The 260810-nt window shown below is 44.7% G+C and overlaps 2 protein-coding genes and 2 long non-coding RNA genes across 4 annotated transcripts; 2 read left to right on the top strand and 2 right to left on the bottom strand.

Moving 5' to 3' along the window:
• The first annotated feature begins 17782 nt into the window (after positions 1-17782).
• On the top strand, positions 17783-19550 carry LOC135393154 (uncharacterized protein K02A2.6-like). The gene is made up of 2 exons (XM_064623677.1): positions 17783-19454; positions 19537-19550. The coding sequence occupies exons 1-2, from the start codon at positions 17783-17785 to the stop codon at positions 19548-19550; spliced, it is 1686 nt and encodes a 561-aa protein (XP_064479747.1).
• Positions 19551-94157: 74607 nt separating this feature from the next.
• LOC135393140 (uncharacterized) lies at positions 94158-203287 on the top strand. Its single transcript, XM_064623672.1, has 4 exons — positions 94158-94277; positions 94344-94412; positions 114862-114942; positions 202347-203287. Exons 1-4 carry the CDS (start codon positions 94158-94160, stop codon positions 202863-202865), a joined length of 789 nt encoding a protein of 262 aa, XP_064479742.1. The 3' UTR covers positions 202866-203287.
• LOC135374884 (uncharacterized) lies at positions 148631-149623 on the bottom strand. Its single transcript, XR_010417144.1, has 2 exons — positions 149449-149623; positions 148631-148806 (listed from the first exon to the last, which is right to left on the bottom strand). It is a non-coding gene; the product is annotated as an uncharacterized LOC135374884 (long non-coding RNA).
• Positions 203288-240142: 36855 nt separating the features above from the next.
• LOC135374875 (uncharacterized) lies at positions 240143-240757 on the bottom strand. Its single transcript, XR_010417141.1, has 3 exons — positions 240594-240757; positions 240250-240305; positions 240143-240172 (listed from the first exon to the last, which is right to left on the bottom strand). It is a non-coding gene; the product is annotated as an uncharacterized LOC135374875 (long non-coding RNA).
• Positions 240758-260810: the final 20053 nt, after the last annotated feature.

The raw sequence follows: 260810 nt of genomic DNA, 5'->3' as shown, positions 1-260810 counted from the left end.
AATTAAGCCATTCTGTGTGTTTGTCTAAAATTACTACATTGACTCCTTCTAATGAAATCGAATTCATTTGGATGATGGGCAAAGTTAGAGCAGTTTACAAGAAATATATGTGAGAACACTATTTCGTCTGCGCGCTAATTCAAACAGAGGCCTCGACTGTGGCATTTAGGGAGCATCTCTATGAATCTCTCTACGATTTGGTAAAGATTATTAATAATTATGTTTTCTCCTTGTAATGTAATCAAATTCGTTTGGTTGATTGGCAAAGAAGTGGAGTGATTTTCGAGATTCCAGTTGAACATTCATCGACTTGCTATGTATAGAGAAAATAATCTATACTCGTTTTTGTTTTTCGGCTGTGGAATTGTTTATTTTCACAGTTGCTTTAGAAGCTTCACAAAGCTTTCGCTCATCCCCCCTGTTTGTCCTGTTTAGTCCATATGCTGATGTACACAGTTCGTCCTCATATAGCATTGGTTGGTCTGTTTTGACACTAAAAATATTTTCGATTGAGTTATGAAGTTTGAAACATGATGGTAATGTGTACAGAAGAAAAGCGTTAATTTGAGGTGTGTGTAGAGAGAATTTAATCGTCATTCTGTGTACCGATACTCCCCCACATCAATTACTTCCATCCTTGGGGCGTTTGAAGTCGTAAAAGACCGTACATCTCCACGTTCTATTGTTGACGGGATGGGGAGCTTATGGTCAATTGTGTTGTAGCCAGCTAGAAAGGTTTTGGTGTGTGCCCTCTCACAACTGAGAGAAGGTTGCTTGCACGCAGTGAGGAATACCTGAGAGAACACGTGGGCTTTGTAGGAATATTTCCAGTCCAGCTCGTTCTTGTAGGTCAATGAAAAATACATGTTTGTTGCTTAGATATGCACATGGTTTGTCATTTCACCGCCAGAAAATCAGATCAGTTCCTGACATAGGATGTTTATGGCTGTCTAAGTATACAAAAAAGAGCTTCCCTTCACTAAATGGTCATGGTCGTTGTTCTCATTTTGCCTGCTTTCGTTGCATTTGCATCGTGTGGTGTAAATTTGGGACAGTGATCCTTACATTATATGTTGATAAATGAGGTCATGCTAGTTCTTTCAGTTTAATTTAATTATTTCTTCAAATTTATGCTCCTGATTAGGGGAGAGAATAATGATTCGATACATGTGAAGCGGTTGTTTATCAATGACGTTAAAAAAAACGGTATCAGTATATTTACAATTTGTAGTGATAATGAATGTTACAGAGAAAAAAAAACAAAGAAAAGCGATTATGTTTACTTTGTGTGACAACTTCTTCACTAGGGGATTCTACTCTCAATTAAACCATGTCGTTTGCTTTTACCCATTGTATTGTTGAAAGATCAACGACGTTACTTAGGAAGGGAGTTGCCTCAGGACAGAAGCCGCCGATATTTCGAACATTCTTCTTCTGGGCACCGTCCCCATCATTGGCATGGTATTTAAAGGGTTAGGTGTGACGTGTTTAAAGGTTCATGCGAATTGTGGGTCAACAGTCCGGAGGGAAGAAAGGGTGCAGGCGCAGGTCGTTTCTATTTACTGCCCAAAATTCACAAGGTACACGCCAACGAGCTCTATATGGCTGACATCCCCGGCAGGGCAATTGTATCTAATAACAACACACCAACAGAAAGACTCTCGAAATTCCTGGACCACTACTTAAACCATATTCCGACAACACTTCCATCGCATGTAAAAGACACACCCCACCTCCTCAGAATAATCAGAGATATAAACAACACTCGTACATTTGGTAGGGATACAATACTAGCCACGCTGGATGTGACATCACTGTATACTAACATCCCACACAACGACGGAATCACAGCCCTCTGCAATACCCTTTCTACAACAAACACCAGAAAAGACACGGAAACCATACTCGCTCTAATGGACTTGGTCCTTAAACTGAACTACTTCGAGTTCAATGACGAATACTACCTACAAGTACACGGTACAAGTATGGGCACACCTGTTGCACCAACATACGCAAATATCTTCATGGGGTTCTTAGAAAACGAAGTTCTCAGCGCCCTCTCATTAAAACCCACGGTGTACCTTCGATACATCGATGATATACTGATAATATGGGAACACGGGGAACATGAATTTCAAAAGTTCGTAGATCTACTGAACACCGCACATAGCAACATAAAGTTCACATCACAACAGTCAACTCACGTAATTAACTTCCTCGACACCACGATATCACTAGACAACGGCAACCTCCTCACAACCCTGTACAAAAAGCAATCTGACAAACAAGAATACCTTCACCTCAAGGGTCACCACCCGCGTCACTGTAAGGTTGGAATTCCTAATGGGTAGAGTGTAAGACTACGCAGAATTTGTTCAAATGACACATATTACGCTGAGAAGCTTGACGAACTCTGCAGTACACTTGCCCAAAGGAACTATCCAGACTCCCTCCTAACCGAATTCCGTCGCAAGGCACTCACACTCGATCGAAACGAGGTTCTGGAAAACCGAAAAAATTCCGACGCGTGCCAAATAAGCTTCATCACAAGATATTCCAACGCACTTCCAAACATCAAAGCCATTCTACAGAAGCACGAGCCCCTCCTCCAAAGCAGTGACCGACTTAGCAACATATTCACAAATCCCATACAGGTGACATACCGACGCGCAAGAAACCTGGCAGACTCCTTGGTCAATGCCAAAATCAGCAAAACAAGCACCCCGTACACGGGAACACGACCCTGCAACCTCCCGCGCTGCAAAACATGCAAGCACGTTCAACACGCTAACTGCATCAAAAGCACTGCGAGCAATTACACCCACCCCGTTAACCACGCATTCACATGCACAAGCTCCAATGTCATATACTGCATTGAATGCGGCTACTGCTCTATGCAATACATTGGTGAAACCGGCCAACAAATGAACAACCGCCTTACCGGACACAGAACCGACACGTCCAAGAAACTCCCCAAAGCAGTCGCCGAACACTTTAACGTTCCGGGTCACAATTTTGACAACATTAAACTATATATTCTAGAAACCGGGTTTAGATCCACACGTGACAGACGTGATAGGGAGTCTTATCTCATATACAAGTTCAACGCTCTTCACCCGTCCGGTATCAACAAAACACAAGGCACCCTAGAAACACTTCACAAATAAAATATGCTTTTTCCTTCTACCTCCATTGTCATCTGTTATGTTCTGCATGGCCATTGCTTTCTGCTTTCTTTATTGCATGCCACAACTTTGTATTACAAATATATATATATATATATATAACCTTTGCTCGTTCTGGAATTTTCCCCACGTAACCACTAACTTCCTTATCTTTCGCTATGCTTGCCAATTCTTGCCTGTTGTCCCGTTTCGTCCACGTGTTCGTGAACCTTCCATTTTTCTGTAACGGGTCTGTAGCCTAGATCACTACGTTCACATAATCCCCTCCACACTCTAACAAAGCAGCCATTCACTCCGGCCGTAGAATCCCGTACGGACCCTTTCTTCCCTCCGGGCTGTTGACCCACAATTCGCAAGAACCTTTAAACACGTCACACCTAATCCTTTAAATACCATGCCAATGATGAGGACGGTGCCCAGAAGAACAGTCTCTGTTCGAAATATCGGCGGCTTCTGTCCTGAGGCAACTCCCTTCCTACATCTCTACCGGTTCGCTGGATTTCTACCCATCTACTGTGACGTTACTTTGCGTTGATATCATCCTTCAGTCCACTGATATTGCCATCCCAGTCGAAAAAAACGAAAGAAAAATACGACAAACAACAAGGCTGTCGTATATTGCGACCTTGTCGTCTGTCGTAGATTCCTGTCGTGTGCAGTTTTGTCGTAGATGTCTGTCGGGTGTCGTTCTGCCGTGTGTTGTAGATGCCTCTCGTGTGTCGTTCTGTCGTCTGTTGTACTTTGTTGTGTCGTATGAATCTTGTCGTGTTGCTGTGTCATTCACATCCAGCATCTGCAGGTGGCATAATGCTGCTCTCTCGGTAACAAGTGTCAACTATGTATAATTGCATGCAAACGTGCAAGAATGAGGAAGAACCTGTGTATGAACAAGAGTACATCTATTTATTATATCTTCACTTACAAAACTGATACATGCACTGTTCACTGTAGCAGGATGTATGGAGCCTCTTGTAGCCTCTACGAAAGAGAAAAAAAAAAGAGACTATATCAGTGTCATAATATGACAGCATTTGTTAAGCGTCATATTCGTATATCTTTCATATGCCATTTTATGCATGCAAACCAGGAAAAAAGCTAGACCTTAACAATAAACAAAATTATAAAAATGTGAGGACATTTCAATCATCTGGTACAGTTTTTGTCATGGCTGCTAGAGGGACTGGGAGTGGAGAGGTGCTCAATCAGGTGTTATCGGAATCTGTCAAAGTAGTTTTTAGTTAATAGAAAGCATAATTTGACTTGTAGTTACAGTACATGACGCTTTAGCCCCCGGCGAACTACTTGTAAGAAACTTTTTTGTCGATTTCATATTTCTGAAACCCTGAACACATGCACTCTGTATTGTTACTGTTCAAAACATAAGGAGCTCACAAGCATTTACTATACTTTTAAAAAGTCGGATATGCAGCCTACTGCACAAGCTTTTTTGACTATCAGATGTTTGTAACTATGTAATTCTTACCCGTGACATTTATTACTAAAAGTTGCGACAAATTATTCTCCTGTCAAATTTAGCAGAAATTACACTTCAACACACTTGCACAAGTAATCCAGCATCTTTCTCATTCGTGGCTTCAGTATTTATTGCTAGTAAGAAAACGAGAAAAAAAAAGGTCCCAGTCACAAAAACACAGTCATATCTGGTCAACAGCACCCGTTAGAGCGGAGCAACAGTGTGACGTAGTGCATGTATGTAGATCTAGTGCATGTACACTTAGCTTTGAAAGTTATCTCAATGTTTTCTGACAGACAAAGAATGCTAATCATATGTATATATTCACAAAATTTGCCCAAAAGTATTCACCCACCAGTAAGTGCAACATGCAGGAAGACATCAAGACTGCATCATAAAAATCTCTTGTGAATAAAAACCACATATACATTCATAAATAAACTTGAAAATAAACAAGTTGGCGCTGCTAGCCTACATACGCAAAGTTCTGCTTACCACTTTGAAAAACTTTTGAAGCGATGGCCTTTTGCAGCATATGATTAATTTGCGCCAGCGTTGCCACTTCTGTCTGTAAACGTCCCATGTCTTCTTTTTATTTCGAACTCTCGTGGTCTTTGTTCACTGATTTTCGCGGAATCCAGGGGCAGAAACAATGTCTTCTTCTGCATGCCTTCGTGCAGTGCTTGTTTCTCCTGCCTTGCCTAAAAGCCGCAAAGACGACATGTTTCGATCACCGAATACTGGTGTACACCGTGCGACGAGCGAAATCTGTGACCCCTATTCACTTCTAATCAGTCACTAGAACACCAGAATAATTCATTTCGTGGTGCAATAGAAGTGCCGGTACTTATCTTTTTTTCTTCTGCAAGTGGCTCGTGATCCACTTTACATCTGCTTCAGCGCCGCTCATTCATCCTGCCTTTTTTCTGGAATGTTTTTACGACAAAGAAACAAGAAAACTTATTGAAAATGATCTGTCGAAACCACCTTACCTGTCGTGTAACATGTGTCGTCTCGTCGCATTCCAAAATGCCCCGAAAAACTTTCGTGTCATAGTATTCTATTGCGTGGAAGTTCACAATTGTATTGTGCTCGACGACATGCTTTCCGATTCGTTCTCACATTGAATAAATAGGAACATAACTGCAAACTTGCCAACGAAGGGAACCGCACCGAGCGACACAAATAATACTGGCGCCGTCATGTTCAGAAACTGTCAGAAACACAATCAGGATCAGGCCTACTACGCGTACAGGTGGCGCGCTATGTTAGTCGTCATAGGAAGCCACACGGAGAGGAAATATCCATTACGAATTAATGTGCGCATGGGGTTTAAAAAGGACCCGTACATTAAACTAATAAGAACTAAATTCCTACAAACTTTCCTAGCACATAACTAATATCATTTTGGAAGATTTCTTACGTAAATCGAGTTATTTTCAGGAAAACCACGTGTCAAGTTTTCAATGTTTCGTTGTACTTAAAGTGACAGTCGCATCGACCACAGATCGATTCCGAAACCACAGTGAAATGAGATTCCCGGTCCTTCACTGACCATGACCCCAAAAGTCCCATCCCGATCGACGGATTAATTTTTGCATAATTCGTGTGTAAGCGGCGCTACAGCAGACGACGGATGCGGGCGTCAAGCGGAACTCCCTGCTGAGAATCTTTAGCAACGTCACGAGGAATCTGACCAATAAGAACGCGGCGAGCCAGAGGAGTCCCCGCGGCTTGCTGCTTGCATGAGCAAGGTCAGGGAGACGAAGGCGAAGGCACATACGGAGATGGCGGACTCGGAACGCGGAAATGGCGAATCGTGCTGTTCAAATGCCTTTTGTAATAGCTCCCGTTTAGTAATAGCTAATATACACGTTTGATGACGGTCCATATTCGACGGATCCGCTTCCTCTGCAAGTCGCTGGTGATGTACGTGCCGCAGCTGCGTTAGCGCAACAGAATGAGCCTCAGGACCACTGCTTTTGGTACGTTCATGATTGGAGTGGTCAATACTTGACCCCGTGACATTCACTACGACGCAGGAAACAATCCAAGTGTTTGTGCGGCGTCTGTGCTCCCCAGGAACCCGATGAGTAGCTATATGCTGCAGTGCTCGTGAAGTGGCAGAGTTGTGCAATGATGGCGAAGTACAGTGTAAGCACGCATCACACTTTGTTCCCAGCTCTCTGTCTTCGGCCAGAACTTCTGGTGGTGTATCCACCGCAGTATTGCAGCTACAATCACAGTCTTCGCCAACTGTACCCACGATAGATCAGCACGTTGAGCCATCCTTATTTTCGAAGTTGTCGTCGTCGTTTGCACACACGACGAATGCCCCATGGAAGTTACGAAGGCTCTAACCAGCTGTGCAACTCAAGGACCTGGTTAGAATTAGAATGATTGTCAGGAAATTACTGTGCTACGTGTTTAGGACAGTGTCCTTTCTTTTTACAGCTACGTCAGGTTCACTGCTTATCGTGTGTTTACAAGCTGAGTTTGGAGACCGAGAAACAGACGACAGATACCTGGGTGTGTCGTCCGCATGATTCGCCAACGTTTTCCCATTCCGGTCCTATCAGGGCAATCATCTTAGTGTGCCTCATTTCCTGTTCTCACCTACGCCATAACAGACTTGTGTAGTTTCCAATTGAGAAGTGAGAAACAGAATCTGTGTTACCACAGTAATCCCGAGAGGTGCAAAGAAATACGCAGGAGCAATAAACTACCTGGCCGTAAGTGACAGTTATACTTTTAATGGTAGTGTAATGCTTCTTATCGTTGGCATAGCACGTGAGGGATACAACCCGTCAAATAATTTCAGGCAATGCTTCATAACTTACTAATGGTACAGTTACACGTCGTTATCATAGTAAGTGATACATCTGTCTGGGAATGTGCACAATTTGTCATACCCACGGAAGATTGTTCTGCCTTGATACAGCAAAACAAATTTTGATACCTGTCATTGATCCATTTTTTTAGCACCGCTGTTTTAAAAACAGCTTCCAAGGCTGTAACTTCAGAGATCCTTGGCAGAGCAATACCTCTTGACTATGTATTATAATAATTATTATAATGACAGGCAATAATTTACGCAAATATGAATAAATCTTTGTGTTGACTGGGTGTTGACCATTCAAGAGCCATTGCACAAGTCCACATTCAACTCTTCATGCAGAAATATTTATTATTTGCTATGCACAGACAGTTATCAGCGTGCACCACACTGGCAATGTCACCCGGGACCTGAAGCGTGGACTCACAAAAAAACAACAACAACAACAAAAAAAAAACAGCTTCGTAAGTACTTCAATTGCAATGAAAATCTAGAATTGTGTGTTCCTTACATTTCTAGACGGTTTCATGAACTTCGGGTAATTAACATGGGGTAGATGAGTTCCACCTTCACTTACCTTTTCCAAACGCACAATCTTCACCGAGAACCTCAAGCTTGGGTTGGTGTTGCAAAAAAAAAAAAAAATGGGGCTGCGGTTACATTATAACAGTGGTACACAGGAAAAAAAAATACTCGGGGTGTTGTGGGGGACCTGGACCGATCTTTGGGCACAACCAAGTGCAAAATTTTGGAAGGGTTAGTACCTTAGTACCTGAAATGACCGCATTGCCTCAGACCCCACTACTGGAATAATGCACCTCCCTTTTACAGTAAGAGTTTGTGTCAGTCCAAGTTGCACTTGCATGATGTTCTCATCCAGGTACACATTATCGGTGAAATGCGAGGAGCATACACCGACAGCATGAACATTCCTTGCTTCATCTGGGTACCCGCTAGTGATGTAGCTGCTTCCAACCTTCGCTTCGCCTGGGGTCTGGCTGTAGCTGTACCCTAGGCGTGTGAAATGAAACATCAAGGTTTTCCAAGGAAGCTTTCCTGGAGTCGGGAACGCTGCGTCGGTTTCCAAACGACATCTCACGCGAAGGACGCAAGCGTAGAGATTCTCCCGATTCACAAAGAGTATCCGCGTCACTAGAAAGTGTCACATGTGAATACGAGCGACGTGCAGGAAAAAAACAAAGCCGCCCCAGACTTGGCAGCAGACGACAGCGTCCTTCACCGCGGATTAGCCAGATTCCACATTGCGTCACGCGATGTTGTTGGCGCTGGCGCTTTCGAGGATGAAAACGAAACCGGATCTTTTAAATTCGATTCCTCATCACCCGGGCGGTTTTGGAAGGAGAAAATTTGGCAAATAGCTCGTGGTAGTGTACCGAACCCATTGGTATTGGATTCGTAACCATGGTTCCGGATGCGACAGTCCCTTTAAAAGGTAACTGTTCACTAAAGGAACGTTTCTTGCTCATATGTCGTTGTCTTTTTTCTCTGTTGACTGTCTTACAACATGGCGAAGAGTAACGCGCACGAAATCCGATTTCAAGTGTATCGTCGTATCGGGGAAGCTGTTTTTAGTGCCGGTATTTGCTGTCTTTGTCCTTGTGTGTGTGTGTGTGTGTGTGTTTGTTTGTAGTGCCGTCAAGCATAGATGTAGTGAACCGTGTGAACATCATTTTGTGAGAGAGGATGCCAGTGAGTCCGCGCCCTTAAACCATTGTCGGCAACTCTGCTGTTACCGGCACCCAGAGCCGGGCACAAGCAAACAAATGTGACGACACACCAAGCTACCAATAATAAAAGCAATTATATATAACAACATCAATAATAATATAATAACAGCAATAATAACAACACAACAGCTGTCACTTCGTGTTTTTTTTCCTTTTCTCGTTTTTTATTACGTGCCACTTTCCCATGCTGTTTATCGCACGACAAGTACCTGTCGCCACAGCGAGATCGACCATCTGCGGTGACGGGAAATATGTCTGCTGTACTACAAAGCTGCTTGTTGTACAGCATCCATTTCTGTCGTTACTACAGACTCTTTTGTACTTACAACAAGACCGCCTGTCGTAACGACAGAGCAGTCTGTCGTGACGACAAACGTGTACGTCACACGACAAAAGTGTTTGTCGTTACGACAGGCGCTCCTGTCGTAACTACAGACTTGTTTTGTAGTTACGACAGAAGTTCTGTCATGACGACAGAAATGTCTGTAGTGACGACAGAAGTGCCTGTCGTACGACAAAAAATCCTGTTGTCACGACAGAAATCTCTGTCGTATTTTTCGATCGGGATGCAACATCAATTTCGGCTTTGGGGAAACCCTAGGTTGCGGTGGGGGACGTCTCCCGCTAGTTTCCAGAAAAGAATGGAAAGGGACAAATGAAAAGACGGGGAAAACCGGTTCTGTAGGGACTGGGGGACAGTGAACTTGTCTCTGTGTGTATGCTATTGTGTCCTCCTCGTGGAAATATTCAACAAAATCCAAGAATGTGAGTCAAAATTGCGTTTAATCTGTGCACATGTAATGATCCCGAATGCAAAAGAATGCATAGGCTTTGTAGCCTCTTTCATATTGATGAAAACTGTCCTTCTTATCAAGCTTCTTCTTAACGATATCGTTGGTTATCGACTAAATTCTATGTCAGTGTGAAAGATTTCTCGCAACCTTCGTGTCCTCTTGTCGTCGATGTATCAGTCACCTGACTAAAGCTTGTATATTGCTAAAAGCGCACTCTTCGTAAATGTATTCGTAACCTGGAACACTTGGCCAGAGGCCTTTTAATAATAATAACTGGGGGTTTACGTCGCGAGACCATTGAGATTCAAAGGCCTTTTGTGATTACACATCCTTTGACATGCTCACCATATTGAAATGATTGTCATGAATGAGATTGGATGTCGACCATGAAATCACTTCTTCCGTCCGCTATATTGTTGTTCCTTTCAGACATCCAGATTACATATTGTTGCAAGTTTTCGCACACAAAAAAAGTGAGAATGTTCTAATGTCAACACCAGATTACTAGGATGAAAAATGCCTTAAGGCAGTGCATCACCACCGACGCTCTATGGGAATCCCCATACATTTTTTAACTCCCGTAGCGCCGCGAAAATTTGGTTGATCTCCGTGCAACTGCTTTTAAATGGAAGAGGATGCTTAGATGTAGTGCATGATCGAAGCAGATTTTGCGTTTTAGATGCAGGATTTTTTATATCGGGATCGAAAGGTTTGAGAAAAGATATATTTCGAGGTTCCGCTCGCTTACAAAGTAGAGCCGCCCGAAATGGAAAATCTGGCTCGATCACGCTTTAGAAAAACATATCAAGAACCAATACCAACAAAAAAAATCATCTGTGTTAAGCCGTTGACTCGGCACACGAGTTTTTGTCAGGTATGGTCATCCGTGGAGTACGCCGCTTCAGAATGGGCAGCGCAGTGCTGCCATCTCTCATCGAGTGTGTGGTCACAAGCAACAATAATTTGACCGCTGGAAATGATATTCCGCTGCACGTGGCCGGAAGACGACGAGGCCGACGTTGACCATGACGCGGGAGCACAAGCACGGGCAGCGTAGCCCAGCCCCAAATTTTGTTTATTTTGTTTGTTCAACGATGCTCATTTTCTCGGGGGAACAGTAGATGAAACTTATTTGTCTTGGAATTCCCAGTCGCAGCCACAGAAATGTGGAAGGATCATGCTTGTAAAAAAATAGTCGAGCTGGATAGGTTATACAGTGAAATCTTTTCTTTTACACTGGATGCCGGAAACCTGGCAGCGCTTTTAGCACTCATCCAGTAGGATGTCAACGGGAAGGGCGGTCTGTTGTTTCATGTGACAACTTTACAATAGTTATTTGAACCGCACTGGGTATCCCCTCGTCCCACGACGTGGTTAGGAGCGCGGATCAAGTGCGGTCCCTTAGAGTCCAAGCATTTGAAATTTCGGGCGGCGGATGGAGCTGGTTTGGACAGATTTCAGACACGTCCATATCGTTTACTGCACAATAAGGTGCGACGAACAATTTGATGGGCAAGTGTGCATATATGCTTCGGCTGAGAAAAGGTATTCAGGATCGAAGTTGAATCAGAATGGAAGCTGAAATAGAATCGGTGCACTTGGGACCCAGGTCGAAGTACGATAAATAAATGGATAGAAATATTGTCGTTACGACGTCATGAGCGAGCACTGGGATGGCAGAAGCGTCAAAAACTGGCGGCACGGCAAACCCACCGTGCCGTCTTCCTCCCACTGTTACACAATGAGGGCGTCAGGGCGGACACTGATGAACCTGAGCATATGATGCCAGTAAAACCTTAGTGGTACCTCAGAAAGTTATACATGTGTAGTTATTCGCACGATAAAGCAAAGATTATAACACCTGGATGCCTCCGCCTCGTGTGCTCTATGAAACCATTAGTTTTTCCAGGAGACCTTTGCTGCATTATGGATACATGAAAACACATGTGCAATTATTTGTGCAATTTGACGTCGCTTTGACAGCAGCGAAGTGCGTATTTCAGACGACTGAATATTTTGGGCTTTAGCTACATGTCAATATTTTGGGTTTCAACTACATGTCAATATGGTGAGATTTAGTTACAGGTCAGTATTGTGGGCTTTAGTTACATGTCAGTATTGTGAGCTTTAGTTACATGTCAGTGTTTTGGGCTTTAGTTACATGTCAACGTTTTGGCCTTCAGTTACATGTCAATATTTTGGGTTTTAGTTACATGTCGATATTGTGGGATTTAGTTACATGTCAGTATTGTGGGCTTTAGTTACATGTCAATGTTTTCGCCTTCAGTTACATGTCAACGTTTTGGGTTTTAGTTACATGTCAGTATTGTGGGCTTTAGTCACATGTCAAGGTTTTGGCCTTTAGTTACATGTCAATATTGTGGGCTTTAGTTACGCCTGTCTTCACTAATGCATCTGTTCAGTAGCTTCAAGGCGCTCGGAATCTATCACCCAGTCAGTTGCGCACTTGCGGACATGGAAGTCGTTTCTGAACGCAGAAAAGGACTGCGCAGTGAACTAACACTGCAGTGCAAAATGTGCACACTAACGGGTGTGGCTGACACTGAGGTTCCACCAAGCATCGGACAAGACCATATGGACGTGAACACCGCTGTAGTTTTGGGAGTCCTCTCTAGTGGAACGACATATTGAATCGATGCTCAGTTATGTGCCGCACTAAACATGTCGTGTATGGTGACCGGAACATTCGCGAAATATCAGGACCAACTGGCGGACGGTAGCAAGCGTACAGGACAGAGTCACGTACCGGAACTGAGGAAGTGCGGTCTGTGGAAGTGCGCACATGTCTACTGGTACCAGATCCACGGCCAACTCCACGTATAACCAACCGGCAGTACTGCCTCTTCGTTGTAGGTACTGCACGACGCCTTTCGGAAGGGGAAAGGGTGGTGTACCTTGCGCGAATTTATAACGACTACCTCCTTCCAGAGCCTGTTGACCCTCGCTATCCTCGAAGCATGCGAATTAAAGTTCCCGATTATAGAAGGAAGCACGCTAAGCCAGAAGAATTGTAATCAGTGTGCCGTGTGCCTTTTGCTAATCGAGACAAGGTCATGTGATGTCGTAAGCCTCGACGAGGACGAGAAAGAAAGCTAGAGCGGATTTCTGGAAGTTCCTGCGCGGATAGGCAAGATAACACTCACAATGGCAATTTGTTATGAAATGCTCTCACTCCGAGATCCACGAGGTGAAGGTCACTCCCAGCGCACTCCCTCCGCGTGCGCTTGGAGACTGGGAGGTCCGCGGTTCGAATCCGCGGGCCGGCTGTGCCGTCTGGGGTTTTTCCTGGGTTTCCCTCAGATGTGTAATAGGCGTATGCCGGAACAGTTCCCCTGAAGTCGGCCCATGGACGCAGCTATCCTCCCCCCGAGCGGATTCCGCTCGGTCTTCCACCTCACCCTTTCCTCTCCTCCTCTCCACCACCTTTCCCTTCCCGAGAAACATGCCGCCTAATCAGGCAGGCAGACCTCTCGGGTTCCTCCCAGCGACACTCCTCCCTCCCTCCTCCTCCTCCTCGAAGTCTGGGGCCGTGGTTAGTGACGACCAGGATGAGCCAACAGACCCGAATTATGTACTCGATTAAACTGGAAACCTCCATTCGCACTTTACGTTCCAAGCAGCTGTATGGTCCACGCACACACATTTTTCTCCTCTACCCTGCTTTTCTTCCCTTTTCTTCTTCGCTTTTGCCTTTCTCGTCCTCCTCCACTGATGTCCAAGGATATGGGAAACGCTATGCAGCCTCTTTCCAGTTTTATTGCATTTCCGTTGACTGTGCAAGTAAATGAACCGTTTTGCACCACCACAACGTGCTCTGAAATTTCTAAGCCCAGGGTGACAGGAAATAAAGAAAACAGGTTGCGGTTTCGTTTCGCAATTTCCGCGTAATGTCGGTAGGCTATAACATGTCGACACCAACCTGTCTCAACCGCGTCGTGTCCAACCTAGGTTTTTGTGTTACGAGAGATTTCGTCTATTATATGCGCAAGCATTGCAGAAATCACACGAAACGACTAGTGACTAACCCTTCGCCCGACAACAACGCAGCAGGGAACAGCAACAGCTCAACGAAGAAGTTCAGGAGACAGCTGGACAGCCTGTGCGCATTCAAAAGCCGCGCCACTAATGAGGCTCGTGCACATGACGTCACGCGCAGCCTTTGAGCGCCTTTGAGCGGCGTGACTCGGGAAAACATGTGGATGCGTCACATGCGTCTTACTGCGGGCCGAATGAGGTAACAGCATGTGTTTTTCCAATATCACGCATACCGCAACAACTCACGACATGCCCTCCTACTGTAACGCCGGTGCGGCAATATGTTTTCCCGAGTCACATGACTAAACGTGACATCACTGCACAACCCTCATTGTTCCGTTTGGCTGAGCGCGATATGCGTGTTTACAGTATTGGACTTGGCATGGGTGAGCACGAGCGGTCATATGTTGGCACAAGATTTCGCTTAACCCGTCGCGCGCCAAGAGAAAACAAAAATAACACAGAAAGAAGACGTTACATCAGCGGTACTGCATTTACAAGCAAGCGCCAAAATGTTGTGAAGCGGTGACTGCGCGAACCGTTTCGCTCGCTGCGCCATCCCTCGACTGTAGACGACGAAGTGCCGTCTATGATGCGCCGCCTTAAAGGGAGGATCGGCAACGGTTGTGCCCAAAATTAAGTGAAGGTTGGTTTCAGCAGAGACCACCCACAGATGCTGACAGCAGCCTCCGTTTCCAATAAACGTGCGCGCATAATTTATAAAGAGCAAAAACGATAGAGCGAAACCGAAACTATGAGAGCAGGCGGTGGCATCGGAATCGACAAGCGCTTCGCCGTGACGTCAGTCGCGAGATTCGTCTGCCGTTATTCCCATGTGTTGTATTGCATTGAAGACGCAAGGAAGCAAGTTACGCTTAACGTGCAATCATGGAAACCGACTCCGCATCAGAATACAGCTTCACGGGACTTGAGCCCGATTCAGACGTGTATTCTGATGAGGAGAATGACTTGACGGTCACCATAAACCACAACGACTCGCCGTTTTAGACGGACCCTGTACCAGTGCGCGCGTCCCTTGAAACCGAGACCTCGGACCCATACACTGAAGAACGTCGAATTCAAAGTAACGAATGGTGAGTTTCAAATAGCGTGTCGCACGTTCTTATATATTTGCCACGGGTGCACGCGTAACATGAAACATGTTGCAGGTGCACGTGCGGTCGGTGCCGCCCGCAGGAAACCAACGAATTCGTTTGCTGCAGAGAGCTCGACGCGGGGACAGTATGTGATGACGAGTGCGTGGACTGCATAACGGTGCACGACCTCTTCCAACTCATGTGCTTGCACAGGAGGCAGCTTCAGGTGCGCAGCCGGTTCCTACGGAACGAGCGTCCGTTTTACATGGAACGCTGCTCTAGTGGCGACACCAACAGGTATTTAGCCTTACCTTTGACCTGGTAATGTCCACGTCCTGAAGTGACTTTGCACGTTGATCATGTCCTGCAGGGGCGGCGGAACGTGCTGAGCGCGCGGGCTCAGGACTGTGGTCGGCGCCCCCCATCCTCCTCAATCCCCTTACACTGGCATCGTGAACAGTTCAACTGTTCAAAGTGAACAGTTATGCCTGCCTAGTTTATGTCAAATACTTGTGAATGCAAGATTCTTGTTTTGGATTTTTCTGTAACTTATTCAAACTTCATTTGGTTTCAGACATGAAGCTTTATTTTTAAATTGTTTTTGTATCTTCTTGCATTTTAAGTCCAAGATGTAGCTTACAGTCCTGTTTATTATCTATACTGGTTTCGTCAACTTCACATTTATAGTGCCCTTATATTTTATTTTTCTAAAGTCAAAATGAATTTGTAATCGTGTTGTGAGTGGAGCTGAATCTTGAGACATATGATTGGGGGTTCTGTACCTTTAAACACAGTATAGCGACTACACCCCTGTTAGTCAGGCTGTATCTCCTGTGGGAACAAGTTTAGCTGTCCCCACCCGCTCTTCCGCTACCATTGATGCCCTGTCCACAACAGCACCTGCGGGCTGAAGTTTGCAGATTTACAATATGTACTTTTAATGGGACACAGCTCCGATAGGGCTATACTAGCCCTCGAACGGCAACTGAAGCGGAGATTCCGAGCTCACAATCTGAATATGTGTATTACTTTACAACCTGAATATATGTGTGTTACTTTTGCCTTTCTGAGCACACCCTGCGCATGTCGGACCACCATTGCTTCCCGCTTTTGGCTATCGTGGCAAATGGGTCACTGGTGATCATGGAATCCGGCACACACAGCCAGCAACAATAAAATTTAAAGGAACATTCTTTGGTTACCAGGACTTCACTGTGCTCACAGCATTGCTCTGTCGGAGCTCAATGTATTTTTTGCAACCTTTTGCAGGGCCCTGCGCTACACAGCGTACCGAGAATTTGTAGTTTTAGTGCACGGCAGAGGACTGGGTGCTGGACAGCGACGAAGAATACCCGGTTGTGCGCTTAGGCGAATAAGATCGGCAATCCCGTCTGCTACGTACACGCATTTCGGATGGAATTAGCCTGTTGGACTGATTTGGCTCTGCCCGTGCATGCGCAATGTGAAGTGCTACTTTGTAGTATTGTGTGTTACGTGTTAGGCTTCTGCGAGCATACTAGGCTTGGTGCAATACATTTATTTCTGGTTGGTAAGTTACCTTCCAAAGATGTGTACAAAGTAGTCCCACGTCAACAACGAAATTTTTGTTGTACCCCTTCCAGTGATTCATAACATGTACAGCTTCAACAAGAGCTAACCATACCAGCACAATGTGAGTGAATCATTATTGAGGAAGATGTTAGCCACCCAAGCTCCATTTCGTGAGTATTTATGGAATGAAGAGAATTTATGGAATTCATAGATGGAGAAGTTACCCGTCAAAAAGAACTTGATTGAATATCACATATTATCACATAAAATGCCATGGAAAATATGTGGACATGAGTGAAAAGTGAATTAAAAGTAACGTGGAACATAGCTTAAGATACTTTGGTAAAGTTACCTGAAAAAGAAATGAGTTCCTCTGAAAGTTATCCTGGCACAAAAGCACTGAATTAAGCTACCAAGTTACCAAAAAATGGAACTTAGTTACAGTAACAAGTTACCTCGAGCTCTGCTACCATTGATGCGGTCTCAACCAACAGTTTTGTCCAAATCAATGATTGTTCACCAAAGGCAGCTAACGTGGCTGTAATCTTGCTCAAGAACGAGACCTGGTCACCCCGACTGATATTACTGGCTCTGCTTAAAGCTGTACACTCTATGAAAGAAAGACCATGATCTGCATCTTCTCTGGGGTAAGGCTTTTTCGCTGAGAGCAATGTTTGAAAAGGTAATAACTGGAGAGTGGACGTTTAGGCTCGTAAAATATGCACCGTCTACCCTCCACGTGCAGACAGTCTGATTTGGAGATATTTTGCCTGTACTCTGTTATGTTACGTTGTTGTTTAAAAGAAAACGACCGGCCACGGTGCACGCGCGTGGCTTGCGTGATTAACTTCTTGTTCGCCATCTTTGCGGACACGGTTGTATTGTGTGTTCATCTCCATTAAAAGCTAAGTTGATGTTTGTTAAACATCTAGCCGATCTTCTTTCATAGACATAACATGGTGTCAGAAGTCAACGTCCCCGCTCCCAACAGCCTAAAGCAACATTGAAGATCAGTGATCACGACAGCAACAGAGCTTCAACATGGCCTTCGCGTTACTGCAGCCACCGCCGCACTTTGTGCCTGGAAAGAATCCGTCTTTCGAATGGGATCAGTGGAAGAAGTCCTACCACTACTATGAAGCAGCTACGGAGTACACCGAGAAGCCTGATTCAGTACGTAAAGCCTTACTTCTACATGTACTTGGACCAGCGGGTCGAAGTTACGTGGACACATTTCCGACCCAGCCAGCAACAGCAAAGGACTCCGTCAAGTACATCTTTGACAACTTTGACACGAAGTACAAGCCTTACAGGAACGTTACGCAGTCTACTGCAATTTTCAACACCATGGTGCAAAAGCCAGGTCAATCAATAGACGACTTCGCGACTGAGCTCCTTCATCAAGCAGAGCGATGTGATTTCGGCGACAAGAAAGATCGGCTTGTAGGAGATAGGATCATCGTGGGACTACGCGATCCCGCCCTGAAGGAACGTTTGTTCCGAGAGTCAACTACGTCCTTAGACAAAATCATCGCTACGTGCAACGCAGCAGAAATCTCCAAACAGCAAGTATCTTCACTCATCGACAGCTCCTTGGAAACAACCGTGGATGCACTTCGATTGCGGCACCATCAACGGCCACGAGGACGTCGTAGCAAATCTCAAAAGAGACAACCGACCAGCGTTCCTTCCCAGCCACGACGACAAGCTTGTTCCAGGTGTGGAACATATCACGCACCCCGTAACTGCCCAGCATATGGCAGTACTTGTCACTTCTGCGGGAAGTTTGGTCATTATGCCAGCGTGTGCCACCAGCGAAAGAGGGGGAGCAACTCGAATAATGACGGCAAAATACGAACACTCGAGACAAGCAACTACGATGGTCTGCTGGATTTAAGTACATTAACTGTTGATAGTGTGGACATCAGTTCCAATTGGCATGAAACAGTTTTGGTCTGCGGACATCCCGTGACCTTCAAGCTCGATACCGGATCAGACGTCAACATCCTCCCCAAGTCACTGATTCATCAATGGATTCATCAGCTCCAACTTAAGCCAACATCTCTATCAGTTTCCACATACACAGGAGAGAATCTCCGTGTTGAGAACGAATGTCTTCTCACTTGCTCTGTGAACGGATGCGCCAGAGACATCAAATTCCTCATCGTCGACATCAACGCAAAGCCGATCTTGGGTGCAACTGCATGCGCTCAACTTAACCTAGTTTGCCGTGTCATGCAGCTGGACAATGATAGAGCCTTGTCCTCAGCATCGAGGGAATACTCTTCCTACGAAGACGTCCTGCTGGATTTTCCCGACGTATTTGAAGGAGTTGGCAGATTGCCAGGTGTCAATAAGATAACCCTTCGGTCAGATGCCAAGCCTAGCATTGTCGCTCCTCGCAAGGTACCAGCTGCGATTGAGTCAAAAGTGAAGGAAGAGCTCGCTCGGATGGAAGCAAACGGTATTATCACCAAGGTCACTGAACCTACAGACTGGGTGCATCCCATAGTGATTGTGACCAAGAAGAATGGATCACTGCGCATTTGCCTGGATCCACGAATGCTTAACGAAGCCATAAACAGGGAACATTATCACATTCCAACACAGGATGAACTGTTTTCACGTCTGAGCGGAAGCAAGATATTTACAGTCTTCGACGCAAAGTCAGCATTTTGGCAGCTTCAGCTTGATGAGCCCAGCTCTTTTCTATGTACGTTCGCGACTCCATGGGGCCGATACCGTTTTCTACGGTTGCCCTTTGGTTTAAGTATCGCCCCTGAACTCTTTCAAAGGTCAATGGATATGATCTTTGCGGACTACGACAAAATCAGGCTGTATTTCGACGATATACTTGTAGCTTCTCGCTCGAAAAAGGAGCACATCGCAATGCTACGTACGGTGCTGACTATCCCACGCAAGAACAACCTGAAGTTGAACCGCGACAAACTACAAGTGGGACTGTCAAGTATCCCCTACTTGGGCCACATGCTAACCACGAAAAGTATTGCCATAGATCCGAAGAAAGTTGAGGCTATCACAGCTATGGCAGCCCCAACAAACAAACAGGAACTGCACAGATTCCTTGGGATGGCAACTTATCTCAGCAAGTTCGTCCCTCACTTTTCGGAGGAAACAGCCTACTTGAGAGAACTACTCAAGAAAGACGTTTCGTGGCAGTGGACTGAAGCAGCACAAAAGCAGTTCAACCGTCTCAAACAACCGCTCACAACGGCGCCAGTTCTGCAGTTCTTCGACAACGAAAAGCCTGTAGTCATCTCAACAGATGCTAGCTCCTACGGACTCGGTAGTGTTTTGCTGCAGGAGCAACAGCCCGTAGCCTATGCATCAGCAACACTGACAGCACCTCAACAATGCTACGCTCAAATTGAGAAAGAGCTCCTGGCGGTTGTATTTGCTTGTGAGCGTTTCCACTACTACATATTTGGGAGGCACGTAACAGTGCAGAGCGATCATAAGCCTTTGGTTGGCTTACAGCGCAAATCTTTCGACAAGATATCCCCAAGGCTCCAACGTCTTCTATTGCGGCTACAAGCGTACGACATCGAACTCATTTATGTGCCGGGCAAGCAGCTTGTAGTAGCAGACGCACTGTCTCGCGCACCACAGACAACAACAGTTGAAATAGCTGATCACGAAGACTGTATCCAAGTATGCACCCTTGTGACAGCCTCAACCCCAAGGCTGGAAGCGATTCGAACTGCTACATCCAACGACCCGACCCTACAGATTGTCGCATCCTACATTTGCAAAGGATGGCCAGATCATACTCATAATGTGCATGCCCAAGCAAGACCATACTTCCACTGTCGTGATGAGCTGCACTTAGTTGATGGTTTCGTCTGCCGAGGTCAAAGATTGGTCTTGCCCGAATCAGAACAAGGCAACGCCCTTGAAAAGCTACATGTTGCACATCGCGGCATTGTCGCTTGCAAAACCAAAGCCAGAGAAGCAATTTACTGGCCCAGTATGAATCAAGACATCGAAACCCTTATTGGTCGGTGGCAGACTTGCCAACGGTACCAGAGGAATAATCAGAGGAAACCTCCCGAAGATCGCACAATTCCCACACGCCCTTGGCAAAGGATTGGGCTGGACCTGTTCTACCTGAAGGGTGCCACTTACCTTCTCATTGTTGACTATTTTAGCAAATTTGTCGAGCTGCAATCAATGAATTCAACAGCAGCGCCAGCTGTAATCAACGCTGTAAAAGCAGTCTGCGCACGGTTCGGTTTGCCCGACGAGATCGTTTGCGACAACGGCCCGCCTTTCGACTCTCAAGAATTTAAGGGATTTCTGTCAACTTGGGACATAGTTCACAACCCTACAGCGCCATATAACCCAAGGTCGAAATGAATCGATCAATCACAAAGCGATGCAATGTGTAAGGAAAAAACGTGTGCTTTCAATGATTCTACGTACAAGACAGCGCTAGAGACCCTCCATCCCTAACTTGACTTGCAGGAGTCAGTTTATGGCTTTCAGTTATCGTGTACCATGTTGTGTGACCATATCGTGACCATTGTTGGGTTCCCCTACCCCCTGCGGGCGTAACCGTAATGAAAGTGTACGGGAACTTTATGGCTAGCGGCTTCCCAATCTCACTTCGTTTCAACTAGTGGGTCCTGAATGAAAAAGACGTGTTTCTGTGATGTATATTTGCGCTGCGTGGTTACGAAAAATGTTTGCCTAAATTAATTACTGCTTTTGACTTTGTTTCAGATGGTCACTCGTTGGATGTTAATAAAAATATTCTACAAGTTGGGAATGTATTTTTGAGTTGTGTACGTTGATTTCCGCTGTAGGAACCTTTTACAATAACTTGCATTTCAGATGAGTTGTTTGTTTGTGGCTTCTGCGTGTAGAAATTACTGTTCCAAAGTTATCATAAAAAATATGTAATTAAGTACTCATTCGTTTTCGAATGAGTATTGTTTCTATCATTGAATAAACTTGACTTTCTCTCGATTTATATTTTGTTATTTGAGAATAATGTATGCATGAGAGTTGTGTCTGATTTGAAATACATTAAATGCAACGTTTCTCGTTTTGATTGAGTGTTGTTTCCAGCGTTAATACTTCTCGTTTGCTTAGATAATATTTCTCTAAAACCAGTTTGCACTGACATGGAAATCTGTTCTTAGATTTTTTTGGTATGCTATTGTTTTTTTTATAGAATTATTATTGTGTTCTTGAGAATCGAATAATTCTGACGTCTATTTGCAATAGTTGATCAATAAAAAAATTCGCCTCTATACTCCAGTCCTAAGAATATTTCCGTTTTGGATGAAAGAATGTTAAAGAGAGAGAGACAGAGTTCCCCACCCCATACATTGACAAAGGACGTTCGGTTTCCTCGCTTTGGGCTGTATAGAGGGGGAGAGAGAGAGTGACCCCACCGGGCTCGTAGCAAACACTGGCTGTACTGTGTAAAGCTTGGCTGTACTGCGTGTGTTGGAATCCTCTGTCAAGGTAATGGTTATAGTGCCTGAGTAGGACGAAAATTGAAATTGTATATTGTTCGACTAGATTAGATCGCAAGCATGATTTTATGATAGTTCAAAAGATAGATTACTTCCATTTCAATTTATTAAATTTTTAATGTTTGTTGTTTGATAGTTTGTTTCGATATTATTTTCCTGCATGTGTCTGTTGTTTACACGTTGGCAGATGCGCCGTTTAGAGTGTTTCTCTGCTATTCAGTGTTAAGTCCGTGCATGTTTATCGTTTCGATAGATTGTTTTAAATTATTTTACCTTTGTGTACCTCTTGTTTACGTGTTCGATGGTGCATTGTTTTGGCTCTTTATTAGCTCTTGATCGTGTTTTTCATTATTTCCTTACATGTATCTTCTGTTTATGCGTGGATGATGCGCCGTTCAAAGTGTTTCTCTGCAATTCAGCGTTAGCTCTGCGCTAGTCGCTGTATAAAATTCGTCATGTTTTAACAGTTCTCGTTTTAACAGATTGTTTTTCAATTATTTTCCTGTACGTATCTCTTGTTGGGATGATGCATGGGTTTGGCTCTCTATTAGCTGTTGATGGTTCTGGTTATTTCATTGCATGTGCGCTATTCACGTGATAAGAAAATTATTAATTGTGTCGTGTTCGAATATTCAATTCCCATATTCTTTATTTATAACTTAGCTTCCCGTATTCTTTATTATGTCTATTGTGTTTCTTCCGTTTCATGTTTTTGGTTGGGGTTTTCCTTCTTTACGCAGAGTTACAACATAATTCCTGGCACTATTCGCTTTAACATATTTAATCTTGTACTTTTGTGTATGGCTATCCTTTGTAAAGCTATACTTGCATGTAAACCACTCACGCACCACCTGCAAAAATTGCGAACGAAGTCGGCCCAGGGTGAAAATCGCGAGTGAAGTCGGCCCAGGTGTGACGGCACCAACGCTTGGTGGGGTTGCCGGTGTGCATGTTCCTACTTGTGCGTAAACCGACCACCGCGTAATTGTTGTAGCGAAAAAAAATGTGAATGAATTCGGCCCAGGTGTTGTCAGTGTCCATGCCCGTACTTGCGTGTAAACCGCCTATACTGCGCCGCCTGAAAAAATTATGAAAAAAGTCAGCCCAGACAGAAAAATTGCCAAAGAACTCGACCCAGGTGTGAAGGTAACATCGCATGGCTGGGATGCCAGTGTGCATGCCCCTACTTGTATGTAAACCTCGCACGCACCGCCTGAAAAAAGTGGAAATGAAGTCGGCCCACGGGGAAAAATTGTCAAAGAAGTCGGCCCACATGAAAAAAATACAGAACGATAAGGGCACGCGTAGCCCTCCGGCTCGCCAGTATGCACTGCTAGAGCTCCTCACCGCGTGTACCTACTTGCATGTAAACCACTCACGCACCAACTGAAAAATTGCGAAGGAAGTCGGCCCAGGGTGAAAAATGTGAATGAATTCGCCCTAGGTGTTGTCAGTGTGCATGCCCCTACTTACATGTAAACCACTCACACACCACCTGAAAATCGCTGGTAAGCTCCCGGACAGCCCCTCACCCACGCAGCACCCACCGCGCACTTGAAAAAAAAATCGTGAGAGAAGTCGGCCCAGGTTGAAAAATGCGCGATGGTAAACGAAGGCCCTCCGCGAACTCTACCGATCACTTCATAAGAATCTGATTAATTGTGCCATATTGGAATATTAGCTGTTGTGCTTGAAGTTACTTACATCTATCAGAACTTAAAAGTAAAACGTCTCTATGGTGCTCACATATAATAATGTGAGACATTTTATAATACAGTTTTTAATATTGATTGTAATCATATTGATTAAACATATCTTCTTTGATTAAATGTCCTATCTCATTGTAGTCCTGATTAATTGAAAACTTGTGTGAGTACCGCTAATAAAAAATATTGTGTATAATGTGTGATACCCCTTCAATGCTATTGCACCATATCTGTAATAATTAGAACCTTTTGTTATGTATATCGTATTGTGTTTCTTCTGCATCAGATTTTTGGCTAGGTTTTTCTCCTTCACACAGAGTCATAACATAATTCGCGACAGTAATGACCTTAATAAGTATATTTTCACTTGTACTTTTGTGTATGGCTATCCTTTGGATGTCTACGCTCGCATGTAAACCGCTTACTGCACACATGTTGTAGCGGGAAAAAATTATGATTGAAGTCGGCACAGATGGAAAAAAGGCGAAAGAAGTCGACCCAGGGTGAAAAATGTAAGAGGGTAAGCGCGCACGCAGCCCTCCCCGCACCGGTAAGCGCGCGGACAACACTCCGCCCACGCACCGCGCGGGAAAACATACGCAAGTAAAGTCGGCCCAGACGCGCCTGGCCTTTGCTAAGGGTCTCGGGGGTCGTTGCTATGGGCTAACTGGACCAGACTGAACACTACTTCCGTGCATGCTAGTGTGACTGGGTACCCATGGGAACAGAGGCCAAGACTCTGGAAAAGAAGTCGGTTCGATTTTGCGACTATCATTCTGTCCAGGAGCTGATTGTTCTGGTACAATAATTTGCCAGAATTTCTAGCGCTGCCTTACTGTCCGTGATCACATTCCACGCGCCGGGCGCTGATCCCGCAATGTTCTTTAACGTGGTCAGTTTGGCGGAGAGCTTGGACTCGTTTCGTAGGGGTGGTTCTGTGCCACTTCAAGGTTTTCATGTGTGATATAAAAGGCTGATGTTGATCCGCCTTGAGGCACTGATCCATCGGTGTACACACACACACACACCACAGGAAGCCATCGAGAGTAAGCTGAGCTAGGGTGTTCCAGGGTAAGTTGATGAGCAACACCGGGAAGAACAGTGTTTTTCTTCAAGAGACCAGGAATGTGGACACATACAGGGGGCCTACGAAGAGTCCACATTGTTTGGCCATAGGAATGCATTGATGGTGGGGAGGCACATTTTCGGCCCCGGGAAGCAAGAGCAATCTGGGTACATTGTCCGCAAAACGGGCTATTTCCCGAAAATAGCCAATGTTATCCAAGCCAAGCACGTTTGAAGTAATGGCTGTGATCACTGTAGTGCAGCGAATGTGTTGTGTGCTTCTCTGTCTAGTCTCGGGGCTTCACGCAATTATGAATCGCTATAGTGCTCAAACGTCCCATCGGTTCACCTTGCCAGATCGAAACAGTAATCCCTTTCGCAGTAGCAACGTAGCGAGGTCATGAAGACACGGTGATGTGCTACTGTCCTCACAAATCGTTCTGTTCTACACAATCAGAGGCAGACCGTACATTTAACTTTACCCCGAAAATTGCTGCAGGAACTACACAGTACTCTTCGTGGCAGTGCTGATTACGTGCACGCCCATGCGTTGCGTGCCCCGTATCGTGCTGTGGGCCCATTCCCCACCAACATTCTGGGCAACCAGTTCCCCTTGGATGAAATGCAATCCTAAAAATACGGTCTGTTTCTTGTGCTCTAGACAAAAAAATGCGGCAACTAACGTATGGCCGCATAAAGCTCTCTGTTTTTCTGTTCACGATCACGATCGATAAAGCCATGGATTTCATAAGCTAGTTTACCTGTTTACGCTATCTTTCAGTGAGCAGATGCACCACTATGGTTAATGCTTACGCAACACTTGTTAGGTGACTAGATAGGCAACTTCAAATCGAACATATACGTGATACACAATTGCTGCATATATACAGTTCGCCAAGGCAGTGCAGTTGGTACTACTTGTGACACTGTAGTCTGTGGTTTCTGGTTCATGGTCTGAAAATGATGTGCGAGCTCTGGAATGGTTGGCAAAGAAAAAGTACTAACAAATGGATTCATCGGACTTCGTTACACATGTTTACTACTGCTTTTCGGGAGCAGCACGTACTGGAACTTGTAGACCAGCATTAGGCCATGGATTGGAGATCACTAAAGAGCGGATGAATATGTATTAAGTATTCTGAATATATGCACAATTTCTTTAGGATCTCCCGCATGAAAACACTGCCTAAGTCGTGTAAAGCAAGTTCCAAGGATATTGAAAGGGATATCAACACACAAAGTAACAATTCCTTGCTTCTCAGACATTCAGGAATTAAGAGGCAATCCTATGTAACAAGTACAATAGCTGAATTACGGGAATAGTTATGTCAGGCATAGAAATGGCTCCGGGCACTGAGAACCTGCACACCCAACTAAAAGAAATAAGTAATTGAAAAGCATTCTCCTCCATTTTTCGGTGTCAAAACTGCACTGCCTTCTTTTGTAATCATTATGATGCACTGGTCTATACTCCTTGAAGAATGGGGACAAGAGCATTTCACGTGAAAGATCTATCATAAATTCCAACGTTTTGGGACCTCTCGGTTGTGCCGTCCTGATTCCTGAGTGAACTGTAAATACGCCAGAATATGCACTAATGTTCAACATAGAGGGTGTCCCGCGTAACGTGTCAATCAGGTGCTACATCAAAGGTACCACCTGTTTGTAACTTAACTAGTGGAAAAGTAACGGCAGCTTTTTTCTTTTATTGTTCTCTTTCAATAAAAAATTATTAACACGTGTGCATATAACACCTGTATGCATATGCAATATAAAATCATCGTAACCTGCCTCTAACAAAGGCCAAAATACCTTTCTCATTGCCCAGATGCAGGACCATATCGAGGAAAAGAAAATACTTCCATGAAAATTGCTGTTCTAGAAATCACAGACAAGTGCATCACACTCAGTATGTGTCCCACTAGAATGGTGGAAGCACTTACTGACAGATAAACAAAAGAAAAGCTGTCGTCCTATTGTTTTATACGTTGCTGCCACTGTGCGCTGGCGCTGTTCTTCACTAACACATGCAGGTTGCGTTGCAGTCATCACTGGTTCCGAAACAATATTTGTTTTGTTAGAACATGCCCTACGTAGGATCCTTGCACTTGTTCTGAAATTGTTCGAGATTGTTGCCCAAGCCTGCAGCATCACATACTCCTTCTGAAAGACGTTCGTCAAACTAATAATATGGACTGGGCTTTCGTCAAAGTGCTTCTCTGATGCACTTACTTGATGGTGTCTTTCTGCAAACATTTTAAATGCTGACATAACTAGTAGCTGCACATCATCCTGTAGAGGAGGTGGTGTTCCTCTACATGAGCCTTGACCGGCGATGATGGAATATCCCAGCGGGCAGATGTACCTGGCCTCACGCTAGGACGGTGCCGGTAGAACTGGCTGCCAGGCCCAGTGGCACACGGCAGCAGAGGCACTTTTAATTAACTTTAATTTCTACTACTCTTACTCATTGACATCTGTAAGGAACCTCGCTTCCCAAGCAGCACACAATATTGGACCCATATTGGCTGGTCATTGGCGATACGGGTCCAATATGGGACCCGTTTCGCCAAGATTTTCCCCATATTGGCTGAAAATGGGCAATATGGGCCCCATATTGCCCAGTTTCAGCCAATATGGGGAAAATCCTGGCAATATGTGCCCCATATTGCCCACTTTGAGCCAATATTGGGAAAATCTTGGGAATATGGGCCTCATATTGCACGCGTACACCCCATATTGACTGAACAGGGTACGTAGCCGTGTTGCACAAATGCCCAAGCAGCACGGCGAGATTGAACGTTGAAGCGTGTGAAATACCCTATTCACTACATCGTTACATTCAACAACTTCCCGCAGATGATACACATTGTTCGAAACAGTCAACGTACTTGGCATTCCCAACGTAAAGTTCGCTAGAGTTCGACACCTCAACATTCCACGTCTTGAAAGTCGCCGCCATCTTCCTTCGCGATGCCAATGCCAATCGGTCGAGCCGACTGTGAGTAAGCGAGTTGTTTGAGCGTAATCACGCGTCCTACAACTAATGCGCATGCGCGACAGCCCGAACGGACGTTTCATAGGGCTAAAATGTCGCTGGGTGCTGTAATGGTAACGAAATTGCGGCAGGTCAAGTAAAAAACACAATGTTTGATAAGAAGGGATGGCTATTCTGTAAAGTTAGGTGATTTCAAGTTGCTGCAAGCAGTGTAAATTGCTCTGGCATGTGTCCGTCACCGCCACGAAAGTGTTTCGCTGCTTTGTATTCTCGGAGCGGGTGTGGAAACTGTTAGTCCACAGAATATTGCGATCCCAATGAAGGCTTCTGAGGGATCTTAGGTATTGGCGGTTCTGTGGGACTGCTTGTGATCTTCAGCGCGGGCGTAGCGCCTGTTCTTCGTTTTTTTGTGAGTTTGGGCAATGCCGTGTTTCTTTCCTTTTTTTTCGTTCTTTTTTTTTGCAGTGATGTGAACGTGGATCAATTAGATTGCTTTATTATTACACGGGCTCTCCGTAGGTGTTATCACAGAAATATTGGCAATATTGGCGCAAAATGGGCTTGCCAATATGGGCAGCCCATACTGGTCCAATATGGAGCCTGGTTGCACTCCCCATATTGGTCCAATATTGGCAGCCCATATTGGGCCAATATTGGCAATCTTGGCAGCCCATATGGGTCCAATATTGGACCAATATTGGCGTGCTGCTTGGGTTGTCGCCAGAGGTTCCTGAGCAGCTTCAGTGCATGCGCGGCATCGAAGATGAGGAGGATTGGCTCCGCTGGTCTCACTGGGTGAGGAAAGGATGTTTGAAAGCCCTCAGACTGCCGTTGATGGATCGTACAGCCAACAATATTCCCCACTGTTACATTGGATGGCAAGCCATCGCACACAAGTGCGACTGCATGCATGTTGCATTCTTCCAGGACTTTAACAGCATCTGTGACGATCCCTCGAAGAACTTCTCCGGAGCAACCATTGTTCAGAAAATATCCTATGGGCAGTTGCAGCGGGCTACGACGCCAACAGCCATGAATACCAAGGAATCCGTCGAGAAGGGGATGTTATCGGAACTCTTCGGGTGTTTGGGACTGGCCAAAGTTGACATACCCAATCAGTCGGCCTGAGTTTTGATCGTCCTAATACACATGCCGTCCAGCATTATTGAACACAGCCGTTCCTGCTCTGCGGCAGCACCGTACTTTTCCTTCATGTGTTGCAAAGACAACATGGTGAGTCCTGGCCACACATCAACAACCTGCAGTCGTTTCTTATGGTAGCTGGTGTCGGCATTGGAAACCTTGTTGACAGGTACTTGTATGGACGTGGAGAATAGTAGTGAAGCCTTGCGGCAAATTTCCTGAAGTTCTCACTGCAACGCCGTCCAGATGGCACCCTCTTATAGTTTTGGTTCCACTCCTTTAGAATTTCGTCTGGCAGCTCACCAAATGACTGTAGCTGTATTCCGGCCTTTTGAGGTATTAATTTCTTTTCCTTCATGTCATCGATGAGCTTGTTCAGAGATTGAATTTTCTTCTCTCTCCGTCGAATAACTTGCTTGGTGGCATAAAGTCTTCGCCTTACTTTCCCCAGGTGCTGGTAGACCGTCTTTAATTTTGAACCTGGTGTTGTTTTCGAACCGTATGAATGATCTTGTGGAATTTTCCTGCGCACACTGTCTGGTGTCTGTTGTTCCGCTCATGTAGCCCTTTGCAAATGAACAGCATGAAATGTTGGGCCATGAGACACGCATGTTTGTGTAGTTTAACTGTACTCTGTAGAAACACTTACAGGAAAAGAAACACTTACTCTTGGTCGAGGGCGTAACAGGTGTTTGATCAGCTGGCGTAGTTCTCGACACCGATGGGGTTAGTAGTAAAGATAGGTTGAGAGCCGTCGTCAATGAGAGTTAGAGACATGGACCCCCTGAGCCCTGCGCGTATTTTTCCCTGCGCGGCGCGTCCCTGCGCGTTTTTTTCACCGCGCGGCGCGCGTGCGGAGGCTTGTCCGCGCGATTATAACATGCAAAGAAGGGCCATACACAAAAAGTACGAGTGAAAAAAATATATTTAAAATGCCAATCAAGTTGCCAATTGTAATGTCAATCAAGTTGCCAATTGTAAAGCCAATGGTGCTGGGAATTCTGCCAACTGTGATGTCTGCCAATTGTGATGCCAATCAGGTGAAGGAGAAAAACCCAGCCGAAAAACCTTCACCACCTGTAATAGAAGAAACAAAAACACAAGACAGTACATGTGGATAATATACAAAATTTATTATATCCATGTCCCTAGATTCTGAAAGAAAACATAAAATCAACATTCGTCAAATTGCTTACCAATTGATCACTTACAGACCCCCACACCAGCGACCTGAAAGACGACTCATCTTTATATGATACTATAATCGCACTCAATAATACATACAATATTGTGGCCATACAGGATAATCTGGAAAATATACATTTCATTATCACAATGCTACAGCAACAATAATATCAACTGCAATAATACATACAGTATGGTGGTGGACCTCAAGCGTCTGAAAGAGAATCTCATTTAATATCATATTCTATTTTCAATAATACATACAATATTGCGGCCACACTGGATAATCTGGAAAATATACAGTTCAATATCACAATAACGTTATAGCAACAATAATATCAACTCCAATAATACATACACTGCTGTGGTGGTGGACCCCAAGCGTCTGAAAGAGAATCTCATTTATTATCATAATCATATCCTGTAACTTTTACTCACACTCCGATTGACGTGCTTCTTCTTCTCTACTTGCTAAAAAGATACATGCAATTAGTAATAACTAAACTTAGTCATATGTTAGTACATACTAGACCAATCGGTAGCTCCACCAAAATCGTCTGGAATGGAAGTCATATATTAAAGTCAAAATTAAACAAATTTATTACATACATCTCGGTGGAGGTGATTCATGATCTGAAACAAGAAATAAAATTTGAACACTTTTTCATAAGCATTATAATACCTTACCATTTTCAAAGAAAAACAGGGGGCTGCTGCTGTACACTGAGAAAAGACAATATTCATGAGGGAAAAACATCATCACCGCAAAACAAAAACTTACCACTCTTGTCAGTCATCTTTGAAGTGCTGACAGGAAGGAACTTCCACTTTAAATGTGCTCAACCTCATTATCATAAAACCTCCTCTGGAACATGTGGAACAAGGTCAGCTCCTCATTTTCCTATTCGTTCCCCAAACTATCAACTTTCTCACTCCCAAATATAATTATGTGGAAGCTCTTTCGCCAATGCATTGGAAAGGAACAGGAGGAGGAGGAGGAGGAGGTTGAGTCAACCGAAGAGAAGAAATGGCGACTGAAACAAGAAATTTATGAAGCGAAAGCTGACGCTATCAGGCGTGTTTTATCACACGAACGTCTCATCGCACTCAAACGACAATCGGCGAAAAGTCAATTTGATCAAATCGATGGTTGGGGGAGCACTACATGGTAATAAATCTAGTTTTCAACTCATCTTATTTTCAGTTTCATTTCTACCTCTGCGACACAATGTCGGACATAAGACCGTTTTCTTTCATCCACCCGGCGCGAATTATTATATGTGGACCTTCCATGTCAGGAAAAACTTACCTAGTTTGTAACATCCTGAGAAACTTATCAGTATTCACGGTAGTCCCCGAACAAATATTTTATGTCAGTAAATATGATGCTAGCTGGCAGAATGAATTCACTAAAATTACATTTAGTAAAGAATTACCAAAGACATGGGATGAGAACATACCAACACTGATTATAGTTGACGATCTCATGACTGAAAAGAATGTTATGCAGGATATGGTTCATCTCTATACGCGAGCATCACATCACAAGAATGCATCAATTATTTTTCTCTGTCAATACTTATTCCACAACGATGTAAACTATCGCACCCTATCACACAACAGTACATATATAATATTATTCAATAATTTAAGGTCTCGAGCGCAACTCGAACTTCTAGGACGTCAAATCTATGGGAAATCACAGTTACCATACTTCATGAATGCATTCGAGCAGGCAACAGAGAAACCATTTGGTTATCTAGTGATTGACCTACATCCACTTACACAGTCTGATAAAAGATTGCGAACGGGTATAACCAAGCTCGAGTCACAATTTGTTTTCATACCAAAATGAAAAGTCTACGTCATCATTTAACTTTCCTTAAAGTGCTTGCAACATGTACTCCAAAAGAACGGGAAAACATTTTGAGGGAGGCTCCTCCACATAGCATTGAAGCTCTTTCCAAAGTTTGTAAGAATATATTGAATGGTAATGTTAAACTTTCACCAAAACTATACAAAGATTTAAAGAAATATAAAGCCACCGTTCGATACATTGCATATAAAACATTGCACAAATCGCCAAAAAAACTACAAAAGTTTCTATATCGCCAACGAGGAGGTTTGGCTCCATTACTCCCACTGCTACTAACAGGTTTGACCAGTATATTAGGTGGTGTAGCAGGGCGGGCTATAGCTAAAGTAGCCGGTGTTTGAAAATGGCAACAAAAATCGAGGTATTAAACCCAGTGGACACTATTTTGAAATCTAATGAAAGTGAAGATGTAAAGGTAAAACGTATGCTAACAGCTATGTACTACACCATAAAAAATCAATTGAAACCAACAATAGAAACAGATCCGCCGATAATAAAACCACTACAAATGACGGAAAGCATTAGTAGAAAATTCGATTATGATTCTCTACCAGATGAAATAAATATTAAAAAAGTAAGACGAATAGTGTCAACGCTACCAAGGAGTTTGTCATGGAATGAAAAAGGAGAAATCATTCATAACGGCAAAGCCATTCAAGGCTCCAGTATAATGGAATTGGTATTGTACCTCTGTGGTCATAATCGAGTGAGGCCCGCTTGGTTTGTAAAGGTGTCAAAACTTCTACCATCGCATAAAATCAGGCAGAAAAGAAAATCAAAGAAGAAAATATTGTGGGAGACCTATAAGTCGCCGCAAAGAACAAAGTTGCTTTCATCTTCGGACGAAGAATATTTCTCAGAAGAATGAGCTACAGGTCACCTGATGGTGGGCTCGGAGGGGTCAAACGTTATCAAAAGGCACGAAAATCACAAGGAAAGAAGCACTATAAGAATTACAACGCGACGATGTCTACACTCTCCACAAAGATGCAAGATGCAGATTTAAAAGAAGAATAGTCATCTCACTACATATGAACGATCTCCACCAAGCAGATCTCATTTCATTCATTCAATACAAGAAATACAATAAAGGATTCTCCTACATATTGCTTGTGATAGACTGTTTGTCAAGGGAAGTCATGGCCACACCTCTCAAGACCAAGCGAGGTGAAGATGTGAAGAAAGGATTTATGAAGATATATCGAAAGAGAGGCAAACCGCGACTAATCCAAGTAGATCAGGGGTCTGAGTTCTTCAACAAACATGTGCAGGCTTGGTGTAGGCGACATGCTATAACCCTCTCTCATCCTTTTTCAATTACTAAATCTTGTCTAGCTGAAAGAGCCATTAGGACTATTAAAGGTCGCCTGTTCCGTTATTTCCGCAGTAAAGGACATCACAAGTACATTAAAATTCTTCCAAAGATTATAGAAGATTATAACAATTCTTACCATAGAACTATTAAAATGGCACCGAATGAAGTGAATGAAAGCAACGAAGTTGAACTCTTCAATAGACTAAACAGTAAAAAAGATGATGACATCACAATACCATTCAAAATTGGTCAGCAAGTGCGTGTTCTATTAAATCGATCAGTCTTTGACAAGGGGTATACGGGACACTGGTCTCACATAATCTATACAATTTCGAGGTATAAGAAAACAGATCCTCCTGTCTTTTACATTGCAGGCCCAGATGGTGTAGAAGAAGAGGGCACATATTATGCAAACGAATTGGAGCGCGTTATTAAAGAGACTGATGACCCATATCCAATTGAAAAAATTATATCCAGTAAGAAAATTGATGGAGTCACTCATTATAAAGTGAAGTGGGCTGGTTATGACGATTCATTTAATTCGTGGGTTCCAGTGCAAGATGTTACCAGGCTCTGAGTTTTATGTGTACCTCCTATCCAATGACTGTACTGAATTATATCCATCAAATACACTGGACAATTACACAGTTGCTTTGAATGCACCCCTACAACTGAGTGGAAAGTATGAAGTTGGATTACAAGAACTATCCATTTGCAATCTATTCTATAATATACCACGGAGTGATGACAGTGTCATACAGATTGATTACAAAGACTTTGCAGAGGTTCGCGAGACTATTGTCGTTAAAAAAACCATTGAAATGGCCCTTCTAGAGCTTTTCGAAGACTTGAACAGTTCTCTCAAATATATTGACGGGAGATATGTATTAAGTTTGCCACATTCTATTCGGTCAATTAAATTTATAGATGAAAACTTGCAAGAGGCTATTCGAGTGTCATCCATTCAAGGGAATACTATAATAGGTTCTAAGGTGCCTCGTCAGGATACATTCATTCGAGAGGAAATCGCTTCGCACCTATGCATACTAGAAGAAATTTCTGTTCTTACTTCAACTGGCCTGATCGCATTCATTCCAGGTTGTTCTATCAAGACCACCTTAAATCGTTTTTTTAGAACGCACAAAATTGAAGCAAGTGTAACATTCCAAGAGAATAGTTATAGATTGTCACAATCATTACACAGTCTCTTTGCTATTCCAGAACAGCTCAAGAATCTCCTCAGATTAAATAATTTTAATATAAAAGATGATACAGCCTACTACTATGGAGATCCATTTGAACGCAGATATGACTTGATTATAGAGAAAGAAGTACTTGTTACAAAAAGAATAACTATTCCACCAGATCATTATGAAACTCCGAAATTACTGCTACATACAATCAACAATCAATTAGAGTGCAAAGCCCTACTAACATATAGTAACGAGAGAAAGCTCTGCACTATCAACCCAAATGACGGTGTTACCATTCATCTATCAGAATACCTATCTAATATGTTGGGTTTTGCACCACTTACAACTTTTTCGAGCAGTACAATTGGAAACACGCACCTCAGGCTTACACCATTATTCCATCATTTTATAGTTTATTGTGACATTATCGAATCATCGCATTTAGGTGCAAAGAAGTTTCCAATATTAAAATTAGTCCCATACTCTGCAAAGGAAGACAATATCGTTCATTATGCATTTCAAAACATACAATATTTTAAGCTATTGCATAATGAAATAAATTTCATTTCAATTAAGTTGTGTGACGACTCTGGTCGTCCTCTCCACTTCAAAGGTCCAGGCAAAACAGCTTTAGCTCTACACTTTAGACATGTTTCTTAAAGAAATCCCAGAAATCCACTATGGGAATGGATTTGGCAGCCTTACGCCTTACTCAGGACCAATGTTCCAAAGGGGTAGGGGATTCTTTAAATCATTGCGCAAGTTTGCATTACCACTCCTGCGCTGAGCACAACCATATGTTACTAAGACCGCAATAAATGCTGCAAAAAATCTCGCACGGAAATTATCCGATGGACAACATTTGAAAGAAGCTATTAGAAACAGTGCATCTGAGCTTAAAGCACAAGTCTTAAAAGATTTCGCCGGAGGCGGCAGACGTAGAAAAAGAAGAAGAAAAGATGTCTTTGACAAGCAAACCGATTGGAGTGGTGAATAAATATTTTCGTCAATGCAGCTGTCCATTGTTTGACTATGAAAAAGGAGCCGTTGAAGGCTTGCAGTGGGGGCAAGATATGGTAAAACGGAAATAAGGCAAGATAACTGATTGCGGCGAGCCGTTCGCGACATGGAACAAATATTTTCGTCAATGCAGCTGTCCATTGTTTGACTATGAAAAAGGAGCCGTCCATGGCTTGCAGTGGGGGCCAAGATATGGCAAAACGGGAAATAAGGCAAGATAACTGATTGCGGCGGGTCGTTCGCGGCAACTTTTACAATCGCATTGGGGTTCACTGCTTGGGAGATAACACGAAGCCTTCGCGAAAAGCGGAAATAAGAGTCATATAAGTGGTCTGGCAAGCACTGAAAAATAAAACAAAGGAGAGGGTGATACTTGTATTCAGTCGCAAACATGTCACTGGTCAATGTAATCCACGCCCAGTCCGAACTGGTTTTGAAGGGAGAGTGTGAGCTATTTCAAATCCCGCCAACTCAAATCTCTATAGAATCATGTGAGAATCAATTGTTCTACCCTATATCGACAATTACCGGTGGCGAATCTACAATTGAATGGAATATAAGCAATCTTTCAGATCTATATCTTGATGTTTCTAGCATGTACATTAAACTAACTATGCAGATATTGAGAAGTGACGGAAGTGATCCATATACAAGAACTGCGGATGGCATAGTCAATGATGTTGTATTCCCTGTGAATAACTTGGGAGCCGCAATGTTTAAATATATTAACGTATATATCAATCAGCGATTAGTATCATCAAATTGTTTGAATTCCTATCGATGTATGCTTGACACTTTGCTGAATACATGAATACTCATCTTCAGAAAACAGTAGATGATTGTGGTTTGTATATTTATGATTCAGGTGAATATGCTGCAAATAATCCAAATTCCAAAGTTGCTAAAGCACTCCTTTCTAGAACAAGTGGTGGTAAACTATTCGAAGTTGTCATGCGTGTTAATACAGATTTGACAGATCAAATTAAGCTATTATTACCTGGATTGGATGTCAGGGTATCCGCCGTGCACGCTAGCGATACGCATCGCTTATTGACTGGTCCAGGAGAAACACACCAACACCAAATCAAGATACACAATGCAGTATTGTCATTACGTAAAGTCAAAGTCACTAACGCAACATTCCTCTCTCACCAGTCTATATTAAAGAAACATCCAGCATGCTATACTATGCGGGGTTTAGAGAGCAAAATTAAAACATTAACTGCCGGCTCGGTGGATGAAGTATTTGATAATCTATACACTGACCGCATTCCAGATCGTATCTCAATGGTTATGACACGAACCGAAGCCTATCAGGGTGACTTCAAGTTGAGTCCGTTCAATTTTGAACATTTCAATGTGAGTTCAGTAACGCTAACGATTGATGGACATAGAAAACAACTCTCGTACGATTGGGACAATGATCTATGCAGAGGGAGCTACTATGAATTCTTATCTCAACTGAATGATAGAAGCGTCGAGCTACGTTATCAGAATTATGAAACTAATTCCTTCATATTGCATTGGAACCTCAGTGCAGACGAGTCCGTTGGTGGTTATTTTAATCCCATACGTAAGGGAAATTGTAGAATTGAACTTAAATTTGCAAAACCATTGCCTCACGCGGTGTCGATTATACTTATAAGTGAGAGCCCCAAGATATTGACCGTCAATGCCGACCTTGCAGTTCACTTGGATTAAATCATGGACGTTCTAGACCTTGAATTATTGTTTTCAATGAATCCTCAAACTGTGAGAATGTATCGAGGAACCTACGCTGTCGACAGAGTTTCGCCACTTCAAGAAGAAGGTTTTATTGTCATTAATACACATCCACACGATGGCCCGGGAGAGCATTGGTTGTTGTACATGATGGATCGCAATGATAGATTCATCTATGTGGACAGCTTTGGTCTACCACCGATTGAAGAAGAATTGCTAGATCTACCTGTTGACGAATATTGTGACAAGTGTATACAGAGTCTCTACAGCTCCCACTGCGGTCTCTTTGTTTCCGTATTTGCTTCACGTCTTTGCAAGAATTATTCACTCAAAAGCATTATGTCATTATTTGACAATAACCTTGTACATAACGATCTCAAGGTAATAAAAATGACTGAAGAGGAATACCTCGTTTAAAAAATTGTTTTTATTTGTTCAATGTACAAGCTCTTTGAAGATAATCCTCTAGACTAACTATCTTGCGAGAGCTGTCTTCCTTTCGCTGGACGATGTAGTGCGAATGTTGAATGTAATAATTCCGAAGGATTGGTCTTCTCAAACCGGCATTTATAAGGGCCGGTGAAATCTGTTCACCATCGCGATAGCGTCTTAACAAGTCACATTTCACAGCGACAAACTTTTGCAATCTCTTCGTTAGTTGTCCACGCCTTGTTCTGAGTTCATATGGTAAACTTCGCAAGATGAGTTTGAAGTCACTTTCAGGTCCGTTGCAGTTCAAGTATGAGTTTAATTTCAAAAGGTCCTTGTACATCATCCACTGTATAGTCAATTGAAATCTCTCAGCCGAGTTCATGCTGATTCCGAGTTTGGGTGGCACCCAAGATATGGTCTGATATTACGATCTAACCAGTCTGATGATTTTGTTGAAATCAATCCATCGCAGCGACATCTTCTCAGATGGTCACCATTTTGTATAAAGACGCGTCTGGGTGGTGTCTTCAATGTTTGAACAATAGGCAAATCGCCTGTCAGGAGGCACTCGTAATCTAAAACAAAAAGTCTCCTTAGAGTAAGTGGAATAAGATAAGAAAGCCGTAAACTCACAGTCCTCCGCGGAGAGTGAATAGCACACGTCTGTTTCCATTGTTGACAATAGAGAGAATGCGATGGAAAGGATGCCTATTGGTTATCTGTGGTATGCCATTGGTTATCGATTGTCTATACACAATTTTCGAGTCCGCCCACACTTACTATAAAATATTGACCGATGGCTTTGTTTTTCCCACCAAATTCTACTGCCCTGGTTGTTTCATTTGTGCTGCTGTCGAAATCTTTGATGAGTAAGTCTGCTTCTTGCGTATTATTCCTATTTTAATTTATGGAATATCCATTCTAGTGCCTCGCTGTGGAATCTGTGGGTACGATTGCGTTGAGGAGGTAATTCGTCGTATGGAGGATGAAGCTAACGTTCCAAATTTAGATCCTGCTTTGTTTGACGAAGAGTGGGGTTTAGAATTTGATCGTGTTTTGATGGATGGAGTTTTTGATGATAATACACTGGCAGATGCAGTGCAAAATCCAGAGCCTGTTGTGAACAATCTCGCGGAACACGTTTCGGTGGCTCATCCTGGTGTTAGCGTACCATATTTTCCATTCTTTGAATCCGCTGCGGCCTTTGAAGGGTACCTTGGACGTTACGTCCTGTTGGCGTCACCGTATGATGACTTTGTCGAGGATCCATTCGAATACCTGGTACATTACCAGCACGATATAGTTTCTATATTACAACAGCACCCCATACCTTTTAAATTTTATATGCGCGTGAAAGTATTGATGGTGAAGCAAGTTGGCGATTCGATGAGCAGTCACTTTGCTTTTCTAAGTGCCATGTCACGTGAAATTCATAGTCTCGCGGATATAATGGTTGCGCTAAATGAAATGATTAGCGAGTTAGCGCGCAACCTTGAAAATTATCAGGGTGAAGGTAGTGGTTATGTCTCGCGAGACGTATCCGAAATCGAATTGAACATAAGCATGATTGAAAAAAAGAGGATTGGCTGTGACACTGTAATTCCTGCCGAATTGAAAAAAAGAAATAGAACATTCACAAATGTAAAATGCCCAGACAATGAGTGTTTCAAATACAATACTTTAGCGCTATTGCATCCTCAAAAAACGCGTACAAATGATTGGAAAACATATCGCAAATATCTCCTTGATCTCGATTCGAATCCCGCGGCTAGAGTCAAATGGTGGCCCAACGGTCCGGTATCGTATTCGGAGATTGCAGAATTTGAAGAACGGAATCAAATTGAAGTGTATGTGTACTCGTATCAGGATGGGAGTATCCACACTTCTCGTGTTCCACGTCTCACATTTAACGATAAAGTTCAATTATTAGAATTTGATAATCACTTTTTTGGGATAAAGAATTTCAATACCTTGTTTGGACGCAAAGAAATGTTTTTTGTGAAAAGTGTACGAGGGGATTTACAACACAGGAAAACCTAGTGTCACATAGGAGAGTGTGCAGGAATTTTGAGGAGCTTTTGTTGGAGTTCCCTGAGCCAGGTAAGAATGTTCTAAAATTTGACAAGTTTGGTCACATGTTTGCATTTCCATATATTATCGGACTCGATACAGAGTCTCCCCTCGATCCTAATACGAATGTGAAAAGTGCTGTGCAGAAGCATGTTAGGAGTTCCTTCTGTTGCATTCTAATCAGAACCTATGATTCGAAAATACTCGGAAATGAAAAATATTTAGGCCCCGATGCCGCTTCCAGGTGCGTCGACTGCCTGTTGCGTTTTCATAACAAGGTGGTCGATATCAGTCGTTGCCCTGCTCCCATTAAACTCACAGACGAAGAGACTCGTAAACATATGGCTGCAATGCACTGCGAGTATTGTGGTGTGTTATTTAGTGTTCGTAGGAAAAAGGTGCGTCATCACGATCACAGTCGTGAAAGCAGTGTCAGCAACTTTTTGGCTACAATTTGTAACGAATGTAACATCAGTTGCAGCAATCATGGCAAAATTCATGTGCTCATCCACAACCTTCAGTACGACATCAGCTCCTTGTTGCATTGTTTCCATGCTTTGAAGTGGAAATCCCCGCCCAAACTCATCGCGACGAGTTCGGAGAAGATTCGTAATTTTGAATATGGAAATCTCTTATTCAGGGACACCACACAATTTTTAAATAGTTCTCTTTCTTGCTTGGTTGATAGTTTGAAGGTGTCGGAAGGAATTGATGCATTTAAGTGTCTACAGCAAGTGTATGGTAATGACTTTGCACGATTAACTAGGAAAGGTGTGTACCCTTATTCCTGGGTCAAAAGCTTTGAAGTCTACAATGAAGAATGCCTGCCAGCAAAGGATGGTTTTTATGATGATTTGAATGGAACACATTTTAGCGACGATGACTATGCTTTTGCTCGGGAAACATATGATCATTTTGATTGCAAATCGCTAAAAGATTATACTTTGATCTATTTGGAATGTGATGTCTTGCTCCTGTTAGATGTTATGCAGCATTTTAGACAGCTTTCTATGAAGACATATGGCTTGGAAGTGCTGCACTTTGTCAGTCTAACTGGATTCAGTTCGCAGGCTGCTCTCAAGTATACAAAGGCCGAGATCGAGCTGCTTACAGATGAAGATATGTATCGAACCATCGAGTCTTCTATTAGAGGAGGTATTTGCCAACAAGGATTGAGGTATGCTGCTGCCAATAACAAATATTGTACAAACTTTGACCCGGAGAAACTGCAAAGTTACATCTCCTATTGGGATGCAAACAGTCTGTATGCCAGTTGCCAAACATTGCCATTGCCTATTGGAAGATTCGAATGGGTGCCCGAATCCGAATTTTCGAGTTTGGACATCATTAACCATCCTCAGGATGCAGAGTATGGCTACATTTACGTGTGCGACCTCGTCTACCCACCGGAGCTACACCAGAAGACCAGGTATTTCCCACTAGCTCCAATGAAGCAAAAGGTTGACGAGAGTTGGTTGTCTGAGTATCAATTGGCTCTAAAAGACCAATTGAATTACAAACCTGCGGCACAGGGTAAGTTACTTCTCACTTGTAATGATAAAATAGAGTATGTTGTACATTATCGTTTGCTGAGTCTATATTGTAGGTTAGGCATGCGGGTGAGCAAAATTCATAGAGTGTTGAAATTTCGTCAGGGTATGGTCTTTGGTCCGTACATTGAAATGAACATTAAGCGACGCATTGCAGCTCAAACGGACTTTGAGAAGAAGATACTGAAGTGAAGTTGTAATGCCCTTTATGGCAGGACGCTCCTTTCCCCGAGGCGATTTAGATCAATTAAGATAGCATTCAGCAAAGAAGAGGCCCAAAGATATAGCTCCTCAAACGACTGCATTCGATTTGAAATTTTGTCAGAGAATTGTGTGTTGTATGAGATGAAGAAAAGGAAGGTAAAGTGTAGCTTTCCATTACAGATTGGTTTTTATATTTTAGATTATAGTAAGTTGGTAATGTATGATTTTGTCTATTGCACTCTCTTGGAAAAACTGAATTGTCCCATCACGTATTCGGATACCGATTCTATCATTGGTGTGTTTCATACGTCAGAGTATGAAGAAGAAATCAAAAAGATTGCAGATGATCACCTCGATCTTTCATCCTATCCCACTGATCATCCACTCTATAGCAATAAAAATAAAGGAGCACTGTTCCGCTTCAAGGATGAGACTGGAGGTAGAATAATTGAAGAGGTGGTTGCTCTGAAAGCAAAAATGTATTCTATCCGATTGAGTGACGATAGTCAAATTGCTAGAGCAAAAGGTGTTAAGAAAAGTATTGCTCGTAGGGAATTGCATCACGATGTATATAAAGATGTTTTGTTTAATAGTGTGAAGGTAAGTCATCCCCAAAGGACCATATGTAGTAAGCGGCAATGCATGTATACAGTGGAAACAACCAAGCTTGCAGTTATGCCCTATGATGATAAGATATACCTCTTTAATGCTATTGAATCATATCCATATGGAAGCTGTGAAATTGGTAATGAGTAAGTATATTCTTTATTATGTGTCTCGTGTTTCTTCTATTGCAGGTGGTGAAGGTTTTTCGGCTGGGTTTTTCTCCTTCACCTGATTGGCATCACAATTGGCAGAATTCCCAGCACCATTGGCTTTACAATTGGCAACTTGATTGACATTACAATTGGCAACTTGATTGGCATCAATAAATATATTTTTTCACTCGTACTTTTTGTGTATGGCCCTTTTTTGCATGTTATAATCGCGCGGACAAGCCTCCGCACGCGCGCCGCGCGGTGAAAAAAAACGCGCAGGGACGCGCCGCGCAGGGAAAAATACGCGCAGGGCTCAGGGGTCCATGTCTCTAACTCGACGGCTCTCAACCTATCTTTACTACTGGGGTTGCCATGTCCTCGAGCTGTATTCACCATGCAAGATATAATTCACATTTTTACTTCTTTATCCTTCAAATTGACACCAGTTAATGTTTGTGTATGAGAGGACAAGAACGGTAAGAGGAAAAGAGAACTGCAGATTGACTAACATGTTTATATATATATATATATATATATATATATATATATATATATGAATGTGGTGATCGACTTGAACACAACACTATGTCCCATAACCTCTGGTGTGGAGCTCGTCATAGGCTGTGCAGACGTTCTGGGAGTACTGTGGTGCTCTTCCACTTCTACGTCCTATGGTAATGAAAAGTAAAAACCTGTAATTAGTTCCTGCGCTGCAACGCATTCATGCTCTAGTCATGAGGCAACTGGGGGTTATGGTACCGCTTTATCTTTCCTGATGTGTGCAGGAAGAAAACTTGCCTGTATGTGGCGTTCTGGGACTACTTGAGGGGAGTCAAAGCTAGTTGCTTTCCGTGTGAAGTGACAAAAGCGTGACAACGTGTTGGTCCCCCTGCTCCTGCTGTTCTTGGTTCTGCATTTTGCAAACATTGTCAGACTCTCTTAAAACTTTGACTATGTGTTTTTGTTACTTCTGCATCTTGAGCAGGAACTATAGGGCATGCATCAGGCTTGAGTCTTTGTCTTTGAGTGTGCTCAGTATAAAAGCAGCCTGGCTCAAAGTGCAGCGAGCACACCCGGTGGAGTGGACGATAGGAATGCGGATGCCCTTGAACACTTTCCAGACAATGTACCCACCTTATGTGCCTGCCTGTGTTCTGTTGAGGCACCCTGTTGAAATACACAAATCAAATATTACATTTTTGTGGGAAAAAGTAACTTAATGAAGGAAGCTAGGTACAAAGTGGTATCGCCATAGCGGGTGTCACAATTTAATGGTGTGTACCTGATGAAATCTCCGATAATGACACGCACTCCTTCAACACGCTGTATACCACAACGATTAAGATAACTTTTCAGCAGTTCATCCTACCATGCAAAGCTTTTCAGATATTCAGCCTACCATGTTTCGCGCAACTTCAGCACCACGGTATTCTCAGTGCTGCACGCTGGTACATCACGAGATGCTAGATATTGCAACGACTCCTGCATAGCTGCGGTGCAGCACGGGCAGCGCTTGGTTCGCGCTACGGCTCTACGACATAGGAAGCTCCTATCGTGGGTGCCTCGTCCTAGCTATGGTGTCCCAGCATCCCGTACAGCACGTCGGCAAAGTAGCTACACATGCAAACAACACTACCTACTTACATCAGGGTAGAAGCAGCCGATAAAAATGTGAAAAGCGGCGCTACGTGCCGTGGCAGGCCTGGAGCCAGAAACAAATAGCCCCTGCCAGCCTGAAACACTTCCATTTATAACTCGATGGCACGTCTTTTACGCCCCAAACTCGCTCCTTATCTCCATGATAAGGTGAAGAAGGCAAAACAGACGTGACAGGGGAATGGTGTATCAAACAGCAAGGAAACAATTATCAATCAGTATTGCAGTATTGGTGGCGGTTGGCCCGTGGTTTTCAAGCGATTTATACGTAATTTTATCATGTCTTGGGGCTGTTTTCTTTCTTGATGCTTTTGCAAGTGCTCGCTGTAGTTCACCCATGGTAAATTTTGAATCCATTTCTGATGTTCCTTTATGTTTGGACAGGAGTACATTTACGTAGGCAGTTGGGGCTGATTGTACAGGGTGGGTGCAGATAAATTAGTCCCGCATTTTCGTACATAGCGCGTTTCCTACATACCGTATGAACTTCCGGCGGCGCACCACGGTGCGTTTGTGCGCTGCACATCGAGAAAAAATCGTGGAAACCAAACTTTGGCCAATAATATCGTTAGCAACGCTAGCTTCGCTCTGTGTATTTCCAATGGGCCATAGCAGTGTAGCACAGTTGCGTCGCACTACCGCTGGGGGGTGCCGCACACAGAGAAACAAAACGAGATCTGGTATGCCTAGCGGTAGCTAGACGCCACGGTCCCGCGACCGCGATATTGACTTCTGCATAGGAAAATCGGGATGCACGGAGAACAACGTTTGCTTGGGCAACTTTTTGTTACGTAGAGTTTGGTTACGAAGATTTCTTTGTTCGTCTTCATCCGATAAATGCATCATCCCACGCCACCAGAAGTTCATGGGATAAGCAGGGAACGTCATACGTGCATAGCTACCTTATCTGCACCCACCCTGTATATGCATGGGGCTTGAGGAGGCCTCAGATGGTCTTGTTATTGTCGTAAGGAATTCTTCAGCAATCATTTTTTCTGAGGTCCCAGTTTTCAGAGCAATGGCACGGAAAGGGATGTTTTGCTTGGGAAGTGATTTCAAGCTCTTTATTATGCGCCGCGTCTTGGTGCTACTTCTTGATGGATCAAATGAGGCACAAGTCTCGGTCCATTTTTTTATGGTTAATCGTTTGAGATGTTTCTTGTTTTTTTCTTTGAGTGCAGTGTCCTCCTTCCGATGCCTTAGGTCCCCTGAGCGTCTGAATAGTCGTTCAGCCCTTCTGCTAAGCCCTCAGTCCTTCTGCTGAGTCGCTGAGCCCTCAGTTGCTGGAAATTAGCATCAATATCTGTATATGCACTAGGTAGTCTAACTGTCTTGGTTGCTTCCTGGAGGTCTTCTTGTATTTTTGCTGCAATGTCTCTTAGATATATATAGCCAGAGAGGGATGCCGTGTTTTCATGCTGGAAATCATGTCAGTTGTAGACTGTAAGGGACCTTCTGGGTTTTTGTTGCATGCAGCTTTCTTCAATAATATAGATGGTAATGTGGCCACTTCCTCTTGTATCAAGATCCACAGCTCATGCAAGGTGCAGTGCAATATCAGTTGTGCACAGTATGACATCAATGCAGCTGCTGTAGGTTTGGCCGCGTAAAAACGGTGTTGAGCCATCGTTTAGAACTGTAAGATCAAGGCCCATAATCAGGTTCTCTAGCTGTCGTCCTCTTGCGTCCGTTTTCCTGCTTTCCCGTAGAAGGGAATGTGCATTTACATCAGCACATATTATTGAGGGTTGAGGTAGCAATGACATAAATGTGCGTAATTGCTTAGTATCTACTGCATTTATGGAGGTATATATTCTGCAACAATGGTAACTGTCTTTGTAGATAGGCGTGCTTTTCCAATAACATATTCCACAGAGCCAACGATGACTAGATGACTGCACAAAAGCCGACGGAATATCTATTCGGATTGCTAACAGTACATGGCTCTTGTGTCCCGGGCACGTGTAACAAACATACGAGGGGTGTTCAAGTCAAACCGGGGAGAAAACCAACACGAACAACGCCAGCCTTATCCCAGAAAACCGTGACCATGACTTTACCCGCAGACGGCCCTACTGAAAAATCCTATATGTAGATCCTCATATGATGTTATTGGATATAGGACCTATAAGTGGTGTAGGTACCACAGGAGTTATAGGTTTTATAGGAGCAATATAGGTATTATAGGAGTTGTAGGACCTGCGTCTCCTATATGATCTGTACACTGCGTGTATGGGGACACGGTATGAAATTTGGCTGTGGCGATACATGCATACACATGCAATGAACAAAAATAATAAGAGAGGAGTACAATAACATACCGTCTACTTCCCTTTATTTATTAATACCATTCACAATTTTTTACATTCAAGGACACGGCTGTAAAGGCTTGCACTGCCGTGGAGCAGATGACGGACTTGCATGGGTCAGGTGTATGCCTCATCTGTTTCACAGTAAACACAAATCAGTGAAGAGCTCTGCAACGGGCACTTTGACGCGACTTACTTGATGTCTTTCAACATTTCCGTGACGTATCTGTTCATTTTCCCACGTCGTGTGTGTGCTGGTTCATCTGCGTTGTTCACGAAAATCGATCCGTGAAAAGCATCTCAAATTCACAAATTCGTCGTAAGTAGAAGGGCCACTGGAGCATCACATGTGACATCGTCACCCTGATAAGCGTTGGAGGTTTACCAATAGGGACACTGAGCTAACAGATAGAGATAAGGTAATAGGAATCACAACTGTAATATTCACACTGAGAGCATAAAGTAGGAGGAAACCACATGCTGGAAAGGACACTGAACAAAAAGCACGAAACATGACACTACTGGCAGGCAACTAACCTTTACTTCACCAAATCTAAGGGCTTCTGGACGGATCTTCCAACACGCACACAAGAAAGGACGTCCCGGCATCACCTGTAGAGCAGAATAACACATCCACAGCTGTTCGGTGCACCAGAGGCGCCCAGAGCCACAACGAAACGCGAAAATCCGGATGCGAGAACAAACGCGTCCGACCTCAACGAACTTGCAAGCGAAATGGACGCCAGAGCCAGGCCTCCACAGCTCCCCGCATTTGCGGCAGTAGAAAAATAAAATCACGTCACAGTCACGTGGTATTACATCGTCAGGCATCATGACGGATGCCCATTGGCCAAAGGAGGATGCGCGCTCCGGGATTGGTTGATAAAGTTTCGAAATATCTGACAGCTCACTTTTCGCGGGCAGTCTGGGCAGTCGGCCAGGCGGGCAGCTCCAAGCAAGGTCGCTGCGTCTCCGCGGCTCGCCGATGTCGGTTGACCACAACGACCAAAGAGGAAGTGTACGCGCGGGTTTGTTCGTGAGCTATAGTGACTCTGGACATGTACTGATCTCCGATAAAGTGTCAACCTTCGGACATTCTTGCCGGGTCGGAACTGGAATGCTTGGTGAGCTGACGCCTGAGGAACACTTTCGAGCGCTGTCGCATTTTCAAATACAGTGACAAAGAAGAGAGTGTTCGTACGACAAAAGTATTTCCCGTGACTGTGTGACCTACGGTGCATCGCCAAAATGAGAAAACGATGCTCATCTGTGAAACGCACGCACTCGTGGACTTCGCTCGCCCCCAGAAGTAGACTGTATGTGTGCTTTGCAAGTTCGAACTTGGTTTGGTTACTGTCTATTCAAGGAACGAAACGTCCTGTACGCACGGTGAATATATGAGTCAAACATTTGAGTTTATACGTTGCATCAATAAATATGTATTTCGCCTATCAAAAATGTCTTAGTTATTTTGGAATAACGGGCGCCAGGTATGAAAACCAGTAGAAGTCAATGGCAGCCAGCCAGGGCCGGCCGAAAGCCGAGCCAAACTGAGAGGTTGCTGATTGGTTGGCTGCTAGGCATCACGACGCATTTTCATTGGTCGTATGTCCAGTGTTGCCTGAATTATCTCAAACTATGGGCTCTATGGGGAGCTGTGGGCGCCTGCCAGAGCCCCGCCGCCCCGCCTGGTGGCGGCGGTGGAAGGGAAGAATTATACATGCTGTTCAGGCGCTCCTCGCACTATGGCAAGAGAACGGAAAGTCGCGCGAAGACGCGACTAATACTATCGGAAAGAGGATGCTTTCCCCGTCAAAAAGAGACCTCAATCGCCTTTCTACGCCAACAAAAACCCAATATCCAGAAAAATGCCCCCGGTCCCATGTATAAGAGGGCCGCCGTTGCCACGGTGTCTTAACTCGGGAACAGAGAGGGATAGAAAGGTGCCGCAAGTTTCTACGCGTTGCCTATGTCGAGTGCGTTTATTCATTAAAAGGAAATTCGCATCCGCCGCGGGCTTGGAACCTGAAATCGGGGACAAAGTCAGGAAATGGTGGTCGGTGTCAGGAATTTCGAGAATCACGCTGGAAATGGACGGGTGGTTTGAATGAGAAAGTTGTAGAGCAGAGAATAGAGCACATGCACACGAAATTTCGACTGAATCGGACGTCGGCTATGCTAGTTGAGACTCCGAACAGTGGGAAGCGTTTCGGAGTTGTGCTAGCCAGACTGGTCGCCTCGTCATACTCTTAAGCCGATATCGCGAGAACGGAACGTCGCGTGTCTACGGGATCAACGCTGTTCGAAAGAGCACATCGAGACTGTCACAACGAAGGGAAACACGGCCATGTCGCAGCAAGGGGAACATTTTGGGGGAAAAAAGCCGTCGGTTTCATGTACTGGGACGCCAGTAAACGCGGAAACCTGTAACTCGAGAACCGCTAAAGTTGGAAAAGTGTGGTAAATTTTACCACGTGCACCGCGTCGATAACAGCATGCTCTTCAAAGATACATCATGTCCGACGCGAGCTTATTTCCGAAAAAGTGCCCCGAAGTTCGAAAAAACGGCGTTTCTAACGCGTCTCCTCGTACAACTTCTAAACCACTAGAGATCAGCTGCTTGTGTGATTTGAGCGATCGTAGAGCTATTCCAGACCTGTTCGGACCTAAATTTTGGTCTCGATCCGAAAAACAGGGCGAGAGCTACAGGACTTTGGAGGTGTCGGAAGCACCGGCGGGGGCCTTGAATTTCCAAATATATCGGCAACTGTCAGGATTTCTCAGAAGCCACGAGCATGCAGGCGAAGGGGGAAGAAACGGGAATTCGTCACAAAAAACCGCGTCCCGATATGACAGCTGCAGGCCAAGATATTAGACCCGGAAACCCATCGAGCGACAAAGCAATGTCGCTGGATGGGGTTCAACAACCACTGGACGGTTGAAAAACGCCAAGTACTAATATGCCAAATGTGTGCATGGAACGCACGCATCATTTTATGTTTGATGTTTGGTCGATCAATAATGGACTTGTATGTATGCGCCAAAAATGAATCGAACATCAGTTATTTTAAGCTGCAGCTTAAAATAACTGATGAAACACATATCAGCCCTCCTAAAATCGATATAAAATTTTTACATGTAAAAATTTTATATTGATTTTAGGAGCGAATATGGTGTTCCTGCACGTTCTTGCTTGTTTCAGGGTTTCAGGGACTTATAACTGGTCGACAAAGGATGACTCCTATGTGGCCGTATGTGACCCTGTATGACTCCTGCATGATCTACATATAGGACCCATGTAACTCCTACATCCTCAATGCAGGAACTTATGGGTCCTGCATGGTCCTACATGACTCCTGCATGGGCTCGTTTAGGATCCCATAATGGCCTACACAGGAGTTATATAGGACCTTATGGCTCCTACATGACTCCTGCATGGACTCGTATAGGATCCCATAATTACCTACACAGGAGTAATATAGGTTCCTAAATAACCCATAAGGATCATGTAGCACCCTATATAATTTTACACAGGACCTATATGAATTACTTATGGGTTTTTTCAGTAGGGGGGGGTGATTCGGAGCTTCTTGAGAGCTGGCGAACCCGAATGCTTCCACTGTTTTGATGCGCGTGTAGACTCAGGATCGAAATGGCGCACCCAAGTTTCATCGCACGTGATGATCCGATCAAGGAACGGCTGTCCTTTAGTACCGAAGCGGTACCTTAGCTCTTGGGAGATTTCCCGTCCTCTCTGCCGGTGAAACACAGAGAGCCGCCTCGGGACCCAACGGGCACTAACTTTCCGAAACTGGAGGTGTTCACGAATGATAGTGTTCAACATTCCCACAGAAAGGTCCTTCTTTCGAGCAAGTTCGAGACATGTTATCCATCGCTCCTTGAGGATCAGGCGCTCCACAAGTTGGATGTTCTCAGGAGCTCTAACACTGGGCTCTGAGCCGTCCCGGCCGGGACCGTCCTGCACTAATGTACGGATGTCGCGGAACCTTTTGCACCACTCAAACGCTTCGTTGCGGCTAAGCGTATCGTAACCATACTGAGCCTGAAGTCTTCTGTGAATGACCTTACGTCTTCATTCACGAGAAACTTCATGACAATTCGCTGTTCGATGTGCCCGCTCACCTCGTTGTCGGCCATCTTGTCTTGTCCCTCTGTTTTGCACAAACTTTGGACCATCACGTGGTGAAGGCGGAGGCCTGTCGCGTGAAAATGACGAAAAAGAAGTAGCGCGAGCCATTTGTCCGCTCAGGAGACAGAAAGTCCCGGTTTGACTTGAACACCCCTCGTAGTTTGAGATCATGAAAGTACTGCTGAGTCCAATTTCTATGTACGCTAGCACTGGGATAGGATAACGTAACAAAAAATTTCACACGTTAACTATCCGTCCCTGAAGCCCGTTGCAGTTCAACTGCGTAACCGTTGCACAACTGTAAATTTTATCCATGGCTGGCTTGCGTAATGATCCTCAGCAGTTCAGGTTCGAAGGCAAGAACCTACTTTACCTCGGGATGTTGTGGGGTTTGTGGCAGGAGAGACACAGCAGCAGCCTTAAATGCTGCCAGACCAAATGGAATGATCTGGAGGACCAAAGAGACTTCTGTTCTGGGTAACCCTTCTGTGTGGTCGATGGATGAGTTTCCTTGGGGGTGCTGGTGGCGGGGTAGGCTTGTCACCTTCGGCAGACTCTTCATAGACCACACACTTGGAGGTGGTGGAGGCTTTTGTGCTGGTGGTGGGCCTGTGGTCTTTCGTGCTATCCCTGTTTTAGCTGGCCTTTGTGGTAGCTGAGGGAAATTTTCAAACGTTGGCGGTGGTGGCAGAGTTTGGTATTTCTTTTCCTGAGCCTTTTGTTTTGCTTTGCGACTTGTAGCTTGTAAATAACGCTTTACTTCTTCATTACCATAGGCACCAGCCTTGACTGCTCTCATCGCGGCTAGGCGTCAGGGACATTTGCCATAGGAAGCTGCGTGGGGGCCATTACAGTTCCCAAGTGGCATTTGCCGACCACTGATAACTGGCCTATGATAGGTCTTTCGTCGGCATCCGATGTAGTCGGCCAGTGGTATTTGGGCCATTGTTGCGCCAATGTCTTTCTTAGACTTGGTTGGCAGAAGCCGTTGGGCCGACATCGAGTCCCGACAGTTATCCAGCGTTATATGGAAGGATCGGCACAACAAATAGGGCCATTCTCGGCCCATCATGCATGCCCGACCATGCATGCCAAAGTGAAAAAAAAAAAAAAAGAGAAAATACGCATGGTATTCGTATATTTCAACTAGTTCATTCAATGTATCTTTGCTGCCGCATTGTATGTCGCGAATTTGTTGTTTAGTCAGGATGTATAAATTTTGTTGTGAGAAGGGTCGTAAAATTAAACAACACATAACAAAATTTGCAAACACAGTGAGCCCTCACGTTATTGCGTCAGAAAACATCAAACATCAAACACAGTGAGCCAGTTTTGGAATGACCCGTATGCAGTATTTACGTAACCGCTGTTCGCGGAACATACTCGACAATGCTGCAGGCCACCATGTGCACATTTCGTTGCGCGAATGGCGTGGTTGTGTGGTTGTTTGTTGTTTCTGTTAAGTGTAACATCAAATAGATGTGGTGAGTCTGGTCATCCGCATTTTATTTGCTATAGTTTCATTTCCAAGAAGTGTCTTAGCTGTGTTAAAGCTGGACTTTAGTTCTGTGTAGTAACTCATCTAGTTCCTTGTCGTACGGAGAATGGAAAGCGACGCCATCGAATGGCAAAATGGGCGGGAAGAGGAAGAAAAGCTTGTTTAAGCGGAAATACAAAATTGTGGTGCATGTGTAGATGTTACCCTGATTCATTTAAATCGTTTGAAACATTTGTCGATGTTTTATATCAATTAGGTTTAGTTGAGTTAGTGCAACAACAATTAAGCTCGTACCACGTGGCTCGTACTAACTTCACGTATCCATATTGTTGCGAGTACTCTTACAGATGTGAAGCAGTCTCATCATTGAGCACTGCTAATGCAGTGCAGCACTTGAACACTTGTTTCCGATTCGATTAAGACCAGTATATTTCGCACAGTTGTGGCGCCGGCGGGAATGCAGTTTGCAGTTACTTTCTCCTTGAAGTGCTTTTTCAGCGTTTGTCCAAATCTTATGTTAGCGAATGGGCACGTCTTCTTCGTACATCGCTACGTCTAACGGAGCGGTCTTCCGTGTCTTACTCTCAGGCCTCGCCTGTTATAACCTGTACTAACGTGAGCAGAGCACCTGAGCAAAACGGGTTTAGTGAGATGCGTTGAACGCAACAAGTTTTCAATGTCCCAGTTACTGTGATAGGTGCACGAAGGTGCGTTGTAAACGGATGATACTTTGCTTCCCTCCACAGGTGACAGGTAATGTGTCACACCGTTCTGAACATTGTTTTCTACATGGTGGATGCGGTAAAACAAAAAAAGACTACCATTTTCCTTCCTTAAGCAGTTTGTTGTTTAGCGTGATCCGTGCGAAGTAACCGTTTGTGAAGTAGGCTGTGCATAGCTTGTGGTATATCATTTCATTTCTCTTTCTAGCAATGGCTTCATCTTTGGGCACCGCACAGAGAAGGTGAATATAATGGAAAAATTTCTTCTTGCACAACGACGCCGACAGCAAAGGCTTGTAAGACGTGCAAGTGTGCTGTGCTCACAAGAAATAACAGAAAATATTACGAATCAATGGGTAGCACAACAAGCTAGAAATGTTGTTCCTACTAGCGACACCCTCTTCCACACTGAGAGTGAATGTAATAGAATATCCACAGTCACCACCTCGTTACATAGCGAAGCTGAATCTGGTGGCATGTCCACAGTCACCAACATGCTACATAATGAACTTCAATCTGGTGGCACGTCTTCGTTGAGCGGAGGGTCTGACCATGAGGCGATAGATGAGCCTGGAGAAGGCAATGTAGGGGCGGACGTTGAGAATCATGGAGTAGACATGCTGTATGATGGCTATCCAGAAAGTGGTCCAGTTAGCATTGCTGGGGAACTGCGGGCATGGGCCATTAAGTACAACATCACGAGACCTGCACTAGAGTCTTTGCTGACAACACTCAGGCCACATTTCCCAGAGCTCCCGAAAAATGGCCGCTCTCTTCTGCGCACACCACGGGTTGTGCCACATATGACAATGACCAATGGAAATTACGTGCACTTTGGCTTGGCGAAGGGCATTGCACGTGCCTTACAAGTGTGGCACCCGTTACCTAGTGATGTTCGTGCACTTTCTGTTTCATTTAATGTAGATGGTTTGCCCTTATATAAGAGCAGTAACAAACAGGTTTGGCCAATACTGGCGTCGGTACACCACCCTGTCCAGAGGCAGTATGATGCTGTATTTCCCGTTGGCATATTTTGTGGCGAATCAAAGCCCGGCTCACTTGACGAATACCTCCAATTTTTCGTTGAAGAGCTAGAGCCATTGCTACAATATGGATTCATTCATCAGGGTGTACACTACAACATTTGTGTTAAGGCGATTATTTGTGACGCCCCTGCAAAAGCCTTTGTCAAGGCTACAAAGCAGTTCTCAGGATATTATGGCTGCGACAAATGCTGTGCTAAAGGTACCTATCTGGGTCGTGTGACCTATCAGAGTATGAACAGCGAATTGAGGACAGATGAATCGTTTCGACTTCAAACTCAAAGCGAGCACCACAGGGGTGTGTCGCCATTGACCAGACTTGGATTGCCCATGGTTAGTTGCTTCCCGTTGGACTACATGCATGTAGTCTGTCTTGGTGTGGTCCGGAAGTTGCTGGGCTATTGGGTCAGGGGTCCTCTCAAGGTGCGGCTTGCGTACGTATCAGTGCAGCAGGTGTCAGCACTGCTCTTTTCATTCAGGACACGTATACCTCGAGACTTTGCGCGAAAATCCCGTCCACTTGAATGTTTTGAACGGTGGAAGGCAACCGAGTGTCGTCTGTTCCTTCTCTATGTTGGTCCCGTTGCAATGAAAAAAATGCTCAGTAGCGCCCTATATAAGCATTTTCTGCATTTGCATGTCGCTATAGTCATTTTGTCATGTCCTTCGATGACAGATCGTCTTGACTATGCGGACACACTGCTCCGTACATTTGTGAAGAACTGCAGGATTCTTTATGGCAAGGAGTCGTTAGTGTACAATGTGCATTCTCTCATTCATCTCTGTCATGACTGCAAGAATTTCGGGCAACTCGATGACTTTAGCTGCTTCCCTTTCGAAAATTATCTCAAGAATCTGAAACAGCTAGTAAGGTCTGAAAACAGGCCCTTAGAGCAGCTGTACAGTAGACTCCATGAGCATAGTGACCTTGACACTGTGTTTGAAAGCAAAGCGGAGCTCAGGCCTTCTGGTGTCGTCCTCTCATCAAGTCACATTAAAGGGCCCGCTTTGTCGTACATGGGCTGGCGGCAGTTCAGAAGGGCCATATGGAACAATAGCACTCTGAGCACTGAACGTCCAGACAACTGTGTCTTACTTACAGATAATCGGGTCGTTATTGTTTCTAACTTCCTGACTCTTGGATCAAGCACTCTGATTGTGGGGAAGGTGTGCAAAATTGAAGGTGACCTCTATACTCACCCTTGTAGGTCGTCTTTGCTGTCGATTTTCCTTGTGTCTAGGAAGACCAGCAACCTTGATGTGTTTTCATTTAACAGCATAATGTGCAAGGGAATGTTGCTTCCTTTCAGGGCTCGGATGGTCTTTATTCCGCTTTTTCACCTTCTTTAAGTTTGCTGATTGTCACAGAGTGCATTTTGCCAGATATCTCTTGCTGGAATATCTCCTCATTACACAAAATGTCAGAATAGATGAATATCTCTGTGCAGGCAACAAGTTATTATGTTTGCACGGGGAGCGACAAACTGAGATCTGTGTTTTCTGCCAGGTATCATATTGTTGAGTTCACAGACGAAGGCAGCACGTATGTAGTCCCTGATAGCTGGGTGACGAAGAATGGAGATGAGCATTTTTGTTACTGGCCACCATCAACCTCAAAGTTAGAAATAACAAAGATGATTCAAAGAGCAGTTCCAGTTGAAGAGGATGCCTGGACGCTATATACCGCACGAATCCTGGCCACAAAGAGTAAGTCCGCACCTGCAGTGCTATTTTGTGATATAATGGGGAGGGCTTAGCAATATATCTGCCTTCCCTTAACGGTACGTGCCACACATTGTGTGGCACATTATACCGGGTGTTTAAAATAAATCGCATAGCTGAACTAGTCAGTGACAGCTTACACTATCGTTTTCCTTTTCTTTGCTCTTTCTCTTTTTTGAGTGTAGGGAGTGGTATAAGAAGGTATGAGGGAGGAACTGGCCCACACGTTCTTCATTCACATGGGCTCATATATCTTACTTTTTCGTAAAATAAAATACAGCCTTCCCATTGGCTCCATAAGTACAGTCCCTCCCATGTACCGCACGCCAATGCTGCGAACTGACACCTTCCCTTGTCCTCAACCTTCCTTGAGCTCAAGGAAGCGCACAGACTCCAAATATCACAAAGGATGGCATTTTTTTTTGCTGCATTTGCTTTTGCTGAGAGTGCCCTTTGATATGGCAGAGACGCTAAAATCGTCCAAAAATTAGACTTAAAATCCTTATTCAATTAATGAGCATATGGTAATCAATGGCGTGTAGGTCACTTCCTTCATCGTGACTGAAGGTTGCATACAACAAAGCAATAAAAAGGAAGAAATACTAATTGCATGTGACCGTAAACCGCGATGTGAAACACCCTATATAATGCTGCACGTTATATCCAATGTAGAATCTATACAGTGTGTCACATACATTGCAGACCATGTCCGTACCTATCCTGTATCCCTCTGGAATATATTTCTTTTCATGCATGATATTACATTTGATTGGATTCACTCCTCTGGGTACCACTTCCCCAAATATAGCACAACGTAGACACACTGCCTGTGGCTATTCTGTGTTCGCACACTTGGTGTCCCAATTGCAAACAACGTTACAAGTTTGAATTTGTGTGTTGTCATGCAGATACTTATGAACGGGCACAGGAATTGCTGCCATGTGCGTTGGATACGTCACATTTGGACTCGGACGACTCCGAGACCCAGAGACAAATGCGAAGGATGCGGAAGAGGATTGTTTTCGACAGTGACAGCGATGATATGTCCCGCATGGGCAGATGCCAATCCAGCATTCCTACCAAGCAACCAGTACAGCACGACTTTATGACGAGGCCTCGTGGAAGAGTACCCGGGCTTTCACAGAAGCTATAGTTCAGTAAGCTATAGTTCACTCCAATGTGCGCACTTACTGTTGCGTGCTGTGCATGCAGGATGTGATATCACATAAATAGACCTGCAAACAAGTGTCTGGGCACGGCAGGTGAATTTCACACTATGCATTTGATTTACATTTTAAAATGTAAATTAGGGTCCCTCGTTGGTGTTGCTCGAAGGCAGACAGCTCATGGACTCAGTGGCTCGCAGAACTTGGCAGGTACTACTAGGATTTTCATAACATTCAAGCTCGTTTATGCTGTTTCTCTTAAAACACTACTCTTTGAAAGGGACTATGAAATGATTTTTTCCTCCTATTCATCAGAATGAAGACATTTTTCTGAGTCTAGAACCAAAGTTTTACCTTCGTCATTTGAGGCATATTCTCGGGGGCGAATTTAAACGGAGCGGCGATGGGGGTACAGCTGGCGTAGCGCCGCGCCGTGGCGAGCTACCGCGCATAGGCACAGCGAGCAACTTGATGGAACCACAGCCGGGACCGAGACACGTCATCGTGACGTGTCGAGCAACAGAGGGGGACAGCCTCCAAATATCATAGTCGCACTTCACAACGCACTTGCTTTGTTGTTAGATTGCCAACACGTCAATATAATTGTAACGCCGGGCAGCCACCAGACACTTTCCATTGGTGACGGCGATACAACCAGTACACCATTGGGGTGCATCAATAGAGGCCAACGTATCTCGTCAGCAAAAATGTCATAGCCATGGAGGTGGGTGTTTGGATTTCTTGTTGCGAATGGCCACTGAGCAGAAGATGTTTATGTTCGACTACAAAATACAACTCACATGTCACACTAGCAAGCGCAGGTGTAGCTGACGATGCACACATACAAAAGTTCATTACTGTGTGTTACCTGAAAGCTTGCAACAAACAGAAACTTAATGCTTCAGCCCTCAGCGCCACGGTATTGGAAAGACGTGACCTTGCAACCTTGTGGGCGCGACTCGCAGGAACTACTGCGCCACATTCACAGCTGCTGGGGTGCATTGCCTGGCATTGTGTAACACCGGTGACATAATCCGTGCCAGATGACAGCACGCATAGTTGCTCGGTCCACAGGTGAATGTGCGTGGGAGAGGAGGAATGCCGAAGACATACTTGAAGCCTGCGCTTCTCATAGAGTGGAGTGATTTTTCCCAAAAAAATTTCTGGCATTTGTTTATTGGCGGGAAGAACAGTTTCCAGCAATAAAAAGAGGGGGCTTCGGGAAATTTCATAGTCCCTTTAACCTATGCTGTTGTTTAAGGTTTCGATAAAGGAGTGTCAAGTACTCACATAGCAAACGATGCCTGTGTTGAGACTTCCGTTTGAATATTAGTGTATCAACCCATGGCGTATTCCACTGGGAGAGCAGATTTTGTCCCGCACTGGTGGGGTTTGGGTGCATGCTCCCGGCGGGGTCACACAGATTTGCTTCCTCAATGGAATGCTAACATTTTTTTTTTTACATACGAAGCATGCGCTGCGCATAGCACGTGAGCCCGTGCTTTCCCGGGTTAACTTTGACCTTGTCGCTCAAGAACTATTCCTCTTTCGAGCAAACGTTTTGCCCTCGCTCTGCCAATGAAACATTCAATGTCTGACACGATTATGCCAATGGAACAGTTTTTGTGATTTCCGGGGCCAAAAATCTGACCCAGCTCTGCCAATGGAATGCACCATCAGTGTGCTTTGCAGTATTCCCAAGGTACTTTTTGTACTATACCAGCTTTCCAAAACTACACGTTTTCCCACCCATTTAGTCAATTTCATGTGCCATCTGAAATAATGCAGGTGCCATTCAGTTTTATCCGGCTGCCATCTTAAATAGTCCAGGTGCTATTCAGTTTAACCCGGGTATCATCTGAATTAATCCATGGTGTTTTTTAAGCACTGTAACCGTGTGTCCACATGAGGGACATCCCGGCAGATTATTCTAGAGGAAGGAAAAGTAAAAAAATTAAAATGCTGATTGGGCTGAAGTTCTGCCGCGTCTTATGCTGAGTATTCCCACGATTGCGACATATTCGAAGTTCAAGCGGGAGTATGGCATACGGCACCATTGGTGCTGTCGTCTACTACATATTATTATCTCACTGAGTTACAGGATATTCTGAATGCTGAGAAGAGTGCGAAAGGACATGATGCACATAGCAGACGACACTACTGGTCATGTCGTCTCTATGGAATATCTTGTGACTCAGGTGCAAGATGTGCATCATGTCCTTCAGGAAATATTCTGCAGCTGAGGCACAAGATATTCTGTAGCAAATGACATGACCAATGGTGTCATCTGCTATGTGCATCATGCTTTTTCGCGCTTGGCTAACTGCGGGGATTATCCTGCAGGTCAGTCACAAGACATTCTGTAGCAGACGACATGACCAATGGTGCCGTCTGCTATACTTCTGCTTGCCAACTCGCGATATCTCGGCGCAGTGCGTATGCTCCACACAACTCAGCAATTTAGTCCCGTAAGCAGCTCTCTGTAGAATATTTCACGGGGATGCCCCTTGTGTGAATACACGGTTATAGTGCTTAAAAACACCATTGATTAATTCAGGTGGCACCTGGATTAAACTGAAAAGCTCCTGGATTATTTCAGATGGCATCTGGATTAAACTAAATGGCACCTGGATTATTTCAGGTGGCACCTGGACTAATTCAGATGCCTCTTGGTGAGCGGGAAAACCTGTAGAATATACAGCGAGGCAGTGAGTTATTTATATAGCAGCATAGAACTTACAGTGTTACCTTTGTGCTGTGGTAGCATGGAAGTGCAAGGTCGTTCACCTTTTTCCCACTTGCAGTGACCGTTTCTGTTTGTGTAACAATTGTCTGCAGTTCAATTTTTCTTTGCAGTATGCATGCACGCAGTAAGGTCCATCTTGTTGTCAAAAATTACATTAAAATACACGCAGTCTATTTGTGATATGTTGGTTTGTTACAGATAAAGATGCTCGGATTGATCGTCGCATAGTACCTGGTGGCATGGGAGGAGAACAGCATGGTAGCAGTGCTGGTTAGTTTTATTTCATATGCCTTGATGCAAATCAAATGATCAGGCAGTAAACTATGAGCACATAGAATCAGTAAATGGTGGTACGTGCACTTGTATAACATAGCACAGTCTTTGTGAGCTTAGAAAAGGTGTAAAGTTGTGAACTCAGTCTGAAGCGTCAATATGTACTACCACGCTTGCTGGTAGCCAGTGTGGCATGACAGACTACATAAGTGAACTTGAGCATTATCAGTAACTTTTTTCAATTAAAATTTCTTGAAATTGTAGTTTACCCATTTCCCGCATAATTTTGCATTCACCAAATTTACTCATTGTGCATTTGTGCGTTTCGTTAAATAGCTGCCCCCACGTCTTTTGACCAGCCAAACGTTCTTGACACTTCTGCACGATTTGCAGGTGAGCATTCAAGTTATTTTGCAACTGAACTTCACCCTTCTTTCACACACTCCTGCATTTTCTCACATACAGGCAGTATAGGATGAGGCAACAGTGTCTTGTGAACATCAAAGTGCATTTGAAGCTTCTGTCATTGCGGTCCAGCCTCAGAACTGTCACCTAAATTAACAGACTGAGAGCCCAGAGTTCTTCCCCGAAACGTGCTGAGGCACTAACCTTTAGAACCCTTAGAACAGTCATGTTAACCAGATGCATTGACTTGTGCTTCCATATGTTGTACGTATCAGTAAGGGAAAACCTGAGGTAAAATGTGATAAGGCTTGCTGTCCGCTGTCTGTCCAATTGAGTCGACAACATAATTAATCGTCGAGTGATCTGGTCACTGCAATGGGGCCATTGAAAGCTAAGTGATCTGGAGACCCCCCACCCGCAGCATTTTATGTGATTTTTTTGGTGGTTCCTTAGGACTCGGAAAACAACAAAACATTGATCTCAAAATTGAACATGATGGGGTGCAGGGACCCTTTGATGTAGTGCTTGGCGAAATCCTTTGTCGCTTTGAGCAGACATTATGGCCCACGTAAGCCACAGAACACTTTAGAAGCCATCTTATTTGATAGGGGAGAGTTCATTTTAAAGCATTTCAGCAATTTTTACCATCGTACTGAACGGGCTCACCGCTTACTCGATGCATGAAATTTGCAAAGCTTGTACAAGCTTACGAATGTTTTGCAATGTGATATTCTGGAATTTCTTCCTCCATTTTGTTTTAGAATTGCCCCGGCGTTGTACTTTAGGCACCGAAAAATAGTGTTGCGGGTGCACTGTAAGCAGCAGTAAAAAAAGTTGTGAAAATTAGACGAAATGCAGATTTTGTAACAAAAAAAAATTCAGTGTGAGGAGGTTGGGATAGAAGCGTGATCAAAGTATCATACGGTGCTTCCTAGCAAGGCATGGATAAAAGATTTCAAAGGTACTTTTTGTGAAGGTTAACTTATAACTTTTTAATTGAAGGTAACTTCACAAATCTGTACGTGTGCTGCGGTGCATCATAGCAAATGAACACCTGGGCGGGTAACTCACAAAACACTAGATGGAAAGAAAACACTAAAGAGTCCCATTATTGATACAGCACGTAACCAAACAAGTGTTTCCCTCCTTTCCTGTTGGTTGTGCAGTGAGTGTTTATCAATTCAGCCATCTTGTGCTTGAACAAAACTTTTAGCCAGCTCACGACGCTAGTAAGTGAAAGACAAGGAAAGATATGGAGACAGAAGTCCATTCAGGCTCCATTGTACCATCTAGCTGATTTTTTTATATGCCATACGCCATCTGTCATTTGAGTCGTTGACATGAGCGGAGTGGTCATGTCATGAACTGTGATCAAGTACTGCCTGCGTCAAACACAAGCTGAGAGTGCTTTAACCAGTAAGTTCAGCTAAAAAGATGCCGATTTCTTTCTAATACAGGGATGAATTAACATACATATGCAAATTAGAAAAAGTTGAAAGAAAGAATGACATCCCGCATGAACTTACTCAGTGGAAACATTCTCCGCTTGTAATGGGTGCAGGTAATACTTCATGACTGTTCGTGTTGTGTTTACTGTACTCGTGTCAACGACTCAAGTAACGGATGACACCACAGATACGAACAACCATATGGTACCATAAAGCCCTATCTGCCCATAAAGTTTCCTTATCAGAGACCAGTGTCTTGTTGCCTTCCGAGTCATAAGGAACCACCAAAACAATCGCATAAAATTCTAGGGGGGGAGAGGCACTCCTGGATCACTTGGCGTGGAATCCCCAAAGTACCTCAATACAGTGGTGACATGTTTCAATGTTTCAAATCAGTTACGTTTTGTTAAGGAGCTGCTACTGTACCGTACAGAGAGTACTGGCAACTCCAGGTATTCGTATCGTATCAAGATATCTATTGGACCTGAAGCAGCATGTCCACTGATCACTGCTAATGTAATGGACGTAACCTGTACTGTACTTCAACAGTTCCTCATTCAATCATGACAAGTATATTTGGCGGTTATGGCTCCACACCAGCAGTAATTCAGTATGCAGCTCTAATAAAAGTGTTTCTAACAAATATACTTTTCCTCTTATAGGCTTCGAAAAAAAGGTGTTTGAGAATCAGATGCGCTTGCTGAGTGAACTGAGGAGCTTAAGAGCACTTTTAACATCGACAAAGTCCGTTCAACAAATCAGGATTCCAGACGATTGCCCGTCACTACCAGCAGCATCAGTGGAGGAGGTGTTCATGTTTGAGAACTACATATCTGCGGGGGACAGTTTCGAAAAGATGGTAAGGATTGTATTATACTGGTGATCACTCAGCCTAACCTATTCAATGCTACTTTACACACACGCACAGGTCTTGTACTTATCAAGGTTCGGGGGCACAGACATTCAAGACACTGTACGCACTATCCTGAGGCAGCTCCTGGCAAAGAATGCTGCGCTAAAATTCAGCTGGAAGGGTTCACGTGGCCTGAAAGAAGCTTTTCACAAGTTGGAGAACACCGTCAATCTAATCATGAGTATGGGCTTTTATTATATTGTACAATATTTTTTACCAATTTCTCCAGTTCTGCTAATTTATCAGTGAGCAGCAATGCACCTCCTGAGCTGTTTGTGCCTTGGAGTAGAGTGGTCAGAGTTTTTGGTCAGAGTGCATGTGCAACAAGTTGCAGTGATATGCCGTAAGGCTCACCATCCGTAGTTTCAGCACCTGCTAATTTTTAACTATGTAGGTTATCCCACATGAGACACGACAACTCTGGGAAAGGAGCCAGTACGTTGTATCCCAGACACGCATGCACATAAGCTTTGCATCTTGTGAAGGACCAACTTGTACATTTCCTTTTAAATTTGCAGGTTGCGTCAAGAATACCTGTGGCAGTGCTACCCTGAAAGACATCAGTGCCGTAATAAAAAAGTGGTTGGTAGGCGCTCCAGACAGAGAAGGCGGCAGAAACCACCGACGTGTGGCCACAGGATCGTCTTCACACCGATCGGAAAATGATCAAAACGACAGTGACTCATGAAGGGATGCTCCTCAGACAGTGACAGCAGCAAAGGAGCTGCTGAACCTGTCATTTTGTGATACATAACAGTTCTGTGCTATGGGGATGTGACTATCAGTGTTATATCGCTGTACAACACTGTGATGCTTTGTTGTGCTCTGAAGTGATGTAAGCATTGCAACAGCTAATTACCTAGGAATTTGTATGAGGACTAGTCTGAATGAAAATTGGCATAGGCATGTACCTGGAAGAGGAGCTGTAATTGAACAATTGCATTTGAATAACTTGCAACATATTTTGTCAGGTGGGAGCTCTCAACATGTTGGCAGAATAATTTTTGGTGTGCATTTCCCTCAGACTTCTCTCAAATTAAAAGCGATGAAACCTCAGTCCAAGGGACATGAAAGGACGAGACAAATACAAAATGAACAACATTTGTGTTCGTCCCATCCTTTCGTGTCCCCTGCACTGGGGTTTCATCGCTTTTCAAATGCACTAGCAAACAACCCAGTTTTTAAACTCAACATATTCTCTTTAAGAGAATAGGTTAAAAAGTTTAAAAACCAGGCTGTTTGGTAGTGCATTTGAAAGGGGATGAAACCCAAGTGCAGGGGACACGAAAGGGTGGGACGAACACAAAATGTTGTTCATTTCGTATTTGCCTCGTCCTTTCATGTCCCTTGGGCTGAGGTTTCATCGCTTTTAATTTGAGAGGTCCGAGGGAAATGCAAGTGAGTTCTATGCCAGTTTGCATTGTGAGCAGTTGTACATGCAATGCTGATAAGTTACTTGAAGGTGTTGATTACTTGATATGTTCGAAAATGTTCAATTAGGAACACTTACCCTACTTATGAGGAACTTCCCTTGCTGAGGACCGATCTACGGGGTGTCCCAGAAGACGTGTCATCGAATTATAACTAAACCAACAAAGTACACCACCTAGAATCATGGCCAACGGCATTACTTCATACTAGGCTTTTGCCACCTCCTGATGTGAATATCATGTAACAAGTATAATTGTGTGAATTTTTGCAAATTGGACTCTGAAGTTTGCCAGGTAAACGTCACTTTTGTTATCCCACCAATATTAAGAGCGTGCCGAATTCACTAACATTAATTGTAATTGACAGATATATTGTGGAGCCATCCCATTAAAAAAAGCCTAACATCATGCTGCACAGTGCTCCCAGAGGATTGCATGCAACAGATTTTTCAGCGCAATCATTGTCAGTCCGAAGTAAGGAGGTTGGCAACCCAGCTCACACCGGCATCGTTGCGCTTGGCAGCTGAGACAAGTGTTATGTCTGGCTATCTTTTCCTAAAGAATAGTCCGGTCAGTCATCATGAATTTGAGTAAATTCGGCATGTTCTTCACATTGGCGGGTGTAAAAGGTGGACCTTCACTTGGCAAATTTCAGAATTCATTTCACAAAGTAGTACATAACTGAAGTTGGGTTATATGACATTGATGTCAGGAGGTGGCAGAAGCCAAGTAGGAACAAATGCCGTAGACTCGTTCAGTTCAATGACACGTTTTTTGGGGCACCATATATGTGCTTGTCAACTTTTTTCATACTTATATTTTTGTGGCTATTTGTATTTACAAAGTATACCAACTGACAACAACTTATTTTATGTGAGATGCCTGCAACAAAAGCTTTTTATATATATGGCTAATACATTTTCTTGGTCTCAAGAGCACAGCTATGGTGCCAACATTTAATATACCTTTGAGAAATGCTGACCACCCCATAACATGTCTATGCTACTAGTCCAAGAAGTGACTGTGACATCAGTTTTATTTCACTGTGTTGTATTGAGAGCTTTACTAGGGTGCCGTTAGTGCAGATGTTAATTTCGTTATGAGAAAAGCTGATCACCTCATAACATCTCTATGCTACTAGTCCATCAGATGACTGTGATATCTCTTATTTCAGTGTGCTGTGTTGAGAGCTTTACCAGAGTGCAGTTTGTGCCGACGTTCAGTTGTGTTATTAGAAATACTGGCCACCTCATATATGTTTATTACTAGTCCATCAAATAACTGTTTTATTTTAGTGTGAATTGAGTGCATTGCTGGGGTGCAGTTAATGCCGTGGTGCAAGTTACTTACGAGAAATGCTGACCACCTCATAACATGTCTATGCTGCTAGTCCATATCAGATTACTGTGACGTCTCCTTTGCTATATTTTACTGTGTATTGAGTACATTGCTAGGGTGCAGTCAGTGCCTATATTCAATTTCCTGGTGAGAAGTGCTGACAACGTTATAGCTTGCATATGCTACTAGTTCGTCACATGACTGTGATATGTTTCATACCTGTATGTTTTCAGTGCATTTGTTGCCAACCTTCAGTTTATTTTTGATAAATGCAGGCTACCTCATCACATATTTGTGCTACCAGACTGGACAACGTCATAGCTTGTCTATACTACTAGTCCATCACATGACTGTGATATGTTTCATCCCTGTATGTTTTCAGTGCATCACTGGGGAGCAGTTGTTGCCAACATTGTTCATTTTTAATAAATGCAGGCTACCTCATCACATATTTGTGCTACTAGACTACTAGATGGCTATGGTTCCTACTGTACCTGTGTGGTTAATTCACTCTAATTTCTGGAAACTGCTCTGAACAATCTACGTGATATGTAGTGTCAGCAAGTACTTCGTGAACATGAATAAAGTAGACCTTTATAGGCATAACAAACCACCTTCCTTCCTGTGACCACTACCCCTCATCAGGACCATCCTTCTAGCATACTGCTCAGAATGGCCAACTGCAAACACGTACACGCATTCGCAGACAAAAAAAGAAAAATCGATGTCATGGCGGACACCCAAAGCATGCTTAGTACCTGATCGGGCCAACCAGTTTTTTAAAACTGGCCCATAGTTGGCCCATTCACGAAATTCGCTTATGCGCCATTGCACAGCCGACCATAGCCCGACTTTTAACGAACCTTGGTTCGAGGTTGGCGCTACGTTTTTTAGGTCGGCCGTATACAATGGCCCGACATCGGGTGAACGAAGTTGGGCCGGGTAAGGCCATTGTCAATCGCCAGGCTTGGCCCAACCATTTTCGTGTAGGTTGGGCCAGCTATTTTTAGGTCGGAAGCTGACGTTGGCCCGATTTCACACCGACGTTGTTTTCCCCCTTGGGTTGGCACACTTCTTTTGCCTTCTCGCAACACAGTCACGATAGTTGTGTGGCCCTGCACGTACCGTACAGCGCATGGTGCCTCTGGAATTCTTTGCCGAACCGCATGCAGTTGTAACATTGGGTTTTCGTAGAATACTCATACACTGTGTAAGTGTCAAATCCCAGTTTTATCAGGTGCGACATTTGAACATAAGACTTGAAGGTAATGATCACACTAGTGTAGTTCCTGATGCGTATGTCCCGCGTTGACATGCACCTTGAAGCCTTTTTTACGACGACCATCCACAGCACCATAGGGTTGCAAGAATTTCAGCAGTTGTTCATCACTGTATGTAATCCTGAGCCCAACTATTTTCCCTGTGTTTCTTGCGTATGAATATGCAACTCGTGATGTCACAGCAATACTGGCAAGCGTTGTTAGCGCAAGCAAGGCTTTGGCAGCAGGCAGAGACGCAACCGATAACACAATACTGCCGTCCTTTGCGAAACGGTGGCTTTTAATTTCCTCTTGAGTTGCTTGCAGGACTCCTTTAGCAATGTTGTCTGGGTTTACATGAAAGAAAGATTTCTTACCATTGACAGGTCTCATAATAACAGGTAGATTTCTGCATCTGTTGTATAGGTTACCTAGGTAACAAACCTGTTATGCAGACATAATAACAGATGTTATGCAAAACCTGTAATGCAGACCGCAGACACTGTAAGAAGCACGAACAGTAGCTTCCAAGTAAAAATTAGAAAGTGCTTCCTTCTGCAACTCCTTCCTCGTAGTATATCTATTGGAATGCAATTCATGCAAAGCACAATATTTGGGCCTAACTACAACGTCGTTCCAAATTCGTTTTAATAATTACACATCCGATATTAAAAACCAACCAAATATCCCTGTGTCGCGTCATTTCAATCAAGCCAGCCACTCGTTCAACAATATTAGCGTGTACGTATGTCTCTACGCCAAGCCATGTGGCCTTTTTGCACTGATTTCCGACACCTTGAGTGTGAAATCCGTCCATCCATCCATCCGTCCGTCCATCCGTCCAGTTTTTCTTGAGACCACAGCGGGCAACAGCGTGAATCATTCCTAATTCAAAAATTCCAGTCCACGATAAAGAGAGACCCCGGCATATTGTCTGCAGTTCGCGACCTTACCTCATAGACCAAATCTCCTGACCCTCCTCTATTCCTTCTGCCGTCTCTTTTTATCGTTTTGACGTTTTTAGAACGACCAGGAGGAATCTCTCATAGTTAATTTCTTATGCAAATTGAAGCTTTGTATGTATTTGTCCCTTCTATGTTGTTCCAGCCACGGAACATCAGTTCTGTCATGACCAGGATGAACTCTCCTGGAGCATAGCCCCTGGAAGTGTTTAATGGACGACCAGGAACTATGCTCCTAGAACATCACCAAAGCCGCTCTACGTCTGCTGTTCACCTCTTCCCTTCCCCTTGTATATAAACACTTGTCACCTATTTTCAAGTTTAGTCCTGTTGAGGGCATCGGTGACTGCCCAAACGTCGACCAGTAACTGTACTGTAAATCTATTTCTAGTACCTCCCATATAATTTTGAAGTAATCAAATTAGTCATTCTTTTTCATCCTTATGGGGCTTCCAAAGTTCCTTCGTTGCTTGTACTTGTACAGTCTGTATCTTTTTCGGCGCCCATCTGCACTAAGTTTTCAATACACACACACACACACACCAGATAAAAGTTCAGAAGGCCACGTAGTAAACACAGTTATGAACGAATGAAAGTGGAACAACCAAGGTAGGGGAAGCAAAAAGGGGTGATCTATTACAATATAATCTATTTGAAATGTATGTAGGGGTGTTGTCAACCTCGCACCGGAAGCCCGGCTTCGATTGTGCAGTTATAAAACATTTGCATGCATTGCAGGCAAATGAAACAGGTTTCGAGCCGTGTCCCTCATTGCTCCATTTAAACGAAGAAGCTGCGCGTGCATATCGAAACATCGAGAAAATAACAATAACGATAACTTTATTTCGAGAGAGCTACTCTCTACTACTCTGTACTACTCCCGAGGAGGTCGAAAAAACAACGGTTGCAAACTAACGTGCTCCTTACAATATCACAAGGTATTTCAGCCGATACACACTCAGCGTGTCGTAAAATAAGCCGTTGTAGAAATCGGAGGTGATGGAAAAATCAGATATGTCCTGACAACCGATAAATCTACGAGTATTGCTAGTGCTGTTGGTTGAGTCTGGCGTACCATGTCAATCGCCATACTCGAGGCTCATTTGTACATTCGGCCTAACTAAGTGCCCTTTTATTTATTTATAGATGGGCGACTTACCACCACACCCAAATGTTTCTGAATGTGCGATTTTACACAACGCTATTCATAGCCACATAAAAATGAAAGAGAATTATGACAGCATTAATGCCTCAAAGGTTGGATTTCACTTACCTACGTATTACCTTACTTTCCAGACTTTACGTGGCGGGAAACATGGAGGCAAATCTAACTTTGATGACGGTCCGAGCAAGACTACAAGTGTGCCTTCACATGCTGATTTCATTATCTTCGAGAGTACCTCGACAGGTATTTCTTATCCTATCTTCTACACTGCTGATGAATAGTAAATTGAAGAGCGAGCGAAAGGAGTAGAGAAAACTTCCCTTAAAAATAAGCACTTTACACGGCGAGCATTTCCATTTCGGCACATTCTAGCTACCCTGTAGCGTTCGTACTACGCGTTTCGAGCCTCCTGTGGAAAACTTTAAGGCTCACGCTAGTTTCACCTTCCAATACTGAGAGACACATCCACAGGTCTTATCTTATTCTAAAGTATGCAACCACATATCTTATGACATAATGAAAACCTTAAAAGACTATATCAGGAGCACCTCACTGGCACAGTTTTCCTTCACCCTCTCCCATCGTTGATTCTCTGTAATATTGACACAGCCGCTCTCTCACATATCTCTCCAGCGCTATACTCCCGAAAATAATGTCACTAATAACTTTCAGCACTTTTTGTCTTGGTATAATATCCGTCTTTCAAGTTTTGTTGCACGGCCGCATTTTTTTCATATCCAAATATCCTCTCTTTTTCTTTTACTTGCACTTCTGACGCTCCATGAAACTATCTAGAAAACATCTTGCAAAGACGTCCAAATCCCATAATTCAGTAGGAGGGCGTCCGAGTTACTTCCTACAGTACTGTGCGCGATCAAATATTTGTACTTGTCTTGACCCGTGAATAGTGATGATCAAGGGCTGGTGATTGTGAACGCCCCAGTATATCAACGCGTCACAAAAAGGTTGCTGTGCATGATAACAATATGTGTATTATACCTTGCAGGTTATCTTTCGTCTCCGGGTTCAGTTGGTGGTTCGTTATTCGTCCAGGCGCTCTGTCAAGTCATCAAAAGAGACCATCTTACCAAGAATTTCCAAGAAACGATGACACTGGTCCAGTATTACGTAACACTGGAAAAGAAACCGGATGGGACACTGTACAGATACTCCACGCTCAGGAAGAATATTCGGTTTGCAGCTGAAGTAAGTTAAGTCTCACTCATTCTTCGCATTTCGTGTGTGTTATTGCTCCTACAGACCTTTTAGAAAAAATGGAGGAAATAGGGACGAGTCTCTTTGCGTCTTTATAACACGTCTCCAGTTCTCGTGCCTTGCTACAGGGGCACCCAGAAATCCTTCGTGAAGATGTGCGAAGTGTATTTCGCGATTCTGTTTCTGCCTCTTGTACAGGAAATCGATGAGAGACGCAGCTCGTAACAAGTACACACTGATTTAATGAACGGAGGCAGCAAGCAAACACGAGGGGACAGAGGAGACGATGACTAAGGGCTGACTAAATACAGCATGGACGTGACATAATAAAACAGTTTCCACCAGAATGCGAGTTGAATCGCTTGATAAAGATGAACAGGCATCAGTATACTGGGCCGCACAGTCGACGCAACTGAGCACATGGTTTCATATGTCAGAGGTTATCGCCGACACATTAGCTATGTAATTGCACTCTTATGGTTACGCAATCTCTTATTTATGCACTGTTGAGTTTGCCGGATGCATGGCGTCTCAAAATAACATGTTACAGCGGGCGTAATGCAAAACGGGCTGAACATCCGCGCGTTGTCAACCCTACAGAGAGGTCTTTGGTGCACGCTAAACTTTTACACCCTTTTGTGTGTAAGGCGGGTGTCGCATATCGCACTCCCCTTTACGTGTAAAAGGTTTCAGGTGTAACGAAATACCTCTCAGGGTGTATTTCACAACACCTTCAAACTTTTACACTTAAAGGGGTGTGAGTTACGACACACCCACATAACCTCAAGAAAGGTGTGACGTCTAGTGTAGCGAGTGTGCGGTTTCTTAGCCTGAGTCTTAAAATTCATACACCTTTTAGGGTGTAATTGGATAATTGGATGATACCCTGAGTGATTCAACTTAATTTTTCGTGTAAATCGACACCCTTAAGCAACCACGTAACGTGTGCACCATTGTTTACAGAGTGAGTGTATCATACGTATCAGCCAAAGTATATGCGTAACATGAGCATCTAACGTATTGTGTCCTTCCCACATAGGAATTCCAAAGTGTTGGCCATATTGGACCAATATACGTGTACACACATATGTACATATATATAAGTACACGTCATTCTTTTCCACGAAAACGTTAAACACTTCAGAATTAGGTAAAACACCCTTAAACCATCCCACCCTGATTACACCCTTCGTACACCATTAACACACTAATGTAGATGTTCACCCTATTCACGACCAATTGATGAGAGGACCAGCCTCGAAGGGGTAGAATATGTGTGTGAACTGGGTGTATATCGCAAAATACACCCATCTTACACTAGTATAGGTATGAAAAATACTGTGTGATCTGTACTGGAAGGTGTGTGTAGGCAATCCAATAGAGCCAAACATCGAAGCAAACTTCCCTAAGTTACTCCGCCATGGTAGAAAAGAATTATCAACCCACATCTAATCACTTTTGCGATTCAGGAACCGGGTTAGCTGATTGGCCTCCAGGAAGCATCAGACATTGTTAGGAAATGAAAGGGACGACCTAAAGATAGCAAGATTTTTTTAGCTGTCTTTAATGCTGATTTTGCTGATATTTGATGCTATTTATGTTGATTTATGTTGAGAAGGGACTGAGGATCACTTCTCCTGTACCTTCAACACTGGCCTAGGTACATACAGAAGGTGGTATCTAGAACTCTTATTTCCTTGCCTGCGGGGTTCATGTGTGAAAGCTAGTTCAGGGAAGAAGCGATAGCAACATTTAAGGCTTGCATAGCTGTGTTTGAATCACCTGCCACAACGATAATATCATCCACATACGTTAGTACTTTCGCGAACTTCATGGCCCTGTCCCGATCATATGTCCCGGGCTACGGATCCTATAGAAATTACACATTTTTGGTTACAAGTTTGATCGGCAAGACATGCTATCGTAGAATTTAAGTACGATATTGTGAGTTCCAAAATGGAAGAATCACGAAGCCCTCCGCTAGATTGGAAGAAAACAGGGTCGTTTTCTATAGCGTTCCTTTGAAGCATAACAGAGGTCTGGATTTCTCGAGTCAGAAACACACATATTTGTTGACGTGAAACGTCATTCTATTCGGTAAGTAGGGGTGCTAATGAAAGATGCGTGAAAGAGACAAATAACGTGTTGCTGGGAAAAAGGTCGAGGAGGACCTTTCAATGTTTCTCTTGGTTCTTCCGTACTTTTGTGTACTCGTACTGTGCACGTTTCTGTATCTTAAGGCATCTGATCAGTTCACTGGCTATGTGTTCCAAATCGACACGACTGGCTTACTTGAATGCAGATGGTCTCAATTGTAGGTTACATTTAGTGTAGTCGGTTAGGGATTTTACTACATCATCTTTTTTGTGCCGAAATCCGGGAACAATTTCTACAGCGTCTACCGTCACTGTGTCTGGAACGACAAACCGACGAACTATCTACCGACTGAAGGCGGAGCGTGCTACCATACGGACCCAGCGAACAAAAATCCTGAAGTCATAATGAACTTCAAACTCCAAACGCGGCGATGGATCCCATTGTGCCTGATGACGACTATGTGTACAACACGGTAATTGAGTATGAGGACAGAGTCACGGAAGTCATGGCAAGCATGAACTCGAAGTTATCTCAGTGACAACTGACGGATCAAGAGAACCGCAAAGTTCCGGTTCAGTGCTATTACAACGGCACACTGGAGTAAAAGCGCCGAAATTGCAGCTTTCCGAATGCAGCGGAAATTTATGGGAATGGAACGTCTTTCCGGAGGAATTCAATGTGTGGGTACATAAAAACGGAGGTCTGGCCACGATATAGATGTTTCAGCATAGGCGTAGCATGCCGATTTTACCGGGGGGGGGGGGGGGGGCGAGCCTGGCACGCGATAGGGGACGGGAGAAGTCCAGCGGTGCCCGAAGCGGAAACGAAGTGACAACCATGTGCAACGTGTAATATTTATTATTTGGTTGCCAAATTCTCGGCTGGTACATGATGGCAGGTGCGTACCGGCACATTGGACGGTGGTACGGGAAAAGCCGTGAAAAAATAGCATTCTTCTAGCCAACAAACGTGTTTTCCTTAGTAGTTGTTCGTTTGATGAACTCGTTTGCTACAGCGTTCAGCTAGATATCCCGAGCTAACTCTTTGTGGCAATGTAGCAAGGTAATATGGTTTAACCGGGCTTGTCCAGTTGTGGAACGCAAGTAAGTTTTCAGCCGCCGTAGGCACGAGAAGGACTTTTCTGATGTGCAGGACGTCACAGGTATGGTCAATACAATTCGAAGAAGTTGCACAACTTCTGGAAGTATCGTCCATAGTGGTTCACTTTCCTTTCCTGAGAGCAGATCTTTTACGTCCTGGAACGAAGCAAGGCTTACGGAATGCTGCTTTGCAATGTCCAGCAGCATATCTCGATGAAGCTGAAGGCGACGTGCATCAAGATCTCCTTTATAGAATTCGCACAGATAACCGCTGTCAGTTTTTCCCACCAAGAACTTTTCGATTTTCGTCACGTGGTCCCACATTCTGGCAGGAAACCGAGTGCACAGAGACGCGTCAACCGTGTCAATTACCATGTGGAACCTCTGCCCATAATAGGCTTCCGTGGATTTAAACTCGTGTGCTTGAGATCCTTCGTCGTAACGACGTGGACCTTGTCGCTGCCTTATCGGTAGGCTGGGGCACCCAGTCTTGAGCTCCTCAGCCGTGGCCTTCACCATGATCCAAAAGCCAGGGAATTTGTCACGGAGTTCAGCAACGCATTCTTTAGCGGTCTTCACTGTTTGCTCTGTATGCCCAAACTGCAAGCTCCTTCTTCTGCAGAGCAGAATTTGCGCTCTCCAATCTCCCAAATACCGGGATCATCAGCCCGAGCATGAAATATGAATCAAATTTTCCGAGCGCTTTTGCGTAGGCACTGGCTTTTGCTCCTGTGTGATTCTTTTCATCCGATGACAGAGCGAGAGGGAATTGCATCGACTCAGAGTAGTTACTTGACACTGACCGCAGTGAGAATGCCTTCAGCGTCCACCGGACTTTACAGAATTGTCTGAGGTCCGGTGTTCCCTCCTTCTGGAACTGTTCGAACCAGCTCAGGCGCCTTGGAGATGTTTTCACAAAATTTACCAAGTCGGCGAACAATGTGACAAAGTCGCGACACACATCAATTTGCTTATCTAGTCTTGCAACACTAGGTTGATAGTGTGCGCAAGGCAGTGTACATACATCGCTCTTGGTTCAATATCATGAACTAGGGCTTGAAGTCCACCGCTTTTGCAGGACGCATTTGCGACCCCGTCATGGCATTGTCATCGGCACTACTCAATTTGAAGATTCAGTCGACACAACACGCTTTTCAGCATTGAGAAGAGGGTGCGTGCTCTTGTATCAGCCGTCACGTAAAATCCAATAAAGACTTCTTCCACTTCAAGACCACCTTCGACGTACGTGAGGCAAAAGGATATCTGCTCCTGCGTGCTAATATCAGAGGTCTCGTCAGCCATCACCGCGCAAAACAACGCGTCCTGCACTCCTCTGATTACGGAAGGGAGCATGCTGTGGGTAATGCATCTCATTTTGCAGGTCCGGCGAATTCCACTTACACTTTTGTTGAGCGACGCCCCGAGACCTGGCACATCCGCTTCCCGCAACATAAGACGCTGCCTCAAGTTACCTTCGTGCTCATTGTGATCGCGAAGTGACACTACGAAGTGGCCCTTGACATGCCAGAAAGCGAACGGACGACAGTACTGTTCGCTTGGACCGAACTGTACAGCGAACAGAGTCTGACGACTTGGATTCATTTGGCTGAGCTTCGGTTCCGAGAGCACAGTCGCTACGTTAGCTCCTGTGCTTGCACTTCTGAGCGCCGTGGAAGCTTCACGATAAAGCGTTGACTTCTTATGACTTCTAAATCGTTCAAGAGCTGTCCTCCAATTCTGGAAATCTCGTTCAACGAACGCAGCGTATGAGTCTTCGTCTCGCGATGTGCATGCAAGTGGATTTTTTTGTCCCTGGCAATGACGCAAATGACACAGTACACCTAACCAATGTCATAGTTTAACTGCAGGTTAAGTGCAACTGCGTTCCCTGTAGTATGGTGTTCGGTCATGTCCGTTGCACTTAGCCGCAACTTGATCAAGCAAAAACTGTCCGTCATAAGAAAAAAATGTCCCCATTATCATATAAAAAAAGAAGAAACCAAAACCAATGACATTTTACAGTCTATGTTCATTTGAACTCTTATATCATTTACTGGACACATCCATCAGGTCGGCCCTGTTTGTTTTTCGTTTGTTTGTTTTGCATGGCTTTTCTTCTTTGTCTCTTGAGGTTGGTTTTTCTACTGTGTTCTATTCACGAGTTCTGCAGTAGCTGACCGGAACATCTCCATATTTTTTAAAATATCAATCAATCAAACAACGTTTTACAACACTATGACAGCATATTTATTGCGGGCAAGTACATTCCTCTAAGGTGAATAATTTTACTGTCATGTTTCCCTATATGTAGGTTTTATAACTACGGTAATACGCCTATGTTTTGTTGTTGTAAGTTTTTTTTTTCTCGCAATGACCCTTTTTCAGCTTAAGTAACAAAAGCGAGAATCGCTGACATAATACATTACAGATATACATTTAATGAGGCTTTCCAGGGACAATGCACTGTCATAAAGCTAAAAAACAAACTATGCCAGCTTTCTCTGTTATGAAAAAAAGAAAATTATTGTGGCGGCGATGATTGAAAATAAGTCTACATCGAATGAAAAATTTCTTTGAAGGAGGAAACATTTCCTTGAGTTTGAGGAACACACAATATGAACTGTGTGTTCCTCAAACTGAAGGAAATGTTAGTTCTTTCCACAGTACACCATCTCGCTTGCACCATTTTAATTTGCTTGTCGAAGCATTTCTTGTTACATTCTGTTAACTCCTTCCTGCAGCCTCAGTACTTTTCTTTGAAACCGTCGTTCCTTTTTTCAGCTTTTGTAGCTCTCATTTCCGCAGCTTTTTAGAGCTCTAGGACCTGCATCATCGTAGTCTGGTTTTTGCGCTACTTTCTCTGTGAGGTATGTGCAGGTTCCAAACTTGTCTCTTGTTGCTCAGTTGTTTGTTCTTCATGCTGGGATGCTGCAGCAATGGTTTCCATCTGGCTGTTCGTGTACAATTGGAACCTTGAAGATACACAAGAATGTGTGAAGCATGCAGTGAGACGACACATTACTGAGGAAGATGCCTCGATGTTTCCTCTGCAGTTGCTTGCAACTCTTTTGTTTGTTTTGTCCCTCTTTCGAAGTTACTACTACTTCTAACTAACAGGACTACTTCTAACCAAAGTGCAAAGTTGGGGTAGTTGGTGTGACATTACTAGTTTAGGCTTCCAAGGGGGACGTCGGACAAAGTAGGAGACAAGACAACAGAAACAGCTGTTTCTGTTGTCGTGTCTCCTACTTTGTCCGACGTCCCCCTTGGAAGCCTAAACTAGTAATACTACTTCTAACATAGTATGCTTATAGTGCATCACATGCACATACACAAGGGATAAACATCATGCATAACAAATTACATACAATACGCATAAGCTACTGTTATTGTGTTTTCTTGCTGCGCATGAATCTCCTGACTATGGATCCCCACCCACTAGTTGCCTTGCTATGCTTTGTAGTAATATACGTATAATTACACGCAGCTTTGCCAGCACTGGCCCTCATTTCCAGCTTAGTAAATGCTTATCCATATTTGTCATTTTAGTAACTTCACAATTGTTGCTCTTTTAGTTTTTACCGCCTAATAATGCTTTTACAAACTATTACATTTTTTAAGTACATGCTTGGTTCACATGAGTTCAGAACGAGCAGTGATATACTAACTGCAACACATATTCCAGCCAAGAAGACGTACAACACCCCCATTTCCATATCCCCTCATCATCCTGAAGCAGATCAGTGAGATGCAGAATTCCACACATCATATCAGCATACATATTCAGATTGCAGCTGTGGTTATGCTCACCAATCATGACATCACTGTTTCTAAAGTAGTCGTTTTGTAGCAGTGCGAAACCGTGCAGTGTGGCTGTAGTTTTCATAGGTGTAGTTTCATAGGTGAAGCTGGAAATTGAAGTATGACATGTCATAAGTTGTACCAAATAGTATGAAACATCGAAAAGGACACTTAACAGCATGTACATCATACGCGCTCGCAGGAATGCGGCGAAAACGCCACTGATCGCACGGAACCATCTACCAGCATGTTGTGGTAGCTGGATAAAATAGGCGTAAGTAGCTATGACATACACAACAAGCAAGCAGAAACAAGAACTGAACTACTACAAACTGCGTTTCCTATATTCCGTCGTCATGTTTTCTATCTTAACTCGCACTTGCTTCCCGACGAAAACCGCAGTAGCTGTCTCGACGCTCACTTATTGTTTCCAACGACACTACAGTAGCTGAAGTGGAGTCTGCCATCTTGCTTTTCAGTGGACCCGACCGTGGTTGTGCAGTCAACCACGTTTGGCGCTGCAGTGTAACACTCTCAAACACGGTTGAGTTTGACCGCGGTCGACTCAACCGTGGTTGAGATCGCTAGCGTAACTAGTGTATTACTCAGCGATGTTGTCAAAGGCCGTGTTATGGTCACTTCCGTCTGACATCGTCGTAGACTTCCATTGCCAAACTAGCCAGTTTCGTGTCAGAAGCGTCACGACCTCAGTCGAAGAAGGTATTGTCACGGATGTTAAGCCAACCTCAGCGCCTGTATCCCAGTCGGTAATAGCAGTTTTCGACCAACAGCGCGTACTGAAGTTCCGTCAGGGACAGACTATCACTATGGCCCTTAAACGACCATCATCCTGCGGATTTCTTTAGAGGGGAGCACGGCAATCACATGTCTGTACGGTGTTGTCTCTTGTCGAAAGGGAAATCCATTGCACTGTGTTCTTTTTATCGTCCGCAGCCGAGGAATGTTTGAGAAATTTGTGTGACCAAGTATCTTTTATCTTCGATCATATTGTGTTAACATTCGGTGATTTTAACTTGCCAGATTTCAAGTGGTGTACTATCGGATATGAGAGATTGAGTAATTCACATGGTTACCGAGTTTTTGATGAGATGCTATATATGCATTCTTTGCACCAATTTGTTCATCTTCGGACACACGGCTCCAACATTTTATATTTACTACTGTGTAACTGTGAGGAAATTATCAGTCATGTTTCTGTCTTCCCGGGCCTCTCGGATCACGAATGTGTGACTGCTAGTGTTAAGACTCACTCCAAGGTAGTACCAAATCAGCATCAGACAAGACTTTTCTTGTATGGCAGGCTGATTTTAAGGCTATTTTTAGGAATCTGGTAGCTAGTTACCCTGATTTAGAAACATTAAGCAAATCCCAATGTGTTGATTTTCTATGGAAGCTTTTTTGAGATATGCTGACCAGCCTTGTTCAGAGATATGTACCGACACGGAAAATTAAGCACAAACGCAAATGCGATAAACCCTATTTTTACGAGGAATACAAAATACGTCAGAAAGGAAAAAAAAAAAGAAACACTGTGAAGGATCCTGCGAAGAGGGAATCACACACGTAACATGAAAAACGGTTAGGAGCAACTAAGATTTATTTGAACAAGAACTTTCGTGCAAGAGACTGCACTTCTTCAGGTTACACAACTAAGTGCGACACAAGTATATATAACCCAAGGGAACAGATACAATAAAACAGGTATCCAGAACCAAGTAAACAGAAAACAACCAGACAATAATACAATGCATCACGTGAGCAACCGTCACATAAGAATCAGGAAAGAGAAAGTGTACGGGTAAATGAGACATTCGGAGAATTGGGGTTCAAAAGATTCGGTGGTGAAAAAACGGGGGCACAGGTGGATGTCTAGCTGCGTACGTGGTGAACACAGCTTTTGTTGAACTGCGTGGGAAGGTCCGGGTGACCTTATGCGCTGAAGAGAAAATGGAGCTAAGAATGCTCAGAACACAAGGTGAATAAAGTAGCTTAGCTTAATGATGGGTTGAACAACTGCAGAGGACCGCCATGAACGTTTAGTCCCCGTGGTTTTAAAGAAGAAAACTTAGAAATGAAGAAGGACTCGCGATTTTTGCGTTTGCAATCGGTGGTGTAGCCAGATTCCAGAATTTCAATAGACAGGTGTCTATCCATATCGTGTCCGGGGAGATTAAAATGTATAGCAACGGGAGTGGGGCGATTATTGACAATGTCGGATTTATGACCGTAAAACCTGTGACGCATGGTATTGGAGGTTTCAAAAATGTACTGAACATTGCATTTCATACATGTTATTAGATAACAAATGTTAAAGGAGTTACAGTGCAATGATTGTTTAATTTGAAAGGTGTAGTTGTTTATGGTACTGGAGACCGACGTGCAGGTAGAAATAAGATTACAAATTTGGCAGCGTGTGCCATTGCAGGGACCCGAACCAGGTGTTGTAGTACGGCGCAAACGCGAAGAAATAAGGATATTCCGGATATTCCTTGACCTGCGGAATGTGACAATGGGGGCAGAAGGAAATAGTTCTTTCAATTTTTCGTCACTGTGTAGCATGTTAAGATGGCGCTGAAAAATAGTTTTCGTGTTACGAAGGGCTTTGTTGTAGGTGGTCTCCAAAGTAATGTTTCTGTGTTCCTCGTTAGGTTGGCTGGAAAGAAGTGCCTCACTGTTCAGCAAGCATCATTTGGTGAAAGCATTTGAATTAGATTGCTGGGATAGTTACGCTTTCTGAAATCAGCAGACATTTCGTGAGCGCGTCTGTGGAAATCGTCGGTATTGGAACATATGCGCTTGAGTCGTGTGAATTGCCCAAAAGGAATATTTCTTTTCTGGACATTGGGGTGATAACTATTAAAATGAAGATACTGACGTCTGTCGGTTGGTTTCTTATAAAGGTCGGTGACTAGTTTTCCAGACCGCAAGGAGACGGTGACATCAAGAAAATTGATTGATACGTTGGAATGGTTGCAGGTGAACTTGATAGTGCTATGCAGGGAGTTGAAGTGTTCAAAGAAAGACAACAAGGAAGAGTTGTCACCTGGCCACACAACAAAAATGTCGTCGATGTATCTCAGGAAAATGAGCGGCTGTACGGGGAAGGATTCAAGGGCCCTCTTTTCAAATTCACCCATGAAGAGGTTTGCATAGTTAGGTGACACGCGGGATCCCATCGCTGCGCCATGTACTTGGACAAAATGTCTGCCATTAAGTTATTATACTTTAGGACCAATTCAAGTAGTGAGATGACCGCATAAGTGTGGAGGATGTCGGAGGGAAAAGAAAGGAGAAAGGATTCCACTGCGTTCAGGCCCTCACAGTGGGGGATGTTAGTATACAACAATTTTACGTCCATGGTTACCCGTGTCATATTGGTCAGATCTGAGAACTGGTTGTTGATAGAATTAATTTTAAGGAGAAAATCATTTGCGTCTTTGACGTATGAAGGATGTAGCGGGGGTACATGTTTTATACAATGGTCTATCAGTAAGGAAATATTTTCTGTTGGTGTGCGAATGCCAGATATTATAGGTCTGCCAGGGTTATTTTCCTTGTGGACTTTTATAAGGAGATAAAATGAACCAGGATTAACGTTTTTAGGCTTGATGAATTCTGCTCTGTGGCGTGGAATTAAATTGTCATTAACGAGTGCGGAAATCTTGTTGTTGATTATTTGACAAAACAAGGGTGTAGGATCATTATCAAAAACCCTGTAGAAAGTCGTGTCGTTGAGATGTTTGTTGGCCTCATTAATATAGTCGGAAGTGTCCATGACTACAATTCCCCCTCCTTTATCCGCAGGCCTGATCACTATGTCATCACGTGTTTTAAGATTAGGTAGAGCAATCCTCTCAGCTTTGGATAAGTTAGGATTTCTAACGTCAATTGACTCACCGACTCGCTTATTGATATCGTTATAGACCACCTTGATGTACTTGTCGATCATGGGACTAGTTTGTGATGCGTCAGGGGTCCAAATGGAGGGCTTCTTAAAAGGGTTCGTGTTGGTAATTGCGCTGCCATGACAAAATGTCTGCAAATGCATCCTCCTACCTAAGCTTTGTAAATCATTGAGTATGCCGAACTCATCAATAGAAGGTGGGGTGGGGACAAAGCTAAGACCCTTAGACAAAACACAGCTTCATTTAGCGTGGCACTAGACAAATTTAAAAAAAAAACTGTCATCTGAGCATGCCGTGGGACATGTAATATCAACTAAAATATTGCAGATATTGAGACCATTAACCGGTGTGAGGTCAACTTGCCACGTTTAGCCTTCTTGGATTTTACAGATTGTAGTTCCTTCTGCCCCCATTGTCACATTCCGCAAGTCAAGGAATATGCGGAATATCGTTACTTCTTCGCGTTTGCGCCGTACTACAACACCTGGTTCGGGTCCCTGCAATGGCACACGCTGCCAAATTTGTAATCTTATTTCTACCTGCACGTCGGTCTCCAGTACCATAAACAACTACACCTTTCAAATTAAACAATCATTGCACTGTAACTCCTTCAACATTTGTTATCTAATAACATGTATGAAATGCAATGTTCAGTACATTGGTGAAACCTCCAATACCATGCGTCAGAGTTTTTACGGTCATACATTCGACATTGTCAATAATCGCCCCACTCCCGCTGCTATACATTTTAATCTCCCCGGGCACGACATGGATACACACCTGTCTATTGCAATTCTGGAATCTGGCTACACCACCGATTGCAAACGCAAAAATCGCGAGTCCTTCTTCATTTCTCAGTTTTCTTCTTTAAAATCATGGGGACTAAACGTTCATTGCGGTCCTCTGCAGTTGTTCAACCCATCATCCAGCTAAGCTACTTCATTCACCTTCTGTTCTTAGCATTCTTAGGTCCATTTTCCCTTCAGCCCATAAGGTCACCCGGACCTTCCCACGCGGTTCAACAAAAGCTGTGTTCTCCACGTACGCGGCTAGACATCCACATATGCCCCCGTTTTTTCACCACCGAATCTTTTGAACCCCAATTCTCCGAATGTCTCATTTACCCGTACACTTTCTCTTTCCTGATTCTTATGTGACGGTTGCTCACGTGATGCATTGTATTATTGTCTGGTTGTTTTCTGTTTACTTGGTTCTGGAAACCTGTTTTTATTGTATGTGTTCTCTTGGGTTATATATATACTTGTGTCGCACTTAGTTTTGTAACCTGAAGAAGTGCAGTCTCTTGCACGAAAGTTCTGGTTCAAATAAATCTTAGTTGCTCCTAACCGCTTTTCGTGTTACGTGTAGGAATGTAAAAACGTTGACAGGCGGAAATCGGCAGCCCTCTCCGCGTTCAAAAAGGACGGCACTGCTTTGAACTATGAGATGATAAAAACGATATCTAAAATTATTCGTAATGCGATTCGTAAAGAGAAGCCGACATATTTTGAAAGAGTTAGGTCAAATTTGGGGGCAAGTCAAAGCTATTGTGGAATACGTAAAATATATCAACAAGGTGCCCTTGGGCATTCCTGCAATTAAAACGCCTCACGGTCTTATCGATAACTATCTTGTTAAGGCTTGTACCTTAAGTGACTATTTTCAGTCTGTGTTTTGCTCACCTGGTGTAGCTTCGCACTCTCAGTACAACGTACACATTGTGGGGCCCATGCCACCTGTAACCCTGTCGAAAAACTGTATTTTTAGTCAACTTTGCAAATTGAATGTTAAGAAGAGTAGCGGGCCTGACGGGATTTCCCCAATTGTCTTTAAAAATGCTCTGATGCTATTGTTGATTATTTCTTTATTATTTTCTCATGCTCTCTTGAATCTGGTAGGATTCCATCAGACTGGAAATCTGCCAACGTTGTGCCAATTTTCAAATCTCGCGACAAAGAGAATTACCGTCCACTCTCTATGCTGAGTATTTCTGGCAAGATATTGGAGCATATGATATATTCAAATATCGTGAGCTATTTGTCACACAACGATTTTCTTTCGACGGTCCAGCACGATTTTCGTAGTAAGTATTCATGCACTTCTCAGCTAGCCTGCTTTTATCACGGCCTGGCATAAAACTTTGACAAACAAATTCGCACTGATTGTGTATTTATTGATTTTAGGAAAGCGTTCGACACAGTAGGTCATAATTTATTTTTGTTTAAACTGTCTTGTTTAAGCTTAGACCCAAAAGTTTTCAACTGGCTTACCGATCATTTTGAATGCCGGAGACAATGTGTAGTCATTAACAGAGTGAATTCGCCTTCGACTGTTGTTACGTCGCGTGTTCCGCAATGATCCGTGCTAGGTCGTCTTTTATTTTTAATTTTTATAAACGATCTTGTCGGAATTGTCGGTTCTTCCATCAGGTTATTTGCAGATGACTGTGTAATTTACCGGGCCATAGACACGGTTCATGATGTTAATATTTTTCAACGGGATATAAGTAAAGTGGAATTATAGTACAAAGACTGGGGTATGAAACTGAATGCGGGCAAATGTAAGGCTATGTCGTTTGCTAGTAGCATCAAAGTTTTAAACTATAATTCTGTAATTGTGTAATTCTGTTCTCGAAGCGGTTGACGAATATAAATATATAGGTGTCAAAATTCACAGAAGTCTTAAATTGGAAAAAACACATTGACATGATCATTTACAAAGCTAGCAGCACACTCGGCTGTTTAGAAGAAATTTTAAAAAGCCTCCCAGGGACATTAAGGAGATAGTCTATAAATCGTATGTTCGACCTATTTTGGAATACTCTAGCACAGTTTGGGATCCGCACGAGAATGGTTGTAAATAAAAACTTGAAAAAATTCAGTCAAGCAGCAAGGTTTGTGACAAATTCATATTCACCTTACTTTCAATCAGCGTATTTAAAATCCATGCTGGGATGAGTGTCTATGGAGTCTCGGAGAAAGCAAGCTTGGTTGAAATTCCTCCGTGATATTTATTTTGATCTTTCAGGTATTCCTTCTGGTAACTACTTGTTTCCTCCTAGTTTTATTTCTAAACACCTAGATCACGAACACAAGATTGAGCCTGACCGCTTTAGATCAACAATTTTTCAAAACCATTTTTTTGTTAAAACTATCCCCGAGAGAAATAGCCTCCCTCGTGACTTAATTCATTCGGCCTCCAATGACATCTTCTTGAAAACAGTGCAAGAATTTCTGTTGCGTTAAATGCTGTTGTAATTTTACACCTTGAAAACATGTTCATTTGTATGTACTGTTATGTTCTCCTCTCCCCTACGTAGTGCCACTCATGTAGAATTGTAGGGTACATGAAATAAATAACTAAAAAAAAAGTCCTTCAAGTCGAAGTTGAGAACCGCGAGAATAGTCGACCCACCCACCGGAGTACTAGCAGACAGGGCAAGCACCGTGGAAAACAAAGAAATGTGAACAGCTTGGATCGTCTTCCTATTCCAGCCGTCTATTGCATTTGTGGCACCATTTCTCATTCGACTGCAAACTGGGTAGGGCACATAATTTCACCGTCAATAACCGTCGCAGGGCAACAATTTCACGCGTAATCTCACACGTATTAGTTACTTATTAGGCTTATGCGTGATTTTTTTTCTCATGGGCTCTCTGCGGCTTTTCCACCGGTGCGGCTGATCTGATTACTATTCCTTTTTCCTGGTACTTTCCCCATATGCCAGTTTTAACGAAAGGGCTGACAGTGTTTCTGGAACAGCACTGCCCTGCCGATGCACGAACAGTGCGTAACAGGGGCGGGTCCACATTCGAGTAGATTGATCTTCCTGGTGCATTCCCCCAAGCAGATTTAACGAAAGTGGTGACAGTGATTCACGTCTTCTGGAAGACCACTGACCCATCAATCCATAAAAAACACCCAAGAAGCGCAGAATCCGAAATTGCTAGAACTCTATAGACCTGACCTCCTTTGTTGCACAATATGCTGACCCCGGAGTATGGATCACAGGGTTTATGGCCTCTTCTATGGTCTCCTTTGTCACGCAAATCAGTCGTCGCGTATTGCCCGCGGCTTATCTGCCGTCCTGCGGCTTATCTGCGGTGCGGCTTATACGCGTGAAATTACGGTATTAGATGACAGAAAAAAGAAGCTAGTCGGTGATAAGCCATTCTGTCGTGGTACACAAAAAGGCCACAACGCCAGGGGCCCAAGGAGAAAATTACAGTGTTCCCGTTGTAGAGGTTGGCACGCATCAGCAGTGCGTGACCCATCGTGGAGGCCCGACAGCAAGCGCATGGTCAGCACCTAAGCCACGAGTGTGTTGGTCCCGTACTGAGTAAACAGGAACAGTTCTCAGGTACCCCTGCTTGCTTTTAGGTTCTGGGTAACAGCCAACGGCAAGTACATCTACGTTCGTGAAATAATCGACGAAGGTAGCCAAGAGACTTTCATAAGGAAATGCTCGACTGAAGAGTGAAGTCTTCAAGGAAGCGACAATGTAGTCCTGACGCTCAACACTTTTGGATGCATGTCGAGTCGTAGTGAAATGCCACATACACAGCCGAGTAGCGTGTACCCTCAATGCGAGCTCTCCGGCCCATCAATGGCCACCTTGACGGTGCTTGCTCTCACAATATCATTATATTGTCTCTAGCGTAGGTAGTTTAGCGTTAACATTTCTGGACACTGTAGGAAGGAGGGCGAGGTAGGGATATAACCTTCAGGAGAGGTCATTCTCTCTGTCTCGTTCCCATTGCAAGTAGTTCACCATGCAATGTCGAACTGACGTCATTAAATGTAGGAAATCAGATCGGGAGGACGGTGTCGCCAGTAGTATATGATCAGCTCAACTGGCCCACAACTCACACAGTGGCCTGGACGCCATTAATGAGCAATTAGAGCAATTCGGGACCCCCCACAGTAATTAGGATCACTCAGTGAGTCATAACAGTAATTGGGGAGCATATAACTCGCGTCCAGACCACTGTGTGAGTTGTGGGCTAGTTGAGCTGATAAAAAATAAAAATAGGTATAAAATAAAATACAAAGACAGAAATAGAGTGGAGAGAAGGAATGTAATTGAAGACAGATGTCGCCATCTTGAAGAAAGCAGTCCGGAACGGCCGCTGACCATCGCTGGGCAACCGAGCACAGAGGCAGGCTGCAAAGCATCGCAGATGTGGCCATCAGTTCCGGACATCCTGTGACGTCATCATGGCATATCTGGACAGATTAGGACAGCTCTGTGCATGCAAGGAGAAAAACACTTATAATACGAAGGCTGTGAAAGCAAGAGTAAATATGATAACCATCAATAGCTAACAACAAAAAGAATCAGACACAGAAGCAAAGCAGCCCACCACAACAGCAGTCACGGGGAGAGCAGAACAATATGACTGCTCCATCCGACAGCCAGGCACAGAAGTGACTCGTAATGCTTTTTTCTCCCCTATAAAGTCCCGCGTCTGCACCCCCTAGCACTTACTTTCTCAACTAATTTCATGGCAAAATTATTAAGAATCACGACAGCGCTACTCTTATTCCTAAGGCAGCTTTTGCGGAAGAGAGAAAATGGCGGGGATGTCCTTACAGGTACAAGAGCAACAACCACAGCGTCATCACCTACAGAATTCAAGGGCTAACACAAGACAAGAACCACAAAAATACTAGTCACATAACGCTAAACATGCCACAGCACGAACAAAAGGCCGCTACTTGACACTGGTAAACAAGTCTAAGCATGCGCGTACAGGGAATATTCGTTACGGCGAACATGCGAGAAAAGGCTTAACACGAGCGAGGTAAAACAACGCGCAAACATCGGCAAATCACCCACCTTTTCCCCCGCGGCGATCACTTCCGTTGGCACCCAGGCACAAACTGTCCCGCAGCGGGGACAACGGAGCGACCGACCGCACATCTTCTCCCTATGAGAGCCAGCGGCTGACTGATGCAGGCGCCACTGTACGGATGCTACGTATGCGCGCACGCTCGTAGCGCCCTCTGCGCGCACCTAGCGCCACCTGCGAAAGGCTAAGAGAGAAAGTGTATTCCTGCGCCCTCTTCTTGCGTTGCTCATTGGTCGTGACGTAATCCCATTGTCCCAAGGCTACACACTTTTTCTCACATGGTCGACAACTGGACAAGGTCAATCTGCAATGAAGCCATGGCGTGACGTCATCATGCACCTGCGTGGCTCAAGGGCGCGTGTGCTCTAGACAGGGGACCTATTATTTATTGAATCACTATCCCATGATTATTTCCTTTATTCTTCCATAACGACTGCATAGAAAACTGTTGCAGAAGAGCACTATGCATGAAAGCTGATCATAGGAATTCCAGTCTTATTAAATGAGGCTTGCAAAGGAACAAAATATCCTAACACGTAACTCCATCAATGGCTAATAAGAGGACTAGGTACTCAACAAATCAAAAGAGAGTAAGGGTAACAAGGTGCGCAGAACGGTACATCTGCTCCATCAGACAGCCAGGCACGGGACTGAATCGTAATGCTTTTTTCTCCTCTATAAAGTCACGCATCTGTCCCTCTTGCACTTACTTTCTGAACTAACTTGATCGCAAAATTATTAAGAATCGCTCTAGCGTCATCGTCAAGACATGAACCGCAATCGCACGACTGCTGGGCAATCCACTAAAACAAACACAGAAAAACACTTGAACAGAGTGAAAAAGACACTCACCATCATCGGACACGTACACTACATTCCCTCATTGTAAATCCACTAATCGCAAAATCTACCTGCATCGTCGAACACCATTCACCTGTGACGAACCACACATCTGCACCCCATCAGAGGCAGATGAAACCCCACCGAAGCTATGCTCTTCCACTGACGGCCAACACAATTGCTAAGAGCAGAATTAACGTATCCACACCCGCCAGTGTACAAGAGAGAAGTGAATCCTTGCACCGCCTGCAGGCTTCGCTCGATGGTCGTGACGTCAGCCTACTGTCTCAGACCTAAACTGTTTTTTTTTCACTAATGCTGGACAAGATCCTCATGAAACAATAGTGTCACGGTATCACGTCATCGTGCAGCTGATCAGCACTATCCCGCCATTTTTTCCTTTATTCTGCTATAATGATTGCATAGGGAACGATTGCAGAAAAACTCCATACATGAGAGGAGATTGTAGGAATTAAGCATTTCATTCCCCAAGTCTTACTGTACACGAAAAAACAAAATAATGGTTCAGCAAGACATGTCCATCCCAACCGAGATCCAGGCACCTAACTGAATAATGACGCTTGACTAGATAAAGCCACGCCCCTGTCCCCCTTGCGGTTACTCTCTGAACTAAATGAATCACAAAATTATTAAAAATAGAACTACTCCCAAGGCAGCACTATTGACATTCTCAAGAATGTTCCTTGTAAAAAAGAAAAAAAACTACATGTAAAAGGAAAACATGACAGAACAGGTTCGGGCATGTCAGCGCATGTTTGTCAGACAACAAGGGGGGAAAAAGCGAAGAGAAACACTTGAACAAAGAAGGAAACCCTCATCAAACTATTTCTAAGCGCATGCATTCCTCTTTTTCAAAAACAGTGCTCATCATAAATCCATCCAGGACAATACACACCATTTTTCTATTCCTACACTTTTTTCCAGTAGCGGTCAATGCATAGCTACAGACTGCGTGACCTCATCACATCCCGTTTGCAGAAGACAGCGGCAAAGACAAACACTCCTATTATTTATTGAATCGCAAGGTTATTTCCTTTGTCCAGCTTTTAATGACGTTCACTTTTACAATACAATTTAACAGAAAAAGCACCGTGCATATTAGCGATTTTCACCCCAAAGGCTCATCATGGTCATTAGAATCACAACACAAGTAAACTACAACTGCTCTTTTAAAATAATAAGTGAGACATTCAACATCATCCCCAGGCCTATGTAATACATGACCCTTTCTATGCTGTGCTTGCGCGTTGTGAACCGTCTGGCCTCTTTCTGGGATGTGGACCCCAACCCCGTCGTGCGCGACATCCTGTCTGCGACACCAGAGACGGTGCTCCATCACCGCATCAATAAACAGGGTACCCTCGTTGTGCAAATGTCATCTGAAGAATCTGCGCGCCGTCTCGTGGCCCTCCGGTCACTTGCCGGAGTCGACGTTCTCCCATACATTCCTCAATCATACCTTCGCACCATGAGCAGAATAGTTGGTGTTACACGCCAGTACAGCAATGCACAACTCCTCGGTTTCTTCTCCGCCAGCGGCGTTATTGAGATGAAGAGAGAGGTGGCCTATTCCCGCGAGAGCGACGGCTCTGCCAACGCTCTCGTTAAGTAAAGTGTTCTTCTCACTTTTGAGCCTGGCCGCGTGCTCCCTGCCAAGTTACAACTTGGCTTCACTTACTATCCAGTCTCGGAGTATATTGGCCCCCGGTCCAGTGCTTTAACTGCCAGAAATACGGTCATTATGCCAGGAATTGCCGAGGCTCCCAGCGATGTAAAGTGTGTTCGGGACCGGATGATTTCAAACAATGTCTGGCCCGACGAGAGCCGAAGTGCGCTAACAGTGGTGGACAGCATACCGCGACCTACCATGCTTGTAGAGTTGCCAAGGCCACAGTCGCTGCGAACTGACGACGTGTCCTGCACAGTAAGTCAAGTGCAGCAACCTTACCTTCGCGACGTCCTTCCCCTGGAGAAGTCCACTTCCCACCGCTTACGGGTAGCACCGATCAGCCGACACACCGTCCCCCGTTAAACACCTTTGCATCTGTTGTCAAGACTCCAGACCCAGCTGGAAAACCGCGCCTCAAGGCAGCCCCCCGTGATCACCTAAGCCGTCCCAAGCTCGATCGGAGAAAGAGGATCACTCCTTTGGCGCAATAATCGCTATGATGTTCACTGCCCTGCGCGCCATTGTCCAACAAATACCTGCTTGAGGAGATCTACCGATGGTCTCAGCATTTCGGTACATGGCGGTACATGGCTGTTTTACCCGAGCTTCTGTTACAGGTTTCTTTATCCAAACGTTTCTCGTTAAATGGCATTTATGTGAAAGCTGTTATGGAACCACTATAGAGTATGGTCGCTTCGTTGCTAGAAACGCTGTTCACACGATTTTTATTGCACTCTTACTGACATATGGGTTGTTTTGGAAAGAACATAGCGGGGTTTTATTGCAATGTCAGCAAAAATGCCAGAATACTACAAATCTCAATAGCAGGAAAAACGTCACATAAACGCGGGCAACGTGGCGGATCAGCCATCATCCGTAAATGATCCCTTACAGTAGTCATCCGTTCTATGTGGCCATTGCAACTTTTGTTTTGCAAACCACTGCGGCAATCCAGCAATAGGAATGTGTTGTGATGTGATATACCTGAGGTATATTGAAAACTGCGATGTTTGGTTGTTGGTCCTATAAAACATGGGAACCTCTATATCCAGTGCCAAATATGATATATAGTCTGATATGATATATATAATATAGTCTACAAGGTTCCAGTGTCCTGCAGTGGGGTATGTATAGGCCGGTAAGGCCACTTCATAAATGAAAAAAAAGCACAACTAGCGTTCGTTCAATCAGTACTAGCGCTGGAGCCTTTCTGCGTCATTTTCGCTCTCCACCTGTGTATATGCTAATCATCCACCACTTCCTCCAACAGCCCCTTGTCGCCGCACGACTATCTTTCAATGGAATGCTCGAAGTCTCCAGTTGAAGACGGCTGATTTTCGCCAGTTCACATGGCGGCACAAATTCCTGTTGCTCTGCGTCCCCGAATGCGGTATCACAGAAGATTTGCGGCTCTCGAATTACCTTACCTTCCTTTCTGAACCCCGAGGAAGAACAAGTTGTGTCGCGCTTTTTGTCCCGTCTGACATTCCCGTAGTCCGCCGGACAGTGCGCACACAGGGGACTTGTGACTACGTGGCCTGCTCCGTTTGTCTAAGCTCCCTTGATCTCATGGTTGCCTCCCTTTATTTGCCTCCTGGTGTTCCTATGACATTGCTCAACTGGACACACTTATTGCCAGCCTCCCGTCGCCGCTTGTGCTTTGTGGCGATTTCAACGCGCATAATGCCGTCTGGGGTAGCACACGCAAGAGGACAGGGCCTTGCAGACCTCTTCGCCGACAGAGCTCTAAGTATATTAAATGACGGTTCCGCAACATATCTTCAATCCACATACCTCTCCTCATGTCTTGATCTTACCGCTGTGTCAACATTAGTGGCCCGTCTTTTCACATGGAGAGTAGATGCTGACACCCTTGGAAGCGACCACTTGCCCGTTCTTATCGGCATTCGACGATCGCGTGGCAGCACTGGCAGAACTGGCAGCTCTATCAGGCCACACTGGAGTCGGCTTCGTCAAACGATGCACTAGGAAACCAGCAGGATTTTGCTCGTACTGTAGCAGGTGCTGCGCAGGCTGCTACTAGCTGCTTCCGTGTCCCGGTGTGCTTGTCTGCCGTCGATGCTAAGTATGAGCGGCTTCGTGATCTACGTCGTCGTGCGGAACGCTGTGTGTGACGCACTGGTCACGCTCCTGACCGCCTTGAACCCCAGCGGGTTCAGAAAGCTATTGGGCGCCATCTGCGTCAGCTTGCGCGGGACCATTGGCGCAGGGTCACGTCATCTTTATCCCCTCGTACACCACTCTCCTGGATATCGGGAGTACTGCGAGGCCTTTCCTCCCTTGTATCTCAGCGGAATCCGTTCCACTCATCGTCCCTTTCTACATCACAGCCTGAACTACAAATTGCCGAAGGTTTGTGCATCAGACTTACCACCAGCACCCCCAGCTCAGGGACGCCTGCAGTCCCAGTCCAAGCCCCAAGTCATCCTGTCCTGGACACACTGTTCACCCTCTCTGAACTCGAAACTGCACTTGCAGCCGCTCCCCTGCAACATCTCACCTGGGGCAGATCAAGTTACCTATAAGGCCCTTTGGCACCTTCCTCTGTCGGGCCGCTGGCACCTCCTACGGCTTCTCCATGAGAGTTGGTCCACCGGACAAGTTCCGGAGAATTGGAAGACGGCCTTCGTGGTTACTATACTCAAACCGGGCCAATCGCCGCACCACATTGACTCTTTCCACATTGCCCTCACCAACTGTATAGGGAAGACACTTGAACGCATGAATTTCACATGTCTCAGATGGGGAGGGCAATGCGACGGAAAGAGTCAATGTGGTGTGGTGATTGGCCCGGTTCAATAAATAATAGGTCCCCTGTCTGCAGCGTAAGCGCCCTTGAGCGACCCAGGTGCATGATGACGTCATGCCATGGCTTCATTGCAGATTGACCTTGTCCACTTGTGTCGACAGTGTGAAAAAAACAGTGTAGCCCTGAGACAATGGGATGACGTCACGACCAATGAGCAAGGCAAGAAGAGGGCACAGGAATCCACTTCTCTCTTATCCTCTCGCACGTACGCTCGTGTTACCAGCTCCGGTGGCGCAGCGGTAACGCGTGCGCTTGGAGACTGGGAGGTCCGCGGTTCGAATCCGCGGGCCGGCTGTGCCGTCTGGGGTTTTTCCTGGGTTTCCCTCAGATGTGTAATAGGCGTATGCTGGCACAGTTCCCCTGAAGTCGGCCCATGGACGCAGCTATCCTCCCCCCGAGCGGATTCCGCTCGGTCTTCCACTTCACCCTTTCCTCTCCTCCTCTCCACCACCTTTCCCTTCCCGAGAAACATGCCGCCTAATCAGGCAGGCAGACCTCTCGGGTTCCTCCCAACGACACTCCTCCTCCTCCTCCTCCTACGCTCGTGTTACTTCTCACTGGTGGTCGCCGGAGAGGGCGCTAAGAGCGGGCGCATGCGTAGCGGCCGCAGCGCGTCGCCCCAGTCACTTGCTCGCTGAATCTCGTGGAGTGCAGACGTGTCCTCGGCCACTCCGCAGCCCCTGCACAGGTCAGTTTGTGCCTGGCTGTTGGATGGAGCTGTCGCATCGGTGTGCGCTCCTGTTGTGGTGGGCTGATTTGTTGTGTAACTAATGCTTTCGCTCGTGATAACTTTGTCCCCCTTTTTTATGATTTTCATGCACGTGCATGTCGGGCGCTGGTTGCTGTTGTCCGGGAATCCCCGCCATTTCCTGTCTTCTTCTGCCTTGGGAACGAGAGTAGCGCAGGTATGATTCTTAATAATTTTGTCATGGAATTAGTTGAGAAAGTAACCGCTAGGGGGTGCAGATGCAGGACTTGATAGAGGAGAAAAAAGCATTACGAGTCAGTTCTCTGCCTGGCTGTCGGATGGGGCAGTCGTATCGTTCCACGCCCCCCTTGGCTGATGTTGTGGTGGGATGCTTTGCTTCTGTGTCTGATTGTTTTTGTTGTTAGCTATTGATGGTTAGCATATTTACTCTTGCTTTCACAGCCTTCGTATTATGAGTGTTTTTCTCTTTGCGTGTCGAGAGCTGTCCTAACCTGCCCAGACATGCCATGATGACGTCACAGGATGACTCTAGTGGGCACTGACCTCCCCTAGTAGGTGCAGACTACAGACACGTCGTCGTCGTCAAAGTACATCCCTCTCTCTCCGGTGCTCCATGTCTGCATGTACTGCGCCATAGCAGACGGCCCGGCCGTTCTCATGATAACATGAAGCTTCGAAAGTATTGTTGTCCATTTCTACATACAACATGTCTTTGCAAGCCTGGCAAATTGGTTTAGGCGGCTCCCGTATGCTTTTGCCAGCAGCGGCGGCGATGCGTCTTGGGTGAGGCAGCTTTGCGGGGTGGGCAGCCTGATGACTGCAGGAGTGGTGAAGCGTTTCTTATGTTTCTTATTTATTTTTTCCTGGCAAAAACACAAAGATGATGCTTCCATGAATCTGTAAAATAAATGTTCAAGGGGCATGCTATCAAATGCAATTGGTCCCATTTTTTAAAATCAAAACCACTTCCGTGTGCGATTGGTGACTGAACGTGTGGTAAAAAAGAATATTTCCAAAATTCATGATTTTCTTCTGCGCGCCAAGTCTGCGCGCTTCGAAATATTTTAACACGTTCTGTGCCTCCTACACAAATTAATTAAGTAAATATGAAAAATCTAAAGTTCTTCAAAAATATACAGGAAATTTAGAGTTTTCTCGGGGCATAAATACTTTATAAAAGGTGTGGATCAGCCTTCACAGCGTATTGGAACGAAAGTATTACGCTTTGCCCCCACTCAGAAGAGATTTTGTTGAAATTTGCGCAAAAGCGCATGGGAACAATGAGCCACGGGTTTTTTAAAAACATCTGGGAACGTTGAGCGCAATGACTAGTGCGTTCGGCATGGAATGACCTATATGTCGATCTGAGCCACACGCACCAACGTCTGCGAGCGCCACACCGCAATCGAAATGCGTGCCACCTCGCGCGAGAGGAGGGCCCTACAGCAAACTTTCGACCAAGGTGTACGACCAGGAGGATACAAGGACAGTGGCTTAGGATTAGCCTCGTTTTGTGCTGAGGGCTATCTGGTACAATGCCCTTCACAAATGTCGCGGTACAGACACCGTCAAGTAAGAATCGCATTTTTATTTCAGGAGATCGACGTAGACGACGAGCCCACATCCTCGCACCAAAGTACTGTTGTGAACAGACAACTGATAGATGTGAGTATTACCTATATGACGTACATTTACCCACGTGTATGTTGCTCGTGAAATAGGAGACGATGTAATTACCCGCCCATTACAAGAAAGTATATAAATAGCGCCTCTAGGAACACCAAGAAGAGCACGGAAGTAAAACTCTCAGGCAGACCTGAGAATTTTAAATTACAGGCGGAAAACTGCAGTAAGCTGGAAGGTTTCAGAATTTACCACAATTGTTTACGATACAGAGAGTTCCGCAATGTTAGATTGCCTCTGCGAGATTAGTATCCTTGCAACATCACCATTTACTGACGTTAATCCTCAGACTACCGCTCAGGATGTTCCGTATTCATCAATTCTGCTTCGTACGTATATCGAGGACGCCCTGGTTGTTTGTACTCGTGCAGATCTTGTCATGCCTGAGCTCGAGATGATCAACCATATAAACAAAAGCATCGCTGAAAAGGCCTTCCAGTACATTATTCTGGAGGAACCTTCCACCGCCGCCAGTGTGATCGAGGCGTGCAGATCGCTTCAAGAGGAACGGAGCTCGCGCGGCCTGCGTAGCGCGTCATTTCGCGCTGCCCAACCTTCCGTGCCTGGAACCTGGAGCCTTCCGGACGTGGGAGCACTCCGAATGCTTGTTCGTCAACTGATTCGCGAGGAGTTGGCTTACGTAGTGCAGCGACCAACTCACCTTGAAGCCTGTCCACCACCTGCGCAATCTGAGTCTTACTGCCTGCAGCCTTTGATACGAGGCGAGGTGGCGCTGCGCTGAGACCGAACTGCACTACGACACTTCGTCCGTCCTACGCTGATGAACTGCGCTAGTCATCCGGCTGGACTCCGTCGCAGGCGGTCTCACTGCACCATATAGAGCCTATAACTTCTCTCTTTACTTCCCTACCGTCACCACCACCTGTCTGTTACCGGCCGCAATGGCGGCGCCCTGAAACACGCATACACAGACACATAGGCGGCCATACTGCCCGATTTTGTCGGAGACACCAGCGGGGCATCAAGACTCAACATACATTCTTTGCTTACGACTCTCGTGCACGTACAACAGCGGGTGACATGCTGTTGGACCGCAGTGACTACGTCGGCTCCAGAGCGAACTTTTCCCGCGACCCACCATGTTATCCGCCCCCTCAGCGAAACCGTTCAGTCTCACCTTCCTTGGCCGGTCCCCTGCACGTTCCGCACTTCGTCAGGGGACGCCTTCACCGCAGGAAAACCGCTAGTTGCGGTCCGGGGAGGAGGGCGGACTCCACTGTTCCAAGAGCCACAAACTCCTCCGTGTTCTCCCCACAATGTCGTGGATGTTGTTCTCGGTGGGATATCTGTACAGGCTCTGATAGACACTGGTCCTGCTTCATCCGTGATCACGTTGGAAATGGCTCAGCGCCGGCGCAAAGTGATGGCCCCCTATTCTGGACCGTTAATGACATGTGCTACTGGGGATCCAATTTTGCCCATCGCTCGTTGTCCAGCTCGCGTACAGCTCGAAGGCGATTGCTACCCCGTCGATTTTTTGGTCTTTGCTTCCTGCCTTGGTGACATGATTATTGGCTGGGACTTTTTGAGTGCGATCTCAGCCGTCATAATTTGCGCGCAGCAAAACATTTCATTGTCTCCTTTCTCAACGTATCATGTTGACGACTCGCCCCCTCCGGGTCATCAAGTTTCTCTTCGTGAAGACGTTGTCCTACCCCGGCGAACAACTTGCATCATTCACGTACTGTTGATCCCGTCGTCATGACTCGCTGAAGTCATCATCACGCACGAAAGTCCCTGTCTTGACAAGAAATTTGGGGTTGCGTCTTATAGCCTTTGTTGTGTGGAAGACAGCTGTTTACCTATCTCCCTGACACAGGAAACCGCCTTGCTACGCGCTGGCTTCGTTTTGGTGGCTTGTGAAGCGGTGACGCTGTCCGCGTTGCTCTTGCCAATGTGAAGGTAGATACAGGCATCTTCGAGAACGAGCCCATCTCAGCAGCTGATATCGCCACACTTGAAGCAAAGACCGTTGTCTCCTTGCCTCAGGAGCATGGGATGAAGCTACTGAACATTCTCTTCCGTTACGCTTCCTTTTATTTTTTTGATTTTGGGCGATTCTCCTCCTGAATCAGCCACGCACGTGAAGCACCGCACAGGCACTGGAACGACCCCACCTACTGAGACAACGACCGTTCTGTGTTCTGACAGCTGAACGGGATGTCATTGAGAAAGAGGTACAGAAGATTCGGTCACGAAATATTATGTGACCCTTCAACAGTCCCTCGGCGTCTCCGGTTGTTTTGGTCCAAAGAAAGATGGCAGTGTAAGCTTTTGCGTTGACTACCGAAGAGTCAACAAGGTAACAAGGCGGGACGTGTACCCTATGCCCGCATCGATGACATTATGAACTGCTTTCACGAGGCAATCTACTTCTTTTCACTCGACCTGCGGTCGGGGTATTGGCTAATCCGCACGTCTGAAGACGATGTTAAGGCAACCGCCTTGCCACGCCGGACGGCCTCCATGAGTTTCTTGTGATGGCCTTCGGTTTGTGCAACGCTCCCGCCTAGTTCCTAGTTTGAACGAATCATGGACACTGTTTTGCGTGGACTACGCTGGCACATATGCCTGTGTTATTACTGGGACAATATTACCACATGTGCTTCTACCCTCGAAGACCGCATCTCACGCATTTTTTCAGTGCACGACTACATTGCAACCGCCGGTCTCCAGATGAATAAAAAAAAAAAAATCCTTTTGGCATTCGGAACATAACAGTCCTTGGCCACCAAGTTTCACGAGAAGGCATATCTGCAGACCCAGACAAATACCGCGCGGTTTTGAACTTCCTAGTTCCAACGAACATCAAAGAACTGCGAAGCTTCTTGGGGCTTTGTTCTTACTTTCGCCGTTTCATTCGAAAGTTCTGCGACCTTGATGCACCACTTACCAAGTTTCTACGCCGTGACACTCCCTTTGTCTGGACTCCTCAGTGTGAAACGGCTTTCGACAGCATGAAGATTGCTTTACCTTCGGCGCCCGTCCTTTCGCACTTCGATCCCCCGTTGGTTGCCGAGATTCGTACTGACGCTAGTGGATATAGTATCGGTACAGTTCTCGCAGAGCGTCGTCCTTCGGCGTCTCATACCACTATGGCAGACCCTTCACAATCATCACGGATAACCATGCGTTCTGCTGGCTCTGGATCCTGAAAGACCCCTGTAGCCGTCTGGGTGGTTGGGCTCTCCGCTTACAAGAATACGACTTCGTCGTCAAATACAAATGTAGGAGGAAACATACTGATACTGATGCACTTCCTCGGTGCCCTCTACCTCCAGATCCTAGTCCGCTACTCATGATATGTCCCCTGAGTTCCGTCGACCCGGCTTCGCTCCGCTTATCTCAAATCCGGGATCCGTATTACTCGACCTTTATACGTCAGCTGTATGGCACAGAGCCTTTCACTAACAAGAAATTCCAACCCAAAGTCCGGCAGTGCGCCTTACTCGATGGCCTCCTGTAGAAGCGTAATTATTCCTCTACAGGTCAACGTTTCCTCCACCCTGTGCCTGACCCCTACCGGCTCCAAGTTGTTCATGCCCTGCACGACGATCTGACGTCGGGACATCTTGGATTCTTCAATACACGTGAACGGGTTCGGCATAGATATCTGTGGCCGCGGTTATACCGATCGATCTCGAAGTACGTCACCGCGTGCCGACCCTGCCAGCAACGGATCCCCTCCCCTCCCCTACATACGGGTCTGCTCCACCCCTTGCTGCTGCTGAAGCTCCCTTTCAGCGAGTCGGCATTGATCTGTTCGGCCCTCTAACGCTGCCGTTGGGTCATCGTGGCCATAGACCATTTAACTCGTTACATCGAGATGGCCCCGCTTCCCACTCTGAGGAAATAGCTGATTTCTCCACCAACACTATTTCACACTGTCATGGCGTCCCTCGTTACCTGGTAACGACCGCGGCCGCCCATTTCTCATGAAGCTATCCAAGACATCATCTCTGCCTGTTCAGTGATACACGCGCTATCCTCGGTCTACCTTCCGCAGACAAACAGCCTCAATGAGCGCTTCCACCACACGCTAGCCGATTTGCTGTCGTTCTACTTCTCGGCTGACCACACCAACTGGGACTGCCTATTGCCATTCCTGGCGTTTGCGTAAGTAGTATGTAGTGGTTGAGAAACAACATGGGGGCGAAACTACAACCTGGACCCCTGGACCCTGCCCTGAGCACTGCGCGTATTTTTCCCCGCGCGGAGAGTTGTCCGCACGCTTATCGGCGGGGGAGGGCTGCGCGTGCGCTCATCGTAGCGTATTTTTCATCCTAGGCCGACTTCACTAATTTTTTCCGGTACAACAGGTGAGCGGTTTACATGCAGAGACATGCAAAGAAGGGTCATACACAAAAAGTACAAGTGAAAATGTATTTATTAATGTCAATCAAGTTGCCAATTGTAAAATCAATAGTGCAAGGAATTATGCTGTGACTCTCTGTGAATGGGAAAAACCCAGCCAAAAAACCTGAAGCAGAAGAAACACAATACACATAACAAAGAATATGCTTATTACTGGCATGATGCAATAGCACTGGATACGTATCACAGATCAAACACAATATTTTTTATTAACTGTAATCACACATGTTTTCAATGAATCAGAAGGAATAGCACATTTAATCTTACGATCAATACATCAACATCAATCAACATCTTAATCAATACGATTACAATCAAAATTACAAGTTTTATTATAAAAAGTCTGAGATGTGAGAACCTGATAGATGTAAGTAATTTCGAGCACAATATGGAAGCTAAGTTTAATATTCCAATATGACATAAATTTAATTAATCAATTTCTATTGAAGTGAATAGCGCAGACATAAGGCAATAATTCGAATCAACAAATAACATTAATATAGAACAAATCATCCAACGTGTAGGGAAATAATAGCTACACCATATCAAAACGAGAAACGATCACCACATTTAATCAAAGAAGATATTCCTAGTCAATATGATTATAAACAAAATTATAAGTTGTGTTGTAAAAAGTCTAATATTCCTATACGTGAGAACCATCAGTGCAATAGCGTGAAGTTCTGATAGTTGTGTGTAATTAACTGTGAACAGCAGAGACCCTGGAAGACTATGGGACACGAACACAAGAGGAAATAAAATCTATACCACTACAAAGAAGATATTCCTAATCAAAACAACAGAGTAATCTATCATTCAGAAAATCAGAAGAAAAAATCAAACTCATCAGAAAATAGACATGTTAAAAATGAACTTCACCACATAGCACGCTCCTAGCCAACAAACAGAACAAAGAACGACACGAACGCAAGAGGAAATAAAATCTATACCACTACAAAGAAGATATTCCACTTCACCACACAGCACGCTCCTAGCCAACAAACAGAACAAAGAACGACACGAACACAAGAGTGAATAAAATCTATACCACTACAACGAAGATATTCCAAATCAAACCAACAGAGTAATCTACCATTCAGAAAATCAGAAGAAAAAATAAAACTCATTAGAAAATAGACATGTTAAAAATGAACTTCACCACATAGCACACTCCTAGCCAACAAACAGAACAAAGAACGACACGAACACAAGAGGGAATAAAATCTATACCACTACAGAGAAGATATTCTTAATCAATACGATTACAATCAAATCACAAGTTGTATTTTAAAAAGTCTAATATTCCTATACGTGAGAACCATTATTGCAATAGCGTGAATATCTGTCATAACATTTCGAGCGCTATAGGGAATCTCAGTTTCATATTCCAACATTACTCAAATTTTAATTTCTTATTAAGTGAACAGCATAGACGTAAGGAAACAACGAGAAACAGCACAATCAACAGCTACAATTAATTGAGAGCCAAAACTGAGCACCATCCAACACATAGAGAAATAATAGCTAATCAATCTATCAAAAGGCGAAATAGCACAGACTTAACGCTGAAGAACAGAGGAACACGCGGCGACACGTAAACAACAGAGGAAAATAATCTATCATTGAACCATCATAAAATCGACCAATATACAATTTTCATTCTAACAAACACTACCAACCTTGATGGAGGTATCCAAGACGTAGAAAATATGCACTGTTTCCACTCTTTTCCTCAAAGCCGGGAGACTTTATGTCTCTATCTATATGACCAAGCTCCCATGCTTTATCACTCAAAGGGTTGGGGGCTATATTCCTTCGTCCAGCAAACACTATCTTCTAGAGCTCAGATAAGATAGTTCAAAGGCGATATATTTTATTGCGCAGCGCAAATAGATGTCGATATCACTCGCGGAGATCACTATCTTTTCGCAACCTTTCCTTGAGACGGAAATCTTTCGTCAAAGTGGTTGTGAAGTCGACCAAGTTTGTAGAGATGCGATATTGTTGTTGAACATGTAGAGAAAGTCCAAATTATTAATTGGTAGCAACGATACTCAATCAAAAAACGAGAAACAAATTTAATTGCATCAATTTTTGTAATATCTTGCAAGAGAAAGTTCTAATGAACCAAACAGAAAAATCAAATGTGAAACACAACTCAGAAATATGAGGCATTCCCAACTCAGAGATTATTTTTACTTATCTCAATTGAGTGAACAATTGAAACAAATACGACACAATTAATACATCATGCATACATATTGTCCGACTCATTGAATGTCAGTCGAACCTGAAACAAAACAATAATTAATTCAGACAAATCATTTCTAAGCAAGCAGCGTGGATACACCATAGAATCTGTACAGAAACTTGTCATTTTCAATGAATAAACATGATCAACTAGTGAATTCAAGCGATCAAGTGTGATGAAACCCGACGACCCCCAACACCAACATCAAGTTAGGGAGGGACGGCCTCTAGTATGGCCTTGTACATAGAATCATTGAAAGCGCACATTTTTTCTTACTCATCACATCTTTTTGTAAATCAATTTCCATAATTCTCATGGCATGGGGATATTAATCACATTCTAAAAAAAATTAATCAATAAAATGATAAGATACGAAGGCAGAAAAAATAGGCGATGTCAAGTTTCCGGTGGTGAGTAAATCAAAGAGTGATATTAAACGGTAGGAACAACTTATTTATTGACACATGGTAAACAAGACTTTCGTGCACGAGGCTGCACTTCTTCAGGTTACAAAAATATAAACATGGTACAGGTACATATATATAGTTGAAGGGGGAGTTCAGGCATGAGAGGGTAACAGGTTGATGGAAAGGATGCAAACACAGATAAAAATCAAAAGAACATAAATACAAAAGCAGGAGTATCAGAAGCGAAACATAACGCGAGCCCAAGGGCTTATACACAGGAAACGAGAACACTTGTTGGTAACGTTCCAGGAATTAAGGATAAAAAAAGTGTGTGTGTGTGTGTGTGGGGGGGGGGTTATGGCGACGGAATGAGGACACAGGTGCGGCGTACAAAGGTGACCAGTGGACCGTGAGAAAGTGAAGACGGAGGTGGTCTCAGGAGAGAGACAAACGAAGAAAATGTGGAAATTGGAGAGTTGTGTGTGTGTGTTTATCATTATCTTTTTTTATTTGAAAAATTATATTTACGGGTTCAATAATTGTAGTGGGCCTTCGTGGATGTTCAAACCATGAGGCTTCAGAGACTGGAATTTCGCAATTGCACGCGAATCCTTTTTAATTGCAAAATTCCTGTCTCTGAAGCCTCATGGTTTGAACATCCACGCAGGCGCACTACAATTATTGAACCCGTAATTTCAAATAAAAAGGATAATAATAAACACACACACACAACTCTCCAATTTCCACATTTTCTTCGTTTGTCTCTCTCCTGAGACCACCTCAGTCTTCACTTTCTCACGGTCCACTGGTCACCTTTGTACTCCGCACCTGTGTTCTCATTCCGTCGCCATAAACCCCCCCCCCTTTTTATCCTTAATTCCTGGAACGTCACCAACAAGTGTTCTCGTTTCCTGTGTATAAGCCCTTGGGCTCGCGTTATGGTTCGCTTCTGATACCCCTGCTTTCGTATTTATGTTCTTTTGGTTTTTATCTGTGTTTGCATCCTTTCCATCAACCTGTTACCCTCTCATGCCAGAACTCCCTCTTCAACTGTATATATGTGCCTGTACCATGTTTATATTTTTGTAGCCTGAAGAAGTGCAGTCTCGTGCACGAAAGTCTTGTTTACCATGTGTAAATAAATAAGTTGTTCCTACCGTTTAATATCACTCTTCAATAAAATGAGCATAGATATGCTTTTAATTAAGTGTAGACGCGCACTTGAAAACAGAAGAGACAATTGTTCTACGTTGAAGAGATGGACAGATTTTGTACTCGCTACCATAAGTCGTGGGAGGATATGATAAAACACTGCGTCGAAAAGGAAGAGCCGCGAAACGATTCCATTATCGCTGCATTTCAATACGTCCTAGACATGGTCGTATTCGGAGATATGGTACAAACTACAGAACTGAAGGTGCAAGAATTCATATGCCGAATCTACAATACTTATAAAAATATCTGCACATCAACGTCGGAAGGGCCGTTGGGATTGATGGCGGAGTTTTTGAGGTTTGCCAACGAAGCATTGAAATACACTAGACCAGATGTAATTCTAATCATTGCAATGGGTATTGCGTTCATCAAGAGAGCAGTCAGATCAAACTATCATATGCAAGCTGTCTATATCGCACGGTTCATTACGGATTTGTTGAAATTACACATATCTGAGATGGAAAGTACGTAAAATATTATCACGTGATATGTTCCACTACCACGGCAACGCAATTATTTTATTCTACCAGTTAGTGATGTCGAATGAACAGAAGTTCAATATTGTCGTGCAAAGTCTGATGTATCATCATTTATTGAAACTCAACAAGCATATCAATTGCGGTGGACCACTGGACGATTTTCATGTAATACTCTCTTGTACACCATTCAAGAATCTTCATACAAAGAAAGAAAACATCAGTAAGAGACTGTGCAAGTTCATCGCGACAAAGTGCAAGTTGTTGAAGCAATACAAACACGGCGACAAGATACCACCTGCGTTAATCAACGCTGGATTCAAGTGCCCAATAATCAGAATAAACTACTTGATGTCTTCGGAATTCATCAATCAAGATAACAAACGAAAACTTCAGAGTTTGGAATACAACTGTAATTTATCGGAATAAACAAGCATATAATTGAAATAATAATTGTATTCTTTGTCATCATTGTAATGTACTCTACACATCGCAACGAAAGCAGCTTATGATTAGATTGAAGATTGCTAAGGAGGCGAATATTCCACACTATGTGTAAGAATTCTCATATGGAATGAGACCTGACCATCAAATAGGTTTTACCCGACTACACTCTGCACAAGTTCAACACCCGAAGGATAGAATTGCCGGAGAAGGATCGGTCATTGAAATTTAGAGACATGATACATCAGTCTATGATTACAAAAAAAATGATCACTAATCTAATGTGAAAACTTATCATATTTCATGAATTAAATTTCCACAGTGCATGTATATTTCTCAATCAGTTGCACTAGCCCAGACGTAGTAAAAGAAGAAGAAAAGGCGTCTTTGACAAGCAACCCGATTGGAGTGCAGAACAAATAAATAAATATTTTTGTCAACACAGTTGTCCGTTTGTATGACTGGATAGGAAAAATGAGCCGTCCAAGATAGGGCAAAACGGGAAATAAGGCAAGATAACTGTTTGCGGCGGGATAAGTCAAAGCGTTCGCGACACAGTGTCATCGACTTTTACAATCGCATTCGGGTTCAGTGCGTGTGAGATCATACGAAGCCTTCGCGAAAAGCGAATCTATTATCAAATGCCGCGATGCAAATGGAGGATTTGACAAGCATGTTGTGCAGGTGAAGTCTACATTTCTAATCACGTAGTCTTCGTAACACACGACACACAAACGTATATGAAATAATTTCCAAGTGGCAATCAGATTTTGGAAGAAGTGGATCACACAACCGCCATCAGAAATGATTAACCAGTATACAATAAAGATGAGCGTTATGCATAAACACAATGGAAGATACGTTATATTAATTATAATAACCAGATCAGCGCAGGTCACACATAAACGTAGATCCAATTCACAAAATATACTCGAGATTTCCTGTAGCCGTACAGAAAATCTATCACATTATTTTTGTGTCATAGCATCTGGGCACTACAAATGGAAAGGCCATACTTTAATTTTATAAGTCTTTAGCTCATAACGTTGTAAAACACAAATTCCACACTAAAGGTCATTTTCTTCCTTAAATTTTCGAAGTCAAAACTGCACGCTATTTCTTGCATTTCTCTAAAGATATAGATTAAAAACTTGTGCATATACTCACGCATACTATACAAGATATTTGATTGTGGATTAATTGCTAAAATTTATCGATTCACATTCAGGAGAAGTCGTGACTACCACACATCTGTAAGAGTTTAATTACAATTTGAACAGGTGTTGCGATTTATGATCAATGTTGTAGAATGTGTAATTTCACAATACGCAAGCTTTAGCTCGCTCACTTTGACGAGCACTCTTTCACGATGTCAGAGAAGTTAATCGAATGGATTGATATTTTCTCTATACACTATAACATAACGCGATTTCTTTATGTCGTGGATATTAACAGTTACGAATGTTTTCCGAACGAAATTTACTTAAAACTCGAAGAACCCGCGTCAACGAACCCGTTTCCGGAAAAAGCAACACGTTCGCGTGTGGCATCGCGTTAACGTGTCGGGCGGAGAATCGTTTTTGGTTTCGGATATGGCATTGGGGAAACGCGGCCCGGCGTGTTGCCGAAACGTCTTCGAGGATGCGGGTTCTTCGAGTTTTAAGTAAATTTCGTTCGGAAAATATTCATAACTGTTAATATCCACGACATAAAGAAATCGCGTTATGTTATAGTGTATAGAGAATATATCAATCCATTCGATTAACTTCTCGTGAAAGAGTGCTCGTCAAAGTGAGCGAGCTAAAGCTTGCGTATTGTGAAATTACACATTCTACAACATTGATCAAAAATCGCAACACCTGTTCAAATTGTAATTAAACTCCTACTGATGTGTGGTAGTCACCAGTTCTCCTGAATGTGAATCGATCAATTTTAGCAATTAATCCACAATCAAATATCTTGTATAGTATGCGTGAATATATGCACAAGTTTTTAATCTATATCTTTAAAAAAATGCAAGAAATAGCGTGCAGTTTTGACTTCGAAAATTTAAGGAAGAAAATGACCTTTAGTGTGGAATTTGTGTTTTACAGCGTTATGACCTAAAGACTTATAAAATTAAAGTATGGCCCTTCCATTTGTAGTGCCCAGATGCTATGACACTAAAATAATGTGATAGTTTTTCTGTACGGCTACAGGAAATCTCGAGTATATTTTGTGAATTGGATCTACGTTTATGTGTGACCTGCGCTGATCTGGTTATTATAATTAATATAACGTATCTTCCATTGTGTTTATGCATAACGCTCATCTTCATTGTATACTGGTTAATCATTGTTGCGGTTGTGTGATCCACTTCTCCCAAAATCTGATTGCCACTTGGAAATTATTTCATATACGTTTGTGTGTCGCTGCACTGGGGTTTCATCGCTTTTACAAGTAGCACCAAACAGCCCGGTTTTTATCGCTTTTTAAGTCACAAGGCCATAGCGTTTGAGAAAAAAAAAAGAATAAAACATCAAGCGGATGACTATCAGACTCCAAAGTTTGAAGCACCAGGGGTGTGACCTCGCATTTTTGTGACTCGATCGAAATGTGTAGCGATTGCTAAATTCACACTGTAGTTGACCATACCCTGTGGATACCATTGATGTTACACACTCGTATTTATGGCCGTGGTCTCACTATGCTCCTTTGGCTGGTGCTTAAAAATCTGTCACCAAGGGGCCTACCACCCCATCTAAATGTTGTCCAGCAACAGCACAGCTATCTCTAAAGAGGTTCCCTGCAAAATTCGTACTCCCAAAATAGCCATTCGGACTCGTGTTTCCCCACAAGCCTATTATTGACTCACAAAGGTGAAGGTGAAATGTTTTCAGGAGGGATGAATCGTTTCCGTTCTTTCGAGATCCATGCAATACGAAGTACCTGAGTACTAGACTGTGAGTCAGTATCAGGTCATGCACCACGAATCATTTTAGAAATATGACGTCATCAGCAACGTTAATGTTAGTTTCTTCTCTCTGGTTTTGAATTGCCCGATTTATTTTATTTTCTTTTCTTGAAGGAAGAAAAAATGTTGAGTTGATATGGCGTATTTAGAGCTTCAACTCATGATAAAAAAATTCCTGCTCCGTGCTTTTTCTGGTGATTCTTTCTTGTTTTTGACATTAGAGAGTTTTAGCAGACCGTTGATAACGTGGCTTGCGTGGAACCGTATCAACCGGAACGAATCAGTGGATAAGATTCTGAGTCACGCACCACTGCGATTGGTTCCGATAGGCACGATAACTTTATCAACGGTATACTAGAACTCACTATTGTTGTTGTAACGCTCTGTATGCGTGGCGCACTCTAGCCTCATACGAAGCTGGTACGGGGATTCCAACCGGCGTTACCTCCCATTCTCGGCGTCGACCTGTTTTTTTAGCAGCTGTCGGACGGTGCATTCGTTTCTAGAAGGTTCGCAAAATAAGATCAGTATTTGTAGAATACAAGGCTTATTATCAGTCACAATTAGGGTTGGCAATCGGGATATCCGAAGTTCCGGATCCCGGCGACTTTTTGCGTCTCGAAGTCCCGCGATTCCTATAGGAAAATCCCGGGATATCGTGAGAGGAAATATGACAGGAAAATAAAATACTTGTAGGCCATCAGTCACAGACTGGCTCCTGTGTAGGGAAACGGCACTTTTTATGACTGGAGGCGGCAGAGGACCGCTGCCTATACGCGCGTACAGATATTTGCTGAGTGTCGCTTCTTCTTGGGCAGAAGCTGAACGAGCCTTCAGTTTGCCAGCCTGTATTTTCACAAAAGTTCGTTCCGGACAGCGGGACACCACCCTCGACGCTCTGTGCTTTCTCATGTCGTGTGTTAATCACTGTAGAATGTGATAAGCACGCAGCGACGGTGTTGTAAACTGCTTGGTGTTTTGTTTCTTTCCATTCGCCTTTTTTGTTGCTCTTCGTCATTAAAGTGAAACGTTACACCGTTTGAGGAAATTATAAAGTAATATTTCCTGTTACTTGAAGTGTAGCGGGACTCGCCTTCTTTCCACGTGCATCAGTGAAATGTGCATGAATAGAAAAGGAGTGGCATTTTCACAGCGCAGAAAAAGTAACATGTAATAATTTCGCCGTCAGTATTTTACAAATGTGGCTACACTGCAAATCTTCGAATGCTTTCCTTCAGGAAAAGGTTTACTTGACAAAGCGGGCCTGAGCTGCGCACAGCGCGCCGATATAGTCAATTGAGGTTGACAGACTTGGAAGTAGAGTCCTGCACGGCTCGCGGGACCTGCAGACACCCGCTGGTGACCCGCACGTTGTTACGGGTAGCCAGTCTAGGTTTTCAGTGTCGTGCTGGCGTGTTAACGGTGGAGTGGGCAGCGGGTCAGGTGAGATGGACACGATTTGCCTAAACACTATCAGAAAGCACACCGAGCTGCGCAATTTCTTATGCATATGTACTGCAGTCGCTTGAAATATGATGTAAAACGTCTCTGACAAGCCCGGCACAAATCATCGCGGCAGTAATCTTGATTTCTTTTCTTCACCTCTTTTTATTCGACAAAATATAAGAAAAGAGCGCGTATCCTTGAGCTCAAACAAAAAGGAAAAGACGGATGCGATGCTCTTTTAATACTTTGTCGGCCCCCCTTTCGCAGCAGTGGCGGAGGCCGTGCGCACAGGCATGGATTCATATAGCCGACGGACAAGGTCCACGTCTCCACGTAGTACGGGCCACTCTGCTTCTATAAATTCCCAGAGTGCATCTTGCTCCTTGTAGGCGTCCGTGTCTTCGTTATTCTATCCTTCAGGGTTCCCAACACGTTTTCGCTAACGTTTAACTCCGTGCTCTGCGCAGGCCATGTCCGCTGTTTAACGCCGAGGTCGTCGAGAGGGCGTTGGACAGTCTTGCCGCGATGGACGGAGCTGCCATCGTGCTGGAAATGGTAGCCAGTCCAGAGCATAGGGCAGCAGTGCCCTCTCGACAACCTCTGCCTAATGCAGCTGACATGGCCTGCGCAGAGCCCGGACTTAAACATTATCGAAAACGTCTGGGACATCCTGAAGAATAGAATGAGCAATAGACGGACGCTTATAAGGAGCAAAGGTGCATTCTGGGAATTTATAGAAGCAGTCTGGTCCTTAGTACGGGAAGACGTGAACCTTCTCCCTCGGCTATACGAATCTGTGCGCATGGCGTCTGTTATTGCTGCGAAAGGAGGGCCCACAAAGTATTAAAAGGGTATCGTATGCCCATTTCTCTTTTTGTTTGTTCTCAACGGTACACGCTCTTTACTTCTGCTTTTGCTGAATAAAAATTAGATAAAAAGAGCTAGGCCACTACAGCCCGTTGTCGTCTTATTTCGTCTTAGCACCTTGTTATCTCTACGATAGCGGAGAGACTCCCTTCCCGCGATTACAGTGTTCTAGAAAGGTAACATAGTGGGAAGAGGGCCGGCCCACTACCCAACGGCAGCTGAGCCAAAAAAAAGCGGGCGGCCGCGTGTGGCGCTGCTGTTGACAACCCGAGCCGCTGGAGTGGGAAATACCGTGGGCGCCTGGTCGGTGTGATAATTCTGTGCTTCCGTTCTGTTGCCTACGTTTTTCAAGCGCCTTCCTTCAACATGTGCACTTGTGAAAGAAACGACTGGTGAGCCCTGAGGGAGAAGAAAATGAAGACGGACACGCATTGCGTCGCATTGGGCTGCAAGACTGGGTACCCCGGCAAACGCTTGGAGGATGGCAGGAAACTTTCCCTTTTCCCCGCACCAAAGGACGCAGAACGGAGACGATTATGGGCATAGGCGTCTGAAGGTGGGGGCAGGGGTGTCAGCCGCCCCCCTGACCAAACACTGGGGGGGGGGGGGGGGGTGCGACGCCTTCCCACCACTGAATTGACGCGATTGCCGCAAGTGCCGCGTGCCTCTTACGGTAATGAGCGGTAATCCGGAAATAAGCCGCCAGCTTACATAATTCAGAGCTGTGGTTTTCGCATTACGTACAACATAAAAAGCGATAAAACCCGTGCTGTTTGGTGGTATATATTAAAAGCGATAAAACCCCAGTGCGGGGTGACACGAGAAGACGTCACACACACGAAGCACTGAAACACAGCGCTTCGTGTGTGTACCATCGTTTGGTGTCCTTTGCACTGGGTTTTATCGCCTACGACTTCTCTGGGTTGCATTTTTACAAATGCAGAAGAGAAGCAGAATCTTTGTTATATTGTGCCTCTGCTGCAGTGGTGCTGCTTTTTCACAATTTTCATCGGAGTTACCACTACCGACTGGTATTGAGAGTACTGAGACATATATAGAGATGTGGCTGCAAAAGTCGTCTGAGCAAGTTCCTGAAACCAAATACACGTGTGTGATTTGGATCGTGCATACCTGGGGAACCAGGTACGACAAACAGAATAAGACTAATCGAGGTCCGTATAGGAGCATGTTGCTTTCTTGAAAAACATCTGCCCTTTTTGTGGAAACGTCCCTTGTGATAAATGTTGATGCCGTTCCGTTCATCATATCACTACCATGTGTATTTCAAAAGCCAAGTTACCACTACCACGATTGGTCGCCACAAGCGCGCTCTTCCATCCCTCTGAACGAGTGAACTCGCCCGCTTCCGCTCGCCGCTGGGGTGCCTCTGCCTAGAGAAAATACGCCGCTCGCGTGTCCCGTAAACTTTTGTCCAGCACTGTACTTCTTTTGTCCTGACGAAGACTGGACAGCTGTTTCGGCCTTCTTGGGCCTCAGCAGCAGTACGCAGGAGGGCAACGTTTGAGCGAATGGCGTCAGCAGGTCATGAAACACATGATTCCTCCCGTCAGTGTGAGCAAAGTCACCACTAAAAGCCCAGTGCAAAGCCAGTGAAGTATACTACGAAAAAAAAACAGCCGGAGCTCTTTGGCTGCACGTATAGCACGTGTTTGTAAGTATATGTTTGTTCAAACATATGCTATACGTGCAGCCCAAGAGCAAAAATACTCCAAAAGCCAGGAGACAACAGAACTAGAGAAAAAAGTAGAGAACTAGAGGTAGTTTGTCCGACTTAACATAACAAAATAACAAAGTTTACTCAGACGTTTCGTCCGTCATGCGACGGACGTCATCAGTGCCAAACTGAAAGTCATGAAGTGATGTCATTTGTCTTGGGGAGCCAGCTCAGGGTGAGCTGTACTGAGGCCGTAGCTGAAAAGAAAAAGAAACGAGGAAAAAGAACAAAAAAAAAAACGAAAGTATATCCTATCTAAGCGACCGGATTCCTTACTGTACATCGGGATCTTCGTTAATGATTGATTGGAATTTGTAAATGAGGTAAGACTCCGGTTGTTGCCTGCCTCCATTGGAGCTAAAGATAGATTGAATAATAAAAAGGGCGACGTCATTTTTATTCAACTTCGTAGCCGTCTGATATCGACCTCTTTGACCTATATATATATATATATAAGTTGAAATAAACGAATACGGTTGACCACGAAAAATAAAGGTATTCAATAAAGATCAGAAGTGGAGACGGTGCTTCTACAGGATAAGGAATAAAAGGGGGACTTTATTAAAAACTAAGAGGGGGTATTCGACGTTTCGACAGCAGCGCTGTCTTCAACAGGAATGTTGAAGACAGCGCTGCTGTCGAAACGCTGCTACCCAGGGCCGACGAGCCGCAAACACGGCGAAACACGTGTCCTCTGGTGCTGTCGCATCGTTCAATGAGTATCTGTTTCTCTACGTGCAGCCCACGGAGTAAGAAGACTAGGAGATGAAACTTCACTCTCTCCAGCGACCAGAGAATGTACGAGGAGCGCGCGCTCGGCGGCCCGGCCCGCACTGCCATCTGTTGCACGAGGACGCAGAATTTCCGAAGCATGCGGTCACGTGATACTGTCGCTTGTCAGGCGGCGTGACTAAAACACGTGAAAGCACGTGAATTAAACGCTAGAAAAGAAGAAGATGGTGAAACGCTTACGCGATCACCGTGCTCCTGTCGTCTGCTCAACAGAACCGAGACGCAAAAGAATGAAATTGTTTTCCGTTGGTTTCGCTAAACAAGAAGCGTTATGTAGTTGACAAGCGTGATATTTATTGACAAGACAAACACCGTTCACGTTCGTTAGTTTGTCATCATCCGTAGAGGCTGCTGTACGACTCGCGAAAAGCACTGTTTTCCCCCATAGCCTTCCATGTAAAAGCGCAAAATGGAAGACAGTGCCGCCGTGCCATCTGTCGCGTGAAGTCAGCAACTGCCTTTTTTCTCTCCCCCAATGTGACAGTCTCTGGTCGCGCGCCGGCGCTTGCTTCTATGGGCAGTGTCATCTCCTAGTCTTCTTACTCCGTGGTGCAGCCATAGAAGCCATCTTAACTGTAAGTTTGAATTTCAAACACGTCTAGCATCATTTACCTATTTTTTTAATGGCTTTCCCCCCCTCTTTATAATTCACTGGCTTGCACTGTGGCATTGAGGAGTGCTCGGTCACCCTCCCAGGTGTATATCGCTCGCTGAGTGACCCCTGGTTTGCCAATCCCGAACGATGCGCAGCTACCCAGGGCCGACGAGCCGCAAACACGGCGAAACACGTGTCCTCTGGTGCTGTCGCATCGTTCAATGAGTATCTGTTTCTCTACGTGCAGCCATAGAAGCCATCTTAACTGTAAGTTTGAATTTCAAACACGTCTAGCATCATTTACCTATTTTTTAATGGCTTTCCCCCCTCTTTATAATTCACTGGCTTGCACTGTGGCATTGAGGAGTGCTCGGTCACCCTCCCAGGTGTATATCGCTCGCTGAGTGACCCCTGGTTTGCCAATCCCGAACGATGCGCAGCTACCCAGGGCCGACGAGCCGCAAACACGGCGAAACACGTGTCCTCTGGTGCTGTCGCATCGTTCAATGAGTATCTGTTTCTCTACGTGCAGCCATAGAAGCCATCTTAACTGTAAGTTTGAATTTCAAACACGTCTAGCATCATTTACCTATTTTTTTAATGGCTTTCCCCCCCTCTTTATAATTCACTGGCTTGCACTGTGGCATTGAGGAGTGCTCGGTCACCCTCCCAGGTGTATATCGCTCGCTGAGTGACCCCTGGTTTGCCAATCCCGAACGATGCGCAGCTACCCAGGGCCGACGAGCCGCAAACACGGCGAAACACGTGTCCTCTGGTGCTGTCGCATCGTTCAATGAGTATCTGTTTCTCTACGTGCAGCCATAGAAGCCATCTTAACTGTAAGTTTGAATTTCAAACACGTCTAGCATCATTTACCTATTTTTTTAATGGCTTTCCCCCCCTCTTTATAATTCACTGGCTTGCACTGTGGCATTGAGGAGTGCTCGGTCACCCTCCCAGGTGTATATCGCTCGCTGAGTGACCCCTGGTTTGCCAATCCCGAACGATGCGCAGCTACCCAGGGCCGACGAGCCGCAAACACGGCGAAACACGTGTCCTCTGGTGCTGTCGCATCGTTCAATGAGTATATGTTTCTCTACGTGCAGCCATAGAAGCCATCTTAACTGTAAGTTTGAATTTCAAACACGTCTAGCATCATTTACCTATTTTTTTAATGGCTTTCCCCCCCCCCTCTTTATAATTCACTGGCTTGCACTGTGGCATTGAGGAGTGCTCGGTCACCCTCCCAGGTGTATATCGCTCGCTGAGTGACCCCTGGTTTGCCAATCCCGAACGATGCGCAGCTACCCAGGTCCGACGAGCCGCAAACACGGCGAAACACGTGTCCTCTGGTGCTGTCGCATCGTTCAATGAGTATATATATAGTTGGAGTTGGATCGGACGACTACGTAATTATAGTTGAAATAAATGGGAGACAGAAGACGAAAGTAGGGGAAGTAACAAAAAAGGGGTTTATTAAAACTTAAAAATCATAAACGTTAGGGAGGATGTCTACGTTACGGCGGAAGCTCCGCCTTCTTCGGGACAAAAGAGCTAAATGTGGCCACGAGGCTGATAAGGGGCTTGAGAATGACGTGGTCGGTTGCGGGGAAATTCCCGTCACCTGGCGGTTGTCAACTGGGGAAATTCCAGAGCGTTTTTGTGTCAGGTCCAGGAGTGGGGTCATCGTCCTTGTGGGTCAGTGGGGATTTTGATCTGGCTGAAACGAGAAAAGGCAACAGGGTCTTATCTAGGTTGTTAGACTTCTTATTGTTGACAGCATGCCAGGATCCTCGGTAATGGCCGATCGGAATTTGTAAATTAGGTAAGATGTAAAACTTTTATGATTTTCAAGTTTTAATAAACCTCTTTTTTGTTACTTCCCCTACTTTCGTCTTCTGTCTCCCATTTATTTCAACTATATATATATATATATATATTTGTAACTCGAACGTCGCCATGCCAGTACTGGACAGCTGTTTCAGCCTTGTTGGACCTCCTGGAGGAGGCCCAACAAGGCCGAAACAGCTGTCCAGTACTGGCATGGCGACGTTTGAGATACTAACATATGCTATACGTGCAGCCGAAAAGCTCAGGCTATTTTTTTTCCTTATGTATATATGCAGCATATTGAACGGAACATAAACGATAGACTTTGGACGAGAGGGCGTAGCAGGGAAGTTGGTACATATTTATATCGACTTTGCGACTGCACAGGACATGGTGGTACAAGGTCAGAATAGTAGAGACGGTATAGAACGCCTACAGGCGTGCTATCTCGTCCCTCTTATTATAACGCGTTGTCTCCAGCGCTGTGGATGTCAAGATAAATTTTGCAACTTTTCCCGATAACCTTGCAGCCCGCTTAGCCAAAAGTGCCTACTCACATGTCAAGTGTTACATATACTTCATATTTCCATGCACCAAACACAACTGGAGCAATCTCCCACCGTGAACGTTGAGCGCAACAAAAAGGAAAAAAAAGAGAATATCATGGAGTTCCTTTCTTGGACTGGCAGACGGTAGCTATGATGCATTCCATGCCTCATATCTCTATACTCCTTCAAAAAATGTAGTACTTCGCCTTTTTGACAATTCCTACTCACTGTTATTGCACCCCCCCCCTACCTGTGCCCCGGAACTTTGTAGTATAATCAAATAAATAATCATATAATAAATAAGTTCAAGGAAGCACGATCATCACAAAAGCATTTTCAATCCAGTGTACTACATGTGTGAACGGTGCTTTCCATTTAATGAGATTAGTTTGTTTAATGTAAACAATTATCTGGAATACTAACCCTCACAAATATCGCAGTATAACAACCACACTGTAAAGATATCTTCTATTGCAGGAGGTCAAGATGGGCGACGAACTATCAAGAACACAGCCATGCAGAGCTGTTGTGCACAGTGAACAGCGCACACATAGCCAGGTAAACATAATTCATGTCACACAGCTCTGAGAAGTACATATATTGTTGCTGGCATAGAGGATGGTGTTATAGATATGGTGTTATAGATATAGATATTGTTATATGGTGTTGTTGCTGGCATAGAGAGGGAATTATCTAGGTGTTCTGGCATGCAGAGCTTGTTCTTCTTTTATTTTTATTCCTCCATTTCCTATCCTTGCTGCACCGGATGGCAACTAAACAGTACTCGTGCTGTCCAAAGAAAGACGTTCGTCATGCAGCGTGCACTCTACAGTTGAAAGGGAGACGTTCGCTGCATGACTTCTGAGTGTCGGTGTTAATCTGCTCGAGTACTGCTGTGTCAAGTGGGTAACTAATGAAAAAAAAAAACTTCAAAAAAGGTACAATGACTGAGGAAGTCGACAGGAGGCAGCGTTATCAACAACTCAAAGCCCCGGGTCAGATTTTCTCTTCAGGTGGTCAGCAAGATTTCACTGTCTCTGATATGGGATAGGAGGACCAGTGACGAAACCAAAACAACAAGAAAATGAGCGCGTTGACTCCGCCCAATTGCGGTCGCGCGTCCGCGCTTATGCGTCCTTATCTATCGCGGACTCATAAAGTAGGGCCGCAGAGTCTTCCTTCCCGCACAGAAAGACAAAAACGTACCAGAGAAGTGTTCGAACGACTGGAAGCATTTCAATCCAGGAAGATACCTTCTCCAACATGTGTCCCCTCCGGGATGCCCGCTATGGTGATCTGAGTGACAGGGAACTGAACATGCTTGAGTGGGAAAGGGGGGGGGGGGCGGGGACACTGGATGAGAGACATGAGCCAGAAAAGAAATCTTTTGATACGGTTAACCCTGTGTTTCTTTACAGCCCTTGAATAGTCCCTCTGAAGGAATAATGAGGCGCTAGATGAAGCTATTCCCAGTAGGTGTGCTATTCCCAATTAATCACTGTTACCGCAAAGTGACCGTTTCGGATCATGAAGTATTAAAATTCGGAACTAGTGATTTATCCAGACCTCTCCCACCCCTTCCAAACCTTTGGCGTAATCGCCTCTAATTCTTTGATTGTGCACTCCCATGATGGGGACTTTGCTTTTTCCCCAATTTTTGAAACACCCCTATATGCTCGGAATTCTGGATAAACCACCAAGGGGACGGTAAGCACAAGAAACACAAATAAAGTATCTGCTACGGTGAGGTGCGCATGGCGCGTCCACTTGTCTTTGTCCCGCCCACTTTTACTGATTTCCTGGCTGCCTTTTTGCCACTAGCAGTTGGTTTCGCGCGTTGGAAAGTAGAAACGTTCACTTATTTCTACACTCCAGGTCAAATACAACGTTCATCAAGACCAACAAAAACGAATTCATTTCACGTGTGCTTGCTTGGAATCATAACAGGCACTGAGACTGCACACATGCGCTTTGGGTATCAGATCGGGTTCCGACACAGGTTGTTCATCCAGTTGGTACGACCCACATCTAGATAAGCTTGTTTTACAATGTCCATTGGGGAGTTTTTTTTCGCCAGAGCCGATACCGTACGCCAAACATGCATAATGTTTAGGTTGCAGAAGGTAGACACACTATCTGTGCCGACGCAAGATCGTGTCACTTCCCTGCGCCGTCATGGTAAGTCCCAAGTAGAGCAAACGGCTATCCCTTGCGCGGACGACACGATGAACTTGCAAAGATGTTCTCCACATGCAGTCAGTTAACTTCGGTACCGCGCTTTGTAATGCACTTCTGTGCAAGACTGCCCAGCAGGGGGCATCTGTACATGCAGCTATTTGTTGAGATGGCGTAAACGCGAACCCCAGTTCCCTGTCCCAAGTGTGTACCTCGCTCAGGAGAGGCAGGACAAAGGATAGGAGCCTTAAACAGTGGCGGTCAGGACATCGGTCCATTCCTTGCCGATGGGTTGCTAAACTTCCGAGCCTTTCCCACATCTCTCGGTGTGAAGTGCGGGTGACGGGTAGGAGCACATCTGCGTGGATAAACTTTTTTATTTCCTGCGATATCGGGGCAAAGCGCCCCGACCCCATTATGGACTGTATCGAGAGACATCTTTTTTTTTTCACCAAAAAAGTCGTGGCATCGGTCTAATAAATATCGTTGAAATCCAACGCATAAGATCTGGAGACTTCCTTTTAAAATGAGCAAACAAAAAGTCCGCAGACGTATCCTGAACGCACATGAAATGATGGGAACGGCATTTCAGATTTATTGCACACGGTACTGAACACTTGCAGAAGCGTCATCCCAGTTTCAGAGCTGATTGATCTGCCGTCTGAGGAGATATTGATATGGGCCTAAAGGATCAGGACCTCGTGGACTCGCGTAAGATTTATATACGTAAAAATGGGGAATACGTTGCTACACGGAATGGAGTACTGACATCTCAGAGGCCCACACTTCCAGGAAAACTCAAAGTAGGCGACCTCTCAGTAGGCGTTCGACTGTATATGCCGAAATCGTTTTGTTGTTTTCGACGCAACAAGTCCGGCCATTCTGCATGATGCGTCTCGTGGCTCTGCCCGTTGCGCACAGTGCGGCGAGCCAAGCCATGAGACTAAAGAATGCAAAGGGTCAGACCTCCTTGTAAACCGTCCCTCTGACCACCGATCTTACTCTGCCAATGGAAAATACGACAAATGCGTCTTGAGAGTCAAAGGAGTAGAAAAAGAAAACATCAGCTATCCAGAAGATCCCGTATTTTTCGAGAAGCCTTTAGCGACAGCACTAAAACAAAAGTAGAACTTGTCACTTAGTATGCAAAGATAGAGCCACTAATCTACTCCTAGAAGGTAAAGGTCGACCTAGAAGACCTCAAACTTCTGTGGCGTGACGTCAACAACACCACTTCTGTCAGCGCAGTCCGTGGAGACGGGCTCCATGAAATGCGATATATATATATATATATATATATATATATATATATATAAGGGGGAAAAAAATTAGCAGGAGCTCTTTGGCTGCACGTATAGCATATGTTTGTAAGTCAAACGTCGCCATGCCAGTACTGGACAGCTGTTTCGGCCTTCTTGGGCCTCATCAGCAGTACGCAGGCAAGCAACGTTTGATCGGATGGCGTCAGAAGGTCACGTGGCACGTGATGCCTCCCGTCAGGGTGTCATAGGACACCTCTGAAAGCCCAGTGCAAAGCCAGTCAAATGTATAAGGGGGAAAAAAATTAGCAGGAGCTCTTTGGCTGCACGTATAGCATATGTTTGTAAGTCAAACGTCGCCATGCCAGTACTGGACAGCTGTTTCGGTCTTCTTGGGCCTCATCAGCAGTACGCAGGCAGGCAACGTTTGATCGGATGGCGTCAGAAGGTCACGTGGCACGTGATGCCTCCCGTCAGGGTGTCATAGGACACCTCTGAAAGCCCAGTGCAAAGCCAGTCAAATGTATAAGGGGGAAAAAAATTAGCAGGAGCTCTTTGGCTGCACGTATAGCATATGTTTGTAAGTCAAACGTCGCCATGCCAGTACTGGACAGCTGTTTCGGCCTTCTTGGGCCTCATCAGCAGTACGCAGGCAGGCAACGTTTGATCGGATGGCGTCAGAAGGTCACGTGGCACGTGATGCCTCCCGTCAGGGTGTCATAGGACACCTCTGAAAGCCCAGTGCAAAGCCAGTCAAATGTATAAGGGGGAAAAAAATTAGCAGGAGCTCTTTGGCTGCACGTATCCGATGCACTTCTGACGCCATCCGATCAAACGTTGCCTGCCTGCGTACTGCTGATGAGGCCCAAGAAGGCCGAAACAGCTGTCCAGTACTGGCATGGCGACGTTTGACTTACAAACATATATATATATATATATATCTTGAAAAGTTGGAGTTGGATCGGACGGCTACGTAATTATAGTTGAAATAAATGGGAGACAGAAGACGAAAGTAGGGGAAGTAACAAAAAAAGGGGTTTATTAAAACTTAAAAATTATAAAAGTTAGGGAGGATGTCTACGTTACGGCGGAAGCTCCGCCTTCTTCGGGACAAAAGAGCTAAATGTGGCCACAAGGCTGATAAGGGGCTTGAGAATGACGTGGTCGGTTGGGGGAAATTCTCGCCACCTAGCGGTTGTCAATTGGGGAAATTCCAGAGCGCTTTTGTGTCAGGTCCAGGAGTGGGGTCATCGTCCTTGTGGGTCAGTGGGGATTTTGATCTGCTGAAACGAGAAAAGGCAACAGGGTCTTAAACTTCTTATTGTTGACAGCATGCCAGGGTCCTCGTTAATGGCCGATCGGAATTTGTAAATTAGGTAAGATTCCCGTTGTTCCCGGGAGCGGTCGGAGATAAAGTTTGACTGGAGAATAAAAACTGAGGCTTCGTTGATTGAATGTTCTGGTTGTTTGAAATGGCGTGAGACTGGAAGATTAGGTTTCTTGGTAACATCCGATCGGTGATTGTTGAATCTAATTCGGAAAGAAGTTTTTGTCTGACCCACGTATTGGGCCCGGCATGTGTTGCATTGGATTACATAGATAACGTTGGATGAGTTACAGTCTACGTCTGCGTTGATCTTGACGGTAAAGTTGGAATTCGTACTTCTGACCGTTTGTGCGGTCTGCATTAACTTGCAAATCTGGCATCTCCTGCCATTACATGGATGACAGCCCGCCGGAGGGCTAGTGGGTTCACCTACTTTAGAGCGGACCAAGCTATCTTGTACGTAACGTGTGCGTCCGTAAGCGACACGTGGTGGATTAGGAAATATGTTTTTCGTGCGTTCTGACTGGAGAAGGATACTGTGGTGGCGGCTAAGTATGCTGTTAATGTTTGGGATATTTCCGGCGAATGTTACAGTTAAGTTCACAGCACTACTTTCTGATTTGTTTTGTCTTTTCTCGAGTAAGCTTAGACGGTTTGCCGTGCGAGCTCTGTTGAGAGTATCTTGAACTAGATCGGGTGGATACTGACGACCGACAAAGGTTTGTTGCAGCTGTTCTAAATTTCTGTCCAGATCGTCGTCATTCGAGCAGATTCTCCTATACCGAAGAGCTTGACTGTAGGGGATGGCCAGTTTCGTGTGGCGAGGATGACAACTATGGAATAACAAGTACTGCTGAGAGTCTGTGGGTTTACGGAACAGATCAGACGTTAAAACTCCATTGGTTAGCTTAATTTGAACATCAAGAAAGCTAACAGTGACGGGAGAACACGTGTGAGTGAAGTTAATAGAAGCATGCAACTCATTCAAATCGCGTATAAATTCCAATAGGCTGTCTTCCGAATGTGGCCAGATCATAAATATGTCATCAAGGTAGCGCTTGTATAAAGTGGGTTTGCCCTCACGCGTGCTCAAGAATTCTTCTTCTAGTGAACCCATGAATAGATTTGCATAGTTTGGTGCCATTTTAGTGCCCATAGCGGTGCCGTTGACTTGTAAATAGTGGCCATCGTTAAATTCAAAGTTGTTGTTCTTTAGGATCAGTTCTAGTAGAGTAGATACGACAGATGGATCACAAGAAGAATCAGAGTACTTGGAAAAAGCCGCCTCGGCTGCAGCTATGCCAGCATCGTGGGGAATATTGGTATACAGGGAAGAAACATCTAACGTAACTAGGAGACTAGATGGGGGTGGCTGACATTGATTTAGTATTTGCAGGAAGTGATTAGTGTCCTTGATGTGCGATGGTAGTCGCGGGGGTATGTCCTTAAGAAGATGATCTACGAAACTGGAGAGTTTTTCAGTGGCTGTCCCATTGCAGGAGACGGTTGGACGTCCGGGGTTCCCCGGTTTATGAATCTTTGGGAGCATGTAGAATCTACCTGGCTTTGAGTTACGGGGAAGAAGGTATTCATATAACGCCGAATCGATCTGCTTTGCGGCCTTTAATGCCTTTAAATGTTTTGTGATATCTGAAACAATCTGTTCCGTGGGATCAGTGTCTAAAGTTTTGTAAGACGTGGCACAAGCCAATTGTCGCAGTCCCTCATCGCTATAATCCTGCATATTCATTACGACAATTGCACCACCTTTACCTGCCCTTTTGATTAGTAGGTTTTTCGATTTTTAAGATGCGACAGACTACTTTGCTCGGCTTGACTCAAATTTGGTTTGGTTTTGCGGGAAGAGGGATTATATGAAGTAATTATATCTTTTTGAACCGCCTTTATATATATATCAAGAGCTTTTTCGCGATTGGGCTCTGGCGTAAATTCACACGGTGGCTTGAAAGGTTTGGGTGTTGTATCTGGCTTATCATGAAAATACTCTTTCAGACGCATACGTCGGGCAAAATTATCTAAATCGAGATGGAGTTGGTATTCGTCTACCTTGTTATTATTTGGGCAGAATGAAAGCCCACGGCTAAGAAGTGATAGTTCAGAATCGCTGAGGGGATGGGACGACAAATTAACAACATTTTGAGGTGACGTATTGGTTGTGTTCTCATGATGGTTAGGATTTTGATTGTCACAGTGTTCGGCTTCACCTTGGGAATCTAACGACGGAGTAATTATGTTTCTTCTACCTGCGAGATTCGCGTCATATTTAGACATAAGGTCAGGATCCATCTGGTCCCTTGTAATTTTTTTACGTTTGGTGTTATTCACAGTTTCTTTCAAGTTCCTAGTGAACTGTGCCAATTCTGACTCATGCGCGTCCGTAAGTGTCACAGTATCACGGATAGTTTTAGCTTGCTGAGATATTTCTGCAGTTGTTTCCTCACAGTGGGCTATTAGAACTTCCAGTAATGCAGTAGAGGCGTTGCTAAGGGTTTCATTCCATTTCTTTTGAAGGGTGTGGTTCAGAGGGAAGGTTGATTGGAGCTTAAAGGGACTCTGACCAGAAGTTCGACAAATATTTCGTTTGCATCTATTACGAAGGTATAATATGCCTCCAAGCCACACGCGAAATATTTTGGCTGTGCGCGGAGGCAAAGTTTGTCAAACAGGGAGCTGAAAACCGGCTTCGCTTTTCCCCCTCAACTCGCGCAATCGGGGCCGAAATCTAGCCTCTTTGCAGTGGACATCCGCCAATTTCCGTGTGTGTGACGAAGTCACGAGGGCCACGTTTCATTGGGCGCCCGGACCGGAAGTTCTGTTGTTAGTGAGTTTGTGAGAGCGCCGGCATCCGTCCGGAAAGCGATCTTCAATATGGACGTCGAAGGCAGAAATGCGGAGACTTCGAGCCCGGAACTTCTTTCTGACCTTTCTGCGATCGAGACATCGAGAAGAAAATTCTGCGTGCTGAACAGCTCGGTAGGCTTTCGAAACGTCGCCGATGCCGCGAATGCGAGACGAAGTTAGAGCTCTACGAACATCAGTTACAGATGAAGCAAACAGCATGAGTCGACTGTCTTCAGGTAAGCGATAAGCTTTTTAACGCACACTGTGATTGAACATGTAAACGTTCTCAGAAATTTCGTGTTCTGATATCTAATGCGCACTTGCTGTTCATGGTGCCGGTGTGGCTGGTGTGTCATAATGCCGAAGGAGATCGAATGCTTGTGCTGCAAGGAGCTCGAAAACACTGCCGAATGACTGCAGTATGAGTGCATTACAACCCACAAAGATTTCCAACTTCTATTCTTCAATATGACTGTCCTGAAGGTCGCATATTGAACTCCGTGGGCAGCGCGAACCTATGAGCGACTGTATTCGCAAGTAAGTCACATGTGTCCTTGTCGAACGATGTTAAAATTTGGGCGCCCAAAACTGGTTTGGTCCTGCAATAGAGTCGTTAAAAACTCCAGTACAGGGCGCAGCACATAAAAAGGCTATACAGTACACGACTCTGAACTGGAGAAAATCAATATAGGCAGTTTTGTAATTTTCAGTGTGCTGTGTCCTGAGTCACGTTTTTATGTATTGCCCTGTGCATAAGGTTTTAGCGTAGGTTTTTAGCGATATTGAGTGTTCTTGATTGTCGATTCAGTGAAAAGCAAAACAATTTTGGGTTCTAAAAGAACACAGCATGTGTAGTAATGTACAAGGTGTGGGCAGGTAAACTGCAGTTACTCTCAGGTACATGTAGAAATGACAGTGCACACACACTGTACTGTAACCGGTTACCTATTTGCCTAAACTATATTTTATGTACATCTGTGTAGACGATGCAGATACACTGCGTATCGCCAGTTTGCAAGGTGAGTATGGCACAAGCTTGGAAAAAACAAGATCATGGTCATCCCAGCCTGTGCAGTGAAGAGGGTCTGGCAAGCCTTTCCCACAGAAAATGCCACAGGCTTCAAGTACCCAAGATCCTAACTGGGGGTACCTCTTCGCACAGCTCGTCTATCACATTTAAAATAATTCAGCATCTGTATTTAGGATGATCTATAGCTCTCAGGATGATGCATGGTTCATGAGTTCAACATGTTGTGTTGAAACACAACACTAGTCCTTTTTAATGAGTCTTGCGGAACGATAGATGAGCACTCCTTTCGTGACATTGTGTACCATTGCTACAGTGAACAATTTCTTGAGCAAGACTGATGAACGAACAAAAAATAGAGTCTTGTCTTCCAAATATGTATGTTCCTTGTAACTTCCGTATTTGTTAAGTGACCCATGTTGATGTTCCCCCTCATGTAATGCCTGCAATGGCCTTTGAGACATATTCATAAATAAATAAATATCAAAACCGGAAAAAGATGTAACACGTATCCTCTCTTTGTGTGAATGATACATAGACATTCTCAGAAGATTTGTACATAGTCACACTTTGCCTCATTTTGCATAAAGCCTAGTTCCACCTCTTACATCATCTCCACAATCTCCAAAGCAGTACAAGGCTAAAGTAATCAGCTACTACATAAAAAGAAGGAGGGGAGGAAAACAAATGCTGGCACATCTAAAATTCGAAGAAACCCTGGTACTTTCACGGGGCTACTCACGGCTCAGTGCTGGATCAGATCCCGATGGAAAACAGCTTTTCTGAGCCTCAGTGATTGATTCCCTTGATTGCACTGACTGTGAGGCACATCTCATTGGCTTGGTGGCAAGTGGGCTTGCGTCTGATAGTAAGATTTGGAAGAAAGGGAGCAAGGAACATCTCTCTACGGTCTTAAGAAGGATATCAACGTTACCTGTCAAGGTACAGCATTTCATGTTGCTTTCAGTAAGTACAACACTCCTCATAGCAGTTACCATTCGTGTTGGGAAAGCATGCTGAAGTTAGCTCAGGCAGTGCATCCAGAACTGTGAATCGGGTTCATAGAGAGCACCTGGTGAGAGGGACAGCAACAGTGTCCAGTAAAGACTCTCCAGGAATTTTGTGTAGGTTTGGGGGTCACACCTTTTAATAGTGTTGATGGAAAGCAGGGTGTGTGAAACACTGACTTCTGGTAGATGAATTCTTGTTATTTATAACCAGGTACCCATGTTCTAGTAATCTAGAAAAAGCCTTGGCTCTCTTAGAGGAAATTGCTAATGAATCTGAGTGTCTTTTGTGGAAACAGGTTGTAACTGCCTTTCTATCCACCCTTCTTAGTTGCCCTAGCAAAAGCAAATATGTAATGCTGTACACCATATCTGACGCTAGCACACTAATTGCTTTGAGTGTTCTCAGGCTTCTGAAATGGAACTACCTCGTACATACGCTGTGCCATGTCGGCAAGAACATAAATCAGACTGCCTTTACTTTTTAAATTGGCCCTTCAGTGCTTCATGTGACTGCTAGAATGGCACCCCCAAAACAATAGGCAACAAGAATGATTTCTGCAATGTATTGAGCTTTGTAAAACAACAACTTTATTTGAAAATATATTCCAAAAGCCGGGTGACAACCTCATAATGTAGCGTCCTTTACTGCAAACACCGCTCAACACAACGAATAAAAACAGAGCGTAAACATTTTGTCGCCTATCCGGGTGGCATCATCAGTACAACAGAGGCCAAAGATGAGCACATCAGCCTATCTAAGAGGGAATCTTACACATCCGATAGGGGGCCACGGTATGTATTACAGGCTGAAGCATCACGCCTGATAAAGCAGGATTCTAAGAACTTTCTAGGGTCCCATCGCTAGTCATGAGCAAAGGTTACTGCACCATCAAAATATATGTCCCTTAGGACAGCAGTGGTAGACTGATTCGGTCCTGTTTAGTTAAGCTAAGCATTAGTAGCCCTGGCAACTGGCTCTTTTAGTCTTGTCCCACGTCTTTTGTCTATCTCGCCAATGTAGGTTGCATCAGATTCTATGCACTCAACTTGATATGCACAGTCAAAATGCCTGATGGGCACAGTGCCCTCCAAATAGCGTATGAAATACATTGGATGAAAGGAATGCGGACCACCGATTTGACTCCTTTGATGTTGTTTTTGATTGTTCTCTGTTGGAGGGATGATGCCACCTGGATAGGCAATGAAACGTTTACTCTCTTTATTCTTAATTGTTGTGTTAAGCCAGTGTTCTGAGTAAAGCATTTTACATTATGAACTTTGTTTGAATGATGATTAGTGGCGAGCTTCATACCCTGGGCCACTACTCTAACAATTGCTTGTGGTAGTGTGGCGAAATGGAATAACGAGCCTTGTAGACAATTTACTTGGCAATATATTTATTTCTCTCTCATAGGTTGAAGAACCCAGTGTGGTGTTACATAACGGAGGGGCACGTAATTATACAAGACCGATCACCAAAAGGCCTTGCTTTTGACTAGATTAAAATGTGAAGCGATTGTAATATAACAAATGCTGCATGGTGGCGATATGATAGGTTCTCCTCACGAGTTGTCGCCACAGTTACGGTTAGTTGAGAAACTGCATATCCAGGTAGCAGGATCAAATTTTAATTAGGCTACTTTGGCCAACACGCGAGCGTAGAGCACAGTGTCAAAAGCCCTTACAAAATAAAAAGAATACTACATCTACATGGACCCAGAAATCAAGACAGTTTGAAATGCTGTGAACGAATTCCACTACGTTAGTTTTGCCTGAATACCCTTTTCTAAAGCCATGCTGGAATTTAAAAAAAGAAATTGACAGAGTCAACTTAGTTGACGTGGTAGTACATGATGTGCTCCATTAGTTTACAGGGAACCCTAAAAAGTGGAGCTGGTTAATAGATAGAAGGAGCATAGTTGTCACCTCTTCTGAAGACAGGAATAAGCTTGAGACCTATGTCCTCGACTCGCACACATACTAAGAACCTTTGACACAGATTAACGTATCTTCATTCCAGCTCTTTCACTTTCAGATGTTCATCTCTGTTGAGTGGTCTGTCATTCTTGTAATACAGATTGGAATTGAAATGCAGGTGCATAAGGGATGCTCTGAAAGAAAAGTGTTTCGTTTTAGTCCTCTTAATGTTTCTGAAAACGAAAACAAACTTCACGGTGACTATTCTTCTGAAATGAGCAATTCCAGGATGACAGCAAAAAAATATATCTTGCCATATCATTATATCCACCTGGCACTTCAATTGAATAATGGCAGTTGAAGATGACGATGATTCAATTTAATGACGCATAAGCAACTCGGGCTATAGTGTGCCAAAACCATGGTAAAACTGTGACTTGTTAAATATCAGACGATTATACTAAAATAATATACTTTGTTGGTTGGTAAATTGAGATATAGACAAAAACATGATATGATAAAAATAAGCAATTGAAGAAAAGGCAATTGTTGGCTTTGTGTGACTGATGTCGAGTTTGCCACACTACGTGTTGAATAATAATGTACGCTGATACGCTGTAGCATATAAAGTACAATCATACACACGCTCAATATGTGGTGGATATGTGAAACCAATATACACATACTTACATTTCAAACTTTCTTGAAAAAGGCAGTCCAAGTCTGTCGGATTTGCCAGACTCTACACAAAGCCAGTAAGCACAGTGTGGAATGACTGATTCATCTTTCGAAGGCAGAGGTGCAGCTACCACGACGCTTCGTTATCTCAATGCTTCGGAGCGGCATAGCCTAGTAAGAAGCCATCAGAAGGATCTCATAACGATAACTTGGTCGAAAAAGTGGAGGGTTCTGTGGGATATGTAAGAAAGCATACGCGTTACACAACAGCTACGAGAATGATCGACTGCACCTGCATGGTTTTCAGTACGTAGACTTGGAACTGAAAAATAAATGTGCTAACCTTGTTGATACTACTTTTCCGTCAGGACCACACGAGAGCACATTTGGTTTCTTTAGTTGAAGGTATCATCAGGTCCCCATGCTCCTTTGAGATGCAGCAGACAGAAGTTCGCTGAGGCGAGTGACTGCCGTTGCGGTTCGTCGCTTCGCAGCAGATCAAGAACAGTACACCGCAACGATAGGTGAAACGTTCAGAATATGGTGACCAACTCTAACACCAACCCAATGACCCGAACAAAGAGGATGAACCGGGAGTCACACAAGTTCGCAGTTCGCAAGCTCGGCATACGGCATCCATTACAGCTGACCGGATACGGAAGCATATATCGAACGCCGTGTACAGATTGAAAAGAAAATCGTAGAAACTGTTGCAGGTGATAAATGCAGGGTATATTTTTCTTTTTGAGGCTCTGTAACAAAAACATATTAACGTAGAAATGCCATTTCATGAAGGAAATTGACAGATATTGCGTGACCACGTGACGCGTTTGAGCCAATTGTGGGTGTTGCGAGTGGCCCCCGTGTTGACGTCATCTTGATGGTGGACCGGGGTGGATATTCTATATAAACGCATGTTTTCTCGGTTTGACGCTAGGCGTGCTGCACTCGGATGAAGTCGAATGTTTAAAATTCGAGTTTAGAGAAACCGTGGGGTTTTAATGCGTGAATTTTCGCATGGAGAGTCCTTGTTGGGTGCTTTATCGACTACAGGTACGAAAGAGCTCCCACAGTTTCTGGTCAGAGTCCCTTTAATCGCGAGTCCTTTAGGAATTGTGTTATGATCGCTATAGACTTGCAGTGCGGTACGGTGGGAATTGTAGCGTATATATTTGTCGTTTAATTGTCGGATTTTGAAAATTGCTTTGGTACTCCGGCATGGCTCATTTATATGGCATATATATCTATATATCTTGAAAAGTTGGATCGGACGACTACGTAATTATAGTTGAAATAAATGGGAGACAGAAGACGAAAGTAGGGGAAGTAACAAAAAAGGGGGTTTATTAAAACTTAAAAATCATAAAAGTTAGGGAGGATGTCTACGTTACGGCGGAAGCTCCGCCTTCTTCGGGACAAAAGAGCTAAATGTGGCCACGAGGCTGATAAGGGGCTTGAGAATGACGTGGTCGGTTGGGGGAAATTCCCGCCACCTGGCGGTTGTCAATTGGGGAAATTCCAGAGCGTTTTCGTGTCAGGTCCAGGAGTGGGGTCATCGTCCTTGTGGGTCAGTGGGGATTTTGATCTGGCTGAAACGAGAAAAGGCAACAGGGTCTTATCTAGGTTGTTAGACTTCTTATTGTTGACAGCATGCCAGGGTCCTCGTTAATGGCCGATCGGAATTTGTAAATTAGATCAGATTCCCGTTGTTCCCGGGAGCGGTCGGAGATAAAGTTTGACTGGAGAATAAAAACTGAGGCTTCGTTGATTGAATGTTCTGGTTGTTTGAAATGGCGTGAGACTGGAAGATTAGGTTTCTTGGTAACATCCGATCGGTGATTGTTGAATCTAATTCGGAAAGAAGTTTTTGTCTGACCCACGTATTGGGCCCAGCATGTGTTGCATTGGATTAGATAGATAACGTTGCATGAGTTACAGTCTACGTCTGCGTTGATCTTGACGGTAAAGTTGGAATTCGTACTTCTGACCGTTTGTGCGGTCTGCATTAACTTGCAAATCTGGCATCTCCTGCCATTACATGGATGACAGCCCGCCGGATGGCTAGTGGGTTCGCGTACTTTAGAGCGGACCAAGCTATCTTGTAAGTTACGTGTACGTCTGTAAGCGACACGTGGTGGATTAGGAAATATGTTTTTCGTGCGTTCTGACTGGAGAAGGACACTGTGGTGGCGGCTAAGTATGTTGTTAATGTTTGGGATATTTCCGGCGAATGTTACAGTTAAGTTCACGGCATTACTTTCTGATTTGTTTTGTCTTTTCTCCAGTAAGCTTAGACGGTTTGCCTTGCGAGCTCTGTTGAGAGCATCTTGAACTAGATCAGGTGGATACTGACGACCGACAAAGGTTTGTTGCAGCTGTTCTAAATTTCTATCCAGATCGTCGTCATTCGAGCAGATTCTCCTATACCGAAGGGCTTGACTATAGGGAATGGCCAGTTTCGTGTGGCGAGGATGACAACTATGGAATGACAAGTACTGCTGAGAGTCTGTGGGTTTACGGAACAGATCAGACGTTAAAACTCCATTGGTTAGCTTAATTTGAACATCAAGGAAGCTAACAGTGACGGCAGAGTAGGTGTGAGTGAAGTTAATAGAAGTATGGAACTCATTGAAATCGCGTATAAATTCCAATAGGCTGTCTTCCGAATGTGGCCAGATCATAAATATGTCATCAAGGTAGCGCTTGTATAAAGTGGGTTTGCCCTCACGCGTGCTCAAGAATTCTTCTTCTAGTGAACCCATGAATAGATTTGCATAGTTTGGTGCCATTTTAGTGCCCATAGCGGTGCCTGACGAGCCGCAAACACGGCGAAACACGTGTCATCTAGTGCTGTCGCGTCGTTCCATGAGTATCTGTTTCTCTGCGTGCAGCCATAGAAGCCATCTTAATCTGTAATTTTGAATTTCAAACACGTCTAGTGTCATTTACTTGTTTTTAATGGATTTTTTCGAGCATTATATATATATATATATACAGGGTGTCCACGCTAACTGTGAACATATTTTTCAAAAATATGTATAACACTTTTTTCCAAGATGAAATCATTGCAATATAGCATATGCTGAAGGGCACTCCCTAGCAGGGCATTAGCAAAGTCCAAAGGCAATGTCTTAATTAACTTCATTAATTAAGTTTTTAATTATAAAAGCTACAAAGTTGTCCCAATGAGAACATCTGTTCCTTTCGGTCACCTGATATCGCAGCCGTTTTCAGAACAAAAATCCGTTCGATAGATCGCCAGCAAAAAATTAGTGAAGGGACGCCTTTTTTTGCTTTATTTTGTTCATTGCGCATCTTCGGAGACGCGTATTTCCTTCATCCCCAACGGAAGAGTGGGAAGGAGTGCCGCACAGTGCCGCCTCATGCGTCGAAGATGAGCTTTAACTTGCGGAAACAAAACAACGAACGGAAACAACGAAAACGAACGGATTTTTGTTCTGAAAACGGCTACGATATCAGGTGACCGAAAGGAACAGATGTTCTCATTGGGACAACTTTGTAGCTTTTATAATTAAAAACTTAATTAATGAAAGTTAATTAAGACATTGCCTTTGGACTTTGCTAATGCCCTGCTAGGGAGTGCCCTTCAGCATATGCTATATCGCAATGATTTCATCTTTCTGTGTGCTCTTTCACTCTCTCACACTGTGGGTAAAGGAAAGCCGCTTCTTTGAAGATGCGCAATAAACCAAATAAAGAAAAAAATGGCGTTCCTTCACGAATTTTTTGCGGACAATCTACCGAACGGATTTTTGTTCTGAAAACGGTTTTGGTATCTGGTGACCGAAGAGATCAGATGTTGTCATTGGAGCAACTTCGTAGCTTTTATAATTAAAAAGTTAATTATTGAAAGTTAATTAAGACATTGAGTTAGGAGTCTGTTAATGCCCCTCTAGGGAGTGCTCTTCAGCATATGCTATATTGCAATTGATTTCATCTCAGAAAAAGTGATTGATATATTTTTAAAAATCTGTTCACACTTAGCGTGGACACCCTGTATATATTTATACGCTACAAAATAAAGGTTCGAACTACCAGGATGTTGTATATAGACAAGAAAAAAAAAAAGACACCAGAGACTGAAGTAGGTAGAGGGGCAATGTTAGTTATTAAAGGGACTATAAAATTTCCCGCACCCCCATACTTTTTTTCGCTGCAAACTGTTCTTCCCGCAGAGAAACTAATATGCAACAAACTTTTCCGGACGAAATCGCTCCACTCTGAGAGGAGCGCTCTCTCGAAATGTCTCTTCCGCGTTCCTCCTCTCCCGCGCACTTTCTCCCGTCGATGGTGTAACTGTACGGACCGCAATTATGTTCCCCGTTACGTCACCGGTGCTGCGCAATGGCAAGTAATGCTGCGAGCCCGCTGTAGCTGGCGCCGTCCAGTCGTACATAGAAGGTCACAAGGTCTCTGGTCGCGTCTGAGGGTTGAAGTTGAAGCATTACGTTTCCTTTGTTGGAGGCGTTCGGATAGCACGCTATAATGAACAGCTTTTTGCGTGTGAATCCTTTGCTACAGTTGAGATGGCAAGTATGACATGTGAGCTGTACTTTTTCATCGGATGTATTCGTCCTCTGCTCTGCGGCCGTTCACAACAAGGAACTCAAGTACCTCCGTGGCTTTGAGAGTTTTGCTGACGAGTTACGTGGGCCTCTAGCGATTCACCGCAACGTCTATTGGTTGTTTCGCCGTCACCAATGGAACGTGTCTGGTGGTTACTTGGCGTTGCAGTTATATTTACGTCAGTTGCAGTTATGTTTACGTGTTGGCAATCTGACAACAAAGGAAGTGCGTTGTGAAGTGCGACTGTGATATTTGGAAGATGCCCCCATTGGTTGCTCGATTTGTTTGCACAAATTATCGTAAAAGTCTGGGTGGTCTAATGTTTTGTTTTACTTTGTTTGAACTCGTGTTCTTCGTCATCATTACTGTTATTATTCAAAGCAGCTTCGCGCCTTCAGGCGATTTTGATTTACTCTGCATTTATTGTTCTACAGATGGCTGTATTTCCTTCCGTCGAAGGACTTCTTGTTTGCCTAAGATTATGTTTCATGCAAGAATTTATTTATGAGCACGACACGTATTCTGTATTCAATGTTGAGGACGTCGTAAATCTGAACATTTAGCATTGCCAACCACCATGCCTACAAAACGCAGCTGTAGCGTATTGTGTAAGAGTATTCTGCACATCGTCACTGCACATCTGATAAGTGTTCGTCGTTTAACAAATTTATTGTTCAACCAGGTATTCCAATACTGTGTAATACATCCCTAAGACTGGGGGACACAATCTCACGACACCAGTTCGCCTGCTTCATGCCCTCTTATATTATTGTGTTACGTAAGCTTGAAGTCACCAGTTGAGGTAACTGGAAAGAAGCAAAAAAACCCATTACTGACGTAGCATGCCCAATATTTTGCAATTAGAAAAACGACAAGTAATTGGTACTATTTCAAGTAAACTGCTTGTTGGTCTTCCTGCGGAAATCTGCTTTCTTTGTGAATTAACTGTTCCATTTGCCACCGGGACAGAGTCCTCGCTACGCAGGCTCATCCGAGGGTGTGGGCACACTTGTATGTGCGTCAAGGACGAGGGCATCAGGCTCAAACAGCTGAAATGTCGACATTTAGCTCAAATAGTACAATAACTAAGACCTAACATCTACATATGCACGTTATATGCTATACATGCATAATTTTTATTTTTAATAGAACACAGGATATGTTCTATTTTACATTGTCACACCTCATCTAACAACTGTATTGGCACCAGTGTTACCAGCAAATAAGGGCTGAAGTAGCTGCACGGCCTTGCAGGATGCCCAGAGCAAGTTGAACTGGTTGAACACAGCAGTACACCGGTATGACAATGGTTGGTAGGGTTATTTTTTTTTTGGTAATGTGAAACAAAGCGCAGAGTTGTCGTAGGAACAATATCTCATGAGGACATAGTGCATCAAAGGTAGGTTCCTTTAATTTAGGGGTGACCTGCAGAGCACTTGCTGGAGTTCTCCTGGCATGTTACCCTGGTGAAAGACTTCAGCTGCCATACACAATGGGCTGCCCTGATTTGAGACAAGAAAATAACACAGTATACAACTCCAGTTCCGGTGAATGCAAATGATGTAATCTAACTGAGCAATGATTATAAAATCAGAAGTGTAAACAAGAAAATGTCCTCCTCAGTATCATATTTCTGCACATGATAAAGCAAACTGTAAATCAAATGACAAGAAAAGGTAAAACTAAACTTGTGAACAATATACAGAGCCCGAATGGTAGGCAAGACACTGCATTAAAGAGGAATCTGGAAAGAGGGTGCACAACATTTCTCTGCTCTGAATTGTGGGTTACAATGATCATGCTGTCTCACCTAAGGGGTTTCACGCTCCGCTGAGGAAGTCACCTGTGAACATGAAAGCAGCTGAGTGAAGAGAAAAGAACCGGATACGTATGTTCAACATATTACATAAATCTTCTGTTGAAGTATGGTTTCTCAGATCATGCTAAACGAAGTGTACTTTTATCAACAGTGCACCACCTGAGTTTAGGGACTAGATTCGGTAACTTCTATTTTCTTTTTTTACTCTCTTTGTGCCGTAAGCGGCGGCAAGGTTCAGAGTCACGCAGATGAGAATTAACCCATTCACGCAATCCTGAAATATATGATAGCATTTGAACCACACGGACTGAGAGACCTTTGTTATCCCCAATAACGAAAAATACTCACACCTTTGCGCCGTTTAGGTGGATGTTCCTTCTCCGGTGAGGACAGGTTGCTACACCTTGATTCAGACGACACTGAGCTCGTTATCCAGTACGCTGAAGAGATTCAGCGTACCCTTCGTAAATTCGATCATGCAAATGTCCGCTAAAAACACGAGCAGTCGATGGCACCACATCGTCTTTCCACTCCGGCGGTCCGATTGCTTCGTGGCATTAAAAGCTGTCCGCCTCGTCACTGGGAAGCATGAGACATTGGACACCAGGCGAGTATTGAGTTAAATTAGGACAACCAACTATCCAACATCGTATCGGCATGTCGACGAAAACCACAGGATGCGACTGCGATAAACTGCGACCATCGCGCGGAAGCTGCCGTCATGGAGATTTCCACTCCCGATGAACGCATACGCGGGATCCTACGGCGCATGCTCCTGACGGGATCCTTCGGCTCGGCCCACGTCACGATGACGTGTTGCCGAGCCGGCTGTGGTCCCGTCAAGTTGCCCGCGGTGTTTCCGCTCGGCAGCTCACCACGGCGCGGCGCCAGCTGTCCTCCCTTCGCCGCTCCGTTTAAATTCGCCCCTGAGAATACTCCTCGCGTGATGAAGGTAAAATTTTGGTTCTAGACTCGGAAAAAGGTTTACTTTCTGATGAAATCGAGAAAAAAATTCGTAGTCCCATTAAACTGGCATTTAATCTAAAAGTTTGGGGAAGTCGACGTTTCGGCGGAGGCTCCGCCTTCCTCGGGACTAAGAGGAAAATCTGTGTACAAGGTCTTTTAAAAGGTAACAAAAGTGTCGTCACAGCCTGTACAATTCCACTGCGAGGCGGTCGTCAGTGAGTCATGTTCTGGAAGGTTCTGGAACGTTCTGAAAGGTTGCTGGGTCATTGGCCGGGTAGATTACGTGTCAAAGCCTTGGAGTTCCAGAAAGGTCTGGGGTCGCGCTCGTTGAAAGCCTCTTGTCGTGGGTGTTGTTGTAAGTCGACATGCCAGTACTGGACAGCTGTTTCGGCCTTCTTGGGCCTCATCAGCAGAACCCAGGCAGGCAACGTTTGAGCGGATGGCGGATTCCTCCCGTCAGGGTGAGCTAACTAACCACTGAAAGCCCAGTGCAAGACCAATGAAGTATACATGGGAAAAAGGGCTCCGGCTATTTTTCCATAATATACTTCGCTGGAGCACAACAGCAGAATAGCAATTCAACACGGACAACACGAGGAAAATGTTACAAAAAACAACTACCATTAGCTTAAATATCGACATAATTCTAAATATGTAATAGAACAACCAGAATTCTAGCGCAAATAATAAAAAGTGACAAAGAAGTCAAACTCTCGTGCGAACCGAGTATCCGGACAGGACCCGGTCTCTTTGTCATCTCTTTCTAAGTTTCTTTTTATTACTTCGTTGCTATCGATAGCTGTGGCGAGAGTGGAAAGCCGAAGGGAGGAACAAAGTCGTCCATAGTGAGAACGGAAACTAGCAAAAAAAAAAAAAAAAAAGAATCGACATTACGGTTTATAGTCTACTACCGTTCGTTATCGATACTATCGATAGATTTATGCTATCGAGTAACAATGGATAGTTTCATGCAGTATCGACATATCGATAGCCATTTTACCGATAGTAGTGCCATAGTAGTTACCATAGTTTCGCCACACTACCATGAGTGCATCACGTTCATTTGAGAGTAGCCATCGCAACACTTATGTTCGGAGACATAAAATGCGCTAACTCACTGCGGGTTTTAGCGCTCCTCCTGATCTTGCCCGTCCCAAAAATTGCCCCCGCACTCCCAGGCGAAGAAGTATCACCATGGGATATCACGAAAGAAGGAAGTCTTGAACTGACTCAGTGCAAAATGTATACTAATTGTAGGACTGATCCAAAAATTGACATTTTGCTTGAGCGTGTTTAAACTAACACTTAAAGTGACATAAAATAAATCAGCGTAGTTGAGCTGGGCTGCCGTACGTAATGTTGCAGTAGGCTGCACGTTATTGCGTTATTTACGAATCGAACGGTATTTTAACCATACAAAGCTCTAAAGCCCTGCATGTATACACAACTATGGCGGACTGAACTTTTATTAGCACCATCTTTCTTCATTCAGCAACATGGCAACAGTAACGGGGATGGCGATGTTGTCAACAAAGAAAGGAACAACAAGAAATTTATATGCATCTATAACACATCACGGTGTTCATAGTATATACTTTCTTCTTTCCTCAGTGTAATGTTCCTTTCTAACCTTGGATCGACAAGTTCTGGTAGTAGGTAATCCAAATAGAAGTTCTTCCGTTCCGGAAGTGTCTTCGCCCAGAAGCCTTCATCGTAATGAATTTCGGGGACATTGAGGTCTGATGGTGACCATACGGCAAGCTTGCTGAACCGTCGCTTAGTGATATTCAGCTACGTCTCTATCTGATAAAAATATTTATGAGACCAGGGTAGTTGCAGGCTTGAAATCTGGGTACTTCAGCTGGAAAGCTTCATCTTCCTGGTCTAGTTCATCTTGCACGTGAGGACTGTTTCTGAAGCTTTTCGGATACCTGTATATCGTTCACAACGCGACTGTACTTGAAATGTGCGGCCGACAAATACTGTGCACAGATGTTGAAGGGATCCCAATCCTTTCTTTTTTGTGCCATAGTTTCGTTTCGCTTTGCTCTGCAGTAGCCTCTTCAAGGTGCTCAGATCACTGTCTAGGTATGCTTATACCACACAAACTCATTTGCTTTTGCAATGTCTATCGTTCTGTCCAGATGTAGCTTCTAGGACCCTACGCCGTAGCCTTCGTCTCCCGCGATGCTTCGGAAATTGTGGTCTTTGCAGTAGATTTGCCGAAGTTGAGTGCCCTCCTACATAGACGCCGTCTTCCCTTCTCTTTGCGTCGAATGGGCTTCTTGATCGCAAATTCTGGCTCCTTCCCACCGTTCTATTCTGAAAAACGAAGTGCCACTTGCAGCCGCGCATGTTATACCCTGGGGCTGTTAATTCGCATTGATGTTCGTATCCTGTCCTTTAGCATAGTTTATTCGGTTCCCTCCAACTGCTCATGTACGTTTCTACAGCTTTAGTTGATGCATTCAGGAGCAGCATGTCTGATCTGTCGGCAAACGTGTCTACAGCCCTCTCTATTTCGACTATTACTTTTGCGCGGAGCAACAGTCTCCCTTTTTCTGTTCGTTGCGGTAGTTCGAAAATGTCCTCCCGTTTCACGTGACAGCACTCGCTAGGAAAGCAATCATGCATGGCAAAGCCATCGTATGGGCCATGTTCTATTTGATTGCAGAGAGAGCTCGTAGTGTTAGGGAAAAAACAGAAAAGAAAAGAAAGCACTACTGCAACTGGTAGCTCCACGGCACCCGATTTGGTCACGCCTTTCGAATGCCTTATTATTATTATTACCTATATCGGCTATTTTGAGCGTACACTCTTGGCTGAGTGCCTAAGTTGGATGTCATGGCTCGTACAGGACCGCTACTTCATTCGAAGCTGCCATGTGGACAGCGTGGCCCACAAACAAAAAAGAAAAAAAATCGTCCCGCACCTCATGAACAGACGTGCCATGGTACTGGGCATTGTCTGGGCTCTGTATTCGTGCAGTTTATCTTGCATTGGTTAGTCACGGAAAGTTGTTGCCATACCTGCAACAGCCGATGATTCTCTAAGAGACGAACGGGACCGGTTGGTACATAGAAGCCGCGAAAACGACGAAAGCAACAGAGAGACAGACAGAGAACGTCGCACGTTCAACTTCATGGTGATCACCTTTAATCGTATGATTATAAGTTGAAAGTTGGATGGTCCCTGTCTGGGTCTGTGTATTACTTTGGTCGTCTTCACTGTTGACTCTATAAACCTGCTCCAGCGTGGATATGGAGGATGATGAATCACTGTCTCACGTGATGAGCCATCCCACGTTCACAGTGCATCTTTCATTCCATGTTTGCAACCATTAAACGTTCATTGTCTATGCTTTGCCCTGCTCAGTCTTCAAAAGATGGTGCCGTGACCAGGATACAATTCATACGCAAGGACCGATACAGCAAGAAGACATCAGTACAGCATGGACAAGTCTCAGATACTCAAGAAGCGAAGGGTTCTTCGTCTTCAGGTAACCACTTTAGTGAAAAACCTTGAAGGATTCCTTACCGAGACAAATCAAAATGTGCATCCCACTGAGGAAAGAATGAAACGACTTAACCAGCTTAACGTTACGCTTCTTGAAATTCACAGACAGATCGAGCCGCAATTGACGGAATATGCGTTTGAGGCTGAAGAGACATGTCAGCTTGAATATCAAAATCGACTGGCAACTATTACGTTCAAGACTAAAAAAACTCGTCGCAAGGATGCAAAGTTCACCGGCTACAACACCACAGTCTACACTTTCAACTAATAACGAGTCGTCCACGCACCCATAACCTCCTTCGAGCTTAGCGCGTCCGTCAAATAGCAATCGTGGATCAATCTGACTTCCAAAGCTTGAATTATTGCAATTTGATGGCCGGAGACAGCAATGGCAGTTCTTTTGGAGCCACTTTCAGTCCGCGATTCATGATAACGACAACCTATCGGCAACTGACAAAATGAATGATCTCATGAGTGCATTGAAGGGTGAAGCCGCATCGGCAGTCATGGGTCTACAGCTATCGGCCGGTACTTATGACACAGCAATCGCCATTCTACATGATCGCTACGGCAATGACAATCTACTCATTCAAAAATATCTTCAGGGACTTGCTGACCTCGAGCCCATACTCGTATCTCGTCTACGTAAATTATACGATTCAGCGCAAGCGCACATACGAGGACTGGATTGCTTAGGCACAACCATAGATTCTTATTGCTCCATGTTATACCCACTTTTGTTACGGGCAATGCCACCTGATATATTACAGTTTAACCGTATATTGGGTGCACAAGACCGAATTCCTGCGTTGAACGCAGCAAATGATGCAAAATACCATAGGAAGGCGCTCGAGTCGTTGATACAGTTTCTTGCAAGAGAAGTGAAATACCGTGAAGGGCTCGCTCTACGAATGACGGAACATATCCATCTACCGGACCAGACAAAGAAAAACCAATGTTCGAAGCTACACAACGTTCCGCCAATAACGATCCTGAAAAGCACCTCATAGTCATGGGAACGCCAGCCATGTCTCGGCTGCGGCGTCACAGGAGATATAACTTCCGATTGTACGATCTCAAAAGTCCTCGACCAAGAACAGAAATTGCTGACCGAACCTTGTTTGTGCTTCCGCTGCACGGAGCCAGAGCATTCCGCCGAACAATGCCGTAGCCATCCAAAGTGTAAGGCTTGCTCTGGCCGGCACGCCACCACCATTTGCGACCCTAGCTACAAGCCCTCGTCCACGGTACGTAACCCCGAGACTTCACAACCAACGTAACGCTCAAAGCACTTGTAAAAAACGGTGGCCCTCTTCCTTATGTATTGCTGCAAACCGCAACAAAATGGGCACAGAGGCAAAAGGCACATCTACACACTTGACTCATTTTTGACGGCGGAAGTCAACGCACATTCATTGCCAGAACGTTGTCTGAAACCGTCGGCTGCAGGTAGATACGTACAGAATAAATGTCAATTGGTGCCTTCGGTAACTGTCCTCGACGTCCACAAAACCTTCGACGCTGTCGAACTAAACATAAGTTCCAATTACCCGGCAGACAGCTATGGCGCTATCGTCGCACTCGTAGTCTACAGGATGTGTACACAAACGCTGGCTGTGCCCCCAACGGAAATCGTGGAGCACATGCAAGAAAATGGACTCCTACTTGGTGACACTTCTACAGCGGCTGATCCCTCAACGAATCGAAATCCCCATCAGATAGGACCACTACGGGGATTTCGCAGCGGGGAAAGCCCAAAACATATGCCAAGGACTCTGAGCTTTGGAGACGATTCTTGGGTGAACTTTTCAAGGCCCTTGCTCACCTACGAATGGCATAATGGTGGTGAACTGCAACACTCTTACTGTTTTGCACGTAAAGGACAGGGTGCAAAACGAGGTCAACCACTTGATGAACAACATCTGGAGCCTGGACAATATTGGCATTCGTGCTGACGAAAGCGATGAACAGGACTCCAACAGTACATGGTACGTACGAGTTCCAACAAACCATAGCCTTCAAGGACAATCGTTACTGTGTGGCCCTCCCATGGAAGTCACAGGTACCGCTCGGTACCGGCGAACGCATCGCTAAACAGCGATTCGCGTAGGTAACAAATAATCTAATGAAACCGCAAGACCTGAAGCAGAAGTATGATTGCGTCATCATATTTCAAGACTATAAAGGTTGGAGACGTCGTACCAATTCAAGAAACAAACCGAACTCGATTGCAATGGCGAATTGGGATAGTACGATAGTACAGGAAGTCTTCCCCGTTCCGGTGGAAGAATCTGATCACATCTCCTCATGACCTCTGGTCGCACTATACTGAGACGACCAGTACAACATGTGTACAGGATGGAGTCATCAGAACCCTAAGATGACCTCGCATCATCAGAACCACAAGATGACCCCGCACTTTCGCGGGTGGCCTCTTGATGTTACCTCTCATAACAACGATGAAGGATGACAAACCAGTTTCTCAGGTGATGAGAAAGTAGTAATAACAATAATAATAAGAATAGTAATAATAATAATAATAAAACTTATTCGTGGCTTTACGTCGCAGGCAACTATTTCAACATACATCTACCAGCAGGTGTTTTCTGTGATGAACCAGAATACGTCGAAGTTACGCTCCTAACTCACGAACGAACACATCAACGCAGTTCCTTGGTTTGCAACAGCTTTGCAATTACTTTCGCACGATGTTGACGTAATAGTTAAAACCAAGAGGTACAGCTTGGGACAAAAGTTTACGGAACACGGCATTGGCGTATTTCTTCATTGGAGCGACCCCCTGCTAGCTATGAGGAAGATATCGAATAAGAAACTGGTGACCGGCTATTTTATTCATCTCTCAGTATGAGCGCCCGGTACAGTTCGCTGACAGGGTCTCGCTCAAATGGAGAAATGCAACACCCCGGTGTTCCGTAAACTTTTGTCCCAAGCTGTACCAAGTTTCGTTACGCTGCTGTAAAAATTAGACCAGATCTCATTCAGCAACCGCATCAATTTCAATCAGTTTCAATGATAATTTATGCATCCAATTCATTTAATGTGAATATTGCAGGTATTTCTCATTGAAGTAATGAGAAGTGTTGCGGGAAAGCAGACTTTATGTTTGAGCGCTCCAACAGATGTTGTGGTGAAGGAGTCTTCCAGGGAACCGGGAGCTAATTTGTTCAATGAGAACCAATGACTTTCAATGAGAACTGAGACACCCAATTCATTTAATGTGAATAACGCAGGTATTTCTCATTGAAGTAATGAGAAGTGTTGAGGGAAAGATAGCTTCATGTTTTAGCACTCTTAACAGGTGTTGTAGTGAAGAAGATTCATAGGAAATCAAGAACCAATTCAAGTAATTAGTTCACTGGGTGCCAATGAGAAACAATGATTTCCAATTGGAGCAATCTGAACCGACGTGTTGTGCAATGAGGATCCCCTTCACAGAAGAAGAACGAATTGGGCAATTGGTTTATCATCAAACCATCATGATCACTGTGTCAATTGAATTAATGTTAGCAAACATGTTGTGCGGATAGGACTGCTCCATGCATAGATGAAAGGATGAAGATCATGAAAGACACATTCGAAGGATAGAGCAAGTTGGTGAGCACTGAATATAGAAGTCGATCATTCTAATTCAAAATATCTTCTATTCGAAACGTGTTTGAATTCCTAGACACTTCAATTGGCACAGACTACGCAACTGACCAGTTTTAAATTGCTTACATTTAAATTCATATATTTTTTGCACTGCACGAGAGTGAAATGGAATATTGTTTTCCCCAGGAGCATGCATATAGAAATACGCAGGAGCGCCTCAAGTGAAGTATGCTCTCTACCCATGCATAGCTTTGCACATTGTGTTTGCAAGTGGTGAACATACTTGTGTAAACAATATATAGCAAAACATATACAAACAAGTATACTCCAAACAAGAAAGTCTCAAAAACACGGTACATGACATCGTGTAAGAAAGATTGATGGTTTAGCTTACGTTATCTCAGAAAAAAGAAACTGCTAGAAAAGATATCAATGGTTATTTCAAGATTGTCGCACTACTAATACAATTAAAAACTTGAATAATACATTCAATGAAAGAAATTTTACATAGAAAGGAAAAAGAGTTTTTCACAACGGTATTCATCACTCATATTCAATCTTGTTTGGCACCTTGGTCACCACAAACTGCTCATTTAGTGCCATGCGCATACGTCTACATGCTAACACTACAGGTGAAGGTATTCTTACTCACTGCGAAACGTAGCATATTGTTACGTGTGTTCCGAACACCGTTGTATTCCAAAAGTGTCAGTGAACTTACCGTTTCCTGACCCTCTTGGCGAAATCTAATGCGAATAATCTAGGCATATGACCCGCAGTCCAGACAAACTATCTTGTTGTTTGTCCTGTGGCATTTAATATGATCTGTAGTGGCATTGTACACGATCCCTTTGGCGATCATTCGCTCGTAAGCGGTGGGTGATGAAGGCAATACTGCCGTTGCATTTTTTAATATATAAACGGTCTCCAGCCTACACCTTTCCCAAGTGCAGGTGCAGACGAAAAACTTTCAAATCATGTTGCAGCAAATGGTTCTGAAACAGTTGCGCAGCGTAATCAAAGCGGCCACTGAAATAAGACAGCGATATGTCCAAAACTGAAAACACTTTTTTTGCAATGTGAGTCAAACAATGAAAACTGAAGGACACTGACGACTTGCAATAGAGAAGCTCTATTTCGCAGGCAAACATAAGAATGAGCATAGAGAAAAAAAAAAAAAGACTGCCGAGGCAGTTTCTATGCTGGGTCAGTGCAGGTTGAATTTTCATTCTGAAACGATCCAACTTCCATTCGAAAACCAGAATAGTTCTATGCTGCATTGGAGCTGGAAATGGGCGTTACAGCGAGTACGCCAGATAGTGTTAGATTTCTGGCGTGAAGATAATAATAATAATTTTAAAAAACTTCCACGGCAGTTTCCGTGCTGAGTGAGTGCAGGTTGAATTTCCATTCTGAAACCATCCAACTTCCATTCGAAAACCACAAGAGTTCAATGCGGGATTCGAGCTGGAAATGGGATGTTCCATCGAGTACGCCAGATAGGGTTAGATTCCTGGCTGTGAAGATAAGCTGGGCTTATATAAAGCGGAAAAAAAGAAAAGAAAATAACTGTCGAAATTAATTGTACAACGTGTACATATTAAATTATGTTCAAATACAATAAAACATATTGATGAAATAATAAAATAAACAAAATAATAATAATTCTAATAATAAATAAGTAAATAAGAGAATAAAATAAATAAAGACCGAAACGTGTGCAAAGTTATACACACAACTCCGTGTTCCTGAGTAGGTTGCAAAAAACGGATTGTGCACTGCGACAGCTTTACCCTGCGACACTTCAGCTTTCTCAGTCTGTCAAAACGAAACTACAGCCATAATGCTCTCGTCGTCGTATGCGACCGAGCGCCATCGGCATCAGTTCAGAATGTGGCTGCGTTCCAATACCTCGCGCCCGCGAAGCCGCCTGACTAGGCAGCTGAGTAGACCCCTTTGCTTGTCACTATTGGAACAGGCTTGCCTAGCCGAGGCGCCTGTGGCGCCATCTCGTTGCTCACGCAAGAAATGCGTACCGCGCAAGCGCAGCAGGTACTAGCGTTTCCCGCTCTCAGCCATCCCGGCTGTCAGATGGTTAGGCGTATAACTAGACTGCATCGATGCGCACTAGGCGGTAGCCGACTGAATAGCGGACTTGGCGAGATTTGGAACGAGACTTAACATGGCGACACTTCCGGTTAGACCGCTAGGCAGTCGACTAACCGGGGTATTGGAACGCAGCCTATGTTTTGAACTCGGAAACGTCTGTTGGCGTGTAGGATCTAAGATGCAGTCTGGTAAATTGGATGGTGCTTCCTGCCCTTCAGCTCCACCGACCGCATAAAAATCTTAACGTCTTTGCATTTGTGTAGTGAGGTGCTCCGTCACGCATTGAGTTACTGAACCCGTGCACGACCTCTGTTACCACAAATGTAAGCGGCGTGTTTCGGACGCTTGATCATCAATTGCCAAATGCGAACCAAGAGGTGTACGAGTGACCCCATATTTATCCATAGTTCTCTGAACTGCCTTCGTAATGTGCCATCATCCCGCTTGCACTAGACGGACTTACTTTGTCGGACAATTAAATGAGAAGGTGCTACTGAAGCATGTATCAGATTTTGCCTGCTTCAAATTGTGTCACACATTATCTCCTATAGTGTTGTCACTGTTGCTGTATGTACACTGGATATTTGTAGTATATCTGTTTTCATACCTGTTAGTGTGGATCAACTTTGGATCGGAAATTAATGAAGCAGAGGGGCGTTTTTCGTTGTTTTGGCTTCCTTCTTCGTCCACCTTTCTTTATTTTAAACGAGTTCGCATAGATAGTGTCTTAATTTGCAGACAAACTGTCTCACATTACTACAATAAATCTTCTAATTTATTGCTCATTGTCACTTCATAATTTTCTGGCAAATTTCAGCCTTTTCAGCTTCTTCGTGCAACAGTTTATCTTGAATCAGTTTCTTCAACGCGATCTGATGTAACTTTTCAGTAAGGATACCCTAGTGAACTTAGAAAAGTAACCAACCTTTCCATTCTGAGATGGGTAGAAATCCAGCGAACCGGTAGAATGTAGGAAGGGAGTTGCCTCAGGACAGAAGCCGACTGAGGCAACTCCTGAGGCAACTCCCTTCCTCCTTTCCATTCTGAGGCATTCCAAGAGCTACATTATCTGAAGTCCCTTGGTGGTTTCGATAAAGAGCTACGTGGCGTCATTATTTTTCTGCTAATGATGATTATTGTTTGTTTCTTGCAAACATACAGGGTGTTCGTTTTTATTCGCTACAACATTTTTATTAAAAACTAGTAAAGCAAAATAGATGCCATTTTTCCGTTGAGTTATATGGCCAGGTGAATATTCGCTCGAAGAAAATCGTGCAACTATATGATTACGGATTACCTAAAGTTCATTAGCTTATTAATTAGGGGACTTCGCGCAAAGGCGAAATAACAGAACGGGATCTATTCGGCGTCGAAAGTAATTTTATGTTGAAAAAAAATACATAAACGTGCACGTGCGTCGAAACATCTGTCGCGGAATTTCGCTATGCAAATAAGCCGGAACATGAACTAAGCACGTTTCTGGCGCAGAAAGAGCGACATGCAACCGAAGTGGGAGGGCCACGTAATTTGGAGCGATGAAACTGATTGATGTAGGAGGTAATGGGCAGATAGACCGCTCTTCCACCTGGATAAGGCGAACCTCGCATCGTTTCTTCGTTTGCAAACTGCGTATTTCTTGTTTCGGCTCATTTGCATAGCGAAATTTCACGATTAACATTTCAACACAGGTGCGCTTTTAACACTTATTTCCACATGGCATGTCTTTCAACTAGGAATATATTCCTTTACGTCTTCTCGCTTTTATGCGAAATCCCATAATTAAAGAGTTAATTATAATTTATTAGTTAATTATTGATCTTGTAGTTACATACCTTCTTCTGGAGAATGTTCACCTGTCCATATTACTCAACTGCAAAAGCGGCGTCTATTTTGCTCTGCTAGTTTCTAAATACAATTTAGGAGACGAATAAAAGTAAACACCCTGCAGAATGCTTCTTTGGCTTCACACAGCCATGTGCCTGTGGCAGTCCGTACAGCGCCCAAGAACACCGTGTGCAAATTCAAAATCTGGATTGTTTATTAGTGCAGCTGGTCCTTTAGATCCACAGGCATTAGAGTCTCTCTCACTGCTGTCGATTCTCTTGGGGTGTTAGTGGTGATAGGGTCCATGGCTGGAGGCATAGTGCTCTCCTCCATGGTAGCACCAACTACATCCACAGTACCCGTGAAACCAAACATTGTTTTGCATGGGGGGGGGGGGGGCAGAGATACGGAGTCGACACAGCAGCATGGTCCAATAAATCTGCTTTTAACAATGCTTCCTGACTCCCATGACTTTCATGACTTCAATGTCACATCACTGAAAATATCCTTTGCATCGTCTACAGAGACGAGGAAGGTGTTCATGTCCAGCATTCCTTTACCACAATCTGCCTCACAGTGTGCGGCAGCTCATTTATCATCACGTGAATTGACCAAGCTGATTTTTGCTGATTTAACTTGTGCTACTTGTGCCACATCGATATTAAATGTATAAGAGATGTTGTCAATTGATGACAAAACCTGACCGGGCTGGGATAATGCTTCCTACTTTGCTCCGTTCAAGATACCTTCAAGTTTGTTTCTCTTACTTCTGTACAGTGACTGCCGGCAACCTGTTCCCTAGTGTTCTGTTTACATGTACTGTGGCGCTTCATGAGCTGCTCCCCGGAAAAGAAGCAGGAGTGAAGGAGGTTGCACCGTCAGCTACTGCTAAATGTTAATTACATCTTTTAGATTTTCTAATTCTCACTATATGATGCACGACAGTATTACCAGCCAAACATTGCGCATTTGTGAAGGCACAGTGCGACTGAGAATATTACACCCAAGCTGAAATATGTGCTGTGATGAAATACAATATGTAGTCCATTGATCCAGTAAATTATCCAAATCACATTGAGTCTAATTCATTTTTGCGGGAATTCATTTATACTTATTGGAAAGCTCTACACATCTAATGTGACTATACCACAACAAACCTACTGGCGAATCGAAATGGAGAATCATTCCAATGAGAAATATCCTGCTGGGGCTCATTGGTTCAATGAGACATGTTGGGGACATTCAATGAGTTTGAAGCCACCACTTCTCATTACATCTCATTAACACTTGCTGTGATTTCTCATTACATCTCATTAACACGTTCTGTGAGTTCTCATTACATCTCATTAACACTTACTGTGATTCCTCATTAAGCCTCATTGAATATGGCACCATTTCCAATGTAATATTTGTCCCAAATCATCTATTGGGGATGAGAATTTTCGCAGTCAGTGAATGAGATTTGTGTACATGATATCCAATTGGTTCAATGAGATTTTCATAGGATTTTGAATGAGACAGTTTTCAGCAGGGTAGCACACAGCAAGTAAAAATGAGTGCTTACCGTTTAGCTGTGATTCAGCAACGCAGATAGAGGCTACCCCAACCCCGTACTATGTGGCCTGCGTAGTTTCTTTATGGCTCAATGCGGCGGCGGACACGAATGACATCGGCACACCTGATATAGAACAAGCTTTGTACATGTGTGCGTGTGTGAGGGGGGGAGTTAACAACAAGGGCAGAACAACTTTGCTATCACGACCTCTTGCGCGAGCTTAAGAAGCAGCCGTGGAGCATGCGAACTTTCCATATAAGATAATGATCGCTATGTGAAAGTTCAAGATCGAGGCCCTGATCTGGTACCTAAAGCACATACTGAGGTCGCACATGTGTGACACATGTACGATATTGGTGCCTATTATCATTCGAAGCAAGCACGCGTGAGATGAAAACTTTTTTGTTGGCCCTGATGAAAACTGAAGGTGACCTAGAGTGTAGAAATAAGTAAATGTGTGTATTTTCCAAAGCGGGACACCAACCGCACCAAGAAAGTTGAGTAGCTCAGGATATCAAGCGGCCGAGACTAAGGGAATGGGACGCATCCCTTCCTAAGCCCGCATCTCTGCCGAAGCACATGTTTTGCTACTGCTGCTTATGTTGCGTGCCTACCGTGCCCCACTCCTCATACTTCATGATCCGAAAACAGTCATGTTGAGGTAACAGGAATTCTTGGAAAATGGCATACATAGGTATTAGATGCACCAGGAGCATCATTATAGCAACCTGAGGGATTACGCAACAGCTGCAAATGAACGCAAATATGACCTTATAAAAACCTCACCTTGATTTTTTTTATTTTCGTGCCCAAGCGCCTCATCAGGTGTTGGTGTTTCTCATTCAACAGTAACACTCCCCGCCATCCGAAATAATGACAGTTCCATCTCAAATCGAAGAAGCTGTGAATCTCCCGAATTCAGGCGAAAACGCATATGTTGAAGCTTTGACGAATATGCATATATGCACTTTGTTATACATTTTCGTTTATTCATCAAAACTGCTCCTTTAGTAGCAGATTCGCACAAAAGCATCCTAGTAAAGCGCAGTTGAACGGCATGCGCGGCAGATCCACGTCGTTTCAGCCTGCTTTTTGCTAAAAGTATAAGGCAAAATTTTGGCAAAAGGAACGTTATATATTCGACGTCCGTCCTTCTGTGACTTTGCATTACAGTTATCGACGCTGTTTTCACGTATGACAATCTACCGTTAATTGGTATGCGCTATATTCACGTAAAATATTTTACATGCTGAATTGACTACGTACAATTAGTGCCGGACAAATGTTCGCATTTTGCGTACTACATTGTTCAGCAATATTCAAAGTTAATTCTGCATTCTACCAACAATTTGTGTTGACTGGGCCGTAGCATTGGCAGCGTAATATTAACAACCTCGTTTTCATTAGTATTCTGAAAAAATAAAGTACAAGCTATACGTTATATGAGCGTGCAAGTCAGAATACGCATGAGTTTCTTTACCATCACTATTAACGCTTTTTAGCTTCGCGCTCTCGAATTTCTGCTGCAAGATTTCACCATCTGAAAATGTAAAGTTCGCTCGTGACTGGATTATCCCCTGACCATGACTGGCACCAAACGCTGCATTGTTATTTTGATAGATAATTGAGTTTTTCAAGAATTACTCACGTAAATGATTATCCAGCGGTTTACAACTTCGAAGGTCGCTTACGAATACGCTTTTGGCGTAATGAAACCAGCAGGCTAGGGCGTCACATATCTAGTGTCGCAGTTAAATATATTTATTCCTAGGAGCATACAAAATACAGATTATGAGTAGTAATTACTGACCTGGTCTGGACGCCATTAATGAGCAATTAGAGCTAATTGGGACCCCCCACATTAATCAGCACCCTCCAGGGAGCCATCACACTAATTGGGGAATGTCTATCTCGCGTCCAGACCAGTTGTGCGTTTCCGGATAATCGTGGTCATAAAAAATAAAAAAATAGGCAGAAAATAGAATAAAAAGATAGAAATAGAGTGGAGAGAAACAATTTATTCGAAAATCAACGATGCCGCGGCGAAGAAGCCGCTCCGCAACACCCGAGTGACCAGCGTCCGCCATGTTGGTAGTTTGCACCCAGCAGTTGCAGAGATCGACGACAGGTGGCCACTTAGTTGCAAGGCATCACACCAGATGGCGCCACCATCATAGCTCTAGACGAGAAAGACAGAACAAGATACTAGCGGCAGGTAAAAATGACAGCACTGCTAAGCAAGTCTAGGCATGCGAGAGAAAAGGTCTAACCGCTACTGCTAAACAGAAAACAGTACACATCGGGGAAAAAGGCTTACGGGGACGATCGCTTAGGCCTAACCACAACACTACGCAGCTAACACAAGGCGGGAACCACACATCGCTAAACATGCGAGAAAAGGCTTAACACGAGCGCGGTCACCGCTAAACACGGCAAACATACGAGGAAAGAGGCTTACGGGGGCGATCGCTTAGGCCTAACCCCAACACTACGCAGCTAACACAAGGCGGGAACCACACATCGCTAAACATGCGAGAAAAGGCTTAACACGAGCGCGGTCACCGCTAAACACGGCAAACATACGAGGAAAGAGGCTTACGGGGACGATCGCTTAGGCCTAACCTCAACACTACGCAGCTAACACAAGGCGGGAACCACACATCGCTAAACATGCGTCAACAGGCTTGGACACCGCAAAACAAGTCTAAACATGCGAGAAAAGGCTTAACTTAACTAGGCTTAAGGCGAGAAAAGGCTAACGAGCGCGGTCACCGCTAAACACGGCAAACATACGAGAAAAGGAGCGCGTCAAATCACTCACCTTTTTCCCCGCGGCAACTTCCAGGCAGAAACTGAGCGAGCGCGGAGAACACACACGTCTGCTCTCTACGAGATCCAGCCAGAAAGTGAGCGAGCGCGCGGAGCGCACGTCCGTCTTCCGCGACGGTCCGAGAGAAACTGAGAGAGGCGACGCGCAGCGGCCGCTATGGATGCGCGCGCGCCCTCTGCTCCACCCGTCCGCGCATGCGCGCGCGCGCTGCTAGCTCCCTCTGCGCCGGCCGCGGGTGTTTTCGGTTTCGGCTCTCTGCTGCGCGCGCGCGCTCCTAGCGGCGACGGGTGGCTTTTCAGTTTCGCTTTCATTCTCCGTTCTTTGCGCGCGCGCGTTTATCTGTATAAAGGCAGCGCGCACCGCGCTCGCGTCATCACTACGTGAAGATGTTCAGCTACCACTCTTTACAAAATTGTTCCCGTACCCACGTTTCTTGGGAAGAAGTGGAGAAGGAATGTTTCAACGGCGAAAGTCCCCGCAACGAGCTCGTCATCACTGCTTTTCGCTACGTGATAGACATGGTAGGCTTTGGCAATATAGGAGAGATCTCGCCGGGGCCGCTGCAGGAGATGGTGCGTCGAATTTACGCCCGTTACAAGAACGTCTGCATAACGGTTCCTGACGGACCCCTGGGACTGATGAGCGAATTTGTGAGCTTGGCCAACGCAGAATTCAACTACATCGCTGCAGACATCGTGGACCTTCTCGCTCGTGCCATCGCTCATATTAAGCACGCCCTGCGGAAGCAGCGACATTTGCAAGCAGTCTACATCGCCAATTTGGTCACTGATTTATTGAAATACCGATTGGTTATTGACATGCAACGCATTAAACAGTCCGAATAACTTTGACGAGACTCTGTGTGTTCTTTCACTGAAACATCTTTATTGAATACATACATACAAAAGAGTTGGTCAATAGATGCCTGCACCCTCCCTCCCTTGTCTGATCATCTCGTAATGCTGCGTTCGTGAGATCAGACGTGGGAGAAAAGGGGAATCTTCATCGCAGCGCCGTCATTGCGCGGGTCACTGCGTCAGCACGATGACGGAATGGTCATTCTTTTCGTACACCCATTCCGCTACCACACTGCCACGATGTCCCGTGCTTCTCCTGTCTGCGAGAGAGAGAGAGAGAGAGAAGGATGTCTCGACTAGAACTTTTATTCTCGATTACATGCGCGTGCAGCTCTTTGTTCCGCGGTTACTCGATGCCTGACGTCGACGGTCTCGGACTCTCTTCCGGGTTTTCCGGTGCTGCACAAAGAGGGAGTACTATCGTAATGCGATACGCGTCAAAACACTAGGAAAGCTTACCGTATTCGCAGCTCCCATAAGGGAAGGAGTGTACGGCATCCACGAGATAGCGTTTGTCGTCGTAGGGGACCAAGCTCTTCTTGAGTCTCGAAATGGTGTACATCGTTTGCTTTATACTCTGGATGGTGCACTGCTTCTGAGAGACCGCCTTTTCATTGAACAGAGAATCTCGGTACACTTCGTGCAATAAATGTTTCCTCACCACGTCTTTCTTAACTCCTTTGGCTCTCGCGATCTGTTTGTGTGTCCCAGCCAAGAGAATGCTGTACATTTTTGCTCGGATGGCTACGACTTCCTGAATAACTCCGCCCCCCGTCTCGTCTTTGAAGTACCCCATCTGATTCGCGTGCTCGTCGTTGAAAAGTGGGTGGTCCGGCGGATAGGAAGACAGATCTAACTCACTCTCAATCTTCATCAGCTGCTCTTCCAGGCTTTCACACGTGAGAGAAAAAATTACGCTGTCCGTGTCGCTATAGATCAATTGCACTGGACATGTCAAGCGAGAAAAGAGCGACTCGTAGATGAAGCTGTACATTCGGACTTTGGATATTTCAAGAATGGCAAAGCCCACGTAAAGGGGGTGCGTGCATTTGATGCGGCGTTGTTTCATCTCGTACAAGATGCACTTATCACTCAGAATGTGAAAATGCTGACTGTCGACGGAGCTATCTTTTCGGAGCGCGCTTTCTTTGTCGTAGGCTAGGGCATACTTTTTCATCCGTCTCACATTTTGTATCGACTTACCGAACGTGCTGTTCGACATGGTTTTGTACAGAAGTTGCTCGAATTTCGTGCTCGCGGCATTCCTCAACGCGACGTTTCTCTGCACGAAGGTTCGCAAAAAGTTGTCTTGGCGGAACGAGAGGATGCTGTGAACACGTTTTATTTTCATGCCCAACCTCACGTACAGAGCGAGCAGTTCATAATGAACGACGTAGCGTTCTTTGTCGTAGCACGTCAGCAAGAGTTTCGTTGTGGAAGGGGCGTTCAGCGCCAACGCATCTTTCAGGTGGCGTTGGTAGGGGGAGAGTTCGTTCTCGTCCACGCACCTGTGTTCGGGTGCCAGGGGAAAATCCCTAGTGAGCGCGTGCAGTTCTTCGGGATATGACAAGTCTACCACGTACACGTAACCCACTTCCGAATCGTGAGGAATGTTGAGAAAATCGATCTCGCTCCACCTCGAAGGATCGACCCACTCAAAACCACCTGTCGGGAGATGGAAAGTCATCGCGTACGGGTACAAACTGTTCACGTCGAGGTACTGGATAAAAGTCTTTTCTTGCTGGGGATCGTAATCGTCGCACCCCTCGTGATTAGCCCGACAGTATCTGTGGAAGCTGTTACAAATGCCTCCCCTGATTCCCTTCTCGATCGTTTCGTACATCTCGCGATCGCTCATGAGCTCGAGTTTGACTTTGGTGAGCTTCAGAGCGCTGCTCCACGCGTAACTGGCGAGGGACACTGTGCGTAGGATATCTAACCTATCCGTCTCTAGCGCAATCTTCCTGAAATACAGTACGACGTCGCAGAGCTGACAGGCGTCGAGCGTGACGTAGAGACGCGTGTAACCGCCGAGGTTCTTACATTCGAACAATTCGAAAATCTCGAGGGCGTACTGATAGTCCTCGTCCGTGATCTCTTGGTCGTTCAGGTCGCTTTTGAAAGCTTCCTTTGGCGGTAGTGCGGGCAAATTGTACGCTTCGAAACTGTCGACGAAGGTGTACGGGTAAATGCCCTTCCTGAGGAGGCGTCGGAAACGGTCACCAAACATTTGACGGGTACAATGAAACGCGCTTTCACCACCGCTGACGAGCAGGGTTTCCACCAGGTTCGACAAGGAGAGGTTGAAAAACTGCGTGGTATCGCGGAAATGGAGATCGCCAATGTTGAACCCTCTTATCTTTTCCGAGCTCGAAGCTAAGATCCACGGCTCGCCCAGATTTAGAACGTGCATGTGGCGGAGAAGGGAGCTCAAATCGTACTGCAGGTTGTGCACGCACACGACGAGTTCTTTGGTATTACGACACGTAAGGTTACACGTATCACACAGCGTCGCGACACAATTCGAAGAACCGGACTCTACGAAGCGGGTGTGGTCGTGATGCGATACCTTCCGCGTATGTCGGTTAAATTCGATTCCACAAAATTCGCAGTGTGTAGCGCTCGCGTGCCGAAAGTGGTCTTCCATACTCATGACCAACGGCGCGGGACAACTGTTCAACCTATCGATTTGATCACTAAATCGCTTGAGCGAGAGCAAGCATTTCTCTGCCGCGTTGGGTCCCAAATAGCCATCTACGTCCATTATTTTCCCATCACAACTTCTCACTAGCACAATGCTGTACGAGCTCATCCTGTGCACACTCGAGGCGTCCTTCACGAGCGCGTTTTTTTCCAAAACGCTCTCCGTGTCCAACACCGCGAAATAGGGGTAGGGATGCATGTACTGTATCTTGTTGAAGGAGACACACTCCCCCTCGTTTGGCATTTCGAGAATCACTTCGTTTACGTCTCGACACAGACGTTCGTGTTGCTGCAATGCCTCTCTCGTTCCGTAACCGGACGTGCATTTCTCGCAATAAAAGTAGTCACTTCGTCCCATGAAAGTGCTAAATTTTCGGATCCCATAGAAATGCTCCCTAACCTCGAGCAGGTGGACTTTATCCTTATAGAGCGTGCAGGGAACCCGTCCGGTAGATATCGAACTCGTCTGCTCGTCGAACACGTAGATGTAGACGGAGATTTTGTTTTTTTCTCTCCCACAGGGTAATGTCTTCGTAAGTGACTGGGAAGCAGGGCGGCCAGTACGTTACGCGCGTCTCCGGATGGGAAGGATTCATGTACTTGTGGTATCTTACATGCAGGTTTGGTTTGCTCCTCAAAGGATGTAAGAGTGCCAGCACGCTATACTTGAAACGCTCGTTTTCGTGATTCGGCGGAAGTTTGACGTTTGTGAGAGTCTTTGTTTTTCTCTTTAGCAGCTCGGGAAGCTCGATCGTGCATCCTATCCGCTTCGGTTTTAAGCGCGTTAGTTTTAAGTCGACACATTGGACGTCGTTCGAGGTGAAACCAGACCCTTCTCTCGCATAGTTTTCAACGCGTTGCGAGGACTCTGCGATGGCAGCATTTATCGCGCCTTCGATTTCTTGGCGGTTATGAACGACTCTCATGTGAAGGTTCACGTGAAGGAGATGCGAAGTCAACCCGTCGGCTCCGTCCTTAACCATGAGCGCCTTCGAGCACAGACAAAATTTGAAAGGCATGGGATAAGCTTCGAGGACGCGCGTGATTACTGGAGCTATGCTCGGTAGATAGAGTCGCAAATCGTCGACGTTGTCGTTGTGCGGGGAACAGAGAAGCGTGTACCTAGTAGCCGTTCCGTCAAATGCCTCGTCTGTGACAAAAAAAGGAAGGAATCGTCTCTCCGTGACGGAGGGATGATTCTCTACGACGTGTTCTCTCAATTCAACGATTCTACGACCCTGGACAGGCTCAGCTTCGTTTCGAAATTCTGGGCTTGCATCTGGTGATTCATCTCGAACCCTACCAGACAGAGGAATGAAATCTGCATACGACTGATCCCCTTCCCACATGAGCAATTCGTCGTCGTCGTCGTCCGTTTCAGGTATTACGAAAGGCGGACTACTGACTCTGTCGTCGTCGTCATCTGAAAGGACGACTGGGCTATTACCGAGATTCTCTATTCTAGCTTCGTGCTCTCTTTCTACGGCCACGAGCATGGCATCGATGGGGTCGTACTGACATACGAGACAGCGCGGCACTGCAGTCAAACAAAATCAGCACGAGATTCCCCCTCACGAAACAATGCTCACTTTTCCCTTCAGTTGAGGAACGCTTGAGATTGATGATGATGAGAGAGGATGGGATGAGTCCCTGTGGTCAGTGTCATGCGGTGACAGCGGCTATCGGTTCCTGAAAAACAATGTCATACATAGAATACACTCTCACAGCAGAGACGGTCAACTTACATTTTGGTCCACGAAACGCCTCGTGTCGTGGATGGATGCCCCTCGTGGGCTTCCTGTCAATCGTCGTAGAACCAGCGCACCTTTTATAGTCGCTACACCGCTCTCCTCCTCCTCGCATTGCGACGGTGTCGTCTGTACTTTGACCACCCCGCCTTCCGTCTTTCGCGCCTTTTTGCAATGTCGCATATGACAATGATAATACCATCGACGTTGAATAAAACATTACACTAATTTCTAGCTAACACTCTGGGACGACTTGTACATGACGACAAGAAGACCCAGAGTGGGATTCGAACCCAGGATCCTTCTACACTGGGCGCGACACACTAATCACCAATCTAATTTGTACTGCGTGACGTTTTTCGTATTGCGGGGTTCGTGTCTACACACGTCACAACATGTTCAAACACGTTCAAACATGTTCAAACACGTTCAATGACGTCATAGAGAGAGAGAGAGAGAGGAAGTAGTGTGTCCAGGGACGACTTCGTCTCCTGTGTCTAAACACGTCCAAACACGTCCAAACATGTTCAGACACGTTCAATGACGTCATAGAGAGGGTGAGAGAGGAACGAGTGTGTCCAGGGGCGACTTCGCCGCCCATGTCCAAACATGTTCAAACACGTCTTAACATGTTTAAACACGTTCAATGACGTCACAGAGAGTGCGAGGCAAAGCTTTACTATAAATGTCGAAGCGAACGTTCGATCGTCATTCCATCATGATCAGCTTGGTAGATCCTCGTAAGTAATACCCATGACGTCATCATCATCATCGTCGAAATGTTTGAAGAGTTTCGTTTCCAGTGTACAACACTTTTGCTGCGCGTGAAGTCGGTTTTTTCCCGCCTCACATATTTCGGGAGATTGGCAGCGCCCGCTTCTTCTGCACCAATTGCGGTGGATTGTGGTCCAAAGGTACGCTTCCTCGTTATTTTTTTTAATACGTTCTATAATCGTCCACATTTTTTTCCAGAGCAAAAGCATTGGACGGACCGATTGATTCGCCCGTTTCTCGGCTGTCGGACGGTACCGTTCGACGTACGTTGCGAAGGACTTCGACTATTGAAGGAAGATGGAGAAGATGGACCATCAGTGTCACTCTGTGACTGAAGAAGATTGTACGTGTGTGTGTTTGAGTTAAAAAAAAACACGCGTTTCTCACACTCCTTTCGTTGCAGATTACGAATGGCTACTGACGGGAGATCTACCCTTGGTCCTAACCTTCAAGCCTCCTCCAAAGACCTTCTTTTTGCGAATCGGCGATCAACTGACTACCTGTCGCTGCGGTGGACTCTGGTTGAGAAACCCCAGCCATTGGTTAGACTCGAGCCTTCGTCCGTATTTGGGCTGCCTTCCCGGCTACGAAACCAAAGCTGGAGCCTAATTCGTGTGTAACGAGAAATAAAAAAAAAAGGTTGTCTACTCTCATTCCGTCTCAGTCATGATGACGCCCGAGCAGAGATTTGCCACCTTTGTGCAAACGCGAATGTATCGGGACTTGCTGCGATTACGCGATTATATTCACGGCGATAGCTGCGAGGGAGACTTTCGCTCGATTCTCAAGACGATACCCCTACGTCTGTTCACCGTCAGTGGGAAGATTGCAAAGAAAATGAAGCGTTTCGTAGATTACAAGCTCGAGCTGCTGGAAAAGTATAGACGAGGAGAGGCAGTCGACCCGTGTCTCATCAACGCGGGTTTCAACCGACCTATCGTCCGTCGCTACTGGCTTCTCCACACATCCCTCGACGTCACGGTGCAGACCGGCGACGACGGTGAGCGTCGGGTCAGCACGTTGGAAGATCGTCTCGCAAGGGTCTTGTGTATGTCGTGAAAAAATAAATAGACTATTTTTTACGAAACGAGTTCGCTCACGAGGAGACGTTTTATTGTTTCGTCATTCTCTTCGAGGTTACAGGAAAACATGGATACACAACTTTTCAAGCTGTAGCGTTTCGACATGCGCGTGGCTACGTAGATACAAAAAAGCCCGCAGTAAGGCGAAAAAGGTGATTGAATACACTTGTCGTTATACTCGTCCACTACAGGTAAAGTCCTTCGAAGGTTTGCTTCGATGGGGGGAAGTCCGTAGCTGTCGAAAAACACGGCAGACCCGTCGTAGTTTTTCAGGTAGAGCACCCAGTGCTGCCCGCGCCTTCTTCGCTCTTCCGTATTGATGATTAAATAACCGGGCTTGCGTAAAACGAAGGCTTCGTCGGAAGCGCAAATGCCTCTCAGCATGGAGGAAGCGAGGGGGTTCAGGGACACGAGTTCCAAGATGTCGCTCTCGTACATCTTTTCTTATGGGAAGGTGACCGTACGGTCCTTGTCGACGTACATGAGCTTGGCACACTCGGAAATCAAGAGGACGGTGACCGCGTGTGGAAGGGCTTTAGCGAAGCGTAATTGCAGGCGAACGTTTCCTTTTCGCCACTCGTTCAAATGCGAAGGAGAAGAACACTTGTCCACGTCCAAGTTAAAGTAGAGGAGGAACCCGTTCGTTTTAAATCGCTCGTAGCTATACTTGAAATGTTTCTCTCCCAGTTCTTGCAAGAAGTTAAAGTAGGGAATTTTGACGAGGTCGTTCTGAAAGTCGTACTCGGCTCGCACTTGCTGGCCGTCCACGGAGAGCATCGAATGAGACAGGTCGTAATGACGGAATTTGTAGGGGTTCGATTGGATGTCGCCGAGAAAGTCGGACGTGGCGAGCAGGGCGACGCATAATTTGGAAGGCACCCTTTCGGGGTAAACGTTTTCAAAGTGAGCGTCCAAGCTCCCGGCACTCAAGCTCCGCACCTTGGTTTCCAATCCGCGTAACACGTAGATGGCCGGCGTGGTCTGAAGCCGCCGCTCGTATTCCAAAAACAGGGAAGGTGCCAGCATCACCTTTTTCAAGTGTAACGTCATTTCTTTAATGTCCACCTCGTAATTGTACGTTTTCTTGTCTTTGGGGATCGATACGAGTTTAAATTCGTCGTTGTTTAATAGGAAAATGACGCGAATTTCGACGGCAGGTACCATCAGGCGCGGCTGTTGAAACAGGTCGGTATTGATCTGTCCGACCAGGTTAAAGTATTTTCCACCCTTCGTCGCTTCGTAACGTTGTTTCGGACCGCGAGAAGAGACGTCGTAATCGTCCTTTAAATGTTCGTCGTCCTCGACATAGAGTCCAGCCGCGTGCACTGTTTCTTGAGCCATGGGCGTGGAATGAAGCACGACGTCCAAAATACTCCTGTAGGCGTACAACTCGTTGGAACTGACGAGCTTGTTGTTCGCGTAAACAGTGACCGTCTTAAACATGCCGCTCAACAGGTGGTTTATTGGGAAAACGACATCTTTCTCGTCCATTTCTTCCCCGTCGTCGCGAACAATGCGCACGGTCAAAGACACGAAACTGCCGTAGAGATCCAAGTGTGCGCTTTGCAAATTTTGAATACAAAATTCGATCACGGAATTATTTACCCCGTTGACCGGATAAAAAAGTTGGTACGAAGTATCTTCCACGCCGTATTGAATGGAGGGGGGTTCGAATATCATCACGTCACTCGTAAGACAATGCGGTGACCGTTGCGTCTGTATTTTTTCTTTCGTTGACGTCATGATGGACGGAGCACGCACAGCGGATGTGTGACCTTCACGGCGTACCAAAGATATCTGCAGGTGCGTCGTGTGTCGGCGCCTTTTGTTGTCTTTTGTGGCGTTTCTTTCCATTGTTGTTGTTGTTTCCAGAGCCCTCCATGGAATCCAGCACGTCTCTCCCCGTTGCTATGGCCGTCTTTTTTACTGCGCGCGATATTCCTTCGCCATCGGCCAAATTCCGCGCCAAGCGCGTCAACGTTCTCTTGGCGATCGGTTTTATTTGCTGCCAGATGGGAACGATAAACTTGGATATGTTGCTCAACACACCGCCCCCTCGTTGGAAAAGGGGTCCCGTGTACACGGGAATTATTTTGGGGGAATTACGGTACATATTTGAAATGCAACGTTAGATTGGTTCTGCCTTTGGACCGCAACGGCAAACGTCTTCCCGTTTCGTCCGCGAGAACGATCGTCACTGAGGGAATTTCGAATTGAGACAGGTTAAAATACTGGATGTTATCTAACGTGTAGGTGACGACGTGCTTGTCTTTCTCGTAATAAAAGGGTAGTATTTTTAATATCGGTTTTTTCCCGCTCCCCACGTACGTGGGTTCCACGATATCCGTGTAGACGATTATGTTGTGAAACGGGGGTTCCAGGAGTACCTCGACGGAGCTCGTGGCATCCTCATCCCCCGTGAACACGGTACGCGATTCGAAGCCCAAAAGCACGGCCAGGTACTCGGAAAGTCTTAGGGTGGAGGTGCCCTCGGAAAGCCGAATTTTACATTTCTGTTCGGTTCCGTCGAAGCTGAAGCGCGCGCGTTCGCCTACGCGCTGATTAATCGCATTTAGAAGTGCTTGCAGCGTCGCATAATAGCCGGGAGGCAGATGTACTTGCAAAGATCGAGGAATTTTCGTCTTGATCGTGAAAGAAAATTGACGCGCTATGGGGAGAGAGACGCGTAGCGTTTCTTCGTGTCCCTCGACGGGTGTGAGATGTAGCAGCTTGACAAAGGGTTCCGGTACGTGCAACCCTTTCGGTGTTTTCAGAGAGTACACGCTATCCGCGAATTCTAGCGAGGCGTCCAGCTTGTGCGTCTGGAAATACTTGTTGAGTGTGTTCCGTAGGGACGTGGTTTCCGAATTCAGAGTGACGTCGCCGAAAGCGACGGGTGCGGCGTGCTCCAATAAGATGGAGGTGGCTTCGCGTTCGCTCAATTTGGGGGGTTTCACCGCACGACCTGCTTCGCGGGACGCTAGCGAGGCGTCGAGCGCTTGCGCGAGCCGAGGGTCCAATTCCACGGCTTTCACGTCCACGGGTAAGACGAAGTCGTATCGCGATTTATTGTACGCGAAAGAAACGTCGAATTCCGAAAGGGCTTTTCCCAAATCCCTCTCGAGATCCGAGGTGACACGAAAAGTCCTCGAAAGAAACCTCGATTTTCGCATCTTGCCTTTCGTACCCGATATTTAAAAAATCGTTACTTATGCTGAGATCCATCAGACCGACTTTATACCGATTCGAGAGCTGAAGCGGACTATCGAAAGCTACCGTGAAGGCGTTGAGTTTATTCGAGGGAAACTTATCCATGCTGGCGTTCGAGAGCAGGTGGACGTAGATGTCTGACATCATTTCCCAATCTTGACCACGTCGCTGCTCGAAACCCAACTGTCGTGTTCTTTGTCGTAACCGAACCAGCGAACCAAGGAGAGGCTCTGACCGTTCAGTTGCTTCTTTCTCAGCACTTTCGTTACTGGCCAAGGCTGATTGGCGTCTCGGGTTACGACGAGTACCTCCTCCGGGTAGAAAGATCCGTCCACTTCCTTACCCCGGTAATCTTCCAGGTGTACGACGGGAGGAGAGGTGTCTCTCAGGCGGGAGACGGTGAAAATCTGAGGCGACCAACTCCCTTCCGAGCTCTTATGAAAACCTCACTTTATCCCCCAGTTTGAGCTTCTTTTTCACGGAGGGTACGACGGGCTTCCCATTTATCTTATTGAACAGCTCCAATTCGTTTTCGGGCGTGACCTCGGACGGGCTGATGCCCAAAGTCCTGTGTTTGGTGGTGTTGTAGTCGCGCACGATCTTGGGAAGCGCGGAAACGAAGTGGTATTTTCCCGTTACTCTAAAATAACGGAATATTCTGTCGCGTAAAGTGCGTATGACGCGCTCTGCCTGCGATGCTTTGATTACTGGAGAGAAGGTAGAATACATGTGTACCTTCTTTCGTGAGAGATACTCCTTGACGGTCTTGTTGTAGAATTCCCCGCCTCTGTCGCAAAAGATGCGTGTAGGTACGTTACCTCCCCGAAAAAGTCTTATCATGGCCCTTTTCATTTCGGCGGGGCGCTTCGTCTTTAGCGGGAGGGTGCGCAGAAAGCGGGAGAGGGAATCGATTGCTACGAGAATGTAGCGGTAGCCACCGTTGAATCTCTTGTATTTTGAAAAATCGGCGAGGTCCATTTGCCACACGTCGTTGATCTTGAGCGCGATGATGCGTCTCCTATTAAACTTTCTTCTGACCGGATGGTGGAGCGTGTAGGCATCCAGCTTTCTGAGAATGGCGAGAGCCTTCTTTTTGCTCAAGTGATGTGCTTTTCTATAGCGTTCCACACCCCCCAAACCACCCTCTGGTTTCTCATATCCCTCCATAAGTCGTCCACGCAATGGAGGCCTGCTGCTGCTGCTGAGGCTCGCGAGATTTGGGTAGAGAAATCAGACGCAATAGTTTCGAGACTTTGAGGAACCAGGAAGGTTTCTTTCCCATCTTACGTTGCAACAAATAATTGACGAGTTCGTAAACGGAGGAGTGTCTGATGGGCTTGCCCGACACGGAGACACAACCCTCGCGATCCCAGGAAAGAACCTTCTTTAATTCCGAGACGACCCTTTCCGCTTCCTCTTCGTCCACCTCTGGAGAGAGGAGCGAATAGTCAAAGTCATTTGTAGCGTCGGACGCCTTGTTTTTATTGTCGTAGGGGTCAAATCCGTACTGCCTGAGTATGCGATACAGTGCTTGCAGTATGAGTTTCACTTTGACGTCACTCTCCTTCGAGGAAAGAATGTTTCCGATGGAGGAGGAGGTGGTCACTTCAATTCTCTTGGCCATTGGCGAAAAGGTTCAACACGGCGGAAAGCAGGAGAGGAACCACCGACGAAAGAACGCCCTGTCCTCGCTGCTGAGACAGATAGCGCTTCAAACGTTGCGGATTCTTGTGAATCTTTTTTGTAGGCGAGCCGTCGTAGAAAGCGTTTGTGCTTCTTCAAACGCGCGAACGTATCTGGAGCTAGAGCCACCTTTCCGTTCAATACATTGAGGCAAATTTCGGAGAGGTGTTTCATGTCGGACGAGGACGAACGTCTCAAGACGTCGCGACGACGTGGAGGGGGTAGAGTGGAGAGTACTTTGAGTAAAGTGAGGTGAGGGCGGAGATTCATTTCGGAGCGTAAATATATTGACGTTCTCCCGGAAAGATATTGCTACGCAACCTGTGATCCTCGTGCGTATAGTTGTGAAGATCCACGAGTAAATATGCGTGGGGCGACGACATCGCTTGTTTATATGCGTCCAGAAAATACTCCAATCTTTTTCTGCCAAATAGCTGTTGGCCGAAATGTTCCATCTGGTGCACGCTGCGCACCGTGCGCCACAGGACGACGTAACTGGCGTTGTAGGATATTGTTCTAAAATGGCTACTGTCGAAAAAGATGTTTTGAACGAGTAAGAAGATCGACGCGTTGGCGTGGTGAGAACCCCGAATGAAAAGATCGGTCACCTCCTTCAAGGAACCGGCGTCGGTCATGTGATCGTCGACGACGATCAGCGTAGCGCGCGACGTGTCCCACTCTCGTGGTAGCTCCTTGGCAAATTTTACGGAGTCCCCGAATTCGTCCTGCATGCTCGGCGAAGCATATTTCTGCACGTAGAATATGTGTGACGGTGGCTTGTCCACCACGTCGTTCAGGTTCCTCAACACGTTAGCAACGAAAGTAGATTTGCCGCACATGGAGGGACCGCTTAAGATACAGCGAAAGGGTTGACGGAAACGAAAAGGTTCGGGGGAAGACATGTTACGTGCGTACACGTTGCACGAAGAGAAAGAAGAGACTGAGACTCGAGGAGAAATGCATCGCTTTTATTTACACATCCTCGTCGTCGTCCTCTACATCGGAACTGCGTTCCCAATACAGATTGTCCAGGCTAAAGTTGGACTTCTTTTTCGCCAGTCTGTCCGCCACTAAGATGCGGTCGAGCGTCTTCATCTTGTCCTGACACATTTCTTGACGTGCTTGCAACCATTCCAGATGGTGGACTTGAAAGGCTTCCTCCACGATGCCGCGTATAAATTCGCGAAGTTCTTCGTTTTTTGTCTTTTCCTTGCGACGACGAGAAACGCAGGAGAATAAACCACACATGGCGTTTTCCACGTATCGGTCAGAATGATGACGCGAGCGCGGTGCGCGCTGCCTTTATAGAGATAAACGCGCGCGCGCAAAGAACGGAGAATGAAAGCGAAACTGAAAAGCCACCCGTCGCCGCTAGGGAGGGCGCGCGCGCGCGTGCGCAGCAGAGAGCCGAAACCGAAAACACCCGCGGCCGGCGCAGAGGGAGCTAGCAGCGCGCGCGCGCATGCGCGGACGGGTGGAGCAGAGGGCGCGCGCGCATCCATAGCGGCCGCTGCGCGTCGCCTCTCTCAGTTTCTCTCGGACCGTCGCGAAAGACGGACGTGCGCTCCGCGCGCTCTCTCACTTTCTGGCTGGATCTCGTAGAGAGCAGACGTGTGTGTTCTCCGCGCTCGCTCAGTTTCTGCCTGGAAGTTGCCGCGGGGAAAAAGGTGAGTGATTTGACGCGCTCCTTTTCTCGTATGTTTGCCGTGTTTAGCGGTGACCGCGCTCGTGTTAAGCCTTTTCTCGCATGTTTAGACTTGTTTTGCGGTGTCCAAGCCTGTTGACGCATGTTTAGCGATGTGTGGGTCCCGCCTTGTGTTAGCTGCGTAGTGTTGAGGTTAGGCCTAAGCGATCGTCCCCGTAAGCCTCTTTCCTCGTATGTTTGCCGTGTTTAGCGGTGACCGCGCTCGTGCTAAGCCTTTTCTCGCATGTTTAGCGATGTGTGGTTCCCGCCTTGTGTTAGCTGCGTAGTGTTGGGGTTAGGCCTAAGCGATCGCCCCCGTAAGCCTCTTTCCTCGTATGTTTGCCGTGTTTAGCGGTGACCGCGCTCGTGTTAAGCCTTTTCTCGCATGTTTAGCGATGTGTGGTTCCCGCCTTGTGTTAGCTGCGTAGTGTTGTGGTTAGGCCTAAGCGATCGTCCCCGTAAGCCTTTTTCCCCGATGTGTACTGTTTTCTGTTTAGCAGTAGCGGTTAGACCTTTTCTCTCGCATGCCTAGACTTGCTTAGCAGTGCTGTCATTTTTACCTGCCGCTAGTATCTTGTTCTGTCTTTCTCGTCTAGAGCTATGATGGTGGCGCCACCTGGTGTGATGCCTTGCAACTAAGTGGCCACCTGTCGTCGATCTCTGCAACTGCTGGGTGCAAACTACCAACATGGCGGACGCTGGTCACTCGGGTGTTGCGGAGCGGCTTCTTCGCCGCGGCATCGTTGATTTTCGAATAAATTGTTTCTCTCCACTCTATTTCTATCTTTTTATTCTATTTTCTGCCTATTTTTTTATTTTTTATGACCACGATTATCCGGAAACGCACAACTGGTCTGGACGCGAGATAGACATTCCCCAATTAGTGTGATGGCTCCCTGGAGGGTGCTGATTAATGTGGGGGGTCCCAATTAGCTCTAATTGCTCATTAATGGCGTCCAGACCAAGATGTGCGTTTCCGGATAAACGTGGTCAGTACTTACTACTATTATGAACGTCAGTACTCCTGAGAACTCATACCCGTAACTCACCAGACATATGTACAACAACCGAAACACGCGCACTTGGAGAGGTGTTTGCGAAGCTCCATTAGAGGGAATTTCGCGCACATAATTACTTGAGGCTCATAGCTATGCATTATATAATCATCATTGTCGAATCTAGACATCATTGTAAGTCGAATATCCTTTCCAAAACTTTCTTGCACATCTGGTGCAAACCGACCTATTCAGACAGCTTCTAATGCAATGCTTGCTTAAACACAGTTTAGTTACGTGCAGCCAACAAATAACTACTTTGCGTTTGATCAATGAACGAAAATATCGCGAAATTCTCGGCATACTTTCGAGCTTCGAACTACAAGCACAAGAGGCACATAAACAATATCAAGAAACATGTCTGCCTTTGACACCGCTGCATTAAAATGTCAGCCTGCTTCGTAGGCTGGTGAAATACCGAGAGAGCTTGCGGAAAAATTAAATGACGTAGTCTTAAGGGTACAATATCCAGAACTGCAATGAAAAATAAGTTTCATGCGCCACTATTCTCATGAGAACGCTGCCATCAAGCCCATTCCACCTGATGATGGGCTTTCCCCATAGTCATTGCGTCACGAGAGAACATAAAAAGGTTGTGTGTGAAATCCATCCCTCTCAACAGATGACTCAGTCTGTCATTCAATCTCTTCCTAGAGCTGACGACATTATGGATGAGATTGGTAGCTGGTTAGTCTTTGTTGCTCTTGATCTGAAGTTTGCCGATTTGCAGATTCGTAGGCTTTTGTAACCAGCCCAAAATGTCAATTGTAACTTGTTCTGGCACATTTCAATGAACAAGAATGCCATTCGGGCTTAAGAATGCACCGCACAGAACCATTCACAATCAACCATTTCAGAGGGCTATTAATGAAATTTTCTTACAACCTCGACATCCAAAGTACAGTGTGCGATATATCTATGAAATCGTACTTTTTGACACAACGTTTTCTGAATTCGTTGAAATTTTAGACCAAGTTCACGGTCTACCACATGCCGGTGGCTGAAGGTTTCCTTAGAAACGTGCCCATTCGGTATGGAATCGATCAAGTTCCGAAACAACGACTAAGCCCACTCGACAAAGGAACTTTGGACTTCTCTACATGCTGCAAACATTTTATCGACGATTCATCCCACATTTCTCGAAGATTGCTGTCCCCCACAAGCCCTAGTTCGAACTGTAATCTTCACATGGAGCCCCGAATGTGAATCTTCATCCCAGACCGTCCGTACAGGACCACTGTTTGTACGCTTCCAGCAACCGGCCCTTGCTACTATGGCAAGTGATGCTTCCGCTGTAGCTATCGGGACAGTCCTGTCTCAAACTCAGAACAACAGAGTTGTGGGTATTGAGTATGCTAGTCGTGCAATAACGGCGGGGGAGAATAAACAACAGAGTAATGTCTGGAAGGCCATTAGCGTTCACTGGTGTCCAATATACAGATCCCAAAAGATAGGCAAGACACTGCTGTAAAGAGGAATTTGAAAGGAAGCTGCATACCATTTGACTGCTCTGAATAGTGTGTCGCAGTAATCATGCTGTCCCACCTCAGGGGTTCTAGGCTCAGCCGAGGAAGTTACCTGCAACCATAAAAGCAGATGAGTGAAGAGAAAGGAGAGCATACACATATTCAATGTTACATAAATATTCTGTTCAAGTATAGTTTAAAGATTACGCTAAGCGAATCTATCTGTATCAGCAGAGCTGTACCACCTGAGTTAAGTGACTAGGTTAGGTAACTTCTATTTTGTCTCTTTGCTCTGTCGCTCTCTGTCTTGTGTGCGGTAAGCGGTCGTGAGGTTCCAGGTTGCACAGATGAGGATTAACCCATTTATGCAATCATGAAATCTGTTATGGCATTTGGACCACACGGACTGCTTGTTAGCCCCAATAACGAAAAGTACACACACTTTTGCGCCGTTTAGGTGGATGTTCTTTCCCCGGAGTGGACAAGTATTGTGGACGCCTTGTTTCAAACGACACTGAGGTTCAGTACGTTGAAGAGATTCAGCGTCCCTTTCGTAATCGCAATCATGGAAATATTCGCTAATTAGGGCAACCAGCCATCCAACATCGTCTCGGTATGTCGGCCATCAGGATGCCACTGCATGCGACTGTGACACGCTGCGACCATTGTGCGGAAGCTGGCGTCATGAATATTTCCACTCCCGATGAGCGCGTATGCGGTATCCTACGGCGCATGGTCCTAGCGGGACCACGACACGTCACTCGACCGTTGTTGCGTGAAGTTGCCCGCTGTGTTTACGCGTGGCAGCTCGCCACGGCTCGGCGCCAGCTGTACTCTCTTTGCCGCCCCGTTTAAATTCGCTCCTCGATTACTCGCGCATGACGAAGGTAAAATTTTGGTTCTAGAGCATGAAAAATGTTTTGTTTCTGATGAAAACATAGTCACATAGTTTCATAGTCACATTAAGAGAATTTTAACTGTAAAAACCTCCGGAGGCCTAGACATTTCAAGAAGGAAGCGTTCCGGGTTTGAAGGGCGTAACAAAGCCGCCTGTACTGGGCTCTTCATTGAGAGAACTCGATGTATTATATCACTGAAGTGATCATGGAACAAGTTAGCTACATCATCAGGGTCGGTCATGAGTTTGTCATTATCCATAAGAGATAAACTAGCACACAACTTCTCTACTATTCTTCTACTTTTGATAAGTAAGTCGTAATAGTGGCCCACAAGTCTTCGGGTTGCCCTACAAATATCCTACACTCTTAGCCCGGTTACTTCTAGTAAAGGTAAAAAAATTGCAATATTGTTACCTGTACACTAGATGGGTACAGCGTTACCTGTGCCAGGGTTACCTCTCTAAAAGTAACCAGATGCATCGTGTATTTAGAAGTAACACCGTTCCCGGGGCTCCGGGGCTGCACCCGCCCGTTCCTGGCGTCCGTGCATGCATGCAGCAAATTGCATGCAGGCACACACGAAAGACGACACGGGTGACATACCAAAATACAATGACCATGGGCTTTCCTGGGCACGTATTTTATTGTGAATATCAGGAAAACACAACCCAGCATTGGCAACGTGAGATAATGAAGATATCGTTTCTCAATGTGGTGGCATATGTGAGACTATGTAGAATGAACACAGCTCCAAAGCGGCTTTGATGTGTTCACAGAATCGCGTGAAATATTGTGTTGTAAAATTGCAGGGGCGGCATGCATGCATACGGACCTTGTCCTCATTCTTGCTTGTTGCTGTGGGGACGGTGCCGCTTTCACCACCATAAATATCTAAAATGGAATGGGCACTCCTTATTTATCGTTCTCACGTTGTTTGGGTACATCATTAATAGCAAAAGCACATCTTAATTACACTTGTGCAAGCACGAGTAATGAATGCAAAAAATGTAGATACCTGATATGTTGGAAGACTCGGTGTTCGGTATCGTAGCGTCGTTTGCCGATAACGGGGGATTTTCCAGTTCACGAGCTTCCATATTTGTACATGTAGCGGCAGTGATGAAACCAGCCACAGTATGGAGTTCACATTGAACTTCCTCAAGGCAAGGTGTAATGCAGCATAATTTTGAGGCCAGCGATACATGCACATAAAAAGAAGAGAGTACTGAAATGTTAATCTCAACAAGCACAGAATGCAAAGTATTTTGTGGATGGCAGGTCATTATATGTAAGCAAATAAATACCATGAAAAACGTCACAGCTATGCCCTGTTTCCTCCTGTGGCTGCAAGTCTACGTCCTGAACATGTTCTTCACCACCTGAGGGAAATCAGTCGACATTAGTTTGCAGGCCTTTGACATATTAATTACCACCAGCCCACCCGCTCCTCCACTGCCTGACTCATCGAGATGGGGATTTAGGTTGCCTGGTAGATAAATTCATCTGAATGTAATTCAGTAGCAGCAGTGATCGATTTCTTATTTTTTAACAGTTTACTGACTAGTCGGTGTTATTGACTGATTGATTGTCTTGACTTTCTTCATTGGTATAATTCGCGAGATGCTATCTAGTGGTCAGTTGTACTAGCAAACCACTGATAACAACCAATTAAGGCATCAATGTGGGCAACCATTCCGGTCAATTAACCACATCGACAAATCACAGTGGCTCAAGTCATCAGTCGACCCATTCACCACGAAGTCAGTGAAATTTAGGAAGGCAATCAGCCAGAAAATGACTGAGTCAATTCATCAACCAGCCAGTAAGACGACGAAATAACCTGTCATTGACAACACGACCCTGAACAAATCAAAATCAAGCCGTATCAAGAAGTAAAGAAAATACTAATCGCCCACACACACACACCTGAGCATAAAGAAACGCAATCATAAAATTACTGTAGTGGTCAATCAGTTGTCTATTAATGAGGAATTCCATATCGCGCATCATTTCATTAGTGAGTCGACTATAGGCTTTAGTTTTTTAGCAATTAGCCCATACACCAAAATCGATTAAGTCCGTCAGAAAAAGAAAACGAAATGAAAAATATAACCCCACGATAAGAGAACTAAGTACTTCTCAGAACAATGTAAATTCAGTTTCTCTTCGTTGTAATTGCTACGACACACAGACTATAGCGCTTATCACTCTACTTCAACCCTGAATGGAAACAATTTGCTCGTAGTTAAATTTCATTACACAAAACCCAATGTCAAAATGGATCTATAGGTATCATATACTTTTCAGCGTATGAAGGATGCTGGGACAAGAAGGCGACACAGAGAGATACAGAGTAAAGTTGATGTAGAGAGCAAAGCTGGCAAGAGAAAGCAGAATGCGCTAAGGCCGAGCGTTGACACTGCGACCAACAGCTTACATATGCGCAGACAGCACATCATGTATGACTTACCATACGACAGGAACCAACAGCGAATCTACTTAGAACGATCATGATGAAATACGCACTTACCTATTTCAGGTATCCTGTTATGTGATACCGGGCTGTACGCACAGTATTCATATTTTAGATGACGACTGCCGGACTCCACTGTGTATTTCTTGCAGTCCTCGCACTCTTTGCATCTGCCTCTCGGCACTCCCCAGAAGTCCTTGTTTGGAAACGTCATTTGAAAGCAGTTCACAACACATCTACAACCACGAGCGTGATTTATCTTGTCAGCCACAGAGGCGTCACATTTCAAAAGATGCAACCGACAAAAGACGAGGACGCGATGTAGTGTCCCTTCTCGTGTGATACTGTAATCTGTTGCAAGACAAGCGACCAAAAGCGATCAAAAGCGGCTGTGATTGTTTGCGAACGCATTACGACGTAGAAGTAACGGACTCCCACTAGAAGTAACACGTACAAGTAACCAGGAGAAGACAGGGGTTTTCCCCCACAGGTTACCTCTGCCCCAGCTTCTCGAGACCCAATTTACTTCTAAAATTCGCAATTTCCTGTGTTACCTCTTCCTTTGAGCCGATGTTACTTCTAAATACACGTAACAACGGTCTAAAAGTAACAATAGAAGTAACTCAGGTAAGAGTGTAGTAGTCTCTGATAATAATATTTGGGGCTACAGGTCTGGTCAGCTTTCACTGTCCAGACTACACATCAGGACTTGAATCTCGCCAGTATCAACACTTCTTACACCTGCATGACGTGCAATCGCACCACTCTGTTGTGTACCGTGCTTCCAACAATGGCTTAATTAAGTGCAATAACAGCTCACTTGTAACACCACTATGGAGAGTATGCAAAACTCAACTGGATCAGTGACCAAAGAAACTCAGTGAAGTTGCATTGCCTATAACGTCATCATGCAACGTACGCTCCAAGAGCTCCTTTTGATCTTCTATTTGCCTACGTTCTCAAGCTTCCCAGGCAAAAACATCGACTGGAGAACGAAACAACATTACATGACTGTACCCTTCGCATGGTTTAAAATAGGGTAGGTGAAGCCCACAATGCCGAAAGCACTCATGCAACAAGGAAGCGACGCTATGACACTACACATCGTAACCACAACTTTGAGGTTTGTCAAGTGGTCTGTGCATGCCGTCAATAACAAGTTCTTCAGGAAGCAGAGAAGTTAGAACCCAGCTTCAAGAGCCTGTATCAGGTCACGAAACAAAAGACTCCTCTGACCTTTGCCGAAGAGAAGATAGCAGGAACGAGTCAGCCTTCATAGGGTGGTCAACGAATAGTTCACATCTCAAAATTGAAGCCTTTTGTGTTCCCATTCGTGGCACGATACTTGGTCGACGATGCTAACACAATTAGTACCTCGGTATCAACAGGACCACCTTGTACCAGCGCAGCCAATGATGCAGTATCTCGATACCGCTCTGCAACAACAGCCGAAACAAGTGAAGTGCAACAGGAAGTATCAACCAATGACTCTACTTTAGCCGTGACTGCGTTACAATGTCCTCAACGAGAACGCCAGCCTGCTCGAGGTCTAATGGACTATGTCGCTATGAACGACAATTAAGTGCTGTATCCTTTTGTCATAGGGATATTTCGCACTGGAAGGGTGGGATGTGAGATATGTGGGATACCTGGTATCTTACAGCGCCCCCACGCTAACTACCTAGGTGACCGATAGTGACCGGTCTCTAAATTTAAAGGAGGAGGAGGAGGAGGAGTGTTGTTGGGAGGAACCCGAGAGGTCTGCCTGCCTGATTAGGCGGCATGTTTCTCGGGAAGGGAAAGGGTGAAGTGGAAGACCGAGCGGAATCCGCTCGGGGGCCGACCATGGGCCGACTTCAGGGGAACTGTGCCGGCATACGCCTATTACACATCTGAGGGAAACCCAGGAAAAACCCCAGACGGCACAGCCGGCCCGCGGATTCGAACCGCGGACCTCCCAGACTCCAAGCGCACGCGTTACCGCTGCGCCACCGGAGCTGGTCTAAATTTAAATGTGCGAAAAAATCGCGGGTTAAGTCGGCCTAGGGGTCAGGGGTCCATGTCTGACTTTCTCATCGCCCGTCCTTCGGCATGACCTATTACTACTGACACGTACGCAACCTAAATGCTCTACTCAAGTTACACTATGTTAAATACTTTTGGGTGCGACTCAGTATCCTACAATTGAACCTCTGTATACAATAAGGGGATAAGTAGAATTATCCCCATTTTAGTATCTCTTTTTTTTGCATTGACATTTACATACCAGTATATACCTGCGAAACAAAATTTCGAATCGTAATGCAATCTATTGACTCGCTATAGGAGGGTAAGAAACGGGAAATGCATGTGTGATAATGGGGTGAACAGTCAGATCAGGCCCCTTTTCTACACATGCATACAAATGGTCTAGCTTAAGTTTTGCTACGACGCAGAAATCAACTTCGACTTCCGCTCGAAAAACACCTTCTTCCTACCTCACGTGACCGTGTCAGCAGTGCTATTGAGCGTTGTAATCCGAAAAACTTGTGCATTATGCTAATAAGTCATATTTTACTGGGCATAGAGGACATTATTTTCAGGATTGTACTCGTTTAGCATCATGATAACCACGATCCAGGCTACTCCACTGCACCAAGGTAACTTCGGCCATCCTACCGTCACCGTGAAAGTCCGACTCGTGAAAACAGTTTTTTTCGTCCACTTAAAACCCTGTGCGTGTTGTGTTATATATAAAAAGGGAATATGTGATGCTCCTGTGTTACACGCATAAACGATGCTAACGGGACATGCATTAGGATAGACACATGCGTATATGTTACACATTTCGCATTTGCGTTATTCCTACCAAATTACCTTACCTTATTACCTTACCAAATCTTCACTTGCAGTTTTCTCGGTCTGCGATTTTTCGATTCACCCCCTTATTGCATACAGTGGCTCAATTGCATTCAAAATTCAAACTCACAGACGTTTAGGAGGAATAAAAGGAGCGATAGGGCATACAATGCAACTGGCACATGATCATTAAAAGAAGGAAAAACAGGGAGATACGGGACACTAAAAGAAACAGAAAGAATTACTCCCTCGAGTACTTCTTTCTATTTGTCTACGTGTCCTGTGTCTCTCGGTCTTTTGTTTGGTTACGATATACTTTTTTTAAAAAAGAAGAATGGCTTATGCGGCGCAGTCTCCAGAAGCGAGCAGCGCGTCAGCATTAGTGAAGGCACAAGACGATATGTTGACCTGAGATGCACGTTGGTATTAGCCTTACAGTCCTCGGTAGCTCAGTCAGTAACGTGCTGGCTTGCTGAGCTGAAGAACGCACGTTGGATCACGGCCGAGGGCGGTATCAATGTGGGAAAGGTAAAGATTGCTTCCAGCACTGTGTGTCGGAGATTTCCAGAGAGGTGGTGTTGTGTTTGCATGCAGGAACTATATCTGCTGAGGAGACGGAATTGCTTTATTCCAGTACGAGACCATAAAGAAAAATACAACATGGAGTGTCACGCAGCAAATGCCTCCTGAATACTGACAGAGGTCGCTTAAATAGATCCGCTTGCGAACAGACATCAAGATGTCAGCATGCAAGCAAAACCGACACGTGCTGGGGGGCGCTTTTGATCGCGATAGCAGGCAGCTATCATACACCGCACCCAAGCAGAAGAATGTGCTGAAAGTCGAGTGCGATACGGGTGGCCGGCATGTGTCTTATTAATGTTCTTTAGTTTTACAATTCTGTTCAAAGCCTTCCACCTACCCGTCCACCCCTATTGCCCTCGAGTTTCAGTACATTGTGCTGCTTGTGCAGGTGGTCTAAATTATCCGCAGTCCTACACTGCGGCACGTGCAACGTGCCGCCACACTTGGTAGGCAAACCTTACATGTAACATCACGACACCATTATGGCATTAGCCTTGGCTATGTTCGGGGTATGTGGAAGCCAGGAAAGATAACAGGTGCTTCATCGAGCCATATCGAGCGAGTACTGGTAAAAATGTTAATGAATCAGAGGGATATATGGTCGAAATAGTAGCTGTATCTTAAGGAGACTTGCTCGCTCATTTTCATTTAGTGTGCCCTTTCGTTGTCCCAGAGCATATTATCGGGTATCCCCAACGGAAGCCATTATTGGGCAAGAGATCCGCAGACGAGAGTGAGGAGAGGTGCATGCAGGTATGCTAAATTGCAGAAAAACAAGACTACATGTAAAATCGACCGATTTTACCTTCACTTTGCAAGTATTCGTTGGACTGTGATTTTAATAAATTTTAACATGAGTACCTTCAAAGTAACCAGTTATTTTGAAGAGTATTTAATGTTGTACTTTTTTCAAGTTTGAGTAATAGCGCTCTGGTCAATTATTTTTAAAATTTTTGTCTGGTGCTCACAGGATAAATTACATACCCTGTTTTAGTTTAGAAGTACCCAAACTTTGCCATACCAGCACTGGACAGCTGTTTGGGCCCTTATTCGGCTATCGTTAGCAGTGCGCAGGTAGGTTCGAGTCAGTGACGTCGGAAGGTCACGTGGAACGTGACCTCCTCCTGTGAGGGTGGGATCCTCATCTCTGAAATCTCTCTGCAATGCCACTGAAGTAGGGAGAAAAACGAAGCCGAAGCCCTTGGGCTGCACTAGTCTTTATAAGCAGTCAAAGTCGTCACTCCAGCACTCCGAGGGCTTCGGCTTCGTTTTTGTTGAAGAGCACCGCGTTCTTTTTCTCTTTTTTTTTTCTTCACCATAGTATTTTGGGTATCTCGCACCAGACCTTAGGATAGGTGCCAGAACTAGGTGTAAATAACCCTTTATGCTTAACAGAAGTTACAACACGCGAATTTGGTACAATAATAACTTGTCTTGAGTACTGCGTAAAATGTGCAGTGTTTCGTAAAAATTGGCGTGGTGCAATGAAAGAGAAGGGGACCACGCTTTATCAGGTACAAGGTGTGAAGTTCGCGTGTACAAGTATATATATATACAGAGAGAGAGAAAGTTTACAATAAGCAGACCCGACAAAAATTTGGGGGGGGGAGCTACCAGTTTATCACTACATGAATGTTGGGGGTCAACGGACGGTGTACGCATCAATAATTAAATTAATTGATAAAAGGATCCGGGGCTGAGATTTAGACCATGGGATTGAAGGGATTTGAATTTGGATATTAGATAGGATTCTTTATTTTTACGTTTAATATCGGTGCTAAATCGAGATTCTAAAATAATAATTTTAGGTCATTTTCAAAGTTATGGTCAGGAAGGTTGAAATGGATGGATACTGGAGATTGGCGGTTGTTACGAATATCGAATTTATGGCCGTATAATCTCTCTCTCATGGTTTTAGAGGCCTCTCCAATGTATTGGACATTACATTTGTGGCAGAATATTAAGTAACATACACTGGATGAATTACAATGGAGGGATTGATGTATTTGGATAATAAAATCGGAAACTGTGCTTCGTGTTATAGCACATGGTATGATAAATTTACAAGTTTGGCAGCGCGTGCCACCGCATGGATAACAACCAGGCTTGTTCTGAGTCATACAAGAAGAAGTGAGAATATTACGTAAGGTACTGGATCTGCGGAAAGCAACCTTTGGAGGGGATGGAAATATTTCTTTCAACTTATCGTCACCATGAAGAATATTAAGGTGTCGTTTGAGAATGGAATTAGTATTAACGGGTGCCTTATGGTATCTCGTGGTGAGAATGACTTCATTTTTGTCATTTTTGGGTTTTGGAGTGAATAGAGACGACCTGTCTACTGCGGAAGATCTAGCGAAAAAGGCATGGACGAGTTGAGCGGGATAATTTCTTTTTTGAAAGTCGGAGGACATTTCTTGAGCGTGTTTAATAAAATCATCATTTTCTGAGCAGATTCGCTTAAGGCGTAGAAACCGGCCATGGGGTATATTTCTTTTTTGGTTGCTGGGATGGTAGCTGTCATAGTGAAGATATTGTCGCTTATCAGTAGGTTTCTTGTAGAGGTTAGTGGTAAGCTGACCAGACTTGAAAGAGACTGTCACATCAAGAACGTTGATGGATGTTGCAGAATAATTACATATGAATTTGATCTTGTCATGGATAGAATTGAAATGATCAAAGAACGATTGCAAAGTTGATTCACCACCAGACCAGAGAATAAAGATGTCATCAATGAATCGGAGGAAAAGCAGCGGTTTAAAGGGGAATCAATCCATCGCTAAAGTTTCAAATTGGCCCATAAACAAATTGGCGTAGTTAGGGGAAACGCGAGAACCCATGGCTGCGCCATGAATCTGGATGAAGTGTTGGTTGTTAAAGACAAAGTTATTGCAAGTAAGAACTAACTCTAAAAGAGGAATGATTGCAGACACTGGGAGGATTTCAGTATCAAGAAAAGAACGAACTGCTGAAAGGCCTTCATCGTGGGGGATGTTTGTGTATAGCGAAACCACATCCATGGTGGCTAAGAAGATGTTACTGTGATTAGCAAATTTATCCTGAATGGCGTTTATTTTGGAAAGGAAATCATTCGTATCTTTGACATATGACGGAAGGAGTGGTTGAATATGTTTCAAGCACTGGTCAACAACTAAGGATAGTTTTTCCGTAGGGGTGTTGATCCCGGAAATAATGGGTCTTCCGGGATTGTTTTCTTTGTGGATTTTAATAAGAAGATAGAAATTGCCCGGTCTAACATTCTTAGAACGCAGAAATTTAGAAATGTGGAGAGGGATAACCTTGGTGTTCGCTAGTTTGTTGATTTTGTTGTTAATGAGAACACCGAACGAGGAAGTGGGATCATGGTCAGTGGCCCTGTAGAACGTCGAGTCATTCAGTTGTTTTTCTGCATCTGCGATGTACTACTATACCCCCGCCCTTATCTGCTGGTCTGATGATGATATCTTCGCGTGTTTCAGACACCGTAAGGCACTTTTCTCTGAATTTGTCAACTTATTGGAGTTTATGTTGCTAGATTTGGAGAGGTTGCTGTGAATGTCCTTATATACCGCCTTAACGTAACTATCAATCAGGGGACTAGTTTTTGAGGAATCTGGAGTCCAGCAAGATGGAAGTTTGAAGGGTGAACGATCCGAGTTAGGTTTGTTATGGAAGAACGTTTTAAGGTGCATCCTTCGGCCGAGGTTATGTAAGTCGTTTAATATCTCGAACTCATTAACATTGTCTGTCGTCGGTGCAAAGCTCAGGCACTTGGAAAGAACGTTCAGTTCAGCAGGATTGAGAGACACATTGGAAAGATTGAAAACAGTGCTGGGGCCGGATATTGAATAAGAAACACAACTTCCCAACACATCGCAAATATCATCAGCCAATATCGGGGATAACTTGAGATTGTCGCGCCTTGATTTTTTCAATTTAGTTTTTGTATCTTTGTGAGTTTGCTTCGGGCGAACTTCATCCGGTGTGATTTTGCCAGCCAACTGCTTCAATTGATTATCAATATCTTTCATAACATAAGAGCTTTCTTGCTTTAAAATCTTGATTAGTTGAAGTGATGCATTTGTTAATGGCTTAGTCCATTTGATTGTGCTAAGGGGGGAGTGGAAGTTAAACGACGGCGTGAGAGATAGTAAAAGTCCCTTGGGTACCACACGTTGTAGAATACAGTCTGAATGAAAGTGAAAATTAGAAACGAACTTTGCTTTCTTGACTAACAATTTACGGGCCTTTAAAAACGATACTGAATGAGGTTCACCGCTATGTTCCAGTGATCGCGACCACCGCGCTCTCTGCCTTCGAGGTTGCTTACGTGATTCCTTATGGTCTTGGCCGTTGAGTCTCCTCCGCTGGGAAATACCGGGAGGTGTGGATGAATCTGGAGGTGTAACACGACACAGTTCAACAGGAGAAGGAGCGCACGGAGAGTCCGCAGAGTTCGTCGAGTTGCGAACATCCGTGGAAATTCCAGAAGAAGGGGAGATGGCGGCTTGAGAAGAAATGTTGCACACACTTTGAGTAGAACACTTGGCTGTGTTGTCACCTCGAGTAGCATAAGCGGTGTGCGAACGAACTCCACCAGAAGTGAAGGCGGCCGGCTTTACCCTTGGTCCATTAGGGATGGGTGTAGTAGAGGACGGCATGGGCTGGGACTGTGTTGGAGGGCCATTTGGCGGTCGCGGAGAGACAGCGGAGAGTGGTGGGGCTGCAGGTCGGTTCAAGGAATGATCCAGAACTTCATTTGGAGTTACCCAAGTGGTCGAGGTTTGGTTGTGATTCTCGTGACTAGGGAAAGGAGGAAAATCCTCCAGACGGAACTCAAAAGGACGTCTCGTCGAAGGAATATGCGAGTCTCGTGAGATGTGGGTCTTGATACAGCTCCGGTAGTGGGACGCAAGACAGCGGGCGCCTCGCAGGTTTAGGTGATGACCGTCTAGGGCCAGGAACTTCCAAGGCTATTCGTCCAAACGAACATGATGAATATAGCCAACTCCGGCATTGAGCATCGACAAGTACCACAAATGGTGGCTGAGAAGCAGGATATTTCTGTTGACATTCCAAATAAATTGACTTTGGCTACTTGTGGTGTAGTATGAAGGCAGTCCTGGTCCCACAGATTTCTCGCACTTTTGGAGGTTGACTCTACGCGAAGATGCGTCACCATGACCTTGGTGTCCTTTATGAGAGGTTCCGCTTTTCTCCCCTCCCAACGCGTTGACCCCCAACATTCATGTAGTGAAAAACTGGTAGCTTACCAGTTGTATCTGTTTTGTTTTTCAGTATGTACCTCCCGTCCCCCCAATTTTTGTCGGGTCTGCTTATTGTAAACTTTCTCTCTCTCTGTATATATATACTTGTATACGCGAACTTCACACCCTGTACCTGATGAAGCGTGATCCCCCACGCGAAAGCTTGTATATATTAAACTAAGGAAGCTTCAGTGTTGCTTTTTGTATTGTGCTATAACACAGTTTGCCTGAAACTTCGGGACAACGATATAGTGTGTCAGAGATACAAGAGTTACTGAAGGGCGAGCCTGTATAGGAAGAAGCAGCGGACACCTCCGACTTGAACTATCATAAGCATGCGGATGTATACCAGTACTTGCCACGTCCTGGCGTCTTATTTACGCATCTGGAAAACGACGCAGATGTGCCAACAGTCGTAAACACGACTAATCGAAACAGAAACCGATGTATTCTTCAACAACCCCAAGTTTCTTTAGCGTGAGATGGTACGACTGGTACAGGGGCCCGAAACTAAGCTGAGTACGATTTTCGCTCTCATTATTATTATTTTTTCTTGTGTTGGCGCAGCTCAACCGTCATATGACGGCACATGAGAATCGTTTCGGTAGGCAGGGGTTTCAAATAAACTTGACGAGTTGCCATAGGGCGGGAGCGTGTGACGAATCATAGGGAAGCCATATATTTACCGCGCGATATGGAATAACGAAAAGTTGAGTATCAAGCACTTGGAAGATATCCTTCTTGAACGGGACATGGAAAACGCTTTGGTTGTTCCAATACATTCAGGTTCGAGAACTGCAGCATCGAACTTTTCTGAAGCTCAGACGTGAGCGTGACTCTTCTGCCTACCTGGTTGAAAACCCCATGAATCTTCTTAATGATCTCTTTGTTAAAAGTTTCCTCGCCATGACTCAATCGTTGAGACATAAACATGATAAAACAGTTTTCGGCATTGCCACGCCCAACTTTTGCGGACAACTTAAAATGTGCTTCGCCTGCATTACACCTATAGATGCAATGGATTAGATACAATGCAAACTTATAATTTTATCTTGGCGGAAAACGTGGACACTTTCTACTGGTTGCACACTGGATCTTCTGAGACCTATCGACAAAAAGTTATGCCGAAAAAGAATTATCTGTATATCTATAAAGGCTTTTCTTCCCCCGGCGTTTGAAATCTTACACATTGTACTCAATGGGACGGAAGTAGAATTCGCGCTCCATCGAGATTTTGCAGTCTTGTACATCAAAAGCTATCCGCTTTAGGTAATTTTCCACTGCTGTTTCACAATTAGGAGGACCATGTTTGGAACCTAAAGTGCATGTCTTGGTTATGTAGCGAGCCAATTTTGTTCCCGAGGGCATGCAAGTGCGACAAAAATGTGAGGCAGCAGACTTAAGAGGGCTTAACCTAACGACACTTCCGTATGTAGCAAAGCCGACTGTGCGTTTGATCATGTGTAGATGAGAGGAGGAATAAAACTCGAAGGGGAGGGGAATTAGCAGAGTTCAACGCACATTCCCCTCTGATCACCAGAACCCAAACACGGGTTTGATAAAAACATCTGCAGATTAAAGGTTTGCTTTCACGACCGAAGAAACAAACCAAATTCTTCTCAATGATGTCCTTTAATCTGGAAAATAGGATTGCGGTGTGGAGAGAGAAATAGAGGTCCTTGATATGAAGTGACATACAGTGAAAAGTTTATGTGTGATAAGGCACAATATCATCAAGGAGATCCTCAGAATTTGGAATACTAATAGAGTCTGGCAGGAAAATGCATCTAAAAGAATTCTCAATATAGTCGGAGATAATTTTCTGCGAAGTGCCGTTCTCATTTACAATGACTCGAAGCGGTTGAGAAGGTTTGTGATCCGTAACTACAAATTTTACGGAAAAGGTATCAGCTGAGGCACTGGAAATCTTTGTAATTGTTGACGGTTTGAAGTGCAGGGATCGAAAAAGATCTAAGGCTTTCCGTTTAGTAAGTTTGAGATTGCCCTCAAAAGGCTTTAGGACCGAAGAGATAGCATCAAGAAATTTCTCATTACAGCTTGACTGAGGTAAGCTAAAGAACTTGAATGAATTATCGGTCTCGAGAAGGACGGCGGAGTTTTTTGCTAAATCCCGCTTGATGTTCAGTTGCTAGGCGGTAGGTTTTAGGACAGGCAACGAGGGAACGTTGAGGGCCGAGTGTACCTTTTGCAAACATCGTTGTGTCAGGGAGACACGAGTGGCACTGTTAGACAGGGCTGAAGAGACAATCTTATGGATGGAGGACGCTAAAGCAACACGTGTGGGGCGAACACTAAGAGCAAATTTCGGCCCTACATTGGCCAGAGTGGCCGTTGCCTGAACGACAGACTTCGGGAACATGCTAATAATGTCAAAAACAAATCAAGTACTTCTGAACTTTTTAAACATCTGCAGGGCTGTTCCCGTTGTTCGGCAGACCTTCCCGGAACCAACTGTTTAAAGTGACAGTCCGGTCGAAAACGTAGGTCTGGGAAACACCGCCTTATGATTTCTAATACTCCTCACAACAACTGCAAAATATTTAAGAAGAAATCGTATGACACGATTTATAATCGAGTTTTTTTCTATGCCGCAGTTGGTCCTGAGTAAAAGCCGCAGCGAGCTCTCGCGTGACGTGCATAATAGCAATGCCGCACGTGACTGGCGCATGCCTGTTTGCGCGATAGTTGGTTGTTACGTGCTGGCATTTGCCCATTATGATGATTTTGAGTAGCAATCGCAGGTTATGCAGAGTAAAATGCAGAGTACCGTCAATGTAAACACAGGTATCACGATGGAGCCCTCTGTTCAGTACATTCATAGAAAAAACCTCTCTTCATTTCCAGCAACGGCGCAGTCCTCCGCTCCACTTTGTCCATTGGCGACGTCATGCTCACGTGACGGCAGACGTAGAGGATCCTTGGGGCAAGGAGTATGTGAGGGAGAAAAACGAAACCGAATGTCTTCAGAGGAGTAGTTTTTATTATGTGTCTCGAAAACCAGGCCAGTTTGTGAGCTGAAACTTTCCACAGAGCATGTAAGCCTCCGTGGCAGCTGGAAAAAATCAACTTCCGGTTTTCCCGGACTGTCCCTTTAATCTCCTACAATAACAAACTGTCCCGCACTCTACTAGAATCTCTAATAGCAACTACAAAAGGGTGTGTGAGCCAACCTAGCATTGTCCTCCCAGAAGGCTTGGTTACTCGCCTTAGCCCCGTTAGCCCCGGATAATTTCCTTAATCTTGACTAACTTCATGGGAGAGACTCAAACAGATTTTTATTCCGTACTTTATTCACTTCTGAGTTTTACTTGTATGTTTGTATTTTTATATATTTTACTGTTACTGTTACCAATATTTTTTTTTACTTTGTATCGTCCGTTTTGCAATTTGTACGGCTTTGGAATACCTTTCCATTCTTTGCAAGCATACACGTTCCCTTGTGCAGTTATCGATGCTACCACCGACCGTTAAGAGGTTAGTATTACGCGCCTAATATTCACTTACGCTGAGATGCCGGAGTGTACACTTTCTTTTTACCCTGTCTCTCTTGCCCTTTGTGTATTAAAGCTTCATTGCTGGTTCGTGAGTCTTTCTGTTCATCTCGTCCTGTGTTGGTCCTGTGTTTTCTCCTCAAACTTAAGGCAATGTTAACATCAATTACTAGATCATCTTTCGTTGAAGCACGGCGCCAGTCTGAGAGAGTGAAACACAGTAGAGAGTACTAGCAGAGAGAGAAACACGGCGCCAGTCTGTCACATGACTCAGATGGGGTTGCTGTGAGAAATTCTATGAGGAAGTGTGTTCTTACAGATCTTAGAAGGCGTGAGAGATCTTACAGAGAGATCTTGCATGTCTTCTCACAAAAACCATCCTTGAAATTTCTCTTAAGATGTACCGTTAGGAGTTCATTTAAAGGGTTTTGTGTGCGAAAATACGTTCTCTGTAAGAATGTCTGTAGTAATCCACATCCTCTAGGAGAATTCCTAAAAGAGAGCACTAACCTTGTAAGAAAGTTTGTAGGATTTTTCAGAGCTGTGACCGTCACGTCACGTTTCTTGCATGTAGGAGGGGTTGTCAAGTCAGATCGGGACTTTCTGTCTCCTGAGTGTACAAATGGCTCGCCTTACTTCTTTTTCGTCATTTTCACACGCGACAGGGCTCCACGTTCACCTCGTGGAAACACCAAACAGAAGGCACGTGCTGGACAAGATGGGCAACAACGAGATGTGCACGCACATCGAACAGCGAATTTTCATGAAGTTTCTCGTGAATGGAGGCGTAAAGTCGTCTGAAATTCACAGAAGACTTCAGGCTCAGGTTCCACGATACACTTAACCGCAGCAAAGCGTTTGAGTGCTGGAAACGATTCTGAGACGGCCGTATATCAGTGCAGGACAATCTCGGCCGGGGCGGCACAGAACCCAGTGTCAGAATTCATAGGAAAAAACAACTTGTGGAGCGCCTGATCCTCAAAGACCGACGGATAACATGTCTCGAACTGGCTCGAAAGACGGACGTTGGGGGGACGTTCTCTGGGGACGTTAAACACTATCATTCATGAACACCTTCAGTTTGGGAAAGTTAGTGTCTGTTGGGTCCCGAGGAGCTTTCCGTGTTTGACCGGCAGAGAAGACTGGAAATCTCCCAATTGCCAAGGTACCGTTTTGACACTCAAGGACAGCCGTTCCTTGAGCTGATCATCACGTGTGATGGAACGTGGGTGCACCATTTCACACCTGAGTATAAACGCACATCAAAACAGTGGAAGCATCCGGGCTCATCAACTCCCAAGAAGTTCCGAAGCACCCCGACTGCGGGTAAGGTCATGGCCACGGTTTTCTGGGACAAGGCTGGCGTCGGTCATGTTGATTTTCTGCCCAGCGGTATCACCATCAATAGTGCATATTACTGCCAGGTTCTCAGCGATGTTCATAAGGCGCTGAAGCAAAAGCGGTCGGGCCTCGTCACCAAAGGAGTCCGCCTCCTACAGGACAATGCACGCCCGCATACCGCACATCTCACGACACGCACCTTACAAGAACTTAGCTGGGAGTTGCTGCCACATCCCCCTTACAGTCTAGACCTCGCCCCCAGCGATTTCCATCCCTCCGGGCCACTGAAGGCGTTCCTTGGGGCCGCCACTTCACCTGCGAGGACGAGGTCAAGAATACGGTCCGATCATGGCTGCTACGCGCCCGTAAGGATTTCTATGCTGCTGGCGTCCAAGCCCTCGTGAAACGCTGGGGCAAGTGCATTAGTGCAACTGGAGATTACGTTGAAAAATATATCTAATTTCTCGCCTGTAAGTTCCTTTTACTTTTGCGAAAAATCAAAAGTCCCGATTGGACTTGAACACCCCTCGTATAATATATGCTAATTTTTATGTTTCACACTTTTCATAATTTTTCTTCGAAGCACCGCGGGGAAGCTTCGTTGCCACCAGTATGAAATTTGGATGGTTGACTGTGAGTACGTATATTTCGTCTACCGACGTTATATACCTCTATTTAGGAGAAGCGAACGCAAGACAGTGTTTCTTTTTCTTGTCTTCATGCGTACACCTGTATCGGCGACAGCATGCTTGAGTTGCGCATGGTCGAGCCTTTCCACCTGCGCTGTCCGGCAGCGTCATTCACAAACAAAATGTAAATGTCATCAAGTAAGACATATGCCTCTATGTTCAACTCACTTAAATGCATCTAATGCAATTGGGAGCTGGCGTGTATAATCGTGTTGTGTCAATGTTTTCTTGACTTCAAGCCGAGCCGATCATGGCGACGTGTCTGTGCATAACTTGACAATACATTGCGAGAAGCGCGCTTTCTGGTCCTTGTTTTAAGCAAATGCTCGCAGATATGCATCGTCCTGTGCAACTGCCTGCTTATTTCAGCGGCATGCTTTGCGCGTGAAATAGTGCACCCTGGGCTATTTTTGCAAATACTCCAAGTGGTGTTGTACTCGCCTTCGATAAAGTGGGGTCAGTAGCCTAAGATAACGTTCCCCCATTATTTTCACCACCATGGCGGTATCAGATAATCATTCTCTTTTTTGTTTTTATGGTGTACACCAGGGGTGCCGAACTGATTCGTGTCCGCGTGCCGCATCCAGCCGTGGAGGAACTACGCGAGCCGCATACGACTGCTTTGGGCTAGCCTGCTTCTGATACAGACGCTCGGATTCACTCGGGAGTTCACCAAGCATATTGGTCCGTTTCTGGTAGCTTTGAAGGCACCACAGGTTTTCCCGCTCATTTTAACCATTGGTCACTCAATTTGATCCAAGCGCTACCCAATGTAATCCAACTGTGTACGACTGTGTATTAAATCATGTCATGACTGCGACTTTCATGATTTCGTTAATCTATCATGAGTTCATGCATGACTACTGATTCAACAACCCCTGGATTTTGCAGTGTCATGCCTTGTTTTATGACAGCTTTTTGTCATTATAACATTCCATGACTATTTTCGTGATAAATGCCATGAATCGATTGTACGGGACTACCAGTGCTTCAAACAGTGTCATACAGTTTTTTATGACTATACCGATGGTCATTATGACATTTCATGACTATTTTCATATGTGCCATGAATCCATTTTATGTGACTGCCGCTAGTTCAAACAGTGTCATACAGTGCTTTGTGACTACCGAGGGTCATTATTACAATTCATGACTATTTTCATGCCATATGCCATGAATCGATTTTATGGGACTACCGCTGCTTCAAACAGTGTCATACGGTGTTTTATGACTACCGATGGTCATTGTGACATTTCATGACTATTTTGATGATATGTGCCATGAATCGATTTTATGGCACTACCGATGCTTTAAACAGTGCCTTACAGTGGTTTTTGACCACCGACGGTCGTTATGACATTTCATGACTATTTTCATGACATGTGCCATTAATCGATTTTATGGAACTACGGCTGCTTCAAACAGTATCTTACAGTGGTTTGTGACCACCAGAGGTCGGTATTTCTGCCCGAAAGAACTCACGATCACGATCATTTGATAAGGCGAGCGTGAGGTTGAAGCCGACCCACGCTCACGCTCAGGCTGATATGGCGCGTGATCGCTGTGCACCATGAGCGCGATACTGGATCCCGCTCATGTCACGCCAGTATTTGTCGCTACATATCGACAACTGGACAGCTGTCCAGTTGTCGATATGTAGCGCAAAGATATCGTTATGTTGTACACTGTTCACAAACAACTTAGTCGTGTAGCGATACTTGTTCGATTCCTTCATAGCTGTAAATTATTTGGGTATTGTGGAAGGAGAGAGTCAAGAGCGGTGTTGCAGTGCAACGCAACCGATGTCCCACTTGCGAAAAGCATTCGCACGGCTGCGTTCAGTGTGGGGTGTCCAGAGCAACTCCGCGCAGATGGCGTCTCTTGATTGTGTGCAGTAAAGTGGTCTACACACTTTGAACGAACGAAGAGATCACTGCTCTCGGTGCGCGTTTGTGCTGCTCTCGGGTAGTATATCGAAGCTTCAGGCGCGCTTTTTTTTTTAAACCGGAGGGGGGAGGAGAAAAATAACTGAGAGGAGGTACATATTCATGGCTAAGAGAATCGTAGACCCACTTCCCCCTCTACAACTCCGCCATTGAGAGTTTTGCTATAGTCTCTGCAGATAAAAGGGTCACCAATTAATTTCAATTAACGAATTGATTGACTAACGAGGAAAGAAAAACAGACTGAATATCTCAGGATCTTTACTAATATTACGCACTCAGTCTCGTTGAACTGCACTTGACCATTTGTCGCAACTGCACGACCATGCATCGTCGTATCAACCGAACGACATCATGCTATGTTCGCACTACGTCATCGTAAGACGTGAACGCGGGGAACTCGCCCACCGCTTTAATGGCTTTCGCGACCCTCTCGTTTACACTGTGCACCGAAAGGCGGGAATGCCGGCACCACTGGCATTACCTTCCTCCACTTCAACAACCGGTCCGTTTCATTCTCCGAACCGTACTCAAGCTCCACACATGTAATACGCGTACTGTCGTTGTGATAAATCAAGCTAGCAGTCGAAAATCGTTTATTTATTGCGTTTTATACAGCAGCATGAAAAGCGATGACCGCTGCGAGTATCACACTGCATGCATCTACACACGTCTCAACACAGTCGACACACTTAAGCGTGGTTCCATAAATTTCCGGCCCGACTAACTTTTAATAGTCATAGAGACGAAACAAGTGTATCACTTTTCGACATAGTCACCCTTAACTTCGAAGCACTTTTGACACCTTTCAACCAGCATTCTTATACCCTAGAAAAAAATAGTCCGAAGTCTTGTCCGCGAAATGCTGGAAAACTGCCTCTTGCACCTCACTATCGTTTTGAAATCTCCGTCCTCTGAGATCCCTCTTGAAGTTTGAGAACAGGAAGTAGTCACTCGGTGCCAAGTCTGGACTGTAGGGTGGGGGGGGATTTCTTCGAAGCCGCACTCCTTCAGTGCAGCCTAGGCAACAGAAGCCTTGTGGACAGGGGCATTGTCCTGGAGCAACCGGACACCTCCACTCAACCTGCCGCGCCTCTTTTTCTTGATGGCGTTTCACAGTCGGTGCAGGAGTGAAGCCTAGTAAGTCGCATTTACTGTGGTGTTCCTCTCTTTGAAGTCGATGAGGAGGATCCCGTGACAATCCCAAAATATTGTTGCCATGATCTTCTTTGTGCATTGTGTGACCTTGGCTTTTCTTAGGGGTGCTTCTCCTGGTTTGCGCCATTCCATCGTCTCCTTTTTCGAAAGGGGATCATAGTACAGCACCATAGTCCCATCCCCTGTGACAATTGACTTCAATATTTCTTCTTCGTTCTCTTGACAGCGCTCAAAAAACTCTTTGGCACAGACGACGCGCTGTTGCTTTTGAACTGACGAGAGAAGTCATGGCACCCATCTCGCACTGACCTTTTTCATGTGAAGGCCCCCCCCCCCCCCATGATGCGAAAAACGGTTGTTTAGGAAAGCCCCAGCCTTTCTGAGATTTCCTTCAGACGCTTGTCGCTCAGCAGTTCCTTCTCGACAATAGGCACACTTTCTTGTGTCACCACTTCTACTGGACGACGATCGCGTGGATCATCTTCAATGCACTCTCGCCCCAGTCGAAACTGCTTAGCCCAGTCTTTTACCGTTGTGGACGACGGAGAGGCTTCCCTGTACACGTTGTCCAGTCGCGCTTTAATTTTATTAGGCGAAAGTCCCTCTTTTGTCAAGAATGTTATCACAGCGCGGTACTCGATCTTTTTTATTTTAACTGAAAAGTGCACCCTGGCGGCTTGAAATGCCACTCTCAAACCGACAAAAGCATGGTGAGGGTTGAGGGCGGTGCTCCGGCCCTCCAACAGATGGCGCCACGCGACCTTAATCGCATTTTCAAATTCGCGCGCATTTTCTACCTCGGGCCGGAAACTTATGGAACCACCCTTACTTCCTCGTCTCCTCTCAGCAGCTGCTATGATGTGCGAAAGTCGGCGTACTTCTCGAGGTCTTTTCACTTGGTATATTGCTGTGCGAACGCGAAGCAGACAACCTCGGAGACAATCGTCACCGCTGCACTGCCATTTGTGTGCCTGGGTGACGCCATAATAGTGTTGCGATCGCTGGGGCTTCTTTGGCCGCAGAAGGAGTGTGAATCTTAAAACTCGTTTATTGAATATCTAAGATGTTTCCGGAGGATAAACTTTGCCAAGCTAGCTGTGAACTGAAGACGAACGTTACCGTTTCTGTCTCATAAACACTTTTTTTGCGTGGAATGGTCCCTTTAAAGGAAGTCTCGAAGAACATGAGGCATTTTGTACTGATGGGTCGAAAACAAACACTGGTTTCTTGTGTACTATGCTAACACAAACCTGTACACAGTCACATCGTCTAACAAACATCCTATCCATCTTCAGTGTTGAAATATAGAGGATAATCCTTGCACTTTATTACATACTACAATACCACATAAAGTCGTCAACCGCTGCAGCGATTCCCTACGCTGCACACCAGCACATGCAACTTCAGAAAACCGAACAGTCTTCTTGCCTTAAGGGCATAATGCCTAACCAGCATAATAATGAGAAAAACTGATAGATTTTCCTCTTGGGAAGTGCATAGCCATGTCCTGGTAACACACTTGCAGTCACCGCTGCTGCATCTTCAGTTTTTACGGGTATAACATCATTGGATGTTACTATTGAAGGCCCCCTTGAGATAGTCTGACATGTACGGTGTACGGCATATAGCGCGTGAGTTTCACAGTTTTACATGCCACCTTACAGTTCAGAGCACATCCCATTTCTGAGTATTTAGTTTCATAACTGTTAGCTCTACATGCACAGAGAACCTTCGACAACACACAAACATGTACGCACGAAGAATTAACCACAAGGGCCACTCATATCGCACACAGCTGAGGTACAACAGGCGCTCTTCTGGGTACGGCAGGTGGTGCCCCTGGCGGGCGCTCCGCGCGTAAATACGGCACTTCCGCTCCTCGAGCCGCGGACTGAAGTCCCATAGGCGAACGGGCGAGTGTTATGGTCGTGTATTATAGAGATAGTCGTGGTTCGTACGCGGTTTTCTAACCTGCCAGGGTAAGGGGGCCCGGAATGTATATGCGTTAGTGTCATTCATCACAAGTGCAACTAGATTGCAGAAATGGGCATTGTTCTGAAGTTAGGAGCGACTATATGTCACAATCAAACGATACTTATACATATCGGGTATTTTAGTGAGAGATAGGTCAAGAAAAAATTCTTTTGTGCTTGAATAATATTCAGCATTTACTATCGCACGAACTGCCCTTTTCTGAAAAAGAAACAAGGCGCGTATGTTCCTTTTACTTGACGTACCCCATACTAGACGGCAATATCGAATATGAGACAGAACAATGAATTATATTGTGTTAGTTTAACCTGCATAGATAGATAATAATACCTATAAAAGATTCCAACCACTGCGTAAATTTTAGATTGTACGTGTTGGTAGTGGTAATCCCAAGACATGGTGTCGGAAAAATATACGTCTAAGAGTTTGAAGTTACTCATGATTCTCTATACACTTAGAGCTAATAGTAAGTCGGGCGTCACATTCTACCCGTTTGTTAGTGGGTCGGAATATCATAGCTTTTGTCTTATTGGTGTTTAATGTGAATTTATTTTGTGGTTCATGACTGGAGGTGTTCAACAATGACGTTGCCCTTTTGTATTAATTCATTTGCTTTACACCCCGATAGGGGAATACTCACATCGTCAGCAAAAATAACGAAAGACACTACACTATCGATATCAACAATATCGTTAAGATATATAAATTAAATAAAAGGGGGCCTAAGATTCTACCCTGATGCACACCAACAGTTACCCTTTGGAGGTCCGAAATTGCACAGTCAATTTGCACTTTTCGATTGCTTAGACATGTTCGAAACAGTTCAAGTGCATCTCACTCCGTATTAATATAACAGTCTTCTTTAGTAATATATCACGGTCAATACGGTCAAATGCCTTCGAGAAATCAATAAACATTCCCAGCACGATGCGTTTTCTCTCAAAATTACCTAAAATGACAATGAAAAAATGGCTAAGAAGCAAGCGAGCTGGTGAAGATGATGCATAATGTAAAACCCCGAGACTAGGGAACACGAAAGGATTCGTGTTGTGTCTGTCCTTTCGTGTTCCCTAGTCTTGGGGTTTTACATTATACCTAAAATGGTTTCCTTTAGATTCACTAAAGCTAACTTGGTTGACATACATTTCCTAAAGTCATGCTGGGCGTCAGATAGCAACTTATGTTTGTCCAAAAAACCCATTGGCCGTTTATGAATTATCTTCATCTTCTCTAAACCTTTTGAGAAAATGGGAAGTATAGGGACCAGTCTCTGATTGGTCATATTATCATTCTCTCCGCCTTTGTGTATTAGGGACACTCTCGCAATTTGCATGCTTTGAGGAAATACACCTGTTCCTAATATCATGTTAGAGGAATGTGTAAGATATGGAGCTAAAATATCGATGACGTACTTTAGCGGTATCACTTGGAGCCCATCAAAATCTATACTCTTACTGTTATTAGCAGAAGTAAAAACAGAGATGACCTCCGTGGATGTAGTGGGTTCCAAAAATAAGGATTCCCTTATATTGGAGTGTAAAGTAATTTCCGAGGACGGAACTTGCGACTCTGTCAAATTAACGAAAAACGAATTAAATGCGTCAGCTAGCAACTTGCCAGACACCACTTTGCCGTCAACGTACATGCAACCTATTGACTCCTTCCCCTTGGTTGTACCGGTGATGCGTTTGATGTTTTTCCATATCATGTCAGGTTTGTTTAACGATAACTTATTATAATTTATTTGATGATTCCTGCTTTTCATAACCATATGTTGTGAAGAAATGTTGCAGTGTGAAGTCACAAATTATTGAGCTGTTATACTGGCCATAGTGTTAGTCATATGTGCATGCACTGACCGTTTCGGAAGTTTTAATCCTTTGTAACAGTCCAACAAGTATGTCTCACAAGCAGTGCAGACTTGTAGTCCGATATTGCAAGTACAGTGGAACGTGTAAATAATTTTCATAGCAAATCACTCTGGAATACAAACGAACGTTATCACACGACGAGGACAAGCACTGGTACTTGAAGCTTGATGTGCTGAAACAAGAAAAAAATTAAGACTAAGAAAAACAACAACAAAAAAAAACTTACTATCATGCACATATCAGTGCCCAATACCACCATATTCTTGAACCCTTGGAGTGTCCTCTGCACACTACAACATTAACTGATATTGTACTGAAAGTCACAGGTGCGCATATGGTTCATTAGACGCCGTTCGTAGCCAGTTACTAAAATTGCATTTTAAAGAAGTCCATTAAAATCACAAACACAATTCAGAAAAGTGTTTGCAGCTGAACCAAAAATGATAATGTGCGTATTGGAGGGTTCATATAACGTAGTGTTTGTCTCTGCATAAAACATGTGGTGGCCCTGGAAAGGGCCTTTTTTACTTTAGTTTCACTAGCTCGTTCAGTGTATGGCGCAGGTGTAAGCCTCACTTTTAGAACCTAAAAATAAAAATTCACTATATAACAACGTCAAGCTGTCACAGTATGTGAGCAATATAGCACCAGTAGAGGCTGAGCTGCAGGTTTCACAACGTGAACGTTCACTCTGACTCAGTATTCAATTCCTTCAGTATACGACACAGATATTAAAGCTTCCGAATAAATAGCAGCTTGTCATGCTCACCAGCTGAAGCAGATTGTTGCTACCATTACCATCAAGGTGCTTCTCTCCACCTGTGTTAGAAATTGAGCATTTTATGTTGGACAATATGATGCATAAAAGTGTAATGCCGAATGCGGCTATTCTGTTGGAAAGCTGCCTGCTTGGCTCTCGCATGCTCACAAAAGTTATTGTGAGTTCATGCTAGGTTACGTGAGCAAACAAAGATGGCATAAACTTTTTCTTAAACCTTAATATATTTAATTGATAAGTGAAAGATAATTTGGTAAGTTTTGTTTCACAACCGCAAAAGTTAGAGGGATACCGTCAAAAAATTAAGTGAGGTACTAGTGGGGCCTAAGGGGGTCTCGTACATCCTTGCCGGCCGCGTTCATTTTCCGACGTACATTCGGAAAGAAAACAAATCTGGAAACAAATGCTTACCTGCTTATCCAGTACGTCGGTGGTGTCCATTTGCTCATGCAACAATGTAGGCACAGCATAGGGCTTTAGTCTCTTGCATTTTGCTGACACTCCCATACGGGATTGCAATAGGTCCACCTCTACGTACGCTTCGTCAGCAAAATGCGAGGAACGAACGTGCTGAACGCGCAATTCTTGTGCCACGACAAGAAGCCTGACGGCGATTGCTGCCTCAAACTTTCGTTTGGCGTTCCTGCCCTTGGGCTCGTGAAATGTCATGCCTGGGTTCGCCCCAGACGATCTTTTGCCGTCACACGCATTGGTCCTCTTGGCTCTAACGTCAGAATGATGTCATCAGAGGTTTTGCTGATCGAAAAAGCTCGCTTATTTGAAACCCAAACATTTGCCAGCAGTAAAAAATTTGTGAAATCGATTGTCGAATGATGCCAACCAAGGCGAAATTTTTTTGAACTGGTACCAGCTGAACTGTGTTATCGAACAGGGACGAGTTCAACCGGTCCCAGATCAACTGGTACCAGTTGCGACAACTGGTCCCTGTTCCATAACACAGTCCACCCACTCCCAGTTGCAACTGGTCCCAGTCGACTGGGACCAGCCAGAAACCAGTTGATCCAATGAACTGATCCCTGTTCGATCCCAGTTGAACTCCAGTCCCAGTTGAACTGGTCCAGTTGCAACTGGGACTGGGCGAACTGTGTTATCGAACAGGGACCAGTTCGATCAACTGGTACCAGTTCGCTCAACTGGTTTCTGGCTGGTCCCAGTCTCAACTGGTACCAGTTGGCCCAACTGGTTTCTAATCGGTCGCAGTCTCGACTGGAACTGGTTGCAAACCTCATTGTTGAGCTGGGATCGGTTGAGGTGGCTTCTCTTAGAGCGGCCTGTTTGGACAGACGTTAGCTTGTATGTAACCTGAGCCCCTTTGCAGGATCGCTGTTCCCAGCAACGGCAGATCCAAAGGACTGCAATGAAAATTTATTTAGTCAATTATTTTAGTCAAACATTACACAAATTCTAATGTACATGTAGCGTAACTATAACGTAATTAACTTCTAGCAGTAGATGAACTACAGAGTTATATCGAATAGATAATACTTCATGGTTGATTGGTCCCTTGCTTGACTGCCTTGTGGACATCTTGAATCATTCAACAAAGTATTTGAGATGTTCTTCATAGCACACGACGGACCGATATTTTCCTTTGAGCCACAGCAGCTTAAGGTTTGAAGGCAGTTGAAAAGGCACAAGTGAATATGCATTCAATTGCAACATGTAATTGTAGTGTGCGCCTGGACAATCACTCAATTTGAGCAGTCGTGGCCCCGGAAAGTACGCGAATCTCTCGTCATTTCCGTTGTGCAGTACTTGGACCTTTCAACTAAGAGACTTGCCGGCTTTCGGGGGCAATGAGTACTACTCTGGCGCACAACGCTAGTTCGACAACATCCGTGGTGTGAATGATCTAAAACACGAGAATGAACGAAAAAAACAAAACAAAAACATGAATGAAAAAAGTTGCTGGTAACGTTAACATGAACCGGATGTTACTCGTAAAACGGCATGCACTTGCAGATGCCACGAATGTGACGCGGAACAAAGAGAAGAGGTTCTAGTGGAAGTAATATTTCTAAATGGGGAAAATCACTTAAGCATATAGTACTCACGATATAAAGCGGTCTCCACAGTTCTAGTCGAGCTGTAATCCTATAACACCCACTCGCCCTGCCGCTCGCGGTCATTGTACTGTCGCACTGTCGTAACTTGCAGATAAATCCTTTAGATTACAAAACCACACATGTCACACATCACGCTAAGAATATAACGTGCAAAAATCGCTGTACAAGGATGCTGCTAAGCAAGCGACCGTTGCACAGTAAACGCATCATTCATTGCGGGAGAAGGAACGCACAAAATACAAATATAAGTGTTCCAAAATAACGTTCGTTAACACCAAAGAACTTTACCAAAAATTGAAATATGATTATTTCTACTAATAAAGTTACTTTCTTATCGTTTTTATAACTTCGTCTTGCAATCTTCATATTAAACTGTCCTGGCACTGAAACTGAAACTTCCCCCCAAATATGTAAACTGGTCCAGTTCGAACTGGCACCAACTCACCTCCAGTTACAGCCCAGCTTGAACTGGTACCAGTTCACTTTCCAGTTGCCGCCAGCCCAGCTTGAACTGGTACCCATTCACTTCCCAGTTGCTACCAGTCCAGCTTGAACTGGAACCGGTTTACTTTCCAGCTGCCACCAGTTTGGCACCAGTTGGTTCCAGTTGTCCACCAGATGGTGCGAACTGGGAACGACCTGGTACCAGTTGACTTCCAGCTCAAATTTTCGCCTGGGAAGCACTCTCCCCCCCTCCCGCCCCATAACCATTACCTACCCAAGTCTCCGGATACGATAGTCCCTTTAAATGGAATAAAATGTTATATGCAATGCGTTTCGATGCCTATTCGGGCACCATCATCAGAATGAAACAAGAACGGTACGCCATCCGAGTTCTACTTATAGCTTAGTCATGACCTTGTAGCAACCAGGTGGTGGCCCTTTGTGACTGTTACATGCGTTATCACGGTGAATGTGCCAAGATTCCAAAAATGTTCTTACTCCCCCATCTATGCTCGCGTGGCACGGTCTTTACATTGTGCAAATGAAAAGAATGGTCTGTTTTTAGCACGTGCTCGACAAGTTCTGTGATTCACTGTGATTCTCGGTGATTCACTGCCGGTGGTTTTGATATCTGTTGCTGATGTTCTTTCACTCTTGTGGCTTTCTTTCGTCCAGTTTCTTCCAAGTAGTAGGCACTGCATTGTTCACATTCTAACCATAGGTTATATGTATCAAAGCCACATATATCAATAGATCACCGCACAGAACTTGTCGAGCATACAGGTTGGAATGGGAACAATGCAGTGCATGCTACGTGGGAGAAACTGCCTGGGTACGAAAAGTAGCCATCACTGCTGAGCGAGAGGAGCTAGCGCAGCGTTGCAGCCGAGCTATCGCTGAACCCGGAACAAGGACGTACCACAGCTTTATAGCGGCGAGCGGGTTCGAAGTGTTGGCCGCACAGACATCTTTTGGCTACGGCACGAAGCGATTTCGTGTCCTCAAGGAATAGTTGGACAGACACTGTACGCCTTAGAAAACGCTGGATAAGTCTTTACCGGTGTTGCACCTGCAGTGTACCTGCTACAAAGTGGCTTTAACTAAAAAAAGTTTTCTCTTGTATCCAGAAGAACACACTCGAGGATTTTGTATATGTTGTACAAGAAAGCTGGATCAACAAAACTGCATTAGTTCCACACATCTCTTCTGACCTCTTCATTGCCTATTTTACACTTGATTCTAGCGAATTTCGCAAAAAGCGCATACTTTCCCTATTTTCCCGGCAATAAATACGAAAGTTACGTGTCTTGCGATTTTTGCCGTTGAAGTATTCCAAGAGACCTTTGAACAAAAAAATATTCATCAAAATTTAGTGATTTTATTTAAAAAAAAAAGATTGTGAAATAGGAGGAAAATTGCGAAACTTCAGACCTGTGTACACCAGCACCTATTATAGCGTGACAACCGGGATTTGGCCACTGTGTAGACCATGGCATCCTCTATGTGCAAAAGAAACCGCACACTTCTAGCTGCTTTATATGAGCCGAAATTCCGTTCACGCGAGGCACGGTTTTCGCCAGCGCTGCGACCTTCGCGTGTGTGTAGCACCCGTCACATTGAGATCTGGGAACAAACGTTTCGTGTGTGTGTGTGGGGGGGGGGGGGTATGTCGAATCGCGCTATTAGGAACTGCCAAAAAATGTTCGTAAAATTTCGTGATGGTTTTGTGAGGGCCGAGCAGGTCCGTTGGATCGTTTCGCGTGGAATCGCGCAGCTGTATCCACTGCCATGAGGGTGTGACACCAAATTATGCAAAGGCCAAATACAATAATACAAACACAAAATGCTGACCATGTGCGGAACATCTGGGGATTCAACCACCTCAGGAAAAAGAGGTGCAGGGATACGGGAAGATATGTACGGGAGCTTCAGGGATGCAGGCGCCATTCCAAGTAGCAGTCAAAGAGTACTGTCATGTATCACTTCCATGAAATACACCACAGTGAATTACACACATCCTGTGAAGTCGAGGGGGAAGCTTGCCTGTATTTTCTCGACAGGTATTCAATATTGGAGAGATATTCTATACGTTGAGATACTCTGATCGAGCTTGTAGTGGACATAACTCCCAAGTCTTGTATTCTGGGCGCGAACCAGTCAACATGATGAATCACTCAATCTTCACATTAATATTTTGCTATTGTAGCAACTGTATTATGTAAAAATCAGACATGGTGTGAAAATTCCGTCCAGCGTTGAACTGCGCAAATTCCCCAACCACTCTGCCTCTCACCTGAATAATGGAAGGGCTGGCCACAGGCAGACGGAAAAATACTCCAAAAGCCGGGGGATGACATTACTGGACAAAAAAGAAGAGACCTCCGACTTAACATAACAAAATAACAAGTTTTACTTGCGCGCGACGGGAGAGAGAAAAATACATGATGACGATGATATGCGCGTGACGGGAACACGCGTTGTCATTGTCAGCCAGACACGCGTTGTCATCCCCTATGTCAAAGGCGTTTCTGAATCTATCCGCCGGGCTTTACTTCCGTTGGATACCAGGACTATGTTCAAACCGCATGTTAAACTTCGAAGTGTCATATCGAAACCGAAGGACCCCGTCCCCCCGGAAGACCAATCTGGAGCAGACTACAAAGTACACTGCCAAGACTGTGACACGTGCTACATTGGCGAGACAGGCAGAAAACGGAATACTCGTTTCAAAGAACATAAGCGGGACGTAAAGAGCGCGACCCACGGCACTCGGTTTAAGACGGAGCTTACAGAGCATTGTTGGGACACGGGACATTGTTTCGACTTCGACAACGCGGTGACCTTGGCTCGCGAGCAAAGATGGGGACCCAAGAAGCTTCTAGAGTCTTGGCACATACGTGGTGACCCTTCGGTTTGTAACATAAACCGTGGCCCCCTTCCCGAATAATACTCCCATCTCCTTAAATAGCGACCGGTTGTATAATCTCTCATTCAGCTTGGCACTGATGATGTCCGTCGCATGACGGACGAAACCTCTGAGTAAAACTTGTTATTTTGTTATGTTAAGTCGGAGTTCTCAACTTTTTTGTACAGGCAGACAAGCACATCCAAAAAACGGGGGAAGAAATTCGGGGGAAAGAAAAAACAACTGATTTGTATGTTCAATGACACAGCAACATGCAGGCAGAGGCGACACTGTTTCAAGATATTCTAAGCCCGTGCGTTTGTACAGGACCGGCCACACTTAAAAGTATCGCGGGAGCGCATGGCCTGCAAGTATGCCAGCGCCGCGCAACGGACGCTCCTGGGTTTGAGACCACGCGGCTGACGAACGTGCGCCACCTCTCGGTTGGGTCTGTCATTGCCCAAGCAGCAAAATGTACTGAAAGTCGAGTGCAATAGGGGTGGACGGGTAGATGGAAGGCCTTGATCAGACTCTTGAAACTAAAGAATATTGATAAGACACATACCGTCCACCCCTATTGCACTCGACTTTCAGTACATTTTGCTGCTTGGGTGCTCTCGTACCATGGCAGGTGGGGTGATCTACCTGCTGTTGCTATTCTATCGATGTTTTGATCATTGCGTGGCGCGACGTAATCTCTGTTTTATCGGAATCGAGAAGTAAAAGTAAAAGATTTCGCCGTGCCACGCAGTGATCAAAACATCGCAAGTAGATATTGAATAGCAACAGCAGGTGGATCTCCCCTCTCTGGGTCTCCCCGCCCGCCAATATTACGAGAGCAATTCATGATGACGAATAGCAGCAAGAAGACAAGGACAGGGTAGCAGTAGACAGGACGACTGCAGCGTCTACTTCTACCCTGTCCTTGTCGTCTTGCTGCTTTTCGTCGTCATGAACCTATACCAACTATCCCGGATTGTTCCTATTACGAGAGCAATGACGGACCCAACCGGGAGGTGGCGAACATTCACTAGGCGCGAGGTCTCAAACCCAGGAGCATCGGTTACGTGGCGCTGGCGTACTTGCAGGTCATGCGCTGCCGTGATACTTTTAAGTGTGGCCGACCCTGTACGACCGACGTGCATGTGCACTTTTGTGCGGGTGGCGAACGAAACACAGCACGTTATCACATATCTTCAACGACAAATCATTCCGAAAGCACATCAAGCATAAAGCGTATACCCTTAGACACACACTGTTCCTCGCACAGCACAACTCTGTCCCTGTATTCATTGTGCAAAGAAGCGCAGAAAACGCATGCAATACAACGAAATCAGAGATCCATTTACCTGCATCAGCAGATTGTCCGTTACGGTATCGAAAGCTTGAGTCCCGTAATGCCTCCTTCACGTCATCTGCACGGTGATCACTTCCCACTGTGATTTTGCTTCGTCAACGACTTGTATTTCACAAGCAGAGTGGCACTCGTGCTGTCCTCACGCAAACGTCCAGCGGAAATGATGAACGAAAAGCTACAAAACTAGCAAGACCATGTGCAAGCACCCTCGCGAGTTTCAAATCCGTTGACGGGACCGAAAATGTGGAGCAGCAAATCTCGGAGCCTCGAATATGAGTTGGGAGGCGCATTATACGTTGTATGTGTATGTTTTCACTTATCCGTTTTACTTTTTAATTATCAAAGCGGTGCACAATCATAGTTTCTGCATGTCACATTAGCAGAGCAAACTTTTCACCTATGCGTTTTATTGCATGCGAGCAGCCGTTTCATGCGGACCCACGTCTTGAGGACACTGTTGGCGGCTCCACGGGTGCACTCTCCTCCCGTTCTCGCACGAAACAGCTTCCTCTCGAAGGAATGCGAGAAGGAACGGGGGAGTCATTGTCGGAGAAACGACGAATGGGGGTAAAGCGCGCATTTGACGCCTCCCGACTCCATTTTTTTCTTAGAGTGCGTTCTCACAGGATTGTCCCATATTCATTCAATTAGTCAATCACATGAATCATCTTTTTTTATTCCATTCCTTCAGACAATGCACACAATTATCATAGAACTGAAGGGACCAGAGGGCAATCCCGTTTAAAGGATCCTTCGTGATTTTGTTTAAATTAGTCAGTAAAGCACTAGTTTGGAGCTAAGTAAGGCTACAAGGTATACGATACAATAAAACAATAAACAAATAAACAAAATCAGGACAGATAAATGGAATTCCAGAGATAACAACAAACAACCACAGAAATAAAACTGCATTATGAATTAACACATGCCTCACTCGATTTATAAACAAAGAAGAATGACGAATGTAAATTTCTTATACCTCGAGACAATTGCTTCCACTCACAGGCTCCTCAAAACAAAAATCACAGCCTCCCATAGTTTGTTCTCACCAAAGGTAAGCTCAACCTGCCACCTGCACAAGCCCTCGGGCTTTGGTTCAAACTGAGGTGACTAAAATTAATTTTTGGCAAGATGAGATTAAGGTTTAAGATGCGATGTGTGAGGTTTACTACACTGTAAGAAATTATATCATGAACTCTAAGGATATGAATGTCATGATATGAGACATGAGAGAAAAATGGCACATCAAACAAGATCCTAACAGTACGGTTCTGTGTTATGTGAGCAGCACGGAGATGTGTTTTGTAAGTTTAGCCCCAGACAAGAGCACAGTTTGATATGTGGGAATGTACAAAGGCATTATATAAATTGAGTAAGATAGACAATGGGAAAAACTTTCGGGTTCTTACAAGAACACGTATACCACATGAGATCCTGCGAACAATATGTTTCATGTGCAATGTAAAACGAAGAGGTCTGTCAAATATGACTCCTAGAAATTTGATTTCATGACGAAATTGTGATGAACTTCCCAGAATGGTTACTGAAGTCGGCGTGACAACATTATGCTTATGAGAATAAAAAATCATTGACACTGTTTTATTGGCGTTTAACTGTAATTTATTAGTATGACACCAATGAACGAGATTACCAATGTCTATATTAAGTTTCAAGGATAGATCATCTATATCCTTACCTGTTAGTGTCAAGGTTGTGTCATTTGCATACGAAAGTACTTCAGAAAATTGGATGTGCTCAAGGAGGTCGTTAATATACAGCAGGGGTGCCGAACTCATTCGTGTACGGGGGCCGCATTGAGCCAGGGAGGAACTACGCGGGCCGCATACCACGGGTTTGGGGTAGCCTGTTCCTGATATAGATGACGCAACACAGGCTTACAAGGACATGAGACGTATATATTTGCGTTGCTGGATCACGTGGTAAACAATCCTTTTTATTTGATGTGTGCTGATGAAACTTGGCACTTCCTGCTTTTAACTATTGCGTCAACATCGTGTGAAGTGTGACTGCTCAGTTGCAATCTGAAGGACTGCGTTGAGGTGTTCGTTTGTGAGTTGTGAGTGCAACTTTAACTTATTCAGATTCATCACAGCGGAAAACACCTAGCGTCGCACTGCAGGTCAATCAGTTCCATTTGTGGTCATGGGGAACGTTGTCCACAGCTGCAGAAAAAGGCGACCAAAAATCTCCCGTTTCAAGTATCCTGAAATCGAAGAATTTTTCGCTCGGGAGATCACCAAGGCTGCGACTGAACCGGTTCCTTTCTTGTGGCATTGAATCCACCAAATTTACAAATGGGCTATGTAGGGTTTCCTAAGAAATTTTGGTAGGAATGTTTTAGGAATATCAATCGAGTAAAAATAAGCCACGCAGGGGCAGGTTTAGAGAGTCGTCAGCGAGGACGACGAAAGTAACACAAAGACCGAGACAGGGAACGTCGTACTTTCAACCTATAATCATACGATTAAAGGTGGATTATGATAAAAAGTATGGCGTTCCCTCTCTGTCTGTTACTTTCGTCGTCTTCGCTGTTGTCATGTACCAACCCTTGGCCAACTTCGGCACCCCTGATATAGAGCAAAGAGAGAAGCGGACGTAGATCCCTGTTGTACGCCAACGTTAGATAAGAACCACTACCAGTTATATGTCTATTGGTTTTGTTCTCAACGTTTTTCTAATCCTACATATCTCTTACCGGGTCGCATCAGCAGATCAGAGCTCTTCTCAAGAACCCAATCTCTTTTCCCAGGAGAGCAATAGAACGTTGGCTTATACACACTTCCTCCCCCGTCCTGGCTATCCCACACATGCCATTAAGATTGACACGTGTTAATGCACTCGCGGAAGAACCCAGATGAGCAGTCTCCTCAAACCGATAATGCACACCAGCACACGTTGGAGTGGATAGCCAGGTGAACACTGACAGCATTTGGCTTGATGCTCATGTACTCTAAGTCTTGTATTGAGACACCTGCCAGTGTGCCCGATATATTTTCTTCCGCAGGGCAGAGGGATACAGTAAACCACATTCTACTTACAAGGGTGAACTGTAATTTGTGTTTCACTTCTCAGGTAGACCCAGAAGACACCCTGTAACGCATGCAATGAGAGCCAAGCAGATTCACAAGACGAAATGAGCGGGGGGGATTTATTGGCAGAAAAAAGAAAGACAAAAGGGGAAAGGTCAAGACGACATGGTCGGGCACACGGCAGACATGCACCGGTCGCTCTGAGAACTGAAAGACAACTGCATCTGATGATAGCAAGATATTTTAAATAAAAGTGTGTAGACTATTTGCGCATTGTGCATGTTGTACATATTTTGCATTGCGCAATTATGTCCACATTTTGCAGGTTTTAAGCAGAACACGGCAAAACCTTAACATATGTCATCCTGTCGCACATTTTTAGGTTCTTTAGATATAAACAGTTTGCATCTCAATAGTTTTATATATAAAAATTTAGCACACCTTCATTGGATAACTGTTGTTTGAACACCAGGCACTAGCAACCACATCGAGGTCAACGTAGCAAAAACTAACAGTGCTTCGTTTACCTGTAAAACAAACTTTACACACCTCCGCTACATGTGAAGTGCTGGAATACCTCGGGTTAGTTGTGTCCGTGATCTTGGAGGCAGCTCCGATGCCATACTGACGTCACCTGATCATGTCGCCGCAGTATGTCGTTCTGCTCTTCGGACACTGGGTTACTTAACTGACACGTGTCAAGTTTTTGGAACTCCTTCGGTTTTTGTTAAACTCTGGAAGACGCTCGTTTTACCACAACTAGAGTATGCATCTGTTGCATGGAGCGCTTTGTGCCGTAGTGTGAGAAATCGCCTCGAAGCTGTTCAGAAACGTGCGCTTCACTTTGTTCCCAACTTTGGGGTGTCCCTGTCTTTGATTCGTTCGACTACCCGACTCTCTGAAAACACTTTCGACTCCTCCCCCTAACATCGCTGAGTCAAATTGCTGATTCCACGTTCCTTTACGTGTGTGCAATGTTAGCTCCCCATTCTTCCGCCAGGCCGCATAAATTTCCGCTAGTCTTGTGGTGCCCTTCGCAATCCCCCTTCATTTTATGTACAGAAAACCAGACCATATGATCCACTCACACGCTGCCAAATTTCGGAAAATACATGTTCGTCCTTATATCCTATTTTTTCCTCATACGCTGAATTTAAAAGTGATATGCATATTATTTAACTTTTGGTGCCTTCATCTGCTTCTTTGCTCTTGCTGCCTTCACTATTATTATTTAGTAAGCTTTGCTTCTCACCATTCCACTGTCTCATGTTTTGTTTCAAATATTGCGCCTCTTCCCCAATTGCCGTTTTCCTCTATTATGTCTCTCATATGTAGATCCTTTGTATGCATGCTCATTCTTTCCCACCTTCATCCGTTTGAATATTGCATTTTTGCATTTGCATTTCACATATAACGTCGTTCTTTGTATCTTTTTCAGGTGCGGCCACCAAGTCCGCGTATTGAAGATAACCGAAACAACCCTATTGCGGATAGGAACCTGGAGGTTGTGTCACATACAGAGATCAAATGGAGGCCGAAAGGAATAAGAAAGTTGGTGAAACTTGGTGAAGTCGGAGGAAATTACGGAATAGTCAGTACAAGGTTCATGTTGAAAGGTTACACCTTCGTGCTAGAGGTTACTGCCGAGGACGGGGATGGAAAGCCGCATCTGGCAGTTACGCTACGCCTGTGCCGCGGTCGCAATGACGATAACCTGGAATGGCCATTCAGTACGCCGTACACGATAACCCTCTGCCACCCTCATGATGAAGACTATACCATCCCGGTATCTGCTGTATTCGGCACCCATACCCGTGCTTCCTATGTGAGACCACAGGATGACAGTAATCCTGGTGTTTCTTTCTCCCTCATACCGCTTGAATCATTTCAACAGCGCCACTATGTAATCGACGATGCCCTTTGGTTGTCATTGAGCTTGCACGCTTCAGTTCAATAATACACTATACGCTAATGCGTCAAAAACCCTCTATATGATATGCTGAGTACGACGCTTTTATTGTAATATTTTCCAATGTCGGAGAACGCACGTGTGGTCTGTGCTACACCAGTGTTGTAGACATATAGAAACACATAAACAGAACACATTTGGGTAATCCACAATGACGGTACATGGGCAACCGATGTAAAGGCAGGCAGTAGGGTTCGGAATCCCGAGCCGTTTCACATTCCCGGGATTTCGAAATTTCGAAACGTGGATCCCGGAATCCCGGGACGGGATCGGGATTTTTTTCGAAACTATACCCAGGATGCCGTATATGACCGCATCCACTTGCACTTGATATTCGTATCCACTTGATATAGTTCACGTCTCCTGTCATCCCCACGGTACATTCGAAAAGAAAAAAGCGCAAAAAAAACACAAAAAAAACTGCTCAATGGGGCAACCCTGCGTATTACATTGAGTATTCGCACCGTGCCGCGACAAACGAAAGCAGATGTCTGTCTTCCTTCCCTTTATCAAATTCCTTGAAAGTACCGGCCTGATGGACTCCCTCTAAGACCCCGTCAGCGCCGTCAGCATCATCCTCATCACCATCCTCTCATTTTCCCCCAATAGCAATGGGGTAACATTCTGCTCAATGAGCGGTAGTCATCCCCATATCATTGTCATCATGTATCTCCCTCTCTCTCTCTCTCGCACCGTGCCTGCATGTCAACTGAAATGCCGCAATGATCCGTCTCTTCTTGTCGTTTGCTACGCAATACCTTCTGGCTGCGTCCAGGATATTTCCCGCGGTTAGTATAGTGCACGAGAATTCTAGTTACGCAGCCGCAAAAATGAATGACGTATTTCGCATCATTCGCTCGAGTATTCTGGGGAATGCCACTTGTGTGAATACATGGAATAATGCGGTTTGCTCGTCTTGCCTTTTATTCATCCACAGTGACTGTTGTGTTCTGGTCTGAAGCAGCAGAGTCTATAATTCGCTGAAAAGGCTGTCTCGATTTTCTGGTTTACTTTAGGGAGTATTTATTCTTGTTGAATTGTATTTACTGTTTCAAATAAACTTATTCGTGAGGATTAAGGGAACAAAAGAGATATCCTGCAATATTTCTTGTTGTAGGATTGGAAAACTCCTTCTGATTTCATGGGGGTTTTATGCTACTTGAGGGCTGTTTTCCTCTACAGCTTGCGTAGTTTACATGTGTCAGCAGCTAATGTCGTTGTAAAGTGTCGTGGACGACTAGGTTGGTCCGTTTCGGAACGCAAATGATATTTTTTTTAGGAATGGACGCTTGAAACAAAACGTGGATTGGAACCCTGCTTTCCCTTTCACTCGTACCGCGGAATATTTGTTGTCAAAAAAGCCGAAATTTATAATCTCCAAATCTCACGATTTGCCAAATGCTGAAATTATACTCAAATCCCGGAATTTCAGGACCCCGTGGTCCCGAGCTTCGGACCTAGACCGTAGTCGGTAATTGTTTACAACCAGCTTTGTAAAAGAATCACGATTGTTATCACAATATCGAGAAAGTTTGAGTCACTCGATTGACTTTGATTTATTTGATCTAAATCAACTTTTGAGGACGCATTTCGTTTGGACTACGAACACCACTCCTGTGAAAATCTGGGAAGTAAACCCTGACGACACACACTAAAAACAGCACTTCACCGCATAGCACGCCGTACGCCGACCATTTCCACGAATGATAGCGTTATCGCTGTTGATTCGAAAATAGACCGGGGAGTGGCAATTTGGATATATGATTGCCACAAAGAGGCATACGCATCCATCTCTCTTCGGATCACAAGCGATAATCCAATAATTCGTGGCGATGGTTGCGCACAGCGTGCTATGCGGTGAAGTTCTGTGTTTAGAGTGCATAGACTGCACATAAGTCGCTTATGTAGTTGACGCAGAGCAGTAGAGGTGGAAAGAGACACGCTTAGAGTTCCACAGCGAATATCAATCACCGTTGCTAAGCCGGAACAAATGAGCTGCTACACAGCACTTGGAACATTAGAAGCTAATTTCCTTACAAAATGTCAAGTGGTATACATGCAGTAACTCGAAGGCCTGGCCAGGCATTTGAACGGCACATTTCTAGCCAATATCGTGCAATAGAGGTAGAAAGGCACTACGTAATTAGATATTGCAGTGTATTGGACACATCGTTTTTTACTACGGAGTTGTCACCGGTTATAGGTTATGAAGTGCAGGATATCTCTTTAAAGGAGCACTGAGGTGACCCCAATTTCTTTTTTCGATGCAGCGCGTTCGGCAAGGAATAACATGTGCTCATGTTCTTAATGGTGACACCTCACAGTGTTATCATACTTTTGATGGCTGACTGCCTGAAGAGGAGACGCTATGCTTCAATAAGTACCCCGTGCGCGCAGTACTTCAGGGGCCATGGTTTCAGGCTCTTGGCGAGGAATTGCCGTGGGACACCGCGCTAGCAGACATGCTAAACTCGAAAAGAAGCCAAATGTGCCAACGATTAGGGACGCATCCTGGTAGTTAGAGGTAGCTCCCATTGCGGCCGTTAAAAAATAAATTTCTGGGGAAAATGTGGCTCCATCAACCATGCTATGCTGTAGGCTCCTCAAATACCAAAGTAGTCCGGGGGTTTATTACCTCCACAGTCGTAACACGCCCTTAAGGGTCTTCCGCGCGAGAACAAGGTCGTACATACCACGAAAGACTTGACGCCTTTTGCTAAGAGCTAGGAAATAAGGATGATAAAGGTGTCTATCATGCGAACTGTTCGATCCATGCGAAGGTCACGGTTACACTAGAGAAAGTTGGAGAATTATCTTCATCAGCTCATCCACCTTTTCTCTTTTCTTTTATGACGTGAAAATTTTTCTAATTTCGGTTTGGTCGCCTGGTCAACAATTTACGGTGAAACGAAATTATGCAGTATTTCATGACCATTCCTGACGTGATAAATCTGTGATTAAGAAACCTTTACCAATCAACTGGCTCAATCCAGATAGCTTACACGTGTAAGGCCCTAGCTAACAGGTCACCGCAGCGGCTGACGCATTCTGGCGGGTGCGTGCGAGAGATACGGAAATATAGGGGTACGTGCACGTTGCCGGCAGTCTATCTCTCGAACGCGTTAAACTAGTTTGTCGATCGAGATATCTTTCGAAAGCGCTTGAGAAGTTCTACCCGGGCCTTAAGCGATGTCCGATTCAACGAGAAGAACGAATATTAAGTAAATTTGCAAATTTGAATATCAAATTTTCGCTAGAATGCGGCGTATAGAAAACTAAAATATGATCAGAGCCAAGGGAAACGGCAATCTGAAGAAAGTGCGGTTCGAGAGAAACAAACAAAAAAGCCCAAATTTCCCAGAGTCCAGCACCGAGCCATCGAGAGAGCTGAGAGGGCGACGAAGATTAGCGGTAGAGGCAATTCGGCAGCCGGTGCTCATAGCGAGTCCGTACTCTCAAATAATATATCAGAAAACTAATGGAATGAATAAATAAATAAACACTTGCATTTCTGTCACTAAGATCCCGCAAAATAGTAAAGGAATCGCAGATTGTGACGTTTTCACGTAAAACACTACGGCTCCGACCGGACTGAGCCCACCCCATTTTATTTTATTTTTTTACGTTTTCCGTTTCAGGCAAGTAGAAGCAAACACGTGATGGTTAATGCTCGTTGTGTGTACATAATGAGTAACTGAAAAATAAGATAAAAATTTAGAAGTACAAATGTTCAATGTACATGGTATTGCCCCTCTAGCTTGTCCCATGTGGCTAACAGGAGTTTCAGAGCTGTGAAAATGTTCAGATACATTGATCATCTTGCACTGCAGTCTGAACCGACTACACCACCTCACCAACTACACTCTTAGAAAAAAGGGTGGAACAGTTACACATTTTAGGAGATAATGGTTATCGCATATGTTGTGCCTAAAAGGTTGCACAGTTCTACTTGCTACTTACGAATGATAGGGCTACCGCTTTTGATTCAGCGAGCGAGGGGGAGTATGCCTTCTTGTTGCAATTTGGATGTATGATAATTGCTTTTATCACCCTTTTAGACCCTTATGAGACACTATGTTGACCTAGGTGGTAACTATTTTCACACCCTTTTTTCTTGGAGTGTAGCCCAAGGCAAATCACTGTTCAAGTTATATGGAAAAAGCTCAGCGTAGAAGTGTGAAATTTTCATTTATTTTGCATCGAGCAGCTAATTGTCGGTACCTGTCGCTGCTGCTTAATAAGATGTGTTCTCAATCTGTCTGTATCATGCTTATGGCATTCTAACTCGACGATATTGCGGAAAGCACGTTATTGCCCCATACGTTCATTTATTAATCCATTTGATCTCGGTTGTCACGCGACGCACACCCCCAATAATTATTATTAATAATAATGTATTTCTCTATCCGTTCTTCCTGCATCTGGATGTAGAAATTTCTGACGGTCTGTCGCTTAAAGATTGCATTGATCACCACTGGAGATATTTGTGGTCCTGTATAATGTCACAAAATTTTTCTGTCTGTTGCAAAGTTATCCATTTTCATTGTGTATTTTGTACGGCAAAAGCTGGAAAATAAAATGAAGCCCGTGAAGCCGCAATTGATATCTGTGCCGAGTTTCAATGAGTTGAAATGAATGAAATTTTCTTCGGTAGCCATCCGGGAGCGATAAGATGAAATTGATAGCGTAGTTGCTAGAATGAGTGTGTCGCTCTTACTGTACGATCAGGGAGGTGTAGCTTACAAACTCCTTGCATAAGATATGATTGTCGATGTATGGTGGTCTCAACTCTGTAATGTAGAGTTCCTGATAAATGACACTGCTGTGGCAAAAGAGAGGGTGTTTCACCTAAGGTGTGGGGAAACCTACGTTCCCACAACCTCGGGGCGTCAGGCCGTCCGTTCCGTCAGCGAAGGAACAGGGAGCACAACCAGAAATTCAAAGGAACATACAAGGTTTATTCACCTTCCAAGATATGGTATCCAGCCCGCGCAGCGGTACCCAACAACAAAACAGACCTTCAGGAGCGTTGCGCTCCTTTCTAAACCACCGTCCAGGTTACGCCCCCCTCTGACATACGGTATGTCGCTCTGATGCTCCCTCTGCCGCAGGGAAGTGGCAGCTATGCCACATCCCCCCCCCCTCCTACAGAGCATTAGGTCGTCGCTGAGGTCGAGGATGGCTTCATCCGCGGTTGAGGGAACTGGTCGAGGAATGGGCGGCGGCCTAGGGGGTAGTGACTCTGCCAACAGTTCAGGGCGAAGCCTTCGTAATGTGGACAGGCCAGAGGTGACGTCGGACGTCGTTCGGGCTGCATCCAGGCGAGACTGATGCAGGGAGCCACTGCGGTGGATGGCCCGGTGCACCTCAGGAACCTGGCACGTCGGGCACAGGATCCGCTTCTCTTCAGTGGTCAAAGGCTGGAGAGTATCTGAAGGGTGCCTGTCGGCTAATGTGAGTCCCCTGAACGAGGCGGGGACCTGGGACGGGTCTTCTCTACGAAGAGGCCGGGGCTGACGGCTCCAACGTGAGCGTGAGGTCCACGATACAGGCAAGCCGTTGGCCACCACTGTCCAGGTGGCCACCGAATGAGATTGGGGACGCGGAGAGCGACCAGCCTGGTTCCTACGTCCAGAGATCCGAGGTAGACCTCCGCGTGAGCGGGATCGGGAGAACGGGCGGCCGAGCGACTGTGGGGTCCAGATGCCTTCCAAGTTCGACGGGAAGGAGAAGACGCCTGGTGCCGATGCATCTGCGAAGAGGAGAAAAGGGAAACGGTAAGAAGGCGGCCTCAAACCGTGGGTGCTGGAAAAGGCGCCACCCTAAAACAGACATAGCAGAAAACTGTGGAACAGAAATCACACTAATAAAGCACCAAATCACAAGCACTGTGCTTAGCGATGGAGATACTCGTTGCTACGTGCGCCGCCTGCGGGGCCGCAAATCGTAGCGGCTGGACGCAGGTCCAGGAACGGGATCCGTGTCCAGGTCTTGGAGGGAGGCTGGTTGGAAATCGTGCTCCTCTCCGTCCGGGTCTCGAAGGTGGTAAGACTTGAGGTCCGAGATGTGAACTGGCCCAGTCTCTTCAGAGGTGTCGCAGCGACGAAGCCTGTAAGTGAGACCGGAGGAGCACGCACTTACCTCGAAGGGGCCATCCCACCCATCTGCGAGTGAAGCTGCAAAGCCTCGTGAACATAACTTAGCGGGTGAGTCCGTCGAAGGACGAGGTCACCGACGCTGTAGGTGACGTTTCGACGTCCACGGTTATACTGGCGAGCCTGGTCCAACCTTGCGCAGTCCAGATTCTCCCGAGCCGTCCGAGCTGCAACGTCCAGTCGACTCCAGATGCCCTCAGCGAACCTTGAGTAAGGAGGCCGGGTAGCACCATCCTGGAGGCCCAGAGCATTTTCCACTGCAAAAGGGGCCTCTCGTCCCAAGTTGAGGAACGCCGGGGTGAAGCCGGTATATCTGTTGATCGACGTCCGTGTTGCGAACGCCAGCTCAGCCACGCGAAGGTCACGGTCACGGTGGTGCTGACTAGTAAAAGCAACCAACATCATTTTCAGGTTCCGATTAACACGTTCGGTAATGTTAGCCTGAGAGCGATACGGGGAAGTCTTCTTGTGCTGAATGCCTAAGGCAGCGCAAGAATCTGAGAACACCTTACTTGTAAAGTAGGTTGCGTTGTCGGTGATCAGCTGTGCGGGAAACCCTGACCGGCAAAAGGTGTCGAGTAGTCTTTCCCACACTCCCTGGGAAGTCAGTGTCCTGAGAGGAAACAGCTCAACCCATTTCGTGAAATGATCAGTAACCACGAACAAATACTGGTTGCCTTTAGGACTACTGGGAAATGGTCCCATCACATCACAGGAAACTATCTGCAAGGGTCTATTACTCTGAACAGGCTGTAAGCGCCCAGGGGGTAAACCACCACGAGGTATTGGTCTCTGGCATACGGGACAAGTACGAACATACTTGGTTACATCCTGCTTCATTCCTGGCCATGTTGCAACACGACACAACTTTTCATAAGTTTTCTTGCCGCTGCTGTGACCTGCCAAGGCCGAGTCATGAAAATAACGTATGAAGGACTTACGGAATTCCGTGGCACCATGACTCTGAACGGGGATGAGCCGTCGTCCTCATGCGCCTGGGGTATGTATCTGAACAGGATGCCATCCTCGCCCAGCAGATAGGAGTCGTGCCGTCCGTCAGTCGTTCCGGTGTCCGCCGAGTCTTGCTCAGCTATGCACTGCTACACCCGCTGACAAAGGCCGTCCGCTCTCTGAGCGTCTAGGAGCTGTTCTCAGCTCACGACCGTGCCCCAAGACGAAGACACATCTCGTGCCACTTGTGCTGCTGCCAGAAGTTGAGAAGGCGCCTCGGTGCTTCCTCTCGCCCCTCCCGTAGAGGCGCGCAGAACAGCGCGTCTGCTACCACGTTCGTCAAGCCCCTCATGTACTCCACGTTGAAGGAGTTGCCTTGTAGCGTCAGGGCCCACCTGGCAAGTCGTCCAGACGGGTAATGGAGCCGCTGAAGCCAAGAAAGTGCCTGGTGGTCAGTCTGGACACTGAAGGTACTGCCGTGCAGGTAGAAATCGAACTTCCTGAAAGCGAAGATGATCGCCAAGCATTCCTTTTCCGTGACGGAGTAGTTCCGTTCTGCCGGATTTAGCGTGCGACTTGCAAAAGCCACTGGACAAAGAGTAGCGTCAAGCTCCTGCAAGACAACTGCGCCAACACCATAATCGTTTGCATCTGTTCGCACAATAAATGGTTTGTTAAGGTCTGGCAGATAAAGCCTACCCGTATCAGCTATTTCTTGTCATAGAGCTCGAAATGATCGTTCCTGCTCTTCTCTCCAATTCCAGCGTGTGTCCTTGCGCAACAACTGGTTAAGCGGCTGCGCTAGCTGGGCACAATTAGGAATGAATTGTCTGTAAAAACCAACCATACCTAGGAAGCGCTGCAAGGCTTTGACGTTACCGGGAACCGGAAACCTCCGTGATCCCCTTGCCTACCGCCTGCACTGGGAGATCATTAATAAAGATTAAGAAAAGTAGGGGACCCATAACTGATCCCTCCGGTATTCCGGATGTAACGGTCGCTAGGGAAGATGAAACGCTATTGGCGGTGACAAATTGCTTTCGGTTCGCGAGAAAGTTGCGGATCCAGATAAGAACAGACGGATCGATATTAAGAGGAGAAAGTTTCTGAAGAAGGCGATGATGTGGCACCCTGTCGAACGCTTTCGTGAAATCAAGGAATACCGCATCCACATTGACCCCCAGTGTCAAGAGTGGAAAGTATGTCATGGGTTAGACCTGTCAGTTGCGTCTCACACGAATATCCTCTACGGAAACCATGCTGAAAAGTGTAGAAAAACTCATTCGCCTCATGAAAGCTTGTCATGTGATTGACGCTAATATGCTCCAAAAATTTGCAAGGAAGAGAAGTAAGAGATATTGGCCTGTAGTTAGATGGGCTGTGCTTGTCTCCGGATTTATACACTGGAATGATCTTTCCGACAAGCCAGTCATAGGGATATCACCGGTCACAAGAGATTGTTACAAAATTAAGACCAATTATTTGGCTGATATGTACTTGGTATTTTTCAAAAGTTTTGAGTTTATGCCATCAATGCCACATGACGAAGATAGTTACAGTTATCGATAAGTTTTACAATGCCGTCGATTGTAATCGATATTAAATGCAGACATTCGTGAGAAGTCGTAGATAGGCGCAAGTGGCATACATGACATATCTTCGGTAGTGAACACCGATACGAAGTAATAATTTAAGATATCTGCACATTTGTCGCTATGCACTACCGACTTGGAAGAGTCAAGCAAATGTATTTCAGAGCTAACATTTGGGTTAATCACCCTCCAGAAGCGTTTGGGGTTGCGTTGCAGCAATGAGGGTAAAGTTTGCTGGTAAAACCTAGTCTTAGCAGATGTTAAAGAGGATACAAAATCTTTTTCGGCATGGTGATATTTCTGCCATGCACTTGGGGACCTAGAACGTTTAGCCTTCCTAAACATACGCTTCTTCCTAGAACGGAGGCGCTTCAAGTTATTGTTAAACCATGGAGCTGTGGGACAGGAGGTGACGGTAAACGTCGGTATGTAGCGACTTTCAAGATAACCTAGCTTATCTCTAAATAGGTTCCAATTTTCGGTGACGGACCGGTGCAGAAAGTCAGTAACATACTCAGCACAATAAGACGAAAGTTCACATTTAATTGCCTCAAAATGCGCCATACGGTAGTCCTTGATTATTTTTGAAGTTTTCCCACTCTGCGGGACGCGGTGCGAAGGTGGAACGATAAGAAGTTGTGGTCACTTGGGCCATCAAAAGAGCAGAGATCAGATATGAGTTGCGGCTCATTTGTCAAGATTAGGTCTAAGGTACTAGACGAAGACGGAGTCACTCTACTGGGCTCTTTGACGAGTTGAACAAGGTCAAAGCTGGAGCATAAGTTTACAAAATCACGCGCGTGGGAGGGAAGATGTACGTTAAAAGGATCTAGAACCCAATCAACTTGAGGGAAGTTAAAATCCCCCATGAGCAAAATCCGTGGGGATGGGAATGCACTGGTTATATTTTTAAGATCATCTTCCAACTCGGTAACAAAGTCAGGTCGGTCTGGTGGGCGATAACAAACGCCTAGAAGTAGGTTGCATGACCTGAGAGCAATTTTAGCCCAGATAATCTCAAGATTAGAATGCATGTGCAGAGGTGATATCGGCAGACCGTCCTTGAACACAAGCAGTACGCCACCCCCTCTACGACCCACGCGATCACACCGAAAAAATGTAAAATTTGGCAGTATTTCACAATCAAGGACAGACTCGTTCAACCATGTCTCAGAAAGAGCGATAATCTCAGCATCGCAGTTGTGCACAAGCGAACTCAGATGATCACGTTTGTTGACGATACTTCTTATATTTCCCGTAAGGATACATAAGTTAAGTGCCTGAGGTCACGCACTGTGAGCATCATTCGTTTGCGTGGGACTTTTAGAACGTGTGATAGGTGGGTCAGGAGCAAGAGTGTCCAAAGGCGGTGCGGCGGCCTTATCGTTGTTCTTGAAAAGCTGACGGTGTGAGATCGCCTCATTCCAAACGTAAACCGCATTGTTCACGATTAGCTTATCGTAAATTATGCAAACCTTGTGTCCTAATTTCCTTTCATTTACTGAGCTTTCCCAAAGGTTCTTCCTTAACATGCGAATGCGGTGAGGGAAATCTTCTCTGATGGAATATTTCGTGCCTTTTAGTCTCGAACAGGCTCTCAGTACAGAAGTGGCTTCTCAGACCGCCTGGACGTGAGCCGATGTACGCGCTCAATGGAGCTGTACCTGGACCTTTAATATGTCACGAAAAATTGACTCCTTTACTGTTGCCAGCAAACTGTCTTGCGTTTCGAACACCCCTTCTTCGATCCCGTAGATAATGAGGTTATTTCGGCGAGAACGGCCTTCAAGATCTTCAACCTTTCGTGCCAGGTCCGTCAAGGTAAGTTCTAGCGATTCGATTTGCTTTGAAGATTCCTGAACGGTATTGCGCAAAACTTCAAGTGTTTTTACTTGGTCTTCAATTTGCTCAACTGTTTCGCTCGGTTCACTAAGTGAGGATTCGGTTGACTTTTGACTGAGTTCAATAGACTGTAGTAATTTATGGTCAGATTCCTGATTAGCAAGTATCTGAGCCAGCATTTGATCAGAAGGCAACGGACCTGGATTTGTTTCTATGTCACCAGACAACATAAGAAGATTATGAACGACATCAATGCAGTCACAGAGTAGGCAGAATAAACGTTGTGGGCATGGCACGACTATGATACATAGGCTGTTACTCTCAAAAGAGTAACTGTAAAATGTAGGCAGACCCAGTAAACCACGAATATCCTGGAGACATCCAAAATGAGTCGCAGGCGTCCAAGACGTCGAGATATCCTGTGTACGTCCCATGGATATTTGTGATGTGATCTTAACGATGTCGCAGATGTCACAACTGTAGCTATGTTCCATGGACGTCACATGGACGTCCAGTCTGTTTCCTCAAAATAGTTTAGTTGTTGGGGATATCCAATTCATTATATCCTCTGTACGTCCCAAAGAGAATATCCTGGGTACATCGAGATTTGGATATTCTGGGGTGATGGCATCACGAACAAAAAAGTACGTGCCGAACAGGGGCTGACTGGCGTTTCTCAAAAACTAAGGGCGGTCCTGTGCAAGATTGCATAATTTCGCACCCTCCAAAACTGACCGTCTATGTTACATTGAGCATTTATTGCGAAAGAAGCAGAGATGCGGAATTCTGTGACGCTCTCAAATTAGACTTTCGATGAACCTACTGAGTGTCTCAGACCAAGAGCAGTAAGAAACACAGGCGTTACCTTGTTGCGAAGTTAATACACCACGCAACTAGTCACTTGACTGTTGTTTTGTGCATAATCGAATTATACTTAGACAGCTCACCCTCCGTTTTGTTTCGGAGGCGAGCAGTACCCTCGAATTCGCGGAAGTTCGCGCGACAGGCAATATAGTATTTCTCTCGGAAAAGGAATGCTAGTACCTTTTGAAGCTTTTTCGACAGTGAGCTTTTCCATTTCTCTATTTGCTTTATTAAAACCGGCGCGCTCTGTGTTCGTTATAGGAAATACCAGAAACAGGCACAGGGGGGAAACAGGGAACGAAATAGTTATGTGGTGGCCACTCTCTATAGTTACGGGTCCGTTAATGGTGCCGACACCAACCCCCCCTCCCCCCACAACTCTCGCAAAGTGTTTCAAAATATGCTTTGAAGATGATAAAAGCAACTTCAAGCTCCCAATAAACATCCGTGCGGCGTATCGATCTCAAAGCTGTCAATATCCCACGGACGTCTGCTGTACGTTTGTGGGATGTTCGTGAAATGTGCAACAGGGGAATATTTTTTTGTCCCCTGGACGTACAAATGATGTCTATGGGATTTGTGGCATGTTCTCTGGGAAGTTCAAACCTCCGAGTCAGGATATCACGTGGATGTTCAAGAGACGTCTCTGGTTTGATGGGGACTAACCTGCCTTATAAAGTGGAACGGTGTAAAAGAGACCATGTTCGGTAGCCTGCCGTGCACACAACTGAAGAGAACGAGTGATGCGTGACAGTTATGTAGAGAAGACGAAGCCACGTGAGTCGATGACGTAGCTGAGCCATGATGAAGATTGTCGGCCAGTACGGGTTGTTCCACAGACATCATAAGCTGATCACCGTAGAACACTGATAAGCCATCCGTGTGAAAGGAAGATAGTAACACCGGGCTGTTGTTGACGAGAAGCGGTGGCAGGAAAACAGTGAGCACCTGCAGTATAAAGTGGAACAGTGTAAAAGAGACCATGTTCGGTAGCCTGCCGTGTCCACAACTGAAGAGAACGAGTTATGCCATATACAACCTTATGGTGTCCCATGTAGTAACGACCTCGGATAACCAGACGTCCTAAGGACGTCGACGAGCGTCCCACGGATGGAAAATGTACTAACATAGTTTGTTCAATGTTACCGCCCGAATTGGTCTACAGGACATGCTTGCCGATCAACTGAGGATATATTCGGGATAATTTGAGGCGGGTTGGGGGACGTTCTGTGGCACTCCTGTGGACACCATGGTAGGTTCTTGTAGGGTTCTATTGGTTTTATTATTATTTATTCTTATTTTTACAGTGGACTTTCTAGTGTTCAGAAGAAAAGGCACAAGAATGAAAATATAAACTTTTATTTTAACAGATGCTAGCAACTACGCCTTCAATTTCGAAGGTGCGCATGCCTAAACTGGCATCCATGTACATTATAATGTTGTACTTCGTACATAGTAGGCAGCAGAACGTTATAGCAATGTTTGCATGTTTTGAAAATATATAAAACAAAAGCACAAGTTATATGCAGGGGGAAGTTTTGTTTGCACACAGTAACACATGAATGGGACTATATTAAAGGGTGACTATTGCGGTACTTGAACATCTCCTTCAGACAACATACATCATTAAGTCATATTTTCAACTTGAAGGTGGGCATGTATTTACGGCTTAACCAAGTTGGCACTTCAGCACTCTTCTCAGCATCTTACAATATGCTACTTTGTGTGACATATAGGCATTTCTCCACTGTGTTAATGTTGGCTCATTTTAAAAACGTACAAAATAGATGATCCAAACCTAACGTACAGATAGGATGGGTGTAAAGATTTTTCATTGCACACTCTTAAAATAGTGGTCCAAAACATGACTAGATGAGTGTATGGTACATGAGTGAAAATGTGCATTTTATCACAGTTGCATAAAAATGACACTTCAGTAATCCTCTTAGTAACAAACGCTACATTGCGTTGCATAGCATAGACACCAAGCTGCTGTGGCAATGTCTGCTCATTTTGAAAAAAAATACCAAAGACAAGATCGAAAGAAGGTATACATAAAATAGTTGAAAAAAAAAAACGCTAAGCACTAGTAAACAGGAAACGAGAACAGTAGTCACTGAAGCTTCTACATTTATTTACAGTACTTGCTTTAACCTCGTTCACCATACTCCAGAACAAAATAGATGAAATAGAAGTGCAAGTATATATACACAATTACAGTGAACTCACAGAGGACACTCCTTTTCCCCTGTACTCATATGCTTATTTAGTGTTGTACATATACAGGGTGGGTGCTATAAAAGGTCAGTCACCATTTCGTGCGTGGAGTGATACTTGCATGGCGGACAGACATCCGCTACCACAGAGTGCATAATTTCTACCAGAAAGGCCTCAGAAAAAATTGTGGTTTCCAGGCACTGCATAACAAAATAAATACGACCAGACAAAATAAATACGACCAGACAAACTTTTGTCTTCATGCATTTCTTATGCGCTATACCGACATAAACACGGCGGTCTGCCACTAGTTGAGTGCAGATTCCGCCCAGGAGCGCTAGCGGCGTCAAAACCGAAAACAAATTCGTGTCGGCTAGCGCTCCTAGGCGGACGCGATACACAACAATTAACAGACCGTTGTGTTCACATCGGTATGGCGCATAGGAAATGGATGATAACGAAAATTTTGCGTAGTCGTATTTACTTTGTATTGCAGTGCTTGGTAACCACGATTTTTTCTGAGGCAGAAATTATGCACTCTGTGGTAGTGGAAGTCTGTCCGCCAAGTAGGTATCACTCCTCGCGCGAAAATGTGACGGACATTTTATAGCACCCATCCTGTACTTTGCATTTTTTCTTCATTAATTTTGTACCTGAAGAAACGTTGCATACCATCATAGCTAGGCGTTTCGGACCGCGGGGCTCACAATCACAATCATCTGATACGGCGAGATGCGGGCTATGTGCTCACATGAAGGTTGACACGATGTAGCTCTGCACCTGATTATATGGGTTATGGGCTGCACATATTAGCATGGGTTATTTTGCCAATATCTGGCACCAAGTATGATTTTATATGGTAAGTGCACCAATATGTGACATCCTCAGCCATATGTCAATCTTCACTTGAGTTCGTAGGACATGGCTATGTTGTGCCATATCAGAAGTTTGTCATCGTGAGTTTCAGGGCTTGAAATGTTGAGCTATGTTCATCATGTGACAGCTAGTACCGTAAATAAATGTAGAAGATTTCGTGTCTACTGTTTCATTACTGCTGTTTGACATCAAAGACCCAACTTCTTCACCCACCCCCTTTTCTACTACATCTAGAAGGCACATCTCGTCAGAGGTGAATCTGGTTGGAATGGTTGGGTGAATCTCAGTGTGAAGCTTGGAGGCCCAGGCAGCTGAAGCTTCAGTCTGACATTTCATTGCAAGGTAGAAATACATAAGGTGTAAATGCTATGAAATGATATCAGCAGAACTTGCTATGAATAACAAAGTTTCAACAGCCACAGAAATATAACTCCAGTCTCTTCACGTGTGGTGGACATACACAACAGGAAATTCCTATCTACAGCACGTATCATCTGGGAAAAAGGCAATGCGGCTGGTGTACTGCAGATTGCAAATATTGTTATTGCTTCATAGGCATGCACTACGTGTAACATTTTGTTCCTGAACTGGGTAGACAGAAGACGGTCACCGTGAAGTCTCAGAGTACAATGCCAGAATGAAAAGTGGGGTTAACTGAAGTGGCCCTGCAGCTACCCTCCCTTTAGATTACTGAAAAATTCAAAAAGGACATTTACATTCTTTCCACTGCAGACCAAAGAGTACATGGCTTGTGTATAGGGTTAAACTGTCATCACCATCATCTGAATCATCATCACTTCGGGTAAAACCAATTCAGCCACCGATACGTGCACTGGAGAAGGCTAAGTACTGCACATTTAGCACGGGCATTCCACATCTTGTGTTACCTAAATTGCGAGAAGCCCTTTATGTGTATATATATATATATATATATATGGATCAGGGTGCATCACGTAACGTGTCGTTTGACCTTTGTAAAAAAAAGGCTGAATAGAAAAATATGGGGTAAGCGGCTACCTTCCGACCATTCAATATGCCACCTACTAAAATTACTTTTGACTTGTTTACTTTTAAATGAAACAAATTTAAGTTTTCGAATTGAAGTCAGAAATTTGCCTAGTCAACGTAACGTTTTTCTTGCTAAATCAGATAGGCTGTGGTTGAATTAGCCAAACCCACCACAAAATACGTTTCGTAGTACAGTGGTTATGTACAGAAAAGTTGCCAGAAAATCACAGTTTAATTGCGCATATTTCAGCGATGCACTGAGTCTGCCGCAAAACAGCACTGAGAGGGTTGTACCACTCTCCAACTGATAGAGAGAAAAGCTGAAAATAAGAGAAGGGTAGCAATAATATATTTTGCTGCCGTCCACGGATATCACACATGATATCGGATACCAAACACGAGAGGGGCGGGGATGTCAAAGCATGCAGGAGGTGTACTTGGTTCCGCTATAGAGCAGTACCTTCCAACAGCATAGAAGAAAAAGTCAAAAGCACCAATTAACTTTCTTGCTTTATTTGTTTATGCCTTCGCATCCAGCAATCAGAAACCCATTTGTCTGCATGTACTCCCTTTCCTCCTTTTGTGCTGCTACTCTGTCAGGTGGAGAGTGGTATACCCCCTCAGGCACTGCTTTGCGGCTGACTGCTTTTCGTCGCTGACAAATGTGCAACTAAACTTCGATGTTCCTATGACTTTTTCTGGACACAACCTCCATATATATATATATATATATATATATATATATGTGTGTGTGTGTGTGTGTGTGTGTGTGCCGATGAGAGCCAAGAAGCTCGAAACGGCCGTCCACAGCTGGGATTGTGGCACGCTCGATCAGTAAACATACGTCTCACGCACAGCCATGGAGCATTTGCTCATTTTTATATTTGTATCTGTACTTACTGGCTTTGCACTGCGGACTCCAGAGGTGTTGCTAACACCCTGGAACATTGATGTCTTGCAGAGGCACAGTGTTTGTGCCGACCCAAGAGCGTGTCACATCCCTGCGCTGTGCCGATGAGAGCCATGAATCTCGAAACGGCCGTCCACAGCTGGGATTGTGGCACGCTCGATCAGTAAACATATGCCTCACGTGCAGCCATGGAGCATATATATAGCATTTGTATATATATATATATAGAACAAATAGGTTGATATATCAGACGGCTACGAAGTTGAATAAAAGTAAAATAATAAGACTTGGACTACAGATTACAGGAACGTTAACAAAAACTAATTTATTTAATAGGCAATTTAACACATAGATTAAAAAAAAGAATGGTCGACCTTTCGGCAGTGGCACTGTCTTCGTCAGGACAAAAAAAGCTACATATATATAAATATAGAACAAATAGGTTAATATATCAGACGGCTACGAAGTTGAATAAAAGTGAAATAATAAGACTTGGACTACAGATTACAGGAACGTTAACAAAAACTAATTTATTTAATGGGCAATTTAACACATAGATTAAAAAAAGAATGGTCGACGTTTCGACAGTGGCACTGTCTTCGTCAGGACAAAAGAGGTACAAGGGTTGCATATTGCTTAAATAGGTTTCCTGGGTGACATCACAATCGGTGCAAGTATGCCACGTGGCAGTTGTCTGAGTCATATTCTGGAACATTCCGCAAGGTCAAGTCCGGGTGGTGATGTCATCTTTCTTGGGGAGCCAGCTCAGGGTGAGCTGTACTGAGGCCATAGCTGAAAAGCAAAAAAAAAAAGAAAATAAAAGGGAAAAAATGGGAAAGTATATCCCATCTAGACGACCAGATTCCTTACTGTTGAAAGCACACCGGGATCTTCGTTAATGGTTGATTGGAATTTGTAAATGAGGTAAGACTCGCGTTGTCCCCTGCCTCTATCGGAGCTAAAGTTTGATTGAAGAATAAAAAGGGCAACGTCATTTATTGAATGACCAGGCTGGTTGAAATGACGAGAAACAGGAAGATTTGGCTTTTTATTAACGTCCGACCGGTGGTTGTTGAACCTGACCCGAAAAGATGTTTTGGTTTGACCTACGTATTGTGCTTGACACGCGTTGCACTGAATGGCATAAATGACGTTGGATTAGTTTGCATATTTGACATCTGCGGCCATTCTACGGATGGCAGCCTGCCGTCGGACTTGTTGGTCGGTTGACTTTGGAGCTGACTAGATTATCGCGGAGGTTTTGCGAGCGCCTGTAGGTCACACGTGGCGGTTCCGGGAAGATTTGTCGCATGCGCTCTGCCTGACAAAGAATACCGTGGTGGCGATTAAGTATACTGTTGATGTTGGAAACATTATTGTTGAATGTTACAACGAGGTTGACGGTACCATTGTCTGATTTGCGGTTGCGGTTTTGGAACAGAGCTTTGCGATCTGCCCTGCGGGCCTTCCTTATTGCGTCCTCAACTAAACTGGGTGGGAACTGGCGACTGATGAATGTTTGCTTGAGTTGGTTCAAATTTCTATCCAGATCACTGTCGCTGGAACAGATGCGGCTATAACGAAGTGCCTGGCTGTAAGGGATGGCAAGTTTAGTGTGCTGCGGGTGGCGACTCTTGAAAGCTAGGTACTGCTGGGAGTCCGTAGGTTTACGGAACAGGTCCGTAGTTAGGACCCCGTCCGTTAACTTTACCTTGACATCTAGGAAGTTAACAGTTAGAGCTGAGTAAGAATGGGTGAATTTGATAGACGGATGTGCTTGGTTAAAATTGCTAATGAATATATTCAGATCGTCCTCCGAATATAGTCAAACCATAAAGATGTCGTCCAGAAAACGCTTGTACAACGTCGGCTTTTTCTCGCATTCGAACAGAAATGCCTCCTCCAGATTACCCATAAAGATGTTTGCATAATTTGGTGCCATCTTAGTGCCCATAGCCGTGCCACTGACTTGCAAGTAATGTTTACCATCAAATTCAAAGTTGTTATTTTTCAGAATAAGGTTAAGAAATGTGAATAGAACACGAGGATCGTATGGGTTGTCCGAATATTTTAAAAACGCCCTTTGAGCTGCAGCAATGCCATCTTCGTGGGGGATGTTGGTATAGAGGGAAGAAATGTCTAGCGTGACCAGCAAACTTGAGGGAGCAGGTTGGCACTGACTTAATATTTCCAGGAAGTGATTTGTATCTTTAATGTAGGATGGAAGTTTTGGGGGTATATCTTTAAGAAGATAATCTACAAAGCTGGAAATATTTTCGGTAGATGTACCGTTACACGAAACTATCGGGCGTCATGGGTTCCCAGGTTTATGGATCTTGGGGAGCATGTAAAATCTGCCTGGCACGGGATCTCTAGGGAGTAAGTACTCGTACAGGGTGGTGTCTATCTTTTTGCTGGTTTTCAGATCTTTCAAGCTACGGATAACATTAGCTGTGATCTGTTCCGTAGGGTCAGCTTCGAGGACTTTGTAAAATGATGTGCAAGATAACTGCCGAATGTCCTCGTTAATATAATCAGTTTTGTTCATTACCACAATTGCACCACCTTTATCAGCTTTTTTTTATAACCAGATCACCACGTCTTTGAAGGTCGGAAAGGCTACGGTGTTCAGCTGGCGATAAATTGGACTGTGATCTACGATTGGATGAATGGCCGTACGCGTTAATAATATCCTTTTGGACTGCACGAATATACATATCCAGGGCTTTATCACGGTTACCGTCCGGTGTAAAACTGGACGGCTGTTTGAAAGGGTTGGAGTCTGGCTTGTCATGAAAGTATTCTTTGAGGCGTAAGCGGCGAGCGAAGTTATCTAAGTCTATGTGAAGTTGATATTCATTTAATTTATTGTTGCTGGGACAATATGAGAGGCCATGGCTGAGTAAATATATTTCGGAATCTGTGAGAATATGGGATGACAAATTAACGACATTATGAGACTTGGGGCTTTCGGCATTACCAGGATCAGTGGAGGCGGCGTCTTGATTTTGATTAATAATGGTGTGCTGATCCTGTGATGACGTACTAGTAATTTGGACAATACTTATCAGGCGACTATCCTGAAACGTTGTTTTAAGCCCAGTAGGGGCAACCTGGCTAACTCCGTCCCTGGCGAGCTTTTTGCGTTTACTTCAGTGCACGGCTTCTTCCCTGTTCTCAGCGAAGCGTGCTAAATCTGAGTTATGGTTGTCACCAAGAGCGGTTTTATCGCGAATAATTTTGGCTTCCTGAGAAAATTGGCTGATAGCGTCATCACAGTGGGATAACAACACATCGATTAACGCGGTGGAGGCATTGTTGATAATCTCGTTCCACTTATTTTGGTGTTCATTTTTAAGGGGGAAAGTAGGTTTAAGGTCGATTGCAAGTCCCTTTGGAATTTTGTTGTGTTGCTTATAGAGCTGCAAACTTTCACGATGAGAGCTATACCGTATGGACTTATCAGTTAGTTTTCTAAGTTTAAAGAAAGCATGGGCGCTAGGGGATGGTTGAGGGTCAAAGTTAGAAAGAGTACGCTCACCGGCGGTTAGTCAATCCTGTCTTGATGGTCGTGGTGTCCGTCCTCGCTGTCGCTGTTCCAAGATGGTGGCTTCCTGTGGAGTAGGCCACACCGGGTCCGGGACGGCGGGGGAGTCAGGTCGACGAGGTGGCAGTCGTTGTGCGAGTCGTGGTAGCAGGTTCTGCAGGTGACAATGGTTCCGTCAACCTTGTTGTAACATTCAACAATAATGTTTCCAACATCAACAGTATACTTAATCGCCACCACGGTAGTCTTTGTCAGTCAGAGCGCATGCGACAAATCTTCCCGGAACCGCCACGTGCGACCTACAGGCGCTCGCAAAACCTCCACGATAATTTAGTCAGCTCCAAAGTCAACCGACCAACAAGTCCGACGGCAGGCTGCCACCCGTGCAATGGCCGCAGATGTCAAATATGCAAACTAATGCGAAGTGCCCACGTGCTTCACAGCACAAATTCTAATTTCTTCGTCAAAATTCATGGTGACTTTGACTGCAATTCATCCAACGTCATTTATGCCATTCAGTGCAACGCGTGTCAAGCACAATACGTAGGTCAAACCAAAACATCTTTTCGGGTCAGGTTCAACAACCACCGGTCGGACGTTAATAAAAAGCCAAATCTTCCTGTTTCTCGTCATTTCAACCAGCCTGGTCATTCAATAAATGGCGTTGCCCTTTTTATTCTTTAATCAAACTTTAGCTCCGATAGAGGCAGGGAACAACGCGAGTCTTACCTCATTTACAAATTCCAATCAATCATTAACGAAGATCCCGGTGTACTTTCAACAGTAAGGAATCTGGTCGTCTAGATGGGATATATACTTTCCCATTTTTTCCCTTTTATTTTCCTTTTTTTTCTTTTAGCTAAGCTATGGCCTCAGTACAGCTCACCCTGAGCTGGCGTCCCAAGAAAGATGACATCACCACCCGGACTTGACCTTGCGGAATGTTCCAGAATATGAGTCAGACAACTGCCACGTGGCATACTTGCACCGATTGTGACGTCACCCAGGAAACCTATTTAAGCAATATGCAACCCTTGTACCTCTTTTGTCCTGACGAAGACAGTGCCACTGTCGAAACGTCGACCATTCTTTTTTTAATCTATGTGTTAAATTGCCCATTAAATAAATTAGTTTTTGTTAACGTTCCTGTAATCTGTAGTTCAAGTCTTATTATTTCACTTTTATTCAACTTCGTAGCCGTCTGATATATTTTTGTCCTGACGAAGACAGTGCCAAATATATATAAGCAGCAAATATATATATATATATATATATTTCACCCGACAGCACCAGGTTGTAGTGTTTGACATGCGAAAACTGTGCACAGTTCGGCATTTTTTCGTTTATCTACGATGCACAAGGGGACTGTGAAAGTGCATTTTTCTGATTTAGTGGCACTGGTGAGTGAGTTTGAGTGCTGAAATTGCCGAAGAACTAGAGCCATGTGTCATAGCAATGCGTAATATCACATGGGTGTCTTTCACACTGTTGGGGCACGCAGCCATAGTTCTGCAGAAGCTTCAATGCTCTAACTCCTCCACCAATGCCACTTCCTTCTCAGCAATATTACGCATTTCTGGTGAGACAGCAGCATTTGGGTTAATAAAAAAATCAACTACTGAAGACAGAAGAGTGGAACTTCGTAAATGCAGTATAGTGGTCCTACTAAACCAGAAAAAAAGTGCCTTAACAGTTCTCTTGCATCTCGTAGCACCCAACTTTAGTGGTGTACTTCAAAGGCACCTCTCAGCCCTTGTAAACGGTTTCCAAAAAATAAGGGAAAGAGTGGCATGCATGAAATAGGCAGCGTAATTTCTGTAATTGAAATTGGCGATGGTGAAGCCATGCAATTTGGACATTTGAGCTGGAATGACCCTTAGTAGGTGCATCAGCTATACCTGTCAATGAGGGACTCGCTTGTTGTCTGCGTGGATGCCCGTCTTCCCTTTGTCCTCCGCTTTTTTGCATGTCTTAACCAGCTGCAATGGCACCCTTCACATTCAGCTTCGTCGCTCCTTGAATTTTGCGATTTATTTTGATGGTTGCTGCAGTGTAAATGTGTAGGGATTACATTTATGAGACTTGACTATTACATTATGAAACCTATGACTACCAAAAAATTTACATCAGTTGCATACTTTAGTCTGGCCAGGTGAATTACGTGGGGTGTCTATCCTCAGTGTATTATCCAGAGCAAGTACTTCATAGAAAAACGCTACACAAACCTGATTTTCACGAGGAGGTGAAAACTGCATATCAAACATGACTGACGTGACAGCTGCTTTCAATCAACACTGCAACATCTGCTGCTGGTCAGATTGCTATGTGTTTACAGCAGCAACATGATGATTACGTGACCAACAGAGGTTATGAATCACTGCTGAACATACAATGAACAGAGGTAGTGATGTCAATTTTTGAAAGGAAAGCTTCAATTAAGCCTATAGCAAAACACACTATTCTAGAGGGCGTAAAAAAGGGAAGACAAGCTGGTGAACATGGTTCATATTCTGGTTCTATATATGGTGAGCCTGCTCATACACATGAGCACAAGAAACTGCTATGTTCCTATAGTCTGTCAAGCTTAAGGAAAGAAAGCAGAAATACGCAACTCTGCAAGAGCACTAACAAGTCAATCCAGTTTTATAGTTAGCTCATCAACATGTATCAGTCTATCTTCAGTAGTATGACGGCATTGGGGCAGTAGTTTATCGAGAATTGCAACAATGGGGGGATAAATCACTGCAGGGCATGAAATTCAAGATTACAAGACCATATGTTTGAGACCTCTAATCTTCAAGGTTGGCACAGTACAGGCTCATACTCCACCACCCCACACTAAGAACTTAGTACATGTGGACGAAGGATGAGGAAAGTCACTGAAAAGGTTGCCAGCTGCAGGACTCTGACTCATTCCATTGTGTTAACTTATGCAGATTTTTTTAAATGCATCTCTGATTTATATTCTAGGTGATTCCACGGAGGACCAGCCAGGCTGGTCCAGACGTGGCCTCTGATTTTGCTTGAAAAATTATACGCTGTTGGCCAATATCTCCAGGTAACGAAGCCATTTGTTTCAGGCCTCTATGTGCATTCGTTGCCGAGAAAAGAAAAAAAATGAAGCGTGAAGCGAGGTGGGACTTGCTTGTACCACACTTTTCGTTTTTCCGAGCTTTGGCTACTCCTGGTGGAGACGCCACGCCTGGAAGAAAACTTTGTGATTTTGTTTCTTGTTTCATTACTGCGTTTTGCATTTTACATAATATACTTACAATGTATGAGACCTAGAAGATTCAGCTTCGAAAAACTCATTTTTTGACCACGGCCCTGCCAGTTGTACTTTTCTGCCACTTCATCTGTCATGAGGTAGATTAGAATAGCAACATTTTCTAGTGGAATGCTCATTCGATGATGTTCTGCTCCAAATTTGTGAGCCTTTTCACCCGGCATAACATATTGTGAGCCTCTAAGTTGTGTGTGGTACACTGCATTAGTAGGATGAACTGCAGTGAAAGTTAGCCAACACGGACCATGCAGCCTGCGTTGTTTGCATTTCATCATTTCCATGTTCACTTTGTGAATTTCCTGCACTTTTTTTATACAAACTGCACATAAGTATTTCCATCCGTTACTCGACGTAACTGTGAAAGTTGGGAGTACATTTACTGGATAGAGCAGAGCCCAGGGTAGTGCTGACCATGTGCTCAGAGAAGTTGCAGCCTTTCAGGATAGCCACAGCTGCTTCGCGGTGCTAACACGCAATTAAAAAAAGCGTTTTGTGATAGTATTACAAACAATGTAAAGCGGGCTTCACCTATCACTCGAGCGTAACGATGTGAAGCCGACATACAGAATGAAGCCGTACACACACACACAAAAAAAATAAAGAACAATGGCACTAACGTGCAGTGGGCTTCACTTAACTCGTGGAAATAATGAGGGAAGCCGCCCTGCAGGATGTCTGTAATACCTACCTTCATGTGTAGTACCAGAGCCCGTCATCTGCAGTAGAATAGAAGATGGTGATGTGTGTTCTGAAACAAGGATACAAATGTAACTTCTAAACACAGATACAGAATACAACAATGATACGTTACTAATAATGTTTTGCTGGTGATTGTTTCCAAGTATATACGCATATTTGGAATGGAGAAGAAGGGCGCTCTTCCAATGGAGAACAAGGAAGGAAACAAGACCACAATCCCTGTGTTATGGGGCTTGTTGTCAATAAAACCAAAGGAATTAATTGCATTTTTTGCATATGTAATCAAGAGCATGTACGTTACTGACATTGAACTTAATTTTACCTGTGTACTGTATATTATAATGGCTGTTTTCTTACATAAAAGCAAGATACAGTTGTAAAGGCGGAAAACAACCAGACCAGGCACCTTTTGACAGAAAACCTCTTAATATGTTCCTGTGGAAGCCCTGTCGGTGCCATTGCTGACCTTCGGCACTTTGGGCAATAATAATTTGGGAAGCAAACGAGCTGGAAATATAGACCCATACCGAGACTTTGTTGTGTCTGTCCCTTTTTTCACGTGGTCCACGCCTCGGGGTCTCTTCTTTATGGATCTTGTCTCCCTGGTTTCATGTTTTTGTTTATCATCTATTCTAGTCACCAACTCGCTTCCTTCCTAGCCAGCCTTTTAGTAAGACCAGTTCCAAGGCAACGCAAGAGCCTAGGTCCACGATACGGCAAGCTCTCAATCTTATTGGCTTTGCATTAACCATATGTATGTGCAACTTGTGACCCCCACATAATGTCGTACCTTCTGTTTGCTGAACAAAGAAATCATTGGGAACGGACGGTACTTCCAGCACAATTTGGCTCTGAAGAACCCCTTGGCTGTCTTGTGGAACATATGCATACGCTTTGCAGCAGGTGCTGAGTGGAAGAAGCATTACCAACAGGCCAATTGTTGCATGATTGTCTCACCTGTCTGCTGATCATGCTGATAGTCTTCTTCATTACTACCACTCACATGGTAGCACATGATAGTCTTCTTGCAGCCATAAGGGTGGCTGCCGTTTCCTCCTCTGTGATGGTGTGTCTGACTCTGAGCTACATTGCGCTTCTGCGAGTGCTGCACTTGCTTCTGTATACGAAGCTGCAATGAGGTATGAACATCACTGTAATGTGAGCCGCCATCGTAGAGACTACTTCTACACTTGATATTCTCCCTATGTATATCTGGCCTATTTCTTTTATTACACTCTGTTCAACTCCCTGCAAATGTAGTTAGTTCGAAATAGCATACTTCAAACACAAATCAACAATTCCTTTCCATCTCTAGGACATTAAAATCAATAAGGAAGGTGTTTGTTCCTGTGTTTATGTAAATATTTTTGTTTTTTGCAACCTGCTTCAGAAATGTACTTAACACCCTGTGCACAACTCACTGTGCATACCACAATAATCCTATTCAAAAACATGTCAAATCAATGGCGCAATATTGTACAATACGATGATGCATTTACAGAAGATGCCTTTCATAGCAATGACGATCGGTTTCCATCCTTCCAGGCGTGGCAGCCCTTCCTTGATAAGGCTCCTCACGTTTTTGGGTGCGTGTTCAGGCCAAGGACATTTGTTTCCATGGACCCACGTTGACGGAACTACTTCCACCGTGTCATCAGAGATGAAATTGACAACGGCAAACTGCATCTAAACGGTAATTATCATATTTTTGTGTTCTTGGCACAAGCACTTTCTAAAGCACAATGAAGCTAGAAGTCAGCATGTAGAAGGGGGACGACGGCATATTTGTCATGAATTTGCGTCTAACAAGTTTCTTCACACCCTCTACGGGCCAGCATTTCAAGGTGGACAGCTTTGACACCAGAAACACACCGATGCGAGATGACGCATATGGCATATCATAGAGGTCCTCCTTAAGAAGGTATTCTCTGCCTATGATACAGGGTTTATTGCTACTGCGAAGAACTGCAAAACTGCTGATTTCAACAACATGTCCATTGATGCCGCAGCAGTTGTTGGCTTCACTACTGGTGAGAGTTGTGTGGCCCAGCTTCACTTTTTTGTACTGTGGGCTCCGACACTCGGGAACCAGAGGGCCGTGATTATGCTCTTGATGCATTTCTAAGCCCACTATTTTATTTGCCCTGGAGGGCATAACTGCAGAAAATTTCCCAGTATCTCTGGCACACTTTGGCACTAGACCTAGACATGAGCAAACTGCCCTTTCTCATGTTCTTTCTCACAGTGCTCTCTCCATCTTTCCGCGTCTGTACACTGCTCACAACCACAGTTTCATCATAATGCTAGCAAGGAGTTAAAACAGAAACACAGTTTGTTCTTAACTTCGCAAGTGTTCATGTCAGAACAGGGCTCTCTCTCCACTCGAAAGATCATGCCCCTTCTCGAAGTACCAAAATTCCTTACTTTTTCTTTGTTACCCAAAACGATTTGGATTCTGGATGAAGTTTACGAAGAAAAGGGAGGGAACATTTTATACTCATGTCTACAAAACAGGGCCCGTTTGCATAAAGTTGTCGAGCCCAAAATTCGCGGACACGTCTCCCTAAAGTGCGATTGTGTAACTCCTCTCAGTTCTTTTTCTTTTGTCCCCGATTTCAAACAAAGCACGCCTGAAGTTTTGCAAGCCGCCCTACACCAACGTCAAAATGTATTGACCACTTCACTGTTTACAAACAAGACGTGCCATCTGCGCATCCGCAGAGTTAGTGCGGGCAAAACACACTGAACGCAGTCATGCGAATGCTTTCCGCAAGTGCGACATCGGCTGTGTTGTAGAACTACACCGCTCTCGGCTCTATCCTTCACCATTTTTTATTCCGTATTTGCGCCGCGAAGCAACTGTGGCTATGAGCGACGTACAGACATTCACAGATGCAGATGGTACAGACGTGGACACACGTACAGAGAGAGGACAGCAGGAAGAAGTGGGGAACTGAGGGATTAGTATGCATCCTGGGCCGACTTTAGGGGGACCTGTGCCGACATTCGTCTGGAAAGTATTCGGAAAACCCAGGGAAAACCTCAGATATAGCACAGGGGGTGACAGGATTCGAATCTGTGTCACCTCTCAGTCTCGGCATGGGAAGCTATCATCCTAACCACTCTGCCACGGGAGCTGGCTCCTTCAACAATACCCGATTTAGACCTATGAAGGAGTCAGACAAGAGTCGCTACAAGACCACGTTCTTTACAAAAATGCCAAGCGAGGACCTATAGAGCGCCCAATGTATTTTTATTGAGTCTATAGAAACTCAATAGAAAATCAGCTCGTAATGAGTTTCCTCCATAGAAAGTCTAAAGAGTTTCTTATGATTTTCCTAATTGTATTTCTAATCAGGAATATCAAAAGATTCCCTATTGACTTCCAATTCAAATGCAAAGGTGTTATGGCGATGTGTTCCGTCCCCTATACATAGTCTGACTACTCTGACTCCATACTTATCGACTACGCCATTTCTTGGCGATCCCATGAATAGGTATATGTATCCTACCGACGAAAATTTTCATAAACACTGAGAGACAGATAAAAACTGACAACTTAGTTTTTTTGTGAGCGCCTGCTTTTGATTTTTTTCTTTCTCTGTCGTTATAGTTTTGGGTAATAAACAATTGGATTCGTGTAGCCAAATGTGCCATCCACATGGCAACACTTGCTGGACAGTTGCTTATATACTGTCAGAATGGGTTGTACATCATGCCTGCGATTAGCAAGCGTCATTGACACAGTCAAAAGTTGAAAGACGAGGTCAATTCGCACTGCTTAGGAAAAGGAAAGAGGGAAAGGAACGGGGGCTCTTCTTGTTGTGCATGACAGTGCAATGCCGATGAACTGCTATAATAAAAATATTTCAACTGTGTTTTAATTATTTTGGAGAGATACGAAACTCGCCCCGATCGGACGGCTGCATATGCGTGGTTGAATCAGTCGTCCCCGGCACCATCTTTGGTTTGGTGAGCTCGGTGGGCTCGCAGTTTGCACGTGAGGAGACTGTTTCCTTCGCACGCGTGCCGTTTGTCAGAATGTGTGGTATGAGATGGATTGCGAAGAAAACAGTTTGAGCGACATTGAGATTAATTTCCCGATAAGGGCTATAGCGGATCCCGCAGTAGGCGCGAGTCTTCGGACAAAATAGAAAAAAAACCAAGATGGCATGAAAACCAGCGCTGCCGTGTCCTCGTTGCGTGCTGGAGAGAAGAGGAGCCTGCGATTGTGCACTAAATTTCGGTGACCTTATGTATGTGTGAATGAATGTCTTGCCTTGTCGACACCGGTATGGGTCCTATAATAAACATAATCTCTCTTCCCAACAGTGTTACAACATTGAAGACGACGAGTACGTTGGGGAACTCCCCGCAGGGGGCACCGGCTTCGGCTGGTGATTGGTGAGTGGCGCCACCACGGACCCCAGCCCCCAGTCCTAAGGTGTTATCCGTACCGTGCCGAGGGGATTTAAAAGAAGGGTAGAAACATTGAACGGTGGCAGTCGGGGTCTTGGTCAAGCCCCGGCTGATGGGTTGTAACGACTCCGGGACCTTCCCACATGTATGGACATGAAGTGTGGGCGACTTCAAGGAATGTCCGTGCATCAAACCTGCATGGTTAAAAATTCAAACTCCTCAAAGGTCGCGGCCGCCAAACGGCCGCGGACCGAAGACCTTTCAATTGTAACCAAGGGCTTCAGTCCAAAGTACCTTGTTCTTACATCTACCAGCAAAGATGTAAAAGAAAAATACACACCATCAGAAAAAAATATTGCCTTTCTTATCGGCTTTAAGATCACTTTCAAAGCATATCACAGAAATCAAGAAAATGAGACCTGGGGACATACTAGTGAAATGTATATCAGAAGCAGACTGCAACTACATACTGAATGCCAAAGAAATGATGGGGACACCCATTGCAGCCTCGTTGCACAAAACACTAAATACTTGCAGAGGAGTTACGTCAGTTTCAGAAGTGATAGATGTGCCAACAGAAGAGATCTTGGAAAATCTAAAAGAACAGGAGGTCATTGATGTGCGAAAGATAAAGGTCCGCAAGAATAATGAGTACATCACTACTAGAAACTTAGTCGCCACATTTGATCAACCTACACTCCCCGAGAAGCTTACGATTGGATACCTCTCAGCAGAAGTTAGGCCGTATATTCCAAATCCGTTGCGCTGCTTAAGGTGTAATAGATTCGGGCATGCGACTGATGCCTGTCGAGGTTCACCTTGCTGTGCACACTGTGGCCAACCCCAGCATGAAACAAATGATTGCAAGGGTTCTTGTAGCTGTGTTAACTGCTGAAGCGGGGGGGACCACCCAGCATACTGTCGATCATGTTCGAAATGGAAGCTTGAAAGAGAAACACTACACATCAAGGTGACACAAAACTTAACCTACCCTGAGGCAAGAAAGAAAGCATCTCCGTTTATCTTTGAAAAATCGTTCGCTTCCGTAATAAAAGTAAAGCCCAAAATGGCAACATGTGCAACTCAACCTGAGGTAGAATCAGTACCAAATTCACAAGAAAAACAAACTGACACTATTTTTCGTCCCACACAGAGCAGCACACCTACAGTGCTGCCTACCACCTCACATTCCCATATGGAAGATTCCATGGAGTGGAATGATGAGGACTCGAGCTCTGAACTGTCCTTAGCCAGTTTGAGCTCACAACCACAAAGAAAGCATAAAGCTGGCTTGTCTGCCAGCGGCTCACTTCCTGATATTTCCGACAAAGTGCTGGCAGAAGCCAGAAAGAAAGCTCCAAGGCAGAAAATAACTGCACCCAAAAAGACATGATCAGTTATCTTCACTTAATCATCTTATCATTAGGACACTTACTGGGCTGCTACTTTTGAGCGTATGATAAACAATCGTCTCGTTTATTAGCTTGAGGAAAACGAATGTCTAGACCGTTACCAGTGTGGGTTCCGGGCTGCGTGCTCAACTACTGATCATCTCGTGCCGCTGGAAACAGTTATTAGGGAATCGTTTGTCAGAAGGCAACACTGCCTCTCTGTCTTTTTTACTTAGAAAAAGCTTATGGTACCGCATGGCGCTATGGTATCTTGCGAGATCTGTGCTCTGTTGGAATCCGTGGTCGCATGCTACGCTACATGGCTGACTTTCTGGAAGGGAGAACATTCAGAGTTCAACTAGGCACGGCCTTATCACGCCCATTTATAAAGGAAAACGGCGTCCCACTAGGCTCTGTGCTGAGTGTCACACTCTATATTGTTAAAATGAATTCCATTGCAAAGGTCATCCCCCCCCCCCTTCTGTCAGCTATTCCTTGTACGTGAACGATATTCAAATATCTTGCAGTTCCGTTGACCCTGGTCTGTGCGAAAGACTGCAGCTAAAGTTGCAGCTAACCATAAGCAAGTTAAGCAACTGGGCCAATGAAAATGGTTTTAAGTTCTCACCAGACAAAACAGTATGTGTTCCATTTTCCAGAGTAAGGGGGTAACACTCGAACCCAGGTTGAAAATGAATGGACATGATTTATCAGTCAAGTCAGAGTGCAAATTTTTAGGTGTTATTTTTGATAAAAAGCTCACCTTCTCTCATATGAAATACCTCAGGACAAAATGCATGAAATCCTTAAAGGGGCCGAAAAGTGAATATAAACCTATCGAAACTTTATGTTCAGCGAAAAGCTTGAACCTTCAAAAGTTCAAATGTCAAAGAACTCCGCTGAAATCGCTGTAGTTTTTCTGTAATCGAATTTTCCATAATCGCATGTACAGGGACCTAGTAGGAAACCGAGCAGTCTGTCAACAATGGCATGACCCCGCGCCATCTGTCGAGGACGCATGTAATACGCGCACTTCCGGGCGCTAATCCGGTGAAAACGAAAATGGCAGTGGGCATTTGTGACCGCTTTCTACGTCGAGAATGTCGAGCCTCTTGGACATAAGTGCGCTGGAATTCCTCATTCGAGAACTGTCACTCACACAGAACTGTTGTTCGTGCGTTACCGTGCTGGAAAGTGTGTTCTTCGCAGCAGAAGATTCCTCGTCGAGAGATTAATCGAGTCACATTCGTCCTCAGGAGTAGCTCACCGTGCCGTGAACATGGACTGCTTTGTGAAATTTCCATGTATCAGGGAGAAGCACTTATGTAAGCCGAAACAAGCGCTGTTTTTTCGTCGTGCAGGTGTTCATGTGCGAAATGCAAACCGACGGATACTACGGTGGATACTACGGTTTTTGCTGCCGAGAGGTAGAGAATGCGTGTGAAAAGCAGACAGACGATTGCATCAGAACAAACGAATATTTCGAAATACTGTGCCTTGACACCGAAGTACTGCCAGTGTCTTTTACATACATCCGAGAAACCGAAGAGCATGGCAACGTACACGGCAGCGCCATCTGGTCTTTACGCGCTACTTCAACGGCAAACTGGACGGAAAACCCTTATTTCTGCAGGAAATTCCGTTTTACCACCCGTTGGCAATTCACGAGGATATGGGGTGCTCCGTGAAAGCACAATAGAAAATACTCCACTGGCTCTCGATCTGCGTCATGGATGCTATTAGGGATGCTTTCCCATCAGTGCGCGGACCTGTATAGAAATGTTGTCAGCACATTTCCATTTCTTGTTTGCTGCAAGTTTTTCTCATTGCTTTTTCTTTGCTGTCACAGCATATTATAATTACTAGTTTGTACCTGGAGGGTTAGGTAACCTGTGGGCATAGATGTATTTGTAGGTTATACTCATGTCTCACTTGTATATGTGAGGAGTAAGTAATACAATTTTCATCAGTGTCATTCAGCTGAATTGTGTTCATAACCTTTTAGTATACTTCTTAGTGACCGCGTTTCCAAATGTCAACTAATAATTGAACCAAGATTGGGATTTAACACTTAATTAACTCTGTTTTGCTAAACGGAGTACTTGTAACTGATTCATTATCACGTCGCCAACTAACATTTGTAAAGAAGGACTTGAGGGCTGACTTCAACTGTTATTAACCCTTGATCTGGGTTCAAAGTTAACAATGCACCATTGGTGTGCAAAGTACTCCAAAATGGCTAAATAATTTATTGTACAAGTTCTCTGTTACTGTAATTGAGATGTACTTTTGTAAAGTACTTTTGACAGCCCTGCAAATTGAAACTGGCTTCAGTGTACACTACAAATGCATCGTAACATTTAATTGAAATATAATATAAGAGCAGAAGCAATTCAAACTATTTCTTTCTTTTTTATTGTCCAGGGATTTAGGAAATAGAGTAGGACTTCCTGCCCTTTGATGTTTTGACGTATTTGAACGTACAGTTGTAAAACCTACAACAAAATAAACAAGATAACTATAAACAGTTTTGTCTTTCCCTTTTGAATTTAACAAGCTAATTATATTTTACCATTTGTTCACTTTTGTATTCTCCGTTGGTGAAAAGATTACAGGAAAAATGATGCTGCAGATCAAACAATGATCTGTCATCTTGATGAAGATCAGAACATTTCTTCAGGCATGCTAAGTGAGACAAAAGAAATGTCCAATGAAAATTGTACAAAAACAGGAAATCTCCGTCGACTAAAACTTTATACATGTGGATGTTACCACATCGTGTAGTTTCCACCCAAAAGTAGGACTAGGCAAGGTTGTTTGGAAGGTTGTTGGGATGTTGATGTGCTATACCGTTAGAGCACATCAATGTAGATGAGGAGCAAACACAGTAGACAGCGTAATGGCTGATAGAGCCCTGCACCATCCGCGGATGGAAGCGGATATCCGCGGATATCCGCAAGATACTTGCGGATTCGGATGAAAATTTAGAATTTTCTGCGGTGTGCGGATCGGATGCGGATGGCGCGAGGTCGGATGCGGATCGGATGCGGATACGAAGGCAGCGGATCGGTAGCGGATCGGACGCGGATATACCGAGTGCTGGAATTTTTCCACCAGCAATTTATTTGTATTGTGCTGCGACAGCGAGCACATGCTCGGGTTCACCTTTGACCATGCACGGCCAAGACGGGAGAGAAGGCATTCTGGCGTCTCGAATCGCGCGAGCACCGACGAGGTAGCGTTCCACACGTTCCAGAAGTCTCTCCATAACGTGTTTGTTGAAATGTTTCCCCTTGCTTGTCGTCGTGAGTCGTTCCGTGACAGCATGGAGGCAGCCGAACCAACATATGCTTCCGGCGGTCTTTACGCGTCCTTCGAAACGTGCGGATTTTGCGGATCGGATGCGGATGGTGCGTTTTGGTCAGCGGATCGGATGCGGATGTAAACTGTTGTGTGTGCTGCGGATGCGGGTCGGATGCGGATAACGGTTGCGCGGATGCGGGTCGGATGCGGATGTCAAAAATCTCATCCGCGCAGGGCTCTAGCTGCAAACTCAAGTGAAGATTTATTCAACAGAATAAGAAACCGAAAGCATGAGCAGAGAAAGGCAGTGCCCTGCAGTGTGTGGTGAACCATATTCATTTCTGAGAAGGTAGGATCGGAAGAGCAATAAAGAGAAATGACAGTTGCGTCCGAGATAGGGGAACTCTGCAAATTTTGGGACCAATATGATGTGGTAACCTTGCATGGCTCACTGCAGCTCTGACACACATTGAACAATTCCAGTAGTTGCGGCTTCAAAGACAATGAACGTTTGCTGTTGCACTGAGTATTCAAGTGTAGAGGATGCATCTCTAGAAAATTAATTAGTGTTCCTTAGTCATAAAGTCATAACTCCATCTCAACAGGAAGTATTCTCGTACCCTGCAAACAAGCTAGTAGTTCTCATCGGTTTCTTCTCCTCTTGTTGAGGTCATACTAATGTTCTGCACCTGTCCAAAGACTAAAAAAAAAAAGTCACAAAGTCTGTAACACGTAACAAATCTAGTGCTTCCATCTGTGGACTTTGCATACCTGCTTTCAGTTATTTCTGTCATGTCAACTTGAGTGCCTGGATCACACATACGAAGCAGTCTTGCGCCACTTCAATACTGGAAGGCCCCTAAAGTTAAATTTGTTGATGTTGACAAAGTTGAGTACGGGACAAGTAGGAAAACATAAGTTAAATGGAATACGTCGTCGCTGTATTATAACTTATACTTGTGTGACGCCTGTACATACCTAAGACGTTGTGTTGAACTCGTCACCTGGGTGAAGCAAAATCACTGGGTACTGAGCATCAGTGTGCTTCAGACGTTTTCGCAATTCGCCTTCTACGGCATCTTCGTAGTCATCGGCAGCAAAATGAGCTCAGCACATACCACACGACTGCTACATCTAATAACCGAGTGCTTTGAACCACATTCGTTTTCGTGCACTCTCCTGTTGAATCTTGTGGTAGAAACGCCTGCCGCCGATGGTGAACAAACATGATTTTTGCATCCCCGAACACCAAAACCACACCACTCATATGTAGGTCTCTCGAATAAGTGACACAACAACCACTAACATGTCATTCACTTCTCTTCGCGCGACCAACACGACCGCCCACGACGTAAACAATAAACGCAATGACACAGACGACCTTGCAGATGGTGCGGCGGATCGTAGCTCCTAGCGGCGAAGTAGCTGAATGCTTTATTAACGTAAAAGCTATGGAAGTGAGCGTCATTTTTAAAATAGTGTTTAGCTGTAAGATAATGTGCACCAGCTTCGTTCTCTACAAAATTAGCTCTCACGTGGTAAGGGTTGACCAATCCCTGGGAGCCCTGGACCAGAAACCCAAGTTGCTCTTTTTCGCCGTTCGCTGGCAGCACCGTTCATGTTCCGGCAATCTTCAAAATATTTATACGTAAATAATATGCCGAATTGAGAAGTAATGTTTCTGTTTCTGTTTGTTATCAATCAACGATGTTGTGCACGACAGTGGGCAAAAATATGGGGGTTATTTTTCACTTTTCGGTCCCTTTAAAGGGACAGTCGCATCGACCACAGATCGATTCCGAAACCACAGTGAAATGAGATTCCCCGTCCTTCACTGACCATGACTCCGAAAGTCCCGTTCCGATCGACGGAATACTTTTTGCATAATTCGTGTGTAAGCGCGGCTACAGCAGACGACGGAAGCGGGCGTCAAGCGGAACTCCCTGCTGAGAATCTTTAGCAACGTCACATGGAATCTGACCAATAAGAACGCGGCGAGCAAGAGGAGTCCCCGCGGCTTGCAGCTTGCATGAGCAAGGTCAGGGAGACGAAGGCGAAGGCACATACGGAGATGGCGGACTCGGAACGCGGAAGTGGCGAATCGTGCTGTTCAAATGCCTTTAGTAATAGCTCCCGTGACGAATATACATGTTTGATGACGGCCCATATTCGACGGATCCGCTTATTCTGCAAGTCGCTGGTGATGTACGTGCCGCAGCTGCGTTAGCGCAACAGAACGAGCCTCAGGACCACTGCTTTAGGTACGTTCATGATCGGAGTGCTCAATACTTAATCCCGTGACATTCACACTACGACGCAGGAAACAATCCAAGTGTTTGTGCGGCGTCTGTGTTTCTCAGGAACTGGATGAGTACCTATATGCTGCAGTGCTGGTGAAGTGGTAGAGTTGTGCAATGACGGCACGCACCACACGCACGCATCACACTTTGTTCCCAGCTCCCTGTCATCGGCCAGAACTTCTAGTGGTGTATCTACCGCAGTATTGCAGCGACGATCACAGTCTTCGCCTACTGTGCCCACGATAGATAGGCACGTCGAGCAATCCTTATTTTCGTAGTTGTCGTCGTTGTTTGTACACACGGCGGATGCCCCATGAAAGTTACGAAGGCTCTAACCAACTGTGCAACTCAAGGGCCGGGTTAGAATTAGAATGATTGTCAGGAAATTACTATGCTACGTGTTTAGGAAAGTGTCCTTTCTTTTTACAGCTACGTCAGGTGTACTGCTTATTGTGTGTTTACAAGCTGAGTTTGGAGATTCCTTGGACCGAAAAACAGACGACAGATACCTGGGTGTGTCGTCCGCATGATTCGCCAACGTTTTTCCATCCTGGTCCTATCAGGACTATCATCTTTAGTGTGCCTCATTTCCTGTTCACACCTACACCATAATAGACTTGCGTAGTTTCCAGTTGAGAAGTGTGAAACAGAATCTGTGTTACCACAGTAATCCCGAGAAGTGCAAAGGAATAGGCAGGAGCAATAAACTACCTGGCCATAAGTGACAGTTATACTTTTAATGATAGTGTAATGCCTCTTATCGTTGGCAGTATTATAGCATGTGAGGGATATAACACGTCAAATAATTTCAGGTAACGTTTCATAACTCACTAATGGTACAGTTACACCTCATTATCATAGTAAGTGATACATCTGTCTGGGAATGTCCAAAATTTGTCATTCCCACGGAAGATTGTTCTGCTTTGATACAGCAAAACAAATTTTGATACCTGCCATTGATCCAATTTTTTAGCACCACTGTCTTGTAAACAGCTTTCAAGACTGTAACTTCAGAGATCCTTGGCAGAGAAATATTTCTTGTCTATGTATTATAATAATTATTATAATGACAGGCAATAAGTTACGCAAATGTGAATAAATATTTGTGTTGACTGAGTGTTGTCCATTCAAGAGCCATTACACAAGTCCACATCCAACTCTTCACGCACATATATTTATTATTTGCTATGCACAGACAGTTATCAGCGTGCACCACACTGGCAATGTCCCTTGGGATCTGAAGTGGGGACTCACAAAAATAAAAAATAAACAGTTTTGTAAGTACTTCAATTGCAATGAAAACGGGACGATTGGACAGTAAATTGGACGGTTTCATTATAACAGTGGTACACAAGAAAAAAAACTCGGGATGTTGGGGGGGATCTGGATCGATCTCTGGGCATAACCAAGTGTAAAATTTTAGAAGGGTTAGTACATCCTGAAATGGCCCTCATGCCTCAGACCCCACTACTCGATTAATGCACCTCCCTTTTACAGTAAGAGGCCTCTTACTATCTACGGCATATCCTATGAAAGCTCACAGGACAGCAAATTTGGCCAATGCTTATGTGACAGTGCCTCGTAGAACATGCAGGTTTTCTGTTGAATTGACACTACATCTCTGGTAGCCCCTTCAATGTCTGGAGGTAGGTGCATCATTTTACATTTAACCAGGAGTAATGTATAGCATTGCAAAAAAGGAAACAAGGGCTTAATCTCAACGCTGCATCATTCATCATCTCACAATAGCGTTGTTGTTGTCAGCCTCTGCACAAAGATTTGGGTGGACCTGAAATGGACCTTTTTTTTTTCTTTTCATTTCCTGCTGTCAAGTTATTTTGTCTTGGCATGTAGCTGTGAGATGTCAGTAGAAGCCATGAAGTCATTCTCTTTACTTCTTGAACTTGGATGAAGAAAGCACTGTTCTGGAAGATCCTAATTTGTCAGAGGCGTCGTAAAGGCATTAGTGTAAAAACCAGGTCTCTCAGCAAAATTGCCGTGCGAACACGTACATTGTTTGATGCCGTTTCATGGATGGATGGGACTTGATCAGCAGCACCTGGTCCTTCTATAACACAGAACATCAAAAGTGCACCTCAAGTTGGCTACGACAACCGCAAAAACCGACGCCCTACAGCACACAAACAGTTCACAAACAGAGAGATAAAAGGTAACTGGGAAGTGGGTTATGGCGCTTATGTTACGGACAGAGGTAGTGTTTGTATAGTGCCTGTTTCTAACACCAGCACACAAACAGCGTCAGTTCTTCCTTTTAGTGATCGGGGTTCATAGTTTGCGAATTGTTCTGTGTCCAAAAATTGTAAACACATTATATGTATTTAAGTAATATACGTACCACTTGCGCTTGACCCTGTCGAACTGCCTGCAGCTGTAATACACATGAAAACCAATCATGTCTACCACATTCCACAAAAGTCACAGGTTCAGTAACAGTGAAAGTTTCATGATAACGCGTCCGACAACGAGAAAAGTCAATCACGTTCATATGAATGACATCACTTGAACTTGTTTACTGTATTTTATTTATCTAGTTATTAGTGATAGGTTAGGGGATACCTTACGTTGTACCGATTTCGTCTTTTGCTGCTAAGTTACTCACGCGCAAGAGTGACAGACCCGATTGGGAAACTACATAGACATTGTGACTTACTGTCGAAGTTGCTGGCTCGCTTGGTTCGTGGAACACTGTCGGAACGGCGTCAAGTTTCAATTCGTTCCTTTTTTGTGTCAATCCAAGTTGCACTTCCATGATGTTCTCATCCAGGTACACATTATCGGTGAAATGCGAGGAGCATACACGGACAGCATGAACACTCCTTGCTTCATCTGGATACCCGCTAGTGATGTAGCTGCTTCCAACTTTCGCTTCGTCTGGGGTCTGGCTGTAGCTGTATCCTTGGCGTGCGAAATCAAACATCGAGGTTTTCGAAGGAAGTTTTCCTGGAGTCGGGAACGCTGCGTCGGTTTCCAAACGACATCCCACGCGAAGCATGCAAGCGTAGCGATAGTATCCGAGTCACTAGAAAGTGTCACATGTGAATACGGGCGACGTGCCGGAAAAAAACAAAGCAGCCCCAGACTTGGCGGCAGGCGACAGCGTCCTTCACAGCGGATTAGCCAGATTCGACCTTGCGTCACGCGATGTTGTTGGCGCTGGCGCTTTCGAGGATCAAAACGAAACCGGATCTTTTAAATTCGATTCCTCATCACCCGGTCCGTTTTGGAAGGAGAAAATTTGGCAAATAGCTCGTGGCAGTGTACCGAACACATTGGTATTGGATTCGTAACCACGGTTCCGGATGCGACAGTCCCTTTAAATCTTCTAAAAGTGCTATCGCACAGATCGTGGGGAGCAGACAGAGCAACTCTACACCGCATCTACATATCAATTATTCGCTCCAAACTTGACTATGGCTCTGTGGTTTATGGCTCAGCACGTAAATCTGTCCTGAGTTGTCTAGACCCCATTCACCACCTGCAGGGTCTGAAACTGGTACTGGGAGCATTCAGGACCTCCCCAGTCGAAAGTCTCTACGTAGAACGTAACTAGTGGTCATTGAGTCGATGGAGGTTCTACTTAGCATCTTCTTATGCATTAAAAGTCTCGGGGATACCCATGTCACCCAGCTCTGCCGAGTATCAAGGGTACTCGTTTTGAACAGCTTTTCCTTCATAAGCCTGCGGTTGTCCCACCGCTTTGCATGCGCATCCAAGACGAGGTTGAGTCATATGGTTTTTCCGAATATAGTTGTCAGGTTGTAAAAGCAAACGGGAGAGTTCCTCCGTGGCAGCCAACTCCAAAGCATAATTCTTCGTTAACTAAATATAAGAAACAGGATACTCCGCATGTCGTGCTACAGCAGGAATTGCTGGCACTAAAGCAAAGTTTCGGAGAGCATGTAGCCTTTTATACAGACGGGTCGAAGACCAGTACAGGAGTTTCATGTGCGATGATAACGGAGGCTTCTACAAGATCTCACCGCCTGCCAAATATGTTATCAATCTTCAGTGATCAGGTTTATGGTGTAATCTTAGCGCTCAACTACATCTTAGAACATCACGTCAAATCTTCAGTCATTTACACTGACTCACTTAGTTGCTTACAAGCCATATGTAACATACAGATGTCAAAGAACCTTCTTGTACAGAGAGCGCAAGGCCCTGCCAGTAGAATAATCAAGAAACCTCGGCGGTCCTCGGACCTCGTGGTGGTCCTAAGAATAACAATAAATAGTAAATGGCAGCAACACTGGAACCAACAGCACTATAACAAACTCCGCCTAACGAAGATACCATAGGGAATCAACCAAACAATTTAGGAAACCGTTTTCATGAAGTGATTTTAGCTCGATTAAGGCTCGGTCATACTTTCATCACGCATGTTTTTTTTACTCCGTGGAGAGGAACCTCCCCAATGCACATGCTGTGGTGAGCAACTCTCTGTGGTGCACATCCTAATCACATGTCCATTACACGAAAATCACCGTCGTCGCCATTTTAAAGAATTTTACCAATATCACGTGCCTTTTCACCCTGCTCTATTCCTTGGGGATGAACCGCTTTTACCCTACATGAGAATTTTCAGCTTTTTTGGAGATATCGGCTATTTAAATGTCCTATAAGTGAATGACTTTCTCTTTTACTGAGGTTTACATCTCAAATTCTGAGATAATTCGGTTTTAATTGAACAGTTAGTTTTACCTTTCCACACACATAACAGTTTTGGCGCATTATAGTCTAGTTGCTCATGCGCCATAAAAAAACTGCAATCATCATCATCATCACGTTGGCGAACCGCGGCGAGCCGTGACACGCTGGCAAGCAGTACCTGCTCGAAAGGAAGGGGACACAAGTTGCAGTGTAGGCTGCAACTTTTCGTTGCTGTGTGCGAGTATGTGTCTATGTTGACGTCAACGAAGGAACCTCTCTGACACTATTCGTGAGAACAGGACGATGCGCACAGCACAGCAGCTAGACAGGTGAGTGTGAAATTTTAGGGTTTAACAACGTATGGTTTATTAATTGGGTAATTTCATTTATAATCGAGCGAGGGGCCGCGACATTTTTATTTCCTTCGGGAAAAAAAATATATGTTACTCCTTATCCAAAAAGAAGCAGAACAAGTCTAGTCCCAAGCAGTCTCTGCGATATTTCGTTCTTGGTCGGCGAGGCTCCAAGTAAATGAAAGCGATTTGTGCAGTTCCAGCTTTTCCATATTTGGCGATCTGGATCCTCCGAACGGCTGCTTTCTTCTGGAAGTATTTTTTTTCTCTGGCAGAATGGTTGCTGAAGATTGAAGGTTGAAATGTTGCTGCAGACAATTAAATTTGGTAAGAAAGCCCGAAAAAAATTCGAAAAAATCGCAAAAACACCTCCAAGGATGTTCGTAGCGCAAATTTTACAATTTCTTGAGTGGTCGCATGATTTCCGATTATGGCGAAACTGATGTGAGATGAAATAGCTTTTTTTACTCTTCCGTTTAGCATATAGTGCGTTATCATTCCTTCAGGCATCCGCTGTCTTCGCTGAAATCGCTGTTTTCAGAACCGTTTTTCTCAAAAGGGCCATCTTCAATTTTGTTTATAGTTTGTGCACACTATTTGATGTTATAAAATAAAATTTCTGCTTATTTTATTTCTGCAGGGCGCTCAAATTCTCTTCCCGTGTCTTGGTCGCTTTTAAAACCTATGAAACAGATCGCGTTTTTTACCCGTTTACCTTCTGCTGAAGACTACGTCATTAGAGGCTGAACCAAGGACGAAGCAAACCAATACCAAGACGAACCTCTACTATTATGACTGTAACTTAAACAAAAGCGCACACTGTAGCCCACCCACCTCTCCCCTTAGGATTAATCCTCTGGAGATAAGCCATTTCATGGTGATGTACGTGAGAACAGGAAGTCTCGCATGGAAATCTCTTCACATGCACTTCGCGGCGTCCATTTGTTTCAGAGCTCGGTGGTTTGTGTAAGCAAGCCTGGGAATCCTTATCTGCTACTTTGCTTCCTGGTTCGAAATAAGCGCAGTGTCGAAGCACTGAAAAGTAGGAATACCAAGGGCATGAGGGATCACTCTGGTTTACACTTCGCAAAATAAACTTCGAGAATAAACAGTTCAAAATAAATCACGAAAAAATTCACGGTGTAAAGATAAATCCGTAACAATCAACTTTTGCGATACAAACGCTTCAGATTCAAACTTTCAAAATAAATCGTCTTTGATTGGTCGACAGGCACGACTGCTTCCGAGCAGCGAAGGCTTTTGGCTCCTGCATCTGAAAATAGTTCCCCGCAGGGTGTGGCTCTTTGTGGTGTGCTGGGAACGAGAGTACCGAGACTGGACGAATCTTTTGCTCTATTTTTCGCTGGCTATTAGGGTTCTGTTGACACACTGCAGTGACTGCAGTTAGTGCTTTGTTCTGCTGCTTGCCTGTCAAATTTGAGTATGTCAAACTCTGAATTTACCAAATCAGTTTCCGGTGTTGGTTCCAGCTACGGTGGACATCTGCTATATTATGAACATCGTCACGGGCATCGGCATTCTCTGCATGGCTGCCTTGGTTGGGAAATCAAAGAGTTGAAAAACGACGGTCGAGGAAAAACACGAAAAAGCCCGGTACCGGTACCTTGTGGATGTGTTGTGCTTGTCCGTCTGTGTGTGTTCCAGCCCCAGAACCGTAGAATCGTGAAATCGGAACCTGCCTGTGTACTTTTCTGCGTGTGGTTTTCCTCGTGAGCCTCCGTTCTGATAAATTCAGGGGACAGGTACTGGACAGACTCTCTAAATGCCATTCTGCAAATAAGCTGCATATGAACCTGAAGAAACTGTATGTTTGTTTGCAAGTAAAAACTATTTTCTCTCGGATTAATAACTTAAGTCAGCAGAGGTGGCTTCATTTTTGTAACCTGCATACGGTAATTTCAAACTAGAACGAAATGTGATTCTTATTTCTGGAACATCCACATTGATTCGCGCACCTTACTAGACTGCGATTTGCCATGCAAAAGCTTCAGGAGATGTATCTAGACATAATACTTCAAGCACTTTGTTTTCACTAGTCCGTGAATACCCTGGAACCTAAGAATGCCATTGTTAAGGTCTTACAAACTGTGAAATTTTCTCAGAGAAATTTTTGCATCTCTTTTATTCGCGTGGATATACAGTGCAAATTCTGGTTACCAGATATCGGAACTGAAGAAAACCAAAAGCAATAAGTATCTGAAATCAGAAGTGTGAGAAATGACCGGCACCCTCTGTTGTATTTGTTTGCCTTCCTTTCTCTCCTATGATCTTCACATTTAGAAATCCCCAAGTACGTTTATTAACAGACCACTCATTATGCTAAGCACACACGTCAAGAAGAGATCTAAAATTTATGGTACCAGCTACTTCATTGTATGAAATGGTACCCTTGCACCTATTTTTACAGCTTATAAGTATTGTGCAGAAATATGAAATCGCTATGAAACTTGCATCCTGCACGACATTACATTAAATGTGCTGGCTGCAGTTCTGCAGCGTTGTTTCCCCCTCAGGGTCAAGTGAAAAAGCAAAAAGAACGCTCCGAGTCTTACTCGCACACAACCATTATTTCGGGACCATGTCCTCGCGAGTGTGCTTTTGAAAACTATAGCGGCACATAGGGAAACCGATGTTGCATTTGCCCAGACCCGCTATTTGCAATAATTAAACGAGACCTATTACTACATCCACTTCGGCTGTATTACATGTTGTCATCTCTTATAACTGCAAAAATATGGTTTCTCAAATAATTAAAAAATCAGTTCATGGACACGCTATATGCACCGCGCCTACTATAAATTAAACAGTGCTTGCTGAAAGTATACTGGTATTTGTGTTTTATGTGATGTATGGCCTACATTTTCTTTTTGACCCGCTATGGCAGTGTGAGAGCTCCTACCCCAGTCTAGCTAATTCCTCCTCTTTGTGCTCCATGCGGTCAGATACATGTTACATTGCAAGGAAGGTAGCTGGTACTACCAGATCCATACAGGTGACTTAACATGAACACAATCACATAGCAGAGTGAATAACAACCACCTTCGTTGACTTATCTTGCTCGGTCGATGGAGATCGAAGTTGGCCCATTTGTTTCCTCACAGTTTTTTTATTGGCTTGTTCCAGCTAAAAGTAGAAGCCATGCACTGAGCAACAGGGCGTAACAAAAGCCTCCACAAGCATGACTTTGCCTCTTTGGGAGTAGTAATGTAACAACCCAAGTTTTGCACAGAAAATCCACAGCAAGTATTGCACTTTTTACTTTAAATTATTTTAAAATTACTTTAAATTTTTTTAAAAAATTTAAATTTTAAAAATTTTTAAATTGTGGAAAACCTGACTCAGTGCAATACTTGTCGTGGATTTTCAATGTAAAACTCGGGTTGTAGGAAATAAAAAACTAGATAGAAAGGAAGAAGACAGTGGGAAACGATTTATTTGAAAATCAACGACGCCATCTTGAAGAAATCACGCCGGTGCGGGCGACTGGAGCACGACGGTTGCAGAGGCAGGTGGCACGCTAGTTCCAAGGCATCACACCAGATGGCGCCAGCATCGTAGCTCTATACGAGAAACACAGAGAACAAGAAAGTACTAGCGACACGTAAAAATGGCAACACTGCTCGACAAGTCTAAGCATGCCAGAGCGCGGGGAAAAGGCTTAACCGCTACTGCTAAACAGCACGGAGAAAACACTACACATTGGGGGAAAAGGCTTAAGGCAATCGACTAGGCCTAACCACAGCGTCACAACACTTCGCGGCTAACACAAGGCGGGAACCACACGATGGTAAACGTGCGTCAACAGGCTTGGACACCGCTAAACAAGTCTAAACATGCGAGAAAAGGCTTAACACGAGCACGGTAAAACAACGCACAAACATCGGTAAATCACTCACCTTTTTCCCTGCTGCGACGGAGCGTCCGCTCTCGTCGACAGCCAGGGATCAAGTGACGACGGAGCGAACGACCGCACGTCTTCTCCCAACGAGAGCCAGAGGTGGACTGACGTAAGCGCCACTCTACGGGTGCTACGCATGCGCGCGCTCGTAGCGCCCTCTGCGCGCTCCTACCGCCACCTGCGAGAGGCTAAGAGAGAAGAGCATTCCTGCGCCCTCTTCTCTCGTTGCTCATTGGTCGTGAGGCTAAGTGAGAAGAGCATTCCTGCGCCCCCTGCTGGCCGTTCTCATTGGTCCAGACATCATCCTATTGTCTCAGGGCTACACTGTTTTTTTCCACTAATGCTCCTCTAGACAAGGTCAATCTGCAGTGAAGCCAAGGTATGACGTCATCACACACCTGCGTGGCTCAAGGACGCGTGCGCTCTAGACAGGGGACCTATTATTTATTGAATCACTATCCCAAGATTATTTCCTTTATTCTTCTATAACGATTGCATAGGAAACTATTACAGAAGAGCACCATGCATGAAAGCTGATCGAAGGAATTCCAAAGTCTTACTAAATGAGACTTGCAAAAGAACAAAATATCCTAACAAGTAACTCCATCAACGGCTAATTAGAGGACTAGGCACTCAACAAATCAACGCGCGCAGAACTCAGGGCAGCACTATCGTCAAGACGACAATGTTCCTTGTCAAAAAAGACAAAATACAAAGCGTTAACAAAGGAAAGCATGCATATCGGGGCATGTCAGGACACGTCAGGACAAATTCGCACGACTGTTGGGCAACAGAGGAAAACGAACACTTGAACAGAGTGAAAAGACGCGCACTATCAGCGGACACGTACACTACATTCCCTCATTGTAAATCCGCTCGTCACAAAGTCCACCTGCATCGTCGAACACCATTCACCAGTGACGAACCACACATCCGCACCCCATCAGAGGCAGACACAACCCCACCTAAGCTACGCTCTTCTACTGACGATCAACGCAATTGCCAGGATCATAATTATCGTGTCTACACCCGCCAGTGTCCAAGAGAGAAGTGAATCCTCGCGCCCCCTGCAGGCCAGTCTCATTGGTCGTGACGGCATCCTATTGTCTCAGGGCTACCCTGTTTTTTTCCACTAATGCTCCTCTAGACAAGGTCAACCTGCAGTGAAGCCACGGTATGCCGTCATCATGCAGGTGCGTGGCTCAAAGACGCTTACGCTCTAGATAGGGGACCTGTTATTTATTGAAACACTATCCCAAGATTATTTCCCCTATTGTTCTATAACGATTGCATAGGGAACTATTGCAGAAGAGCACCATATATGAGAGGAGATTATAGCATTTCATTCCCAAAGTCTTACTGTACAGGTAAAAAAATGGTGCAGCAAGACATGTTCATCCCACACGAGAACCAGGTAGATAATTGAATAATGATGCTTTGTTCCTCCTGAATAAAGTCACACACCTGTCCCCCTCGCGGTTACTCTGTGAACTAAATGAATCGCAAAAGTATTAAGAATAGCACTATTCCCATTCAAGGCAGCACTATCGTCAAGAATGGTTCTCTTCAAAAAGGAAAAGCTACATGTAGAAGGAAAGCATGTCAGAACAGGCCCAGGCATGTCAGCGCATGTTTGTCAGACAACAAGGGGGGAAAAGCGAAAAGAAACAAAGAAGAAAACCAATGTCAAACTATTTCTAAGCACACGCACTCCTCTTATTCAAAAACAGTGCTCATCATAAATCTGTCCAGGGGAATACACACCATTTTGCTACACTTTTTTCCAGTAACGGTCAATGCATTGCTACAGACTACGTGACGTCGTCACATCCTGTCCGAAGAAGAAGACAGCGGCAAAGACTCCTATTAATTATTGAATCGCAAGAGTATTTCCTTTGTCCTACTCTTAATGACATTCATTCTCTCATTAAAATTCAACAGAAAAGCACCCTGCATATTAATGATTTTCACCCCAAAGGCTCATCATGGTCATTAGAATTACAGTAAACTACCACTGCTCTTTAAAATAATAAGTGAGTCCACTCCACATCACCTCCATGCCCACCCGAGAGCCAGGCAGATAATTGAATAATGATGCTTTGTTCCTCCTGAATAAAGTCACACACCTGTCCCCCTCGCGGTTACTCTCTGAACTAAATGAATCGCAAAAGTATTAAGAATAGCACTATTCCCATTCAAGGCAGCACTATCGTCAAGAATGTTTCTCTTCAAAAAGGAAAAATCTACATCTAGAAGGAAAGCATGTCAGAACAAGCCCAGGCATGTCAGCGCATGTTTGTCAGACAACAAGGGGGAAAAAGCGAAAAGAAACAAAGAAGGAAACCAGCATCGAACTATTTCCAAGCACACGCACTCCTCTTGTTCAAAAACAGTGCTCATCATAAATCTGCCCAGGACAATACACACTATTTTGCCACACTTTTTTCCAGTAACGGTCAATGCATTGCTACAGACTGCGTGACGTCATCACATCCTGTCTGAAGAAGAAGACAGCGGCAAAGACTCCTATTATTTATTGAATCGCAAGATTATTTCCTTTGTCCTACTCTTAATGACATTGATTCTCTCATTAAAATTCAACAAAAAAGCACCGTGCATATTAACGATTTTCACGGCTCATCATGGTCATTAGAATTACAGTAAACTACCACTGCTCTTTTAAAAAGTCACCTCCAGACTTATGTAATACATGACCCTTTCTATGCTCCTACATTCGTTGTCTGAGGCTACACCTGCGAGCAAAAAGGTGCGGAAGCCAGGGGGGCAAAGTTCCATTCGCGCATTGCGATCAAAAAGGCGCGAAAGCCGGGAGCAAAGTTCCATTCGCGCACGCCAAAGCACAAGACAGAACGCCTTTACGGGAACACGATGGCATTCGTATACTATATTAATGATTATTGCATTGCAGTTTAGAAAAGCTTCTACAAAACTATAATTTTAGGAGCCCATTAAAATTCAACTTTCTATGGAAACTATAATTGCCCTATTACTTGGATCGCTACTAATGAAGCGCTCCAATTTTTTCTCTCTTCCCATCTCAGCCTTGTCATGCAGTGAAGCCGTCTCACATCCAAAATAATTAATTTACACTGAGGGTGCCGTGCTTCAGGAATTCCTATCCTGCGCTCAGATGCAAGCATTTCTTCACGGATACAGCTGACTTCCTCAACATACCGAGCTCCTAACAACATCTAACAAACAATCAGAGAAACCCACTTCTCAGCTGCACCATGCGACTTTCTTCTGCGTAAAATCGGTGATTTGAGGAAGAGAGCAGCGAAAAATTGCGCGCACTTGTGCTTGACTTAAAAAACCTGAAGCATATGCTAATAAACTAAGAAAAAGACACTCAGGTCTGGTATGTGATAGTGCCACATACGCAGACGCATTGCACGTATGTGGCACTATCACATACCAGACCTGAGTGTCTTTTTCTTAGTTTATTAGCGTATGCTTCATTTTTTTTAAGTCAAGCACAAGTGCGCGCAATTTTTCGCTGCTCTCTTCCTCAAATCACCGATTTTACGCAGAAGAAAGTCGCATGGTGCAGCTGAGAAGTGGGTTTCTCTGATTGTTTGTTAGATGTTGTTAGGAGCTCGGTATGTTCAGGAAGTCAGCTGTATCCGTGAAGAAATGCTTGCAACTGAGCGCAGGATAGGAATTCCTGAAGCACGGCACCCTCAGTGTAAATTAATTATTTTGGATGTGAGACGGCTTCACTGCATGACAAGGCTGAAATGGGAAGAGAGAAAAAATTGGAGCGCTTCATTAGTAGCGATCCAAGTAATAGGGCAATTATAGTTTCCATAGAAAGTTGAATTTTAATGGGCTCCTAAAATTATAGTTTTGTAGAAGCTTTTCTAAACTGCAATGCAATAATCATTAATATAGTATACGAATGCAATCGTGTTCCCGTAAAGGCGTTCTGTCTTGTGCTTTGGCGTGCGCGAATGGAACTTTGCTCCCGGCTTTCGCGCCTTTTTGCTCGCAGGTGTAGCCTCAGACAACGAATGTAGGAGCATAGAAAGGGTCATGTATTACATAAGTCTGGAGGTGATGTGGAGTGGACTCACTTATTATTTTAAAAGAGCAGTGGTAGTTTACTGTAATTCTAATGACCATGATGAGCCTTTAGGGTGAAAATCGTTAATATGCACGGTGCTTTTTTGTTGAATTTTAATGAGAGAATCAATGTCATTAAGAGTAGGACAAAGGAAATAATCTTGCGATTCAATAAATAATAGGAGTCTTTGCCGCTGTCTTCTTCTTGAGACAGGATGTGATGACGACACGCAGTCTGTAGCAATGCATTGGCCGTTACTGGAAAAAAGTGTGGCAAAATAGTGTGTATTGTCCTGGGCAGATTTATGAAGAGCACTGTTTTTGAACAAGAGGAGTGCGTGTGCTTGGAAATAGTTCGATGCTGGTTTCCTTCTTTGTTTCTTTTCGCTTTTTCCCCCTTGTTGTCTGACAAACATGCGCTGACATGCCTGGGCCTGTTCTGACATGCTTTCCTTCTACATGTAGATTTTTCCTTTTTGAAGAGAAACATTCTTGACGATAGTGCTGCCTTGAATGGGAATAGTGCTATTCTTAATACTTTTGCGATTCATTTAGTTCAGAGAGTAACCGCGAGGGGGACAGGTGTGTGACTTTATTCAGGAGGAACAAAGCATCTATATTCAATTATCTACCTGGCTCTCGGGTGGGATGAACATGTCTTGCTGCACCATTTTTTTACCTGTACAGTAAGACTTTGGGAATGAAATGCTATAATCTCCTCTCATATATGGTGCTCTTCTGCAATAGTTCCCTATGCAATCGTTATAGAAGAATAGAGGAAATAATCTTGGGATAGTGTTTCAATAAATAACAGGTCCCTTATCTAGAGCGTAAGCGTCCTTGAGCCACGCACCTGCATGATGACGGCATACCGTGGCTTCACTGCAGGTTGACCTTGTCTAGAGGAGCATTAGTGGAAAAAAACAGGGTAGCCCTGAGACAATAGGATGCCGTCACGACCAATGAGACTGGCCTGCAGGGGGCGCGAGGATTCACTTCTCTCTTGGACACTGGCGGGTGTAGACACGGTAATTATGATCCTGGCAATTGCGTTGATCGTCAGTAGAAGAGCGTAGCTTAGGTGGGGTTGTGTCTGCCTCTGATGGGGTGCGGATGTGTGGTTCGTCACTGGTGAATGGTGTTCGACGATGCAGGTGGATTTTGTGACGAGCGGATTTACAATGAGGGAATGTAGTGTAATTGTCCGATGATAGTGAGCGTCTTTTCACTCTGTTCAAGTGTTCATTTTCCTCTGTTGCCCAACAGTCGTGCGAATTTGTCCTGACGTGTCCTGACATGCCCCGATATGCATGCTTTCCTTTGTTAACGCTTTGTATTTTGTCTTTTTTGACAAGGAACATTGTCGTCTTGACGATAGTGCTGCCCTGAGTTCTGCGCGCGTTGATTTGTTCAGTGCCTAGTCCTCTTATTAGCCGTTGATGGAGTTACATGTTAGGATATTTTGTTCTTTTGCAAGTCTCATTTAGTAAGACTTTGGAATTCCTTCGATCAGCTTTCATGCATGGTGCTCTTCTGTAATAGTTTCCTATGCAATCGTTATAGAAGAATAAAGGAAATAATCTTGGGATAGTGATTCAATAAATAATAGGTCCCCTGTCTAGAGCGCACGCGTCCTTGAGCCACGCAGGTGCATGATGACGTCATACCGTGGCTTCACTGCAGATTGACCTTGTCTAGAGGAGCATTAGTGAAAAAAAACAGTGTAGCCCTGAGACAATAGGATGATGTCTGGACCAATGAGAACGGCCAGCAGGGGGTGCAGGAATGCTCTTCTCACTTAGCCTCACGACCAATGAGCAACGAGAGAAGAGGGTGCAGGAATGCTCTTCTCTCTTAGCCTCTCGCAGGTGGCGGTAGGAGCGCGCAGAGGGCGCTACGAGTGCGCGCATGCGTAGCACCCGTAGAGTGGCGCTTATGTCAGTCCACCTCTGGCTCTCGTTTCGAGAAGACGTGCGGTCGTTCGCTCCATCGTCACTTGATCCCTGGCTGTCGACGAGAGCGGACGCTCCGTCGCAGCGGGGAAAAAGGTGAGTGATTTACCGATGTTTGCGCGTTGTTTTACCGTGCTCGTGTTAAGCCTTTTCTCGCATGTTTAGACTTGTTTAGCGGTGTCCAAGCCTGTTGACGCACGTTTACCATCGTGTGGTTCCCGCCTTGTGTTAGCCGCGAAGTGTTGTGACGCTGTGGTTAGGCCTAGTCGATTGCCTTAAGCCTTTTCCCCCAATGTGTAGTGTTTTCTCCGTGCTGTTTAGCAGTAGCGGTTAGGCCTTTTCCGCGCGGTCTGGCATGCTTAGACTTGTCGAGCAGTGTTGCCATTTTTACGTGTCGCTAGTACTTTCTTGTTCTCTGTGTTTCTCGTATAGAGCTACGATGCTGGCGCCATCTGGTGTGATGCCTTGGAACTAGCGTGCCACCTGCCTCTGCAACCGTCGTGCTCCAGTCGCCCGCACCGGCGTGATTTCTTCAAGATGGCGTCGTTGATTTTCAAATAAATCGTTTCCCACTGTCTTCTTCCTTTCTATCTAGTTTTTTATTTCCTACAACCCGAGTTTTACATTGAAAATCCACTACAAGTATTGCACTGAGTCAGGTTTTCCACAATTTAAAAATTTTAAAAATTTAAATTGTTAAAAAAATTTTAAAGCAATTTTAAAATAATTTAAAGTAAAAAGTGCAATACTTGCCATGGATTTTCTGTGCAAAACTTGGGTTGTTACATTACTACTTTTGGGAAGCATGACTTTGGCATAAATGCTTTGTGCCGTGATAAAGGGTACTATGACTGTGTTCGCAGTACCATTTAAAAAGTTGGCACCTATAGGGCTAGATTGCGGCCCCCTATTGCGTGCTGATATCCTGATACCTGCAGAGCTGTAAGCTGTTCTTCCAGGTGAAAGAAAGCTTGAAGACTGCATACCTTGGGGCTCACTGCCAGACATACGTTTGGAGAAGAAATTACTGGACATAAAGCACAAGTGAGGCATGCTCCAGCCAGGCCACAAGGAGGTATTATTACTTTGAGCCACCGTCTCTTAATACACCAAAAACAATTATTTCAACTGAAAGAAAGACTGTGGGCTTTTTTTTTCTGTTGTGGGAGAAGGGCACACGAGATCACAATAAATGGTTTCCAAAAGCTGCTGCGTCGCATTCTGACATGACCTGAGTCAATATGGTCAGCTGATGCACTAAGATCTAGAGAAAATACATGTCAGCAGATGTTGAGCATGCTATAGGAGCGGGTCTGTCCTTGAAATGGTGAGATTTGTTCACTTTCCAGATGACTTGAGATATGTGAAAACTATCATAAATGTTGACAAAGCTGTTATGAAGCAGCGATTGCAACTACTCTGTAGAACTGGGCAGAACAATAGAATGCAGAATTTGTTCAAAGTGGCTGTAGCATCGTACAGATGGGATATGAATGAGCTGAGGAAACATTTTTCTTGCGTAAGAACAAATACACCTGTAGGTTCTCAAAAAGGAAAAGCAGAGTATCGACTTTCCAAGGAGACAGCCACAAAGGTATCGTTTTTTTTAAATGTTTTGCTTCCTAGCCGACCTCAACGGACGAACAAGCTACAGCACATTACGGTGACATTTTTTTTGTTATTTACAAGAAAAATAAACCTGTATATGTTCAATATGTTACAGGAGAGGACTAGTTATACAAATAAGAGAAGATTTCTTTTAGACGACCTATATGTGAATAGACTAACTAAAAAAATGTATTTTTTTGCTAGTGCTTGATATTCTCAAACACTTGGTTAAACAATGAATATAGATCAGCTTGATATTTTTATGTGAAGCTCATTCCCATAAATAATCTGGGGCTCCTTCAAGAGTGCTAATTTGCCAGAAAGTTATGGTAAACTTGACCCAAAATGTGCTCCGTTCTTGAGTTCTCAACACGTCACCAGATTTATTCTTGTTCTACATGCCCTTTGGGATGGCAGACCCATGCTTCCCCTCTAACACCAGGCAAGTAAAGCGCACAAATGATGTAGATGTAGATGTCAGAAGGAAGCTCGTAAGGGACAACTTTTTCATATTTTGGCACACTTTAATACGCCCCACTGTTAAATAAAACAAAGTGAGGAGACAAAAAGGTTTACATTCTATATATACATTAAGAAAAATCAAAATTTTTTCAGTGATATTTAAGAGTGTAAAGCTACACCTCAAGCTGGTTTTGGCTGGAATAGCCCAGATTGACAGTTACACAAGCAATGTATGCCAAAATTGAAAGGATGAAGGAAAAAAGGTATTTTAAAATGGCTCACTGAATTTACTACTTTTTGTAGCTTACACCTTGACGGGTGTTCTTTATCCTAAAATGGTTTTATTGCCAAAATCCACGAGAATGACCGTCACCACATTTACAAGTTTCAAATGTATACTAAGTAATAACAAACATGTATTTACTTTTTCTGCAATCAAGATGTGAATTACATCGTTGTGTCGTAGGCTTCAGTGAAAAATCGTAACTGCTACTCACGTAACATGTGATGCCAGTGTCTTTCACCCCACCCCATGTTATTCCATGAGCAGTTAGCATCAGAATCAATGAGCTTGCATCGATGCACTTATGAAGGATAATTTCATGGGTGCAAGTTCAGAATCAGTGGCCCATCATAAATATCATTAATTCCTATCAAAAATAAACAATTAATTGTTGGTATTCATTAATCCGAAAGAATTGCTCCTCGCTCTCAAATATTTCGTGAGATAATTGAAATTTACGAACGCACTATATCGGCGGTGTGGTAACGCGCTCCCCATGTATTCTCTATAGGGGCGGCGCGGAGGAACGACGCCTAGCTCAGAGGGCGGAGAAGCACGTTTCCGCTTCTTCCGGCGATGATATAGACTGCATAGAGAGGAGGACGGCGTTGCGCTGGGAGGGCGACGCTCGCGTTTTGTAACACTACATATATCCTTAATGTAGCAGGGCGAACAGGGATCGCGCGGTGGCTCAGTAGGTCAAGGGGGAATGAACTCGGCACGTGGAATCCTTCCCAATAGACAGAAAGGGACTATATGTGTTAATGAACATACTGCAGTGCTAACCTAAAATGTTGTTCGTGGCTGTGGAGCACGCTCATATTTAGTATGCCATGTGAACTAGGGGATCATTTTCTGGCACAAACATTAAATGAGTGAAGACCCCAAAAAATGTAAGCACTGTTTACGTGCATTTGACGACCTGCATTTTTATTACTGAGAGGCTCTCTTCATAGCAAGAGGGCAAGGGTGCTGGCAATGCGGCACATTTTCATAAAATGTAGAACCAGAGACATAGAAAAAATTGACAGCATAGCATGATCTCAATCATGTCATTGTGTACGTGATTCTCTGTGTCCTGCTCTACATTTGTTACTCTTTTTGCGTAGTTGCTGCATTTTAGCCCAACAACAGGGGTCAGCAATTAGAGATCATTCAGAACATGCACGGCATACATTTCCTTATTCTCCGTATTCCTCATTCAAATAACGAAGTAAGTTGAAGAAGTAACCGTGCGAAGAAACAATACAACAGTGAACAACTTCAGTACACTACAATATGTCACATGTAACAATATATAGTATACCTGAGTGTTTCCCGAACTGTGTGTTAGGACCCTCGTTGAGGCTGCGATAGCGCAAGCGGGTCCAAGACAAAGCAGATATGCGACAAAACCAAGGAAACAATGTCACTACAACCGCAATATATTGAAGTTGTTTTACAAAAATGCAAGTTCAGTTCAGCGCACAATCAGTCGGGAACCAAGCTAACTCGCAGCTCTTTCAATCAAGTGTGTCGTAGTATTCCTCGATGTATCATGACGAGACCCTGGACGTACATCAGACGTCAATTGCGCGCAGTAGTATAACATTCATATTACTGTATATGTGTCAGGGCAGAGTTCAAGCTTCCTAAACAAGAGCGCCACACACACTTGCACAGAAGGAGAAAGACATCAGCTGTCGCACACACAGCCATCCTGAAAGCTATGCTCATCTTCGTTGATGCACACACGAACCCACAGGAAGTCTGCCGAAGCTCTGCCATTCGCATTAAGCACCTGTACTTTGAACTGCAAACAGTTCGGTGCGCGCTCCACAAAACGAGAACAGCTGATTGCTGATTTCATGGGCGCGGCCATGCGAGCCGAGAAGGACAGTTCAACGTTCAACAGGAAGGAGAATTTTAGCTGAGCTCGAAGGTGGCGCTAGTTTTCGGTCCAACAATTCCCAGAGTGAACCGACCTCGACCAGCTCAGATAGCTCAACACTTTCTATTCTTTTTATTATTATTTATTATCATTTTTGTTTCGTTTCCAATCCTAATTCCAATTTTAGCTCGACGCTCAACCGCTCAGCGCGCGTCGGAGGTCCTTCACGGCAGGGGGGGAGGGAGACCAGCCCTAACCCAACCCAACCCAACCCAAGCTAACCTAACCGATGATTTTATCTGCAAATGCTCATTAATGGTCATGGTTAAATAACCGTACCAACGATTTTTTAAGCTTCTTTACATGAATAATTGGAATAAAATAGGCAAGAATATGTCGAAGGCGTGACTTCTCGTATAGTACTGGTCACCGCCGGCTCTTCTTGATGATGCCATTTTCAGGGGCCAAAACTCTCAATTCTCTCCTTCACGCAATAATCGCTGCGTTCGAATCTGTCAGTTCGAATTGAAAAAAAAGAAAACGAAACTAGGGTTGCAGGGCGGGCATTGCTGTAGAGAAATTATCCTGGAATCACCCTGTCTGCATCGCAAATCGGAATGGAATGGTGGGAACGGTTTAAGAATGGAAGAGGAATGACACACGGTAGTAATAATTCGTGGCATTGCGTCCCGAGACAACTCTGATGATGAGCGACGCTAATTTGGTAGGTCTGTGGGTGGTCTTTGCCCACCTGAAGGTTCCTTTGCGTCCGCCGAAAGGCACCTGGTAGTAATCGGAGGAATGGAACGGCATCAACATTTATCAGAAGATATTGTGGAATTAGCGTTTACACAAAAAGGGCAGATGTTTTCTGATGAAAGGAACATGCTCCTATATGGACCTCGATTAGTCTTATTCTGTTTGTGTTTGCGGTCCCCCAGGTATGCACGATCCAAGTCGCATGGGTGCATTTGCTTTCAAAATCTTGCTCAGACGACTTTTGCAGCCCGATCTCTATATGTCTCGGTACTCTCAATAGCAGTCGTTAGTGGTAACCCCGATGAAAACTGTGAAAAAGTAGAGGAACAATATAGCAAAAATTTTGCTTCTCTTCTGCACTCGTAGAAATGCAATTTGACTGCAACGTAACCGGGAGAAGTCGTAGGCGATAAAACCGCAGTGCAGGGGACACGAAACAACGGCACACGCACGAAGCGCTGTGTTTCAGTGCTTCGTGTGTGTGACGTCTTTTCGCGCCCCCAGCACTGGGGTTTTATCGCCCTTAAAATGTACCACCAGACAGCCCGGTTTTATCGCTTTTTAATGCGATAACCACAGCTCTGAATTATGTAACCTCCCGGTTCCGTTCCGGGTTGTCGCTCAGTACCGTAAGAGGCACGCGGTCCTTGCGGCACTCCAGAAAAGTGGGAGGGTCGCCCCCCTAGTCTTTGGTTAGGGATGCGGCTGCCCCGTTGCCCCTGCCTTCCGACGCCTATGGTAGAGTCAATAAACAGCTGGTATAAAAACAGCGGTTCAATTCCACAGCGTGTAGCAAAGGAACGGGGAACTCTCACTTCCCTAAGGAGAAGAGTACTTGAAGCATATTCGTGTTCTTAGTACTGCAAGCACTGCCCATCACCTGCACTCAGCGTTGACTAAATCATTGACCGTGCTGATACAGGTAGAACGATGTAAGCTGCTAAGCTTTCAGCCTGAGAATATTATTTTCGGCGCCAGCGTATCTCGACGTTTACGTGCTGCAGAATCTGTCCGGAGAACACTCTTCCAAAGTTTATATATTGCATCATGGCTGATGGATGGGCGCCGTCACGCCGGGTAACTTCAGCAAGTAAACATTTCCCTTGGAACATAGTCACCAAATTATGCTTCCTTTTCATCTCTGTACGTTCCAGAAACATACGGTTTCTGACCGAAAACAATATCGTTTCGAGCACAGTTGACATACAGAAGTATACTATAGAGATCCCGTACCTTGAAGACCACCACCCCAAACGTGACTGCCACGGTTCCGGTTTTGGCCCATATCCATGTCAAAATTCAGGGATGGATATTTCAATACACATGCGTGTTTCAATATTTTTAAACCTGGTGTGGCTCTCAACCAGGACAGCCTCCCATACCGCTGTATCTGGCTTTTGTTCAGGACGTCCTAATTAAAGATTTAATTAATGAATTTAGGTAATTAGTCATCTTTATTACACAATATAGTATTTCTTGGAAAAGATATGCGCCTGACCGTAGAACTCAACTGTGAAAATGACGTGCTCTCGTGGCTTTTTTATAAAAAATTCTCCAAACTGAAACACACACACATAAAATAAACAGGAACGTGCCACAAACGTATACCTCGTGGTCGGTAAAAGGTATACCCCTTTTTAATACAGAATGTTTGTAATAAAACAACTCGAACTGCCTGTACATAAGTTTCGCATATACGTGTATGTGAGCGAAGCAAAACCTTATCTGCAAGGTATTTTGACATTCTAATTTCCATAATTCATTATGACGTATTTTTTTAAAGACGCTATTTGTGTTTCTTTTTTCGAGAAACGGAGAGCAGAATTGCCTGCAATCTTTCTTATACATAGTGTATGGGGTTTGTTGGTACATTGTCGCCTGGCCAAGGGAATCTTTCTTATGTTCATCTTAGATATCAGATAAATCCTTCATATCTGCATGCTTAAAATTATTATCCACAGAAGTAACGTTTATTTGAGTTTGAGTACCTTCGCGATAAATCTTTTATTCCAGCGACAGCAGAATGTATTCAAAAAGGCTTCGGGTGTTTAAAGGTACTGTAAAGCAGTAGACAAGCATGATATGCCGGTGATGTGACTAGAGACTTTGTTGCTTCTAAATACCATATGCGGAACCATACGACCGACAACGCGCTATAAATATTTTTAATTTGCCATGAAAGATGCGGCGTAGTGGAGCGATGCGACGCCTGGTGTCAAACAACCCCCTGTACAGCGGGCAACACTGAAAATTGGTATTACACACTATGACATCGGAGCTTTGTTATTTTAGTAACCATATTATTAGTTTTCCTGTTTACCTATGCATTCTGAAACCCCTGTGAACAGTTTGACCTGTTAACCCCTGTTTTTGCGAAGTAACCCAGTGCTGGCCGCTGTTCGATGGGGGCTCTCCCTACTTCTCTGCTGCGCCTGCGCGCTCCTTTTGTTCGCGGCCTCTTTCGAACGAACAAACTCTCTCTGTGAACCCTGTGAACAAACAAGTCCCGACGCTGTCTGGCTTCTTGAGCGTCTGACACATTGACACATTTTTTTCAACGGCTCAGCATTTCATTTCAGTTCGCTTATCCGTTTATCCTCAGATGTGGATCGT

This window comes from Ornithodoros turicata, chromosome 1, assembly GCF_037126465.1.
Source record: "Ornithodoros turicata isolate Travis chromosome 1, ASM3712646v1, whole genome shotgun sequence".
NCBI lineage: Eukaryota > Metazoa > Arthropoda > Arachnida > Ixodida > Argasidae > Ornithodoros > Ornithodoros turicata.
Note: the sequence above shows the minus strand (reverse complement) of the source record. Positions and strands in the feature narration are given on the sequence as shown.

Bases quoted from the DNA above. Each gene is read 5' to 3' on its own strand.
- LOC135393154 (XM_064623677.1), top strand. From the start codon at position 17,783: ATGGCCTTCGCGTTACTGCAGCCACCGCCGCACTTTGTGCCTGGAAAG.
- LOC135393140 (XM_064623672.1), top strand. From the start codon at position 94,158: ATGCGTGCCACCTCGCGCGAGAGGAGGGCCCTACAGCAAACTTTCGAC. The intron at 94,278-94,343 runs GTACAATGCCCT...TTTTTATTTCAG, and splicing joins TTTGTGCTGAGGGCTATCTG to GAGATCGACGTAGACGACGA. The intron at 94,413-114,861 runs GTGAGTATTACC...CTTCTATTGCAG, and splicing joins TGAACAGACAACTGATAGAT to GAGGTCAAGATGGGCGACGA.